Here is a 288,358-nt window from a genome sequence, read left to right as displayed (position 1 = left end):
TGCCTTTCTGCGGGTCGGGGGTCCAATCGGGGGCCCCCCCCCGCTACATGCGGCGGTCGGGTTCCCTCGGGGAGCGATCCGGGACGACGGCGCGGCTATTCGTTTATAGCCGCTCCGTCGCGATCGCTCCCCGGAGCTGAAGAACGGGGAGAGCCGTATGTAAACACAGCTTCCCCGTGCTTCACTGTGGCGGCGTATCGATCGAGTGATCCCTTTTATAGGGAGACTCGATCGATGACGTCAGACCTACAGCCACACCCCCCTACAGTTGTAAACACACACTAGGTGAACATTAAATCCTACAGCGCCCCCTGTGGTTAAACTGCAACTGTCATTTTCACAATAAAGAATGCAATTTAAATGCATTTTTTGCTGTGAAAATGACAATGGTCCCAAAAATTTGTCAAAATTGTCCGAAGTGTCCGCCATAATGTCGCAGTCATGAAAAAAATCGCTGATCCCCGCCATTGGTAGTAAAAAAAAAAAATAATAATAAAAATGCAATAAAACTATCCCCTATTTTGTAAACGCTATAAATTTTGCGCAAACCAACCGATAAAAGTTTATTGCGATTTTTTTAACCAAAAATAGGTAGAAGAATACGTATCGGCCTAAACTGAGGGAAAATAATTTGTTATATATGTTTTTGGGGGATATTTATTATAGCAAAAAGTAAAAAATATTGCATTTTTTTCAAAATTGTCGCTCTATTTTTGTTTATAGCTCAAAAAATAAAAACCGCAGAGGTGATCAAATACCACCAAATGAAAGCTCTATTTGTGGGGGAAAAAGGACGCCAATTTTGTTTGGGAGCCACGTCGCACGACCGCTCAATTGTCGGTTAAAGCGACGCAGTGCCGAATTGTAAAAAACCCTTGGGTCATTTAGCAGCATATTGGTCCGGTCCTTAAGTGGTTAAATAACATTTCTAATCATATGAAGTTAATAACAAGAGTTCCCCCCTTTACATCAGGGTCCACAGAGTTCCCCCCTTTACATCAGGGTCCACAGAGTTCCCCCCTTTACATCGGGGTCCACAGCGTTCCCCCCTTTACATCAGGGTCCACAGAGTTCCCCCTTTACATCGGGGTCCACAGAGTTCCCCCCTTTACATCAGGGTCCACAGAGTTCCCCCCTTTACATCAGGGTCCACAGAGTTCCCCCCTTTACATCGGGGTCCACAGAGTTCCCCCCCCTTTACATTGGGGTCCACAGAGTTCCCCCCTTTACATCAGGGTCCACAGAGTTCCCCCTTTACATTGGGGTCCACAGAGTTACCCCCTTTACATCAGGGTCCACAGAGTTCCCCCCTTTACATCAGGGTCCACAGAGTTCCCCCTTTACATTGGGGTCCACAGAGTTACCCCCTTTACATCAGGGTCCACAGAGTTCCCCCCTTTACATTGGGGTCCACAGAGTTACCCCCTTTACATCAGGGTCCACGGAGTTCCCCCCTTTACATTGGGGTCCACAGAGTGCCCCCCCCCTTTACATCGATTTAAGGGGTGCTCTGCAAACTCTGATTTGTCTTAGTGTAATCACTCAGGCAGGAGAGAGAAGAGGGGGGCTTCAGTCACAGACAGAGATGGATGGTGAGCTCACTCACCCCTTGGCATTCAGCACTTCTAATCCAGATGTATCTTCAAATTTCCCTTTTCTGAGGCACAGCGCTGGGGACTGGAGTGTGGGCAGACACAGAGGGGTAGGGGTGGGAGGAAGAGGTGCAGATCGAAGGCCCTCTCTCCACTCCCCTCTGTGTGTGTGTGTGTTTGGGGGGGTTGTAATGCCCGATACACACGATCGGTTTTCCCGTAGGAAAAAGTCCGGAATCCCAGCCGTGTGTATGCGCCATCTGACATTTTCCAATGGAAAAACTGGCGGAAAAAGATAGAGAGGAGGTTCTCTATTTTCCAGTCGAAAAAAATTCCTAGCGGAAAAATCGTTCGTCTGTATGGAATTCCGAAAGGGAAAAAAACAATTCAACGCATGCTCGGAAGCATTGGACTTCTTTTTTTCGCCTTGTCGTGGTGTTGTACATCACTGCGTTCTTAATGCTCGAAAGTTCAGAGAACTTTTGTGTGACCGTGTATGCAAGACATGCTTGAGCGGAATTCCGTCGGGAAAAACCATCCAACTTTTTTCCGACAGGAAAACCGGTCGTGTGTACGGGGCATTAGTGTTAGCTTTGAGCAGTGTGAAACAGTGTAACAGACACTCTCAGCTTAGACAACTACAGACAGCAAGCCTGCTGGGAAGCCATAATCCAGTCTAAATAGTGGGGTAGATTCAGGTAGATTTGCGCAGTTTTTACGGAGGCGCAGTGCACCGTTTTGCCGCTGCGCCTCTGTAAATTACCTCCGCTACCCTTGATTCACGGAGCAGTAGCTCCATAAATTGCGTGGGCGCTCCGGCAAAATGCCCGGCGTAAGCGCGCGCAATTTAAATGATCCCGTAGGGGGCGTGGATCATTTAAATTAGGCGCGTTCCCGCGCCGAGCGTAGCGCGCATGCTCCGTCGGGAAACTTTCCCGACGTGCATTGCGGTAAATGACGTCGCAAGGACGTCATTTGCTTCAAAGTGAACGTGAATGGCGTCCAGCGCCATTCACGATTCACTTGCGCAAACTACGTAAATTTCAAATTTTGCGACGCGGGAACGACGGGTATACGTAGCATTGGCTGCCCCTGCTAATAGCAGGGGCAGCCTTACGCAAAAACCGACGTACGCAAACGACGTAAACTGCGTCGGTACGGTTGTGAATCGGCGTTAGTATGCAATTTGCGCATACTCTACGCTGACCACTACCGGAACGCCACCTAGCGGCCTGCGTAAGAATGCAGCCTAAGATATGACGGCATAAGAGCCTTATGCCAGGCATATCTTAGGCTGCAGTCGGCGTATCGAGGTTCCTGAATCAGGAGCATTCGATACGCCGGCACAAGTAAGCAATTTCGCTGCGTAACTATGGTTACGCAGACGCAATTGCTTTTTGAATCTACCCCAATGTGTCTGGCAATAAATAATGGGGTAGATTCAGGTACCGCTGCGCACTTCTTACGGAGGCGCAGCGTACCGTTTTTACCCTGCCCCTACGCAAATTATCTGCGCTACGCTTCATTCATGAAGCAGTAGCTACGTAATTTGCGTGGGCGCTCCTGAAAAATGCCCGGCGTAAGAGCGCCCAATTTAAATGATCCCATAGGGGGCGTGGATCATTTAAATTAAGCACGTTCCCGCGCTGAATGTAGTGCGCATGCTCCGTCGGGAAACTTTCCCGACGTGCATTGCGGTAAAGGACGTCGCAAGGACGTCATTTGCTTCAAAGTGAACGTGAATGGCGTCCAGCGCCATTCACGATTCACTTACGCAAACTACGTAATTTTTCAAAAACGCGACGTGGGAACGACGGGTATACGTAGCATTGGCTGCCCCTGCTATTAGCAGGGGCAGCCTTACGCAAAAACCGACGTACGCAAACGACGTAAACTGCGTACGCAGGGCGCGCGTACAGTTGTGAATCGGCGTTAGTATGCAATTTGCATACTCTACGCTGACCACAACAGGAACGCCACCTAGCGGCCTGCGTAAGAATGCAGCCTAAGATATGACGGCATAAGGAGCCTTATGCCAGTCATATCTTAGGCTGCAGTCGGCGTATCGAGGTTCCTGAATCAGGAGCATTCGATACGCCGGCGCAAGAAAGCAATTGCGCTGTGTAACTATGGTTACGCAGACGCAATTGCTTTTTGAATCTACCCCAATGTGTTCAGGCAGTCTGAAACCCGGATGCATGATTCCAAACCCAAACTGTCCGGGTGAATCCTGGACAGATGGCAACCCTACTTTAGCAAGATGTTTTAAGGCCCATTCACACTACAGTGTTGCAGTAACGCGTTGTAAGACATGCACTACAAGGCATTATAAAGTACAAAACAGATGGTAGTGGATTACGGTGCTATTCATTTCGAATGTTGTTCCCATGCATCTAGGCAGTGCAGCACAACACACTTGTGATGTGATATATCTGAGCATGATAGTGTCTTGTGCAGAAATTGGTGTGTTGGCAACCCTGAACACTGCTGATCGCTCAGTTCTTGGTCTTCAGGGAGCTGGTGTCAGTCACCGGCTCTCTGTTCTGCCCCTCCAGCTCACACTGGGGCGCCTGTGTAATGTACCTAGTGATGGAGCCTGAAACACAGAGGAAGGCCTCTCTCTTACAGCTCTGGCTCAGGTGCCCTGGTATAGTAACAGGGAACTCTAGAGCAGCCCTCAAAATTTCCACTCGCCTACTAGCATTTGGCGAGTGGATTTAAGCTGGGGGCGAGTGATGACAGGGATGCATGACCAATCTCCCTCCAATCTGTGCCTACACTTAGAGTCCCGATGAGATTGACGGCCGTAGAGGAAAGGTGCATGCTCGGGAAAAGTAGTCTGGTGAGCCGCGCACAGGCAGAGCAGTACACAGATTCTCTCCTTACAATTATCATTAAGCCATGGGACCTAACAGTATGACCTCTCTGAGCCTGCCCCCTCCCTCGGGCCCCGACCAATGTAGCTGGAGAGCAGAAATTAATGAGTGAGGTGGAGGATTGCAAAAATTACCACTCCGGTGCAGCGCTCACTGAAAGTTGCCCTGACATGAGAGCGGCTGCCTTCTAGTTTGTGCAGTTTTCTTCTCCTTATGCTCTATGTAAGTGTCCAACAGTTCAGCCTGAGCACTGTGAGCAGACTGGTCTCAATGTGACCTCTGCCGGGTTAGCCCCCCCTTATTAGAAATTTTGACTTTTTTTTATGCAATTTGTTAGATCTTTGTTAGATCAGGTTAGATCAATCATTGTTTGCGTTAGATCTCACACAGAAGAAGCAATATTAACAGTTATTTGCTGGGGGGGCTAACCCGTCATCAGCCCCCCCTATCAAATTTTCTGGCCAAAAATCATTCAGGCTAATAGATATTCATTAGATCCGGTAAGATCAAGTGGTTTTAACGTTAGATCTCACATAATTAGAGACTTATTAAGTGATTAATGAGGGGGGGCTGGCCCCCCCTCATCAATTTTTTGGGGCAAAAATCATTCCGGCTAATAGATATTCGTTAGATCCGGTAAGATCAAGTGGTTTTACTGTTAGATCTCACATCATTTCCGAGATATTCCACATATAAAAATAGATTTTAGGTGGTACATATGCATGGACATATGGACGGGTTGGCCCCCCCTTATCAAATTTTCTGGCCGAAAATTATTCAGGCTAATAGATATTCGTTAGATCCGGTAAGATCAAGTGGTTTTAACGTTAGATCTCACATCATTTCAGAGATATTCCACATAGAAATACAGATATTGGGTGTATATAAGGACTAATGAGGGGGGGCTGGCCCCCCCTTATCAATATTTTTGACCAAAAATCATTCAGGCTAATAGATATTCGTTAGATCCGGTAAGATCAAGTGGTTTTAACATTAGATCTCACATAATTAGAGACTTATTAAGGCCCTTTTCACACTACAAAATAAATCCGTTTTAATAATCCGTTTTAAAAAAACGTCAGATAATGTTAAAAAACTGAAGTTATACGTCCTTTATAAAATATCATTAAAGTCTATGGGATTTTTTTATGTTCCGTAAAGATCCGTAATAGTCCGTTATAACATACGGACGTTAGTTATAACGGAATATGTGACGGGTCTTGCACTATTTTTTGTCAATTTTTTGTCCGTTGCAAGTAACGGATATATTAACGTCCGTTATATTTTAACATTGAAGTCTATGGCACATGGACGTTAGTAAATGTCTCCGTAAATGTCCGTTATGTTAACGGACGTTAATTTTACTGAGCATGGATATTCAGGTCTTTCCTCTTCATGGTCTTCCCCAGTGACGTAGCAGAGGTACGTCAGAGGGGGCAGGGTCACGTGACGGGTGGCTCTGCCTCCTCTATATAAGAAAGGTCACAGCTTCAGCCGCTCATTCGCTGGGCTGTGCCCAGCGGTGAGAGGAGGTCCGGGATGCTGCTGCGCCGGATGGATGGATCTTCACATCGCCGGAGCGGAGATCACCCGACGCTGGATCTTCTCATCGCGGGAGATCACCCGCACCCGTCGCAGGATCAGGACAACGCAGGAAGCCGGGAACGAGTGGATTTTTCAGCGCTGGAGTTTTTTTTTTTTTTTTTTAATAAAGGACTTTATTCTTTTGTGTCAGTGTGTTTTTTTTACAATACTTTTTACTTCCTTCGTGAAATGGTAGAGGTACAGTGTACCCCATTACCATTTCACACAGGGGGGGGTCAGGATCTGGGGGTCCCCTTTGTTAAAGGGGTCTTCCAGATTCTGATAAACCTCCCGCCCGCATACCCCCACAACCACCGGGCAAGGGTTGTGGGGATGAGACCCTTGTCCCCATCAACATGGGGACATCCTCCCCATGTTGAGGGCATGTGGCCTGGTGCGGTTCAGGAGAGAGGGGGGGCCGCACTCTGTCCCCCCCTCTTTTCTGCGGCCGGCCAGGTCAACGTGCTCGGATAATGGGTCTGGTTATGGATATTTAGGGGGAACCGCACGTCATTTTTGTTTTAAATTGACGGCGGGGTTCCCCTGAATATCCATACCAGACCTGAAGGGTCTGGTTATGGATATTTACCGGGAACCGCACGTCATTTTTGTTTTAAATTGACGGCGGGGTTCCCCTGAATATCCATACGACTTCTGGAGCTGGACTTCAAGAAAGGGTGAAATGTTTTTTATTAACGGACGTTAGAAAGGAATGATATAACGGATGTATACGGATATATACGGATAAACATTATCCGTTTTCAATAAAGGAAGAATGGTAAAATATTTATCCGTATGTATCCGTTATTAAATCCGTTAATAAACGTCCGTTAATAGGTGTAATACGGATATTATAAAACGGACATACAATCCATAGTGTGAAAGAAGCCTAAGTGATTAATGAGGGGGGCTGGCCCCCCTTATCAATTTTTTGGGCCAAAAATCATTCCGGCTAATAGATATTCGTTAGATCCGGTAAGATCAAGTGGTTTAATGTTAGATCTCACATTGTTTCCGAGATATTCCACATATAAAAATAGATTTTAGGTGGTACATATGCATGGACATATGGACGGGTTGGCCCCCCTTATCAAATTTTCTGGCCGAAAATTATTCAGGCTAATAGATATTCGTTAGATCCTGTAAGATCAAGTGGTTTTAACGTTAGATCTCACATAATTAGAGACTTATTAAGTGATTAATGAGGGGGGGCTGCCCCCCCCTCATCAATTTTTTGGGGCAAAAATCATTCTGGCTAATAGATATTCGTTAGATCCGGTAAGATCAAGTGGTTTTAACGTTAGATCTCACATCATTTCCGAGATATTCCACATATAAAAATAGATTTCAGGTGGTACATATGCATGGACATATGGATGGGTTGGCCCCCCCCTTATCAAATTTTCTGGCCGAAAATCATTCAGGCTAATAGATATTCGTTAGATCCGGTAAGATCAAGTGGTTTTAATGTTAGATCTCACATCATTTCAGAGATATTCCACATACAAATACAGATATTGGGTGTATACAAAGACTAATGAGGGGGGGCTGGCCCCCCCTTATCAATGTTTTTGACCAAAAATCATTCAGGCTAATAGATATTCGTTAGATCCGGTAAGATCAAGTGATTTTAACGTTAGATCTCACATAATTAGAGACTTATTAAGTGATTAATGAGGGGGGGGCTGGCCCCCCCTTATCAATTTTTTGGGCCAAAAATCATTCCGGCTAATAGATATTCGTTAGATCCGGTAAGATCAAGTGGTTTAACGTTAGATCTCACATAATTAGAGACTTATTAAGTGATTAATGAGGGGGGGCTGGCCCCCCCTCATCAATATTTTTGACCAAAAATCATTCAGGCTAATAGATATTCGTTAGATCCGGTAAGATCAAGTGGTTTTAACGTTAGATCTCACATAATTAGAGACTTATTAAGTGATTAATGAGGGGGGGCTGGCCCCCCTTATCAATTTTTTGGGGCAAAAATCATTCCGGCTAATAGATATTCGTTAGATCCGGTAAGATCAAGTGGTTTTAACGTTAGATCTCACATCGTTTCCGAGATATTCCACATACAAATAGATATACGCCTACCAGCGTGAATGAGCTTAGGTCATTTCTAGGATTCTGCTCTTATTGCAGAAGATTTGTCAAGGGATTTGCTGAAATGTTGACCTTGATCTGGCGAAGTCTGTCAGACCAACTGGAGGATCCAGAAAACCCAGAGAGTCCGTCCAGTAACAATGGACTCCGAAGTGTGAAGAAGTTTTAGGCAGCTGAAGTGGAGCCTAAGGCTCCATTCACACCTAGGCAGACAAATTCGCTGCGTTTTGTCGCCGCAAATCGCGGTACAAATAGCAGCGTTTTGTACCGCGATTTGCGGCGACAAAACGCCGGTATTGTCCGCCTAGATGTGCCCCAGATTGACCCCCTCTATGTAGATGGTTCCCATCTCCTAGCCGAACGCCGAAAGCCGGCTGAAAAAAAGGTCCGGGACCTTTTTTCAGGCGGCAGGCGTCCGGCGTTCAGCGTGGAGATGTGAACCATCTCCATAGAGGGACATGTGTTTTCATCCCTCTGGCAGCAGCGGCGTAGCACTACAGGCGTAAAAACGCCTAGATGTGAATGGGGGCTAACAACCGCTCCAGTCCTGGTCTATGCAAAGCCAACCAAGCCATACGAGCTACACTTTGACGCCCAGGGCCATCGTTACCACAGGGCAAACGGGGAAGCTGCCCAGGGCCCTTTCACTGTTTGAGGCCCAAAGCAGAGCTGTTCGTTAAGCCCGCGTGCTGCCTGCAAATCGGCCTTGATCCCCACACACATCCAGTCTGTCACTTTCATTGGCGGCAGCGGCGCGCGCACAGTTTAACAGTCAGTGTTAGTGCTGTATTTTATTGATCGAGGAGTGGGCCATGGGTGGGCGGGGCCTTGAGCTCCACTGATGCTCTGGCCCCGCCCCTTGCTATGCGTACACTGTGTGCGTTTGATGGGCACAATGTCAGCTTCCCTGCCCTCTTGCTGCTACTGGTGCAAGCAATACATTGCTACTCCTCCATAAAAAAAGGCCTAAATAGGAAAGTAAGCAAAACAAAAGCAATCCTCTTACTAAAGAATACTTTCACCCTATGTTGAGGTGAAGAGCAAAATTACATTGGGGGGAGTCCAAAAAAAATGTTTGCCCAGGGTCCAAACCATATTAAAGACGGCCCTGTTGACGCCAGTCAAGATGGTTTAGGGGTGGTTCTATGTCAAGAGCATGATGGCCATCTACGGCCTGTTGCCTACATGAGTCAGAACGAGAAGAACTACCCCATGCACAAACTTGAGTTCCTGGACTTGAAGTGGGCGGTGGTGGATAAGCTGAGGGAGTTTGTGATTAAGAACGACAACAATCCTTTGACCTACATCATCACTACCACCAAGATGGACACCACGGGTCACAAATGATTGGCTACTCTATCAGGGTTTATTTTCAGCCTTAAATAAGACGCGGATGCTTTGTCAAGAAGGCCCCATTGTTCCAGAGACCCTCCAGAAGAATAGGCCCATCTGACACCTGAAGTGGTAGGAGCCTTATGTCAAGGAGCAGAACATCAAGCTGGAGGAGGATCCAGATCCGAAGACGTTGGAGTGTGAGCCGCTGGTGTCCCCAGATGTTATTGCAATGTCAGAGATGAGGGTCTGCTCGAAGCTGTCAAAGACCAGTTGGAGGACCGTCCCTGAAGCTTGGCATTGAAGGCCTTGGAGAGCCAACGCTCTGACTTGCTCCTCACTGACTCCCCAAAGGAAACCCGTCTGCTACACAGAGGGTGGGAACGGTTTCTGGTGCACCAAGGGTTGATCTACCGAAGGGGCCCCTCTGATGATTCTGAAGAAAAATTGCAGCTATTCTGACCTGAAAAACATAGGGAGACAGTATTAACTGCCCTACCCGACAACTATGGCCACCTAAGGCCCAAGAGGACTTTTAACCTGGTGAGGGACCGGTTCTACTGGCTCTGCATGCGGGCTGAAGTTGAGGATTATTGCCACTCCTGCTTCAGATTTATCCAAAGGAAGACTTTGCCTCAGTGCATTGTTAGTTCACTTACCTTTTCCATCCATTTCCCTTGTAAATGTTTTTTTTCTTTGTTTTCTTTGTCTGAATTTCTCACTTCCTGTTCCTCCTCAGTAAGGTGTTCAGTAAGCTGTTCTAAATTACTTTTCACCGCTCGGATGATGGTGGAAAGCTTACTGAGGAGAAACAGGAAGTAAGAAATTCAAACAAAGAGAAAAAACATTTAGAAGGGAAATGGAAGGAAAAGGTAAGTGAACCAACAATGCACTAGCTTAAAGGAGCCTATTTAGAAAATAAAAGACAAACCTTTACAACCCCTTTAAGCCACAGGTTACTCTCCCTATAGTTTGATGTTCGGACGGTGGGCCCGGCTGCCAGTAGACTTTGACCTCAAGGTACGAGGGCAGGACCTACAGCCGGATGACAAGGTACTGCTGAGAAACCTGGGTGTCCATGGAAAGCACAAGTTGGCTGACCACTGGAAGTCACAGCCCTATGTCATTTGCAAGCATCTGCCAGGATTCCCAGTATATCAAAGCTGGCCAGAGGGAAGCACAGGCCCGCTGAAGACTTGGCATCGCAATCATCTTTTGCCTCTGTCAGAAGCAGTTCATGTGCCACCACAGACAGATTTACAGTCCACACCAACGGCCTCTCAAATATCCCAGCCAGTGACTAGATCTCAGTCTGTACCCCTTGCTGAAGATGAAAACAGCGAGGCAGGACAACCTCCCCTCCTATAGTAATTGGTGGGATGTTCCTCTGCCAGGGTTATATGCAGATGCAAATTGTCTGGTTTCCTGTGCACACTAAACTTTTTTTTTTTTTCCGTGTGTATATTAAAAGCATGTAACACGTCATAGATTTTTTACCTCCTTTGGTGGAACAAAGGTTCTTTGGTGGGGAGAGTGTGCAGCGGGGGCTGCTCTGTCACCCATGGTCCCGCACCTACCACCAGCAACCGTCGGACTGAATAGACACAGGCACTCACTCACTGTCAGTCCCTGTGAGGGATTTCTCCCCCTCCCTCTCCTCTTCCTTGAGTGACGAGCGGCGCTCATTCACCGGCATCCCGCCCACTATGCTCTCTTCTCTGTGTCCCTATTGGCAGGGTGAGGGAGCCAATCAAGCGGCAGCAGAGGACCACAGGACTTGAAGTCTCATCACAAAATGGCACCATTGATTTCTACAGGGGGCAGAGCTACTACTTTTGCTCTGCAAGAAGGGGGGCTAGCTAAAGACTTAAGCTTGTTGGTCTGAGGAGAGATCACCATGAGGCAGGAAGATGAACAGAGGTGTGAGGAGAGACTACAGGCATTCGCTAGAGAACCATCCAAAGACAGTTCCAGAGACCCTCCAGAGACAGTTGTAGATGGATGTACCTTCTGTACCACCTAATATCCCTATTTCTATGTGGAATATCTCGGAAATGATGTGAGATCTAACGTTAAAACCACTTGATCTTACCGGATCTAACGAATATCTATTAGCCGGAATGATTTTTGGCCCAAAAAATTGATAAGGGGGGGCCAGCCCCCCCTCATTAATCACTTAATAAGTCCCTAATTATGTGAGATCTAACGTTAAAACCACTTGATCTTACCGGATCTAACGAATATCTATTAGCCTGAATGATTTTTGGTCAAAAATATTGAGAAGGGGGGGCCAGCCCCCCCTCATTAGTCCTTGTATACACCCAATATCTGTATTTGCATGTGGAATATCTCTGAAATGATGTGAGATCTAACGTTAAAACCACTTGATCTTACCGGATCTAACGAATATCTATTAGCCTGAATAATTTTCGGCCAGAAAATTTGATAAGGGGGGGCCAACCCGTCCATATGTCCATGCATATGTACCACCTAAAATCTATTTTTATATGTGGAATATCTCGGAAACGATGTGAGATCTAACGTTAAAACCACTTGATCTTACCGGATCTAACGAATATCTATTAGCCGGAATGATTTTTGGCCCAAAAAATTGATAAGGGGGGCCAGCCCCCCCTCATTAATCACTTAATAAGTCCCTAATTATGTGAGATCTAACGTTAAAACCACTTGATCTTACCGGATCTAACGAATATCTATTAGCCTGAATGATTTTTGGTCAAAAATATTGAGAAGGGGGGGCCAGCCCCCCCTCATTAGTCCTTGTATACACCCAATATCTGTATTTGCATGTGGAATATCTCTGAAATGATGTGAGATCTAACGTTAAAACCACTTGATCTTACCGGATCTAACGAATATCTATTAGCCTGAATAATTTTCGGCCAGAAAATTTGATAAGGGGGGGCCAACCCGTCCATATGTCCATGCATATGTACCACCTAAAATCTATTTTTATATGTGGAATATCTCGGAAACGATGTGAGATCTAACGTTAAAACCACTTGATCTTACCGGATCTAACGAATATCTATTAGCCGGAATGATTTTTGGCCCAAAAAATTGATAAGGGGGGCCAGCCCCCCCTCATTAATCACTTAATAAGTCCCTAATTATGTGAGATCTAACGTTAAAACCACTTGATCTTACCGGATCTAACGAATATCTATTAGCCTGAATGATTTTTGGTCAAAAATATTGAGAAGGGGGGGCCAGCCCCCCCTCATTAGTCCTTGTATACACCCAATATCTGTATTTGTATGTGGAATATCTCTGAAATGATGTGAGATCTAACGTTAAAACCACTTGATCTTACCGGATCTAACGAATATCTATTAGCCTGAATAATTTTCGGCCAGAAAATTTGATAAGGGGGGGCCAACCCGTCCATATGTCCATGCATATGTACCACCTAAAATCTATTTTTATATGTGGAATATCTCGGAAACGATGTGAGATCTAACGTTAAAACCACTTGATCTTACCGGATCTAACGAATATCTATTAGCCGGAATGATTTTTGGCCCAAAAAATTGATAAGGGGGGCCAGCCCCCCTCATTAATCACTTAATAAGTCTCTAATTATGTGAGATCTAACGTTAAAATCACTTGATCTTACCGGATCTAACGAATATCTATTAGCCTGAATGATTTTTCGTCAAAAACATTGATAAGGGGGGGCCAGCCCCCCCTCATTAGTCCTTGTATACACCCAATATCTGTATTTGTATGTGGAATATCTCTGAAATGATGTGAGATCTAACGTTAAAACCACTTGATCTTACCGGATCTAACGAATATCTATTAGCCTGAATGATTTTCGGCCAGAAAATTTGATAAGGGGGGGCCAACCCGTCCATATGTCCATGCATATGTACCACCTAAAATCAATTTTTATATGTGGAATATCTCGGAAACGATGTGAGATCTAACATTAAAACCACTTGATCTTACCGGATCTAACGAATATCTATTAGCCGGAATGATTTTTGCCCCAAAAAATTGATGGGGGGGCCAGCCCCCCCTCATTAATCACTTAATAAGTCTCTAATTATGTCTTACCGGATCTAACGAATATCTATTAGCCTGAATGATTTTTGGCCAGAAAATTTGATAGGGGGGGCTGATGACGGGTTAGCCCCCCCAGCAAATAACTGTTAATATTGCTTCTTCTGTGTGAGATCTAACGCAAACAATGATTGATCTAACCTGATCTAACAAAGATCTAACAAATTGCATAAAAAAAAGTCAAAATTTCTAATAAGGGGGGGCTAACCCGGCAGAGGTCTCAATGTGTGCTGTGCGCTGTCAGTGTGCGCTGTGCTATGGTGTCAATGGCTGTGCAGTTGTGTGGATCTTAGCGCTGGATTGTACTCCCTCCCGCTGTGCTGCAGCTCCTCTCCTCTCTGCCAGGCTGACTAAGGCTGCATTCACACCTGAGCGTAGGGCGTTCGGTCGTTTTTTTGGGCGTTTTTTTCCGCGCGTATTCATGCTTATTTGCGCGTTTGCATACAGCGTCATGCGACGTTTTTGTACTTCGGCGTTTCTTATTTTAGCCAATAGGAAAAATTATCATCTTTTCATCACTTGTTGCTATGTTGGTAGATTTTTTTTAATCTTCTGCATGGGCGACAAGTTCTATTGATTAAAGCGACGAAACGCCCATAGCAAACGCCCGTTGTCGCGCGATACGCTCAATACGCGCGTTTCCCATTACTTTCTATGGGGGAAAAAAACGCTCAAACGCTGCTGTCGCGCGATTCGCGTGACAAAAAAAGGTCCGGGACTTGTTTGAGCTTCGCGCGACAGGCGTTTGGGCGTTCAGGCGTTCAGGTGTGAACAGTCACCATAGGGAATAATGTTAATTCTCCCCTCTGGCGTTTGTGAGCAGTGCGCTTCAGGCGTAAAAACGCCTAGGTGTGAATGGGGCCTTAAAGGGGGAAGTGGGGACATGCAAGCGTGGAGCCGCACACACAGGCTCCTGATGATGAGATGAATGGGAGAGAGAGAGAGGATGGATGGGAGTTGCAGAGGAGACAGCAAGAGAATGGGGAAGAGACCCAGTTCTAGTGCCCTGTCCCTCTGGTCTGCCCCAATGCCCTGTCCCTCTGGTCTGCCCCCAGTGCCCTGTCCCTCTGGTCTGCCCCAATTCCCTGTCCCTCTGGTCTGCCCCCAGTGCCCTGTCCCATTTTGTTAAAGTTGTTGTTGGTAATATTTAATTTTGTAACTTGATTCTGCATAAAACATTGTCATTCCATGAGATAATCTATGAGGGCGTGTTTACGGGTGCAATTAGGCGCAGGGCAGTGTATGAATTAGGTGGGGCAACTGGTGGCGAGTAACTCTTGAGGCCTGGCTAGTAGCTCAGGACTTGAAATTTTGAGCCCTGCTCTAGAGCATAGAGTGGCATGAATGCCTAATAAGACTTCTGCTGGAGGTTGCTGATGTGAGTCAGGATATGCAGGAGCAGCTGGTTGGTGCATGCTGGCAGAAGAGCAGGTAATGATGACAGGCACAGCTACGGCTGGTTTAGGTGCAGGTAGAGGAGCCAAAACAAGGTCAGGCAGTCTAGGTCAGCAACTAGCAGGCAGATCAGACATAGGCGGCAGGCAGAAGAGTAGTTGGGAGCCAGGTCGGGGGTCGATAACAGCAAGGCAGATGAACAATACAGGAAGGAACAGATACATAGGCCCGGATTCACGTAGAGCGGCACATCGTAAATTGTCTGGCGTAAGCCCGCCTAATTCAAAGTAGGAAGGTAGTGGGCGTGATCTATTAAAATGAAGCGTGACCCCATGTAAATGAAGGGCCGAACGAACGGCGCGCGCATGCTCAGAATCATGTCAAATTTACTCCCTAAGATACGCCGGCTCAATGGCAACGACGTGAACGTAACCTACGCCCAGCCCCATTCACGTACCACTTACGTAAACGACGTAAAATACGACGACTGTTCCGTCGTCCATACCCTAACAGGACTTACACCTGCTTTAGGTGGAATAACTTTACGCCGGACGTACGCCTTACATAAACGGCGTATACTCATGCGACGGGCGCAAGTACGTTCGTGAATCGGCGTATCTTGGTCATTTGCATATTCAACGCGTAAATCAATGGAAGCGCCCCTTGTGGCCAGCATAAATATGCGCCCAAGATACGACGGCGTAGGAGACTTACGTCGGTCGGATGGAGCCGAAATTCAGGCGTATCTTATTTTAAGCATCAGGCGCATAGATACGACGGGGCATCAGTGCACTTACGCGGCGTATCAGAAGATACGTCGGCGTAAGTGCTATCTGAATCCGGCCCATAGATGCTTCAGAAACCAAATAGACCTTACGGCACTGACAAAATGAACTAGTGCAGTTTAAATTTCCCGCCTGGTGCCAATGCGTGCACGCGCATGAACCTGTGTGCGGGCTCGCGCACATGCACCTGCTGTACGACCACAAATAGGGCTTCTAGAAATCACCTCCTGCGCACATGTATGCACCTTTCCTGACAGCCGGGCTGTGGATGGGAGCGGCTGGCTCAGTCTCCCAGCGGCTTACTGAGAGGCTGAGCCAGCTGCTGCGCTAGGCATCTGGGTGATTCCCAACATTAAAGTAGGGATCAATCCAGAGCCTGAACCAGCTTTGTGACGTCAGCCGACAGCGGGCTAAAGTCTGCTGTTGGCTGAATATGGGTCACAGGAGTGCAGATTGAAGTGCACTCTTGTGATACACAGGAAAATTAGGGCCAAAAGAGCTTTGACTAGAGACTAGTTCCCCATCAGGTCCACATGCTTTTAATTGGCAGCACAAATCACCAAATGGATTTGTAAGTCGCTATTGGACTGAGTTAAGTTCTGACCCCAGTGCTTGCCTCGGACAGATCCACAGGGCTGCCATCAGGGGGGTACAGGCAGTACACCTGTAAGGGGCCCGGATGGCAACCCCCTTTAAAAAAAAAATATATATATATTTTTTTTTTTTTTTTTTTTTTAGGGGGGGTCGGAGGTCCACAGGGGCCCGGAGGCCCACAAGGCCCCAGATGGCAACTCCCCTTTTTTTTATTTATTCTTTATAAAAAAATATATATATATTTTTATTTTATATTTTATTAAAGAGCCAATTTTTTTTTAATTTTTTTTAGAGGTCCGGAGGTCCCCAGGGGTCTGAAGGCCCCCAGGGCCCCGGATGCCAACCCCCCTTTTTTTTATTTATTTTTTATTAAAAATATATATATATATATTTTTATATTTTTATTTTATATTTTATTAAAGGGCCAATTGTTTTTATTTTAGGGGTATATATTTTTTTTATATTATTTTATTTCTTTATATATATATATATATATATATATATATATATATATATATATAATTTTTTTTTTATTAAAGGGCACAGGAGGTCCCCAGGTCCCCATGTGGCAAAACCCCTTTTTTATTTTTTTTATAAATGTTTATTTTTGTTTATATATATATATATTTTTTTTTATTAAAGGGCCCTGGATGGCAACCCCCCCCCCTTTTTTTTTATTTTTTATAAATGTTTATTTTTTTTTATATATATTTTTTTTATTTATTTTTTATTAAAGGGCCCAGAGGTACCGGATGGCAACCCCCCTTTTTTGTAATTTCTTTTTATAAAAAAAAATATTTTTTTATATATATTTTATATATATATATATATACACAATTTTTTTTATTATGAAAGGGCCCAGAGGTCTCCAGGGCCCCGGATGGCTACCCCCCTTTTTTTTATATATATATATATTTCTTTATTTCTTATTTTTTTGCAAAGGGGCCCCCCCGCTTCTCAATTCGCGGCAGCCCCCCCCCGCTTATCAATTTCAGACGGCACCGCCCCCCCCCCCCGGTTCTCTGCTCCAGGGGACCCATGCCTGAAGCTGTGTAAGGGGCCCCACAATTCCTGATGGTGGCTCTGCAGATCCATGTACCTATTTCTGACAAGTACCTGAATCTGATGCAAGGCCTATCAATTTCAGTGCAGAGGCCACACAGAATTCAAAAAGGTGTATGCGACACTCTTCATAAATTTCCCCTACTGATCTCACACTACCTATGTACAGCTATAAAGATACAAGAGTGCCTAGGCACAGGAAGTGCACTGTGAATTTTGAAGGAATGGCTGCTATACCATTGTGCACTTCCATAATCAGCCCGGTAAATGTATGAACACGCTTTTGCTAATATTTCGTAGTTCGTAATATTAATAATAATAATCATCATTTAAAATATAAAGCAAAAAAAAAGCATTAAAAGTTATTTAACTAGTTGAAAACTTTGGGCGTGTTCTACACACCTAAAAAAAGGTCATCATTGTGCACGGGACGTGTTTAGAACATACAGACTCTCTGCCTGTTTGCCAGGACCCCCCTTCAGTAAACAACAGTTGTCAGCTTTGATTAATCAAAGCCAGCTTTGCTGCGTACACAGAGGAGGTTGATAGTTTGAAGAGGTGTTCTGCCTGCCTTTTTAACAATTTAAAATTAGCAGCTACACATATCTGCTGACTTTTAACATTAGGGGGCAGATCCACAGAGATCTGCACTGGCGCAGCGTATGGGAGATACGCTACACCGCTGTAACTTACTTTTTGTTGCTTCGAATCCTAGAAGAATTTGCGCTGTAAGTTACGGTGGCGTAGTGTATCTCTTGCGGCGTAAGGGCGCCTAATTCAAATCGGCGAGTAGGGGGGCGTGTTTTATTTAAATGAAGCGCGTCCCCGCGCCGAACGAACTGCGCATAAATTCCCTAAAGTCCCTAAATTTCCCGCCGTGCATTGTGCTAAATGACGTCGCAAGGACGTCATTTTTTTTAACATAGACGTGAATTACGTCCATCCCGATTCACGGACGACTTACGCAAAAAAATAAAAAAATAAAAAAAATAAACGCGGGAACGACGGCCATACTTACCATGGCAAGTCTAACTATACGCGGCAAAAAAGCAGCTTTAACTATACGCCGCAAAAAGCCGACTAGAGACGACGTAAGAGAATGCAACGGCCGCGCATACGTTCGTGGATCGCCGGAAATAGCTAATTTGCATACTCAACGCGGAAAACGACGAGAACTCCACCCAGCGGACGCCGAAGTATTGCATCTACGATCCGAAGGTGTACGAAGCCGTACGCCTGTCAGATCTAACCCAGATGCCGTCGTATCTTGGTTTGAGGATTCAAACCAAAGATACGACGCAGGAAATTTGAAAGTACGCCGGCGTATCAGTAGATACGCCGGCGTACTCTCTCTGTGGATCTGCCCCTCTGACTTTTACCTGTCCTGGAGTCCAGCGATATCCGCACGCAGCAGATGTTGCCATCGGCTGGTCGGGTGCTGCTGCCACCATTGCTGGTAAGGGAGCCCGGCAGTTTAGCTTTTCGGCTTTACGGCCGGGTCCCTACTGTGCATGAGCGAAACGCTCTGCGCTCTCTTACTGGCCCAGCAGAAGGGGAGGGAGGAGGGGAGGCCAAGCTGCTAACGGTCTCCCGGCAGTGGAGAAGGGGACCTGTCAAAAACAGGTCCCCATTCCCCCCTCCCCTCTGAAAGGTGCCAAATGTGGCACTGGAGGGGGGGGGGGTGAATAAGCAGAAGTTCCACTTTTGGGTGGAACTCCGCTTTAAGCTCTCAAAAAAAAATGCATTCTGACAGTGTTTGTAAATAACATTTGCTCAGACAAAGATACATTGTAGCATATTGTTACTTTTGTATCATATTGTTCATTCATCTACAGATCAGAGATGAACTTCAATCTGCAGATGATTAAGCACCTTTTCACACTGGTGAAACTTCAGATTCGACATGCGATTTCTACCCAAAGTTGCACCTAATGTCATCCTATGGCTCTGTCCTAATAGCTCCGAGGTAAAGTGGTGCAATTTGAAAAGTACAGTAGTTAATGTTTTACTTTTTCCCGACTGCAGTACACCATTTTCTCTCAAAGACTGTAATATAAATCGCACTGTAATGTAAGTCATGCCTGTGTCCACATCAGTGCGACTTTGAGCCATTTTTCACTTTGTTGTTAACTCTTTCATGCTAACAGTTTTGCTCACAAAACAAAATCAGCGGGTTCCCAGCTGACAGCTGAATGTAAACAGAATTGCCAGCAAATTAAAAAATGAGAAAAAAAAAGTGTGGCCCTTCGAATATGGTATGGATTTTAAGAGTAATTCCATGCCAAAACCATGCGTGGGGTATCCCCAAAATCCATACCAGACCCTTATCCGAGCATGTAGGCAGTGCAGGAAAGGGGAGTAAGTGAGTGCCCCCCTGAACCATACTGACCACATGCCCTCAACATGGGGGGCATGTCCCGATTGTACATTGGGGAACATTTTTTTTTGTTTTTTAATAAAGGACAAAAAACTGTTGTATTTTTACTCATTTTTTACACTTTTTTGATAAATAAGTAGGCCATACTCATTCACATGGAGGGGTCGGGATCTGGGGGCCCCAAATTCCGATTAGTCACCCCTTGTCTTCATCAACATAGAGAAAAGGTGCTTTGGAGGGAATCCCCTCCTACCCCAAAGCACCCTCCCATGTTGAAGGCATGTGGCTTGGTATGGTTCGGGGGGGGGGGGGCACTCACTCGTCTTCCCCTTTATTGGCCTGCTGCCTGCATGCTCGGATAAGGGTCTGGTATGGATTTTGTGAGAGACCCCACACCATTTAAAACAATTTTTGGCATGGGGTTTCCCTTAAAATCCATACCAGATCCAAAGGGCCCGGTATGGATTTGGGGGGACCTCCATATTTTTTTTTCTCTTTTTTTTTTTTTTAATTTCTGGCAATTGTGCTAGAAGGAAAAGGAATTATGTCACACAATGTACTTTTTGATTGGACAAGTCGAAGTACATTGAAATCATCAGAAATTGCATTAAAAATGCTGAAGTTCAACCAAATCACACAACTTTGAAGTTGCACCTAGTGTGAACCAGGGCTAAAGCAACCTGACAAGTAAAATAAGTATTTTTTTTAATAACATTTTCCTGTTTGACCCCTTATTGACCCTTAAGCCACATACACACGACCATTTTTAATGTCATGGAAAAAACTATTAGCCAGATTCAGTAAGACTTACTATCTTTAAGCGTATTCTCAAACTGAGATACGCTTAAATGTTGCTAAGATACAACCGGCGTAAGTCTCCTACGCCGTCGTATCTTAGCTGCATATTTACTCTGGCCGCTAGGGGCGTGTACGTGGATTTACGCCTAGAATATGTAAATTAGCAAGATACGTCGATTCACGAACGCTGTTTACGTAAGGCGTTTTTCCGGCGTAAAGATAAACCACCAAAAAGATGGGGCAGCCCATGCAAGGTATGAATGACGGAACAGCTGTCGTATTTTACGTTGTTTGTGTAAGCGTACGTGAATGGGGCTGGGCGTAGGTGATGTTAACGTCGAAAGCATTGAGTATTTCCGACGTGATTCTGAGCATGCGCGCCCATGCACTGTACAAACGGCCCTCATTTACATGGGGTCACGGCTAATTTACATGGAGCAACATGGGGTTACGCCGGGCCATTTGCGCTACGCCGACGTAACTTAGGAGGCAAGTGCTTTGCGAATACAGTACTTGCCTCACTTTGTTACGTCGGCGTAGTGCAAATGGGATGCGCTATGCCGACCTAAAGAAGCGCCGCTTTACCTGAATCCGCTATATATTTTTTCGACGTGATTCGACGAGCCTGCCTTGCATACACACGATCGTGAAAAAAAAATGCACAAGCAAAGAGTGGTGATGTACAACACGTACAACGGCACTTTAAAGGGTAAGTTCCATTCAGATGGCGCCACCCTTTGGGCTGCTTTTGCTGATTTTGTGTTAGGCCCCATACACACGAGAGGATTTATCCGCAGATACGGTCCAGCGGACCGTATCCGCGGATAAATCCTCTCGAGGATTTCAGAAGATTTCTATGCGATGGCGTGTACACACCATCGCATTGAAATCCGCGCTGAAATCCTCTGGCGATGACGTGTCGCGCCGTCGCCGCTATTATGACGCGGCGACGGCGCGACGCTGTCATATAAGGAATTCCACGCATGCGTCAAATCATTACGACGCGTGCGGGGAATCCCTTTGGACGGATGGATCCGGTAAGTCTGTACAGACGAGCGGATCCATCCGTTGGAATGGATTCCAGCAGATGGATTTGTTGTGCATGTCAGCAAATATCCGATCTGCTGGAATCCATCCCAGAGGAGATTTCTCCGCGGAAACGGATCCGCTGGCGTGTACACACCATAGGATCTATCCGCAGAAACCCATTTGCTGGGATTTATCTGCGGATGGATTCTATCGTGTGTATGGGGCCTAAGTCTTTGTGCTTTTCAGTCTGTTACAGCGTGATGAATGTGCTATCTCCATTACAAACGCTAGTTTTACCAGAATGAGTGCTCCCATCTCATAACATGCTTCTGAGCATGCGTGTTTTTTTCACGTCGTTAAAGCCTACACACGACCGTTTTTAACGACATGAAAAATGACACCGTGAAAAACAACGAGAAAATTTAGAGCATGTTCTAAATTTTTAATGGCCATTTTTCACATCGAGAAAAATGCTCTGGAGCCCACACACGATCATTTTTAATGACCATTTTAAAAAATTTAATTTTTCATGTCATGAGAAACGGTCGTGTGTACGCGGCATTAGTTTTCTCTAATCAGTCCTGATTAACTCCTTTACTGGCTTAGGAAGAAATGTTTGGAATCCAGATTGTGGAGAAATGTATTTGATGCACTATGTTCTATTTACATTTCATTCATGCCTAGAGTTGGCTTAAAACATATTAATGGAGAAAGGAGAAGAAATATATATACATAGATATATATAATTAAATGAACTGAACAAAACTTGCTACATAGATTACTAAAGTAGGTCCAGGATGATATATTACATCTGAGGTAAGCATATATATGATTTCAATGTATTTCAAACTTAGCAATAGATTATATATTGCACCCTTTAAAGTATTTGGATGCTCCGGGATGGGAGACCCATGCAATTCATTTCTTTCTAAATGTAATGGTGGAATAATTTTTATAAGCCAGCACTTATTCGTATTGGGCCTGTGTATTGATTTCTATCTATAACCGTCGATAAGTTGGGTGTGTCCCTGGATTTCCATAGGCTGGTTATAATGGGGTGGATTCAGGTAGGGGCGCGCAAAACTGCGGCTGCGTAACATATGACATTTACGTTACGCCGCCGCAAGTTTTACGGGCAAGTGCTTGATTCACAAAGCACTTGCCTGTAAAGTTGCGGCGCCGTAGCGTAAAAGGGGCCGGCGTAAGCGCGCGTAATTCAAATGATCCCGCAGGGGGCGTGAATCATTTAAATTAGGCTCGTTCCCGCGCCGAAAGTACTGCGCATACGCCGTCCCTAAAATTTCCTGACGTGCATTGCGGTAAATGACGTCGCAAGGATGTCATTGGTTTCGACGTGAACGTAAATGGCGTCCAGCGCCATTCACGGACGACTTACGCAAACGACGTAAAATTTTAAAATTGCGATGTGGGAACGACGTCCATACTTAACATTGGCTGCGCCTCCTAATAGCAGGAGCAACGTTACGACGAAAACGACTTACGCAAACGACGTAAAAAACTACCGCCGGGAAGAACGTACGTTTGTGAATCGGCGTAAGTATGTAATTTGCATACTCTACACTGACAACTACGGGAGCGCCACCTAGCGGCCAGCGTCAGAATGCACCCTAAGATACGACGGCGTAAGAGACTTATGCCAGTCGTATCTTAGGCTAAAGTCGGCGTATCTAGCTTTCTGAATACAGAAAGTAGATACGCCGGCACAACTTAGCAATTACGCGGCGTATCTATAGATACGCCGGCGTAATTGCTCTCTGAATCTACCCCAGTGAGTTTTGCTGCTATTAGTGTGTGGAATACAATTGTTCTAAATTCTTTAGGATAGATATCCAAATAATACCTAGTAAAGCTGTGGCAGGGTTTAGTTTATTTAGGATACCTGTGAGATCTGCTATAAAGGAAGTTATTCCACAAGCTACAGTATGTACATTTTTACAGCTCCATAGAATGTGTAAAAGGTTACCTGTTTGATCGTTGCATCTCCAACACAAATTAAACGTTGAGGGATATATTTTCGATAATTTATATGGGGTCAAGTACCACCTATTCAGTATTTTTTGTGCATTGTCCCAGTGCTCAATACCAGTGTTGCCAACCTACCAGATTGAAATTTACTGGCACGACACCCGAAATTTACTGGCGCAGCCACGTTTTTACTGGCATTTCACAAAAGTTACTAAAATACATTTTTAGGTGCACATTTTTGTATTTAGGCTAAAAACAAGTACACTAGGCAAATAGCAATGTGATTTAAGGTAGATATTAAGGTAAAAAAACATTCTCAAAGACTTACGACGGCGTATCTCCAGATACGCCGTCGTAAGTCCGAATGGCTGCCATCGTATCTATGCGCCTGATTCATAGAATCAGTTACGCATAGATTTGGTCAAGATACGAGCGGCATAAGTCTCCTACGTCGTCGTATCTTGGGGTGCATATTTACGCTGGCCGCTAGGTGGCGCTTCCGTTGATTTCCACGTTGAATATGTAAATGAGCAAGATACGCCAATTCACGAACGTACGTACACCCGTCGCAATTAGTTACGCCGTTTACGTAAGACATACGCCGGCGTAAAGATAAAGCAGGTGGAGCTGCGGTGGCTCAACGCGATTGGCACTGCGCTTGCCGCCGTAACTTAGGACGCAAGTGCTTTGTGAATACAGCGCTTGCCTCTCTAAGTAGCGGCGGCGTAGCATAAATAAGATACGCTACGCCCGCACAACGTAAAGCCGCCCTACGTGAATCTAGGCCATAGTCACATCACCGCCTGCCTCCATCCCCCTCTGCCACCAACACCCCCTACCTTTACCCCCCCTCTGCGGTGCCACAATCACCCCTTGTCTCCAATCTCCCTCTACCTCCAATCTCCCTCTGCCTCCAATCTCCCCCAGGCCCCCTGCCTCCAATCTCCCCTTGCCTCCATCGTCCCCTGCCTCCATCCCCCTCTACGGTGCCACCAACAACCCCTGTCTCCATCTCCCACCTTCTGCGGTGCCACCATCCCCCTTTGCGGTGCCACCAACACCCCCTGCCTCCAACCACCCCCTGCCACTAACACCCCCCGCCTCCAATCTCCCCCTGCCTCCAATCTCCCCCTGCCAGATGTGGCCCCTTGCTTGCCTCTATCCGGTCCTTGGGGCACTACTCCTCCAACTGAAACCAATGATGGAACATCATTCCTCTCACTGACAGGACCAATGGGGCACTAATCCTCCCACTGATTCCAACAATGATGGAGCATTACTTGCTTCCACTGACCTTATTTCGGCCCTCCCAAAACCTGAAGAACAGTAAACTGGCCCTTTGCTTAACAAGTTTGGAGACCCCTGGTTTAGAGTGATCTCTTTATATTGCAAGGGTAGATTTACGTAAAGATGATAACCTTCCTTAACCCATTCATCAACATTTAGACTGATTCTATAGTAGTTGATTGCTCCTGTCGGTATCATTGAGTTAATTTTATTTTGGATATTTTTAGTTTTCGAGAGTATATGTTTCCAAGCTATTAATGTGGATCTGATACTAAGTAACTTGGGTATGTTAATCTGTGGAAGTATAGCGTAAGCTATTGCAAGGGCATACAGGTCGTGTCTTATTGTGACTTGTTTTTGTGATTGAGCATTCTTTGCAAAATGAATTTTCACTACATTTACTAAGCTAAAGAAAAATTCCTTTGAAAAATAAACAGCCTGTTTTCCTTTAGTAAATAACCCTCACAGTGTTTCCCTTTAGGTCTTTACTCACAGTGTTCCTCCCAAGGCTTGGAATGTCTGCTCCTGACTCCAGCAGACAGACTGCTCGGTGAAACTTCCAACGCAAATGCTTAGTGGCACCCCTCTTTAGCTCTTAAAAGGCTTGGTGCTGGACAGGCCCCCCAGCTGAGCACAGCTGAGACCTCGATGAACAGGCTGGGCACTCAGCAGGATGACCAGGAAGAACAAGCAGCCCTCCTGGCTGGGATCCTCTCCTCCAGGGAAAAGAACACTGTGGTTCCAAACTATTTATACGCCCTCCAACCATCATCTGGGCACACCTGCCCAGGGATTGGCTGGAACTGTATAAATATTCAGGTTGCCTTTTTGACTCTCCCATCCACTAGAGATTTCCAAAAAACAGGAGGACGTAAATAAATCTGCAGCCTGTAGAACCCAGAGAAGCACAAAGTACGGCTAAACCGACTACTACAAAACTGAGTTTGCGTTACCAGATTTAGCAGCTTAACTAGGAGGGTGCTACATGAACATACATCAATATTTGTGGGTGGTGCAGACAGGCAGCCTCTGCAGTAGTAGATTGTACTTGAATCATGTCTATTACCCCCTTTAACCACTTCACCCCCGGAGGATTTGGCTGCCCAATGACTGGGCCATTATTTGCGATTTGGCACTGTGTCGCTTTAACTGACAATTGCGCAGTCGTGCGATGTTGCACCCAAACAAAATCGACGTCCTCTTTTTCCCAGAAATAGAGCTTTCTTTTGGTGGTATTTGATCACCTCTGCGGTTTTTATTTTTTGCGCTATAAAACAAAAAGAGAGCAACAGTTTTGAAAAAAAGGCAAGATTTTTTACTTTTTGCTATAAAAAACATCCCCCAAAAATATCCCAAAAAAATAAAATACATTTTCCTCAGTTTAGGCCGATACGTATTCTTCTACATATTTTTGCTAAAAAAAAAAAAATGCAATAGGTGTATATTGATTGGTTTGCGCAAAAGCTATAGCTTCTGCAAAATAGGGGATAGATTTATGGCATGTTTATTAATATTTTTTTTTTCTAGTAATAGCGGTAATCTGCGATTTTTATCATGATGCGACCATGGGCGTACGCAGCCTATTGCATTAGGGTGTGCACCTCAAGGCTCCAACACATATGCATGTGCGACATATTTACTGGCCTCTTCCCCACTATCCATCCTGGGAGGGAGCAAGGGATGGATAAGGAGATGAAGTAGGGACAGGGGGGGTGGCGGCAGTGGCATATATTGGTACCGATCCCCTGTATTTTGCTCCTGTAGCAGCTGAATGTCGGGGAGAGGAGGAGAAGCCTACTTTCAGCTGCTGCAGAAAAATACAGATCGGTTCCACTTTATCCCACCCCACGCTGCCCTTTCTGTCCAGATTCTGAGGCTCGGCAAGGAAGGATCGCGGTTTACCTGTCACCTGCCCACAATCAGCAGGTAGATCATGATTGACGGTTTGCCAACCTCAGAATTAGGGTGTGCCCAGGCACACCTGGCACACCCCCTGCGCACGCCTATGGATGCGACATTATTGTGGACACATCGGACACTTTTAATGCTATTTTGGGACCATTCTCATTTATACAGCGATCAGTGCTATAAAAATGCACTGATTACTGTGTAAATGACACTGGCAGGGAAGGGGGTTAAACACGAAGGGGGCGAGGAAGGGGTTAAGTGTATCCTAGGGAGTGGTTCTAACTGTGGAGGGGCTGGGCTACAAGTGACACAACAGTGATCACTGCTCCCGATGACAGGGAGCAGTAGATTACACTCCTGTCACTAGGCAGAACAGGGAAATGCCTTGTTTACATAGGCATCTCCCCGTTCTGCCGCTCCGTGACACGATCGCGGGCACACTTATCGAGCACGCATCGGGGGTGCGCGCACGCCCTCACGGCGGCAAATTCAAAGGAACGGTGCGCAGCCGTGCCATTCTGCCAACTTATATGTACATGCGCCGGTCGGCAAGTGGTTATAAAATCTGCCTGCTTAGGAAAAGGCCTATATGCAAGGGGAAATTACAATTTAAAAGCAGCACCAGCTTATTGTAAATGGCTGCCACTCTCTCCTCTATTTGCAAATCATAAATTGTTAAGAAGATAATGTGCCTGTGAGTAATTTTTAACTTCACGGAAATCTGTCTGTGATTTCTGATAATGACGAAGCTCTAGGTATTGATGGCGCAGACGGAATGAAATGGAAAGCTCTCTGATGTAAAATCGCTTTGGTTTAAATTATATTAACACTCCAATGTAATTTCTATTTTCTGAAAGTCGATCGTTTATAAAGCTCAGTATGAGCACAACAAACAAACATAATTATTATGCAAATGAAGGCATGGAACATAGGACTGCTTGGCTGTATGAATACGGGGAGTAATTAGATGAGAAAAACAATGAACAATGTCAATGTTTAGATGCCTAATAGTTTCTGTGACTCACTCTTGTACATTGGAAATTGGAACGAGATGGGATGAATCATTGCCTGCAGTTGGAAACGCAAAAAGATCTGTGAATAAATTATTGTGTTTACAACATTAGAAACCAAATCCTTTATCTGCCAACCTGCTTCAAATCAAAAAATATTATACGTCAGGAAATAATTGGCCTGTCATATGAAGGCCTCGGAAGATGCCGGTTGACCAGCATGGGCGGCTGCTCAACCCAAATGGCACAATTGCAGATCCAGCGGGTAGATTATTAAAGAGGAGTTCCACCCAAATTTGGAACTTCCTCTAAACCCACTCCTCTCCCCCTTACATGCCACATTTGGCATGTAATTTTTTTGGGGGGGGAGTGGGGGCTTCAGGAAGAGTGGGACTCCCTGTCCCACTTCCTCCTTCCTGTAGGCGACTAAGCTTAATCGCCTACAGGAAGGGGCTGCTGTTGGCGATCGCCTAGGACACGTCACAGGTCCTAGGCGATCTCCTGGCCAATTACACGGCGCAGCGCCGCGCCGCTCGCGCATGCGCAGTGCCGCTCGCGCATGCGCAGTGGGTGCCCGGCCGTGAAGCCGAAAGCTGTCACTGCCGGGTGCCCACACTGAGAATGAAGATGACGGCCGGGGAGGGGGGGAGAGGAGCGGAGGCCCGGCCGGCGCGTCGCTGGAGCGCTGGAGCAGGTAAGTGTCTGTTTATTAAAAGCCAGCAGCTACACTTTTTGTAGCTGCTGACTTTTAATAAACATACAAATTGGCTGGAACTCCCCTTTAACCACTTCATTACTGGGCACTTAAACCCCCTTCGTGCTCAGACCAATTTTCAGCTTTCAGCGCTGACGCATTTTGAATGACAATTGCGCGGTTATACAACACTGTACCCAAATTATATTTTTATCATTTTTTCCCCACAAATAGAGCTTTCTTTTGGTGGTATTTGATCACCTCTGCGATTTTTATTTTTTGCGCTATAAACATAAAAAAAACTGAAAATTTTGAAAAAAAACACAATATTTTTTACTTTTTGTTATAATAATATCCCAATTTTTTTTTTAAAAATAAAAATTTCCCTCAGTTTAGGCCGATACGTATTCTTCTACATATTTTTGTTAAAAAAAAATCGCAATAAGCGTATATTGATTGGTTTGCGCAAAAGTTATAGCGCCTACAAAATAGGGGATAGATTTATGATTTTTTTTTTTACTTGTAATGGCGGCGATTTGCGATTTTTTTGTCAGGCCTGCGATATTGCGGCGGACGTATCGAACACTTTTGACACAATTTTGGGACCATTCACATTTATACAGCGATCAGTGCTATAAAATGCACTAATTACTGTATAAATGTGACTGGCAGTGAAGGGGTTAACACTAGGGGGTGAGGAAGGGGTTAAATGTATTCCCTGGGTGTGTTCTAACTTACTGGGACTGACTGGGGGAGGTGACCGATGCTGTGTCCCTATGTAAAGTGACACAGATCGGTCTCCTCTCTCCCTGACAGCACGTGGAGCTCTGTGTTTACACACAGAGCTCCACGTCCTGCTGTGTCACCAACGATCGCGGGTGTCTGGTGGACATCGCGCCCGCCAGGCACACGCATCGGCTCCCGAGCGATGCGCCGGGCACGTTGTTTCCCCGCTGCGCAACACCAGCGGCACGCACAGGGAACAACAACAACAGGACGTCCACCCGGCACTTGAGAGCCGCGCTGTGGACGTCTTTCGTCCATAGCGTGGATCCCAAGTGGTTAAAGGTTCATTCAGACCCAACTGTAAGCGACAAAGGATTATGGTGAGCAACATTTCTAGTTTATATGGAAACTGGGGAAAGGAAGTGCAAATCAATTCAACTCTCCATTCGAGACCAGAGAGGCAAATCTAATGCCGCGTACACACGATCATTTTTCAGGTTGTAAAAAACAAAATTTTTCAGGCTCTAGAAAAAACGAAGTTTTTTTCAACTTCATCATTAAAACGGCCTTGCCTACACACGATCGTTAAAAAAAAAATGCTCGAGCAAAGAGTGGTGATGTACAACACGTACGACGGCACTATAAAGGGGAAGTTCCATTCAGATGGCGCCACCCTTTGGGCTGCTTTTGCTGATAAAAGTTTGGTGAGAGACGATTCGGGCTTTTCAGTCTTCGTGCTTTTCAGTCTGTTACAGCGTGATGAATGTGCTATCTCCACTATGAACGGTAGTTTTACCAGAACGAGTGCTCCCGTCTCATAACTTGCTTCTGAGCATGCGCGTTTTTTTCCCGACGTTAAAGCCTACAAACGACCATGTTCTACATTTTTAATGCCCATTTTTAACATCGAGAAAAATGCTCTGGAGCCCACACACGATCGTTTTTGATGGCCAATTCTCGTCATGAAAAACGGTTGTGTGTATGCGGCATTACAAGCATGACTAATAAAAAGTGGGGGCATGATGGAACTTGTAGTTCCACTGGGGTTGCCACCTTTTCTTTAAGTCATACCCGAACACTTTAGTGGCGCATGGCAATTTTTTTTTGTAGAAGAAACTATACATATATTTTGCTATTAACCACTTCCTGACGGCCCTACAACTTTATACGGCCGCAGGGTGGATGCGAATTTCCGGGAGGCCATCTATATACGGCCTCCAGCCACTGGGGGGCGCGCATGTGCCTGCTGCATTACTGAGATGCCGATGCGCGTGCCTGGCGGCCGCGATGTCCGCTGGGCACCCGCGATCAGCGGTTACACACAGATCCAGGTCCTGTCAGGGAGAGAGGAGACCGATCTGTGTCTCTTGTACATAGGGACACAGATCGGTCACCTCCCCCAGTCAGTCTCCTTCCCCCACAGTTAGAAACACTATGCAGGGTACACATTTAACCCCTTCCTCACCCCTAATGTTATCCCCTTCACTGCCAGTCACATTTATACAGTAATTAGTGCATATTTATAGCACTGATCGCAGTATAAATGTGAATGGTGCCAAAAATGTGTCAAAAGTGTCCGATATGTCCGCCATAATGTCGCAGTCCCAATAAAAATCGCAGATTGCCGACATTACTAGTAAAAAAAAATTATAAAAAATAATAATAATTCTGTCCTCTATTTTGTAGGCACTATAACTTTTGCGCAAACCAGTCGCTTATTGCGATTTTTTTTTACACCAAAAATATGTAGAATACGTATCGGCCTAGACTGAGAAAAAAAAATATGTTTTTTTTTTCAAAAAAATGGGCTATTTATTATAGCAACAAGTAAAAAATATTGTTTTTTTTTCAAAATTTTCGCTCTTTTTTTTGTTTATAGCGCAAAAAATAAAAATGCAGAGGTGATCAAATAGCACTAAAAGAAAGGTCTACTTGTGGGGAAAAAAGGACGCCAATTTTGTTTGGGAGCCACGTCGCACGACCGCGCAATTGTCAGTTAAAGCGGTGCAGTGCCGGAAGCTGAAATTTCACCTGGGCAGGAGGGGGGTATATGTGCCCAGTAAGCAAGTGGTTAAATAAATGTTTTAATCATATGAAGTTAATAACAATAGTCCCCTTTTACATCTGACCTTGCAGAGTTCTATTTCACTGTTAGGGGGGACTCTGCAGACTCTGATGTAAGGAAGAACTCTGGGGACTCTGACATAAGTGATGCTCTGGGAACCCTGATTTAAGGGGAAACACAGAACTCTGATGTACGAAGAAGATGCTGATATAAGGGGAAACACTGTGGCCTCTGGTGTAAAGGGGATCTCTGATGTAAGGGGTGCTCTGAGAACCCTGATTTAGCGGTGATGTGGCAGCCTTTTTTGGGGGCATCAGATTGGCTCTGGGGGGTGGCTGTGTCAGTTTTATTCCGGGACACTGTATTGTCCTGGAATGAATGTGCCCCGGACAGACCTGCAAAATGTGGGACTGTCCTGGGCAATCCGGGACACGTGGTCACCCTAATGCAGCCAGCAACCCTGCTGGGAAGCCATAGTCCAGTCTAAATAATGTGTCCGGGTTTCAGACAGTCTGAAACCCGGATGCATGATTCCAAACCCCAATGCAACGTACACACAATCATTTTTTGGTATGAAAAAAAAATAGTTTTTAAAAAATATCATTTAAAATGATCGTGTGTGGGCTTCACATCATTTTTCGGCTTCTGAAAAACGACAAAAAAAAAATTCGAACATTTTTTAACGACGTTTTAAACAATGTCGTTTTTCGGGTTGTAAAAAATGATCGTGTGTGGGCTAAAACGAGGTTAAAAACCCTGCATGCTCAGAAACAAGTTATGAGACGGGAGCGCTCGTTCTGGTAAAACTACCATTCATAATGGAGTAAGCACATTTATCACGCTGTAACAGACAGAAAAGCGCAAATCGTCTTTTACTAACACGGAATCGGCTAAAGCAGCCCCAAAGGTGGCGCCATCCGCATGGAACTTCCCCTTTAGAGTGCCGCCGTACGTGTTGTACGTCACCACGCTTTGCTAGAGCATTTTTTAAAAAATGATGGTTTGTGGTTAACGTCGTTTTTTTTTTTTAAAGTGTATTTTGTGCGTGTACTCGAGAGAGGAGCCGGACTGCAGGAGTTGGGAGTAGGCAGGCCTCTCCCAGAGGCAATCTGCCCCCTTTCTCCATGCCCCAGGTGGCAATGGCGGGTGTGAGGGGGTCCTCCCACACAGCCCGCCCTACCTGCTCCGCTTTGAAGCCCAACGGGGCAGAGGGACTCCCTATAAGGGGGTGAGAGGATTTGCCCGCTCAACCAGCCCCGTTAGTCCTTCTCCTCTCTTTTTAGAGACCACGTGGTCAGAGTGCGTACATGTTAACCCAATTTCGAGTGCGTGTAAGTGTGGTGTTTTTTTTGTGGGAGGGTGGTGGGCGTACTAAGCGCAGGCTTACCTCGCATAGCACACCCACCGGGAGCCGGGCTGAGACCACCAAACTCAATTCACATGTTGCCGAGACCTGGATCCAAACCCCTAGCTGCAGAGGTGAATGGCTTGTCATCGCAGTGCCGATCGCGTTGCGCCACCGCAGCTCCCTGGCAACGTCGTTTTAATGATGAAGTTGGAAAAACGTTGTTTTTTCTACATGCCGAAAAACATCGTTTTTTTTCATGCCGAAAAATGATCGTGTGTACGCGGCATAACTGTCCGGGTCCATCCTGGACCCTAAGTTCTGCGTGAGTAGGATGGGCCACAGGGTGAGCACCCATGGCATAGGGACAAGGACTGAACCGAAGACTGGTGGTATGAAGAAAGAAAAACACTTGCAGATAAAAACTGGCCATCTTTTTTTTTTACTGCAATTTCTTGAGATGAAAATGCATGAAGCACGCTGGTGTCATTAGCAGTAAGGCATTTTAATAGAAGATGGAGCAATAGGAATGGCGACCTCTCTGTCGCGCCAGCAGGAGTACAGGAATTTCTGGTATGAGTTTACGGTAATGTAGAAATTGATGTACACCAGGAACTTCCAGCATGTGAACTCATTCGCAGTGTTTCAGCTCTAAACAGATGGTGTTTGTCACTTTGATGTTAATTTCCATCTGTTTGTAAACAACTTCAAGTTCAGCATATTGCCATGCATACGTTGTGCCTTCGAGTTCTGCTATGAGCGGCAGCTGGCACTAGACAGACCTGAAATGTGAGTCACTCTGGAAGCACAACTTGTGCCGCAGGACATTTTATCGCATCATCATTTATCTGGTGCAAAAATACTGCTCTGGTGACTACGAGGGATGTGCGTCTGTCTGTCTGGGTTTGGAATCACACTGGATACACAATTCATCTGGCCTTCCAAAATACAAGATTACCTTCCTAGTTAAAATTCTTTGCTGCCTGCCAGGATGTGGAATGAAGCGCTGTCTTCTTATGTTTTTGGGGCTCTAACTGGCAAGATCTTCCCAAATCTACTTCTAATGGGGGTCCCTTAATCACTTCAGCCCCGGAGGATTTGGCTGCCCAATGACCGGGCAATTTTTTGCGATTCGGGACTGCGTCGCTTTAACTGACAATTGCGCGGTTGTGCGATGTGGCTCCCAAACAAAATTGACGTCCTTTTTCCCCACAAATAGAGTTTTCTTTTGGTGGTTTTGATCACCTTTGCGTTTTTTTTTTTTTTTTTGCGCTATAAACAAAAATAGAGCGACAATTTAAAAAAACTATTTTTTTAAATTTTGCTTTAACCACTTGCCGTCGCCGCACCGTCGAAATACGTCCACAAGGTGGCTCTCCTAGGCGAGAGCACGTAATATGACGTCCTGCCTATTAGCCGCCACTAGGGGCGCACCCCGCTCGCCCCCGACTCCCGTGCGTGTGCCCGGCGGGCGCGATCGCCGCCGGGCACACGCGATCGCTCGGTACAGAGCGGGGAACGGGAGCTGTGTGTGTAAACACACAGCTCTCGGTCCTGTCAGGGGGGGAAATGCTGATTTTCTGTTCATACAATGTATGAACAGAAGATCAGTGTTTCCCCTAGTGAGGCCACCCCCCCACAGTAAGAACACACCCAGGGAACATACTTAACCCCTTCCCCGCCCCCTAGTGTTAACCCCTTCACTGCCAGTGGCATTTTTATAGTAATCTAATGCATTTTTATAGCACTGATCGCTATAAAAATGCCAATGGTCCCAAAAATGTGTCAAAAATGTCCGAAGTGTCCGCCATAATGTCGCAATACCGAAAAAAAAATCGCTGATCGCCTCCATTACTAGTAAAAAAAAATATTAATAAAAATGCCATAAAAATACCCCCTATTTTGTAAACGCTATAACTTTTGCGCAAACCAATCAATAAACGCTTATTGCGATTTTTTTTTACGAAAAATATGTAGAAGAATACGTATCGGCCTAAACTGAGGAAATTATATATTCATTTTTTTCAAAATTGTCGTTCTATTTTTGTTTATAGCGCAAAAAATAAAAAACGCAGAGGTGATCAAATACCACCAAAAGAAAGCTCTATTTGTGGGAAAAAAAGGACGCCAATTTTGTTTGGGAGCCACGTCGCACGACCGCGCAATTGTCTGTTAAAGCGACGCAGTCCCGAATCGCAAAAAGTACTCTGGTCTTTGGGCAGCAATATGGTCCGGGGGGTAAGTGGTTAACCACTTCCATACCAGGCACTTCCGCACCTTCCCGCCCAAGCCAATTTTCAGCTTTCAGCACTGTCACACTTTGAATGGCAATTGTGCGGTCATGCTACACTGTATCCAAACAAAATTGGCGTTCTTTTTTCCCCACAAATAGAGCTTTCTTTTGGTGGTATTTGATCACCTCTGCGATTTTTTTTTTTTTTTGCGCAACAACTAAAAACAGCAAAAGCTCAGCGGGGATCCTCCGTAAAATCCCTGCTGAGCTGGCAGCTGACAGGGCGGTCCCCGCACACTGTGCAGGGACCGCCCCGTCTTTCCTCCACTCTCCCCTATAGGGGATCGGATGAACACGGACCGTATGTCATCCGCTGACACCCGTAATCACATAGGGACCAATGTATGTCCCGTTTTCATCCGCAACGGACGGATAAAAATGCGGACATACGGTCCGCACGTGTGAAAGGGCCCTTATAGCTCCCAACTGTCCCTCTTTGGCATACAAATCCCAAATGGTTGCATTTGCCATATAATGGAAAAGTATTGAAAAAAAGCTTTTGACTAAACAATTTTTATGTATCAATTCTTTATGATTAACCACTTGCTTACTGGGCACATATACCCCCCTCCTGCCCAGGTGAAATTTCAGCTTTCGGCACTGCGTCGCTTTAACTAACATTTGCGCGGTCGTGCGACGTGGCTCCCAAACAAAATTGACGTCCTTTTTTCCCCACAAGTAGAGCTTTCTTTTGTTGGTATTTGATTGCCTGTGCGGTTTTTATTTTTTGCGCTATAAACAAAAAAGAGCGACAATTTTGAAAAAAATACAATATTTTTTACTTGTTGCTATAATAAATATCCCAATTAAAAAAAACAATTTTTTTTTCTCAGTTTAGGCCGATACGTATTCTTCTACATATTTTTGGTAAAAAAAAAAAAAATCGCAATAAGCGACTGGTTTGCGCAAAAGTTATAGCGCCTACAAAATAGGGGACAGAATTATAATTTTTTATTATTATTTTTTTTACTAGAAATGGCGGCGATCTGCGATTTTTATTGGGACTGCGACGTTATGGCGGACACATCGGACACTTTTGACACATTTTTGGCGCCATTCACATTTATACTGCGATCAGTGCTATAAATATGCACTAATTACAGTATAAATGTGACTGGCATTGAAGGGGTTAACACTAGGGGGTGAGGAAGGGGTTAAATGTATTCCCTGCATTGTGTTCTAACTGTAGGTGGAGGGGGGGTGACTGGGGGAGGTGACCGATCTGTGTCCCTATGTACAAGAGACACAGATCGGTCTCCTCTCCAGAGACAGCACCGCTGTCTCTGTGTAAAACGGCAATAAGAGATGATCTCATATGTTTACATATGAGATCATCTCTCATTGGCCGCACAGATTGCATCGCAAACGGCCACTCTGATTGGCCGTTCGCGGCGATCTGTAATTGGCTGTGTCCAAGGGACACGGCCAACACAGAGTTTCCCCGCTGCGCGCTCTGGAGCGCGCGCGGCGAAAGCGCAAAGGGGCGGACGTCAATTGACGTCCAGTTGGATTTTCAGGTCTGCGCTGTAGCCGTCATTCGGCTATAGCGCGGGTCTGAAGCGGTTAACGTAACTGAGGGCATGGCAAGGGTGTGTGGTTTGCTTGCATACTTTTAAATATGCGGTGTCTCTCTTTGTTGTCCCGGACAACAAAGTTAGACGGTATGCTGTCTGTTGTGTCATGAAATGAAAAATCTCCCGAAAGGGACAGCAGAAAAAATAAAATAAAAAATAAAATCATGGCATTTAGCCATTCCCTTTTCTACAGAACAAAAAAGGTTTTGGGTTTAGGCGTACTTTGAAATGCCAACTCTATTAATACGTTTTAATATATATTTGCAGCACTCCTCCCATTTGGGTGGTTGAAGATGATCACCCTGCATGGTGTAACAGGCTCGCATTTCACTTCTCAGCGCAGAACATTTGATTTACTGTGGGAAGTAATTCAACTTTTTTTTTCAGCTCAATAAGCTCTGCAGAGAGGGTGAGGCAACAGGATATCCAAAAAAAAAGGAAAATAACAAATCTTAGTGAATAATGACTCTATGACAGCATTCAATGTCTGTAGTTAAATGTTGGTTTGGGTATTCTTCTCTTTCTATGTACAATCACTGGCAAATACATGGGTCGAATTTCAAAAGAATTTTCTTTTGAAAACCAGAAAATTCATGCTTTGTGTGATCCGATGGCGCCACCATTGATTTCGAAATTTCGACCAACCAAACCTTCAATTTCACCTCATGTTCCTACAGAAAATAATTTTCGTGTCCGGGAATCTTCTTTTCTTTCCGGGAATTTTCTTTTCTTGGACATGCGCATATCTTTTTCGATGACATTTCTCGCACGATTCTCCCATCATTGATTAGAAAATCTTTTGTTTTTCAAAAAATTTCCAACATGTCCGATGACTAAAATTCAATGGCCGCACGAAAATCGGCTGTTGCTGCAGCCCACTAATGTTGCGAAATACGAACGGAAATTCTTAGGTAAGATTTTCGAAAGAAAATTATTTTGAAATTCGACCCATGTATGGCATTATGCCGCGTACACATAATTTTTCGGGTTGCTCTAGCAAAGCGCGGTGACGTACAACACGTACGACGGCACTATAAAGGGGAAGTTCCATTCGGATGGCGCCACCCTTTGGGCTGCTTTAGCTGATTTTGTGTTAGTAAAAGACGATTCGCGATTTTATGTCTGTTACAGCGTGATGAATGTGCTTACTCCATTACGAATGGTAGTTTTACCAGAACGAGCGCTCCCGTCATATAATTTGCTTCTGAGCATGCACGGGTTTTTCACGTCGTTAAAGCCTACACACGACCATTTTTTACAACCCGAAAAACAACATAGTTTAAAACGTTGTGAAAAAATAGAGCATGTTCGATTTTTTTTTTTTTTGTCGTTTTTCAGAACCAGAAAAATGCTCTGATTGCCCACACACGATCGTTATAAATTACATTTTTTAAAAACGTCTTTTTTTACAATCCGAAAAATGATCGTGTGTACGCGGCATGACACACATGCCCAGGGGAGGACTGGCAGCCTTAGGCCTGGGGGGCAAGCCCAGTCAAGTGGCCCATAGAGTGTGGAAAAGTGATGGATCGAGGAAAACAGTCTAAGATTTTTCATGATCACAGGAGTCCGCACAGAGGCCCCCCCTTGCATCAGAGTCCGCACAGAGGCCCCCTTACATCAGAGTAAAGAGGGTCTCTGCTCACCAAAGCCTGCCCCCCTCCCCTTTAACAAAGTCCACAGAGCACCCCTTTCTATACACTGGGAGGCAGGAGAGACTAGAAAGGGTGAGTCTACCAGGATGGAGGCTGAGGCGCAGGCAGGCTGTCTGATGCTTTTTTGGGTTCAAACTTCCTGTCCAGTAGTGTGGAGGAGGAGGAGGAGCAGATGAGCTTTATCTCTCCTTGTGTCTGTGCAGAGAGAGAAGGGGATGTCAGCGCTGGTGTGCGCTGAGGCTGAGCGCTGAGGCTGAGTGCTGAGGCTGAGCTATGTGTGAGACGAGACATAGCTCAGCTCTGCAGCCATCTACCTCAGAGCTGACACAGGCATGGCTGCACAGTGGGAGGTGAGCAGCGGCCGTGACCTGTGTTAACAGAGCTCCAGCAGGCATATTCCTGCTCTGCAAAAACAGCATTTGGTAGTGGCGGCCGGTGGCTGTGCATAGTGTCACCAGCCCTGGGGGAGATTTCCACCCTGCCCCCCCTGCCAGCCCTCCCCTGCACATGCCTCAAAACTATTTTCATTCAACATTCCAACCTTGTGGCTTTAAGAAACAGTTAAAAAAAAGAAAAAGAAAGAAATCTGTAGTCAGTTGCAACTGTTTTTGCAGATCAAGCAGAGGATAACAAATATGGGATCACCATGTACTTTGCAGTTCTAAAACAAACAACTGCATCAGATTACATCCTGAAAAATTATGTCATCATCACCAAACATCCTTTCAACTGATGAAATAAGATAAGTGTCCAAAATCTCACTATAAACTTGTCATCTCCTCCGTAGCTTTACTTGACATGCAACCCCATATCATCATTGATTGTGGAAATTTGCAAATTTTCTTCAGGAAGTGATCGTCATACATTTCATTGGAACGGTGTTTCGTCACATATGGTTACCCATCACATTTGGCTACCCAATGGAGTGCGCAATGCCCAACGCCGCCATATGCGTTCCAACACTTTTACAAATGTGATGGGTAGCCGAAGAATATAGCTAGAGAATTGAGCTGAAAGGAATTTGTGAACGTTTTAGTAATTGCTTTTCGATGAGAATTTAGCATTTGTAAAAGTGTTGAAACGCATATGGCAGTGTCGCGCATGCGCACTACAGCGGGTAGCCAAATATGATGGGTCGCTATATGTGACGAAACAACGGCACCAACAAAAGTTTCAACGTCATCGCCCTGCCCAATACAGATTCTTCACTTAACATGACTTTTACCACAGTCCATGATTGCTTTTCTTTAGCCCATTGTAACCTTGTTTTTTTTTTGTTTAGGTTTTTAACAGTGGTGATTCCATACTTTTTGTATATTCTAGGCCAGGGGTCTCCAAACTTTCCAAACGATGGGCCGGTTTACTGTCCTTCAGGCTTTTAGGGGGGCCGGACTTTGGCCAGTGGGAGTAGAAAATGACATGTGGGAGGGATAGTGCCTCGATGTTGGTGTCAGTGGGAGGAAATGCACCCCATTATTGGTGTCAGTGGAAGGAATGGTGCCCCAATGTTGGTGTCGGTTGGAGAAATAATGTCCCATCATTGCTGTCAGTGGGAGGAATAATGGCTCATTGTTGGTGTCAGTGGTAGAAATTATGCCCCACTGCTGGTGTCAGTGGAGAGTATAATGCCTTTTTTTAGAGGGAAGACTAGTGCCCAAGGGCCAGATAAAAGCAAGCAAAGGGCCACATCCGGCCCCCGGGCCGCAGTTTGGAGACCACTGTTCTAGGCCATTGACTCTGTGGAGTCACAGATAACTTAGCTGATGAGCAGTGAGAACTTCCTACAATGTCCCCCGGCAGAAGCTTCTACCCAGCCCTCCAGGATACTTTTTAGCACAGCACACAGGTTGTAAAGGCCAAATTTTTTTTTTTTTTACCTTACTGCATTCTAGAACACAACAACCAAGGTATGCAGAATACCATCTCTAAACGCACAATACATGGAACCTTGAAGCAGATGGGCTACAGCAGCAGGTGCCACTCCAAGATCACACCAGGTGCCACTCCTGTCCTCTAAGAACAGGAAACTGAGGCTACAATTTGCACAGGCTCACCAAAATTGGATAACAGAAGATTGGAAAAATGTTGTCTGATCTGATGAGTCTCGATTTCATCACTTAAATGCCACAGCTTACCCGAGTATTGTTGCTGACCATGTCCATCCCTTTATGACTACAGTGTCCCCATCTTCTGATGGCTCCTTCCAGCAGGAAAATGCTCCATATCACAAAGATCAAATCATCTCACCACTGGTTTCTTGAACATAACAATGTACTCCAATGGCCTCCACAGTCACCAGATCTCATCCAACAGAGTACCTTTGGGATTGTGAGGGACAGGAGATTCGCACCATGGATGTGCAGCTGATAAATCTGCGGAAACAGCGTGATGTTATCATGATAATAAGGACCAAAATCTCGAAAAATAATGTTTCCAACACCTTGTGGAATCTATGCCACAAAGAAATAAGGCAGTTCTGAAGGCAAAATGGGTCCAACCCCGGTACTAGAAAGGTGTACCTAATAAAGAGGCCGGTGAGTGTATATTTTAGTTACAAAGTATCTTGGGGCATGTCATTTCACAACATGATGTGTCTTGCACAGAGGCGGCTCTTTAATTAGGCAAATTAGGCGGTCGCCTAAGGCCTCACACTCACAGGGGCCTCGCGGCCACCTAACTTACCCAATGCATTACCCCAGTTTTGAGGGACAGGGGACCTTAACGCTGCTGTGCTTAGGCAGCGTTAAGAGCGCTGACTCAGGAGCAGGGCCGCCAGCATCCTTAACAACCAGTAAATATCGGTGACACCACCCCTTGTGACGTCAATGACCCAGCATGCCCTCAGTCAATGACATCACAAGGGGGTGGGTTCACCAGGTGACATCACCGCCCCTTAGTTATTAAAGAGCAGGATCTGGGGGCTGCCTTGTTAAAGGGGGCTTCTAGATTCCGATATGCCCCCTGCTCGCAGACCCCCACAACCACCAGCCAGGGTTGTGGGGAAGAGGCTCTTGTCCTTGAATTATTTTTCCCATCATGGGTGTGAGTGGGGCCCCATGTCAAGTTTTGTCTAAGGCCTCACAAAGCCTAGAGCCAACTCTGGTCTTGTACACTGAATCACACTGCTGACATCCAGCGATAGCAAGAAACTCTAGAAAAAAATGACATATATTTAACAACTTGCTGACCAGTCACCATCATTTTACTGCGGCAGGTCGGCTCGTTCCCGTGGACCGTCGTAGCTGTACGTTGGTCCCTGTAAGTCGAATAGCGGGCGCGTGCCGATGCTCGTGACCGGTGGTCGCGATGACCAACGGCCACGAGCGATCGCGGGCACCAGAGGCAGAACTGGCATGTGTGTGTGTAAACACACAAATCCCTGTTCTGTGAGGAGAGGAGAGGCAGCTTGTGAGTTCCTATAAGCTGAGAACAATGATCTGTCATCTCCTATAGTGAGTCCCTTCCCCCCACAGTTAGAACACACACTAGGGAACACAGTTAAACCCTTGATCGCCCCCTAGTGTCAACCCCTTTCCTGCCAGTGACATTTACACAGTAATCAGTGAATTTTTATAGCACTAATCGATCTGTAAATGTGAATGGTCCCAAAAATGTGTCAAAAGTGTCCAATATGTCCCTCATAGTGTCGCAGTCCCAATAAAAATCGCAGATCGCTGTCATTACTAGTAAAGAAAAAAAAGATAATAAAAATGCCATAAATCTATCCCCTATTTTGTAGATGCAATAACTTTTGCGCAAACCAATCAATATACGCAATTTTTTTATTACCAAAAATATGTAGAAGAATACATATCGGCCTAAACTGAGGAACAAATGTGCTTTTTAAAAAAAAAATTGGGGCTATTAATTATAGCAAAAAGTACAAAATATTGGCCTGGATTCACATACATCGGTGCATCTTTATGCCAGCGTAGCGTATCGAAAATACGCTACGCCGACGCAGCGCAGAGGGGCAAGCACAGTATTCACAAAGCACTTGCTCCCACTCGCTCTTAAATCTACGCTGGGTTTCCTCGGCGTAAGCCGGCGTTGGTGGAAGTGGGCGTGAGCCATGCTAATGAGGCGTGACCCCATGCAAATGTTGGTCCGAGTGCCATACAAATACTTCAAACAAACGGCGCATGCGCCATCCCGTTGACGTATCCCAGTGCGCATGTTCAGAATCACGCCGAAACTACTCCCTAAGATACGACGGATGACTGCCTACGACGTGAACGTAACCTACGCCCAGCCCTATTCACGTACTACGTAAACGGCGTAAAATACGACGGCTGTGTTCCCTGGTCCATACCTTAGCATGAGTTGCGCCTCATATATGGGAAATAACTTTACCTCGGACGTACGACTTACGCAAACCGCGTATATTATGCGCCGGGCGCAAGTACGTTCGTGAGTCGACGTATCTCCCTCATTTCCATATATGAATAGGAAATCAATGGGAGCGCCACTTGTGGCCATCATCGGTCGGATGAAGCCTTTTTTCAGGCGTATCTTGGTTTCAGAGTCCGGCGCATAGATATGACGGCGCACGTATCTCGAGATACTTCGGCGTAAGTGCTTTGTGAATCCGGGCCATTGTGTTTTTTTTTTTCAAAATTGTCGCTCTTTTTTTGTTTATAGCACAAAAAATAAAAACTGCAGAGGTGATCAAATACCACCGAAAGAAAGTTCTATTTGTGGGAAAAAAGGACATCAATTTTGTTTGGGTACAGCGTCACACGACTGCAAAATTGTCAGATAAAGCGACGCAGTGCCGAAATCGCAAAAAATGGCCTGGTCATTGGGCAGCCAATTCTTCCAGGGCTAAAGTGGTTGAAATTGTTTTTTTAATGACAATAGAGGCAGGTTCATTAAAAGTTAAAACTGGGCGTGTGTGGTTGTTGTGAGACATATCATATTTGGGGGAGGTGTATTGATCCTGGAGGTGAGTTTTAAAGCACCCGTAAGATATACTCTGGGGAAAGTTGGGCAATAGAACATCCATCAGTTGCTTTTAAAGAAGTTGAAGCACCCTTCAGAAGTATTTCAGCAAGGACAGCAAAAACCATTTTGAAGATCTTTTATCAACACTATCAGACTGGAGCTAATGGTGCTTTAAAGGCTGCAAGAGAGATCCCTTCTGTACATATTACCTTTTGAAACTGTGAACTAGACTTATTTTTAGAATTGAAAGCGGAGAGAAAACTATTACATATTAAATCTATATCTATTACATATTAAATCTAATATACTGTAATATGTTTTTTATTAGAGCGTGAAAGGATGCCATGGGACAGGAATGCATCTCTGTACACCCTAAAGTGGAGCTCCACGCAAAAGGGGAAGCAGGTACTTGGTTTTGACAGGTACTCACTCCCACTTCCGGCTCACATTGTCATATGGTCAGGATCCACCCAGATGCTTGGATTGGCACCTGGTTCAGCACCCCCTGGTTCCCGCCCCCTTTGCAGCCCAGTTCCCTGTGGGGGACCTGACATCACTTGGCTGGTTCAGACTCAGGAAATATCCCAACCATATGGTCAGGATCCATCCAGATGCTTGGACTGGCATCTGGTTCAGCCTCTCAGCGATCCAATGAGAACCTGAGCCCGCCCCATCCGCAGCCCAGTGCCCTGTGGGAGACCTGACATCACTCGGGTGGTTCAGACTCAGGAAATATCCCAACCATATGGTCAGGATCAATCCAGATGCTTGAACTGGCACCTGGTTCAGCCTCTCAGCAATCCACTGAGAACCTGAGCCTGCCCCATCCGCAGCCCAGTGCCCTGTGGGAGACCTGACATCACTCAGCTGGTTCAGACTCAGGAAAGATCCCACCATATGGTCAGGATCCATCCAGATCCTTGGACTGGCATCTGGTTGAGCCTCTCAGCGATCCAATGAGAACCTGAGCCCGCCCCATCCGCAGCCCAGTGCCATGTGGGAGACCTGACATCACTCGGGTGGTTCAGACTCAGGAAATATCCCACCATATGGTCAGGATCCATCCCGATGCTTGGACTGGCATCTGGTTCAGCCTCTCAGTGATCCAATGAGAACCTGAGCCCCCCCCCCCCCCATCCGCAGCCCAGTGCCCTGTGGGAGACCTGACATCACTCGGGTGGTTCAGACTCAGGAAATATCCCAACCATATGGTCAGGATCAATCCAGATGCTTGAACTAGCACCTGGTTCAGCCTCTCAGCAATCCACTGAGAACCTGAGCCTGCCCCATCCGCAGCCCAGTGCCCTGTGGGAGACCTGACATCACTCAGCTGGTTCAGACTCAGGAAAGATCCCACCATATGGTCAGGATCAATCCAGATGCTTGAACTGGCACCTGGTTCAGCCTCTTATGTTCCACTGAGAACCTAAGCCAGCCCTTCCCGCCCCCTCCGCAGCCCAGTGCTCCATTGAGTGCTGGAGGGGAGTGCAGAGAGCCACTGGCTGACAGTCACGGCTCTCTGCTCATCACAAAACAAATGCTGATCATCGTTATTCCCTTTCCTCAGCACTGTCACTGTCTGAAGAAAGGAAATCCGCTAACCAGCCATCCTGTGACACGGCACATCATCATCATGGCTGATCATCAGTGCCCTAGTTATCCGGTCAGCCCCATCAGTGCAACATATCAGTGGCCATCAGTGCAGCATATCAGTGACCATCAGTGCCCCATATAAGTGCCTATCAGTGCAGCCTCATCAGTGTCTATCAGTGCAGCCTCATCAGTTTCCATCAGTGCAGCCTCATCGGTGCCTACCAGTGAAAATGGAAAAATACTTACCGTATTTATTGGGGTATAGCGCGCTCCTGCGTATAGTACGCACCCCTAAAGTTGCCCCGACATTCCTGTGAAAAAAAGATTTTTGTACTTACAGTTTGGTGTCTTGCACGGCGTCCATCGGCGGCCTCGTCGGGTCCGGCGTCCGTCTGCGGCTTCGGGTGTCCTCTTCGTCGGGTCCGGCGTCCTTCTGCGGCGTCCTCCTCGCTCGTTTCCCGCTTTCCCGCGCCGAGTTTGAATACTGCGCCGGCATATACCGATCGCAGTACACTTGCATATAGTCGGCAATGCTCGCGCTGACGTCCTGAACGTCCAGGACGTGAGCACGAGTGTAGCTGAGACTGCCCGACTATACACGAGTGTACTGCGCTCGGTATATGTCGGCGCAGTATTCAAACTCTGCGCGGGTATCGGCGTATATCGCGCACCCACGATTTTGCCCTGATTTTCAGGGCAAAATAGTGCGCGGTATATGCCGATAAATACGGTATTTGCTAAATTTTATAACAGAAACAAAGAAAACATTTTTCTTTTCAAAATTTTCGCCCTTTTTTTTATTTGTTTAGCAAAAAATAAAAACCCCAATGGTAAATAAATACGAAAGAAAGCTCTATCTTCTGAAAAAAAAAAATCATACATATTTCAGATAGGTACACTGTTGCATGACCGCACAATTGTCATTCAGTGCCACAGTGCTGAAAGCTGAAAATTGACCTGGACAGGAAGGGGTGAAGGTGCCCACTGCCCAGTAAGCAAGTGGTTAAAGTGCCTAGTGTAGCCCAGAAAAACCCACCCCAGGGTAGGATGTGACCTACACTTGGCGCCCAACAAGGAGGGGAACATAGAGGAGGTATCACCCACCTACCCCCATTACAAGCGGAATAAAAATAGGTAAGTATACCAATTTTTTTTTTTACACGTTAGGAAGTATAGGTAGAAGGAGGAAATAGGGAACAGGGAATACTGAATCTGACTTGGTATCAGCCCTTTGCAGTCCTCTACAGCAAAGCCCAAATCCGGAGAGGGAGTAGAGAGCAGAGCGACAGAGAGATGAGCTAATCATTGTGTGGCTTCTCCTTCTCTTTCCAATCACTGGCTAAGGGAGGGACAATACCTGTAAAAGTTATTTAATTACAGCAGAGAAAAAGCAGGTCTCTGCTCTGATAGATAGGGCGGTGTGTGAGTGGGGTGCAGCACGGTGCAGAGGCAATAAATCACACAGTCAGGTGCAATATAAAACTTGTATTGAAGTAATGCAGCAACAGTTCTTGATAGACCTGGTGGGACAGCTACACAGCTGGGCATACTCACAGTTTCCAAAGACATGGAGGAGCAGGTTCCAGCCGACCCCACAGTGTCTGTTGGGTGGAGACAGAATGCTGCCTGGTCATCTTGTGCAAAGTCTGGAAGGTATCCAGGGAGATGCGATCCTATTTATTTATTTATTTATTTATTAAAATTCTTAAAAGTACAAAAAAGTACAAAACGCAGTCAGTTACCCGTAGGCCTCGATGCGCAGAGAACAACAATACAGCAACAACCAAAAAACACACACAGGCAGCGGAACAGATCAAATTTAAAATAGTTAGCAGATCAAAGAACTATAAAAACCTATGTAATTCCATAGGCTAGACTGAAAAGCTCAGTTTTTAAAAGCTTCCTGAACTTAAAAAGATCATTCTCAAGCCTTAATTTTAGAGGCAGGGAGTTCCAAAACTGTGCTCCCAGGACCGCACTCGTCCTCCCTCCGCATTTTTTCTTACGAAATTTAGGAATCACCAAAATTTCCAAATTAGCCGACCTTAAGGTATGGTTGGGCACATACTTGGTGAATTTTTCCTGCAGGTACACTGGCCCCTTGCCATGGGTAGCCCTGTGCACCATGCATCCAGTCTTAAACAGAACCCGTTCCTTCACGGGTAGCCAATGCAGGGCTCTCATCGATGGCGTGATGTGGTCACGACGACCAACACCCGTGAGTCGCCTCGCAGCGGCATTCTGAATAAGCTGTAATTTGTGCATGATGTTATTAGGTAAACCCAAGTACAAAGCATTACAATAATCTAATCGACTTCCGATAATGGCATTAACCATGGAGATCTTATGCGACTCTTCAATGAAGCGAAAAGTCGACCTCAGGAGTTTCAAGTGGAAGTGACAAGAACTCACCACCTGGTTTACCTGTGGTCGTAGCGTCAATCTCTCGTCCAAGATTATTCCCAAATCCCTGACCTGGGTGACTGGCACTGGGACCGATGAAAACGAGTCCGGCCAGGTAGGGAAACCGCCTGACCATGGCTGATTGCATAAAACCATGCACTCAGTCTTGGAGCCATTGAGCATAAGATAATTGGCCCCCATCCAGGCTTGAATTTCCTCCAGGCAGGTGGCCAGAGTTATCTGAGCCCCCCCATCCCTGGGCAGAGGAATGTAGAACTGGGTGTCGTCAGCGTAGACATGAAAAGATAGGTTGTGGCGGCGGATGATATATAGCAGAGGCCTCATATAGATGTTGAACAGGAGCGGCGATAACGCCGACCCTTGAGGGACTCCACAGGACAGGGGACTATCAGAAGAGCAGTGCAGTCCCAGCCTTACTCTCTGAACCCTGTCCAGCAGAAATGAGGTCATCCATGCCAATGCTATACCATCAATGCCTGCCACAGTCCCTAATCGATCAAGCAGTCTAGAATGATCGATGGTATCGAATGCTGCCGACAGATCCAGCAATACCAAGGCCGAAGCCTCATTTCTGTCCAGGGCTCAGGTCCAGGGCCCTGTCCTATGCTTTCCCTCCTTGCCAGAAACCTTTCCCTATCGCTAACACTGTCCTTAACAGACAGGGTGCCTTGTCCTACACTACCCACTTTCATAAAGCATGCAAAACCCAAGGGCCAGGGTCTTAAAGAGACTCTGCCACACCTAAGATGGCCACTGGAGTCACATGGGCAGCCAGCATCTAATTGGATTGCTGCCCCAGTGACTCAGGAAACCATAGAGCAACCCTATTCCCCATGACTCCCTCTGCATTGCCACTGCGGTTGAGCGCCACCTACATGTGCAGCATGACAGAGCTCTTTAACCACTTCCCATCCGCGCTATAGCCGAATGATGGCTACAGCACAGATCTACTTTGCCGGGAGGCCGTCAATAGATGTCCTCCCTTTTGCACGCTCCCCGCACGCGTTGTGATCACCGAGTCACTGAAACTCGGGTGATCACAGATCCGAGTAAGGGGCAGATCCCGGCCCCTTACCATGTGATCAGCTGCCAGCCAATGACAGTTGATCACGTGATGTAAACAGCTCGGTAATCGTTTTTGTGCAAGGGACATCGGTCCCGAAGAGGAAGAGGCATATGCGCCTCATCTGTGACCACCAGTACCGCCTGCCAGTTCCACCTGCCCACAGTGCCCACCAGTGCAAAACAGTGCCACCTATCAATGCTCACGAGTTACACCTATCAATGCCCACCAGTGTTGCCAATCAGTGCTGCCTATCAGTGTCACCTACCAGTGCCCATCACTGCCACCCACCAGTGCCCATCACTGCCACCCATCAGTGCCACCTATCAGTGCCAATTCTCAGTGCCCACCAGTGCCACCTATCAATACCCTTCAGTGCCACCTCTCAGTGCTGCCTTATCGGTGCCCATCAGTGCAGCTTATCGGTGCCCATCAGTGCAGCCTCATCAGCATACATCAATGAAGGAGAAATATTACCTGTTTACCATCTTTTATAACAAAATATAAAACGGTTTTGTATTCTTATTTTTTTAATGGATCTTTTTAATTTTTGTAACAAAAAATAAAAAACAAAATCAAATGCCACCAAAAGAAAGCTCTATTTGTGGAAAAAAAATGATAAAAATGTCATTTGGGTACAGTGTTATGTGACCGCGCAATTGTCATTCAAAGAGTTACAGCGCTGAAAGCTGAAAATGGGTCTTGGCAGGAGGGAGGTTTAAGTGCCCAGTAATGTAGTGGTTAAATTACAAAACCGAATGTCTTAAAGCGGGGGTTCACCCCAAAAAAATTTTTTAACATTACATTCAGCCGAGTTGTCCTAATGACAATCAGCTGTTTTTTGTCCCCGTACATACCTTATTTCACCGCCGCTTCCGGGTATGTCTTTTCCGGGACTGGGCGATCCTATCTGATTGACAGGCTTCCGACCGTCGCATACAGCGCATCACGAGTTGCCGAAAGAATCAGAACGTCGGTGCGGCTCTATACGGCGCCTGCGCACCGACGTTCGGCTTCTTTCGGCAACTCGTGACGCGTAGTATGCGCCGGTCAGAAGCCTGTCATGTAATGTAATGTTAAAAATTTATTTTTTGGGTGAACCTCCACTTTAAGGCTTCATTTCCACTGGCGTTTTTACAGCCACTTGTGTTAGCCTTTTTTACAGCTTAAAAACGCCTGTCCATGTTTATTTTGTAAAAAAAAAAAAAATGTTGTGAGCTGGGGCTCAAAAACGCAGCGGTAGCGTTTTTGAGCGTTTTTTAATGTCTGGCGTTTTTACAGCACTATTGCTGGAGCCACAGAACGCCCTGGTCCCGCGTTTTTTTACAGCTCAAAAACGCCTATGCCATTTGCAGCTCAAAAACGCCTATGTGGGCATGATGCCATAGAATAACATGGACAGGCGTTTTTAAGCTGTAAAAAAACGCTCAGAAAAGTGGCTGTAAAAACGCCAGTGGAAATGAAGCCTGAGGCCTAGTACACACGAGAGGATTTATCCGCGGATACGGTCCAACGGACCGTTTCGGCGGATAAATCCTTTGGAGGATTTCCGCGGATTTGGATCCGATGGAGTGTACTCACCATAGGATCGAAATCCGCGCCGAAATCCCATCGCGATGACGTGTCGCGCCGTCGCCGCGATGATGACGCGGCGACGTGCGCGACGCGGTCATATAAGGAATTCCACGCATGCGTCGAATCATTACGACGCATGCGGGGGATCCATTCGGACGGATTGATCCGGTGAGTCTGTACAGACCAGCGGATCAATCCGTTGGGATGGATTCAAGCGGATAGATTTGAAAGCATGTCTTCAAATTTTTATCCGCTTTAAATCCATCCCAGGGGATAAAAATCCGCGGAAACAGATCCGCTGGATCGTACACACCAGGGGATCTATCCGCTGGAGCCGGTCCGCGGATCAATTCCAGCGGATAGATCCTCTCGTGTGTACGGGGCCTGAAGGCTGCATTCACACCTTGGCGTACCTAATCGCGGCGTTTTGTCCCGCGAATTGCGGCGACAAATTGTGGCGTTTTGTACCGCGATTTGCGGCGACAAAACGCAGCGATTGTGAATGCAGCTTACCCCCAGGTCCACATCTCCTATGCCGAACGCCGCCTGAAAAAAAGTGTTTTCAGGCGGCAGGCGTACGGCGTTCGGCGTGGAGATGTGAACCATCTCCATAGAGGGCAATGTAAAATCATCCCTCCAGCGTCTTAGGGGCTGCTGCGGCGTCGCGCTTCAGGCGTATATACGCCTAGGTGTGAACAGAGCCTAAGAATTGCATATATAAGACAAAATGCTTCAGTACACAAAATATTTACAGTTATTACATAAATGTATAACTATCAATTCTGTACTGTTGTAATAAAATAAAATAGAAATAAAAAGGAACAAGGAAACGTGTCCTGTTAATGAGCCATTCACATGTATTTTAGTTGTCCTCGTTAAGCCCTGTGCCGGATTTGCACAGTTTTAAATCTAGTTTAGCAGGTTTTAAAGGCCGCATTATAGGCTTCTTGTTACTTAATATAAGACAAACAGGTTTTATTAGCTGCATGTATACTGTTCATAGCAAAGTCAAACTGGTCCGGTTACGTTTCATTGATGTCACCAAAAGTCAGCTGCCTTGAATGTCCTTCTATCGGCTGTGATGAATGCTTCTATTAAAATGCAGAGACCATCCTGTACTTATGACAGATACCGAATCCAATTATGAATTCAACAGCCCATCAAATAATTATCTGCTGATTGTATATCTCGCTAGCTCTTTTGTTTTGCTCATTCAGAGGCTGACATACAAATTGTCTCATCAACAAACTTCTAAATTTGTAATTAGAAAGAAATGTATGCAGAATGAAAAAAATATTGAAGAAACTGAATGATCTCCTTCAATGACCTCTATGTTGTTATATGACAAGCTGAAAAAAAAATGTGACCATGTACAAGATAATCCAGGTGAAGGTGACAAGTGTGTCACCATTGATTTTGTTTGTCTGAGAACTCACAAAAAAAAAAAACACAAAATGCACCAAAAAATACTGTATATAAATTGAATCACTGGGGCAGATTCAGGTAGATCAGCGGATCTTTAGATCCGCTGGATCTAAGTTTTTTACGTTCCGCCGGTGCAATTTAGCGAGGCTAGTGCATGATTCAGCAAGCACTTACCTCGCAAACTGCACCGTTGGATCGTAACTCCCCCCGGCGGAATGCAAATTCCGCGGCTAGGGGGAGTGTACAATTTAAATCAGGCGCGTTCCCGCGCCGATTTAACTGCGCATGCGCCGCCGCGAAAAAGTCCAGTGCGCATGCTCCAAATGACGTCGCTAGGACGTCATTGTTTGCGGCGGGTACGTCGATTGCGGCCATCGGGATTCCTGATCGCGTTACGCAAACGACGTAAAAAATTTAAAACTCGGCGCGTCAACGTCGGCCATACTTAACATTAGCTACCCCTCATATAGCAGGAGTAACTATCCGCCGGAAAAACCCGAACGCAAACGACGTAGAAAACGAGCGACGGGCGGGCGTACGAACGTGAGTCGGCGGTTTTCCTCATTTGCATATGCGACGGGTAAAAAATAGCGACGACACCTAGCGGCCGGCGGGAGTTTACAGCCTAAGATTCGACTGGTGTAAGTCACTTACACCAGTCGGAACTAAGGGAGATCTATGCGGAACTGATTCTTATGAATCAGTCGCATAGCTCCGACCGTCGGATCTCACAGATCCAACCGTCGGGTCTCACAGATACGACGGCGGATCAGGAGATCCGCCGTCGTATCTATTGCTGAATCTGGCCCACTTTACTTACCGGAGCCATCTTTCTCTTTTTTGGTTGAGTTGTTTGTAACAAAAACGATTGTTTTGATTAGGGTTGTCCAGATACCACTTTTTTGAGACCGAGTACAAGTACTGATACTTTTTTTTCAAGAACTCGCCGATACCGAATACCAATACTTTTTTTAATGTCATGTGATAGTGGCGGTATTTTTTTTAGATTTTTTTTACAATTTTTTTTTTACTATTTTTTTTTTTACAGTGATTTTTTTGTTTGTTTGTTTTTGGGGGGGGGGGGGAGTGAATTGTCAGTGTGTTTGTTTTTTTTTGTTTTTTTATTTACATTTTATTTTTATTTTTTTTAAAAATATTTATTGTCATTTTTATTTTTTTATCAGCCCTGTTGGGGGGCTTTGGTGAGATATCAGGGGTCTTAAAAGACCTCTGAAATCTCCCCTTTAAGACAGAGAAAGGGACTAAGGACACAGATTCCCCAGTCCCTTTCTCTGCAGCCTCAGCTGAAATGAATGGAGGGAATAGTGCTGTCTATGTACAGTAAAGTAAAAGCATGCTGAGAGAAGGAGAGAGCAAACCTGAGTATTAAGAGGCTAAGGTGTCTCTTAGGCCCCATACACACGGGAGAATTTATCCGCAAATACGGTCCAGCGGACCATTTCCGCGGATAAAACGTCTCGAGGATTTCCGCGGATTTCTATGCGATGGCGTGTACACACCATCGCATTGAAATCCGCGCCGAAATCCTCTGGCGATGACGTGTCGCGCCGTCGCCGCGTCATATCATTACGACGCATGCGGGGGATCCCTTCGGACGGATGGATTCGGTGAGTCTATACAGACCAGCGGATCCATCCGTTGGGATGGATTCCAGCAGATGGATATGTTCTGCATGTCAGCGAATATCCGATCTGCTGGAATCCATCCCAGGGGAGATATATCCGCGGATAAAGATCCGCTGGCGTGTACACACCATAGGATCTATCCGCTGAAACCCATTTGCTGGGATTTATCTGCGGATGGATTCTATGGTGTGTATGGGGCCTTAGACAGAGCTGTGTGTATATAACATTAGGCCAAAGGTTGTAGAAGTTAATTGAAGGGAAAGATTATTAGCTGATGTAAACTATTTTTATGATCCTTTTGTAGCACCCACTCTCCTAGTTAGGTGCTATGGTAAATGTATTTCTTATTGTTCTCTTCTGTAATCAGTGGAGCAGTTGCTGATTGCTCTGGACTGATCAGGGTCTCATAGGCTGCAAGCGTGATTGCTTCTTCCTGCTTTCTGGAAAGCTCCAGAACATAGGAGTGGAGCAGGTAAACAGAGCAGCTTGAATATTTATTTGGTCGCAGCCAATCCATGGGGCTGCGTGCCCAGTAGGTGGTTGTAGATCACATAAATAGTCCAAGGCTCGAGCAGTCTGTGTCTTTTTGCAGGAGGAGAAGCGCCCAGCCTGGTGGGCTGCCTCCCTCCCAAGCTATCCAGCACCTCTATCACGAGCTCAGCAAGGTGATGAAGTAGCTGCATTCGTTTTCTTTTTTTAGGCTTTCTTTTTTTATTTTCACCTGGTTATCTGAATAGTAAGTCTGTTATTTTTCAACAATAAAAGCTGTCCTGCAGATTTATCAGTTAGAGAAATGGTACATCCATCTCCCAGATAGCAAGGATAACTTGCCACAAATTTGTGGCAGTGTTGAATTGTTGTTGAAATCTTGTTAACTTGCTGTTAATTTTCACTAGCAAATTCTGGTTGACACTTTTCCAATGCGTAGCAAATTCGCCTGCAGGGTTGCCAACTGCCACTAAATTTACTGACAGTTTGTAAAATTCAGTGATTTTTTTTTTTACAACTGCCAGTAAATATCAGGGGCTGATTATTTCATGATGTGTTGACTTTTTAAGTGAAAAACAAGCAATTTAATTTGTTATAGGTATTGTCAGTGTTTCCATATCATGTTTATATGGTTCAAATATTCACTGCGTTAGTTTTCAATAGGAGTTCTGTAATTTCTCAGGTTGCCAGTAAAAAATGTACTTCGCCAGTAAATTTTCAATGTTTTGTTAGTAAAAAATGCTGTGGCAAGTCTCTAGAAAAAGAAAAGTTGCAATGGTTAGTCTACAGCTCTGCAAGTCACAGTGACCCCTGTGGTGGGATGACTATTGCACAACATAACTGAACCAGAACTTTCATCAGACTTGCAGAATGTTTGCAAAGAAAGATGACCTGGAGTCATGCAATGCAGACTTTCTACAATTGTGCAATAAACTTGTGAAGCCTGGCAAGTCTAGTAATAGCTTAGCAAGTAATTTTCAAACTTGCAGCTCAGTTGCTTGCTATCTGGGTGTTTTTTTATCCAGCAATTTTCCAGCGTTTTGTAGCTTAAAAAAAAACACTGGTGTGCATGGAGCCTAAACACACAGTTTTATTTTTGTTTTTTAAATAACATACATGTGGGCCCAGATTCTCGTAGGGAGCGCGTATTTGTGTGCAGGCGTAGCGTATCGTATTTACGCTACGCCTCCGCAACTTTGACAGGCAAGTGCAGTATTCACAAAGCACTTGCTCCGTAAGTTGCGGCGGCGTAGCGTAAATTGGCCGGCGTAAGCCCGCCTAATTCAAATGTGAAAGATGTGGGCGTGTTTTATGTAAATTTATTGTGATCCCACGTAAATGACGCTTTTATCGAACGGCGCATGCGCGCGTATGCTCAGTATCACGTAGATTTTTCAAATTAAATTGCGCCCGCTCAATGCCTAGTCGACGTGAACGTAACTTACGTCCAGCCCCATTCACGGACAACTTACGCAAACGACGTAAAACATGAAAAATTAGACGCTGTTCCGACGTCTATACCTAACATTGGTACGCCTCATCTACGCCTCATAGAGCAGGGGTAACTATACGCCGAAAAAAGCCTTACGCAAACGGCGTAAAAATATGCGCCGGCCGCACGTACGTTTGAGAATCGGTGTATCTAGCTCATTACCATATTCGACGCGTAAATCGACGGAAGCGCCACCTAGCGGCCAGCCTAAATATGCAACTTAGAAACGATGGCGTAAGAGACTTACGCCGGTCGGATCTAAGACAAATCTATGCGTAACTGATTCTAAGAATCAGGCGCATAGATACGACGCCTCAAACTCAGAGTTACGACGGCGTATCTCTAACTCGTACGAGAATCTGGGCCGTAATTTTTCCCTGTTCTACTCAGGTCCCCCCCAGAGCAAGCAGCTCATGCATGCTCACTCCTGAGCCATAAGACCCACTCCCCACTTCCTTCTCACTGGATGTGATCAGTGTTAATTTCGTCAACTAAAATGTTTTAGTCAAAGATTTTGTCAGTGACATTTTTCAGTGACGAAAACTAAACTAAAAGTACAGCACATTTTCGTCCACTGACGAAAACTATGACAAAAACCAAATCCGTTTTCCCTAAAGAACAAATACGGGTTGAAAATGGTTGTTTACCCTCATGAACTACCCTATTTATCTGCATATAGCACAGTGTGTGCGTGTTATACACCGATATATAATTTTACCAACAGGGGGGGCGGGGATTGGCCAGTCGCCCCGCCTCTCCTGACCCTTGGACAGCACTGCCAGCAAAGTCTAAAGTTAGGAAAAAATCACTACCAGCCCTTTCTCCTACACCACTCCTCATGTGTCACTCTCATTGTAAAAAGAAAACTTCTAAATACCTCAAAAGCTCCGTCGGATGACCATCCATGAAAGGTCAGAGAAGAGCAGTCATGTGACCGGGTCAAGGAAAGATCAAAACTATTGAGGTATTTAGAGACTTTGATTTACAATGAGAGTGACATAGGAGGAGCAGTGTATGAGAAAGGCATGGCAGTGATTTATTCTTGCTGGCAGTGCTGTCCCAGGAGACTGGGGGTCTCCTGGGAATACAGTGGGGCTGTGTATTGTGGGGGGCTGTGTATTGTGCAGAGGGTGGGGGACTGTGTATTGTGGGGGGCTGTTTATTTTGCAGAGAGTGGGGGGGGGCTGTGTATTGTGCAGGGCTGTGTATTGTGCAGAGGGTGGGGGGCTGTGTATTGTGGGGGGCTGTGTATTGTGCAGCGTGGGGGCTGTGTATTGTGCAGAGGGTGGGGGCTGTGTATTGTGGGGGGTTGTGTATTGTACACACGACTGTTTTTCGCGTTTTGAATTTTTTTTTTTTTTTTAATGTCATTAAAAACGATCGTGTGTGAGCTCCAGAGCATTTTTCACGACGTTAAAAATGGGCATTAAAAATTTAGAACATGCTCTAAATTTTTGCGTTGTTTTTAACGTTGTCGTTTTTAACATTGTAAAAAATGGTCGTGTGTGGGCTTTAACGACGTGAAAATAACGCACATGAGACGGGAGCACTCGTTCTGGTAAAACTAGCTTTCAGAATGGAGATAGCACATTCATCAAACTGTAACAGACAGAAAAGCGCGAATCGCCTCTCACCAAAGTTTTACCAACACAAAATCAGCAAAAGCAGCCCCAAGAGTGGCGCCATCTGAATGGAACTTCCCCTTTATAGTGCCGTTGTACGTGTTGTACGTCACTGCGCTTTGCTAGAGCATTTTTTTTTTCACAATCGTGTGTAGGCAAGGCCGGCTTAACAATGATCGGGTTGAAAAAAACTTTGTTTATTCTAGACCATTAAAAATGGTCGTGTGTACGTGGCATAAAACTCAATTGAAATTTGCTGCCAAAATTAACACTGGCTGTGATTGACAGTAGTGGGAGCCAATGGCTCCCGCTGCTGTATCTCAGCCAATGAGGAGGGAGAGACCCAGGAGAGCTGCCGCTCTCGTGCACATCACTGGATCGGACTCTGAGGTTTTTCACATCTTTGTCAGGAATGCACCTTTAAAGTGGTTGTTAAGCCTCAAGGTTTTTCACCTTAACCACTTAAAGCGGTTCTCCACCCTAAAGTGGAGTCCCGCTGATCGGAACCCTCCCCCCCTCCGGTGTCACATTTGACACCTTTCAGGGGGAGGGGGGTGCAGATACCTGTCTAAAGACAGGTATTTGCACCCACTTCCGGCCACACGCTACGGGCAAAAGACGGGCATTCCGTCACATCCCGTCTGTCGCCCGTTGTGTGCTGGGAACACTCGGCTCCCAGCACACAGCGGGAGCAAATCGGCTGGCGCGGCGCGACTCGCGCATGCGCCGTAGGGAACCGGGCAGTGAAGCCGCAGCGCTTCACTTCCTGGTTCCCTGAGCGTGGATGGCGGGGGGAGCAGCAGAGAGACGAGCGATCGCTCGTGCTCTGCTGTGATCGGCGCTGGACTCCAGGACAGGTAAGTGTCCTAATATTAAAAGTCAGCAGCTGCAGTATTTGTAGCTGCTGGCTTTTAATATTATTTTCCCGTGGCACATCCGCTTTAAGACCTGGACCAAAATGCAGGTAAAGGACCAGGCCCCTTTTTGCGATTTGGCACTGCGTCGCTTTAACTGACAATTGCGCGGTCGTGTGACGTGGCTCCCAAACAATAGTGGCGTCCTTTTTTTCCCACAAATAGAGCTTTCTTTTGGTGGTATTTGATCACCTCTGTGGTTTTTATTTTTTGCGCTATAAACAAAAATAGAGCGACAATTTTGAAAAAAATTCAATATTTTTCACTTGTTGCTATAATAAATATCCCCCAAAAATATTTTTTTTCCTCTGTTTAGGCCGATACGTATTCTACCTATTTTTGGTAAAAAAAATTGCAATAAGCGTTTATCGATTGGTTTGCACAAAATGTATAGCGTTTACAAAATAGGGGATAGTTTTATTGCATTTTTGTTAATTTTTTTTTTTTTACTACTAATGGCGGTGATCAGTGATTTTTTTTCGTGACTGCGACATTATGGCGGACACATCGGACAATTTTGACACATTTTTGGGACCATTGTCATTTTCACAGCAAAAAATGCATTAAAAATGCACTGATTACTGTGAAAATGACAATTGCAGTTTGGGGGTTAAGTGTGACCTCATCTGTGTTTCTAACTGTAGGGGGGTGTGGCTGTAGGTATGACGTCATTGATTGTGATTCCCTATATAAGGGAACACACGATCGATGACGGCGCCACAGTGAAGAACGAGGAAGCTGTGTTTACACACAGCTCTCCCCGTTCTTCAGCTCCGGGGACCGATCGCGGGACTCCAGCGGCGATCGGGTCCGCGAGTCCCGCGCCCGTGGTCACGGAGGTACGTGATTGTGCCCAGCCGTGCCATTCTGCCGACGTATATCGGCGTTAGGCGGTCCTTAAGTGGTTAATGAATCAACACACCCAAATCCAGCCAACAACAATAGTTTTCCACCTATAACGTCGCTCAAGTCTCGCGCATGCGCACAAAGAGCAAGGCAGAATCTGACAATTTGATTCTCCCTCTGCTCTTTGCAGATTGTCGGAAAAATCCTCTGATGATCCGCGCATGAGTAGTGTTGACGTCACGCCAGCTAATCAACATATCAGCTGGAATGACGTTACGTTATGCGCATGTGCAGATCGTCGGAGGCATTATCCGAAGGTCTGCACTATTCGATAGAACAGGTGCACTATTCCTCCCTTTAAAACCAATGATGGAGCAGTAATGCCAAGGACGTTTTCTACCCCCACCAGCCACAGTCCAGCCCCCCCAAAGCCTGAATGACAGTAAACTGGCCCTTTGCTTAGAAAGTCTGGAGACCCCTGGCTTATATCATTCATCCAGAAACTTTATAAAGAACGCAGCACTCCACATTCCGATTAGTGCCTGTGAACATTTAATTGTGCGGTGTGTAATCATTTAGTGACTTCATTGTTGATGAATCACAGATAACCTTTATTTTTATGTTTATTGAATCATACATTATAATTAGCTGGACACTGCAATTAAGTGCTGATAGTGCCGTCTACGGTTGTTTTGGATAATGAGGAAGGCCTTTGTAATTGAGATGTCACTTCTGGGCTGCTATTCTTCCTTGTTATTTTGATCGTGAAGGCTCTGCAGACTATTGGCAGCCACTCATTTATAAATGACTCACTAACAAATACTAACTGCATTTTTTTACTGACGAATTTGGAGCATCCCACGTTCTAAACATATTTATTTACTACACTGAGTCAGCCGCAGTTGTGTGTCAAACGCTAATAGCACTATTTATTACTTTTTTAACCACTTCAATACCGGGCTTTAAAACCCACCTCCATACCGGGCCTATTCTGGCACTTCTCTCCTACATGTACAAATCATCATTCTTTTGCTAGAAAATTACTCAGAACCCCCAAACATTATATATGTTTTTTTTAGCAGACACCCTAGGGAATGAAATGGCGGTCATTGCAACTTTTTATCGTGCACGGTATTTGTGCAATAATTTTTCAAACGCTTTTTTTTTTGTAAAAAAAATGGTTTCATGAATTAAAAAAGAACAAAACAGTAAAGTTAGCCCAATTGTTTTATAAAATATGAAAGATTATGTTACGCCGAGTAAATAGATACCTAACATGTCATGCTTTAAAATTGCGCACACTCATGGAATGGCGCCAAACTTCGTTACTTAAAAATCTCCATAGGCGATGCTTTAAAATTTTTACTGGTTACCAGTTTAGAGTTACAGAGGAGGTCTAGTGCTAGGATAGTTGTACACGCTCTAACGGACGCGGCGACACCTCACATGTGTGGTTTGAACAACGTTTACATACGTGGGTGGGACTTACGTGTGTGTTCGCTTCTGAGCACGAGCTACCGGGGACAGGTGCGTTTTAATATTTTTTTTTTTACTTATTTATTTTTTACACTTTTTTTTACATTTTTTTTTTTTTATCGCTTTTATTCCTCTTACAAGGAATGTAAACATCCCTTGTAATAGGAATCGTGTGTGACAGGTCCTCTTTAAGGAGAGATGCAGGGTCAATAAGACCCCACATCTCTCCTCCAGGCTGGAAAGAATGAGATTGTGAAAAAAAAATTCACAGATCTCATTCTTACTACCCGCAATTGCGGTTTGTTTACTTACAGGTACCTGGGCATGTTGTCATCACATCGCGCCCGGGTCTCCGACGGTCATCGAGATGACTGGTGACCATCTGGTCACCAGTCATCTCTATGCCTCCCATCCGGTGCACGGCGATCATCTCTCCGGGCCCCCGATGGCACGGGAGAGCCCAGAGAAGCACCGGATGGCGGCAGGAGGGGGGGTTGTCCCCTCCCGCCGCCTATAAGAACGATCAAGCGGTGGAACCGCTGATATGATCATTCTTATGGTGTGCAGGATCGCCGCCGGAACAAAATGATATCTGAATGATGCCTCTAGGTACAGGCATCATTCAGATATCACCGCACAAAGTACAGGACGTCATATGACGTCCACCCGGGATAAGAGATCCCCTTTTTGGACGTCATATGACGGCGTGCGGTTTTGAAGTGGTTAAAAGAGTCAGTAATCAATAGAGATGAGATCAGACGTCCTCCAAACTTATCTCTATATGAACATCACAATTGTGCTTTTTTTTCTTTTTCTTTTTACTTCAATCAGCTGTGAGCCGGGCCATTCCCTGCCCTGGAGCACACATACACAAATATGGGCAGGGTGCTGGTGACATTTATGCGTTATACGGACACATGCTCATATTTACCCAATGACATTAAAGTGGTTGTAAACCCTTTGATAGAGCCAGTGAAGTGACTGCCCCTGGGGATAAACAGATGTAGCACCCTCTACCATAGGTAGATGCTAGAGGTGTAGTGTTTTTGTAGGTTCTTACAGTACAGGTAAATTTAAGCAGGTCTATACTGTGAGCTAGGCATGTTTGTTTTTGATCTTGGGGCAGGGAATGGTTAGTGTAGCAGTAGGTGACTGATAAGTACTTTAGCTTTTGGGCGCCTCACCTGCTTTCAGTGAGAATGTTCTGGAAGAGGGGCAGGGCCAAGAGTTGGAGTGGCATGGAGTACTGTGAGGAGCTCTGACCAATCTCTTAAGGGCACATGGGCGCTGCTCCCCCTGTCCATCGCTGCCTTCCCTATCCATGAGTCCGGCCCCTTTCAGGACATCCGCGCATGAATTCCAACGGGGAGGGGCTGCTTTTTTGAAGCACCAATTAGAGCCAGAGGGCCATATTCTCAGAAGAGTTACGACGGAGTATCTCAGGAAACTCCGTCGTATCTCTGTTTTTTGACCCGCGTATCTATGCGAATGATTCCTAGAATCATTTTCGCATAGATACGCTGAAGATCAGACATGTGTAAGTCACTTACACTGTCGGATCTTAAATGTAATTCGCCGCTGGCCGCTAGGTGGTGTTTACGTTCAGGTCTCATTTGTTTATGCAAATGAGCCTGATACGCCGATTCCCGAACTAAATCGCGTCGCGTAACCGTTGCTTACGTCGTTTGCGTAAGCGTAAGGTTACCCCTGCTATATGAGGGGTAACCTTACGCCAGTCCCACGTATGCTATGTTGAGTATGGCGTCGGGTCCGCGTTGTCTTTTCCCGTCAGGTACGTCGTTTTCGTAAGTCGTTCCTGAATACGACTTTACGTCAATGACGCACACGTCGGCATCATTGACAGTTTCCGTCGAGAACTGGAGCATGCGCACTGGGCTATTTTAAGCCCGGCGCATGCGCAGTTCGATCGGCACGGGGGCGCGCTTAATTTAAATACAAGCCGCCCCCTTTGAACTACGCGGGGATAAGCCAGGCCTTTTACACTACGCTGCCGCAAACTACGGAGCAAGTGCTTGAGGAATACGGCACTTGCTCCAGTAAGTTGCGGCGGCGTAGTGTAAATAGCTTACGCGATGCCGCCGCAAATTCTTGGAGAATCTGTCCCAGTATCTCTAATAGGCTTCAATTAAAGTGTGGGCTCGGGTCGCAGAGACCGTGCTCTCAGCCCACCTAGGTGTGTTACAACAGCGAATGAATATTCGCTGTTGTAACATTGATCCTCCTCCTGGCCAATCAGGAAGTGGGTTTTGACACAAGTCACCCAATTGGCTGAAAGGACAGGTGATCCTATTGGACATCTAGGAGGAGGAGGGGAGAAGCTGGAAGCCGCCATGGAGGGGAGAGGTAGATCATGAGTTCCTACTAGGAACCACTATCTGTCATTTCCTCCAGTCACGCCCACCCCTCCCCCACAGTTAGAACACACAAGGGAACACAGTTAAAGCGGTTGTATACCCTGTTATTTTTTATTTTTATTTTTTTACACCTGTAAAGGAAAAGCCATAATGAGCTAGTATGCACCGCATATTAGCTCATTATGAAATACTTACCTTAAAACGAGGTGAAGAGAAATTACCTGGTCCACGCCGAGCGAGATGTCATCTTGCTCCGGCGTGTCTTCCGGGTATCGCTGCTCCAGCGCTGTGATTGGCTGGAGCGGCGATGACGTCACTCCTGCGCATGCGCGCGGGACACTTCAAACCGGCAAGGTCCGGCGACTGCCGGTCCTTTAGCCGAGGATCCCCGCTGCGCATGCGCCGCTGCAATCAGCGGCGCATTGCGGGGGGAATATCTCCTAAACCGTAGAGGTTTAGGAGATATTCTTTATACCTACAGCTAAGCCTTATTATAGGCTTACCTGTAGGTAAAAGTAAAAAAGTGGGATATACAACCACTTTAACCCCTTGATCGCCCCCCAGTGTTAACCCCTTCCCTGTGCATTTTATAGCATTGATCGCTGTATAATTGTCAATGGTCCTAAAAATTGGTCAAAAGTGTCCGATGTGTCCGCCATAATGTCGCAGTCCCGATAAAAATCGCAGATCGCCACCATTACTAGTAAAAAAAATATAATAAAAAATAAATGTCATAAATCTATCCCCTATTATGTAGGCGCTATAACTTTGCGCAAACCAATCAATATACGCTTATTGCAATTTTTTACCAAAAGTATGTAGAAGAATACGTATTGGCCTAAACTGAGAAAAAAAATACGGATATTTATTATAGCAAAAAGAAAAAAATTGTTTTTTTTTTTTTCAAAATTGTTGCTATTTTTTGTTTATAGCGCAAAAAATAAAAATCGCAGAGATGATCAAATACCACCAAAAGAAAGCTCTATTTGTGGGGAAAAAAAGGATGTAAATTTTGTTTGGAAACCACGTTGTACGACCGCGCAATTGTCATTCAAAGCGCGACAGAGCTGAAAGCTGAAAATTGGCCTGGACAGGAAGGGGGTGAAAATGCCCAGTATTGAAGTGGTTAAGCAGGTCTATGCTGCGAGCTAGGCCTGTTTGTTTTCGATCTGGGGGCAGGGAGTGGTTAGTGTAATGACATGTACTTCAGCTTTTGGGTGCCTCCCCTGCTTTCAGTGAGAATGTTCTGGAAGAGGGGCAGGGCCGAGAGTTGGAGTGGCAGGAGTAGCTCCTATTATACTCGTGGTCAGTTTGCTGGGGGAGGAGTTGTTGGCTAGGTGAACTAAAGGATGGAGTTCTAGACTGCGGGCAGGTGGAACACCCCCATCAGGGTTTAACATGTAAGATGTTACAGATGCACCAGCCCCTGCTCCCCCCCCATTCCCCGTTCTGACAATTATTAGGGGTTCTTCTAGCTGTCACATTCTGCAAAAAACGTGGCTCGCAGGGCTCTGCCCGGCTGCATCATCCATTCACTGTATTCTGTGAATGGAAAAATGACAAGGTCCAATTGACTTTGTGGCTATCGGCTTGTAGTTTTCAATGAACTAACACAGTGCTGAAGCAAAACCAACGCATACATAGGTAGATTCAGAGAGATGGGATTAAATTTAGGACGGCGCAGCCTAGCCTGTTTAGGCTACACCGCCGTAAATTAGTTAGGCTAGTAGTGATTTTCAAACCACTTACCTGCTAATCTACGGCGGCGTAGCCTAAGGGCGCCTGATTCAAATGACTTGGAGGGGGGCGTGTTGTATGGAAATGAGGCTTGACCTCACGTTTTTTGACACTGCGCATGCGCCGGGCGACTACATTTCCCAGTGCGCATTGCGGCTAAGTAGGCCGTACGGGCCTATTGATTTCGACGCGGACGTAAACGACGTAACTCCCGATTCGTGGACGACTTACGCAAACGACGTTAACATTTCGAATTTTGCGGCAGGAACGGCAGCCATACTTAACATTGGCTATGCCACTAGAGCATAGCTTTAACTTTAGGCGGCCTATCCCTTACGGAAACGACGTAATTCGACGGCGTAGGCCTGGCGTACGTTCGTGAATCGGCGTATCCCCTCATTTACATAATCTACGTCGGCCGCAATGGAAGCGCCATCTAGCGGCCATCAGAAACATTGCAAGCTAAGATAGAACAGTGCAAGCCAGCCTATCTTAGCTTGGTTTAATCGTATCTCTGTTTGAGCATACGCTTAAACAAACGCCGGCGTAGATTCAGAGTTAGGTCGGCTTATCTGTAGATAAGCCGGCCTAACTCTTTGTGAATCTACCTAACAGTATCCAAAGCAAGCCTAATAAAGCTTTATATATGTGTATGTAGCGCTCACCCCCGAAGGAGCCGCTGATTGATTTGGGATCGGCAAATTAAGTTACCCCAACATGGTTTGAGGGGTGCAGTGGTGGAACAAATAGTGAGCGAAGGTCCAGACAGTGACTGAAAGGTTTTCAATGCTTTATTTCTAGGCCAACACGGCCAACATCAACATCATTTTGGAAGGACAAGGTTGATGAAAGGATAGAGAGAACTTTGCAGTATCAGGCCTAGATAGCAATGGAGTAGTCAGCACTACTCTGTATAGCACCAACTTCTGTAACTCGTCGCCACTCTACTTGGAGTGGGTAACGTGCCCCCGGACAGACCCCTATGATGGGCCTGGCAGCCGAAGTGTCACTATGAACTGTCTGGGAGAAGCCGGTCTGTCTCACAGACCCGGCTCCAGGGCTTCGGCCACAGGCCAATTTCAATAAAGGACTTAGGTGAACAAAGAGCACCTACCTCCTCCCAGTAGACTTTTCCTTAAACAGGCCCCCCGGATGACAGCAAGCATACCTGTCAGCGGTCCGGACACCCGATCCCAGACTGGGATTTCCTTAATAGGTCCTGGAACCCAGCGATACACTGGAGTCCCCTCTCACCTCCGGATGCGGTTCAATGCAGCCTTGAGCTTTGGCCAGGTGGGCCGCGCCGGCGAGGTCCATGGATGCGCGTACCCTGAAGGTGGGTACCGCACCTGGAACGGGGACCCCGCGAAGACTCTGGAACACATGACACCTGTCCCAGATACACTCTCCCCCAGCATGCCTTGCGAGGGAAAAACTCCTCTAATTGGCTGCTGGGAAAGCTTGCTCTGCCAGAACCCCTCTAGCGCCAACTGCTGGCCAGGGATGGCACTGCATCCCTGAACCACAGACTGACCCAGTGGACAATTCTGGAATGACAGAGGTCCCGAAATTTGAACAAATCATGAGTGGGAGCAAAGTAACTCCCCATTAACTTTAGCGTAGTGCCCATGCTGAAAGCAAGGGGGCGATACATGTACATCTAAATACAGTGGCCCGGATTCAGAAAGAATTGCGCTCTATTTGCGGAGGCGCAGGGCAACGATTTTGCCCTGCGCCCCCGCAAATATTTTGCGCTGCCCTCGATTCACGGAGCAGTAGCTCCGTAAATTGCGAGGGAGCTCCGGCAAAATTGCCCGGCGTAAGCGCGCGCAATGTAAATGATCCCGCCGGGGGCGGGAATCATTTAAATTAGGCGCGCTCCCGCGCCGAGCGTAGAGCGCATGCTCCGTCGGGAAACTTTCCCGACGTGCATTGCGGCAAATGACGTCGCAAGGACGTCATTTGCTTCAAAGTGAACGTGAATGGCGTCCAGCGCCATTCACGATTCACTTACGCAAACAACGTAAAATTTGAACGTCGCGACGCGGGAACGCAGGGTATAGTTTAGCATTGGCTGCCCCTGCTATTAGAAGGGGCAGCCTTACGCTAAACACGCCGTACGGAAACGACGCAACTTGCGTACGCAGGGGGCGCGCAACATTGTGAATCGGCGTAAGTATGCAATTTGCATACTATACGCTGACCACAATGGGAACGCCCCCTAGCGGTCATCGCAAGAATGCAGCCTAAAATCTGCGTGGCATAAGAGCCTTATGCCACGCAGATTTTAGGCTGCAGTCGGCGTAACGAGTTCTCTGAATCAGGAGAACTCGTTACGCCGGCGCAAGTCAGCAATTGCGCTGCGTAACTATGGTTACGCAGGCGCAATTGCTTACTGAATCTGGGCCAGTCTCTTTAATGTCGACTTTTTATGGTTTTCTTAAAAGCGTCCTGAAAAAAATCCACAAACTGAAACTTCGGCATATTTATTGGGCACCGCAAACATTTTGTGGCCCCACCTGCCTTCATAAAATGTCTCTCCTAGAAGTTTTACAAGAGATACAAGAAATATATATTTCCTTCACCAAGAGAGTGTCCCTTAATAATTGGGTTTGGGAGAGAAGAGTATCTGAAAACAGAGCCGGCCCAAAAAGTCATTTTTGAACAAAAGCCTTTGGTCTTTATGAGTCACGGATCAAAAGCTCAGGGATCAAACCACATCCTTTCCTTTTGTTTGGGTTATTATGGGAAAGTACTCCAAACTGGACAATGCCCGAAGAATAACAACACATTCTCTAAACTTAATGGAACAATACACGTTTATACTCATCCTGTCATAGGAGTAACATTATTAGCCTAAAAATATAGAAAAACGTCACTCCTGCACTACCAACCGAAGTGTAGTGATTATTTATGTGACTGCTACTAACATCCAATTATGTTCCCACAAATCAAAGTAAAGTATGAAGTTTTAAAAAAAAATGTGTACATTAGAATACAATATTGATGTCACTATTATGTAAAGTTATAACTATAATTGCATATGTTTAGAGCTGTATATTATTTGTGATCATTAGGTTCAATATTCTAACAATATTGTATTTCACATATTTTTTTAATGCTTTGTACTTACACACATTAATTGTTAATGTGAGAGGAGCTGGGGCAGCGCAGCATCACCTTTTTTTACAGTGATAATTAGTTACACTAGGTCAAGTTACAATATAGTTACATGTACTGTAAAGGAACTACTGTAGGATATTTTATTCATTGCCCCATCCACACCTTGCCCTTCTCCCTACACACATTGTCCCATCTACAACTGCCCTCCTCCCTGCACGCATTGCCCCATCTCTGTACACTGCACCTCTTCCTCTACACCTTGCCCTCCTCCCTGCACGCCTTGCCGCATCTCTGTACACTTCACCTCTCCTTCTACACCTTGCCCCCCTCCCTGCATGCATTCCCCTATCTCTGTACACTGCACCTCTCCCGCTACACCTTGCCCTTCTCCCTGCACACATTGCCCCATCTCTGTACACTGCACCTCTCCCTCTACATCTTGCCCTCCTCCCTGCACGCATTGCCCCATCTCTGTACACTGCACCTCTCCCTCTACATCTTGCCCCCCTCCCTGCACGCATTGCCCCATCTCTGTACACTGCACCTCTCCCTCTACATCTTGCCCTCCTCCCTGCATGCATTGCCCCATCTCTGTACACTGCACCTCTCCCTCTACATCTTGCCCCCCTCCCTGCACGCATTGCCCCATCTCTGTACACTGCACCTCTCCCGCTACACCTTGCCCTTCTCCCTGCACACATTGCCCCATCTCTGTACACTGCACCTCTCCCTCTACATCTTGCCCTCCTCCCTGCACGCATTGCCCCATCTCTGTACACTGCACCTCTCCCTCTACATCTTGCCCTCCTCCCTGCACGCATTGCCCCATCTCTGTACACTGCACCTCTCCCTCTACATCTTGCCCCCCTCCCTGCACGCATTGCCCCATCTCTGTACACTGCACCTCTCCCGCTACACCTTGCCCTTCTCCCTGCACGCATTGCCCCATCTCTGTACACTGCACCTCTCCCTCTACATCTTGCCCCCCTCCCTGCACGCATTGCCCCATCTCTGTACACTGCACCTCTCCCTCTACATCTTGCCCTCCTCCCTGCATGCATTGCCCCATCTCTGTACACTGCACCTCTCCCTCTACATCTTGCCCCCCTCCCTGCACGCATTGCCCCATCTCTGTACACTGCACCTCTCCCGCTACACCTTGCCCTTCTCCCTGCACGCATTGCTCCATCTCTGTACACTGCACCTCTCCCTCTACATCTTGCCCCCCTCCCTGCACGCATTGCCCCATCTCTGTACACTGCACCTCTCCCGCTACACCTTGCCCTTCTCCCGGCACAAATTGCCCCATCTCTGTACACTGCACCTCTTCCTCTACACCTTGCCCTCCTCTCTGCACGCATTGCCCCATCTCTGTACACTGCACCTCTCCCGCTACACCTTGCCCTTCTCCCTGCACGCAATGCCCCATCTACACCTTGCCCTCCTCCCTGCACGCATTGCCCCATCTACACCTTGCCCTCCTCCCTGCACTCATTGCCCCATCTCTGTACACTGCACCTCTCCCGCTACACCTTGCCCTCCTCCCTGCACGCATTGCCCATCTACATCTTGACCTCCTCCCTGCATGCATTTCCCCATCTCTGTACACTACACCTCTCCCTCTAAACCTTGCCCTTCTCCCTGCGTACATTGCCCCATCTACAACTTGCCCTCCTCCCTACACACATTGCTCCATTTACACCTTGCCCTCCTCCCTGCATGCATTGCCCCATCTACACCTTGCCCCCCTCCCTGCACACATTGCCTCATCTTCACCTTGCCCTCCTCCCTGCACACATTGCCCCATCTTCACCTTTCCCCCCTCCCTGCACGCATTGCCCCATCTACACCTTGCCCTCCTCCCTGCACACATTGCCCCATCTTCACCTTGCCCTTCTCCTTGTACGCATTGCCCCATCTACACCTTGCCGTTCTCCCTCCACGCATTGCCCCATCTACACCTTGCCGTTCTCCCTGCACGCATTGCCCCATCTACACCTTGCCGTTTTCCCTGCACGCATTGCCCCAACTACACCTTGCCCTTCTCCCTGCACGCATTACCCCATCTACACCTTGCCCTTCTCCCTGCACGCCTTGCCCCATCTTCGTACACTGTATCTCTCCCGCTACGCCTTGCCCTTCTCCCTGCACGCATTGCCCCATCTCTGTACACTGCACCTCTTCCGCTACACCTTGCCCTTCTCCCTGCATGCATTTCCCCATCTACATCTTGCCCTCCCCCTGCATGCATTGCCCCATCTCTGTACACTGCACCTCTCCCTAAACACCTTGCACTTCTCCCTGCACGCATTGCCCCATCTACACCTTGCCCTCCTTCCTGCATGCATTGCCTCATCTACACCTTGCCCTCCTCCCTGCACGCATTGCCCCATCTACACCTTGCCCTCCTCCCTGCACGCATTGCCCCCCTCCCTGCACACATTGTCCCCTCTTCCTGCACACCCTGCCCCAACCTTGCACACACTGTTCTCCTCCCCTCACATACTGCCCCCCTCCCTGTTCACACTGTCCTCCTCTCTACACACATTACCCCCATCCATGTATGTACCCCCCCCCCCATTTTCCACTGCACATACTACCTTCCTCCTTGCAAACATTACCCCCCCTCCCCCCAGCCATACACACTGCCCACTCCCAACACAAATCCTACCCCTCCTAAATCCTCTTCCCTTTCAAATACCCCCCCCCACCCCAAACACAAATTCCATTCACTCCTGAAACCTCACTGTGTTTATTTTATGTGGAATAATAAACTAATGCTAAATGTCATCCAAAGTGTAGCCTATCCACCACATTTTATTCTTTTACATCCAGTGTGTGAGTTTCCTTCCAAGTGACTCCTCAACTGAAGAATGCTCAATAAAGAAGAATGAGATTAAAGCGGAGTTCCACCCAGAAGTGGAAGCTCCACCTATCTGTCTCCCCACCCCTCCGGTGGCACTTTTGGCACCTTTTGGGGGGGCTGGATACGTTTTTGACAGGTACCTGTCCCCACTTCCATCGGACCTCGCTGCAGTAAGGTACGTCATAAGTATCGGCCCCCTCCTCCTCCTTCCCCTGCTGCCGGGCCAGTTAGAGAGCAAACTGCAGTAGGGAACCAGCTGTAAAGCCACAAGGATTCACTGCCAGTTTCTCTTATAGGCCATTGCCGGCGGCAGCAGCCAAGAGCCAATGGAAACACCAGCTGGGATGCCGACATCGCTGGATTCCAGGACAGGTATATGTCCTAATATTAAAAGTCAGCAGCTACAGTATTTGTAGCTGCTGACTTAAAGCGGGGGTTCACCCTAAAAAAACTTTTTTTTTTCTAGCATGCCATCAAGCATACTAGCACGATCTACAGTACGCCTTTATTTTATTTTTTGGCGCTGTACTCACAGTTTAATCCCGTAGTGAAGTTTCAGACTCCCCGCGGGGAATGGGCGTTCCTATGCAGAGGGAAGATGATTGACGGCCGGCTATGGCGCGTCACGCTTCCCGAAGATAGCCGAAATAGGACTTGGCTCTTCACGGCGCCTGCGCAGTCAGCTCCGATGTCTGTGCGCAGGCGCCGTATAGAGGCAAGTCCTATTTCGGCTATCTTCGGGAAGCGTGACGCGCCATAGCCGGCCGTCAATCATCTTCCCTCTGGATAGGAACGCCCATTCCCCGCGGGGAGTCTGAAACTTCACTACAGGATTAAACTGTGAGTACGGCGCAAAAAAAAAAAAGAAAGGCATACTGTAGCTCACGCTAGTATGCTTGATGGCATGCTAGAAACTTGTTTTTTAGGGTGAAACACCGATTTAACCACTTGACAACTGGGCACTTAAACCCACTTAATAACCAGACCAATTTTCAGCTTTCGGTGCTCTCACATTTTGAATGACAATAACTCAGTCATACAACACTGTAACCAAATGAAATTTTTGTCCTTTTTTTCCCACAAATAGAGCTTTCTTTTGGTGGTATTTGATCACCTCTGCGGTTTTTATTTTTTTCGCTATAAATGAAAAAAGAACGAAAATTTTGTAAAAAAATGAATTTTTCTTCATTTCTATTATAAGATTTTGCAAAAAATGAATTTTTCTTCATAAATTTGGCCTAAAATGTATACTGCTACATATCTTTGGTAAAAAAAAAAAAAAAATTTGGATATTATTTAGTCTGGGTGAAAGTTATAGGGTCTACAAGCTATGGTACCAATTACTGAAAATTGATCAATTTGATCACATCTGATGTACTGACAGCCTCTCTCATTTCTTGAGACCCTAACATGCCAGAAAAGTACAAATACCCCCTAAATGACCCCTTTTTGGAAAGAAGACATTCCAAGGTATTTAGAAAGAGGCATGGTGAGTTTTTTGAAGTTGTCATTTTTTCCCACAATTCTTTGCAAAATCAAGGTTTTTTTTTTTTTCCCCACAAAAGTTTCATATTAGCAGGTTATTTCTCACACACAGCATATGCATACCACAAATTACACCCCAAAACACATTCTGCTATTCCTCCCGAGTATGGCGATACCACATGTGTGAGACTTTTACACAGCGTGGCCACATACAGAGGCCCGACATGCAGGGAGCACCATCAGGCGTTCTGGAACACCCAGACCAATTCTGACATTCCTCTCCTACATGTAAAAATCATCATTTATTTGCTAGAAAATTACATAGAACCCCAAAACATTATATATGCTTTTTTAGCAAAGACCCTAGAGAATACAATGGCGGTCGTTGCAACTTTTTATCGCGCATGGTATTTGCACAGCCATTTTTCGAACGCATTTTTTTGGGAAATAAAACAGTTTTGTGCTTTTTAAAAAAAAAAACATTAAAGTTAGCCCAATGTTTTTGCATAATATGAAAGACGAAGTTACGCCGAGTAAATAGATACCCAACATGTCACCCTTCAATATTGCACACGCTTGTGGAATGGCGCCAAACTTCGCTACTTAAAAATCCCCATAGGTGACGTTTTAAATGTTTTTACTGGTTACATGTTTTTAGTTACAGAGGAGGTCTGGGGCCAAAATGATTGCTCTCGCTCTAACGTTCGCAGCGATACCCCACATGTGTGGTTTGAACACCGTTTTCATATGTGGGCGGGACTTACGTACACATTCGCTTCTGTATACGAGCACGCGGGAACAGGGGCGCTTTAAATATTTTTTTTTATTTTTATTGTTCATTTTACTTAATTTATTTTAGTTTGACACGTTTTTCCCCAAAAATAAATGTTTTGATCACTTTTATTCCAATTACAAGGAATGGAAACATCCCTTGTAATAGGAATATAGCATGACAGGTCCTCTTTACAGTGAGATATGGGGTCAATAAGACCCCACATCTCACCTCTAGGCTGGGAAGCCTGAAAAAAAACAAGAAAAAAAACGATCCTGGCTTCGATCGCAGCGGTGAGTCAGAAGAAGCACCGGAGGGCGAAGGGAGTGGGGACGTCCCTTTTTGCCTCCCGTAAGAACGATCAAGAGGCGGAACAGCCGCCATGATTGTTCTTATGGTGTAGAGAATCGCCGGCTGAAAAAAATGATATCTGAATGATGCCTGTAGCTGCAGGCATCATTTAGATATCCCTGCACAAAGTAAAGGAGCTCATATGACGTGGGCGGGAAGTGGTTAAAACACATTTTTTTCCCCAGAGTATTTTCTGGGTATTGCAAAGTATTGGCCGGGGTATTGCAAAGTATTGGCCGGGGTATTGCAGAGTATGGTGCGGGGGTATTGCAGAGTATGGTGCGGGGGTATTGCAGAGAATGGTGCGGGGGTATTGCAGAGTATTGGTGCGGGGGTATTGCAGAGTATTGGTGCGGGGGTATTGCAGAGTATTGTGTGGGGGGTATTGCAGAGTATGGTGCGGGGGTATTGCAGAGTATTGTGTGGGGGGTATTGCAGAGTATTGGTGCGGGGGTATTGCAGAGTATTGTGTGGGGGGTATTGCAGAGTATTGTGTGGGGGGTATTGCAGAGTATTGTGTGGGGGGTATTGCAGAGTATGGTGCGGGGGTATTGCAGAGTATTGTGTGGGGGGTATTGCAGAGTATTGTGCGGGGGGTATTGCAGAGTATTGTGCGTGGGGTATTGCAGAGTATTGTGCGTGGGTATTGCAGAGTATTGCGCGGGGGTATTGCAGAGTATTGTGCGGGGGTACTGCAGAGTATTGCTCAAGGGGTACTGCAGAGTACTGGCAGGGGGTACTGCAGAGTACTGGCAGGGGGTACTGCAGAGTATTGCGCGGGGGTATTGCAGAGTATTGCGCGGAGGTATTGCAGAGTATTGCGCGGGGGTATTGCAGAGTATTGCGCTGGGGTATTGCAGAGTATTGCGCGGGGGTATTGCAGAGTATTGCGCGGGGGTATTGCAGAGTATTGCGCGGGTGTTTTGCAGAGTATTGCGCGGGTGTTTTGCAGAGTATTGTGCGGGTGTTTTGCAGAGTATTGCGCGGGTGTTTTGCAGAGTATTGCGCGGGTGTTTTGCAGAGTATTGCGCGGGTGTTTTGCAGAGTATTGCGCGGGTGTTTTGCAGAGTATTGCGCGGGTGTTTTGCAGAGTAATTGCGCAGGGAAGGCAGAGCATTGCAGAGTATTGTGCAGGGAAGGCAGAGTATTGCAGGGGTTAATGCAGAGTATTGCACAGGGAAGGCAGAGTATTGCAGGGGTTAATGCAGAGTATTGCACAGGGAAGGCAGAGTATTGCAGGGGTTAATGCAGAGTATTGCACAGGGAAGGCAGAGTATTGCAGGGGGTTAATGCAGAGTATTGCACAGGGAAGGCAGAGTATTGCAGGGGTTAATGCAGGGATGGCTGAGCAGGGATGGATGGATCTGTGACTGCAATAGTCACAGATCCATCCCACACTGCTGCTGCCATCCGCGCTCTCCTCTCACACTGTACCGATCGGTACAGCGAGAGGAGGGAGGAACCGGCGTCATCAAATGACGCCGGTTTGTTTACCTGTGATCGCGCCGTCATTGGACGGCGCGATCACATGGTAAAAGACCGCCGTTGCCGGTCAATTACCGTGATCTGTGTAGCGCCGGGTCTAATAGACCCGGCGCGCACAGAATTTTCTGTGTGCGCGCCCGAGGCGGCGCGCATTACTGCTTCTGGTGGGCGCCGTTTCAGAACGGCGACCCCCAGTTAAGCAACCACCTTGCCGCCGTTTGTAGACGGCGGCTGGTGGTTAAGTGGTTAAAATGTTTTTGTGCGGGGGAGGAACTCCGCTTTATGCGATTCTAAAAAAAGAAGGGTTGGGACTTTAATCGAGGTGCCCGACAAGCAGTTGATACATAGTAAATTGGCACATAGTTAATTCGTATAATTAGGCACAAGTGAAATCATAACGCAGCACAATATAAATCATAATAGTGGTAATGTTGAGAGAAAATGTTTATTGAAAACACCTCATCAACAGATGATAACATTTAAATGTAACAATTCATACATGAAATAGAACATAATTGTCAATAATGCAGAACAAGCATAATACATTGTAGCATAGAGACATTGGGGTAGATTCAGATAGATTAGCGGATTTTTAGATGCGCGTAATCTATCTGATTTACGATCCACCGGCGCAAGTTTTTGAGGCTAGTGCTGTATTCAGAAAGCACTTACCTCAAAACTTGCGGCGGCGTATCGTAAATCCCCCAGCAGAATTCAAATTCTGCGGCTAGGGGGCGTCTACAATTTAAATCAGGCACGTCCCCGCGCCGATCCAACAGCGCATGCGCCGTCCTCAATTTTTCACAGCGTGCATTGTTCCAAATGACGTCGCTAGGACGTCATTGGTTTCGGCGTGAGCGTAACTTGCGTCCGGCCGTATTCTGAATCGACTTACGCAAACAACGTAAAAATTCAAAACTCGGCGCGGGAACGACGGCCATACTTAACATAGGATACCCCTCACATAGCAGGAGTAACTATACGCCAGAAAAAGCCGAACGCAAGCGACGTAAAAAAGCGACGGGCGGGCGTTCGTTTCTGAATCGGCGGAACTCCTCATTTGCATATTCGTTGCGTAAAAAAAAAAAAAAAACGCCACCTAGCGGCCAGCGGGAGATTGCAGCCTAAGATCCGACGGTGTAAGTCATTTACACCTGTCGGATCTTAGGGAGATCTATGCGGAACTGATTCTATGAATCAGCCGCATAGATCTGACCGTCGGAACTCAGAGATACGACGGCGGATCAGGAGATACGCCGTCGTATCTCTATCTGAATCCGGGCCACTGAGTTGGGAGCTGATTGTTAAAAAAAACAGTATATTGATAATTCATAGTGGTAACAAATTCATAAGTTAAAAATTCAAACATATAAACGCATGATAATGTTAAAAACCTTCCCCAGCCACCGGGCCAGTTAGAGAGCGCAGCGTGCTTCGTGCATGCTCAGTAGGGAACTGGGTGAGATGCCGCAAGGCATGCAGGCTATGGCGGCGGCAGCACCCGGGTGCCGACATCGCTAGATTGCAGGACAGGCAAGTGTCCTAATATTAACCACTTGCTGACCAGCCGCCGCAGTTTTACTGCTGCAGCATGGCTCGGCTGGGCGAAACGGCGTTATGTTATGCCGCTTCGCCCTGCGGCCAGTAGAGGCGCACGCGGGCCGCAGGCCCGGCCAGACGCGGTGACCGCCAACCACCCACGTTCACTCGTGGCATGGCGATGTGTAAACACACAGATCACGGTTCTTTCAGGGGAGAAATTACTAATCGTTGTTCATACAGCGATCTGTCATTTCCCCTAGTAAATCCCACCCCCCTTCAGTTAGAACACAGAGAGGGAACACACTTAACCCCTTGATCGCCCCCTAGTGTTAACCCCTTCCCTGCAATGACATTTGTACAGTAATCAGTGCATTTTTATAGCATTGATCGCTGTAAAATTGTCAATGGTCCCAAAAAAGTGTCAAAAGTGTCCGATCTGTCCGCCATAATGTCACAGTCCTGATAGATCACCGCCATTACTAGTAAAAAAAAAAATAATAATAAAAATGCCATAACTCTACCCCCTATTTTGTAGACGCTATAACTTGTGCACAAACCAATCAATTTACGCTTATTGTGATTTTTTTTTAACCAAAAATATGTATAAGAATACGTATCGGCCTAAACTGAGGAAAAAATGTGTATTTAAAAAAAAAAAATTCAATATTTATTATAGCAAAAAGTACATTATTTTAATTTTTTTCAAAATTGTCGCTGTTCTTTTGTTTATAGCGAAAAAAATAAAAACCGCAGAGGTGATAAAATACCACCAAAAGAAAGCTTTATTTGTGGGAAAAAAAGGACACCAATTTTGTTTTGGGTACAGCGTCACACAGCCGCGCAATTGTCAGTTAAAGTGATGCAGTGCCAAATTGTAAAAAGTGTTCTGGTCAGGAAGGGGGTAAAATCTTCCAGGGCTGAAGCAGTTAAACGTCAGCAGCTACAGTATGTGTAGCTGCTGACTTTTATGTTTTTGTGTGCGGGGGGGGGGGGGGGGGGGCGGAACTACGCGTTAAGCATTGGATTAATTTTCTCTTTGATTTAGGATTTGTTTGTCTGGATTTCTGGGCCAGATTCACAAAGGGGATACGCCGTCGTATCTCTGTTTCTATCTATGCGGCTGATTCATAGAATCAGTTACGCATAGATAGCCATAAGATCCGACAGGTGTAATTGTTTTACACTGTCAGGTCTTAGGATGCAGTACCGCGGCCGCCGCTGGGGGGAGTTCGCGTCGTAAACCAGCTTCGGGTATGCAAATTAGGAGTTACGGCGGATCCACGACGGATTTTAGTCAGCAAACATATTGCTGTCTAAAGTATGGCCGTCGTTCCCGCGTCGAAATTTAAAAATGAACGTTGTTTGCGTAACACGTCCGGGAATACGGAAGTACGATACGCACGTCGCCGTTCGAAAAAATGACGTCACAGCGCGCTAAGCGCGACAGGATTTGCGAAACGGAGCATGCGCAGTAGGTCCTGCGCGGGAGCGCGCCTAATTTAAATGGCACACGCCCATTTGAATTGGCCCGCCTTGCGCCGGAGGCCGCGGGCGTAGTTTTCATCGCAAGTGCTTTGTGAATCAGGCACTTGCGATGAAAACTTGCGGCGGTGTAACGTTACGCCGCCGCGATTCTACGTGAATCTGGCCCTCTGTATTTATGTGATCTCATTCTGTGTTGTATTGTCCATTTATGAGCTCAAACACAACAGAATGCCAACAGAATGCCAACAGAATGCCATTTTGTCCATTATATACCGTATTTATCGGCATATATCGCGCACTTTTTTGCAAAATCGTGGGTGCGCGATATACGCCGATACCCGCTTTCCCGCGCCGAGTTTTGAATACTGCGCCGACATATACCGAGCGCAGTACGCTCGGGTATAGTCGGCCAGTCTCGGCTTCTTCCGCGGTCACGTCCTGGACGTACAGGACGTGAGCGCGACAGTTGCCGAGCCTGCCCGAGTGTACTGCGCTCGGTATATGCTGGCGCAGTATTCAAAACTCGGCGGGGGAAACGAGCGGGGAGGACGCGAGGATGCCGCCGGACCCGCCGAAGAGGACACCGGACCCGCCGAAGAGGACACCGGACCCACCGCTGAAGGACGCCGGACCCGCCGAAGAGGACACCCGAAGCCGCAGAAGGACGCCGGACCCGACGAGGCCGCCGATGGACGCCGCGCAAGACACCAAAACTGTAAGTACAAAAATAACTTTTTTTCCACAGGATTGGGGGTCACTTTGGGGGTGCGTGGTATACGCGGGAGTGCGTTATACCGCGATAAATACGGTACTCTTTTATCTTATTTTCTATATTTCTATATTTTCATAGTTAGATTCTTATTGAATTTCTCCAAATGCTCTGTGAGGTTTTTCACTTTTATACCAAATGTAGGGAAAGTCCCAATCTGTGAATAAAACTGTTATATTTATTGACTAAATTCAAGTCATTCCTTTCTTGTATACTCAATAAGTAGTTCTCTCATATTCTAAGGGCATTTCCACAGAACTTCAATCAATATTTCTTAGTAGTAATTGAATATGCAACCTAAAAGGATCATATTGATCTTTTGTGTATTTTTTTTAAAAAAGGCACTCAGTTTCTTTTCAAATAACTTTCTGAGTTTGAACTTAAAGGGGTTGTAAAGGAATCCCCCCCCCCCCCCCCACTAAATAGCTTCCTTTACCTGAGGCCCCGTACAGACGACCGAACATGTCTGCTGAAACTGGTCCGCGGACCAGTTTCAGCAGACATGTTAGGTCGTCTGTACAGCCGAGCGGACAGGATTCCAGCGTACATTTGCCCGCCGGGCCTTTTTCGAGCGGGCAAATATTTCTAAACATGTTTAGAAACATGCCCGCTGGAATCCTGTCCGTCGGACATGTTCGGTCGTCTGTACAGACCTACCGTACATGTCCGAGCGGCCGCCATCCCTCACATGCGTCGAATGACTTCAACGCATGCGTGGAAGCATTGAACTGCCAGGGCCGCGCACGTCGCCGCGTCATCGTTTCGGCGACACCGCGGCCTTGTCGCCGCGTATAGAGTACACGCGGATTTCTGTATGATGGTGTGTTTGCCCGTCTGTACGAGGCCTTAGTGCAGTCCTCCTTCACTTACCTCATCCTTCCATTTTGCTTTGAAATGTCCTTATTTCTTCTGAGAAATCCTCACTTCCTGTTCTTCTGTCTGTAACTCTACACATTAATGCGAGGCTTTCTTCCTGGTGTGGAGAAAGCCTTTTGAGGGGGCGAGCAGGAGTGTCAGGACGTCTACTAACACACAGCACCTTTCTCTATCTGCAAAGTAGAGAGTGTCCTCCTGACCCTCCTGCTCGCCCCCTCCCCCCTCAAGAGGCTTTCTCCACACCAGGGAGAAAGCCTCGCATTACGGTGTGGAGTTACAGACAGAAGAACAGGAAGTGAGGATTTCTCAGAAGAAATAAGGACATTTAAAAGCAAAATGGAAGGATGAGGTAAGTGATAGAGGACTGCACTAAGGTAAAGGATGCTATTTAGGGGAAAAAAATTCCTTTACAACCCCTTTAACCACTTAAGACCCGGACCTTTATGCAGGAAAAGGACATGGCCAGTTTTTGCGATTCGGCACTGCTTCGCTTTAACTGACAATTGCGCGGTCGTGCGACGTGGCTCCCAAACAATATTGGCGTCCTTTTTTCCAACAAATAGAGCTTTCTTTTGGTGGTATTTGATCACCTCTGCGGTTTTTATTTTTTGCTCTATTTTGAAAAAAAATCAATATTTTTTACTTTTTGCTATAATAAATATCCCCCAAAAAGATTAGAAAAAAGTTTTTTTTTTCCTCAGTTTAGGCCGATACGTATTCTTCCACCTATTTTTGGCAAAAAAATCGCAATAAGCGTTTATCGATTGGTTTGCGCAAAATTTATAGCGTTTACAAAATAGGAGATAGTTTTATTGCATTTTTATAAACTAATGGCGGCGATCAGCGATTTTTTTTTCGTGACTGCGACATTATGGCGGACACATCGAACAATTTTGACACATTTTTGGGACCATTGTCATTTTCACAGCAAAAAATGCTATAAAAATGCATTGTTTACTGTGAAAATGACAGTGCAGTTTAGGAGTTAAACACTAGGGGGCGCTGTAGGGGTTATGTGTGACCTCATATGTTTTTCTAACTGTAGGGGGGCGGGGCTGGACGTGTGACGTCATTGATCGTTTTTCCCTATATTAGGGAACACACGATCAATGAAGCTGCCACTGTGAAGAACGGGGAAGCTGTGTTTACACGCAGCTCTCCCCGTTCTTCAGCTCCGTGGACCGATCGCGGGACTCCAGCGGCGATTGGGTCCGCGTGCCCCGCGGTCACGGAACTTCGGACCGGGTCGCGGGTGCGCGCCCGCAACACACGGCTGGGCACTTAAAGAGGACGTACAGGTACGTGCTTGTGCCCAGCCGTGCCATTCTGCCAACGTATATGTGCAGGAGGCGGTCCTTAAGTGGTTAAATGTATTCATCTAAAAAAAAATGATTTTGGTGATTAGAACATGTTTGCTGAATTTGATTCATAAAGCCATCCCAGGTGGGACCATAGTAATCCACCATTTTTAACACCTTCGTTATGGATGGAGGATTGTCGAAAGTATTGGGACACCTGCCTTTCACGCACATGAACAGTAATGGCATCCCCATCTTAGTCTGTAGGGTTCAATATTGAGTTGGCCCACCATTTGCAGCATTAACAGCTTCAACTCTTCTGGGAAGGCCGTTCACATGGTTTAGGAGTGTGTCTATGGGAATGTGCAAAACGCTCTCAAACCAAGGTTTTACTGTATCTAGTTGACAAAATCAATCAGATTATCCAAAGCTTAAAGGGCACTAGCAAGATAATGGTTTGGACAAGGTGCTACCAGACAATGGGCATCCAACCAAAGCTTAGGGGACACTATCAAAAGAGTTGCAGACAAGGTACACCCACCCAATGATTATGTGTATTAAAAATAACATTGACAATATATACGAAATACTCTCCGTAAATAACTCACCTGGACATCCACATATCAGGACCTCTTACCTAATTATCAGGCCTGGTAGAAGCAGCGCTCCTGCCCCCAATAGAGAAAGGGGACAAAGAGTCCTCCCCAGGGCTGTCTTAATGCATGGGCACCTCTGGGTACTGCCCAGGGGCCCCAGTTGCATAGGGGCCCCATGATCTTGCATTACATCATACTAGCTGGGACAGTCATGCTTTCTACTAAGCTGTACCGGGATGGCCATGTCCCAGCCAGTGTCCCATAAACTGTACTGTGCCCCTCCTGATCCCAGTATTTCACCCTCCTGACTCCCCCTGTTCTGTGCCCTTTTTCTTGTCTTTGATTTATGGCATGTTTTCTTATTCAATTTCATTATGTTTAATTCTATCAACTATTTACACTGTAATTATTGGGAGTAGGTGTGTAAATTGGGACAGGCTGTTAGGGGCCCCAGTGCATTTCTTTGCCCAGGGGCCCATGATGCTATTACGACGGCCCTGGTCCTCCCACTCACACCAACAATGAAGAATATTTCCTGCCACTGACACCAACAATGGAGAATATTTCCTGCCACTGACACCAACAATGGAGCATATTTCCTGCCACTGACACCAACAATGGAGCATATTTCCTGCCACTGACACCAACAATGGAGCATATTTCCTGCCACTGACACCAACACCAACAATGGGGTATTATTATTTCCACTGGCACCTATGAGGGAGCATTATTTCTTACAATTCCACCAACAATGGGGCACTATTTTACCACATAATACCAGAGATGGGGAACTGTTTACACTCACTGACACCAGGAAACTGCTCCTACTTGCCCAAGTCCAGTCCCTCTAATGTCTGAAGCAAATGTGGTGACCGGGGAGGGTGAGCCCCACGGCCACACACAAATGCGCTTGATGGTTAGCTACTTGGTTCTTGGGGCTAGGAGCCCAGGGTCAGGTGTTATTAACCCTTAGTGAGGGCCAGATGGTATTAACCCTCTCTGTCATGTGACGCCACTGTAGTCTTGGAATACCCCGGGAAACTACAGCTCCGGGGGCCTCCGTATCCCCGCTAGTTAGGATGGTAATAACACAGTCCACAACAGGGGTTAAAACAACGAAGGCTTTACTGGCATGAAGGCAGGTGTCAAAATCTTCACAGCATTTAAACAGAGTGTCAAAATGTTCTGCAGGCAGTCTCTAGAGGATAACACAGCTGATAATGCTTGAGCTTAGCTGATCATATATATACTCGGCTGCAAAAGCCGGATTAGTAATTCAGGGCCTATGCTTAACTAGGCTGAAAAATAGATACACTTACTGAAGTGTCTGTAGACTTGAGGCTTTTCGCCGGAATAACGGATTGATGCGATAAATGAGCTGAAGTACTGGTTCTGTAATGTTTAGGGATACTCCACTCTTTGCTGTATTTTCTCCTGAACTGGAGGCTTCTGGCCTGCACTGCTTCTCTGACTGTGTTTTGCTCTGCTCTGCCAGGAACTGTGTGTAGTCTAGACTGGCTTAAACAGGAAGTACAATCCCTTATAAGGGCCTGATGAGACTGAAGCCCATTGGTTGAGAGCTGTGGATCATAGAGACTGAGCTGTAGTATAACACAACACAATAAGGTCTTGTCTAGCACTTAGTCCTCCCGACTCTAATACACTCTGACTGAACATGAGATGGTAATACACTCTGACTGAACATGAGATGGCTGACTAAACCTCTTAAAGCTATAGACATCTAATAAACGTATTATCAACCATAACAGTATAAATCACATCATAACTAGCTGAGTCCCTGCAGGGGAGACCCCACAAGCCGAGGGCCTCAATCTGACAGGGCCTACAGCAAATACCTGTACTGGGACACCACACAAAGAAAACTAGTCCTTTGTTTTAGACTAAAATATACTGACAATTGTCTCTTGACACTGTACTTCCATAGAAGAGATAGGAGAGAAAGGATAATATTCAGGAAGACTGTGCTTTCAGAAATGTCTTCCCCACAATGCCACCTTTATTTCTAATATTTTCAATTATAATAAGCTCCAGAAAACTCTACATATTAATGCATAAATATGATTAAAGGGGTTGTAAAGGAATTTTTTTTTTTCGTTTTTGCTCAGAAATTGCTCTTTCTTCTCTGTTCTGTTCACTTCCTGCTTGTCTGATTGTTACTCACCACCGTGAAGGGAGGCTTTACTGCGGTGGTCAGTAACGTGCTCACCCCCTCCTGTGTGGCAGGACGCTCTCTACGTGTTAGAGACTTCAAGGAGGTGTAAATTACTGGGCGTGCCGCAATGCATACTGGGAAATGTAGTTCTTACATGAACGAGCGCCGCAAACCAGGAAGTGAATGAGAGAACAGAAACTAGAACGCCGGAGGTGATATAGATGAAGGAATTTAATAGGTATTTACTTGTTTTTTAACAGAATCATTACACTATTCTGTCTGTCTACCTTGCAGACATTAATTTTAGGCAAAAAAATGTTTTCCTTTACAACTCCTTTAAAGGCTCTTTTACATAAACCAGTTATGCAATTTTTGATTGCAGGCCATTTTAGCCTGATTGATGGCATTTACAAGGTTCTTCACTTTGATAAAGCATGCATTTTTGTGACTTTTTTGATAATTTTTACTCTTTTCATACAACTGTAATTATTTAATAATACAGAGTGGAGCCAATTTATATTCTCTGAATGTATGCAGCAAATATAAATTCTTCTCAGCTGTGAAGCAGACAGAACTATACTACTTCTAGAAGAATAAAGTGTTTCCATGGAAACTAATAGAATATTTTTCCTTCTTATTGTTTGAAAAATCTGGCAAGAAACGTCTTTGGCTTCATCTCCTGAGTCCAATAAATAGGCATTGGTATACTTGGCACGCATTTCACAGATCTGGCTGTTGTTCAGTAGTGCTACAATTCAGAAACATTGTTGAAAACTCTTCGTAGTGGTGCAAATTAAGGGGCATATCAGTCGTGGTTGCCCTTGGAAATTTGACATAGTTTGGCAGCCTTGGACCCCTCAATAGAGTAATGCCGCGTACACACGATCAGTCCATCCGATGAGAACGGTCTAATGGACCGTTTTCATCGGTTAACCGATGAAGCTGACTGATGATCCATCGCGCCTACACACCATTGGTTAAAAAAACGATCGTGTCAGAACGCGGTGACCTAAAACACAACGACGTGCTGAAAAAAACAAAGTTCAATGCTTCAAAGCATGCGTCGACTTGATTCTGAGCATGCGTGGATTACTAACCGATGGTTGTGCCTACTAACGATCGGTTTTGTCCTATCGGTTAGGTATCCATCGGTTACATATAAAAAAAAGATTGCTTTTTTTTAACCTATGGATAAATAACCGATGGGGCCCACACACAATCGGTTTGGTCCAATGAAAGCGGTCCATCAGACCGTTCTCATCGGATGAACTGATCGTGTGTACGCGGCATAAGTCTGTTGAGTACCTCTATTTTTCATTGGTAAGTGGGTTGAGGTGTTCCATGACCCACTGTCTCTACTTGGTGACAACCCCAGGACCACTAGTATTGCAGTGTAACAGGCTTTATGGTCAGCCAAATTAACAGACAGAAGGTGGCTTTAATATGACTTTTAATAATTAGATAACTGCCAACTGCGTCAAAGTGCCAAAGAGATATGCATATAATACAATGCAATATACAACAGACAATGAAGAGCTTGCAATAACAGGGCACCTAGGAGCAGTTTACCTAAGTGGTCACGAGGTGGTAGCGCAGTCTCTGAGACACTCAGTGCCGGTTCACACTACAGCAACTTGGGATTCGACTTGTACGTCCTCAAGTTGCCCCAAGTTGCTGGACATAAGAAATCCTATAGAAGTGAACGAGAGCCGTCTTAATGTACAGTACTGAACTTGCTCCGACTTCAGAAAAGGTTCCTGTACTACTTCAAGGTGACTTCTAGGCAACTTATACCCATAGATTTCAATGGAAGTTGCCTCCAAGTCGGATGTCCATCTATACTGAAGTTACTTTACAGAAAAAAGAAAATAGTTTACCCAGGCAAACCCCTCCCTCCCACAGAACTGATTATTCTGTGATTGGCCAAAGCCAAAGTCGTCTGTCCCGGAGGCAACTTTAGGGCTCTTTCACACTAGCGGACCGTTCGTCCGCTCATTACGGACTTGTAATGAATGCCTATGGGATCGCGTCCGTTAGCGGATGGAGCATCCGCTAACGTCCGCGTCCGTCGGGATCCGCTTTTCCGAACGGAAGAAACCCTATTTTTCTTCCTCAGGCGGAACGGATCAGATGCAGACGGACAGACGGTCCGTCTGCATCCGACCCCCCATGGGGGACAGCGGAGCAGAGACAGGGCGGTCTCTGCACTGTGTGCGGGGACCGCCCTATCCGCCGACAGCTCAGCGGGGATCCCCGCTGAGCTTTGGCGGACACACGGAGCGGACCCAGAAACGGTCCGCTCCGTGTGAAAGAGCCCTTAAGTCACGTTGTAAGTTGCTCAAAGTCGCGCTGAAAGTCGGGTTTACCCTATGTGAATCGGCAATCAGTGAGACACATGAGCAGTCAAGTACCAATGGCTAGTTGTGCTTCCCTTGGGGCAACACCTCTGTCACAGGGAGGTAGGAAGTGTCTGGTAGTCCTGGTGAACAGCTGAAAGGATCTCCAGTCCTGCTCTATAGGAAAGTGGTGGGAGGAGTCTATGCTCTGGAGGCACAGGATAACTGCTGTATGCACAGAACCACCCCAGTTTAGGCTTGGCATTCTGGACACAGTTGGAACAGTGCTCTATGTAGTGACTGGGACTGGAAGGAAGCTGCATGCTGTTGTGCCCCTTACCAGGCACACATGCCTGGATTAATGTAGGTTGACCAGTCACTTGGAGACAGCTCACATGCCCATACACTGCTCTCCTATCAAGCCTCGCTAAGCACAAGAGGGCAGGAGAAAGAGATCAATTTATACTCCCTGGGAAGAAGCCCAGAGGATTGTGGGTAACAGAGTTAAAGGGGCCCTGCACCTGCTTTTGCACTTGGTAAGTGAAGGGGCACTCTGTTACAGCACCACCATGGTTTCCTATAAATCATACAATGTTGTCCTTCATCTGATGGATCATGATGGAGGATATATATTTGGGAAAATGCATGAGTGACCTCATAAATCTTTCATTCTTATTGAGGATCAGGAAAGAAATGTTGAACCCTGAGTGTGCTGTTTCTCTAGATGTGTTTTGTCATACTCAAGGTGTATCAGAATTTCACACCGATGGCCTTTCTTCACCTATGAAAGATCTTTTGTAAAAACAATGGGCCAGATTCATGAAAAATTGCGGCGGCGTAATGTATCCCCTTTACGTTACTCCGCCGCAAGTGCTTGATTCACAAAGCACTTACGTGTTAACGTGCGGCGGCGTAACGTAAATCGATCCGGCGCAAGCCCGCCTAATTCAAATGGGGCGTGTGACATTTAAATTAGGCACGCTCCTGCGCCGAACGTTCTGCGCATGCTCCGTGCGAAAATTTCCCGCCATGACGTCCCCCCAACGTAATGTTTTGAACGGCGACGTGCGTTACGTCGTTTCGTATTCCCGGACGTCTTACGCAAAAAAAAAAAAAAATTAAATTCGACGCGGGAACGACGGCCATACTTTAACATGGCTGGTCTAAATGTAAGCCATGAAAAAGCAGGCTTATGTTTGCGACGGGAAAAACCGACTAGCGACGACGTAACGAACTCGCGTACCTTCGTGGATTGCCGTAAACAGCTAATTTGCATACCCAACGCTGGAAAACGACGCAAACTCCACCCAGCGGCGGCCAAAGTATTGCATCCTAAGATCCGAAGGTGTACGCCTGTCGGATCTTAGCCAAATGCCGTCATATCTTGTTTGTGAATTACAAATTAAGATACGACGCGGCAAATTTGAAAGTACACCAGAGTATCAACAGATACTCCGGCGTACTTATTCTGTGAATCTGGCTCAATCTTTATATAATCTCTGATCATTTAAGTAAGACAGGTGATTCTCCTTTTCAGCAAAAAGGCTGCTACGTCCCCAGTTGGCAAAAGAACAAGAAGTTCCCCCCTTGGGCTTTAATGCAGCAACATAAACCATATGATGTAAAAAAACAATTATATTTTATAATACAAATCTCACAAACTATGTTTACATCAATGCGCCGGTATACTTGTTAAAACATAGCAGTACACACCCAGTGGCAGCCCATCCATTAGGGGTTCACGGGTGCCACCCCCCATACATGTGTCCGGCTTCCTAATCTACATGCAGGGCGAAGGACGCATGGATTCCACTGGTGTTTTTTTTTTTATAAGCATGTGATTAGAGCCAGAGGCTCTAATAGGCTTCAAAAAAGGGTGCAGTGATCCCACCCAGATGTGTAACAATAGCAAATGAGTGGCCAATCAGGAAGCGGGTCTTGAGACCGTCACCGATTGGCTTAAAGAACAGATGATCCTATCGGACACCTTGGAAGAGGAGGGAGAAGCCGCACAGCAGAGGCCGCCATGGTGTAGTAGAGGAGGAGAGGACACAGGAGCTGCTGCCCACCGACCGTAGGAGCCCGCAACCCGCCCGCTGCCCCTAGGAGCCTGCAACCCATCAGTAGGAACCCGCAACCCGGCCGCTGCCCACCGCATGTAGGAGCCTGCAACCCACCCACAACCTAGATGTAGTAAGTGCTGGGGGGGGGTGCAGCTCAACTCCTCCCCAGCTGGGCTGACACTAGGTATTTAAGGAGGCCTGCCCCCTGCCAATCCAAATTGGGGATTGGTCAGGGCTCCTCAGAACACCCCAGGCAGCTCCACCTCCCCTCTTCACCTCTCTTTCCTAGAAAAGACCAGAACATTCTGGAAAGAAGTGGGAGGTAATAGTGATGCTACCTGTGAGTCACCCAGCACTACCCGGAACCACTTCCAACCAGGGCTCAAGTCCTGCGGGAACGGGTAGGAACAGAGTTCCTGCACTTTTTTCACAGCAAGAACGCAGTTCCCTTTGCAGGACTAGAGCAGCCGAGAGCAGCCGATCCGCCCGAGCCAATCCTTTACTAAGCGACGATGCCCAGCTCGAGTCACTGTCAGGGGCAGACGAACCTTAGTAATCCTTTATGTTACTGGCCGCTTCCTCTATATGGATTCATCAGGTAGTGTGCGGGTATTCCGTCACTTCCTCGATGCCGCAATGTCTCCTGGGAGCTTTTGTCATTGTTCCCAGGAGACATTGCGGAGGTCTGCCGCGAGTTATCGCGGGATTTAGAAAGAACTTGCTTTAGAAAAAAACATGTGGTTTAGTAATTATGCATATGAGCGTATCATTTATTTATTTTTTGGGTGGGGGAGTGGATCTTGGGTGGGAGTTCCCACACTTTTTTCCCCAGGACTTGACCCCTGCTTCCAACCCAGGTCAAAACATACCCATGCTCTCACAAAATATGTACTATCCTTCTAGCACAGGGTACTACAAAAGAATATACTAGTGCATTGATGGATTTGTATAATAAATTATAGTTATTTTTTAAAGCATATAGTTTGTGCTGCTGCAGTAAAGTTATATGGGAGAATTTCTTGTTCTTTAATCTCTGATATTTGGCCACATGCCCTTTTTTTTAATTCAGTATTTTTTTTTTATTGTTTTCAACAACATCATATACAAATTAGAGCATTCTACATTCAAAATATATTCAAAAAATCCAGATAGGGCCACATGCCCTTTTCATTGTATAATTAATTAGGTTTGTCAACCACTATGTAGTGCAAAAGCTTACCCAAACAATCTATTCAATTTCTTTTTAACCAAGTAGGTCTTTATATTTTTCGGTACAACTAATGGCAATTGTACACTCAAACTGGAATGTGTACAGTCATTTTAAGATACATTTTCAATATGAAAAATGATATCTCTTATGTCTGTAGAGTTTGGCTTATGTAGCTGTAAAGGAGTTTATGTCTCAGATCTCAAAGCTCTAGGAAAGAAAAAAATCTATTGTTTTAAAATCAGTCCACAAGAGATAAAAAAAAAACAAAAAAAAACCTAACAGCTTTAACAGAAAACTGGCTATATCTTTTTATTTTAACAAGCAAACGCACACTCCAGGGTAAATGGAAAAATAGTCTTGGTCTGTATAAAAGCTTGTATGGTAGGGTCTTGAAAATGAGTGGAAGCAGCTATATCTGGTAGTGTTCACTGTACACAAAAAGGAAAATGTAGAAAAATGTGATAAGCGCTACACACTATGGCAAGGCTAATAAAGTGAAAACCACAACAACCTTCCAAACTAGCAACAACTAGTAAATAGGTAATATCTAGTGATAAAATGTAACATAACATAAAATACTGAATAACTAGTGAAACAATATATATATGCATATATATATGCAAAACTGTGAAGAACACAGGAGAACCAATGAATATGTAGCACCCCCTTGCTTTCAGCATGGGCACTACGCTTTAATTTAGTGGGGAACGGGAGAGTTACCTTGCTCCCATTCAATGTTTGTCTAAATTTGATGATCTCTGTCGTTCTGGAAGTTCCACTGGGTCAGACTGTGGTCAGGGAGTGCAGTGTCATCCCTGGCCGGCAGCTGGCGCTAGAGGGGTTCTGGCAGAACAGATCTTCTTCCAGCAGTCAATTAGAGGATGTTTTCCCTCGCGGAGCATGCTGGGGGAGGGTATATCTGTGAGAGAGTTCATGTGTCGAAAACTTTCCGCGGGGTCCCCGTTCCAGGTGCGGTACCCACCTTCAGGGCACGCGCATCCATGGACCCCACCGGCATGGCCCATCTGGCCAGAGCTGAGCTTTGCAGCAAACCTCTTCCTGATGAGAGAAGGGACCCCTGTGCTCCACTGGTTTCCAAGGCCTACTGAAAGGATCCTAGTTTGGGATCGGGTGTCCGGACCACTGACAGGTATGCTTGCTGTCATCCGGGGACCATTTGCAAATGAAGTCTACTGGGAGGATTCTCTGTCCTTATTTACTTAAGTCCTCTATAGAAATTGGCCCTTGGCAGGAGGGGCCCTAGAAACAGGTCTGTGTGAGAGACCTGTTCCTCCCAGTATCATTCAGAGTGACGCTCCGGCTGCCAGGCCTATAATAGGGGTCTGTCCGGGGGCACTTTACCCACTCCGAGCATAGTGGCGACGTGTATGCATTTAGTTTAATGTAGAGCAGTGTATTGCTCAGTTCTATATCCAGGCCTGATACCGCATGGTTCTATTTCTTCCTTCATCAACCTTGACCTTCCTAATGTATGTTGATGTTGGCCGTGTTTGGCCTGGACAATAAAGCACTGAAAACCCTTTATTGAATGTCTGGACCTCCACTCACTATTGCTATTCTCACAGTTACACCCTTAGACACTGCCAGGGCAACTTAGTAGGCCAGTCCCAAATCATTTAGCGGCTCCTCCGGGGGTAGCGCTACACGTGGGGGCTCGTCCGGGATACGGACGTTGCCATTGGCAACAAGAGAGTGAGATTATTTAGTGGAGAGTGTCCAGTGTTGTGCATTTTGAACTGTCCGGCAGCGAGGGGTTAACTTTGCATTGCTGAGCCTGTGCGTGCGTGTGGCCTAGCACGCACCTGCAACGTGTCCGGACAGGTTCATCTCAAGTGGGCGGACTCACCCTCCCCTGCGTGTGGCGTGCAGAGAATTTTGCACCAAATGGGGAGGAGGAACGCCCAATTTCGCGCCAAAGGGGGCAGAGCTACTGTTTCCCTGTGGAGTGCGGACCGCGAAGCAATGTCTGCCTTCCGACAACCGGGTACTGCTACCAAGAGATTGAGGCCCCCAACCACTTTGCCGGGGGTCTCCAGTGCCTTTGTACCCGCCGGAGTGCCTGTGACTGATTCAGCATTGGACTATCTACCCAGGGAGAGTTTGTCCTTCTGTCTAGTAGCGGAACGGAGATGATGGGCCTAACCTGTCCCCGCTGCGGAGACCTGTCTGTGAAGATCCAGCCTTTTGCCCGATGTCAGAAATGCCGGGCCTTCCTGTTTGTGGCCCACTCATCTACACAGGCCCCAAAAGAGTATCGGGTGAACTTCATCACCGCCACCCTTACCGCGGAGGAGGAAGCCCCATGGCCAATGCCCTCCCCGTCGGTTGTGATGTGATCTCAATATCCTCTACCCTGACTTTACCGTCGGCTACCTCACCACCTTCCTCATTGAAGGTAAGCCTTGGGGAAAACCCGGACTTAGAAAGTGTCTTATCCAGTGCGACAGGTTCATCGGATGTGACAAGCACTCAGGATGAGACCATTTCGGAGGCGACTGAAACTTCCACAGCAGTCTCTGTGTGGCGTACCCCTATTGGAGAAGAGCCCACTACAGCCTCCCGTGGCAGTGGCCGATGCCTACGTACTCACCGCTCTCCAAGTCGGAGGGAGGGCTCCATGACGGCCAAACCCTGCGGTCTTTTATCGGCTGAAGAGTGGTGCTTGATGGACTTTAACCTGTTACCAGATGATTCTACAGTTGATGATCACGACCCTTCTCTGGAGTCGCAAGGCCCCAAGGATCTCAGTGCCTCCTGGGGATTCGGTGAGTCAAGCTTTATGTCTGTCACTACCCTCACCACCCCTGTGCCCTGTGCTGTTCCTGTTTTGAAGAGGGCGCCGGACGCTTTGGTGTTGCCGGGTCGGGGAGACCCACGCACCCTGCCTGGGCTGGCCCGGTTGCAACGTGTCGTACCGCAGAAGGTTGCCGCTGATTACGGGTATGAGTATCCATATGTACCCCCCCTCTCCTTTACCAAATTGATCAGGAAAGGGAAGCCTGGTGTCAAGAAGCCATTTTGGTACATCTTAAGGCACCCTACATCCTGGTGGGTGCTGACCCACAAGTACCTCAGCTCAATATGAGATCGGAGCGCTGCCGCCGAGACTGGAGCTGGGGCCGCCACATCTACCGGGATCGGGTCATGGTGAAGTGTCCCGGGAAAGAAGATCAGATTTTCACCGTTCAATCTACCACTCCAAGAGGACATACTGTCTGGCTGCCTGATCCCTGTTACTATAACTGAGGTTATGACCGGTTTGCTTGTACTGATTTCGCAAAAAGGGAAGTTACGGACAAGTATGCCCCACTCCAGTTAACATTTTTTTTTCTTTTCCCGGCTTCCCCTTTTCCCCCCTTACTTCTCCAGAACCACAAGAACTATTGTGCAAGAACTCTTGGGAGGGTTTGGGTTCAGCTAGTTAGAGTGGGGACTTGGTCAACTTTCCCATAGCAGTTTCAGAACATTTCACCAGGAGAAAGAGCTGTGTTTTTTTTTCATTCCATTTTGTGTCATTTCCCTTTTGCTGCTATAATTTTTTTTTTTTGGCATCTTGGGATTTGTGACTGTTGCAGTACCAGCGCGCTGACCACTAGGGGCAGCGTTCTGCATCGTTCATCATACAATAGTACTGTTATGCTTTATTTGTATGATTCTTGCATAGAGTAATCTTCCACAGCACTTGTTATCTTAGGGCTCTTTGGGGGAGGAGACTTCGCATTCAGGCTTGAGCGTGCAGTCTCAATCCAAATCTCAGAGATTGTAAATAATAGGAGAGATATTGTATTTCCTGTATGTGTTTTTGCTTGTGTTTTTTTTTCCTATACAGAACCGTTCGGGACCCACCTGTTGTCGATCACTGCGGAGAATGAGCAGATAGTCAGCAGGGTTGTGTATGTCGTATGTCTTAGGCCGTTTTAAGAATATTATTACCATGTGTGCAATCTGTCCTCTCTTCTTTTCCTCCTTTTTTCCTTTTTTTTTTTTGCAGGTATCAGGTCAGCATTCGGGCTCAAATGCTTTTGGACACTGGGGACAGTGTCAATTCAAGTGGGGGGAGTATGTAGCGCCCCCTTGCTTTCAGCATGGGCACTACGCTTTAATTTAGTGGGGAACGGGAGAGTTACCTTGCTCCCATTCAATGTTTGTCAAAATTTGATGATCTCTGTCGTTCTGGAAGTTCCACTGGGTCAGAATGTGGTCAGGGAGTGCAGTGTCACCCCTGGCGCTAGAGGGGTTCTGGCAGAACAGATCTTCTCCCAGCAGCCAATTAGAGGATGTTTTCCCTCTGTGACAGATCGCGGGACACCGGCGCCGATCGGGTCCACGCGTCCCACAGGTGCGGTCACGGAGCTTCGGACCGGGTCGTGAGCGTGCCGCCGCTGGTGGGCTCGCGACCCCACTGCTGGGCCTTAAAGAGACACGTACAGGTACGTGCTTGTGCCCAGCCGTGCCATTCTGCCAACGTATATCGGTCCTTAAGTGGTTAAAAAAAGAAAAACATTTATGCCTCGTACACATGGCCGGACTTTCCGAGAAAAAAAGTCAGAAGGGATTTTTTTTTTTGGAAAGTTTGACAGTGTGTAGCCCAAGGGCGGATCCAGAGTCTAGTCTCGGGAGGGGCACTGCCAGAAAATAAGGTGTTGCTTACAGAAATCAATTAGGTGTCCGGTGTGTCCGCTGCAATGTTGCAGTACCGCTAAAAAAATCAATGATCGCCACCATTACTAGTAAAAAATATTTAAATATAAATGCCATAAATCTATCCCATAGTTTGTAGACGATTGTCAGGGACTGCAGACATGGTACAAGAGATGGTCAGAGACTGCAGACGTGGTACAAGAGATGGTCAGAGACTGCAGACGTGGTACAAGAGATGGTCAGAGACTGCAGACATGGTACAAGAGATGGTCAGAGACTGCAGACATGGTACAAGAGATGGTCAGAGACTGCAGACATGGTACAAGGGATGGTCAGAGACTGCAGACATGGTACAAGAGATTGTCAGAGACTGCAGACATGGTACAAGAGATGGTCAGAGACTGCAGACATGGTACAAGAGATGGTCAGAGACTGCAGACATGGTACAAGGGATCGTCATAGACTGCAGACATGGTACAAGGGATGGTCAGAGACTGCAGACGTGGTACAAGGGATGGTCATGGTACAAGGGATGGTCAGAGACTGGAGACATGGTACAAGAGATGGTCAGAGACTGAAGACATGGTACAAGAGATCAATGCAGCCTCATCAGTGCCCATCATTGCAGCCTCACTGTACATATGAACGCAGCCCCACTTTTGTATATTAATGCAGTCCCACTTTTGTATATGAATGCAGTCCCACTTTTGTATATAAATGCAGCCCCATTTTTGTATATAAATGCAGCCCCACTTTTGTATATAAATGCAGTCCCACTTTTGTATATAAATTCAGTCCCACTTTTGTATATAAATGCAGCCCCACTTTTGTATATAAATTCAGTCACACTGTATATATAAATTCAGTCACACTTTTGTATATGAATGCAGCCCCACTTTTGTATATGAATGCAGTCCCACTTTTGTATATAAATGCAGTCCCACTTTTGTATATAAATTCAGTCCCACTTTTGTAAATAAATGCAGTCCCACTTTTGTATATAAATGCAGCCCCACTTTTGTATATGAATGCAGCCCCATTTTTGTATATGAATGCAGCCCCATTTTTGTATATGAATGCAGCCCCACTTTTGTATATGAATGCAGCCCCACTTTTGTATATGAATGCAGTCCCACTTTTGTATATAAATTCAGTCCCACTTTTGTATATAAATTCAGCCCCACTGTATATATAAATGCAGTCCCACTTTTGTATATAAATGCAGCCCCACTTTTGTATATACATGCAGTCCATCTTTTGTATATAAATGCAGCCCCACTTTTATATATTAATGCAGCCCCACTTTTGTATATTAATGCAGTCCCACTTTTGTATATAAATGCAGCCCCACTTTTGTCTATGAATGCAGTCCCACTTTTGTCTATGAATGCAGTCCCACTTTTGGCTATTAATGCAGCCCCACTTTGTATATATATATGCAGCCCCACTTTGTATATATATGCAGCCCCATTTTGTATATTAATGCAGCCCCATTTTGTATATTAATGCAGCCCCACTTTGAATATTAATGCAGCCCCACTTTTGTATATGAATGAAGCCTCACTGTGCATGGCACTCACCATGGCATTGCCTCGATCACACACAGCAGGTATCTCCTCTCCCGACGTGTGTCATGGAACAAACAGGAGCTGTAGGTCTGTGTTTGGCAGGGCAGTGTGCTCTAGCAAGGTCCCCCCCTAGACAAGCTTGTGTGATAGACAAAACACTGATTCAATCAGTGTTCCATCTACTATCACACAAGCAGGTCTAGCACAGGCAGCACAGCCGAACACAGACCCAGATCTCACACACAGCGAGAGATGCCCGGTGTCATACACACAGGAGAGAGGGGGAGCGCTGCAGTCAGCTACAGCTCAAAGCAGCCTCAGGACAGGCTGCCTACCGGGCTGCGCCAGATCGGCCCTGGTGATGACAGAGAGAGAGTGAGAGACTCGGCAGCGGCAGCCGCAGGCACTGCAAAGCAGTTTAAAAAAAAAAATTTTTTTTTTTTTTAAAGCCAATGTGACATGATTGTCTCGGGGGGGGGGGGGGGGGCAATTGCCCTGTTGCCCCCCCCCCTGGATCTGCCGTTGGTGTAGCCTCGATCTGACTTTTTTGGTTGAAAGTCCAACGAACCTTAGATAGAGATTCTGTTATTTTTGTCTGTCGGACTTCCGACCGGCTCACGGCGGACTTTCGCACGGTCAAAAGTCAGACCGTGTTTACGAGGCATTAGAGTTAACCAAAGATGATGGTCCTAGAATTTTTTCACTCACTCTGATGTGCATGGAAATATCCAAGATCTGGTGCGCAATAGGCTTTCACTCGCATATGCATCCTAGGTGTGCTTATGTTTATATATTTGTTGGTGTGTGTGTTGGGAATTTGGTTCTCTTTATTATATTATATTATATTTGGGGTTTTATTTTATTACATTGTATTATTTTTTAAACTCTTTTTAACTTTCAATAGATTTTTATTGACAATGAAAGGCACAAAACATAGCATAAGAAAACTTTTTGTATTTGCCAAGAAGATGTTAGACAGCTGGAACATAGCTGTCGAGAATATAAAAACATTCAACAGTATGATTAGCATGTAGCCTGCAAGAGTAATTATCAGTGAGTCAGATAAATTTGTCGCAGACCATGAAACAATAAGCAGATCAAAACACCAAGATTGAAAAAACAGCATGATCTGTTAAAGGAAATAAGAAAGAAAGAATTCTGCCTCCAAGTCCTACCAGAACGATGTCATTTTCCAATTATTTTTATATTTCACATCACACAGATATCATCATCATTTGTTTTTGTGATTGCTGCAATATTACATAAGTGTCTGAGGCCCATTAGAGGCTCTTTGCACTGAACCCATATGTCTTAAGCCCCTTTCACATCTAGCGATTTTGGATTGCAGACAGAATCGCCACAATTCTATGTGCAATTCAAAATCATACTCATAGGTGTGCGCACAGGGTGTGCCAGTTGTGCCCAAGCACACCCTAATCACCCTGTGCAGAACAGATTCCCCCTACTGACCTGGCTCCCTCTTCTTCCCTCCACAGCACTGCTGGCTTCCCCCCACTCCCACCGGTTGTTGCTGTGGATGTTTTAGGATGAGTGGGGGAAGGGGCCAGTAAATATGCCATTTACTGGCCCCTTCCCTTTCTGAATGAACATCGTCGTGAGTGATCGGTAGAGTATGTTTGAGCTTTGGGGTGCACACCCTATTGCCAAAGGCTGTGCACACCTATGATCATACTACAATGCTGGCAAAATGCAGCATGCATGTTAGTGTGCCATTAATTTTCAATGCTGCAATTGTTAGGCGATTTATCTTGCGGCAAATCAAATCGCTCGACGCTTGTTGCCCAAAAAAAACCTTCTCTTTTTTGGGCGAAAGCTTCACATGATTTGGTTTGCCACAATTGCCGTGCGTCAAATTGTGCGACAATCACGGCAAAATCACACTGCGTTTTAGTTGCCATTAAAAATAAATAGCACACATTTTGCCAGCCTTGCAGTGCGATTTGGAATCCCTGGCAAATCCGTGACAAAATCGTGATGATTTGGAATCCCTGATTATTTAGTCCATGATACCAAATCGCTGGATGTGAATGGAGCCTTAATTTTAATTCTGTTCAGTAGGTTTTGGTGAGAAGGGGCTAAAGGGACCAAGGATCCCTTCACTGAACCAATAGAACTTTCTTACAATAGAATAGACGGTATTCTCAGCTTTGATTTCATCACATACCCCAAAAATAAAAGAACTTCTATTGATTTCAGGATAGTGGGCAGAGCCATGTAAATCATTCTTTTATACCTCATTGGCTAACTGCACATCCAGAACCACTGGTGTATAGTGCAAATATAGCCTAACCACTTCATTACTGGGCACTTAAACCCCCTTCGTGCCCAGACCAATTTTCAGCTTTCAGCGCTGACACATTTTGAATGACAATTGCGCGGCCATACAACACTGTACCCAAATTATATTGTTATAATTTTTTTCCCACAAATAGAGCTTTCTTTTGGTGGTATTTGATCACCTCTGCGATTTTTATTTTGTGCGCTATAAACATAAAAAAACAGAACATTTTGAAAAAAAAACACAATATTTTTTACTTTTTGTTATAATAATATCCCAATTTTTTTAAAAAAAAAAATAAAAATTTTCCTCGGTTTAGGCCAATACGTATACTTCTACATATTTTTGTTAAAAAAAATAGCAATAAGCGTATATTGATTGGTTAGCGCCTACAAAATAGGGGATAGATATATGATTTTTTTTTTTTTTTTTTTTTTTTACTAGTAATGGCTGCGATTTGTGATTTTTTTGTCAGGCCTGCGATATTGCGGCGGACGTATCGGACACTTTAGACACAATTTTGGGACCATTCACATTTATACAGCGATCAGTGCTATAAAAATGCACTAATTACTGTATAAATGTGACTGGCAGTGAAGGGGTTAACACTAGGGGGTGAGGAAGGGGTTAAATGTATTCCCTCATTGTGTTCTTACTGTGTGGGGGGAGGGGACTGACTGGGGGAGGTGACCGATGCTGTGTCCCTATGTAAAGGGACAAAGATCGGTCTCCTCTCTCCCTGACAGCACGTGGAGCTCTGTGTTTACACACAGAGCTTCACGTCCCTGCTGTCACCGACGATCGTGGGTGTCTGGCGGACATCACGGCCGCCAGGCATTTACATCGGCTCCCGAGCGATACGCCGGGCACGTTGTTTCCCCGCTGAGCGCCCCCAGCGGCGCGCACAGGGAATGGCAACAATAGGACGTCTAAAGACGTCCACTCGGCACTTGTGGACGTCTTTCATCCATAGCGCAAATCCCAAACGGTTAATATATAATAGAGCCAATTATTCCACAACACATATAGCCAGGGCTTTTTTTCCCAAACAATAGGTGCTGGAACTTAACCACGGCCCCACAAAACCCCTCCCCCTACACACACCCTCCAAATCACATTAAATAGTGGGTGTGGTCAGTCAAATTTCACAAAAACAGTAGGAGGGTCTTAAAGGGGCAGTAAATACCAGGATTGCATTACATACAGAATGCAGAGCTGTCACTTGTAAACACAGAAACTAGACTTCTGTGTTTACAAGTGATTGTGGTGAACAGGCACCAAAGGGTCTGAGCCAGAGGTGGTGGAACTGAGTTCCACCAATTTCCCCCTTAAAAAAAGCCCTGCATATAGCTGTTTCAGGCTTCTTGGCTTTCCATCTGTGTTATACTTCTATTCTCCTTGGTAAAAATAAATGGTTCATTCCAACCCCCTATTCAAATGGCTTTGGGAAAGAGGACTGACATTGCAAAAACACATGACCAGACCAGGATCTTTGCTAAAACTGGGCTTTACTAACACTTCAGCATCTCTGAATTTCGTGCTGAATCAGCAGCATGGAGTGGGTGGAGCCAAGTTCATCACATGAAAATATAACACAGGTAATGCTCCCTTTATAAAGCTGAGCAAACTCTGGTCTGGCCGCACCTGGAATATGCTGTCCATTTCTGGGCACCAGTCCTCAGGAAGGATGTACTGGAAATGGAGCGAGTACAAACTAGGGCAACAAAGCTGATAAAGGGTCTGGAGGATATTAGTTATGAGGAAAGGTTGTGAGCACTGAACTTATTCTCTCTGGAGAAGAGACGCTTGAGAGGGGATTTGATTTCAATTTACAAATACCGTACTGGTGATCCCACAATAGCGATAGAACTTTTTTTTGCAGAAGGAAGTTTAACAAGACACGTGACCACTCATTTAAATTAGAAGAAAAGAGGTTTAACCTAAACTACATAGAGGGATTTTTACTGTAAGAGCGGCAAGGATGTGGAATTCCCTTCCACAGGCAGTGGTCTCAGCGGTGGTCTCATACAGGGATATACAATGTAATACTGACATATAATCACACACATAGGTTGGACTTGATGGACTTTTGTCTTTTTTCAACCTCACCTACTGTGTAACTGTGTTATGTAGATAATACTGACATAGCTCTCAACTGTCTCTGATATGGAACAAAGTCCCTCTTTCCTCCTTCCTCCTTCTTTTAGTCTGGTCATTATAATTGTATATAAAATGTTTAGTTTTCAAAAAATATTTCTCAGTGCTAAACCTTTCATCCATTTTCTAAATTGCTGCTTGTAAATTTCAAAAGCCAATATAAAGGAATAGTAGTGGTAAAAATAAAGAGAAAAAGTATTTTGTGGGTTTTAGGAGATATTCACCTTGCATGCAACCATTCAGGTCAGAGACGAATGTGCTTCTTTCTAAGGTAAGTATTTTTCATATTGAGCTAGTATTCAGTGCATACTAGCTCATTTTGGCCCAGATTCACAGAAGAGATACGACGGCGTATCTCCTGATACGCCGTCGTATCTCTGTGATCCGCCCGTCCTAACTATGCGGCTGATTCATAGAATCATTTTACGCATAGATAGCCAAAAGATCCGACAGGTGTAATTGACTTACACCGTCGGATCTTAGGATGCAATTCTATGCTGGCCGCTAGGTGGCGATTCCATAGCGGTCGGCGTAGAATATGCAAATGACTAGTTACGGTGATCCACGAAGATCCGCGCGTTCGTCGCAATCCCGTACGTCGTCGCTAGTCGTTTTTACCCGTCGCAAAGTTACACCTGCTTTAACATGGCTTATCTTTAGATCAGCCATGTTAAAGTATGGCCGTCGTTCCCGCGTCAAATTTCGGTTTTTTTTTTGCGTAAGACGTCCGGGAATACGAAACGCCGTAACGCACGTCGCATTTAAAAAAAACGCTGGGCGGTGTAATTTCGCGCAATGCACGTCGGGAAATTTCCTAACGGAGCATGCGCAGACCGTTCAGCGCGGGAACGCGCCTAATTTAAATGGTGCCCGCCCCATTTAAATTAGGGCTCGCATTTACGTTACAGCGCCGCAAGTTTACAGGTAAGAGCTTTGTGAATCAGGCACTTACGCTGTAAACCTGCGGCGGTGTAACATAAATGGGATACATTACGCCGCCGCGGTGTAACGTAATTGTCTGTGAATCTGGCCCTATGTCTTTGCCTCACAGGGTTTTTTTTTTTTTCTTTTCAGGCATACAACTTCTTTAATTGGTACAGAGAGAAGGGCAGTAAATTGCTACAGCATGTGAAGTTTAAAACTCCCTTTTTAACCGCTTAAGCCCCGGACCATTTTTGTGGTTAAAGACCGGGCCACTTTTTGCGATTCGGCAATGCGTTGCTTTAACTAACAATTGCGCGGTCGTGCGACGTGGCTCCCAAACAAAATAGATATCCTTTTTTTCCCACAAATAGAGCTTTCGTTTGGTGTTATATGATCCCCTCTGCGATATTTTTGTTTTTGCTCTATAAACAAAAAAAAGAGCGAAAGTTTTGAAAAAAAAATAATATTTTTTACTTGTTGCTATAATAAATATCCCAAAAAATATATAAAACATATTTTTTCCACAGTTTAGGCCGATACGTATTCTACAAATTTTTGGTAAAAAAAAAATCACAAGAAGCGTTTTTGATTGGTTTGCGCAAAAGTTATAACTTTTACAAAATAGGGGGCTGTTTTATGGCATTTTTATTAATATCAGCGATCAGCGATTTTTAAGGTGACATGCGACATTATAGCAGACACATCTGACACTTTTGACACCATTTTGGGACCATTGTCATTTTTACAGCGATCAGTGCTGTAAAAATGCACTGATTACTGTAAAAATGACACTGGCAGTGAAGGGGTTAACCACTAGGTGGCGGTGCAGGGGTTAAGTGTTCCCTAGGAAGTGATTGTTACTGTTAGGGGGCATGGCTACACTTGACACATCACTGATGACCGTTGCCGATCACGGGGAACCGTCATCAGTGACAGTGTCACTAGGCAGAATAGGGGAATGCCTTGGTTACAAAGGCATTCCCCTGTTTTGCTCTTGCCAACCACAATCGAGGGGACTCCCAGGAACATCAAGTTCCCTGGACATACGGCAGAGCTCGAGAGGCAAGCACGCGCCTGCTGGGCGGCAGATTCAAATGGACGTACCTGTACGCCAATCTGCATGCCCGTGCCATTCTGTCAACTTAAATAGGCGTGCAGCTGTCGGCAAGTGGTTAAAATATAAGAAAAAAACAAGGGGCCAGATTCACAGTACACTGATACTCCGGCGTACTTTCGAATTTGCCGCGTCGTATCTTTAGTTTGAATCCTCAAACTAAGATACGACGGCTTTTGGCTTTGATCCGACAGGCTTACGGCTTCGTACACCTTCGGATCGTAGGTGTAATACTCCGGCGCCCGCTGGGTGGAGTTTGCGTCGTTCTCCGCGTCGGATATGCTAATTAGCTTTTTCCGGCGATTCACGAAGGTACGCGCGGCCGTCGCATTCTCTTACGTCGTCGCTAGTCGGCTTTTCCCGGCGTATAGTTAAAGCTGCTGTTTCGTGGCGTATAGATAGACTTGCCATGTTAAAGTATGGCCGTCGTTCCCGCGTCGAATTTAGAATTTTTTTTTTGCGTAAGTCGTCCGTGAATAGGAAAGGACGTAACTCACGTCTACGTTAAAAAAATTACGTCGGTGCGACGTCATTTCGCGCAAAGCACGGCGGGAAATTTAAAAACGGAGCATGCGCAGTATGTTCGGCGCGGGAACACGCCTAATTTAAATGATCCACGCCCCCTACCTGGATCATTTGAATTAGGCGGACTTGCGCCGGAGGGATTTACGCTACGCCACCGCAACTTTACAGGCAAGTGCTTTGTGAATCAAGCACTTGCCTGTAAAACTTGCGGCGGTGTAACGTAAATGCGATACGCTACGCCGCCGCAAATGTACCTGAATCTGGCCCAAGGTCATTACCTGTCTTTTCAGCTTCCTTTTTGGCATACATTCTAAAAAAAAGGTACATTTTAAAGCAGAATACTATAGATCTAATACATGTTTTTTATTTCCATTAATATATTTTAATACATTGGATGATACTGCTGTAAAAATGGCATGCTGAGGAAAACCAGAGATTAGGTTCCTGCAGAATAGAAATGCATGCAGCTACCTGGGCCTGGGGCTGACGCAGGTCGTGTGAAAAATCGTATATTTCGTAATGAGATGAGCAGTGTCAGGACCCCGCTTCTGTGCCAGATTATAATGCTGATGGAAAGTCATCACAAAATATGCCTAGAAGTGTAAAACTTGATGACTTCCCCATCTCTTCTGATCCCTTGGCCATTGTAGACTTCTGCTTACTACAGTCAGATGTGTCAGAGTATATTAGTTCTCATCAGCCCTCTGTGACCCCAAGTACATCAGTTAAAACAAAAGCCTGTCATCCGCAGCATGGTGTGCACCGATCTGCTGAATGGAGAGCGCCACGGCTGCCCTTATCTACAGATGAACTCTCAGGAGGTACAATAGAGCATCAAGCTCTCTATAACATAAGGGACGGTCCAGAAGAGGAATGTTTTTTTCCATGCTATAATATTCTGTAATTTACAGTAAATAAAGTAAATACAGTAAATTTGGGTTGATTTATCAAAATAGTTTTTTTTTTTTTAGATAATTAACTGATGTATTATAGCATGTTTTCAGTACAGTAAAGTCTCCAGAAGAAGCCATTATGATGGTGAAACATGTTGAGCAGAAACCACTGTAAGACCACATGAATTTGTCCTCAGTGGTTTTTATGAAAACAACGTGTTTTTTAAATTTTTGTAAAATATATATATATATTTTTTTTACATTGAATTGTATAGTTATAAATACTGATTTGCACCCTTAAAATCCTTATTTTTGTACCTCTAAAATTTCCATTAACATTTACCAACAAATAAAGGTCTAAATTGTCATAAAAAAAATGTATAATTATCATGGGGTATTTCAACTGATTTTGCATACTTATGTTGCGCTGGTCTTCCAATGAGTCGAGCACTATTGTAAATTTAGGGGTGTCTGAGCCTATAGTTGGGCTCAGACTTCGCTAATTCTATGTAAATTAGTCTCTGCTCTAGCTGTGGTTAAGCTCGGTAGAAATTTTCCAGTTGCCTGTAGGTGGCATTCAGGGGCGATCTGCCCTATAGGCTCAATATGCAAGCCGCTTAGGGCCCCGCAAAGCTGCGGAGGGCCCTCCAAATTACTAGAGGCCCCGCCTGGTGAGAAGTCATTTTAGGCCCCTCACCCCGCTTCTCAACTCGCTGGCAGAACACCCCCCCCCGCTTCTCAACTAATGTGACATGTCATTTTGCTTAGGGCCCCAGGGGGCTCAGGATCGGCACTGGTGGCATTACAACCTCATGCCCATGTTGGAACTCGGGCGAACCACTGTGTGTTGAGTGACCCTTCTCGGCAGCAGCCCAGTGGGAGTGGTGCCCCGCTGTGCATGCTGGGAAGGGATACTTACGCTGTTTTTCAGGGTCCTTCGCCTCGTGGCCCTCCTGGCGCGAGGTGTGTGTGTGTGATTTTAGCCCCGGGACCATGTTGGTCCGAGGCTGTGTTCCTATCAGGTAGGCCCAGCTATGCTGGCTGGGGCCTATGGTTCTACAAGGGATCCCAGGCTTTCTATCCAAGCGGGGGAAGCTTCTTGGTGAGGGAAACCAGGGGAGGACCTGCCCTGGAGGAGACTAGCAAAGCAGGCTCATGTCTCAGGATAGGCCTGGTGACCTCATTAAGGAAGGGGATCCACTATGCAAATTTCTTACAGTCCGTCAGGACGGGTTAAAGGCTCTTTTGCTGTAAGGCAGGAAGTTTGGGACTTTAAATCCTGTGGCAGAGGATTCCTGACTATCCATTCTGTTTTCTCACACGGTCTGTGGCAGAGACTGTTTCTATACTGTCCGTGCATCATTCTGGCTGCTAGGCCATGTGAGAGGGGTCTATCCGGGTGAGCAATACCCACTCAGAAGTGAGTGGCGAACATTGGTACTTTGAATACTTTTTGTGCATTCTGTACCGCGTACCTGAACCTTCCCCTTCTCTCTATACTCTCTGCTTCCTTCACAAGTTTATGCAGCAAAAATAAAACCAACAGTTGAAGGTTTTACATCTTGTGTGGACATTGCAATTACTAAAGACTTTCTTCCCTAGACATTGAACTTAGGTAACGTGCAAAACCCAAATCAAACCAGCAGCTCCTTCGGGGGTAGTGCTACACTTATAAATGGTGTCATGACTAAATTTGGTTGAGAAATGTTGCGCTATACAATTTACTTTTGTTTCACTGTACATTAAAGTGTGGCTTATGCCGTGTACACACGATCAGTCCATCCGATGAGAACCGATGGACCGGTTTTTCATCAGTTAACCGGTGAAGCAGACTGATGGTCCGTCGCGCCTACACACCATCAGTTAAAAGAACGCGGTGACGTAAAACACAACGACGTGCTGAAAAAAACAAGTTCAATGCTTCCAAGCATGCGTAGACTTGATTCTGAGCATGCATGGATTTTTAACCGGTTTTGACCTATCGGTTAGGAATCCATCGGTTAAATTTAAAACAAGTTACCTTTTTTTAAACCGATGGTTAAATAACCGATGGCGCCCACACACGATCGGTTTTGAGCGATGAAAACGGTCCATCAGACCATTCTCATCGGTTTAACCGATCGTAAGTGTTTGGAAAACATCAAAAAAATGCAAGGCAAATGCCTGTTCATTACACTTATGTGAATGAGACCTCAGTAGAGTTGACAGATTAATTGATATATGTTAGGGTTATAATGTATTTAAAATTGTATATGCCTTTGATATTAATTGAATTATTTTTCAATAAAAAATGTAATAAAGCTGGGGCGTGGTCTGGCTGTGCTAGAGAATGGCAGTTTAATTACGTTGCTCCTGCCGCTGCAAGCTTTACCGGCTTAGCGGAGCGATACATTGCCTCTTTTTCTGCTCTTTTCGGTATCTGTATATTTACGGGACTCTTCTGCCTATTGTTACCGATTTTCACAATCCGGGTATTGCTATTTCACCTCCTTCTTACCGCTGGAAATTCAGACCCGCAGAACCATCATGGCTGAACCGGGGTGTACAGCTGGGACTGCTCCTGTACCGGTAATTGTCTCCACTATGACACCTAACTTTGCTGAACCGGAATACCGTTCACAGGTTTTGACACAACAACAGCCTAGCCTGAATGACCTCCGTACTATTGCTGCGGACATTAAAGACACTCTCTCTGCTGCCATAGCAGAACTGCGCGTAGATGTACGCGCCATTAATTTAAGAGTGAAGGAGGTGGAAATTGTAACTGCGCAGCAGAGCTCTGCTATTGTACATGTCAACCATAAAGTTGATTCACATACTCTACACCTGTGGAATTTGCACCGACAGGTAGAAGATTTAGAAAATAGAAACAGATGCCGTAACATCAGGGTCCGTGGCTTGCCAGAAACGATTGACGCCGATCATCTTATTGCCACTGTTTCTGACGTCTTTAATGATCTTTTGGGCAGACCCCCCTTGACATCTATTAAAATGGAGCGTATCCATCGCGCGCTCCGACCAAAAGGTAAACCATCTGACCCACCTAGGGATGTCATATGCTGCTTATATGACTTCCAGCTGAAGGAAGACATCTTAAGAAATGCGAGACTCAGACGTAATCTCAAACATGGAGATGCTGAAATCTTTATTTTTCAAGATCTATCTAACATCACTCTTCAGCATAGGAGAGATCTGAAACCGCTTCTAGATGGTATAATCTACAAATGGAAGTTTCCCTTTGGATTACTAGCTACCAATCAAGGTCGCACTGCCCTTCTTAGAGTCCCTGAGGATCTACAAGCTTTCTGCGACATAATGGGGATCCCATTGGTGGCAGTACCAGAATGGTATGCCGAATTTCGCACTAAATCGGACAAAAAAGACCAACATTCACTTTCTGATATGGAGACCCAAAATACACGTCATCGCAGACGACGCTCTCAATCTGGTGACAGGCGTTGTAAAGCTTTCAAAGATCACCATGGTAACCACACCTCCTCTGGTTCTCCCCGTTCAAGGAAACTCAAGCGTGACTACTGATGGCTCCTTCAGTGATGTATTCATCTAATGTCATATGATTGTAATACTCATATTACTGTTACAATGTTTTGTGTTTAGTTTTCAATATTGATACACTCCATGTTCATTTGATACTGTGGTACGCAGTTGAATTTTGCTACTCTGTTATTCCTCTGGTCACTTTTCACACAACTTGGAGCTGTCCATTTGACATTAATTTTCTTCCCCATACTTTTATTGCATCATATTTGTTTATCACATATGGTACCTTGGATACTTCATCCAATTGTTTTATTATTTTCTATTCTTTTTTTTTTTTTAAAGTTATGAGCTCTAGCGCCCTCTCTCTGGATCTCTTAGGCCGGGTACTCACGACCAAACATGTATGGTGAAAGCGGTCCGTCGGTCCGTTTTCACCATACATGTCTGCCAGAGGGCTTCTGTACGATGGTTGTACACACCATCGTACAGAAGTCCGCGCGTAAACAATACGCGGGGCGTGTCCGCGGTGTCGCCGCGTCGATGACGCGGTGTCGCCGCGACAATGACGCGGCGACGTGGGCGGCCCGCCTTTAAAATGCTTCCACGCATGCGTCAAAGTCATTCGACGCATGCGAGGGACGGCGGGCGCCTGGACATGTACGGTAGGTCTGTACTGACGACCGTACATGTCCGAGCGGGCAGAATTCCAGCGGGCTGTTTTAAAACAAGTCCAGGAATATTTGTCTGCTGGGAAAAGGCCCGGCGGGCAAATGTTTGCTGGAATTCGGCCCGCTCGCGCCCACACACGACCAAACATGTCTGCTGAAACTGGCCTGCGGGCCAGTTTCAGCAGACATGTTTGCTCGTGAGTATGGGGCCTAACTGTGCTAGTTATTTGTACATATATGATAAGGCGATATTTCATCCCATCTATACAATACACTGATTGTTGCCTCCATTTTAAGTTTCTTATTTACTTATTTATGCTCACTATATTGCTGGGTATCCCTTTATCGATTTTTATCGCCCCGCAATGACACTGCACAACACAGGTACATATTGGAACATAGATGGACCAGTTTTCATGTGGGTCCGATGTATATGCATCATTTTGCTGCACTTCACCTTCATGTAGACCCATCATCAATCGGGTTCCTTACTAAACTTCTTTTGAGATGCAGAGGGGTTCTGCTAGGAGGGGAGAAGGGACGGATCGGTACATATCTGTATTTATAGTATTCACAGATATGGCTGTTTCATTTTGGATGTCAATTTCATCTTAACCGATGCACTTACTATGGACTTCCATTTAGTCTAGTTGGCCGGTCACATAGTCACCATTACAGTGTCTGTGTTATTTCATCTACCTTGTTTTTGCTAATTGACATTCAATCTCTATTTTCACATATTTTATTTTATAACATTCTGCACCACATGGGAATATTTCTCATGTTGTGTCCCGACTCGATACTAAAGACCCAAATCCCCCCCCCCTCCCCCTTTCGGTTCCAACGGAACTTCTTTGAAGCCCAATTTACGGAACATTATATCCATCACCATTTTTCTCTTTTTTTCTTTTTCTTTTTATGGGGACCACATGTTCTCCCCCATAACATACATCATAACCACATCTTCCTTAAATTCATGATCTATTTTTTAGCTTAGCTCTACATATACTTGATAATATACACTAAGCATTATTGCCCCCATTGGCTTCACATTTCGGCCTTCTGGAGAGTCACGATCGGGGTCCCTATGATAAATCGATCATCTATAGTGTCCCACAGTGCTATACCACTGTCGACTTAATGTCCATATACACAAATTCTGTGTGTTTTATGGACACAATATACCAGATCGTGATTTCGATCAAGTTACGGTCATGTTAACCATCAGTCATAAATTATTGTCAACTCTTATGTACAGGGGATGTTCTCTTCCTTCCCGTTTTTTTGATAAACTTCTCGAGCTTGTTCTATACTCATTTAATTTCTGTCCATGAGAAGGATATTAACCCTATTTACACCTGTACAGCCTTTTGGAGAGTCATGCTTTTGTGTTCTAGATATTGATTCCTGTATTGGAGAGCCATGCTTTTGTTTCCCGACAATTAATTTCCACACTATATGAGTACTATGTCTTCAACTTTCGGCCCATAACTAGATATATAGAGGCCAGAAGCTATACCTCGACAGTTGCAATCTCCACATGTATATATTTTCGGTTTGAAACACATGACTTAGAACAATTTTCTCGAGTTTACTATATAAATTAGATGAATTAGATCATGACTTCCACTATATGCCTGCTAGCACTAAGTCACAGTTGATATACTACATATAAGAATAAAAATAAAATAAAATATAAGATATTGGTATTAACACAAATACACAGAAGCCAATCTTTTTAATTTTGATTACGATAATCCTCTATATTCAACATTTTATTTTTCATTTTCTGTCTTAGAAAAACACATATAGTAAAACACTAGATAATTAATTCTAAAAAACTTAATAACAAAAGATAAATATAAAAAAAAAAAAAAAAAAAAAAATGTAAAATGATACACATAAAAAATAAAAAATAAAATGTAAAAGATTTAGAAGCACTTCAATCTTTACCCCCAGGACACAGTTCGATGGGTATATTCACAATTTTACACAGGAGTGTCTACATATATCTTTATAATAGTTGTGTCTCTCACAATGCACAATAAATGAAATTTTATTTTCATTTACTTATTTTTTATTTATATTTTCTTTTTTGTTTTTTGTCTCTAATTTTATATACACATAAATATAACTTTAAGTGGAGTCACGCATGGGTCACAATGGTTACTCTGCCTATTTGGAGACCCTAAAGGACATATAGGTGTGGTTTGTCTATTCACATGTCCCATGCATATGTATGTTTTTATTTTGGTTTTTGTCTTTTTTCTTCACTTTAACACGTTAATTGCAAGATAGGCTACATCACCTGCTCCATATAAATTGGTTTTAATATGTATGCAATTAACTGTCTAAATTGTTTAATTGATCTAGCCTCGCCATTGGCGAATGTTTTCTCACATGATGGTGGTATGGGTATATATGTTTTTTTAGTGTGAACCTATGTTAGCCATGACTAAGCGCTGAATTGCAGCGTGAAACGCGTCGGCCATTCTGTATCCGTTGTTTGCAGTGCCTGTATGTACTTTTTACATTAAAAGACCAACTTTATTTTAAGTCATTTTGGAGTGCGGCTGTCCAGAGTTCTTTTCGTTTTTGTGCTATAATCAGCATTGCCGGCACCCTGGTGGTTCAAACTACCCTTGATGATCCACGAGACTCACCTGGAGCGGTGAAAGAATTGTCTGTTTGTCTTATCTGGATTTTGCATCCTCTGATCACCAGCTCGGGAGTCTCTGTCTACGGGAATTCAGTGTTGACACATTGGAATCACCAGTCTTTCTTATGGAACCAAGTACATCTTCATCTGCGGCTTCAGATGCAGTTTTTAGCAGAACCCTCAAACCCTCAACAGAAAACCCGTTCCGACTGGGGACCTACACCACCTCGGCACCCAGCCAAGATAACGGTACGTCTCTCCTGGCTATGTTTAGACGTTTGGAACAGTCCATGGCCAAGGAGATCAAACTGTATTGGGACACTCACTTTCTTTCGGATTATATCACTCTACAGCAAATACCCCGGGGTTTGCGCATCAAAAAGTTCCCCACTACAGAGTTATCCAATGAGACACTGAGACAGGAGTGGACTGACACATTGAATAAATGCTCATTCACCCTCATGAATATCCTTATTAAATCCAATTTGGAGCAAGTCAGCGCACTACAAGAGGAGATAACATCTGTTCAAAAGGAGCTTACAACCATGCAAACACACCCCGACTTTGCTGATTTGGATGGAAAGTTGAACAAACGACTGGATAAACTTGAAAAACTCGTCATCGATACGAAAAAGGGAAAGCAATTAAGAGATCGTGCTGACTATGAAAATAATAAAGTTTACACATGCACACAGTTTCCCTTCCAGTCTAGACGTCCCCGGAAAAACAGAATCAAGAAGGTCAGTTTCTCTGACATTGAGAACGATGTGGCATACGACACCCTAGCTACATCAGGGTCAGAGTCATCTCCAGATCGTCCCAACACCACCCTTAACTCACAGCCGGATCAGGAACCACAATCGGATGGACACCCTCACGGGAACAAAGACACCAAGAAAAGAAAATCCACCATAAAAAGACCAGAAGGGGAGGCAAGGGGAGCAAAAACCATGCACACCCCATATGCCTTGCGAGGAACCAGAAGGAAGTGACCGATAATGTCATCAATATTTCCAAGAAAGATTTAAACATGGATGAACTACATCTTTTATCCAAGGGTCTAAACTTCTGCCCTTCTAATCATTTTAATTTGTTTGGGACTATCCTGGATGTCAATAAGTTTGCCAGAAAGCTCACACTTAAGAAACATTTTTTTTCATCTACTGAAGAGGACACCGCATCGGTTAACAGTCTGGAGTCGGGTGAGTTAGTCTCTTCTCCCACTTTGTTCAAAGATGTGTGTTGTCTCCAAGATCTCACTGATCTACTCATAGAATCAGATCCCTGCCTCTTAGATCCTGCGGATGCCCCTACCCCAATATCTTTTAATTTACTATCTCGGTTCTATCCGCTGGGTTCCAGGGGCAGTGAGCTTGATTTATATCAGAAATTAGTGGAGAGAGATCTTACTCACCTGGCACACAGATGTCATGGTATTCCGCACCCCTCCAATTTAACACACTCCGAGAGAGAAGCTTTGACAGCACTAAGCTCTAACCGGGACATTGTCATCAGAAATGCGGACAAAGGGGGTGCGGTTGTAGTTCTGGACTCTTGTATGTATAAGGCTGAGGCCATGATACAATTGTTAGATGTTTCCACATATGAATGCCTTAACAATAACCCTACCGTTAAGTTCACACAAGATCTAATATGTCTTTTGGATAGGGGCGTATCTGCCGGCATTTTTTCAGAGTCTGACAGCAAACTTTTTGTTCCTGCACATCCTATTTTACCTGTTTTTCATTATCTGCCCAAAGTACACAAGGGGTTTACACCCTTGACCGGCAGACCGATTGTGGCCGGCATCGGATCGCTCAATGAGCGACTCGGTAAATGGGTGGATGGTCAGCTGCAGCCACTAGTGTCCGTTCTTCCGGGGTACCTTAGGGATACCAAGCATCTTCTATGCAAATTAACAGGGGTTCCCTGGGGGCACGGATACAGGTGGATGAGCTTTGATGTGTGTAGCCTTTATTCCAGCATCCCACACCATCTGGGATTGCAGGCGGTGTCCTATTTTTTACAGCAGTCGGGATGCCATTCGCTTGCCCTACAGGAATTTATTATTTCAGCCTTACGTTATCTACTTACACATAATTTTTTTATGTTTGACGGGGTCTGCTACCTCCAGAGATGCGGGGCTTCGATGGGGGCCAAGTTCTCACCATCCCTGGCTAACTTGTACATGGGATGGTGGGAAAAGTCCCGCATATTTGGGGATACCAGCCCCCGCCGCCTAGATACCATCCTATACTGTCGCTACATAGACGACCTGCTACTTATCGTATCTGATGAATTTGCAGATCTGAACGAATGGCTGAAATATCTCAATGATAATGAGCTGAACCTGCAATTCACGGGTAATCTACAAATTACCACCATAGAGTTCCTGGATGTAACGCTCACAGGAGCTAATGGCAGTATTTCCACAGGACTCTACAGGAAAAGTACAGCAGGCAATGCTTTGCTGCGAGCTGACTCATCCCACCCGATACATACCATCAATAGTATCCCATATGGACAGTTTCTACGTTTGAAAAGGCTATGCACTTCTCCTAATGATTTTTTAAAAGAGGCAGACCAAATGGCGCTTAGATTTAGGGACAGAGGCTATTCAGCAACTGTCATTAACAACGCCCTACGTAGGGTTAACACTATATCTAGAGATTCATTATTGGCCAAAAAACGAGTGAAAGACATCCAGACTGGGTCTTCGGCTCATAGATTTGCCCCTCTTTTTTCTACAGCCTACAGTACAGAGTACCATAAGATCAAACACATTGTTAATAAGTACCTACCTGTCCTTTATAGTGACAGCACTTATGCGTCTATTCTGTCTGAGGGTATCAAATCAGTGAGCCGTAGAGCCCCCACTTTAGGGGGTGTCCTTTCACCCAGCCTATTCGTCTCACAATCTGCCTCCCCTACATGGCTTGACTTTGTTGGCACTTTCAAATGTGGCACTCATGGGTGCAGATATTGTCCTTTAATAGGCACTGGCAACACGGTTCAGTCATGTTCCAACGGCAGAGATTTTAAAATTAAACAGTACGTTAACTGCAATACAAAATTTGTAGTTTATGTTATCTCGTGTAGTATTTGTCATGTCCAGTATGTTGGAAGAACCATAAGGAGATTAAGGGATAGACTTAGTGATCATTTATACGACATTGAGAAGAACCACAACACTAACGTGGCTAAACACTGGAACAATTCACACAACAAAAACATTTCCAGTTTATCCATACAGGGCATGGAGAGGGTAGTGTGTCCACCCAGAGGAGGAGATAAGTTTAAGCTTCTCTGTAAACGAGAAGTTTTTTGGATCTTCCATCTTGACTGCAGACAGCCGCGGGGACTTAACTTTGATTGGGATGTCTCTCATTATCATGACTGAACATCGCCTTCCTTCCCCGCCTTTGTCTCCCTCCCTCCTCTCGTGGACATACATGCCCTCTCCTTATCCATTCTCTTTGTTTTTCTTTAGTTATATTATTTATTCCCCTCCTCTTTTCCTCATTCCACATGCTTATATTACTTCACACATAGTGACTGTTTTTTATCTATTCATAATACTGCCTTAATATATTAGGTCTTTAATATATATGCTGTACAGTGTCAATGACACTGCACAACACAGGTACATATTGGAACATAGATGGACCAGTTTTCATGTGGGTCCGATGTATATGCATCATTTTGCTGCACTTCACCTTCATGTAGACCCATCATCAATCGGGTTCCTTACTAAACTTCTTTTGAGATGCAGAGGGGTTCTGCTAGGAGGGGAGAAGGGACGGATCGGTACATATCTGTATTTATAGTATTCACAGATATGGCTGTTTCATTTTGGATGTCAATTTCATCTTAACCGATGCACTTACTATGGACTTCCATTTAGTCTAGTTGGCCGGTCACATAGTCACCATTACAGTGTCTGTGTTATTTCATCTACCTTGTTTTTGCTAATTGACATTCAATCTCTATTTTCACATATTTTATTTTATAACATTCTGCACCACATGGGAATATTTCTCATGTTGTGTCCCGACTCGATACTAAAGACCCAAATCCCCCCCCCCCTCCCCCTTTCGGTTCCAACGGAACTTCTTTGAAGCCCAATTTACGGAACATTATATCCATCACCATTTTTCTCTTTTTTTCTTTTTCTTTTTATGGGGACCACATGTTCTCCCCCATAACATACATCATAACCACATCTTCCTTAAATTCATGATCTATTTTTTAGCTTAGCTCTACATATACTTGATAATATACACTAAGCATTATTGCCCCCATTGGCTTCACATTTCGGCCTTCTGGAGAGTCACGATCGGGGTCCCTATGATAAATCGATCATCTATAGTGTCCCACAGTGCTATACCACTGTCGACTTAATGTCCATATACACAAATTCTGTGTGTTTTATGGACACAATATACCAGATCGTGATTTCGATCAAGTTACGGTCATGTTAACCATCAGTCATAAATTATTGTCAACTCTTATGTACAGGGGATGTTCTCTTCCTTCCCGTTTTTTTGATAAACTTCTCGAGCTTGTTCTATACTCATTTAATTTCTGTCCATGAGAAGGATATTAACCCTATTTACACCTGTACAGCCTTTTGGAGAGTCATGCTTTTGTGTTCTAGATATTGATTCCTGTATTGGAGAGCCATGCTTTTGTTTCCCGACAATTAATTTCCACACTATATGAGTACTATGTCTTCAACTTTCGGCCCATAACTAGATATATAGAGGCCAGAAGCTATACCTCGACAGTTGCAATCTCCACATGTATATATTTTCGGTTTGAAACACATGACTTAGAACAATTTTCTCGAGTTTACTATATAAATTAGATCAATTAGATCATGACTTCCACTATATGCCTGCTAGCACTAAGTCACAGTTGATATACTACATATAAGAATAAAAATAAAATAAAATATAAGATATTGGTATTAACACAAATACACAGAAGCCAATCTTTTTAATTTTGATTACGATAATCCTCTATATTCAACATTTTATTTTTCATTTTCTGTCTTAGAAAAACACATATAGTAAAACACTAGATAATTAATTCTAAAAAACTTAATAACAAAAGATAAATATAAAAAAAAAAAAAAAAAAAAAAATGTAAAATGATACACATAAAAAATAAAAAATAAAATGTAAAAGATTTAGAAGCACTTCAATCTTTACCCCCAGGACACAGTTCGATGGGTATATTCACAATTTTACACAGGAGTGTCTACATATATCTTTATAATAGTTGTGTCTCTCACAATGCACAATAAATTAAATTTTATTTTCATTTACTTATTTTTTATTTATATTTTCTTTTTTGTTTTTTGTCTCTAATTTTATATACACATAAATATAACTTTAAGTGGAGTCACGCATGGGTCACAATGGTTACTCTGCCTATTTGGAGACCCTAAAGGACATATAGGTGTGGTTTGTCTATTCACATGTCCCATGCATATGTATGTTTTTATTTTGGTTTTTGTCTTTTTTCTTCACTTTAACACGTTAATTGCAAGATAGGCTACATCACCTGCTCCATATAAATTGGTTTTAATATGTATGCAATTAACTGTCTAAATTGTTTAATTGATCTAGCCTCGCCATTGGCGAATGTTTTCTCACATGATGGTGGTATGGGTATATATGTTTTTTTAGTGTGAACCTATGTTAGCCATGACTAAGCGCTGAATTGCAGCGTGAAACGCGTCGGCCATTCTGTATCCGTTGTTTGCAGTGCCTGTATGTACTTTTTACATTAAAAGACCAACTTTATTTTAAGTCATTTCGGAGTGCGGCTGTCCAGAGTTCTTTTCGTTTTTGTCCTGATTTTTGTACATCCCTTTCTCTGGCTTGGTTACGTCCAACCCCCGAAATATAGCAGTGTTTGAGTGCATTCTCTCCCTGAGTGTATCTCGCTGACACTGCTGTATATTACTCTACCACCTAAGTTGTTTTTTTTGTGTGGGAGAGAGACAGTTGTGCTCTCTCTCTCTCACGCAGTGGTTGTTTCTTTTGGGAGTTTTTGTTTTTTATTCCCCCTTTTTACCCACCTCTTTTTTCTTCCCGACCCCCCCCCTTTTTTTTCTGAATTCACACCAACGACAAGTTGATCACTATCTAGACTATTGGCTCTTAAGTTATTCAATATGCCACGCCCACTTGATGATTCTCATCTTCCTAGAATTCAATTTTACTCATTAAATACTAAAGGACTTAATATCCCGGAGAAGAGGTCTAAATTGTTTTATGTTATTGAAAAAATCTAAAGCTGACGTTGTCTTCTTGCAGGAAACTCATTTTAAATCTAATAATATCCCTTCTTTGTATAGCAAATTGTTTCCTTCTTGTTTTCACGCAACCAACCCTGTATCTAAGACATAAGGTGTCTCTGTTCTGATCTCTAAACACTGTCCACTCCAGGTTCAGGATACTTCCTTAGATGTTGATGGTAGATACATTTTTATTAAAGGTTCATTATTCAACAAACCCATCACCCTGGCCAACATTTATGTCCCTAATAAATTACAGATACCTTTTCTTAAAAATACTTTACAGCTCATTTCCTCTTTTTGCTCAGGAATGCTTATATTAGGTGGCGATTTCAATATGGCCATCAATCCCTTGATTGACACCTCCTCTGGCACGACTAATTTTTCATATAGGGCCTTACGTGTTGTTAAAAATGTGCTTAAAGATTTATCCCTCCATGACACCTGGCGCATTCTTAATCCAAACACCAAATATTATACCTTTTATTCTTCTCCTCATAATAGTTATTCTAGGATCGACTATTTTTTCTTATCCCAAGACGACCTTGCAAACCTTATTGATGTCTCTATAGATCCTATGATCATATCTGACCATCACCCTATCTAATTTTCCTTGAAACTTTCTTCCGCCCCACCAAAATCTTTCATTTAGAGACTTGATAACTCCTTATTGAGCGATCCGATTAAAATTGCATCCCTAAACTCCACAATTAAAAACTATTTTAGAGAAAATTATTCTGATGAAATTCACCCGCTTACTCTTTGGTCTGCTCATAAGTGTGTAGTTAGGGGTGAACTTATATCTATGGCTTCTAAAAGAAATAAGGACAGACAATCGGCAATCAAAGTGCTTTCTGATAAAATCCGTTCTCTTGAAAATACACACAAACAAACCTTAGCCCTTGATACGTTCCAAGAACTCGTAAAAGCTAGAGAAGATTTGCTCAATATACTGGGAGAAAAATCTAGACGTAATTTTGCATGCGCACAAAAGCTTTTTTATGAATCCGGAAATAAATCTGGAAGATTTTTGGCCAGGTCTATCCATTCAAAAAATGTCACTAATACTATTCACTCTATCAATGATCCCACTGGTAAAAAAAATTGTGTCTCTTCAGATATTGCTTGCCACTTTCGCTCCTTCTACTCTAAATGACATAATTTGCAGAATGACACCTTCTCTGACCGACATAGCGATAGGAAAAAATGAATTGCTGATTTTCTGAAAGAATTCAGTCCTGACCCAATAAGTTCAGAAGAGGCAGTAGCTTTGAATAAACCCCTTGATATGACTGAAACTATGACTGCTCTGAAGAAATTGAAATCTGGTAAGTGCCCTTGACCAGATGGCCTTTCTGTAAGCTATTATAAATCCTTTTCTGATTCTCTCATTCCATATTTTCTAAAATCCTTTAATGCATTCCCGAATTCCCCTCCGCATAATAGGGACCTTCTTGAAGCCCACATTTCAATGATCCCGAAGCCCAATAAAGACACCTCATTAGTATCAAATTACAGACCTATATCTCTTTTAAATGTCGACATAAAACTCTATGCAAAAATGATAGCTAATAGACTGTTACCACTACGCCCACATTTGATATCCCTAGACCAGGTTGGCTTCATACCTGGAAGAGAGGCTAGAGACAACACTCTGAAAGCCATAAATATTCATCATTGGTTAACTACATCCAAGACCCCTGTTTTTTTCCTCTCTCTTGAGGAGAGAAGGCGTTCGACAGGATAGCATGGGATTACATGACTGAAGCATTAAAGGCATTGGGATTTCAGGATAGAATGCTCCAATATATACTTGCACTGTATTCCTCCCCTACTGCTAAAATTAAAGTCAATGGCTGCCTGTCGGACGCCTTCTCTGTGTCTAATGGGACCAGACAGTGGTGCCCCTTGTCACCTATTATTTTTGTTCTTATTTTGGAACCCTTTCTCTGTAAGATTAGGAGTAACCCTGATGTTAGAGGCATTTAAATACATACAACACACTATAAATTGGCCGCCTATGCCGACGATATTTTATTGTTCCGTACAAACCCGATTATAACGATACCTAATTTGTTGAAAGATTTCTCCCTTTTTTATTCATTATCTAACTTAAAAATTAATTTTGACAAGTCCAAAGCACTAAACATATCCTTGAATGCTGATACAGTTTCCCTTTGTAAAATACATTTCCCATTTAGCTGGGAGGATAAGTCTATTACTTACATTGGAATCCAATTGCCCTTGAATTTATGTGATCTGTATGCTCTAAATTTTCCTCCAGCCCTTTCACTTGTACAGACTGACATAGGTAATTGGGATAAGGGTTTATTCTCCTGGTTCGGTAGAGCCGCTATAATGAAAATGAACGTGCTCCCCAGACTCCTATACCTTCTACAGACTATCCCTAGCAAAATACCCTCATCCTTCTTTACCGCATTTAAAAGGATTTGCCTGAAATTTATTTGGAACTCTAAACGGCCCAGAATTAGATGGGAAAAGTTGATTATCCCCAAACATTTAGGTGGCATCGGTCTTCCTGACATTCAAAAATATCATTGGGCCTGCCTCCTGACTCGTGTGATTGATTGGCACCTACATGTTGAGACTAAGGCATGGATTAAACTTGAAGGATCATTCTCTCCACTTCCTTTATGTCACCTACCTTGGATCTGATCCTGTAGGATACCTCGCGTAGTTAATCGTCATCCTCTGACTGGCCCGACCTTGCTAATATTTAGATCCTTATGTAAGAATTTTGGTATTGCCTCTATTCCTGGCCCTTTAACCCCACTTAATTTCAATCCCGATATCCCTATAAAATGTTTTAGTCCTCGAAGCTCTTATCCGTCTCCGAATGAATCTATTAGAGCGGAATCATTTTTTGAAAAAGGTCACGTTCTCTCATTTGATACTTACACAGCCAAACACCCTGAATATCACATTTCCTTTTCAGATCACAGACGACTTTCACAATTCCTCTCTATGTCCCCATCATACTCAGACTGGCTCAAACTCAAAACACATTTTGAAAATGTATGTGTTGGGTCATCACCTTAGAGACACCTTATTTCTTCCGCTTATGCCCTTTTTTTTTCTGCTATCAATCTCAAAGATGACTGTACTACTCGTAAATGGGAAAGTGATTTAGATATATGCCTTTCTGAGTAGGAATGGTCGCGTATATTCCATCACATACACAAGAGCTCAGTGAATGTCCTTGCTCAGGAAAACAGTTATAAAATATATTCTAGGTGGTACAGGACTCCGGTTATTACTCATAAATATATCCCTAATTCTACACCCTTATGCTGGCAATGTGAATCTGAACGTGGTACACTTTTGCATATATGGTGGGAATGTAATCTCATTCAACCTTTCTGGAAAGAAGTCCATAATCTAATTTCCCATATTACGACTTTTACCCCTGAATTTACGGCGGCTCAATATTTATTACACAATAGTTCCTGGTCAAAATCTACTTACAAACGTTCTCTCTTGCCACATCTTATTAATGCCGCTAAACTCTGCGTCCCCATTCTTTGGAAAAAATGTACTCCTCCTTCGATATCTGATTGGTTGAAAAAAATTGGGCATATTGCTGACATGGAAAATCTAATCTATCAATCAAAAGATTCTCCAACTACTTTTTATGATACTTGAGCCTGTTGGTTGAATTTTAAAGATTCTGATAAATTTCTTCAATTATCTGGTGCTTCTACTTAACATTTTTCTGACTTTTATTGTCTTATGAATTCTGGGCCAAATCCTCAAAGATCCTGCCTAACTTATCTTTTCCCATTTAAGTTACACTGCCTTAAAATTTCTACCTAAGTGCCCGATCCACAAAGCACTTACCTAGAAATTTCAGGCCGTGTAACTTAAATGTCTCCGGCGCAAGGCGGTCCTCTTCTGCAGGGGGCGATGACAATTTAAATGAGGCGCGCTCCCGCGCCGGCCGTACTGCGCATGCTCGTGACGTCATTTTCCCAACGGGCAGCGCGCGAAATTACGTTATGCCGGGCTTTGTGGATTGCGACAGGACAATAAAGTTGCGTCGGGTAAAAAAAAAGTTACGCGCCGAAAAATAAAATTCAAAATTAAAAAAAAATTGCGGCGATCGAAAAAAAGGTCTGTTTTTACAAGGTGTAACTAGTTTACACTTTGTAAAAGCAGAACTAATTTTACGTATGCAAACGTAAACTTACGCAGAAAACACAAAGCTGAAAAGCTTTGTGGATCTCCGTAAGTCCTCATTTGCATACGCGAAGCCGCATTTCGACTCGAAATGCAAGCCGCATTTCGACTCGAAATGCCCCCAGCGGCGGATGCGGTACTGCATCCTAAGATCCGACAGTGTAAGTCTCTTACAGATGTTGGATCTTCTGCCTATCTTTGGAAAACTGCTTCTGAGGATCAGTTCCAAAGATAGGCACAGGGATACGCAGGCTGAACAGCAGTTCCGCCTGCGTATCCCTTTTGAGGTTTTGGCCCCCTATTTTTATTATATCATACTGATGCTTGATTTCAATTAGTCTTTTCGTCCATATCCCTATACTTCCCTCTCACCTCCTCCCCATCCATTTTTCTTCTTTTTTTTCTCTCCCCTTGGCCTTCTCAGGCTACATATCTATATGTTGAGTGATATTTTTGGTTTATTGATTATATAATATCTATTATTGCTATCATTATCTTCTGTTATGCAATACGAATCTATTGTATCAAAATTACATTTCTGTCTTTGATAAAACAATAAAATATTTGAAACAAAAAATGTAATAAAATGTAAGTATTTTGAGAAAGTATTACAAATTTTGAGAAAGAATATTGGCAATAAAAGTTATTTGCTAGTCATTGTAAATATCAAAAGAATTCATTTATATTGACCTTGATTTGTAAAGCAGCTGAATTAAAATATAGTCCAGGTACCAATATCATTTCAGAGAAGGACATTTCAATACAGTAAAAAGTACAGAATGATGGTTTTTATTGCGTACGGAACAAAACAGCTTTCCTTTGTCCCTGAATTATTCCCCACTAATGTAAAATTCCTGGGTTATGGTGACTGTGAGAACAAGGGAGGAAATGTTGGGTCATTATAACTTCTACAAAGATCTCAATTTATGGTACATTACACTTTCACACCAATCAGAAAAACATTCAAACAGACTGTGTGCCATTATATGTGCTGCTGTTATTTTTCAAAATGGCATTATATCTTTGCTAATCTGAAACCCTTTTAAATTTACTGCAAATGATTCACCTAATTGAATTAATATATCTAAAAGAATAAAAACATGTTGATAACTGAATTAATTATGGAAGGACTTTTTACCTTTGCAGTAAACCTGTAATGATAGAATCACGGAGGTTTCCATTGTTGACTTTTCTTTCTGAAAATGATAATCAATGGGCTGTTATGCTGACCCTTTAGCTTCCATACTTTGGGGCAGATCCACAAAAGAATTACGCCGGCGTATCTATTGATACGCCGCGTAATTTTAAAGTTCCCGCGTCGTATCTTTGTTTTGTATCTACAAAACAAGATACAACGTCATCTGGGCTCGATCCGACAGGCGTACGTCTTAGTACGCCGTCGGATCTTAGGTGCATTTTTTTCGCAGACCGCTAGGTGGCGTTTCCGTCGAATTCCGCAGTGAGTATGCAAATTAGCTAGTTACGGCGATCCACAAACGTACGTCCGGCCGGCGAATTTTTTACGTCGTTTAAGTTTGGCTTTTTCCGGCATATAGTTACCCCTGCTATTATGAGGCGTACTCAATGTTAAGTATGGCCGTCGTTCCCACGTCAAATTTTTAATTTTTTACGTTGTTTGCGTAAGTCGTTCGCGAATAGGGATTTGCGTAGAATGACGTCACCGTCAGAAGCGTTGGCTTGTTCCGGTTTAATTTCGAGCATGCGCACTGGGATACCCCCACAGACAAAACACGCCCCCATCACAGCCATTTGAATTCCGCGCCCTTACGCCGCCAAAGATACACTACGCCGCCGTAACTTACGGTGCAAATTCTTTGAGGATTAAAAAAAAAAGTTACGGCGGCGTAGTGTATTTTAGAAACGCTACGCCCGGCGGAGAGAAGCGCCGATCTACGTGGATCTGCCCCCAAGAGTCTCTGCAAGAAATTGTGACATTTCTCTGACTTTCTTGATCTGCCTAATTGTTCAGTGACTCAGGATGTATTGATGCCAGAGGATACAACTGGCTGTACAGAAGAGATCAACCATACCCATATTTAATCATTACAAGTTTACTTTACTTACCCACTTCAATAGCGGGCACTTACACCCACTTTCTGCCCAGGCCAGTTTTCAGATTTTCAACACATTTTGAATGACAATTGTACGGTCACGTACTCAAGTTACACTTTTATTTTTGTGACAGATAGAGCCTTCGTTTGGTGGTATTCAAACACCACTGGTATTTTTTTTTTTTTTGCTAAACAAATGAAAAAACACTGAACAGTCCTCGCTTCGGCAGGACATATACTAAAATTGGAATGATACAGAGAAGATTAGCGCATGTCCCCTGCGCAAGGATGACACGCAAATTCGTGAAGCGTTCCATTTTTTTCTTTCTTTCCCTCGCTGCTGATTTTTGATTTATATGCTGAAAAACACTTCAATATTTTATTTTATTTTGTTAATGTGCTTATTTTCTTATGCTGGTCCAGCTTTCTCGGACATTTTCTTTGTACTGCACTGTTTATACATAGCACTATAGTTATGTGATAGTTATTATTGCAGAGCTCAGGCTCAGAACACCTTGCTGTCTCTCTTTCATACTGTCTCTTATAATTCAGTGTGTCCTTTGGTATCAGATTGGAAATATTGGAACTGGGGCGGGCATTGTTGCCCTCCATCCCACAGCACAGTTTGGGGTGCTTGGGGGGGGGGGGGCGACATCTCGCCCACTCGTTTCGACACCGGGCCCTAAGCAGCGATCAAACTGATCTTTGACTGTTTGTGTATTAATGTAACAGCCCAATTCGAATGTATAACAGGAAATGTTATAATTTATTATTTGTCTATTTTCTTTCTCTGCATGTTTAAATTTCTATACAAATTATTGGAATTGAAAAAAGACTGAACATTTTGAAAAAAATAATAATTTTACTTGTTTTTTGTAAAAAAAAAGTTAGCAATTAAGTATTTTTTATTTTTCACTGAAGGAGGCTGATGAGGCTCTAATCATGCACTAATCATCAGTGTAAACAATATACTCACTGTGCCCCGTAAGACTTGCCAGCTATCAGCTCTCTTTTCTTCATACAGAGACAGCATGTGAGGAAAATAATGCCAAAAACGGGCAAGTCTGTTTACATATGACCAGCTGTGATTGGACTATGGTTATCACATAGTAAAGGGCCGCCTTATTGTGTTCTATGCACCTGTTTGTTGTTCAGTTCCTGTTCCATGATAAAGTTATCCTCAATGAAAGTAAAGCTATCCACTGCATACAAGCTTCCTGCGTATGATAACAATACTCAGTCAATAAGAGCAAAGAAAAGGTGAGTATTTGATGCCTGTCAGGGTAGGGGGTTATTAAAATACCCTTTTACTTTTCTTTGCATAGGTAAACTAAAGGTTCACTTTAACTGTTTACCTGGGTTAAAATGTTTTCTAGGTACAACATTTTGTTTAGTTTTGGATATTATGACCCTGTCTTGTTTTTTGCTGTTGTCTGTGTTCCCATTTGGGAAATTCACCCCTCTTTATGTACAACTGTCAATTGTCACTGAACAAGAAAGTGAGGCAAAATCCAAATATTTAGAGCTATCCTCAGGCCTCGTACACACGACCGAGAAACTCGACGGGTGAAACACATCGAGTTCCTTGTTAGGCTTGTCGAGGAACTTGACAAGCTTGCTTTTTCGTACACACAGTCAAGCCAAAATCTCCTCGTTCTCAAACGCGGTGACATACAACGGCAGGGGAAGTTCGATTCCACTGGCTAAACTCTTGGGGCTGCTTTTGCTAATTTCGTGTGTTTGCGTGTTAAATAAAAGTTTGGTAAGAGACATTTGCACTTTTCAGTCTGTTACAGCGTGAAAAATGTGTTATCTCCATTACAAATGCTACTTTTACTCCCGTCTCATACTTTAATCTGAGCAAGCGCGGGTTTCTTAGCATACAGACGTCCGAGTTTCTCGATGAAAACCAGCCCGACCAGAAACTCGACGAGCCAAATCAGACTCCCATCGAGAAAATAGAGAACTTGCTCTCTTTTTGGCTCGTCGAGGTTCTCGACAGTTTCCTCGACGAAAATGTACACACGACCGGTTTCCTTGGCAAAAAAAAATCTCCCAGCTGTTTTTTGTCAAGAAACTCGGTCGTGTGTACGAGGCCTCAGAGAGGGGGACAATATTCCATGGGGGATAACTCTCTAAAGACTAGGTTCACACTGGTGGCAGTCCCTACTTCTCCTCTGAAAAGTGGTGGATCACATTCAGGGGGCATTAGAGCAGCAGCCTCCCAGAATTCAGGAGGCGATAATGCCATTCCTGAATGCCCTTTTTTGCTATTTTTGTTTTGCTGAACAGAGTTTTTGCATTAAACTACCATGTCGCAACTACATGGTCCTATTGACTTCCATGGACACATTTGACAAATTGACAGACAGTGCAAACTTGACAAGCCAAGTTACATTTGCTGTGGTCACGAGAAGCAAAGCATTGTGGCTGCGGAAAGCATTTGCTGTTCTCTTTCACATTGCACTGATGTGTAATGATGCACAACCAGTGTGTGTCCATGACAGCCTGTGATCACCTAAATGAGTTAAATTATGTCACCCTAAAAGAGGACTGGCAGAACAAAATCAAGGAGGATGCAAAGGGTAGTGCTGCAGTGTGGAGAGATTGAGAAATGCAATCAAACAAAGGGGAGGAGCTAAGAGATTTAAAAAATATATATTAAACAGCAGCTAGGATATAGAACAATTTCCATACATGATATTCAACTATGCATTTAGGTACTTGCTTTGAGTTAGGCTTTAAACTGTAAAAAAAATGGTTCATAGGGAATTTAAAGATAGTGGCCCGGATTCAGGTACTACTTGCGCATTATTTGCGGAGGCACAGGGCAACGATTTTGCCCTACGTCCCCGCAAATAATTTGCGCTACCCTCGATTCACGGAGCAGTAGCTCCGTAAATTGCGAGGGCGCGCCGGCAAAATTGCCCGGCGTAAGCGCGCGCAATGTAAATGATTCCCGGCGGGAATCATTTAAATAAGGCGTGCTCCCGCGCCGAGCGTACAGCGCATGCTCCGTCGGGAAACTTTCCCGACGTGCATTGCGGCAAACAACGTAAAATTTGAACGTCGCAACGCGGGAACGCCGGGTATGCTATAGCATTGGCTGCGCCTGCTATTAGGATGTGTAACCTTACGCGAAACCCGACGTACGCAAACTACGTAATTTGCGTACGCAGGGCTCGCGCAACGTTGTGAATCGGTGTTAGTATGCAATTTGCATACTATACACAGATCACAATGGGAGCGCCCCCTAGCAGTCATCGCTAGAATGCAGCCTAAAATCTGCGTGGCATAAGAGCCTTATGCCATGCAGATTTTAGGCCGCAGTCGGCGTAACGAGTTCTCTGAATCAGGAGAACTCGTTACGCCGGCGCAAGTCAGCAATTGCGCTGCGTAACTATGGTTACGCAGGCGCAATTGCTACCTGAATCTGAGCCATTCGATGACTATAAATAGAAAGATCTAAAAGATGCTTTTAGTGTCAAGGCTTTATTGATTTGATTTTTTTCCTAATCCAAGGATGTAACAACCATTTTGACAAAATAATTAAAGATGCAACCTCCCATTTCCCCCAATCTGTACACTAATGTCTATCTGTGATACAGATCCAAGGGTGACTCTAGACTCAACCGATAGCTTATCTTGCTTATTCTTTTGCAAATACAGAGAAATCCAAATGGTTTGGGGGTTATTTTATTTCAAAAACTTAAAGGCTATACAGTCCCGAACTGCTTTTTACATAGTTTTAAATGCATGTTTAAAAATGTTGTGTTGCATATAAATAACATAAGGTGCATCCGTGACACTCATCTTGCAAAGCATGCTGTTTATTCCAATAAGAAAATTCAGCATTTACGAAATACTTGTTGGCAACCTGTATTTAACTGAATGAGACAGAAAGCCCTGTCTGTTCTGTTTCAAAAGTTTTTATTAAATATTTTATTGAGAAGAAAATGAGGAACGATACAAAACATAGCATCAAACAATACGCACATAGGGCCAAATTCTCAAAAAAGCTGCCTAACTTAACTTTCAGCAGTTAAGTTACACTGACTTAAAATTTCTACCTAAGTGCCTGATCCACAAAGCACTTACCTAGAAATTACACGCCGTGTAACTTAAGTGCCTCCGTCGCAAGGCGGTCCTCCTCTCCGGGGGGCGTTAAAATTTAAATGAGGCGCGCTCCCCGGCCGGCCGTACTGCGCATGCGTGTGACGTAATTTTCCCGACGTGCAGCGCGCAAACGTAATTTACGCCGGGCTTTGTGGATTGCGACGGGACACTAAAGTTGCGACGGGTGAAAAAAAATATACGCGCCGGGAAAACAAATAATTAAAAAAAAAATGACAGCGTCGCTCGCCATGCATTCCTGAGAGGGAGAACTCCATGCCAATTTTCAAAGAAAAAAACGGCATGGGTTCCCCCCCCAGGAGCATACCAGGCCCTTAGGTCTGGTATGGGTTGTAAGGAGACCCCCCCTACGCCGAAAAATCGACGTAGGGGGTCCCCTACAATCCATACCAGACCCGTATCCAAAGCACGCTACCCGGCCGGTCAGGAAAGGGAGTGGGGACGAGCGAGCGCCCCCCCCCTCCTGAGCCGTGCCAGGCCGCATGCCCTCAACATGGGGGGGTTGGGTGCTCTGGGGCAGGGGGGCGCACTGCGGGCCCCCCACCCCAGAGCACCCTGTCCCCATGTTGATGAGGACAGGAACCTCTTCCCGACAACCCTTGCCGTTGGTTGTCGGGGTCTGCGGGCGGGGGCTTAATCGGAATCTGGGAGTCCCCTCAAATAAGGGGGCCCCCAGATACCGGCCCCCCACCCTAAGTGAATGGATATGGGGTACATCGTACCCCTAACCCATTCACCTGGAGGCAAAAAGTTAAAGTTATTGAAACACACCAACACATAGGGTTTTTAAAATAATTTATTAGTCTGCTCCGGAGGCCCCCCCTGTCTTCTTTATTAGCTCTAATACCAGGGGGGGCTTCTTATTCCACTCTCCGGGGGTCTTCTCCGCTCTCCGGGGGGGGGTTTCTTCTTCCGCTCTCCGGGGGGGTCTTCTCCGCTCTCCGTGGGGTCTTCTCCGCTCTCCGGGGTCTTCTTCTATCTCCGCCGCTGTCCGCTGTTGACTCGGCGCACCCCGGTTCTTCTGCAGCTGTCCGGTGCCTTCTTCTTCAGCGATGGCTGCCTGCTATCTTCGTGTGTTAGCTCAATTACTAGCAGGCAGCCATCGCGGTCTTCTGTGACGTCATGTTCTTCTTCTCCCTTCTTCCGATGTTGACACGTCGCCTCTTCCACTGCAATGATGTAAGCGCGCCTTGCATCCCAGTTATATAGGCATCACTGGTCCCATCATGCTCCGGTAGGTACCCACGTGGTGGGTGCACGTGGGTAGGCACCCACCACGTGGGTACCTACCGGAGCATGATGGACGGTGATGCCTATATAAATGGGATGCAAGGCGCGCTTCCATCATTGCAGTGAGAAGAGGCGACGTGTCAACATCGGAAGAAGGGAGAAGAAGAACATGACGTCACAGAAGACCGCGATGGCTGCCTGCTAGTAATTGAGCTAACACACGAAGATAGCAGGCAGCCAGCGCTGAAGAAGAAGGCAACGGACAGCTGCAGAAGAACCGGGGTGCGCCGAGTCAACAGCGGAGTGCAGCGAAGATAGAAGAAGACCCCCGGAGAGCGGAGAAGACCCCCGGAGAGCGGAGAAGACCCCCCCGGAGAGCGGAAGAAGAAACCCCCCCGGAGAGCGGAGAAGACCCCCGGAGAGTGGAAGAAGAAGGTATTAGAGCTAATAAAGAAGACAGGGGGGGCCTCCGGAGCAGACTAATAAATTATTTTAAAAACCCCCTTGTGTTGTGTGTTTAATAACTTTAACTTTTTGCCTCCAGGTGAATGGGTAGGGGTACGATGTACCCCATATCCATTCCCTTAGGGTGGTGGGGCCGGTATCTGGGGGCCCCCTTATTTGAGGGGACTCCCAGATTCTGATAAAGCCCCCGCCCGCAGACCCCGACAACCAACGGCAAGGGTTGTTGGAAGAGGTCCTGTCCTCATCAACATGGGGACAGGGTGCTCTGGGGTGGGGGGGCCCGCAGTGCGCCCCCCTTGGCCCCAGAGCACCCAACCCCCCCCATGTTGAGGCATGCATCCTGGCACGGCTCAGGAGGGGGGGAGGGGGCGCTCGCTCGTCCCCACTCCCATTCCTGGCCGGGCCGGGTAGCGTGCTTTGGATACGGGGTCTGGTATGGATTGTAGGGGGACCCCCTACGTCGATTTTTCGTCGTAGGGGGGGTCTCCTTACAACCCATACCAGACCTAAGGGCCTTGGTATGCTCCTGTGGGGGGGAACCCATGCCGGTTTTGATTTTACAAATTGCCGTGGAGTTCTCCCTCTGGAATGCATACCAAATGCCGTCGCTTGAATGGGCTTTTACAAGGTGTGACTATTTTACACATTGTAAAACCAGCCCTAGTTTTGCGCAAGCAAATCGGAACTTACGCGAGAAATCACAATGCTGAAAAGCGTTGTGGATCTGCTTATAGTCCTCATTTGCATACTCAATAGCTGCATTTCAATGAGAAATGCCCCCCAGCGGCGATGCGGTACTGCATCCTAAGATCTGACCGGTGTAAGTGTCTTACACATGTCAGATTTTCTGCCTAACTTTGGAAAAAGCCTTTTGAGGATCGTTTCCAAAGTTAGGCACAGGACTGAACAGCAGTTCCGCCTGCGTATCTCTTTTGAGAATTTGGCCCATAGTTCTGTATGGTCAAAAGAAGATACAGAATAGGGGTGAACACAGAGGGAAAATCGCAATGGGATGATCCCCTTTGTGAGGGTCCCCTATAGGTGCATACAAATAAGGGGACCATGCATGGGAGCAGGTAAATGCATATAGAAAACTAATAGCCCAATAGTAATTATAAGAAAACAATCCAGAGAGAGAGTTACCAAGGACCGCCTAGTAAAAGCATGGGGTCCACAAGGTCCAGAAGGAATAATACTGCACTCCATCGCAGTGATCTGTAAAATGGTAAAACATTTAATTTCTGTTATAATATATATACAAAACTCTACCCGGTTGTCAGACATCAGTTTAGTTACTCATTGGTGTTTTGAGTAGCCCACATCTAATGCATAATCCTCATGTACTGAGAAAGGGAAAAAATGAAAGGGAAGGGAGCTAAAAAAAGACTGGATGGAAGAGTGAGAGAGGAGAGAGAGATCAGAGATGTGAGAAATGTGGAAGTATGAAAAAGGAAAGAAAATCGGATAAGAGGAGTCCATCTGGGGGTCCTTCTCCTTCAAACCTTGGGTCAACACCATGTATCTGGAATCTGCAAAATAAGCTTTTCTTTTGAAAGGGGATTGTTTGTCTGTAACCACACTAGCAAGTTTTTCATTTAACAGGATCCACGTGAGTTTACATTTTCTGTAGCACCCTCTACCTTAGGTAGGTAGGTGCTAGTGTAGCTTTTTGTTGGTGGGTAAGCTGCCAGCGCCGGTAAATTTAAGCAGGCCTATGCTGTGAGCTAGGAGCCTGTTTTTGATCTGGGGCAAGTGAGTGGTTTAGTATAGCAGTTGATGACTGACATGTACTTCAGCTCCTGGGGCGCCTCCTCTGCTTCCAGGGAGAAGGTTTTCTGGAAAAGGGGCAGGGCAAGGAGCTGAGTGACATGGGTGCATGTGGGAGCCCTGAATAATCCCTGACTAGGTTAGGCAGGGGACAGACCTCCTACATATACTCATGATCAGTAGTGTTGAGCAGAATATGCCATATTCGATTTCGCGATATTCTCGAATATATATTCGAATATTCGAGATATATTCGCTAAATTCGAATATTCGTGATATTTTATCGAAATTAAATTGAATGCGATTTTTCGCTATTGCGAATGCGAAAATAATTGCGATTTTTTTAATAACTGCGGTAGGAGCGCTCTGATTGGCTTAGAATATTCGTGATATTTTATCGAAATATCGCAACATGCGAATGCGATATTTATTGCGCAATTTCCGAGATATGCTGGAGGAGCGCTCTGATTGGCTCAGAATATTCGTGATATTTTATCGAAATATCGCAACATGCGAATGCGATATTTATTGCGCAATTTCGAGATATGCTGGAGGAGCGCTCTGATTGGCTCAGAATATTCGTGATAAATTTATCGAAATATCGCAACATGCGAAGTTGCGATATTTATTGCGCAATTTCTGTGATATGCTGGAGGAGCGCTCTGATTGGCTCAGAATATTCGTGATATTTTATCGAAATATCGCAACCATGCGAATGCGATATTTATTGCGCAATTTCGAGATATGCTGGAGGAGCGCTCTGATTGGCTCAGAATATTCGTGATATTTTATCGAAATATCGCAACATGCGAATGCGATATTTATTGCGCAATTTCGAGATATGCTGGAGGAGCGCTCTGATTGGCTCAGAATATTCTGATATTTTATCGAATATCGCAACATGCGAATGCGAAAATTTATTGCAGCTATTTCGAAAACTGCTGTAGCAGCACTCTGAAATCGAATATGTATGATATTTTAACCAAAATACATATTGCGATTGCGATTTTTCGATCGCGCATGCGCAAGTGCGCGAACAACACGCGACCATCTTCCTGGAGCCTTGCCAGTTCCAACTATGATCGCAGCAGCAATCACACAGTAAACATGGTTGGAAGCAATTTCACTAAGTCTGAGGAAAAGTTGCTGATTTGTGTAAGTATTTTGACCACTGTTATTTCATCTATCTTCAAACTGCATTTTAGTCTAGTTTAAAAGTTAGTATATATGATCAGATATTAGTATTTCACAAAAATGTGTCTCTCCTGCTTTTACAAAACTACAAGTCCCTGCATGCCTGGACAGCTGCAGACACCCTGGTTGGCAAATGTGTATTTAGGCACTTTTCCTTGTTATTTAGCATAATGAATTTAACATTTTATTGGACATAGGACGTATGCGAACGGTCCTGACTTCAGTGTCCTCAAGGCCCAAGGACGTTCGAATACATATTGCCCTTTAGATGTTGCAGATCTACAACTGTCCAGCATGCCTGGAATGCTGGCACTTCTAGTATTGTAAGTTCTGCAGGCCCACATTTTTCAGGCCTTTATGCACGGGTCTCTAAACTGTGGCACCCTAGATGCAGCAAAAGTAAAATTCTTAGCATGCACTGACAGACCGTGGCTGATGGGAGTAGTAGTTTTGCAACAGCTGGAGGTGGACTGGTCTTGAAACCCAGAGTTAGGTAACAAACCCGTAGTGTTTTGCAACCATTCTGCCTCCAGCTGGTTATTTTCTGTTGAAAAGCCTGTGGCGTGCAAAACACAACCCAAAAACTCCACCCGGTGCAAGGAAAAATTTGCACACACCTAAAGAGTGACATCACAAAAAACTGCGACGGTTGCATACGTCAGTGGTCCTCCGAAAAGGTCCCGTCTCTGACCCCCCGGGGCGTTAGGCTCCTAGGCTCCTGACAGGGAAAAGAGTTACTGTGGTCCATACAGCCGAAGCCATATGGACCCATCTCGGTCCAAGCAGCGCAATCAACACGCGAACAACACGCGACCATTTCCTGGAGCCTTGCCAGTTTCCAACTTATGATCGCAGCGCAATCACACAGCAACATGGTTGGAAGCAATTTCACTAAGTCTGAGGAAAAGTTGCTGATTTGTGTAAGTATTTTGACCACTGTTATTTCATCATCTTCAGACTGCATTTAAGTCTAGTTTAAAAGTTAGTATATATGATCAGATATTAGTATTTAACCAAAATTGTGTCTCCTGCTTTTACAAAACTACAAGTCCCAGCCCGAGCCAGCATTTTAGTCTAGTTTAAAAGTAGTATATATGATCATATATTAGTATTTCACAAAAAATGTGTCTCCTCGCTTTTACAAATACTACAAGTCCCCAGCATGCCTGGACAGCTGCCAGACAACCTGGTTGGCAAATGTATATTTTAGGCACTTTTCCTTGTTATTTAGCATAATGAATTTAAAAAATTTTTGGACATAGGACGTATGCGAACGTCCTGACTTCAGTGTCCTCAAGGCCAAGGACGTTCGAATACATATTGCCCTTTAGATGTTGCAGAACTACAACTTCCAGCATGCCTGGGAATGCTGGCACTTCTAGTATTGTAAGTTCTTGCAGGCCCCCATTTTTCAGGCCTTTATGCACGGGTCTCTATAACTGTGGCACCCTAGATGCAGCAAAAGTAAAATTCTTAGCATGCACTGACAGACCGTGGCTGATGGAGCTAGTAGTTTTTGCAACAGCTGGAGGTGGACTGGTCTTGAAAACCCAGAGTTAAGTAACAAACACGTAGTGTTTTGCAAACCATTCTGCCTCCAGCTGTTTTTTTCCTGTTGAAAAGCCTGTGGCGTGCAAAACACAACCCAAAAACTCCAACCGGATGCAGTGAAAAAATGTCACACACCTAAAGAGTGACATCACAAAAAACTGCGTACGGGTACATACGTCAGTGGTCCTCGAAAAAGGTCCCGTCTCTGACCCCCCGGGGCGTTAGGCTCCTGACAGGGAAAGAGTTAGCAACGCATATCTCCCCTATACGTGTATCCTGTGTTGTTAATAATATATTCATAATTATGCAAATGATAATGGCTGCTATATTTATGCAAAAAAGGTGGCGACCGAAATGGCAGGATATAAAATCTTTCATGTTACCCCTGTCATTGATTAATAAGCGAGGAATGAGAATGCTTCCAATTGTTGAATAGCTATACATTTACGTCATATATCCATAAGGCTTGTCAACAGAAGTATTACAATTATACTTTGTTCGTCATCTTGCAGAAGTTCCTGGAAACAGGATACGATGAAGCTGCGGAGGCAGCCAGAAGAAAAGGGCTTGTGGTCAGCGCCCTAATCGCTGACTTTGGCGGCCAACATGACCACAAGGCCATTGTTAAGAAGGGTCTGACCTGAAGAGGCGCCAAATGGTTCATGTCAGACGTCTTCGGGCTAAATATCATCCAGGTAAGTTATTGTTGACAGTTATGTTTTTTTTTAAAAAAGTGTATTTTGTGCGTGAACTCGAAAGAGAGAGGAGCCGGCCTGCAGGAGTTGGGAGGCCTCCCCCAGAGGCAATCTGCCACCTTTCTCCATGCCCCGGTTGGCAATGGCGGGTGTGAGGGGGTCCTCCCAACCCAACCTCGCATAGCACACCCACCAGGGGCGGGGCTGAGACCACCAAACTCAATTCACAGGTAGCCGAGAGCGGGATCCGAACCCCTAGCTGCAGAGGTGAATCAGTTGTCAGTGCAGTGGCAATCGCGTGGAGCCACCGCAGCTCCTTTGGTGACAGTTATGTAAGGTCATATGTAATTCATGTAAGGTCAGATGTTGTTAACCAAGATGCCATGTTGTGCTAACATATATCACCACCGGCCAAGGTATTCATAGTACTGTTGAAAAAAGACATGGGGCAGCAGACAGGAACACAGAAGTTATGTGGGAACATAATTTTCCCATTGCTTTGCATGGGACTTTAAAGAAAAACCCCGACCATGGCAAGTGGGGGTGGGTAAGGTTTAAACCACCTATCCTATGTTTGTGGCTGACATATAAGTAACCTGTGTGCCAAGTTTCATATAAATATCTTTAGCCGTTTGTACGTGATGCTGGAACATACATACATACATACATACATACATACATACATACATTTATGCACACACACACGTTGAGTTTTATATATATAGATTACCACTAAATTCCTGTGTTAGGAGTGGGGTTGTTATAGTAATCCCGTGTGCTCCATCAGGCCCTTTTTTTAACATGAGATGGTCTGAACAAAACAAAGGAGACAAAAACAGCTCATTTTAACATGGTTGCATCCCAGCTCACGCTCAGTCCCCTGTAGTGCCCACAAGACCCTTTAATATAACATTGTCCCATTGGTTAACTGTCTATATAAATCAATTTGTATTCATATACAATACAGCAGAGTACACAGAATTTGCATACGTCATTAGAAAACATTTTTATAATATATGAACATTGTGTTATTATAGGAGCTCCAATGCCAGTTATCCGCGCCAAGCGCAGAAGGCGCCAGGCCGATGAGGAGGAGGAGGAGGAGGATGCGGCAGAGGAGGATGCGGCAGAGGAGGAGATGGATGAAGAGGAGCAGCCAGGGCCCTCCCACTCCCCAACCCCAGCTCCTGCTGAGGAGCAAGCTGAGGAGATTCCCCCCCCCACCACCCCAACTTCTCAAGCAGAAGAGCAGGAGGAAGAGAGCGGTCCTGTGAGCCTCGCTCAGGAAGGTAAATATGTGCACAATGATTAATAACATTTCAACAACAAAATGTAGATATAAAAATGGACAACATATAAAGCGCACCTGTCAGATTGTAGAACCATAATATGGTATTGATGCTAGAAGTATACAGGTAGTGCATAATTATTAGGCAAGTTGTATTTTTTGAGGATTCATTTTATTATTGAACAACAACCATGTTCTCAATGAACCCCAAAAACTCATTAATATCAAAGCTGAATTTTTTTGGAAGTAGTTTTTAGTTTGTTTTTAGTGTTAGTTATTTTCGGGGGATATCTGTGTGTGCAGGTGACTACTATTACTGTGCAGAATTATTAGGCAACTTAACCAAAAAATAAATAGATACCCATTTCAATGATTTATTTTTAACAGTGAAACCAATATAACATCTCAACATTCACAAATACACATTTCTGACATTTAAAAACAAAACAAAAACAAATCAGTGACCAATATAGCCACCTTTATTTGCAAGGACACTCAAAAGCCTGACATCCATGGATTCTGTCAGTGTTTTGATCTGTTCACCATCAACATTGCGTGCAGCAGCAACCACAGCCTCCCAGACACTGTTCAGAGAGGTGTACTGTTTTCCCTCCTTGTAAATCCCACATTTGATGATGGACCACAGGTTCTCAATGGGGTTCAGATCAGGTGAACAAGGAGGCCATGTCATTACTTTTTTTTATTTAATACCCTTTCTTGCCAGCCACGCTGTGGAGTACTTTGACACGTGTGATGGAGCATTGTCCTGCATGAAAATCATGTTTTTCTTGAAGGATGGTGACTTCTTCCTGTACCACTGCTTAAAGAAGGTCTCTTCCATAATCTGGCAGTAGGACTGGGAGTTGAGCTTGACTCAATCCTCAATCCGAAAAGGCCCCACAAGCTCATCTTTGATGATACCAGCCCAAACCAGTACTCCACCACCACCTTGCTGGCGTCTGAGTCGGACTGGAGCTCACTGCCCTTTACCAATCCAGCCACGGGCTCTTCCATCTGGCCCATCAAGACTCACTCTCATTTCAGTAGTCCATAAAACCTTAGAAAAATCTTTCTTGAGATATTTATTGGCACAGTCTTGACGTTGCAGCTTGTGTGTCTTGTTCAGTGGTCGTCGTCTTTCAGCCTTTCTTACCTTGGCCATGTCTCTGGGTATTGCCACACCTTGTGCTTTTGGGCACCCCTCGTGATGTTGCAGCTCTGAAATATGGCCAATCTGGTGGCAAGTGGCATCTTGGCAGCTGCACGCTTAACCTTTCTCAGTTCATGGGCAGTTATTTTGCACCTTTGTTTTTCCAACACGTTTCTTTTGTTTGATGATCACGCTTCAGAAGCTTTGCAAATTTTAAGAGTGCTGCATCCTCTGCTAAATATCTCTCTATTTTGGACTTTTCAGAGTCTGTCAAGTCCTCTTTTGGCCCATTTGCCAAAGGAAAGGAAATTGACTAATAATTATGCACACCTGATATAGAGTGTTGATGTCATTAGACCACACACCTTCTCATTACAGAGATGTACATTACCTAATATGCCTAATCGGTAGTAGGCTTTCGAGCCTATACAGCTTGGAGTAAGACAACATGCATAAAGAGGATGATGTGGTCCAAATACTCATTTGCCTAATAATTCTGCACTCCCGGGATGTGTTAGACACATAACAAGTGTATACACATGGATAATGATTGATTAATAAGCAAAAAAATATTTTATTTATTTGGTAACGTTCTTTGAAATCCAAATGTTTTTTTATTATATCCTAACAGTAGCAAGAAAGATGATGCAGCAGCACGCGCTGCTAAAGAAAGACACATCTGAGGATTAAGGGAAATCATCAACAAATTCGCTACCTGGTCCAGCAAAATACGCAGCTAGAGCAGCAGCAATTAGAATATCTTGCTGAGCTGGAAAGGCTTCAGAAGCTCATGCTCAGCTATGTCTGAAGTAATTTTTTGATTAAAAAATGTTATTTTTTGGAAATGTTTCATTTCTTTTTGAGATCGATTTTTAGGTTTTTCAACACATCTAACTTCACATCGAACAAATCAACATCAACACATCTAACTTCATAATAAGCAAAAACATTTTATACTATTCATTTTATTTAACACAAACCTAGGACAACTAAGCACACGGACACAGGACACGACGAACACAAAATAAACTGTTGAAAAATGAACATAACAAAAGCAACAATATATATATATAATATATATACAGAGAGAGAGAGAGAGCAAGAAAGAGAGAGAGAGTGCAGATTGCTCTTGCAGACAGCCTAATGGTTGCAGTATAAAGGCCGCCAAACCAGGGTTTAACATAAGGTTAATTGTTTTAGTTACACTTGCTGTTACGATCCGGTCTGGTAGCTTGAAGCGGAGGCTGTTGGTGAATCCGCTGTGCCAGAGAGGTCATGAAGCTTTACTCAGCATGGAGGCAGCAGCAGTAGTATTAAAATATAATGTAACTAGACAATGCATTTCCTGAGGAAAATGCGACTGTGGAATGCTGAATAGCTTAATTGCTGATGCTGATACATGATTTAAAGCCTCCAAACAAAGCTTAATTAAATCCTCAACCGTACATGCGATCGATACAAACGACTACACGTTTGAATACACGGCCCTTGTGAACGCATTGATATGAAATTTATGTTGATAAACTTAATAAATGTGGCCATGTCTGCGATTTAGAAAAGAGCGGTCTTTGTGAGTTTTGCAGCAACATTTTTTAGATAATTTAACATGAGAGTCTATGAGACATAATTTCTGGCTGTTGCTCCAATAACTAAAAACTAAAATACGTATCGCAGAATTGATCACATTGCCAGAAACCAGACAAGCATAGCTACGTTTTGATATAAAAATTGTGTATGAAAAGTAGATCTTGTGGGGCGTGAGACCATTTTGTTTCCCCTTTTTGTAAAGATATTTTTAATTACAAAGATCTCCAATGTTAAGGTCACATGACAGACTCTAAATCCCCTCCATAGGATTACATTATAACCTATCGATTTTTGTGAAAAATTCGCAAAACGTAAATTGCGTTTTCAACAAAAAATTGTAAACGATGACGATCTGAAAAGTCATAGCCGGATAGCTAAATATTTTGTGACCGCTTTACAGTTTTTTCAGTGTCTGTAAGTGAAAGTATGAAGTAGCTGAAACTTTTGGCAGGGCATGTGAATTCAAAGGGGGAAAAGGATGTTCTCATTGACTTCAATGTTAAAAAAAGGGTCTAAAAGCTTAAAAATTTATAAAAGTGTAAAAAGTAGAAAAAAACTTGAAGAAGTCCCATCATTAGCTGAAAGAGACGAACATTTTTACAGTTGAATGGTCTCAATAGCTGAAAGTATGCCGAAGTTACGCAGAACCAAAAAACGTAAGGAATAATAAGATTACTAAATTTACGTATATCAATACTGGAAATGTTTATTAAAGCATTCACACTAATTAAGATTAATACATTTACGGGTATCCATACTGGGAATGCTTATTAAAGCATTCCCACTAAGTATCACACAGGCATGATTTACAAGCAGTAGTGGTAATAGTAATACATAGCATAAAAACACTTGGGGAATACTTTACAGCATCAGTAGTGGTCATAGTAGTCAATAGTGTACCAAAAATTGGGACACAGGTGTCTTGACTGAGCTGTAATAGTAGTAGTAGACATTGACAATACAGTGTCAAATCACTCGGGCAAGAGGTGCCATGATGAACAGCAGTCTTAATAAGAGTATATAGGGTGTGAAATAACTGCTGACATAGGTGTATTGACTGGGCAGCAGCAGCAGAAGCAGCAGTAGTATTAACAGTAGTAGTTGATACAGAGTCATATCACATGGGCAGGAGGTGCCATGATGAACAGCAGTAGGAATAGGAGTATATAGAGTGTCAAATAACTGCTGACATAGGTGTCTTGACTGGGCAGCAGCAGCAGAAGCAGCAGTAGTATTAACCAGTAGTAGTTGATACAGAGTCATATCACATGGGCAGGAGGTGCCATGATGAACAGCAGTAGGAATAGGAGTATATAGAGTGTCAAATAACTGCTGACATAGGTGTATTGACTGGGCAGCAGCAGCAGAAGCAGCAGTAGTATTAACAGTAGTAGTTGATACAGAGTCATATCACATGGGCAGGAGGTGCCATGATGAACAGCAGTAGGAATAGGAGTATATAGAGTGTCAAATAACTGCTGACATAGGTGTATTGACTGGGCAGCAGCAGCAGAAGCAGCAGTATGTATTAACAGTAGTAGTTGATACGAGTCATATCACATGGGCAGGAGGTGCCATGATGAACAGCAGTAGGAATAGGAGTATATAGAGTGTCAAATAACTGCTGACATAGGTGTCTTGACTGGGCAGCAGCAGCAGCAGAAGCAGCAGTAGTATTAACAGTAGTAGTTGATACAGAGTCATATCACAATGGGCAGGAGGTGCCATCATGAACAGCAGTAGGAATAGGAGTATATAGAGTGTCAAATAACTGCTGACATAGGTGTCTTGACTGGCAGCAGCAGCAGCAGCAGAAGCAGCAGTAGTATTAAACAGTAGTAGTTGATACAGAGTCATATCACATGGGCAGGAGGTGCCATCATGAACAGCAGTAGGAATAGGAGTATATAGAGTGTCAAATAACTGCTGACATAGGTGTATTGACTGGGCAGCAGCAGCAGAAGCAGCAGGTAGTCTTAACAGTAGTAGTTGATACAGAGTCATATCACATGGGCAGGAGGTGCCATGATGAACAGCAGTAGGAATAGGAGTATATAGAGTGTCAAATAACTGCTGACATAGGTGTCTTGACTGGGCAAGCAGCAGCAGAAGCAGAAGCAGCAGTAGTAGTATTAACAGTAGTAGTTGATTACAGAGTCATATCACATGGGCAGGAGGTGCCATGATGAACAGCTGTAGGAATAGGAGTATATAGAGTGTCAAATAACTGCTGACATAGGTGTATTGACTGGGCAGCAGCAGCAGAAGCAGCACTAGTATTACCAGTAGTAGTTGATACAGAGAGTCATAACACTGGGCAGGAGGTGCCATGATGAACAGCAGTAGGAATAAGAGTATATAGAGTGTTAAACAACTGCTGACATAGGTGTATTGACTGGGCAGGCAAGCAGCAGCTGAAGCAGCGTAGTAGTATTAACAGTAGTAGTTGATACAGAGTCATATCACATGGGCAGGAGGTGCCCATCATGAACAGCAGTAGGAATAGGAGTATATAGAGTGTGAAATAAATGCTGACATAGGTGTATTGACTGGGCCGGCAGCAGCAGCAGAAGCAGCAGTAGTAGTATTAACAGTAGTAGTTGATACAGAGTCATATTCACATGGGCAGGAGTTGCCATGATGTTCAGCAGTCTTAATAAGAGTTATAAGGGTGTGAAATAACTGCTGACATAATTGTTCTTGACTGATCCAAAGGAGTCATGGGAGAAAATCATGTGGTCAGATGAGACTATAATATAATTTTTTGATCATAATTTCACTAACCGTGTTGTTCGGAGGAAGAATAATGATGAGTACCATGCCAAGAACGCCATCCCTAATGTGAAGCATGGGGGTGGTAGCATCATGCTTTGGTGGTGTTTTTCTGCACATGGGACAGGGTGACTGCACTGTATTAAGGAGAGGATGACCGGGGCCATGTATTGCAAGATTTTGGGCAACAACCTCCTTCCCTGAGTTAGAGCTTTGAAGATGGGTCGAGGCTGGGTCTTCCAACATGAGAATGACCCAAAGCACACAGCCAGGATACCAAGGATTGGCTCTGTAAGGAGCATATCAAGGTTCTGGCGTGGCCTAGCCAGTCTCCAGACCTAAACCCAATAGAGAATCTTTGGAGGGAGCTCAAACTCCGTGTTTCTCAGCGATAGCCCAGAAACATGACTGATGTAGAGAAGATCTGTGTGGAGGAGTGGGCCAAAATCCCTCCTCCAGTGTGTGCAAAGCTGGTGTTAAAACTACAAGAAATGTTTGACCGCTGTAATTGCAAAGAAAGCCTACTGTACCAATATTAACATTGATTTTCTCTGATGTTGAAATAGTTATATTCAGCACTGTAAATACATCAGGTCCGGGGGCTTCATCAGGGAATGCATGGCAAGGGACCCTTCAGCGCCTGAAACCGACGACGGGTGCCAGAAAGTCACCGCCGATCCAGGACTCATTCATCTTTATGAATGTGAGTCTGTCCACCGGAGTCTGTGGACAGACGGGTCCTCTTGTCCGTGACCACCCCACCTGCCGCGCTGAATGTCCCGCTCAGAGAGTACGCTGGAGGGGGGGGCAAGACAATAACTCCAGCGCATACTGAGCGAGCTCGCGGCAGGTGTCCAATCTGGCAACCCAGTACTCCATGGGTCGTCGGTGCTCATACTGTCAGAAGCACCGACGGACGCCATGTAGTCTGCCACCATGTGGGCCAGCCGCTGGTGGTGACTGCTGCTGCTGCTGCTGGTGGTGGTACTGGGTCGCTCGGTTTGGAAGAACATCCTCATCTCTTCCATTAGGTCCCCTGCTCGGCTGCAGCTGGGTGCAGCCACCTGCTGGGTGAGATGAGGGGGACAACTGGAGGCCGGGGAGTTGCCTGCTCCAACCGTCTGACAATGGCTGCCTGCAGTTCCTCCATCCGGTGCTGCCTCCGGCTGGCTGGGATGAACTGCTCCAGTTTCCCCTTGCACCTGGGATCCAAAAGGGTGGCCATCCAGAAATCATCCCCGTCTTGATGGTCTTAACCCGGGGGTCCCTCCTGAGGCATCTCAGCATGTGGGCAGCCATGGGGAAGAGCACAGCCCGCTGTGACTCCTCAATGCTGGCCAGGTGAATGAGGTGCGACTCTTCTTCCCTGAGGCGCTGCTGGTCAAACTCAGACATGCCCAACCCCGGACTATCGGTGCCCCCAACACCGGCTCTCCCTCCTGACCAGGCCCTGACTCCGGGACGACACCAGCAACCACCTCCTCCTCCTCTTCATCATCATCCTCCTCCTCCTCCTCCTCCTCCTGGTCCTGGCCCTGGTCTCGGTGGAGCATTGCTGACTCCTCCTGCTCCACCAAGGCACTCTCCCCAGCCTCGAGCAGGCGATCTAGTGTCCTCTCCAGCATGAACAGTATTGGCAGCACGCTATTGAGGCCAATTTGCTCACTGCTGACCATCTTGGTCGCCTGCTCGAAGGAGGGACAACACTTGGCAGACCTGGTTTATCTGCCCCCACTGCGCACAGGCGATGAAAGGGAGTTGTGGTGAAGCCCTCTCAGTGCCTAGTTCCATCAGGTACTCCCTCACCGCCCTTTGCTGCTCCCACAACCTCTTCAGCATGTGGAGGGTGGAGTTCCACCGCGTCACACTGTCCACAATCAGCCTGTGAAGGGGCAGATTGTACTTCCGCTGCAATTTGGACAGGGACGCGGTAGCGGTTGGGGAGCGCCTGAAGTGGCTGGCAATCCTACGCGCCTTTGCCACAATGTCACTCAACCCTGGATAAGTGCGCAGGAACTTCTGCACCACCAGGTTGAGGACATGTGCCAGACAGGGCACGTGCGTCAGACTGCCAGCATGGAGGGCGGCGAGTAGGTTGCTGCCGTTATCGCAGACAACCATACCTGGCTGGAGCCTTCGGGGTGTCAGCCACTTCTGGACCTGAGCTTGAAGTGCTTTCAGCACTTCTTCTGCAGTGTGTCTCCGGTCCCCTAAACTACAAGCTGGAGCACGGCCTGACAGCGCACGTGCCCCACACATGAGTAGCTACGGGGGCGCTTGCTGGGAGGCTCAGCAGCTGCGGAGGACAGTGGCTTGAGGGAGACCAGCAGTTCTCCCCTGGACACCCCCGGGGCGGCACCACAAGATCGGTTTGCCGACGATCCCTCACCGACGCCTCGGAGGGAAACCCCAATGGGCCGTGAAGCTGATGTAGCGTCCCTGCCCATGCCTGCTGGTCCAGCCATCCCATTGTCAGATGAACCCTGTCGCTGACAGCGTGATCCAGCGACAGGGTTACATTCTGCACAATGTGCTGGTGTAGGGCAGGGACACCAGTCCTGGCAAAGAAATGGCGGCTGGGGACACGCCATTGGGGTTGGGCCTGCTCCAACATCTGCCTGAAGGGGTTGCTGTCAACTATGTTGAAGGGCAGCAGATGTTGGGCAATAACCCTTGCCAGGAGCCCATTGAGGGAACGCACACGTCGGTCTCCAGGGGGGAAGGGAGTGGTGCGGTCAAAGGCGTCTGAAATCGACGCCTGGCGCCGGACGGCAGTGCGGGACACAGACGTGGAGGGTGCTGTGGAAGTAGAGGTCTGGCTGCCGGTACCAGTACCTCTACTAGAGGATCGGGGGGGCATGACCTGCTGGAAACAGATGAAGATGTGGCAGGGGCTGCTGTACCCTGCTCACTTGTGGTGGTGGCGCTGCTACCACCAACACGCTTCATCTCGTCATACAACGCCCAGTGGTTTATCCTCAGGTGCTGGTTCAGGGCTGTGGTACCCACCCGAGCCAAAACACTTCCCTCTCTTCACCCTCACTTTACAAATCCGGCAGATGGCCACGGTAGGGTTGTCTGCCACCAGGGTAAAGAAATTCCAGACAGGTGACTTCAGCACCGCCCTCCTGTCAGATGGGGGTGACGCTTACTTGCACCTGCTGGGATTCGGTGCGCACAGGTGGAGCTGCCTGCTGCTGCTGCTGCTGCTCCTCCTCCTGACACCTCCTGCTGCCATCACCAGTGGAGACCCTGACGATGGTCTCCCTGGTGGTGACCTGGCGCACCGTTTCACCAGGGTGCCTACCTTCCCCGTCGTCACTGACGTAGTGAGCCGACGCGTCAGATGGCAACCATGATGGGTCACCCTCTTCGCCCCAGAGATGTCAGACCAAGGGCTGAGATGTGTTGGTCTGAGGGAACCACGTGACATGGAGCCTCTAGCCTGGCTCCGCTGTCCCCTCACCCACGCCTGGGTCTGACTAGGTGCTGCTGTTTCCTGCACCAAAACAGCAGCACCAGTTTGAAGGGATGTCTCTGGGATACTGCCAGCAGGTATCCCATCTCCTCATCCATCCCTTCAAAAAGGTCCTGACCATCAGGGACAGAGCTGGAGGTCTGCCTGATGCATGGCCTCCCCCAAGAGATCCCTCTCACTGTCGCTGTCGAACAGTAAGATGCTGGACTCTTGGGGGCTGGGGGGGGGGTAGTACAGGCAACGGTGTAATGGTGGTACTACTGTGAGTCGGGACCGACGACTCAGTGGCACTGCTGTGCCCCATGTAGTCCACCACTACTTGAGCCTGAGATGGCAATATCGGGCGGCTGCCCGATGGAAGAACTCCCGGATCAGGCGTACTCCCCTTGCACCCGATCCTCTACCACTAGTAGGGGCACGAGAGGTACCCGTGCTGGCAGCGATCCAGCACTGGGAGTAACTCCCCTACCCCTACTGCCACGGCCACGGATGCCGCTCATAATTGCTGATATGTGTGTGGGGGGGTTAAACTTTATTGGGGGGGGAAAATGTGAACAAAATGTGTTTTTGTGTATTTTTTACAAGACAGGCACGCAGACAAAGACGTACACAGACAGCTACTAAACTATAAGAAAAGTAGTACACCAGACAAGGACTACAAAATTAAAGAAAAAAAAAAAAGCACTAAACAAACACTAACTTTTTTTTTTTTTTTTTTTTTTAAACACAAAACACAGACACTAAACACACACTAAGCTAAGCTAGATGAAATAAATGTACACTAACAGTGTGTACACTTACTACACAAAATTTAACTAAACTGAACACAAAACTTAGCTTTTATAAAAGCTCTTTAGGGAAAACTAAACAAAATTTGAACTGAGATGCCTATCAAATATCACTGAACAGCGAACCTGCAAGATCTAACAGTAACACAAGATGAACAAAACTTAGCTTTTAGAAAAGCTCTTTTATAAAGCTCAGCAAAATGTGTTCTGAAATCTCTTGCAAATATAACTGAACAGGGAGGATTGCAGGATCAAACAGTAACACAAATGAAAAAACAGCACAAAACAGCACAAAACGTAGCTTTGAAAAAAGCTCTTGGGTCTATTGCTTTGAAAAAAGCAGTTGATATACTGGAAAAGATCCACTGGAATCACTAAATAGCAATGCTGGTGATGATCTAAATCAATCAAGAACAAAGACACAGGAAACCAGAACACAGAAACAGCCCTCCACACTCTACAGCCAGCTTCTGAATCTGCAATGAAATGGTGCTGGGAGTGAGCTTATATAATGTCCATGCAGGCAGGTTCCTATTGGTTGCTAACTGTGACGAGTGTGGAAGGAGAACTCTGATTGGCTCTGATGCAAAAGGGCGGAGCAAATAATCGCGCAATATTCCTATTGCCGAATATTCGCATTGCGAATATTCGGCAATATAAAATGATCGCTTCAGCTACTCGCCCAATGGCTCTAATCATACCAGCAATGCTTCAGACGTCTATGGAGATCACTAGGATGTGATCTGTTTTAAAAATGAAACTGTAAAAATCGCTCTGATGCGGAAGATCGGGGCGAGGAAAATAATCGCGCGATATTGCGTTTGCCGAATAATCGCATTGCGATCTTTCTGGAAAATTCAATGAACGCTTCAGCTACTCGGCCCAGGGTCTCTAATGATACCAGCAATGCTTTTAGACGTCGATGGAGATATCTAGGATGTGATCTGATTAAAAAAAAAATTGTAAAAAATCGAATATTCGGAATTGCGAATATTCACCGCGAATTTCGAAATATAGCGCGATTTCTCGAATATGCTATATTCGAGTCGAATATTCGCAATGCGAATATTCGTGAGCAACACTAATGATCAGCCTGCTGGGGGAGGAGTTGTTGGCTGGGTGAACTAGATGATGGAGTGCTAGACTGTCATGTCTGAGGGAACCCCCTTTCTGGGGGGGGTGTACCTCAGACGGGGAGTTTGAGGGCTGGGAGGGAGCCTCTCCATACACAGTCATGGAAAGGTGTCCTGGAACAGGAGCTGAAAGGACAGTTAGTCAGCACGTCCAGAGAAGAGTCATTCAGGAAGGATCCAGGACAGGTGTCGGTGAGTGGAAAGCACAGTGGAAATCTCTGGAAGAGACATTCCAGGAAAGCTGGATGTAGAGCCAGAGGGAGAGACCGGGAGTTCTGAGTCAAGTCGCTGCAGCCAGGAGGGGATCTACTGTACATTTAGTCTTCTCTATCAAATCAGTTGTTACCACAAAGGGGTACTGCAGACCCCGACCTACAAAGGGCTATCAAGTAAAGACACTGGGACTTATTCAGAGTGAGACCTAGTCATGTGCTGATGGTGTGACAGGAGTACTAACGTTGGACAGTGAAGTAGTGTGCTGGAAGAAGTGTTCTGAGGTAAAGGACAGTCAAATTTAGAGTCAACCATCTTTTTCTGCTGAGAAGTGTGATGCAGTTACTTTTATTCTGCCAAACAATATTCATCCTATGGGCATCCCATGTCCCTTTTCCCCAACCAAGTTCAATCCAAGTTAATAAAAACAACAACAAAAAAAAGAGACTGAGAAGTGTATCTAATGGAGATCTGGTAGCAGGGTGAAATGTGTGGATGCTGTAACACGTAGCAACCCTGCAGGGCCATCGCTACATTTCATTAAAGCTATATCCACTACCAGGCTGTCACAATAGTGATTTTACCTGCTAAAAACATGAAATATGTTAAGGTCTGTGTATGTCCCGGGACATTGTGAACCGGTTTGTTCAGAAGGGGGATACTTGCATATTTAGGAACCACGGTGACAGAGAATATAAAGGAATGTACCCTCATCCTAAAGCAATGAACTTTGAAGCAAGACCACCATCCATCTGGCCACAGCCCCTGAAGCAGGAGGCAGATGAGCCTGAATACATCCTCGAAAGGTGCTCTGGGACCAAGTGCCACCTAGCGTGCACTTTGTATCTTGCTTCAATTAGAGCAACATTTAGAATGCCCTTGTGAATATGGGTACTCCAGGAGTGCCAACCCTCCACCTCAGGGGATATACCCATATTCTTTTTACTCGCCACCTGGTGAGATAGCCTGGCAGATGGAGAGGTGAAAAGTTTATACATCATGGAGACGTCCCCCCTCAGAGAAGCATGCTGCATTCAACCATTTTCAAACATAGTGTGACTGCGTACTGCTAGATCAGAGCCATTTTTCTGTAATGTTTTAAAAAAAGTGGAAGATTTGCTGTAAGTGGAAATTCTCTGTAGAGGGCATCCCCAAGCGGTTCATAAAGTATGAAGAAGGGTGTATGGTCTAGATCAGTGTTTCTCAACTCCAGTCCTCAAGGCGCCCCAACAGGTCATGTTTTCAGGCGTCCCATTATTTTGCACAGGTGATTTAATCAGTTTCACTGCCTTAGTAATTACCACAGCCGTTTCATCTGAGGGAAATCCTGAAAACATGACATGTTGGTGCGCCCTGAGGACTGGAGTTGAGAAACACTGGTCTAGATAGTCACCTATACGGAAGAGACCCTTATTCAACCACCAGCCAAATCCCTCAGGTTGCACACAAGGAGGAAACAGAGGGTTGCCAAAAAAAGGATGTAGGGGCCATCTTTTGCAACTCATATCCCACAAATGTATAGAGTGGGGGAGCATAGGGCGTAGTATAGCAATGTGAAGTCTCAGGCCCCGTACACACGTCCGAGGAACTCGACGGGCAAAACTCATTGTTTTGCTCGTCGAGTTCTGTGTGAAGCCGCAGAGGATCTCGGCGAGCCAACTTTCCTCATTGAACAACGAGGAAATAGAGAACATGTTCTCTATTTGGCTCGACGAGGAACTCGTCGGCTTCCTCGGCCGAAAGTGTACACACGGCCGGGTTTCTCGGCAGAATTCAGCTCCGATCGAGTTTCTGGCTGAATTCTGCCGAGAAACTCAGTCGTGTGTACGGGGCCTGAGAGAGGTCCAAAGTATTAAATCCATTGTAAGTGGAGAACAAGCCTGGGCCTTCATGGAAATCTATATTATTTACTATGGAGTCGGCATAATTAAGAGCTGTGTTGCCACATAAAACTTCCTAAAGTACAGCACTCCCGATCCCCTCATATCCTTGGGAGCATGCAACATGGCTCGTGACACTCTATGGCCTTTGGTTTCCCCCCAAAAAAATTGTGGATTAAAACATTCCTGTCTCTTCTAAGACACCCAGCCCTGTCTCTGCTAAGACACATGTAAGGAATGTATCCCTCCTATGCAGGGCCGCCATCAGGGGGTACAGGCAGTACACCTGTAAGGGGCCCGGAGGTCCCCAGGGCCCCAGATGGCAACCCCCCCTTTTATTTTTATATAAAAAAAAAATTACATTTATTTTTTGTAAAGTTTTTTTTCCTCAACTTGCGGCATCCCCCCACTTCTCGATCCGTGCCCCCCCCGCTTCTCAATTTGCAGCAGCCACCACCGCCTGAAGCCTTGTAAGGGGCCGATGCCCGAAGCTGTGTAAGGGGCCCCAAAATTCCTGATGGCAGCCCTGCTCCTATGAGCCATTCAACTGTGAGGCCCCGTACACACGAGGAGACATGTCCGATGAAAACGGTCCGCGGACCGTTTTCATCGGACATGTCTGCTGGGAGCTTTACTGGGAGTACACACATCAGACCAAAATCCCCGCGGACAGAGAACGTGGTGACGTAGAAGACACCAACGTTCTCTAACACGGAAGTTCAATGCTTCCATGCATGCGTCGAATCAATTCGACGCATGCGCAGGATTTCGGGCCGCTGGTTATACTTTATAACTAGCGGACATGTCCGATGAGTCGTACTAACCATCGGACATGTCCGACGGACATGTTTCCAGCGGACAAGTTTCTTAGCTTGCTAAGAAACTTTTGTCCGCTGGAAACCTGTCCGCTAGGCCGTACACACGGTCGGACATGTCCGCGGAAAACTGGTCCGCGGACCAGTTTCAGCGGACATGTTCGGTCGTGTGTACGGGGCCTAAGTGTAATCTAATCTCTCCAGTTTTCAGGGTAATTTCACAAACAAGTGTTGCCTAAGAATCCAACCATTTGTTGTAAGTGCTAAATGTAAAATATATGCAAGTAATATTTAATCAAACGTTTGAACATAAATAAGGAAGGAAATTGCATGTAAAAGTGTTCTTTGGTAAACAAAACTATAATGAATGGAGGTGATTTATTCCAAGTAATGAAAATAGTGGCATGGAGCGCATTTCATTATCTTTCTCACTCGAAATTAAGAAATCTAGTTGCTATGCTCTTTGCTCCATATTTCTTGTTTCCATTTTCATAAATCAACTCTGCTGGTATTATCTAACAGCTTGGGTTTGCATCTATCATTTTTATTTCATTTAAAAGAGATCAATATATTTTATGTTTGCAATTTGTAACCTAAAATTTAAGGTGTTGTTTTAGATTAAAATAGTTGTAAAGACTGAAAGTTTTTTAGGTAAAAATAAAAAAACTTCTATTGACAGCTCCACCCTTTAGCCTCCCCTAAGGCCCCGTACACACGACCGAGTTTCTCGGCAGAATTCAGCCAGAAACTCGGTCGGAGCTGGATTCTGCCGAGAAACTCGGTCGTGTGTACACTTTTCAGCGAGGAACCCGTCGAGGAACTTGTCGGCCCGAAAAGAGAACATGTTCTCTACTCGTTAGTCAATGGGAAAAGTCGGCCCGCCGAGTTCCTCGGCGGCTTCCACACTGAACTCGACGAGGAACTCGATGTGTTTGGCACGTCGAGTTCCTCGGTCGTGTGTACGGGGCCTTATACTTACCTGACCCCATCCTCAATCCAGCAGCGGGACTGCTCTGTCTCTTCCTCCTCCCATTGTCTCCTGTTGCTGTCAATCAAATCCAGTGACGAGAGAGCGGTAGGTGGGGCCAAGCTGCACTCTGTATATCAATGGGCACACAAAGCATGGCTTGGGATTGAGCCTGCACGTGTGCCACCATAGCAAGCTGTTTGCTACAGTAGTACACAGAGAAGAGGAGGAGCCCAGAGTGCCGTGGGGGACCCAGAAGAGGAGGTTCGGGGGCTGCTCTGTGCAAAGTCATTGCACAGAGAAGGTAAGTATAACATGTTTTGTTATTTTAAAAAGAAACATTTTAACTTTACAATCACTTTAAGCTATTTTAATTTCTAAATATGTATACTTTACTATTTACTTTTCATGCACTAGTAGATTTTTGAATAAACATTCCAAAGAACATTCGCATGAAAATTCCCATCTGTACATTCGAGGACATGACCAATGTTAAGATTTGATTTTTGAGTAAATGTACTTTCCTGAACAAAAACAACATTCACTTTAGAAATAGTGCGAAAAAATCTGACTTTTTTGTTCAGTACTTTTGAAAATGACCATTGATTTGACCATATTAATGATTAGAAAACCAAACAAATGTTCTTCATACAAACATTTTCAAACAGAATTTTACTACTGTATGGCCAGCTTAACCACTTCAGCCCTGGAGGATTTGGCTGCCAAATGACCAGAGCACTTTTTGCGATTCGGCACTGCGTCGATTTAACAGACAATTGTGCGGTCGTGCGATGTGGCTCCCAAACAAAATTGACGTCCTTTTTTCCCTCAAATAGGGCTTTCTTTTGGTGATATTTGATCACCTCTGCGGTTTTTATTTTCTGCACTATGAACAAAAAAAGAGAGACAATTTTGAAAAAAAGTAATATTTTTTACTTTTTACTATAATAAATATCCCCAAAAAATATATATATAAAAAAACGAAATGTCTTTCTCAGTTTAGGCCGATATGTATTCTTCTATATATTTTTTGTTAAAAAAAAACCGCATTAAGCGTATATTGATTGGTTTGCCCAAAAATTATAGCGTCTACAAAATAGGGAATAGATTTATGGCTTTTTTTTATTAGTAGTGGTGGCGATCTGCAATTTTTATCGTGACTGCAACATTATGGGGGACACATCAGACATCATAAAAAAAGATTTTCCTCAGTTTAGGTCCATATGTATTCTTTTACATATTTTTGGTAAAAAAAATCGCAATAAGTGGTTATTGATTGGTTTTGGCAAAAGTTATAGCGTCTACAAAATAGGGGATAGTTTTATGGCATTTTTATTAATATTTTTTTTGACTAGTAATGGCGGCGATCAGCGATTTTTCGGACACTTTTGATGCTATTTTGGGACCATGTCATTTATACAGCAATCAGTGCTATCAAAATGCACTGATTACTGTGTAAATGACAGTGGCAGTGAAGAGGTTAATCACTAGGGGGTGAGGAAGGGGTTAACTGTGTCCTAGGGAGTGATTCTAACTGTGGGGGGGCTGGGCTTACTGTGACATGACACTGATTGCTTCTCCCGATTACTGGGAGCAGACGATCAGTGTCCTGTCACTAGGCAGAACAGGGAGATTCCTTGCTTACACAGGCACCCCCCTGTTCTGCAGCTCGGTGACACGATCGCGGGACACCGGCGGACATCGAGTCCCCGGGTCCCGCGTGCATGGTAATGGAGCTCGCGGCAGGGTGTCCGCACAAATTCAAAGTAACATAAATATACGTTACTTTGCGCAGCCGTGCCATTTTGCCGACGTATATGTACAGGCAACGGTCGGCAAGTGGTTAAATATCTAGCACTCCAATATCTGATATTCACAAAGACAACATGGTCATTCCACTATGATGACACCATTACTCAGCATAAAGCCAACCCAGAAGTGTCAAGTCCATGGGAGGCAGAAAGAAAGGGTACTAAATTTCCAAAACCATGGAAAAAAACGCAGGGCCCTACGATGTAGTCAAGTAGTCCCAGCCATTTATGGGTCACTAAGGTGTTGGACTGGGGATGGTGCTTTGTAGGGTTTTTATGCCACACAAAGTGGCAAACGTAATACATATAATGCAGTGCCCCTACTCCCATCCACAATGGCCCGGATTCACAAAGCACTTACGCCGACGTATCTCGAGATACGCCGCGTAAGTGTAACTTTTTTTTTTTTAAGAAAGAATTCCCTTTCCCATTTTTTAATGAATGGAGGTATTTTCTGCTCATCCATCTTCAATAGAATTCTATATAGCTTTGAAGTAGTTCCTTTTGCTCTTTCCATGAAGCATATTTTTTCTAGGTCTGTTAACTGGTCTCCCGCTCTCAGTGGGCCTGGTAGATCCTGGATAAAATGTTTAAGCTGCTGGTACCTCCATTCATTAATTTCCATTAAATTCTTTTTAGTTTTTAACTCGAGTAGTGTTATTATGTGACCCTCCCTTATTATGTCCCTTAGTTGTGCCGTGTCCTGTTTGATCCAATTCCCCCCGACTTGTGTTTTACCTGGTGCAAAATAATCATTATTTTTCAGTGCTATAAAAGGTGAATTATATTCCTTCTCAATTTTTTTGTAAACATTATCCCATATTTTAAGTGCATTTTTTGTTATTTCATGTGCGTTTTTATCTAGTGTTCTAAATTGAGGAGGATTCCATATAATCTTGTCCAGCCTCGTCTGTGCTAACTCATTTTCTAGACTAACCCACCTTTTTTCTTTGTTGGCTCTGGCCCACTCCACCACCCTTGTCATTACCACTGCATCATAATATCCTTTGACGTCCGGTACCGCTAAGCCCCCCTTTTTTTTTGGTTGTTTTAGGGTCTGGAGTGATATCCTATGTTTCTTATTTCTCCAAATGTAATTCATAATTATTTTTTTTGAGCGGAAAATAGTGTTCTCGGGAGGGCTATGGGGATCATCTGAAATTTATATAATATTTTAGGTAAGATAACCATTTTGCAATAATTGATTCGTCCTATCCATGATATTGCTCTATTTTCCACTCTTTTTGTTTCTGTCTTAATTTCATTTAATAGGGGAATGAAATTTATCTTATACATTTTTTATAGAGTTTGCTAACAGTATCCCTAGATATTTGAGTTCTTTAACCCAGGCGAACTGGTACTTCACTTTTAAGAATTGCTCTTCCAATTTACTTATATTTATACTCATAATCTCCGTTTTGGTGAGGTTTATTTTGAAGTTCGAAATTTCCCCATATTCTCTACATAGATTTAATAGGTTTGAGATTGATGTTTTGGGTTTGTCCAAATAGAAGAGGATGTCGTCCGCAAAGGCAGAAAGTTTGTATTCCTCCTCTCCCATTTTGACCCCTTTTATTTCTTTGCAGTTGCGTATCCTGGCCAGCAACGGCTCCAAAGAGAGCACAAACAGGAGTGGCGACAGAGGACACCCCTGCCTTGTACCATTTTTCATTGAGAAAGTTTGAGATAGACTGCCATTTATCTTTATTTTGGCAGTGGGAGACAAATAAAGGGCTGCAATCCAGTCTATCATTCTCTGTCCAAACCCCATGCCTCTCAGAGTCAGCAACATAAGTCCCCAGTCTACTCTGTCAAACGCTTTTTCTGCGTCAATCGACAGAAGTAAACCTGGGGACCCTACTGCCTTCATTCTCTGGAGCAACAAGAGTGTTTTTACTCCATTGTCTCTACCCTCTCTACCCTGAACAAAGCCTGTTTGGTCCGGGTGTACCAGTTTTGTCATTTCCTGTCTAACTCTTCCGGCCAATACCTTTGCGTACAATTTTATATCAGTGTTCAGCAGAGATATCGGCCGGTACCCTGAACAGCTTCCTGTGTCTTTACCTTCCTTTGGAATAACGGTGATGGTTGCCTCTGATGCTTCTTTACTTAATTTATACTCTCTTCCAAGTCCATTAAAGTACTGGCATAGTTTTGGTAGAAGGATCTCCTTGTATTTTTTATAATACATCACTGTGAAGCCGTCCGGGCCCGGGCTTTTTCCAGTTTCTGAACTTGTTAATGCTAGTTTAATTTCATTTTCTGTGATAGGCCTATCCATCCCTTCTGCCTCCGTTTGATCTATTTTTGATATTCCTGCTTCTTTTAAAAATGTTGTAATCTTGTTTTCTTTCTCCCCTTTTTGCCAGTTCTTTTGTTCTACTGAATATAGTTTTTCATAGTATATTCTGAATGTTTCTGCAATATCTTTTGTTGTATGTAAGACCTTACCTTTTTCGTTTTTAATTTTGTCTATATAATTCCTAGATTTCTTTTTTTGTACCATCCGAGCAAGATGTTTGCTTGTTTTATTTCCCCACCTGTATCTTTCCCTTGCTATTGAGTTAAATTCCCTTTTTGTATCTTGATCTAAGAGTTCTTTAAGCTCATTTCGCTTGTTTACTAAGTTTAAATATAAGTCTTGTTGCTTTCCCATTTTCTTATGTTTTTGTTCAAGATTAAAGATCTCCTCTATAAGTTTTTCCCTTGTACTACTCTCTTCTTTCTTCTTCCTTGCTCCTTCAGAGATCAGGACCCCTCTTATCACCGCCTTATGGGCGTCCCAAAGTGTTGCTTTAGAGATTCCATCTATCTCATTTGTTTTAAAGTACTCTTCTAATTCTTTTTTAACCCTCAGGAAACTTTTCTCTTTGATTATTAGCTCCTCATTAAGTCTCCAGTTTTGATAGGGCTTTTGGTTCCCTGAGATATTTATGGATATGCTAATGGGGGCATGATCCGAAATCGTCATGGTTTCTATTCTTGTCTCGACCACCATTTCCAACATTCTATGGTCCACCAGTATGTGGTCGATCCGAGAATAACTACCATGGACCGGGGAAAAAAACGTGTAATCTCGTTGGCCTGGGTTAAAGATCCTCCATGTATCCACTAATTGATTTCTATACAAACTTTCCTTAACCTTTTTTAGTAGTATGTCTTGGGTATCTGATGTCTGGTAGGTTTTATCTACTTTCGGGTCCATACAAAAGTTTAAGTCCCCTCCCAGTAATAACTTTCCCCTCCTAAAATCTTTTAATTTCTCTAATATTCCCAACAGGTATTTCATCGGGGAGGTATTCGGAGCATATATATTTACAAGAGTGTATTCCTCCTCCTCCAGTTTTCCCCTTAAAAAGAGGAATCTCCCTTCCGGGTCTGTCATTCTATCTGTTAGAACAAACCGTGTCCCCTTCGCTATTCCAATTGCTATCCCTCTAGCTCTTTTTGAGATGGTATCTCCATAGTACCATCTGGGAAAGTCGGGGGAGTATATCTTTATGTTTGACCCCAATGTAAGATGGGTTTCTTGTAAGAAGGCAATGTCTGTCCTATACCTTTTCAACTCCTTTAATATCTTATGTCTCTTAGTAGGACTATTAAGGCCTTTGACGTTATAGGACAAACATTTAATCACTGGCATCCTTGTTTTCCTTTCTTCGAATTATGCTCTCTTCTGATTGTTTTGGTGAGATAGGGTTTCTTCCCTCCCTCAATCCCATCCCTCCCCTCCCTCCCGCCCCCCGTCCCCTCCCCCACCCTCCCGTCCCCTCACCCTCCAACCCATCCCTCCCTCCTTCCCATCTCCTCCCCCCTCCCTCCCTCCCTCCCATCCCCTCCCCCTCCAACCCATCCCTCCCTCCTTCTCATCTCCTCCCCCCTCCCTCCCTCCCCCCCCTATTTGGCCTATTAAAGGCCTCTGGACCATCTTCTATGCCCTGGTCCAGATCGCTCTGGGTGGGGGTCTGAGATTGCCTCCCCCCTCTCCCGGTTTTCCAGCCGGAGAGGGGGGGGGGGGCGGGGACAAAGCCCCAGCCCGAGGTCAGCGGAAAGCCCGAGTCAGGGATAGAAAAGAGCATGTGAGGTAATGGCAAAAAAGAGGGCACACAAAAAAAAAGAAAAGAAAAGAGAAAAGGGGCAACTAGGGAGAACAAGGTAGAGTGGACAGGGCGGGAGTTTCCATTCTCCCCCCTCTCCCTCTCGTCCCCGCCCCCCCCCTACCCCCAACCTGGTAGGTCAGGAACCTGGATATCTAATTTCCTACAAAATTCCCTTAAGTCCTCGGGAAATCTTAGTGTCGCAGATCTCCCTTCCTTTGTTCCAATTAGGCAAGCAGGGAACCCCCAGTTATATTTAATGTTCGAGTCTATCATCTGCTTTAGGAGTGGTTTTAACAACCATCTCCTTGCCAGGGTTTCTGGGGCCACATCCGTGAATATCTGCAGCTCCGTCCCTTCAAACACTATCGGGGGTTGTCCCCTCAGTTTCTTCCAAATTGCTTCTTTATCTTCATAAAATCTGAACCTTTCGATTCCAATTGGGTTGTCTATTGTTCTTTCCAGTGTTGGATTGAATATCTTCTGCGCTATTGGCCTGAGGTCCTCGTCCCTCTTCTCTGGTATGAATCTTATCCTTAAGTTTTGTCTCCGACTTCTATTTTCCTGGTCCTCCAATTTGTAGAGAATATGCCTCTGTTGTAATTGAATCTGATCCATCTGGGCTTTTAGTGCGTTTGATTCCTGTTCCTGTTTCTCTATTTGTTCTTCTGCTGTTTCGATTCTAGAGAGCATGTGGACAAAATCTGTCCGTAGATTCTGTATTTCTCCTTTTATCACGTTTTCCAGCCTTAACAACATCTCTGCCATTTCTCCCTTTGAGGGGGACTGAGTGTCTGCGCTTCGTTCATCCATCCTGCTACTTTCCAGTCTGCTTCCTGTAGGCCCCTCCTCTCTTGATTCTATAGATGTTTCTCTGGAGTTATCACTCTGGGGTTTCTTATTTTCAGCTTTTTTGATTTTGTTCGCTTGTTGTTGCTTTGTTACCCCCTGGGCCTCAGGGACTCGCGGACTTTCCCCTCTTGTCACAAATGGTCTTATTGAGCTTGTTGCTGTTGTATTACTTGGAGTAGTTGGGGGTCCCCCCCTTGTTGATCTACTCGTCATTCTGCTCATCTTAGTCTCCTTCCTTCTAATTCTCTTCCCCAGCTTGGCTTCCTATTCCCAACGGGTTAATAAAGAATCCAATGTCTGGTACTCTACCCAGTATGACCGGGTCTTATCCCCCTTCAAATTTGAATTTTCTTTGGTTTTCTTTCTCATTCACTCCCCCTGAGAAAAAATTGCTTAATATATCTTAATCTCTGCTCAGAAGGTTTATTTGACCAATATCTGAGGTCCCCAGCACAAAATAAAACAAACACCAAAGAAAAAGGAAAAAGGGAGAGAAGACCGAAAGGAATGGACATAAAAGGAGAGAAAGAAATAAAAAGATGAAAAAGGAAGAGTGAGGGCCAGAGCAAAGATGCTCGTTTAACCCAATCAAAATTCACGGTTCTCAGTAAGCTTATGAGTAAACTGTATTGGTGTTCTTATATCAGGAGATGAGTTTTATATTTAATAGATTGATTCTAAAAGTCATTTCCCTTTCGCACCTTTTACTGCAGTGCAAGTTTTATCCTTTAGGTCTTCTCACCATGTGTTTCAGATGCTATCACTTGAGCTTATGCAGTCTTGAGCTTATGCAGTCTTGGTGGTACATTATATATATGCATACACATGTCAGTGGATATTTAAGACCATATTATCACCATACTTTTAGTGCCTTTGTTTCACATTTGTTTCAATTTTCACTTTTCTGTTGGTTTCCCGTACTGAGATAGTTGGTAACTATTAAATAAAATCACTTTTTTTTTCCACATTCTCTGTCCTCCTTAGCCTCTCACTCAGTGTCTTCCCCTCTCCACATCTGGGGTTTCTTATTTTCAGCTTTTTTGATTTTGTTCGCTTGTTGTTGCTTTGTTACCCCCTGGGCCTCAGGGACTCGCGGACTTTCCCCTCTTGTCACAAATGGTCTTATTGAGCTTGTTGCTGTTGTATTACTTGGAGTAGTTGGGGGTCCCCCCCTTGTTGATCTACTCGTCATTCTGCTCATCTTAGTCTCCTTCCTTCTAATTCTCTTCCCCAGCTTGGCTTCCTATTCCCAACGGGTTAATAAAGAATCCAATGTCTGGTACTCTACCCAGTATGACCGGGTCTTATCCCCCTTCAAATTTGAATTTTCTTTGGTTTTCTTTCTCATTCACTCCCCCTGAGAAAAAATTGCTTAATATATCTTAATCTCTGCTCAGAAGGTTTATTTGACCAATATCTGAGGTCCCCAGCACAAAATAAAACAAACACCAAAGAAAAAGGAAAAAGGGAGAGAAGACCGAAAGGAATGGACATAAAAGGAGAGAAAGAAATAAAAAGATGAAAAAGATGCTCGTTTAACCCAATCAAAATTCACGGTTCTCAGTAAGCTTATGAGTAAACTGTATTGGTGTTCTTATATCAGGAGATGAGTTTTATATTTAATAGATTGATTCTAAAAGTCATTTCCCTTTCGCACCTTTTACTGCAGTGCAAGTTTTATCCTTTAGGTCTTCTCACCATGTGTTTCAGATGCTATCACTTGAGCTTATGCAGTCTTGAGCTTATGCAGTCTTGGTGGTACATTATATATATGCATACACATGTCAGTGGATATTTAAGACCATATTATCACCATACTTTTAGTGCCTTTGTTTCACATTTGTTTCAATTTTCACTTTTCTGTTGGTTTCCCGTACTGAGATAGTTGGTAACTATTAAATAAAATCACTTTTTTTTTCCACATTCTCTGTCCTCCTTAGCCTCTCACTCAGTGTCTTCCCCTCTCCACATCTCCGGCGTTTCCTATATGCTTGCAATTCTAGCAGTACATTTCTCTGGGCTGGCTTTCCATCTAGCTGTTTACCTTTGCAGTTTATACATGCGGGGGTGGCTATGCTTGCCTGGACTCCTAGCTCCATCCGCCCGCTGTATAGCCCATCTCCTACCTTACTCCGTCCGTCTCCGCTCCTCACCGACCAATCTCTCATGTCCTCCGGTGCAGGTGCGGGGGGGCCAACGGAGCCTGACAGTCGCTCCAGCCACGGTGGTGTCGGTGGTGTCGGCTCAGATCCCCTGGTGTGCGGCGGTAAGCCGCGCGCTTGTCAGCATGTGAAGGAGGGCGGTCCGTCTCCCGGCAATCCCATCGTTCTCCCGCGTAAGTGTAACTATGCGCCATCATATCTGTGCGCCGTGCCCACAATCTGAGATACGCCTGAAAATAGGCTGCATACGACCAACGTAACTTTCCTACGCCGGCGTATCATGGCCGCATATTTACACTGGCCGCAAGGGGCGCTCCCATTGATTTTCGATGCACATATGCAAATGAGGGAGATACGCCGATTCACAAACGTAGTTGCGCCCGGCGCATAATATACGCGGTTTGCGTAAGACCTACGTCCGGCGTAAAGTCATTACCCATATAGGAGGCGCAACTCATGCAAAGGAATGGACCAGGGAACAGAGCCGTCGTATTTTACGTTGTTTACGTAGTACGTGAATAGGACTGGGCGTTCCGCCGTATCTTAGGGAGTAGTTCCGACGTCATTCTGCGCATGCGCACTGGGATGTGTCCACAGGACGGCGCATGCGCCGTACGTTTTTCGTAACTTTATGACGCTCAGTCCTTCATTTACATGGAGTCACGTCTCATTACCATGGCTCACGCCCACTTCCACCTACGCTGGCTTACGCTGAGGAAACCCAGCGTAGATTTGAGAGCGACTGGGGGCGAGTGCTTTGTGCGCTGCGTCGGCGTAGCGTATATTTGATACGCTACTCCGGCATAAATATGCGCCAGTGTCTGTGATTCCGGGCCAATATGTTTTGGTTAGAATCTAACTTCCACTTTGGGAGACTAATAAATATCCTTCAGAGCAGGTACTTCTAGAACTATTTAAAAATTAAACACCATCCCCTCAGATTCAAGAAAGGCTTTTAGTTTATATGATTTCCTTAATTGTTATGCTCGGTATGAAAATACACATTTTAAAAGCATTTATGTTTCTTTTTATTCAGGTAAACATGAAATATTAAATAAGAATATTCTGTGTTTAGCATTTGCTAGAGACCTGGTGCTCTACCCACAACCCTTTGGGACTTATTTGGCTCTTGCAGATAGTATTCTGTGTTTTTATGCTTACTCAAGCCAGTGAAGGACAACTATTCTTAAGACTGGGTTCTGGTAGTTAAATGGTATTGCTAAAGTTAAGACAATTGTTTTACCTTATTACATTCTCTGAATTAAAGTGGTTGTAAACCTACATAGTTACATAGTAGGTGAGGTTGAAAAAAGACACAAGTCCATTAAGTCCAACCTATGTGTGTGATTATATGTCAGTATTACATTATATATCCCTGTATGTTGTGGTCGTTTTTAAACTATCGATGCCCACCGATGATACCACCGCCTGTGGAAGGGAATTCCACATCCTTGGAGCTCTTACAGTAAAGAACCCTCTACGTAGTTTAAGGTTAAACCTCTTTTCCTCTAATTTTAATGAGTGGCCACGTGTCTTGCATGCCATTGCCTATCATCTACCCAAATGCATTCGTTTTCATTTTTCTACATTAAACCTCATTTTCCATGTAGTTGCCCATGCAATTGATTTGTTCAGATCTTTATGCAAGGCTTCCACATCCTGCCGAGAAGTTATTGTCCTGCTTAGCTTAGTATGGTCCACAAATACAGAGATTGAACTGTTTACTCCATCCTCCAGGTCATTTATGAACACATTAAATAGGATTGGTCCCAGCACAGAACCCTGAGGGACCTCACTATCCACCCCTAACCATTCTGAGTACTCCCCATTTATCACCACCCTCTGAACTCACCCTTGTAGCCAGTTTTCAAACAATGTACTCACCCTATGGTCCAAGCCAACGGACCTTATTTTGTACAGTAAACGTTTATGGGGAACTGTGTCAAATGCTTTTGCAAAATCCAGATACACGTCTGGATTTTCAAGAACAATTCTTCATGAATCCATGCTGATTATTGCTAATGATACAGTTCTCATTACTAAAATCATGTATATAGTCCCTTATCATCCCCTCCAAGAGCTTGCATACTATTAATGTTAGGCTTACTGGTCTGTAATTCCCAGTGATGAATTTTGGGCCCTTTTTTAAATATTGGCGCTACATTGGCTTTTCTCCAATCAGCTGGTACCATTCCAGTCAGTAGACTAACAGTAAAAATTAGCAACAATGGTCTGGCAATTACTTGACTGAGTTCTCCAAGTACCCTTGGGTACAAACCACCCGGTGATTTATTAATGTTAAGTTTCCCAAGTCTAATAAAAATTTTGAGTCAGAATGGGTAGATGCTTTTGTAAACAAGGCATTTCCCTGTTTTGCCTAGTGATATGACAGGGATCAACTTTTTCCTGTCATCGGGAGCAGTGATCGCTGTCATATCAGTGGTAGTCAGGGTTCAAGTCCTGCGGGAACGCATGGGAATGGAGTTCCTGCACTTTTTTCACAGCAGGAACTCGGTTCCCTTTGCAGGACTAGAGCAGCCGAGCCACCAGAGCCAATCCTTCACTAAGCGGCAATGCCCAGCTCGAGTCACTGTCAGGGGCAGGCGAACCTTAGTAATCCTTTACGTTACTGGCCGCTTCCTATATATGGATTCATCGGGTAGTGTGCGGGTTTTCCGTCACTTCCTCGATGCCGCAATGTCTCCTGGGAGCTTTTGTCATTGTTTCCAGGAGACATTGCAGGGGTCTGCCGCAAGTTATCACGGGATTTAGAAAAAACTTGCTTCATAGCGCTTGTCGGGGAAAATGTAATATACGCCCACTCCCGCGGGGAAACGCTGATTGACAGAAGATTAAGAGCTGGATTACAAAGGTAAAGATGCAGATTAAAAAACAAACAAAAAAAAAACATTGTGTATAGTGGATGGGTAATGGTTTAATTAAAGTGGATGTAAACCCAAAAAAAAATTTGTTTGATGTCACAATGTAGAGAATAAGATTTCCTATCATCTGTGCCCAGTCTTGATATATAACCTCTGAAGGTGTGGATATTTAATGCCGCGTACAGACGGTCATTTTTTGTGATGTAATAAAATGAAATAAAATGAAATTTTTAAAAATGTCAATTAAAATGATCGTGTGTGGGCAAAATGTCATTTTATGTCTTCTGAAAAATGACAAAAAAAAATTTTGTGTCGTTTTTCAAAATGTCATTTATTGTGTCAATGAAAATGATAGTGTGTGGGCAAAACGACGTTTTTAAACCCGCACATGCCCAGAAGCAAGTTTTGAGACGGGAGGTAAAACTACCGTTCATAATGGAGTAAGCACATTCATCACGCTGAAACAGACAAAAAAGCACGAATCATCTTTTACTAACACGGAATCAGCTAAAAGCAGCCTCAAGGCGAATAGAACTTCCCCTTTAGAGTGCCGTCACTTTGTTCATCATTTTTCAAAATGATGGTGTGTATGCTACATCGTTTTTGAAAATGAAGTTTCAAAAATGTCGTTTTTTTTCATCACTTCAAACGTCATTTTTTTTTCATCACAAAAAATGACCGTCTGTATGGGGCATTACAGTTTAAGGGGGCGTACCATCATCCAGAATCTAGATATATAGAATATTAGCTCTAGGGTCCCAAAACCAGAGAGCCAATTGAGGGGAATTATTGGGCCATTGTTGGACTATCGCGGTACTGGTAATCAGTGTGGGTAGTGTGCAAAAAGAAGAAAAAAAAAATAATAGAGAACAATTTTATTATAAAAGATGTCGATAACGACACCAAGGAAATACATGATTCAAACATCAACACAACATATATGACCAACAAATCGCCAGTATAGTAGTCCCCAGGAGGAGGAGAAGCATAGTGGGTAGAAGGTCATATCACGACATCTTAACTAGTTTCGTGGCTGTACACCACTTCATCAGAAGAGTCTAAAAACCCCCCCACATTGACCAGCGGGGAGGACGGTCGCCACCTCAGAGGGTCCCGTGTAGTGACCATGGGGCACGTGCATGGGCGAATGGACCTACTTGAATACAGGGATTTGTAGTGCAAGTAGGGGGCCCCGAAAACAGGAGCCCAGGTAAGGGTTTCTCGGGCCACTAGTAACCTCCCCAGGGGGGGATCCAAGGTATTGGACCCCGGAGGGAGGGGGACCATATACGGTCCCATGGTGGCGTCGGGGTAAAGATGCCCGCCAGTGGTACTGTGCACCAGGTGAGGCCACAGGAGTCTCAGGGTCCAACATCCATTGTGCCCAGTCTTGCCACACAGAGTTAATCCAGTGCTGAGCAATCCTCTTTTAATGTTCAGTGAAAATTAACAGACTTCCAGATAAAAACCTGCCAAATTATAAAGTCCGTTTCTCTGTTCTTGCTTTGTGTTACAGGTTATTAGGGTGGATTTCTCACTTTTTATACTGTGAATCACCTCATATTATGATTAACATAACATATGATAAACATGTCCAAGCTAGATATGTAAATAACCTGTCACTCAAAGCAAGGAGACAGAAACTGACTTTTTATTTAGGCAGGTTTTTATCTGTAATTCTGTTAATTTTCACTGAACATTAAAAGAGGATTGCTCAGCGCTGGATTAACTCTGTGTGGCAAGACTGGGCACAGATGATAGGAAATCTAATACTAATCTAATTAGTGCATCCAGATCAGACGGGTTTCATTCAAGGGCGTGAGGGGAGAGACAACGGAGTAAGAACACTTTTGATAATCCGGAGAATGAGAGCAATGGGATCCCCAGGTCTACTCCTGTCGATAGACGCAGAGAAAGCGTTCGACAGGGTAGACTGGGGACTCATGCTTTCCACTTTAAAGGATATGGGGTTTGGCCAGAGGATGATGAACTGGGTTGCCGCCCTCTATCATTCCCCCATGGCTAAAATAAAAATAAACGGCAGTTTTTCGCAAACATTTCAAATGAAAAATGGAACGAGGCAGGGGTGCCCATTGTCACCACTACTGTTTGTGTTATCAATGGAACCCCTGCTAGCTAAGATCCGTAACTGCCAAAAAATAAAAGGGATCAAAATAGGAGAGGAGGAACACAAACTCGCAGCTTTTGCAGACGACGTCCTCTTCTATTTAACTGAACCCAAAACATCAATCCCAAACCTACTAAACCTATGTAACGAATATGGAGAGATTTCAAACTTTAAATTAAATATCACCAAAACGGAGATCATGAGCATAAATGTAAGTAAGACAGAAGAAAAACTCCTGAAAGCGAACTATCGTTTCGCTTGGGTCAGCGAACTTAAATATCTCGGGATCTTGTTAGCAAAATCAATCAAAAAAACCTATGCGATAAATTTCATCCCATTGCTAAACGAAATCAAGAAAGAGACAAAAAGGGTGGAAAACAGAGCAATATCATGGATAGGACGAATCAATTTTTGCAAAATGGTCATCATGCCAAAGGTTCTTTATAAATTTCAGATGTTCCCTATAGCCCTCCCAAGAACGCTGCTTTCAGCCCTTAACAAATTAATCATGAATTATATATGGAAGAACAAGAAACATAGGATATCACTCCAGACATTAAAGCAATAAAAAAAAAAGGGAGGACTGGCCGTTCCAGGTGTTAGGGGATACTACGACGCGGTTATATTAACAAGAGTGGTGGAGTGGGCCAGAGTCAACAAAGAAAAAAGGTGGGTAAGCTTAGAAAATGAATTATCACAGGCAAGGTTGGATAAGATAATTTGGACCCCCCCCCCCCCAATTTAGGACATTGGATATAAACCTACACGAGATAACAAAAAATGCACTAAAAATATGGGACACAGTCTATAAAAAAATTGTGAAGGAATATAATTCACCCCTCATAGCACTGAAAAATAATGATTTTTTCACACCTGGTAAGACACAAGTGGGGGGGCATTGGATTAAAAAAGACACTGCACAACTAAGGGATATAATGAATGAGGGCCACATTAGAACACTGCAGGAGTTAAAACTTAATGAAAACTTAATGGAAATCAATGAGTGGAGGTACCAGCAGCTAAACCATTTTATTCAAGATCTCCCACACCCATTGAGGTGTCAGAATTGGAAAAAAATTGTACTACAGAAAGATCTAAAAGTACCATCTCAAAACTATATAGGATTCTACTGAAGAATGGGGAGCAGAGCACACCTCCATTCATTGAAAAATGGGAAAGGGAACTTGGCACACAGCGGGATAGGGCCACAATAGAGAAAATGTTGACTCTGACACACTCCTCCGCGGTAGACAGCCGCACGGCAGAAATGTGCTTTAAATGTATTGCCGGGTGGTATATGACACCGGATAAATTAAGAAAATTTAAAGAGGGGCAGACAGGGGATTGCTGGAGGGGCTGTAGATCACCAGGAAACATGGCACACCTCTGGTGGGGATGCCCTAAGATAAAAAAGTAATGGGAAAATATATTGGGTTGCGTGGAAGAGATTACAAAGAAAAAGATAAAGATGGACCCATGGGTCGTTCTATTCCATGGGGGGGAAGAAGGCATTAAAAGGTACAGGGAGTCACTTGTACCGCACCTCCTGAACGCCGCCAAGAGATTAATCCCTAGAAGGTGGCAAGATCCAGACCCCCCCCTAATCTGGGAATGGATCGATGCGGTTGAAGAAACATACAAAATGGAAGAACTGAAAGAGGGCTTAGAGGGCAATAACATCTTATTAAGCACAAAATGGGAAAATTGGAGGACTTTCAAGAAATCATGGAGTTACGCAGAAAAGTTAAGGGAAGAAATCTAAATGCTTTCTTAGAAGAAAATTAGAAAGAACTAGAGGCTTTAAGAGAATGTCTAGGGTGAGACGGGTGGGGAGGGGAGGGATAAGGGGGGGTAAAACTTGGAATGGTTAATTTTCGGTGCTTTTCTTGTTCTAAGCAAATGGAGTAACATATGGGTATATATATGTTTAATTGTATATGTGCACGTTACAATAGCATATTAAAAAAAAAAAAAAAGGAACTAGAACAAAAAAAGAAAAGGGAAAAAAAACCCACATAAAGAAAAGTGACACTAATGATTCGAAACCAAAATAGAGATGCAATGGGCTGGCACGCAGAACATGAGCATAAAATACGCACTCTATGAGGTAGAGTCTGAAGTGAAAAAAAAAAAAAAAAAGGAAATCTAATACTCTACATTGTGACATTAAAAAAAAAACATTCACTTTAAGCTAAAGTTGTCATTTAGGGTGAACCATGGTTTGGAGACCCCTGATGTAGGTAAGTACTTGTCTAAGGATATTTGTGCAGGAGTGGCAAATGGAGCACAAATGGCAGCTTGATTACCAATTGAGTTATTCTCTCAATTGCTTGCGTCAGCAACATGACATTATATTCCAACAGGTCAACAACTGCCTTACAGTAAATGTGCTTTTTACTAAACTCCCACACAGACATCACTCATTGGGCCCCCTTCATGTTAAATAGCAAGGTATAATACAATCACAAGGTAGAGACACAGGAGACTGTAGAAAAATCTCAGTCAATGGAGAAAAGTGAGTCACACAGGTAATACTAGTTAACTGGAAGGAGAGCGAGTTATTCTGTGATTATAGCAAGAGGAAAAGTGGTTTGACCTTTCAAAAGTTAAAAAATAAAATAATTTTTCAAGAGCAATTTTGTGTTTGTTTTTCTCTCCTTGCATTATGTCCACACCAATTCTCGCATACAATTGTAAGGTAAAATCATGTATTCAGCCTGCCATGAAACTTTAAAAGAGAGAGACTACAATTGCTTTATCAAAATAGTTTTTTCAAGTTTACAGGTTTTTAAACTGACAGCTGCAACAGACAGATTTTATATATAAAGTTAAAGAATATGTAAACCCAACATTGTTCTGATATTATTATTATTATTATACACAATTTATATAGCGTCAACAGTTTGCGCAGCGCTTTACAATGTAGAGGAGGGGCAGCACAATTACAGTACAGTTCAATACAGAAGGGACAGGAGGGTCCGGCTCATAGAGCTTACATTCTAAAGGTTAGCATTTTTGTACTCACTGTTACATCCTTTTTACTGCACTCTGCCCAAAGGCAGGCAGTGCTGGTGGCCAAACATTCCAACTGCCAATTTTTTACAGGAGGGACAACGTTTCTTTACTTATCCTGTATTTATGTAAATAGTTGAATTCTATAGCTTGGCCCAGTTTACTTTAAGTACAGCTGCTGGCCCCTGTTTTCTGTTTTCAACATAGTTTGTCAACTTTTGTATTTGGATTTAAAGTGGTTGTAAAGGTACAATTTTTTCCCCAAAATAGCTTCCTTTTCCTTAATGCAGTCCTCCTTCACTCCTGGTGTGGAGTGTCGTGCTCACCACCCCCCCTTGCACTACTCTCCTGTAGTCCAAGGAAGGGGGCGAGCATGACACTCCACACCAGGGAGAAAGCCTCACATTACTGTGTGGAGTTACAGACAGAAGAACAGGAAGTGAGGATTTCTCAGAAGAAATAAGGACATTTAAAAGCAAAATGGAAGAATGAGGTAAGTGAAGAAGGACTGCTCTAAGGTAAAGGAAGCTATTTAGGGAAACAAAATTGAACCTTTACAACCCCTTTAAGGAAGAAATACAATATGGTAGAGCCTGTGGTCTGTTAAAGTCAGAGAAAGAGCTGTAAATGCTTAAAATATATTAAGAGCTGCACACTGGGGTAGATATAATGCTGAACAGTATATTAATATTGCTCTGGGATATAATACAATGTCTGCTGCTGGCCAATCCAATATTTAACCCTACCACTTGAACACTCATAGGGCAAGATTCACAGCGGAGATACGACGGAGTATCTCAGATACTTTCTGTCGTATCTCTCAGAGTATCTATGCGACTGATTCATAGAATCAGTTACGCATAGATAGCCCTAAGATCCGACAGGTGTAATTGTTTTACACTGTCGGATCTTAGGATGCAATACCGCGGCCGCCGCTGGGGGGAGTTTGCGTCGTATTCCAGCGTCGGGTATGCAAATTAGCAGTTACGGCGATCCACGACGGATTTTCGCGTTCGGTACATCATCGCTAGTATAGTTTCCCGTCGCAATTTTAGTCGTCGTTTGACCTGCCCTAACTTTAGTCAGCACACGTATGTGCTGTTTAAAGTATGGCCGTCGTTCCCGCGCCGAAATTAAAATTTTTTTTGTCTTGCGTAAAACGTCCGGGCATACGAAAGTACGCTGCGCACGTCGCCGCCGTTCGAAAAAATGACGTCACTTTGCGCAAAGCACGGCGGGAAATTCAAAAGGGAGCATGCGCAGTAGGTCCGGCGCGGGAGCTCGCCTAATTTAAATGGCACACGCCCCTTTGAATTACGCGGGCTTACGCCGGAGGCTGCCAGCGTAAGTTTTCACGCAAGTGCTTGGTGAATCAGGCACTTGCGATGAAAACTTGCGGCGGTGTAACGTATCTACGATACGTTACGCCGCCGTCTAGTCTACGTGAATCTGGCCCATAGACTTTGGACTGGCTCATAATTTATTGTGGCACACTGTAGCCAGGGCTGCTGATAGGGGGGGGGGGGAAACCGGTCCTCTTGTAGGGGGCCCCGAGCACAAAGGGGGGCCCACACAGGTAAGAGGATTAGTGACAGATGACAACTGTGTCTCTCTTCCTCCAGCAGCTGAAAGCTTGTCTCTCCCCCTCTCCCTGCTGACAGATTTTATCTGCCGAGAAGGAGACAGTTCTGTTATTGTTATCACTCACTAATCCCCTTCGCTGCACGGACCCCCTCCCTCTCAGGCTGGCTCTAATGTTAGCTGTGCTCATGAGTTTGTTATCTCTGTAACTTTGTTACTCTCCCTCTGTCTCTCTGAACTTTCCCAGCCTGTATATTGTTTCATCTCATCTTCATCATTTTTATTTATTAACTCCGTTTTATCTTTTAGATTTGGCAGGAATTCTGTGAATTATGTTGCATTTGTGTCTGCTAATAATTTTATAGTAATTTTAACAAAATGTAGAGTTAATATTTTCTTGGGGGGCCCTGTCAGGTAGTCTGTACGGGGCCCCGTGATTTCTATCAGCAGCAATAACTGTAGCCCTATGAGCCTTGAGGTGCTCCAGGTCTATTGGGATTCCAGTAGCCACCATAATCTATAAGAAATCTAAGGGACAGATTAGTCAGTTGCCTGCTCAAATTAAAGAATTGAGGGCCAGATTCACGTAGAATCGCAGCGGCGTAACGTATCCTAGATACATTACACCGCCGCAATTTTTCATCGCAAGTGCCTGATTCACCAAGCACTTGCGATGAAAACTACGCCGGCGGCCTCCGGCGCAAGGCGGGCCAATTCAAATGGGCGTGTGCCATTTAAATTAGGCGCGCTCCCGCGCCGGACCTACTGCGCATGCTCCGTTTCTTAACTCCCGCCGTGCTTTGGGCGCCGTGACGTCATTTTTTTTAAACGGCGACGCGCGGAGCGTACTTCCGTATTCCCGGACGGCTTACGCAAACGACGTTAAATTTTGAATTTCGACGCGGGAACGACGGCCATACTTTAGACAGCAATACACTTGCTGACTAAAGTTAGGGCACCAAAAAAAACGACTAACGGGAAACTAGACTAGCGGCGACGTAGCGAACACGAAAAACCGTCGTGGATCCGCCGTAACTCCTAATTTGCATACCCAACGCTGGTTTACGACGCAAACTCCCCCCAGCGGCGGCCGCGGTACTGCATCCTAAGATCCGACAGTGTAAAACTATTACACCTGTCGGATCTTAGGGATATCTATGCGTAACTGATTCTATGAATCAGTCGCATAGATAGAAACAGAGATACGACGGCGTATCAGGAGAAACGCTGTCGTATCCCTTTTGTGAATCTGGCCCCAATTTAGTGGAAGGTTGACCTTTAAAAGTTGTTTATTAGGCAATAAATGTATGTTTTTCACCAAAAGTATTTACCTTATAAATAGCTCAAAATTAGGTACAAAAAATACAACATATTATTACACGTCTTACAGTGACAGCATTTTTATCTGTATTTATGTTCCTGCAAAAAGCTTGTGAAATTATTGGATTTTGCTGAAAGGTCTGATATGCCAAGCAGCTGCATTATTTATTCCAGATTTTAGTATTATGTATGTATTTATACAGTTCTGTTTTTTCCTAGACAGATTCAAAGTGGCAATTTCTGTTCTGATATGAAAGAATCATACTTTTCAAATCATGAATAGAAATGACTTTCCTTAGATTTTTCCCTTAGAAAATTATCATGTCAATGAAATGTATTAGGTTTGCCAATGTGAATTTGTCCACTAGGTGGCAGCAAGTATCTCAAGTTGCGTTAATTCTCTGCATGGATTGAATGTATTGGGTGATAATAATATTTATTGGGGATGCACCGATACCATATAACGAGTATGAGTACCAATACTTTTATTTTAGTAATCGCCGATACCAATTACCAATACCTACCGCAACTGTTTTGTTTTCACTTCAGCTGTCAGCAATGGTACAACGCATTGAAAAGTTATTTATAAATTTAAAAAAAAAAATTTGTGCTTTTTTAATGTGAAATCTAAATATATTTGTAAAAATATTAACTAACAAAGCAAACAAACAAAAAAAGTTTTAATTGTTTATTGTTTATAAAATAGATGTGAAAAAAAGCAGGAAAATAATAATTAAATGGAGGAGAATAGGGAATATTTAAGGCTGATTAGAGTAAATTAAGGGTTAATAAGGGGTTAAACAAAGGAACCTTCGTTCATCCCTTTGATCTGCAGATGAAGAAACAGAAAGATACAAAAAGAAACCATGTTTCTTTTTATTTTAGTGTTTCAGGCTAAGCAACGTTGTTAATAAACATTGCCGGCTGCTTTTTTTTTTTTGACAGCTCCAATTACGGGACTTCTTTAACACTTTAGCTGCCAACAGGGGAGACCCACTGACAGCACAAAGAACCAAGCCAAGTATCGGTGCATTTGCATGAATACTGATACTTGTGGAAATACTCAGTATCGGCACAGATACCGATACTAGTATCAGTGCAACCCTAAAATTATTATCATTATTATTATTAATACTACTACTACCAATAATAACAATAATTAATATTTTTATTATCATTATATTTTTTGGAAAATATTTGGAACCAGAAAACTAACATTTTAAGAGGATTAACCAGTACCATAATAATTATTAGAAGGCTTTGCTTTGAAACACATGTAGGGAGAAACATGTTTATAAATGGCCTTAACCACTTAAGACCTGGACCTTTAGGCAGCTAAAGGACCCGGCCAGGTTTTGCGATTCGGCACTGCGTCGCTTTAACAGACAATTGCGCGGTCGTGCGACGTGGCTCCCAAACAAAATTGGCGTCCTTTTTTTCCCACAAATAGAGCTTTCTTTTGGTGGTATTTGACCACCTCTGCGGTTTTTATTTTTTGCGCGATAAACAAAAATAGAGCGACAATTTTGAAAAAAATGCAATGGCCCGTATTCAGTAAGATTTGCACATAAATTACGGAGGCACAGGGCAACGATTTTGCCCTGCGCCCCCGCAAATTTGCGCCGCTGCCCTCGATTCACGGAGCAGTAGCTCCGTAAATTGCGAGGGCGCGCCGGCAAAATTGCCCGGCGTAAGCGCGCGCAATTTAAATGATCCCGCAGGGGGCTGGAATCATTTAAATTAGGCGCGTTCCCGCTCCGATTGTAAAGCGCAATCGCCGTTGGGAAACTTTCCCGACGTGCATTGCGGCAAATGACGTCGCAAGGACGTCATTTGCTTCAAAGCGAACGTGAATGGCGTCCAGCGCCATTCACAAATCACTTACGCAAACGACGTGAAATTCAAATTTCACGACGCGGGAACGGCGGGTATACTTTAGCATTGGCTGCCCCTACTATTAGAAGGGGCAGCCTTACGCTAAAGACGCCGTACGGAAACTCCGTAACTTGCGTACGCAGGGCTCGCGCAACATTGTGAATCGGTGTTAGTATGCAATTTGCATACTATACACTGAGCACAATGGGAGCGCCCCCTAGCGGTCATCGCAAGAATGCAGCCTAAAATCTGCGTGGCATAAGAGCCTTATGCCACGCAGATTTTAGGCTGCAGTCGGCGTTACGATGTTCCTGAATCAGGAGCATTCGTAACGCCGGAGCAAGTCAGCAATTGCGCTGCGTAACTATGGTTACGCAGGCGCAATTGCTCTCTGAATCCGGGCCAATGTTTTTTACTTTTTGCTATAATAAATATCCCCCAAAAATATATTAAAAAAAAATGTTTCCTTAGTTTAGGCCGATACGTATTCTTCTACCTATTTTTGGTTAAAAAAAATCGCAATAAGCGTTTATCGGTTGGTTTGCGCAAAATTTATAGCATTTTACAAAATAGGGGATAGTTGCATTTTTATTAATTATTATTTTTTTACTACTAATGGCGGCGATCAGCGATTTTTTTCGTCACTGCGACATTATGGCGGACACTTCGGACAATTTTGACAAATTTTTGGGACCATTGTCATTTTCACAGCAAAAAATGCATTTAAAATGCATTGTTTATTGTGAAAATGACAGTTGCAGTTTGGGAGTTAACCACAGGGGGCGCTGAAGGGGTTATGTGTGACCTAATATGTGTTTACAACTGTAGGGGGGTGTGGCTGTAGGTGTGACGTCATCGATTGTGTCCCCCTATAAAAGGGAACACAGGATCGATGACACCGCCACAGTGAAGAATGGGGAAGCTGTGTTTACATACAGCTCTCCCTGATCTTCAGCTCCGGGGACCGATCGCGGGACTCCAGCGGCGATCAGGTCCGCAGGTCCCGCGGTCACGGAGCTTCGGACCGGGTCGCGTGCGCGCCGCAGGCGCATGCCCACGACCCCACGGCTGGGCTTAAAGGGCAACGTACATATACGTTGATGTGCCCAGCCGTGCCATTCTGCCGACGTATATCGGCGTGAAGGGGTCCTTAAGTGGTTAAAGAGGAACTAAACTGTGATCACATCAAACCAAAAACCCTATTTCATTTATTTTTAATATTTAATACCATCCATGTCTCAATGCTTCATTTAGTTCAGAAATGCCTTTAAAAATCACCTCCCAGCATTTATATTTTCAGCCATTTTTAGTAAGGGCAGATGATTTATCTAGCATGTACTTTCTGGAGACCATCTGCCTTTAGCTCATGCATGTAGGCAATAGGACATGCTTAGCTGAGAAAGCCCCTCCTCCCCTACTCCATATATATATTAAAAAAAGTGACAGGATGTATGACAACATTTTGACCTAGGCCAAAACCCAGGAAGCAACTGAAGAAATGTTAAAAATGGTTAAAACAAGTAAATATAATATACCTTCCTATCTACAGTATTTACTAATGCTAGCAGCATAAGGATTACAAATAGTTTGTGTTGATTGAGAGAGTTTAACATATTTTGTTCCAGGAATACTGTAGCCACCCACCACTATGCTGGAGGTGTAATTTTGTGAAAAAATTGGTGCTAAACTTTAACTTAAAAAGTTCTAATGTGGACTGGGTAAATCTAAAATAGAACACCCCTTCTTTGCTTTTTATACTCATGCATTGCACCTGCGGAGGGCAAATGGGAGATTGATGCAGCATATGCCAATAGTGAATATACCTAGTAGTGTTGCACCGGTACAGTATCGGTGCTTATACTAAGCATTTGAACCCTCTTGTACTGGTGCAAATGCTCTGATACCAAGACTGCAGTGCGATTTGAGCCCATACATAATGAATGGACTCAAATTGCACTGCAAAGAATCGCATGTGATTTGAACAGGAATGCAGTGAGATTGCTGTCTGAATGACATGCGGTTTCCTGCACCGCTCCTGTGTGAACCCAGGGTCATGCACACAGTCAGCTGTCACCACCTTACATCTCATTGAACATATAACTCTCCACTGCACTGTCCCGAGCTTCATGAATGATGAGTCAGGACAGTCCAGTGGAGGGCTATATGTTCAATGAGAAGTTCAATGGTGACAGCTGACTGTGTGCATGACCCTGGGTTCACACAGGAGTGGTCCAGGAAAGCGCATGTGATTCCGGACACAGATCACACACACGTGGGTACAGACCAACTACCGACCCAAAGTAGGAAGAGAAGGAGAAGGGAGATTTCACAGCTACCACACCGCCACCTCCTGTACACAGAGAGAACTGCAGGTACCACTCTGAGACCCACCATCTGCAATATCTACAGAGATAAATACAGAGACTAATATATACTGTATTGTATACCATATCATCCCCAATTCCTGGAGAGAGAATACAGAGACTAATATATACTACAATACCAGGAGAGAACAGATATTGCAACAGAGACTGATATATAATATAGAGAATACTACAACATATATATTACACCAATCTCCAATATTAAAAAGATGTTTTTTTTTTCCTCAATAGACTTATGTTTTATTGATGTGCATCTATGTGCATTTATGTGTGTTGTGTTAAAATGCATACATGTAGCATTTTAACGCAATGCACTGCACATGACACCAGTGTTGTGGTGTGAACATTATTGTGCAGAGTATTGCAATTAAGTGCTGGAAACTTCTTGGATACAGCAAACGGCTTTACTTTTATGGAGGATGTTAGATTATGTCTTACAGCATTAGAAACATGAAACAGGAAGAAGGAGAATACAAGTGCATACACTGAACATAGACAGTCCATCCTGTGATCACATTATCATAGAGTAACATTGCAGTGCCACCTGCTGGATAGATAGGTATAATGCATACAGTAGTGCGAGTTTACTAGCAACTTTACATTACATGTTGTTCTTCCAACAAACAGGACACATTGAAAACAATTGTTTTCTATGTGTCCTTTGCGGTGGCCTGAATTCTTCCAGTGCAGTAAAAATACAGGTCACCACAGTCTGTGTTAACAATAAGGGATGATCTGACCCAAAGAGGATGGCTGAAGGCTAGCTATAAGCATTGCGTACTAACCAGTTTTAGCCTAGAGAAGCACAAGCTTAGGAATCTATAGTTTTAACAGGGTTAATAAATGAGAGAAAAGTTGTTTAGTGTGTGGGAGATTTTTTTTCTTTCCTGTTACAAGGTCTACCCCTGAGTTGACATGTGGATCCCTTATCCATCTTTCTGTGGCCATATACTCTTTTGGCCATGAGGCCAACTAAAAAGGAGGTGTCATTTAAAGGCACTCTAGATTGTCTGTATGGACTTTAACAAGAGTTTCAAGATGTAAAGTGGAAGGGATAGGGATGGCAGTATATACAGTCATGGCCGAAATTGTTGGCACCCCAGAACTTTTTCCAGAAGATCAAGTATTTCTCACAGGAAAGTATTGTAGTAACACATGGTTTGCTATACACATGTTTATTCCCTTTGTGTGTATTGGAACAAAACCAAAAAGGGAGGGAAAAAAGCAAATTGGACATGTCACACAAAACTCCAAAAATGGGCTGGCAAACTGCTCCAGGTCTCTCTTATTGGAAGGGCGTCTTTTTCCCAACAGCAATTTTAAGATCTCTCCACAGGTGTTCAATGGGATTTAGATCTGGACTCAATGCTGGCCACTTTAGAACTCTCCAGCGCTTTGTTGCTATCCATTTCTGGGTGCTTTTTTACGTATGTTTGGGGTCATTGTCCTGCTGGAAGACCCAAGATCTCGGATGCAAACCCAGCTTTCTGACACTGGGCTCTACAGTGTGACCCAAACAGGGCCAGTGCTAGGCAATTTGGTGCCCCAGGCAAGACCAGCTATGTGCGCCCCCCCCCCCCCAAAAAAAAGAATTGTCCCTTCTTGGTGTCACTGAGATAAAAAAGTCCCTTCATTTGTGGTTTCACTGGAAGGATGAACGTCCTTCTGTCTGTGTTGTCAAGAGAAAAATTGTCCCTGCGTCCATCATATGTTTTGTGCACCAGTAAATTTAATGGGGTGGGGTGGTAGGAAGCTGGCAGGGAGGATGAAGATGACAGGGGGTATGTTGGTAGCAAGCTGACAGGGAGGATGAAGATTACAGGGGTGGGTGGTAGGAAGATGGCAGGAAGGATGGAGATGACAGGGGTGGGTGGTAGGAAGCTGACAGGGGTGGTGGTAGGAAGCTGACAGGGGTGGGTGGTAGGAAGCTGACGGGTGGGTGGTAGAAAGATGACAGGGGTGGGTGGTAGGGAGGTGACAGGGAGAATGGAGATGACAGGGGTGGGTGGTAGGAAGCTGACAGTGGTGGGTGGAAGGGAGATGACAGTGGTGGGTGGTAGGGAGATGACAGTGGTGGGTGGTAGGGAGATGACATGGGTGGTAGGAAGCTGACAGGGGTGGGTGGTAGGAAGCTGACATGGGTGGGTGGTAGGAAGATGACAGGGAGGATGGAGATGACAGGGGTGGGTTGTAGGAAGCTGACAGGGGTGGGTGGTAGGGAGATGACAGGGAGGATGGAGATGACAGTGATAACGATTGATTTCCTGATACAATCTCAGGGCTAACCCATTTCTGCCGGTTGACCAAAATCAATGGGAGCATGCAGCGAGCTGAGAAACACACTGCAACCTCACCTTTCAGCGTCTCAGCCAGCAAAGAGACCGAACCAACCTTATTGGTCCTTTTTAAAAACAACATTACATCACAAAACATGTGCATTCAGATTGGTTGGCTTCATACAATTCACTCCCATTTACACGCCCCCCTGTGACATCTGTACTTAGCACATGGCACACATTCCACAGCACATGTTTTCAAAGTCTTTGGGGGGCCATCTTCTTCTCTCGATGGGATGGGCCGGAAGGAGGGAGTTTAGGCGTGCAGTAGAAGGTAAGGGGGAGTCCTTGTGCAAGTCCATATTTGGAAACAGTTCTTCTTGTCACGAGACACAAATTTCCTTCAGTGAAATGAGGACAGAAGAGGGGGGGGCGAGGTTGAACACATTTGGAGCATGAGGGGAAAATGGCATCTGCTCTCGACTTCAGTCATTTGTCCTTCATTTCAAATGGTAACTTTTAAAACTTAATATCTGTTTCTTCATGTAAGGATAATAACAATATCGTAGCATATACCCATATATAATAACTCCATCAACATTTGAGTAGCTCTATTCATAACACAAAAATATTAATTTTAGTACGTCCATCACAACAGGAGTGGGTGGTAGGGAGATGACAGGGGTGGGTGGTAGGAAGCTGACAGGGGTGGATGGTAGGGAGGTGACAGGGAGGATGGAGATGACAGGGAGGATGGAGATGACAGGGGTGGGTGGTTGGAAGCTGACAGGGGTGGGTGGTAGAGAGATGACAGGGAGGATGGAGATGACAGGGGTGGGTGGTAGGAAGCTGACAGGGGTGGGTGGTAGGGAGATGACAGGGAGGATGGAGATGACAGGGGTGGGTGGTAGGGAGATGACAGGGAGGATGGAGATGACAGGGGGGTGATGAAATGTTTGACAGGCCTTGGAGGTAGGGTGGTGGGATGCCAGGAACAGGGGTATGACGAGGAGCATGATGATGACAGGGGACAGTAGGTGGCATCATAGCATTAGGTCTGTGTGTGAGGTCAGCAGGGATGTTCGGGGCACCCTCGATCAGGCAGTGACGTCACAGGATGCTGTCAGTGTCAGGCAGCGGACTGTCATTCACACTACCTCTCCGATGATTGCTGCTTTGGCAGGTCTTCCACACTACGGCCGTCCATCGAGGAGAGGAGGTCAAGGAGCTGCTCAGCGGCGGCGGCAGTTATTATCCGTGCTCTGCACATGGTAGGAGATCCACAGAGCGCGGAAGAAGGGGAGGGCAAGCACATGAATCTACCCACTGACTGGATGATCAAGGTTGTGACAAGCTCCCAGAGCCTCCTCTCCCTCCACAGGACTGCGCAGCGGTAAGGAACACTACTGTCACACATTGAGGGAACCAGCGGCCGTGGCTGCGCTCTAGGCGGCTGCCTAATTCGCCTAGTGGTAGCGCCGGCCCTGGACCCAAAATGCTTTGGTAATCCTCAGATTTCATGATGCCTTGCACACATTCAAGACACCAAGTGCCAGAGGCAGCAAAACAACCCCAAAACATCATTGAACCTCCACCATGTTTCACTGTAGGTACTGCGTTCTTTTCTTTGTAGGCCTCATTCCATTTTCGGTAAACAGTAGAATGATGTGCTTTACCAAAAAGCTCTATCTTGGTCTCATCTGTCCACAAGATATTTTCCCAGAAGGATTTTGGCTTACTCAAGTACATTTTGGCAAACTGTAGTCTTGCTTTTTTATGTCTCTGTGTCAGCAGTGGGGTCCTCCTGGGTCTCCTGCCATAGCGTTTGATTTCATTTAAATGTCGGCGGGCTCCCTGAGCCTGCAGGACAGCTTGAATTTCTTTGGAACTTGTTCGGGGCTGCTTATCCACCAATCCGGACTATCCTGCGTTGCAACCTTTCATAAATTTTTCTCTTCCGTCCACGCCCAGCGAGATTAGCTACAGTGCCCTGGGTCGCAACCTACTTGATAATGTTGCGCTCTGTGGACAAAGGCAAATCTAGATCTCTGGAGATGGACTTGTAACCTTGAGATTGTTGATATTTTTCGAAAATTCTGGTTCTCAAGTTCTCAGACAGATCTCTTCTCCTCTTTCTGTTGTCCATGCTTAGTGAGGTACACACAGACACACAATGCAAAGACTAAGTGAACTTCTGTCATTTTTATCTGCTTTCCGGTGTGATTTTTATATTGCCCACACCTGTTACTTGCCCCAGATGAGTTTAACCACTTCCCGCCCAAGGACGTCATATGACATCCTGGACTTTCAGTGGGGATATCTGAATGGTGCCTGCAGCTACAGGCATCATTCAGATATCCATCATTTCAGCCGGCGAATCCCTGCACCATAAGAACGATCATAGCGGCGGGAGGGGACGCTCCCGCCGCCATCCGGTGCTTCTCCGGGCTCTCCTTTGCCATCGGAGACCCGGAGAAACGATCCGCCGGCGTCCGATGGAAACCATAGAGTAGACTGGTGACCAGATGGTCACCAGTCATCTCTATGATCGTCGGAGGCCCGGGTGCGATGTTATGAAGTCACGCACCTGGTCCTGGAATGTAAACACAGCCGCAAACGCGGCTGAAAGCATTAGATTGGTGAATTTTTTTTCACGATCTAATGCTTTCCAGCCTGGAGGAGAGATGTGGGGTCTTATTGACCCTGCATCTCTCCATAAAGAGTACCTGTCACAAACATTCCTATTACAAGGGATGTTTACATTCCTTGTAATAGGAATAAAAGTGACCAAAAAAAAAAAATGACAAAAAAAAGTGTGAAAATAAAAGAAATCGAGTAAAATAATAATTTTTTTTTTTAAACGCCCCTATCACCGGTAGCTTGCGTTTAGAAGCGAACACACAAGTAAGTCCCGCCCACATATGTAAACGCCGTTCAAACCACACATGTGAGGTATCGCCGCGTGCGTTAGAGCGCCAGCAACAATTCTAGCACTAGACCTACTCTGTAACTCTAAATTTGTAACTTGTAAAAAAAAAATAAGCGACGCCTATGGAGATTTTTAAGTACTGACGTTTGGCGCCATTCCATGAGTGTGCACAATTTTAAAGCGTGACATGTTGGGTATCTGTTTACTCGGCGTAACTTCATCTTTCACATTATACAAAAAAATAGGGCTAACTTTACTGTTGTTTAATTTTTTAATTCACAAAACTGTTTTTTTCCCAAAAAAAAGGCGTTTGAAAATGTATTGCGCAAATACTGTGCGAGATTTTATTCCCTAGGGTGTCTGCTAAAAAAACATATATAGTGTTTGGGGGTTTATGCATGTAGGAGAGAAGTGCCAAAATAGGCCCGGTATGGAAGTGGTTAAAGGAGCATCACATGCTTGAAACAATCTTATTTATCCACTATTTTGAAAGGGTGCCAAGAATTTTAACCAGCCCATTTTTGGAGTTTTGTGAGACATTATGTCCAATTATCTTTTTTCCCTCCTTTTTTTGTTTTGTTCCAATACATACAAAGGGAATACACATATGTATAGCAAAACATGTGTTACTGCAACATTTTCTGTGAGAAATACTTGATTTTCTAGAAAAATTTCTGGGGTGCCAACAATTTTGGCCATGACTGTAAGTTAGTTGTCACACCTGTTCATGCTACCCTGTTGACCAAGTTCAGGATCTGTAGGTTGGAAGTCTGAGAACCAAAAATCTAGTGTGCAAGAAGATTAGTGTACAGTTTTTTTTTTTTTTTAGAGTAGGTACATATCCAGGCTTGTCTGGCAGCCAAGCCTGGGTGTATTTTGATCTGGGCTGGGAGTGGCTCAGGGTAGTGCTGGGTGACTCACAGGTGGCATCACCAGAACCTCCTGCTTCTTTCCAGAATCTATTGGTGTTTTTTGGAAAGAGAGGTTGGAGGGGAGGTAAAGCCACCTGGGTTGTTCTGAGGAGCCCTGACCAATCCCCAATCTGGATTGGCAGATTGGCTCACCTTAAATACCTAGGGTCACCCCAGCTGGGGAGGAGTGGTATCGGGTGGGAGATGGAGATGGAGTGTTAGGCTGTCAGGGCCTTTGAGGGAGCTCCCCAGTCTGGGGGGTGTGGACGGGACTCTCTTACAACCCACAGAGGTGTCCTGGTCAGGAGGCACAGGATGAGCAAGAGAGGACTGCGGGAGAACACTGCCAGGCAAGACTCCAGGAGTTCCACAGAGGCAGCCAGGAGGGCTGGTGAGTGAGCACACCATCGGGAGGACTGGGAGGCATGCCTGAGAGGACTTAGATGCAGCAATCTGGGATGGGTGCAGAGCCAGTCTGGAGGATGGTGGTGCTATGGGCAGTGGAGCAAAGCAGCTGCATCCAGGAGGGTTGGCAGTGCCTGAAGAGGTTGTAGTAGGAGCAGTAGCCACAGGGACAGCTAGCACTGGGACTTTAAATATTTTACTACACCATAGGGGCCCGCGGTCCCTGCCTGTGACATCTGCTTTAGGCCTGGCTGAACCAGTGTCAGGCATACCAAATCAGTGCTAGTTAGTCTGGAGAGTGAAAGAAACAAAGCGATGTGCAGGAGGAGAGAGGAGTGATGATCTGAGAGGAAGTGATGGGCAAAAGGAGAAGAGGAGTGTATATACTGTGATATACAGTGGCGGCTGGTGCTCAAAATTTTTGGGGGGTGCAAACGAAAAAAAAAAAAACAATTGCAGCCTCACTGTGCCCATCAAATGCAGCCACTGTGCCCATCAAATGCAGCCACTGTGCCATCAATTGTCACCACTGTGCCATGCCATCAAACACAGCCACTGTGCCATGCCATCAAACGCAGCCACTGTGCCATCAATTGTCACCACTGTGCCATGCCATTAAACGCAGCCACTGTGCCATCAATTGTCACCACTGTGCCATGCCATCAAACGCAGCCACTGTGCCATGCCATCAAACACAGCCACTGTACCATCAATTGTCACCACTGTGCCATGCCATCAAACGCAGCCACTGTGCCATCAATTGTCACCACTGTGCCATGCAATCAAATGCAGTCACTGTGCCATGCCATCAATCGCAGTCACTGTGCCATAAATTGTCACCACTGTGCCATGCCATTAAATGGAGCCACTGTTCCATGCCATCAAACGCAGCCACTGTGCCATCAATTGGCACCACTGTGCCATGACATAAAATGCAGTCACTGTGCCATGCCATCAAACGCAGCCACTGTGCCATCAATTGTCACTACTGTGCCATGCCATCAAATGCAGTCACTGAGCCATGCCATCAAACACAGCCACTGTGCCATCAATTGTCACCACTGTGCCATGCAATCAAATGCAGTCACTGTGCCATGCCATCAATCGCAGTCACTGTGCCATAAATTGTCACCACTGTGCCATGCCATTAAATGGAGCCACTGTTCCATGCCATCAAACGCAGCCACTGTGCCATCAATTGGCACCACTGTGCCATGACATAAAATGCAGTCACTGTGCCATGCCATCAAACGCAGCCACTGTGCCATCAATTGTCACCACTGTGCCATGCCATCAAACGCAGCCACTGTGCCATGCCATCCAACGCAGCCACTGTGCCCATCAATTGTCACCACTGTGCCCTTTAATTGTTGCCACTGTGCCCTTTAATTGTCGCCACTGTGCCAATTGATGTCACTGTGCCCTTTGATTGTCGCCACTGTGCCCATTGTCACCACTGTGCCCATTGATGCCACTGTGCCCATTGTCGTCACTGTGCCCATTGATGCCACTGTGCCCATTGTCGCCGCTGTGCCCTGTAAAATGCCCCACCCCACCCGGCACTTACCTTTGTGGGGGTCAGCCATCCTCCTTCCACCTCCTTCTTGCCGCTGGCTCTGATAGGCACTTCCACACAGCCAACCAGCTGCCGTTATTCAGGTGGCCGGCACTCACCATCCGGCCATCTGAATAGTCGGCGGCAGCAACAATGCATGAATCTATGTTATTGTAATCAGTGGCGGTGCGAGAGCCAGAGGGGGCGGCCCCCCGGCGCCTTCTATAGACGCACCGCCACTGGTGATGTATATAGGTTCCCAACGTTGACTTTAATCACCTGGGCATCTCATAAGTTCCCCATCCCTATCCAAGTTTAATTCCCCTCAAAAAAATAGAAAAACTTGTGCAATGACTCTTTCATGTCTATGGATGCTTGAAATTGTGTGCTTGGCTGGGCAGGGTGACATACGCATACCTCCCAATGTTTTAAGATGGGAATGAGGGACACCTATCAGCAAAAGTATGCAGGCATAGGACACACCCCTGTCACGCCCCCTTAAAGGAGAATTGTACAAAAAACTAAGATTAGTTAAACCAATTCTATTCCTTTATATTGGCTCTTGGAATTTACAAATGCAGCAATTTAGAATTTGGATGAAAGATTTAGCACTGGGAAACACTTTTTGATAGATAAAAAGTGCATTTTATATACAACTATTTAGATCAGACCAAAATGAGGGACAAATGAGGAGAATGAGGGACAGAGGGACATTGCTCCAAATCAGGGACAGTCCCTTTGAAATCAGGGACAGTTGGGCGCTATGCAGACGGACAGGGCCAATCCGCCCTATAGTCTATGCAAGCCGCTTAGGGCAAAGCTGCGGAGGACCCCCCAAGATACTAGAGGCCCTGTCTGGTGAGAAGTCATTTTTGGCCCCTCACCCCGCTTCTCAACTCGCTGGCTGCATGGGAGAAGAGGTAAGAAGTCAGCCACCCCCCTGCTTCTCACTTTAATGTAAGATGTAATTTCCGACAGCAGAACATCCCTCCCCCCACTTCTCAACTTTAATCCTTAATGTGACATGTCACTGTCGGCAGCGTCCCCCCCCCCCCACTTCTAAACTTAATGTGACATGTCATTTTGCTTAGGGCCCCAAACAAAAACCGCTGGGATTTTCACGCACAACCGTCTCTAGGGTTTAAAAAAATTGTGTGAAAAAGAGAAAATATCCAGTGAGCGGTAGTTGTGTGCTTTGTTGATTGTCAGAGGAGAATGGGCAGACTGTTTTGAGATGATAGAAAGGCAACAGTAACTCAAATAACCACTCATTACAACCAAGGTATGCAGAATACCATCTCTGAACGCACAACATATTAAACCTTGAAGCAGCAGAAGACCACACTGGATGCCACTCCTGTCAGCTAAGAACAGGAAACTGAGGCTGCAATTTGCACAGGCTCACCAAAATTGGACAATAGAAGATATGAAAAATGTTACCTGGTCCGATGAGTCTCAATTTCAGCTGCGACATTCAGATGGTCGGGTCAGAATTTGGCGTAAACAACATGGAAGCATGGATCCATCCTGCCTTGTATCAATGGTTCAGGCTGGTGGTGTAATTGTGTGGGGGATATTTTCTTGGCACACTTTGGGCCCCTTAGTATCAATTAAGCATTGTTTAAACACCACGACCTACCTGAGTATTATTGCTGACCATAGCCATCCCTTTATGACTACAGTGTCCCCATCTTCTGATGGCTCCTTCCAGCAGGATAATGCACCATGTCACAAAACAAAATCCAATGGAGCACCTTTGGGATGTAGTGAAATGCGAGATTCACATCATGGATGTGCAGCCCACAAATCTGCAGCAACTGTGTGATGCTATCATGTCACTATGGACCAAAATCTCCCAGGAATGTTTCCAGCACCTTGTTGAATCTATGCCATGAAGAACTAAGGCAAAAGGGGGTCCAACCCAGTACTAGCAAGGTGTACCTAATAAAGTGGCCGGTGTGTGTAGTGAATATAAAAGACGTGCGTTTCCCTCATAGTTTATACCATGCTCTTCAGGTCTGGTATAAATTTTAAGGGGGACCCCATGCTAAGAAAAAAAAAAAGCGTGCCCCCACATCCTCAAATTTGAATTTAGCACAAAAATCAAGAAAAAAAAAGTGAGATTCCCTCCCAAATTTTTTTTACTTATTTAGTAATTATTTTATAATATTTTGTAGATTGTGTGTTAGTTTCTCTACATATTAAACATTAAATGGGGGATGCGAACGGTAACAGAGATTATAAATGTCACAGTAAATTCCATGGAGAAATCCCTGCAGTATTTATAGCTGTGAGAATCACAGCTGGGATCAATTAAGATCCTGGCTTAAGCGCTAATTGCTATAATTATCAGCCCCCTGATCTATTGTGTATTAGGTCTGTAACATTGAAAATTGTATTACTGTAGCTCTTTACACAAATAAAATAGATGGAATGCATGAAAAAAAGAGATACAAAACATAGCTCTGTTTGGATTTTGGAACACATGTACCTGGGCACACCCTAATCACCCCACGTGGTGCAGATTCCCGGTGTTTAGACCCCTGATATTTCACTAAAGCCCCCTAATGGGGCTCCTAAATAAAAAAAAAGAATAATAATAATAATAAAAAGTACTGACATCGTCCACTGCCTTAGGCCCCTTTCACATTGAGGAGTTTTTCAGGCGGTAAAGCGCTAAAAATAGCGCTGCTATCCCGCCTGAAAAACTCCTGCACTGCAGACTCAATGTGAAAGCCCGAGGGCTTTCACACTGAGGCGATGCGCTGGCGGGAGACAAAAAAATCTCCTGTCAGCAGCATCTTTGGAGCGGTGAGAGGAGCAGCATGTATACCGCTCCTTCACCGCTCCTTCCCATTGAAAACAATGGGAACCGCGGCAATACCGCCCGCAATGCGCCTCTATAGAGGCGCATTGCGGGCGATATTAACTCTTTATCGGCCGCTAGCGGGGGTTAATACCGCACCGCTAGCGGCTGATACCCGCGGCAATTCCGGCGGTATAGCGCCGCTATTTTTAGCGGCGTTATACCGCCACCGCAGCTCCTGCCTCAGTCTGAAAGGGGCCTTACTGACAACAGTCTCTGCCCTACTGACACCGTCCACTGCTCTACTGACAGCGTCCACTGCTCTACTGACACCGTCCACTGCTCTACTGACAGCGTCCACTGCTCTACTGACACCGTCAGTATGTATACACATGCACATCAATGCATATGTGTTTGAGCTTTGGGGTACACACCCCAATGCAATAGGGTGTGTACACCTATGAACACAGGTAAACAGCTAAATACACTGTTACAAAGTATACATTTTATCTGTTAATTTGTACTTAGTGCTCAGTCAGTCTTGTGATTTACACTCCTCTGTCACACAGCACAGGTGGCTTCTATGTCAGCCATGTATAGGTGTAGTGCCCTCCTGACCTCCGGCATCAGGGAGGGCTGACATTTGCATTCATGGGCGCTGGTGGGCTAAATTTGATGGGCGCTGGTGGGCTGAATTTGATGGTCGCTTCATTAAAAAGGTGGGGTATACATGGGCAGGACAAAGTCAGGGGTGGAGCCAATGGAGGTGCGGCAAAATGAGGTTTCGCCTAGGGTGTTTAAAATCCTTGCAACAGCCCTGCCTACATAGCAACAGCTGTCTTCTATAGCAGCCAAAAACTTCCCTTGGATGAGTGCCTCTTGACGCCTTCTCAGTCTCTTCACTGACCCCAGCTCATGAAAAATAATCTTTGGTAGGTGGGTGACCTACATGTGTAGAGGCCACTGCATTATGTAAAACTATTATTATTATTTTTTTATATATATCTTAGAATGGGGTGCCTTGAAATTTGTCCATAGTTTCGCTATCAAAGCGCTGTTATCTGACATGTGTGTTGCCATAGCGCATGCTATTAAGCCCTACAATTACATGATTATAATATGTATATATAGCGAGAAGTGTGAGTGGTAGTGGTGGTGGGGTAGCCGCTGGTCACCAATCATATTCAAAACTGTCCGGAACATTTGAGTCTAATTGGTGGCTGTGGGGAAATGACTCCAGTTCTTGGACTAGGGCTATACGGATTAATAAATCACTATCAAATTTCATTGCTAAAAAGCTTGAAATATTAGTTGTCGGTATCATTTTGCAATTCCCTGAAATCCACATGCTACTAATGAGATGACAGAACACGAGTAGGTAAATCTCTCAGTAGCAAAACGTTTTAACAGTAGGGTCCTTATCTAAGTAAGATGCATCAGACTGCTTCCAAAGATTAGTTCCACGCCATGAAAAAGCTCCCACAATGCAATGCGCATTTTCATCTCTTTGCAGCTATCCTTCGTACTAGTAATATAAACCAGGGAGGGTATCATACGCACATCATTTTCTCATTTTCAGATACTGGACTGCAAAAAATGAGCATGCTCTTATGTCAACAAATGAATGTAAAATTGACAACCAATTCTATTTAGTGATTTCAGCCATTTTGTGTTTTGAAGCAATAGTCTACTTTTTAGTTATAGTCTGTGTTTAATCACTTGCCGTCTGCCTCACGTACAAATACGTCAGCAGAATGGCACGGGCAGGCAAAGCAACTTACAGGTACGTTGCTTCAAATCTGCTGCCTAGTGGGCGCGTGCACCCGCCGCGAGCTCCGTGACCGTACCCACGGACTTGATGTCCTCCGGTGTCCCACGATCGTGTCACGGAGAGGCAGAACAGGGAGATGCCTTTGTAAACAAGGCATTTGCCTGTTCTACCTTGTGACAGGACACTGATCTACTGCTCCCTGTCATCGGGAGCAGTGATCACTGTCATGTCAGTGGTAGCCCCCACATGCCATATTTATCGGCGTATAACGCTCACTTTTTTCCCCTTAAAATCAGGGGGAAATCGTGGGTGCGCGTAAGGCCTCGTACAGACGAGCAAACATGTACGATGAAAACGGTCCGCCGGACCGTTTTCAGCGTACATGTCTGCCCGGAGATTTCTGTATGATGGCTGTACACACCATCATACAGAAATCTGCGCGTACTCGATACGCGGCGACGAGGCCGCGCCGTCGCCGCGACGATGACTTGGCGACGTGCGCGGCCCTGGCAGTTCAATGCTTCCACGCATGCGTCAAAGTCATTCGACACATGTGAGGGATGGCGGCCGCTCGGACATGTACGGTAGGTCTGTACAGACGACCGAACATGTCCGACGGACAGGATTCCAGCGGGCATGTTTCTAAACATGTTTAGAAATATTTGCCCGCTCGAAAAAGGCCCGACGGGCAAATGTACGCTGGAATCCTGTCCGCTCGGCTGTACAGACGACCGAACATGTCAGCTGAAACTGGTCCGCGGACCAGTTTCAGCAGACATGTTTGGTCATCTGTATGGGGCCTTATACGCTGATCCCCGCTGTCTGAGCGTCGCCGACAAAGACCGAGCCGAGCCGAGTGTACTGCGCACTCGGCTAGGCTCGGCCACGCTAGGCTCCGCCCTCAGCCACGCGAGAGGAGCCAAGAGAAGCCAAACCCCTCTCCGGAAATCCGGGTCTGCACAGCTCGACCGAGGCGCCAAACTCAAACACACAACGCTGCAACCCCCGGCAGACGGACGCCGGACAAGGCCGCCGATGGACGCCGGGCAAGACAGCAGACTGACACCGACAAGGCTGGACGGACCCCGCGCAAGGCCGCATACGTACGCTGGATAAGGCCGCCGATGGATGCCGGGCAAGACAGCAGACGGACAACGACAAGGCTGAGCATCCAAAATTTACTTTTTTTACCTTAAACTTCCCTTCTAATCTTGGGGTGCCCGTTATACGCCGGCGCGCGGTATACGCCGATAAATCCGGTAGTTAGAATTACTCCCTAGAACACACTTAACCCGTTCCTTGCCCCCTACTTTTTTTATTCGGCATCCATTACAGTTCAGATGACATACATTATACAACATTTTTATATTCCTATAAGATTCCAATGTACGTCACTATATTTCTATATCCCACCCCCTTCCCCCATGCCAGTGTCATTTACACAGTAATCAGTGCATTTTTATGTCACTAACTGCTGTATAAATGACAATGGTCCCAAAATAGTGTCAAAAGTGTCCGATGTGTCTGCCGCAATATCGCAGTCATGATAAAAATCGTTGATCACCGCCATTAATAGTAAAAAAAAATACTAATAATAAAAATGACATAAAACTATCATCCCCTATTTTGTAGACGCTATAACTTTTGTGCAAACCAATCAATATATGCTTATTGCGATTTTTATTACCAAAAATATGTAGAAGAATACATATCGGTTTAACTGAGAAAAACTTTTTTTTTAATATATATTTTTTGGGGATATTTATTATAGCAAAAAGTTAAAAATATAGCTTTTTTTCCTTGTCAAAGTATCTTTATTGAGTTGATAAAGAATTGTACAGGCATAGTGAAGAGAACAAGTTACAAGGAGAAGAAACTCTTTAACAAACAAACATAGTCATTGTACATTGCAAAAGTCACTTATTTCAGTCATCCTAACAATGTATACAGTAGCAATAGTGACTGAATAACTGGCTACCTAGGTTCACTTTGCATTACTTCTTTTAGCCATTGTACGCTAAACTGGGCCTAGGGCCATGTCCCAATGTACAGTCTTTTGGTGCAATCGTTGGGAGTTTCAACGATATTCAACAAATATAGCTTTTTTTCAAAATGGTTGCTGTCTTTTTGTTTATAGCGGTAAAAATAAAAACCGCAGAGGTGATCAAATACTACCAAAAGAAAGCTCTATTTGTGGAGAAAAAAAGACGCCAATTTTGTTTGGGTGCAACGTCGCACGAGAGCGCAATTGTCAGTTAAAGCAACGCAGTGCCGCATCACAAAAAATGGCCTGGTCATTGGGCAGCCAAATCCTCCGGGGCTGAAGTGGTTAATAACAGCTTTAAATGATGATGGTATCCCTCATCTAGGAAACTACTGTCTGCTTGATAACCTTTGTGTTGGTACCCAGGCCCAGACAGCCCCTGAGCCATACAGGAACTTCCCATTCTCTTCTTAAACCCTCTCAGATGTAGTCTGCTGTATTCGGATTCATTATTTATGCGACACATTTGTCACCCACTGACACATTTATGAGCCAGCCACATGGTGCCAGAGCTTACTTTGATTTTGATTTTTTCTGAGGCTCATAAATTGTTGAAGGTACCTTTAGTCTGAGTGGCTCCTCCGAGATGGCCGATAAACCATCACCACATAGATGTGCTGCAATGCATTACTAGGCCCGCTGAGATGACAAGGTATGTTGATGGAAGCAATCTATTTTATAACCAGAATAAAAAGTGCACACTGTTTGTTGAGTCTTTCTGCCTCCAGAGATTTGTATAATGAGAATGAAGTGATTTATTTATGCACGCTCCAGCAAGCTAGTGGCAGCCAGTGGGACAAACTAGTCAAGAGAACCTGTCGGCTACCAGCAGGGCTGATGTTTCTTAGATCCTGGTTGATTCACCTAAAGTGTATGTATACCTAAACCTTACCTTTATAATGCATATGTATGGCAGAGAAGAGGGTGGACTTTAACACCTATACACTGCACATTTGCGTCCATGGATGGCCAAGGTTTCTGTGCTGAGACTAGAGAGTCTAGTGTATCACCCTGGAGTTTAGTCAGGGAGTTCCTCACACATTTACTTGCCAAGAGTCGATCTTGGTCGATTGATAGGGATCTATTGATTTCTCCCTAAGCTTGGCTTTGTTGCACTTTTCTCTTCTACCACTAGGTGGCCAGGTACTTTGTGGTACTAGATACGAAAAGGGTAACCCAAGGTCAGGTTATGGGTATGTGGGTGTCCCAGCCTATGGGCAGGGGTTTTCTTTAATTCCTTGGCCTGCTGGGAGAGCATATATATTCGGGTGAGGTTAGGTGATCTGTGTTCTGTGCCACCCAGACTGCGGTCTGTGCGGATGTGTGTTATTTGGCCTGGGCTGCTAGGCGGGGGGTGTTTTTGAAGCACCTGATTAGAGCCATAGGCTCTATGCTTGGAGCTCGTAGTTCACTCGCTTTCCTAACACTGAACCGCCTCTCCGCCAATCAGGTGCTTGGGTCTGTTACCTGTCACCTGATTGACTGAAAAGTCAGGTGCCACTGTTGGATGCCTATCAGGAGGAGGGGACGGAAGTCAGGAGATGTGAATGACAGGAGATGCTGGCTTGAAGGACCCCACTCGTTGCCGTCACCCACTGCCCCACCAAGACAGGGTAAGTGCTGGACAGACGACAAGCGGGTGGGGGTCACACTGGCAGAATTCGATGGCACAGTGGCAGCATTTAATGGGCACACTGGCAGCATTTGATGGGCACACTGGCAGCATTTGATGGGCACACTGGCAGCAATTGATGGTCATAGTGGCAGCATTTGATGGGCACAGTGGCTGCAATTGATGGGCACAGTGTCTGCAACTGATGGGCACAGTGGCTGCAATTGATGGGCACACTGGCTGCGTTTGATGGCAACGTGGCAGCATTTGATGGGCACACTGGCAGCATTTGATGGACACACTTGGCAGCATTTGATGGACACACTGGCAGCATTTGATGGGCACACTGGCAACATTTGATGGGTACAATGGCAGCATTTGATTGGCACAGTGGCAGTGTTTGATGGACACAGTGGCAGTGTTTGATGGGCACAGTGGCATCGTTTGATGGGCACAGTGGCTGTGTTTGATGGCACAGTGGCTGTGTTTGATGGGCACAGTGGCTGCATTTGGGACAATGGCAGCGTTTGATGTTTTTTTTTCAGAATCTTTCAGCTTGTTTGTGCCCCCCAAAAAATTTGGAGCACCAGCTGCCACTGTCCTGAAGTCTAGTACTGAATAGTAAAGCATATGTCAAGGCAACAGAGATACAAATATATGCAGCACATCTCTGGAATACAGGCACATTTCTCCATGTGTTATCACTTTGAACCCTCTGAACATGTTGCAAGTACAAAAAATAATTGTTGGTGTACCAGAAATATAGTGTGCTTCTACTTTATTCTTTCACATAATATCACAGCTCTGATTTCCTAAGCACGTGGTGTCAGCCCTGCCCAGTGTTGCCAACCTACCAGATTGAAATTTACTGGCACGACACCTGAATTTTACTGGCGCAGCCACGTTTTTACTGGCATTTCACTTACTAAATTACATTTTTATGTGAAAATTTCAGTATTTAGGCTACAAACAAGTACGCTAGGCAAATAGCAATGTGATTTCAGGTAAAAAAACATATTTTTGTTATTTTCGATATAATAAGGGCAAATTATTTAGCCACATCACACCCTGCCTCCATCCCCCTCTGCCACCAACACCCCCTGCCTTCACCCCCCTCTGCGGTGCCACAATCTCCACCTGCCTCCAATCTCCCCCAGGCCCCCTGCCTCCAATCACCCCCTGCCTCTATTGTCCCCTGCCTCCATCCCCCTCTGCTGTGCCACCAACAACCCCTGTCTCCATCCCCCACCCTCTGCGGTGCCACCATCCCCCTCTGCGGTGCCAACAACACCACCTTCCTCCAATCACCCCCTGCCACTAACACCCCCTGCCTCCAATCTCCCCCTGCCTCCATTGCCCCCTGCCTCCATCCCCCTCTGCGGTGCCACCGCAGCCACCATCACCCCCTGCCTCCAATCACCCCCTGCATCCAATCTTCATGCTCAGTTCCAAGCTGAACCGATCTTGGCTATTTTTACTGGCACATTCCCGCAACCACGGACATTTACGAACGGGGGAAAAAAGTGCCCGTTTTTCTGAACTGTCCGTAAAATTACGGACGGTTGGCAACACTGGCCCTGCCTACTTCATTTCTGAGTACAAAGAACACAGTCCTCTCCTCATCTTCTCCCCTTCCACATTTTCCCCAACCCCTCATTGTGCACAGAGAGCACCAACAACAGCCCACAAGATTTCTGGCAAAATCATTAGGTATTTTCTGAACTTATCTTTTTGGAAAGAGTAAGGTAGGGCTTATAACCCTTGTCAGATAATTTTTTTGACAACTATTTCCCATTGTGGAGATTTCCCTTCACTTCCTTTCCCATAGCCAAAACAGGAAGTGAGAGGAAATCCCTGCAAATCAAGGGAAGTCCCCAGGTCGCCAGTACTAGTGTCCCCATTGGAAGATTTCCCCTCTGTTACTTTTCTGGGGACAAGCCAATATAGGATTTTTTATTTATTTTTTACTTTTCCTTTCAATGATAATGGTAAACAGGACAAATAGAGAGGGTGACTCTCCTTAACAGGAGAACAGACAACAATAAAAAATGACCAGCATTATAATCCCTCTCCACTCTATCCATCTATTTGCCTTTAGTTATACCTTAACTTCTCTGTGCAGTAGTATTGCAGAATGGCTATTAACTTCTTCTGGAGTCCCCCACCAGCACTGTCCACTCCTTCTTTTCTCCAAGTGCTTCCTCAGCAACCTGTGTGCTGAGGGCGAACTCCTGTGGGCGATCTCCTGAGCTGGGCTGTGCGCATCCATGAACAAACACAGCGATTTGACTGACAGCAACAGGAGCCAATAACTCCTGCTGCCTGTGTGTTCTGTAAACAGAGTAAGAGAGAGCAGCGCCGCTGCATAAGGGCACAACACTGGAATGACAAAGGTCTCAAGTATGTGTTAACGGATGGGTTGGATATCACCGCCCTCCCAGACCCGTCTGTTTTTTCAACCTGTGTAAGATGGGCTCAGCCTTAAACCACTCCACAAGCCACTCCCACTGACATATTTTGCCCCACCCACCTTGGATTAATCCTAGCATTAAAGGGCCCAAGCAGGACCAAAGAACTTATGCATCACTGGCCGTGAAGATGAGTAAGCTAGGTAGGGGCAAAGGGTTCTCTCCTCTTTTTTTTTTTTTATCTTCAAAGGATTTACCACAGCACAAAAATAAAATAAAACTACAAACTAAAATGGAAGTATACACTATAGCAACCGACAGGACCCCCAGGAAAACAGCTTAATACACCGATAATATACAGTACACAAATGAGAGCTATTTTACCTAACAAGTGATTGGCATTTCTTTCCAACCACTGCTGAGATTTATGCTGCTCTGACACACAGCACAACCCTGTCTGTCCCATACCCCATTACACTTTGATAAAAGAGGAGCAGCACTGCCTGCAGGTATTAGAGTCAGTGCCTTTAGTCAGTGCTTAAATAGGATAGCTTGAATAACGATTGGGTGACAGTACTTAAATAGACTTTATTCTAAGCGCTTCAACATAAAAGTTGAGCCCCAATGAGCTGGCCAGCAGAAAAAAGAGTATAATATAGACTGCTGAACTGTTATGGTGGCATAACTCTCCTTATCAAGATTTCTCTAGTATAAGGTTTAAGAGGGGACACTCTCCGCACCAATTGTTTAATTTTGCAGTATATTTCCTGCTACTGTTCAGCTATTTGCAGTATATTTCTTGCTATTGTTTTTAAGAGTTTGTTGTGTCATTACTGTTGCTTATATCTCTTTTGCCACCAGGGTATGGCATATACATCTGCAATAAATATTTCTCACCCAGCTGTGTGTCAGATTGTGTGGTACTATTTGCAGAGAACAGAGCCACAGGAACAGGGTACCCAAGAAACAATGACTTATTGGAGGGTAAGCACTACATTTTGTCATGTTTTGTCCCTAAACCATGCAAATACAGAAAAATATCTGTTGATCTACCAGAAATCTTGCATGCTCCTAATTTTATGTTTGAGTTGACAACACAAAAATGTATACACTAAAATTACAACCAGTATTCTCAGCCCTGCCTGACTACAGAACTGCATCTATCCCTGACCAAAAGAAAGCTCTATTTATGTGAAAAAATGGACAAAAATGCCATATAGGTACAGTGTTGCATGACTGAGTAATTGTCATTCAAAATGTGAGAGCACTGAAAGCTGAAAATTGGCCTGGTTAGGAAGAGGGTATAAATGCCCAGTGGACACCAACCCTGGATGCTCACTGGCTTTGTCAAGGATTGGCCAGAGACCCTATGTGCATGTAACTGCTCAGTAGCTCCTGACATGTGTCGGGCAGTGCAGCAGTGAGATCCCACTACCGGCACTCCCTGATCGATCACCCCAGGGGGCAGGGCCGTCTTTACCATAGGGCAAAGCAGAGCCACCCGTTAAGCCCCTGTGCTGACCACAAATCAGGCTGAAAATCATCAGCGGCACGCAGCCAGTGCCAGTACTACTTGCTTCCCTTCCCAGTGTTTTAAAATGTACAGCACCCCTGGCTTCCCTTTAGACGTGCACTTCTTCCTTCCTGCCACTGGGTGCTGCTTGTATATAAAAGTGAATTAGAATGTGATTTTATAACATCCCCACTTTGCTCTTCCGAGGCTGACTTCTTCATGTCCTGCTCCTCAAGGTATGTTACTGTTTGCTAATCTATATTGTAAATAAAAGTTTTCTGTAGAGTGTGCCCAAAGTCTTTATAATATTTGATGATTCACTGCAGGTATGGTCAGTGTTTTAAAAAGTTCCTCTATTTTACACATGGCATGGCATGGCATGGGGTCACAGCACCGTCTGTCCATTCTGCTTCAGCACCATGGGACCCCATGCCATGCCATGTGTAAAATAGAGGAACTCTTTAAATCACAGACCAGACCTGCAGTCCAGGCTGAGTAAGGCCTCAGAGCACTGTCTGTATTTAACTGCTTTATGGGCTTATTTTGGGCCTGGCTGGTTTACATGTGTTTTGGCGGCCCACATTTGCGCAGGCACAGCAGCTCATTCATTTGAATGGGCCGCCATGCCTGTGTTTCCTGCAAAGAAAAGCGCATGCCTCATGTAATAGGCTGCACACGGCACACATATGCCCATCAAGCACTGAAATACAGCACTGTCTGTCCATTCTGCTTTCTGCTGTGACTTATCTGCAATTCACGTACTGTCAAACTTGCTGCATTTTTAGACGTTTAGGTCACACTTTTAAAAACACAGTGCGTTTGTGTGTGCAAAAACTGCAGGTAAGTAGCATGGTGCAAAAGCAGAATGGATTTCAAGGCAACTGTATTTTTAAAATGCTGAATGCACCTTTTTTCTGCAGGAAACAAAGACATGGCAGCCCATTCAAATCAATGGGCTGCTGTGCATGCACAAATGAGGGCTGCCAAAACACATTCATGTGAACCAGCCAGGCCCAAAATAAGCTGGAGGGGGGCCCAAAAAAAATGTTTGCCCAGGGCCCAAACCATATTAAAGACGGCCCTGCCAGGGGGGGTGGTGGGGGCTCACTGCTGCACTGCACGATGCATGGATGTCCTGTCCCTGCCTTCTCCTTTGGCAGGGCTGGACTACCTTCTGGCTTTGGGGCTCTATGATCCTCCTGTAGGAGGCCCTGAGTCCTTTTGTGCTCCAGCATGAGGCGCAAATGGGAAGGCCACATGCAACGGTGGCATGATGATGTGGGACGCGACCCCACCTGCAGGGTGTGCTGGCACTGCGGGACCCCAGAAGGATGCCGTTCGCTACTGACCAGGCTCCGACATCCTGTAACTGCCAACCAGCTGTATCCGATCGTCAACCAAGCGATCGGATAATTGATCACCTGCTAAGGTACTTATACCCCCGTGCGGGCATTTGGTTTTACAAGTATTTTAACTCAGTTCACACTGGAGATTCCTGTCAGGCAGGGAGAGAGAGGGGGAGAGAAGACAGCACATGGTAAGACCCACTCCGAAAATAAACCCTATTGTGTCTTTTGTTGCCAAAATTGTTATGAGACCCGGGATTATTTTTGGGGAAACACGGTAGTCGATCAGACAGACCAATCCCTTACAAACATACCACTTTCCTCTGAATCATTTTTCTGACATAGTGAATACAGGGACCTGGGTTTAGTAACTCTTTAATATAAACTAGTTTTAATAATGCTGCTAGCATTATTAACCACTTAAGCCCCGAACCATTTTGCTGGCCAAAGACCGGGCCTCTTTTGCGATTCGGCACTGCGTCGCTTTAACCACTTAAGGACCCCTTCACGCCGATATACGTCGGCATAATGGCATGGCTGGACACATCCACGTACATGCACTTGAAATTGGGTTAACATGCACGCACTTTGACCACGCGGTCTCTAAAAAGAGAGGCGAAGGACTAACGGGGCTGGTTGAGCAGGCTAGATCCTCTCACTCCCTTATAGGGAGTCCCTCTGCCCCGTTGGGCTTCAAAGCGGAGCAGGTAGGGTGGGCTATGTGGGAGGACCCCCTCACACACCTGCCATTGCCACCCGGGGCATGGAGAAAGGTGGCAGATTGCCTCTGGGGGAGGCCTGCCTACTCCCAACTCCTGCAGTCCGGCTCCTCTCTCGAGTACACACACAAAATACACTTAAAAAAAAAAATCATTAAAAAAAAAGAATGAAGTCCCAGGTGTTTTCGTGTGCATTTTTTTTCTATTTGGACGAGGGGCCTTTTCAGTCAATCACACCTCACAGCCTGCATGCCTAAGCTAAGGGCAGATGGATTCCAGAATATAAATTCTACATAAATCGTATGCCCTTACGCAAGATAGCTATGGCTAGAAATTTTTCTTTTTCTTTTTTTTTTTAAGTGATTTGTCAACAAAATAAAGCATTGAGACATGGAAGGAATAATCAAAATGAAATGTACTCATCTGAGAAGAATCATATGTAACAACCCATAAATAATATTTTCTGTGAAAATGTATCTGTCTGCAGAACATAAAATACACATTAATTAGAAGAACTGTGTTATTTCTGAGCAATTAACTGCCCTGCAAATGAAATCCATTATGGGGCCAGGCAAGTAACAATTCCTGTTGCTCAGGAAAAATTATACCCAGGCTATTTATTTGTGCCTGCATTCCATTCATATTTGTGACTGAAGACTGGATTTCAGAGTATGATTAAATAAATAAGATATATTGAAGTGACAAAATGGGTAAGCAGAACACTGGGTGAAATGAAATGTAAATTGGATTTGGGCAAAGACTTTTATATAGACCTCCTGTCAACCCTTATCAGATGCTTTCAAATTCCAACTGCGATTTTCACTTGCAGTTCTATTACGAGTTGCCACTCAAGGGCACTGATGTTTTCTCTCTATGGAAATTCATTTGCATTTAAATGATTTGAAATAATCATAAAAGCCAAGTGCTATGAAGTCTGAAATTAGTTACTGTCTATAAATTGCAATGCCATTAAAAAATGATTTTGAAAAGCTTTGCTGTCTTGAATGCATGCAGATTAAAATCTTACAAAAGTACACCTTGTTACGAAACGGTAAAGAGGCAAGTGACACCGAGTAAAATTGATTTATTTCCTGCTCTGGTCTTAAAAATAATAATAAAAAACCCACAGTAACAACCCGCAGGAGTTAATACGCCCTTAAAAACACAACAGCAGATTGTAAGCTCTTCCTGTTCCATTTTTAGTGATGGATATCGCACCCTCTTACCATGCATTACAATGTGTGCTCTGGAACAGCTTGATGTTAAGTAGATATATTTTTGCTCATGGCTCATATTGTATATGTAGCATAACAGGCATAATACTTGACTGACAATGATAATATGTTTGTACAAGCTGCTTTATTGCATAATTTCAGAGCCCCGATACACTTTGCTTTTATAATACCCTGTGATTTATTTTTTAGGGAAAACAACAAGTCAAGGGCTATCATGGTCTAGAGTTGGTTGACGCTTGCCTAAGGGAACTGAGTACATTACCGTTAACAAGAAAGTAGACATTTTGGGGTTGATTTACTAAAGGCAAATAGGCTGTTTACTTTACAAGGGGAATTTGTCCCAGAGCTTAGTAAATGTGGTGACATTTTATTTTGCAAAGAATACCCAATCGTGCACAAGGAACATAAAAAACATCAGTTTTGCTTGGTCATGATTAGATGATGGAAGTCAGCTAAATTTCATCTAATTTACTAAGCTCTGAGCAGAGGCATAACTAGAATTTTCAGGGCCCCAGTGCAGGAAATCATGAAGGGCCCCCTCCAGGGGGGTTGCTTGGTCTACAAAAGATCTGGGGCTAGAGCCCATAGCAGCGAAGTAAAGAAAGTCATACGCTTGGGTGGGCATACACATGTATATAATATACATGTGTGTATGTATGTATTTATAATATATATATAAAAAATATCGTTACATATCTGAGTGCGGATCCCCCCTTACATCAGGGTCCCCAGAGCCCCTCATTATATCAGGGTCCTCAGAGAGCCCCCCTACTTACATTAGGATCCTCAAAGCCCCCCTCATCACATTAGGGTCCCTAGAGATCCATCTTACATCAGGGTCCCCAGAGAGGCCCCCTTACATCGGGGCCCCCAGAGAGCCCCTCCTTACATCGGGGCCCCCAGAGAGACCCTCCTTACATTGGGACCCCCAGAGAGACCCTCCCCCTTACACCAAGGTCCCCAGAGAGCCCCCCTTACACCAGGGTCCCTAGAGAGCCCCTCCTTACATCAGGTCCCTAGAGAGCCCCTTCCTTACATCAGGGTCCCCAGAAAGCCCCCCGTACATCAGGGTTCCCAGAGGTCCCCCTTACATCAGGGTCCCCAGAGAGCCTCCTCTTTACATCAGGGTTCCCAGAGAGCCCCTCCATACATCAGGGTCCCCAGAGAGCCCCTCCTTACATCAGGGTCTCCAGAGAGCCCCATCCTTACATCTGGGTCCCAAGAGAGCCCCTTCCTTACATCTGGGTCCCAAGAGAGCCCCCCCTTACATCAGGGTCCCCAGAGCGCCCTTCCCTACATCAGGGTCTCCAGAGAGCCCCTTTTTACATCAGGGTCCCAAGAGAGCCCCTCCTTACATCAAAGTCCCCAAAGAGACCCTCCTTACATCAGTGTCCCCCGAGAGCCTCCCCTTACATCAGGGTCCCCAGAGAGCGCCTTCTTACCCTGTTGCTGTTGAGACTGTTGTGGAAATTTCTATTAATGTATGTTGTCAGATGTCCCCCAGTGTCGGTTTTGCTGTAATGCGCTCATGTGAGAGTATTTGCACATACAGTGGAAGACCATTGGCGCAAACACCTTCTCATGGACACAGAAGATTTGCACGCTCCTTTTAGGGATGTTCATTTATGCCTCAGCAAGGGACTGGCCACTTCTTGTCGACTGCATGGGAACTATAGCATAACTATACGAAAATTATGGTTATCTGATCCATGATTAAGTATGGTTTGCGGCAATGGTAGCAGTGAGTTGGTTTGCACACGGCTTTGTACAGAGCCATGCTTTCAAGTTCCTTTGTCTCACAGAGAGCATTGACCCCTTCACTCAGCCGTTTGCACACATCACTGCTAGAATTCTATTTGAATGTATACATGTCTGTGATTGGTTCTTTTGAAAGAATACAAAATGTCTGATTGGTTGTTTTGTGAAGCCACCACCTTCTTTTGTTACTGATGTTGACACTATGAAATAAATGGAAGCAGGCTTTTCAAGTCAGTGATGGCTGGGAGCTAGGATGAGAACAATTGGTGAGGTCCCTTTGACTTGAATGAATGGCAAACCGAATGAATGGTGAGTGAAACTTTTAGCTTAAAGATGGATTATTTCACTAAGATGAAGTGTGTGCTTATTGCACAAGGAAAAATGGCTGTGCGCTCTGCATACAGCCAATTTTTCTACGACAAGACCCTCCTTACATTAGGATCCCAAGAGAGCCTTTAGGTGGTACCTGGTTTCCACACGCCTTGCAAAGATGCATTTTACAGCATTGAGAGGGGGAGGGAGGAAGACAGCATGACCACTCTGGCTGTAATAAGTTCCCCAAAACATTATTTACAAAGAAAAGTAAAAAATGTATACTCACAAAAGTATAAAAAACAACACATTTATATTGGGAAGTCCATAGGAGAGTGTGAGCCTGTGGTGGAGGCACAGTCCTAAAAGGGTGCATCTGGAAGGATGGATGATGAGCTGCTACAGGCACAACGTCTGGATCTTTGTGCTACTGACTATTAATGGGGAAATGGCTCTGACAGCCCAGTAAATATGTGTAGTGTTGCAGCTTCCTTGTTCCCGGAGTCAATGGCAGATGGATAGTAATGTCCACTTGGAGTCCAGGATCAAAGGCCGTGCTTTGAGAGACCTTCTTCTTCCTCAGCTGACATATTCTACATTCTACAGCATTGTAAAAAGGGGGGAAAACTGCTCTAATCTGGAAATATATAAGGTGAGCAGCTACACAAGCAATGTGACAAAAATTGGATAGAAACGGTGAAAAAATATGTAGCGCTAATAGGAAACACTTATAAAAAGTACACAAGTGAAAACCATACGTCAATGTGATTAAATCACAGTGGCCTGTGGATGAGTGTCCATTAAAATGAAAACAACACAAACAAAAGTCCATCAATAGGAGGTATATGGCCACATCCTCATCATAAGAAGGACATTCTGCACGGTAAAACAGGAGTAGATGGAATACTCTTACCGGATAGCGTGGATCTGCTTGTCAGCGACAACAGATCGTAAACGCATGGAAGGACTCCACTCGAATCTGCTCGGCTGGACGATGGCCCAATAGTAGACTCCACACAGGATATCCCGATGGATGGCTATAAGCCTGGACTGGAACCTCACCGTGGGTGTACTTGCGTGGAGTATGAAAAACGTTATATCCAAGCAGGTCATGCAGGAGAAAGAAAAAAACAATGCTCCGGATGGTGCAGGTAAAAGAGGGTAGGTTTTATTGTAATAAAACCAAATTACATAAAAGTGATCACTTCAGCATAAAAATGGATAAAAGCAATATGGGGTGCAGGTATAGCACCTGCTTGGATATAAAGTTTTTCATACTCCACGATTGTGCTCACCTTCCTTCAGTGGATACCACTGTTTACACCACCGTTTGTCGCTTTGAAACAAGTTGACCTTCTGTTTCTGTCTGCGAATCTGAGTCGGAGCAAGTACACCCACGGTGAGGTTCCAGTCCAGGCTTATAGCCATCCATCGGGATATCCTGTGTGGAGTCTACTATTGGGCCATCGTCCAGCTGAGCAGAATTGAGTGAAGTCCTTCCATGCGTTTACGATCTGTTGTCGCTGACAAGCAGATCCACGCTATCCGGTAAGAGTATTCCATCTAATCCTGTTTTACCGTGCAGAATGTCCTTCTTATGATGAGGATGTGGCCATATACCTCCTATTGATGGACTTTTGTTTGTGTTGTTTTCATTTAAATGGACACTCATCCACAGGCCACTGTGATTTAATCACATTCTACAGCATTGCCTACTTATTTTTGGCAAGAACCATATGCCACATATGGTGGAAATGCCCCACAGTGTCTAGATTCTGGATTCGGATGTTCAATTTTTATTCATTCAGTGACAGGAGTTAACATTTGTAGATCCCCTAAAGCAGCTCTTTTTCAGAAACTGCCTAATGAGGGGCAAAAAATAATTAACAAAACTGATCCTCTATATGTTTCTGCCAGCGAAAATCTCAATTGCTAAACATTGGAAACGATTGGTGATACCACGTGATTACATTAAAAGTAAATTGAATTGGATCATGGTTAATGACAAACTTACTTACACACTTCATAATACTACAATGAAATCTGACAAAACGTGGGATCCGTGGACCCAATGCTTATTTGTCCCTTAGCAGGGCCTTCGACTCACCCTATTCCATTTTGATTTCTCTTTTACTCTCTTTATTTTCTCCTGCTTTCTCCTTTTATTCACAAACCTTATTTTTCTTTTTTGATGTACTCAAGCCTAGTAGCTGACTGCTAATGTGGTCATATTCTCAGGAATTTAAATACTAATGCCCTGTACACATGATCGGAATTTCCGATGGGGTGAAATCCGATGGAATTTTCCGTTGGAATTCCGTTCAAGCTGTCTTGCATACACACCGTCCAAAACGCAGTGACGTAAAACACTACGACGAGCCGAGAAAAATAAAGTTTGATGCTTCCGAGCATGCGTTGACTTGATTCTGAGCATGCGTGTTTTTTTCTCCGTCGAAGTTCCACACAGATGATCGAAAAAAGTCAGATGGGGCCCACATATTCGATGAAAAAATTCCGTCTGACTTTTTTCATCAGAAATTCCGATCGTGTATACAGGCCATACGTTTTCTCAATGGTTTGATGGTTCTGACTTAACGATGATGGTTGCAGTTTATCCCTTGTACCAATGGGATCATTGGTTCCCATATATATGTGTGTGATCTAATGTTTATTTGCTCATTTTTTCTAAGCATTGTCAATGCAAGTAATGTTATACCTACAGAATATGATAACCTAAGAGAATTGTGTCTCTCCTTGCTTTGTACTTTTCTTTTTGTCAGCCCTAATAAAAAGATTGGAAAATACATTTACCAGTAAATAATTTGTTTTTTTTCTGAACATCTGAATTCTTTCATGTTATTTCTGATAACCTTACTATCAACCACCTTTTTAATGTATATTTATTTACCCAGTATCTTTTGCTATGTCCCGAAACAAGGACTGTTCTTTCTTTCTTCAATGCGTGTTCTAAATAAGCTGTTAATGATGTCAATTGTTTGGAGATATACTACCTACAGGTATAGGTATATTTCTGTTTACATTACTTGGTCCTGTCTCTTTTTCTATAGTCTCTCATGTATCTTGTTCTTGTTGTACTTAAATATTTTGAATCCTTATTTAAAAAGAGATTAAACACAAATAGTTTTAAAGTAACTTTCATATTTTGGCATATACTGTACTGTATATATTTAGTATAAGGCCGGGAATCCCGGCCATGTGTATGCTCCTCGCAGTTTTCCGACGGGAAAACTGTCCACAAACCGCCGGACAAAAAAAGAGAACGAGCTCTCTTGTTTCCCGCCGTGAAAAACAAATGACTTTTGCCCAGCGTTTTTTGGCAGTTTTCCTATGGGGAAAAACTGCAATGGAGCATACACACGGCCGGAATTCCTGACCAAAGCTCCATCGCAGTTTTCCTGTCGGGAAACCCAGCCGTGTGTACGGGAATGACTGACTGAGCAGGTTCTCGGCTTTCCCCTCGGGAATTCCAATGGGAACTTTTCCCATCGGAAATCCTGCACGTGTGTACGGGGCATAAGTGTGCACATTTTTTTTTACGTTTTCTTTAATGGCTGCTTGTACAGCACCTTGGCCATGTACTTGGCCTCCCTGCTAAATAACTGCTTAAAATATCAAAGGCTAACTCCACCCTTTAGATCATGTTATATTACACCTACATTTAGGGTGTAACATGTAACAAGGCTGCAAGCGTACCCACCCCCCGAAACTGATCCCCCCTGACCTCCCCCATGGCAGCTGTCACTTTTATATTTTACTCAGCGGTGCAGGACTGGAAATCTGCAATATAAAAGTTGTAATAAATTTTGGCTTTTGGGTTTAGATTCACTCTGGATAATATTGTGTGCAATATTGACTCATAAGAAGCTTAAAGTTATTGTAAAGTCTTGTTTTGTTTTTAGTTAAAAATAACAAACGTGTAATATACCTGCTGTGTGCAGTGAATTTCCACAGAGCAGCCAGTATCTTCCTCTTCTTGGGTCCCTCTTCGGGGCTTCTGGCCCATTCCCCCTGTTCAGTGCCCCCACAGCAAGCAGCTTGCTATGGGGGCACCCGAGCCGAGCCACAGCTCCCTGTGTCCATTTAGACAGGGAGTCGTGGCCCGGCCCCGTCCCCCTTTCTCTCCTCATTGGCTGACTGACTTTGATTGACAGCAGTAGGAGCCAATGGGACCACAGTGTTGCAGTGGGAGCAAATGAGGAGGGGAGTCCCAAGCAGCCGAGACACTACTATAACATCACTGCAACTAGATGGGGCTCAGGTAAGTATTAGGGGGGCTAAGGGTGGCTGCTGCAAACAGAAGGCTTTTTATCTCAATGCATTAAGATATAAAACGTTCTGCCTTTACAATCACTTTAACAGAACAGGTCATTCTACTTTTGTTACCATTGAAACAAACTATCATAAATCAAAAGTGACCTACACTGGGTGGTCAGGTGAAAACAAACCTACATACATACAGTGTAAAGTACATGTAAATAGTCATATTTGAAGTAAATTAGAAAGCAGTGGAGGAACTGGACCAAAAGATTCTCCAAGAACCCCATGGTCCAGCTACTATGATATATCTCTGTTGAGATTTAGTTTTTATTTAGAAGCCACATTGTACAAATGTGGGGTGCTTTTGCTACTTACCTTATGCTTTTAAGGGATTATTTTGTGGATGGGATTAATCAAATTTCCACTTGGATTATGTCACGGTCTGGAGTCAGGCTCGAAGGCCAGTAGCTTTAGCATTGAAGCAGAACCCACCCACAAATGAGACATGTATACAAGCAGGTCACCCTCGCCAATGATACAAGCTCACCTGAGGTGCAGGGTCTAAGGACTAACCGGTATTCACCAGAGATCCTAATGGTGGAGATGGATTTTGCTGCGTGTTAGTACCAGGTCGTGGTCTTCAGGATCGCCCTACCTGGAGGTGAGCAAGCCAGGGTCCAGTAGCAGATATAGCATGTAGGAATCAAGCAGAAGCATAGTCAGGAGACAAGCCAAAAGGTCAGTAACGTATGGCCCAAAGAAGACTGGCCATGCGGGGCTATGCCCACCCGGCTGCATCACTCATTCTGTGAATGGAAAACCTGCCAAAAAATGTCATTTATTATTTTTTCTGAAAAGGTAAAGTTATCCTTTAAACAGATAGGAAATGTATATTATTAATTTTAACAGATTCATTTATTTCAGCTCTGAGGGATACTTAGTTCATTTTAAACACACTACTTTTCTGAGAACAACTTATGTTGAATTAATTTTTTTAGACATTCTCTTGAAGATTCTGCATGGCGCTGAGGGATGTACATGTTGGTAGTAATTCTAGCTTATTGCCCCTGTTGAACTCTCTTTAATCTATGCTCAAACTGACTGTGATAGAAATCAGCAGTATGATGGGGAAAAGCACATTAAATTCTCTTGCAAATCGAAGAGAATAGTCCAACAATTTGGTTTTACCTCTTTATGAGGAGCACTGTAATCATATAGTGGGGTAACCAAAGGTAGTATGATAATTGCTAGTGCTGAGCTTCAATCATTTTGCAAGTTTTTAGTTTAGTATAGTGGGGTTTTTTCCTATTCATTTTTGCATAATGCCTATTTTTGTATTCATAATACACCTAACAAATATTTGATACTGGTAATGTAAGGGCTCATATTTCAATTCATTTTATGGCTCAAACAACACTTTAGTTGCTAATACTCAGTGCCTTCTTGACATGTAACCTGCAGGAAGGATTCTGTACATCTGGCCTATCTGGCAGACAAGCAGAAATATCTAGACACGTGCAGTTTGTTTTGGTCTGAACTGAAATTCAGACACATTTTTCATTATTAAAATAGTAATAAATGAAAACAAATTCAAAATAACAAAATTTCGGATGTAATCTAAATATTTTTCGAAAAAAAATCCAATAGTTTGCAAATCGAATACAAATCTTTTTCGAAACGTATGCAAATTTGTTTTTAATCAAATGCCAATAGTTTTCAAATGAAATTTAAACAGTTTTCAAATGAAATTCAAATTTTCAAAGAGAATACAATCAAATAAAAAATAAAGGAATAGAATATAAACAAATATAATATAATATAAATGAATATAAAATAATAGAATATAATAAGAAAATAGAATTGACTGGAACAGAAAAATAAAACACAATAGAATAGAAAGAATATAGCCATCTTCTAAAATTCTAATTTCCAATAGAATAACCTTGAATTCAAATAGAATAGAAAATAAAATACTAGGAACGACTAGAATTGACTAGAACAATGGAAAATAATAGAATGAATTTAACAGTATATGTTTTCCGACATTTGAATTTCCAATTGAATAAATTTGAATTTGAATAGAATAAAAAAGAATATAATAGAAAAAAAACAATAGAATAGAATGAATTGGAAAGAAGAAAGAATATAACCATCTTCCAAAATCCGAGTTTTGAATAGAAAAAATTCTCTTTCGAATGGAATTAGATTCAAATTCAAATGGAATTCAAATTGATTTGAATTTTCAGAATTTGTAACATCTGAATTTATTGAAATTCGAATAAACAAAACAAATTCCGAAAACAAATTAAAATAATTATAATAATTTAACTAAACAATTTCAATGTAAATAACGCATTGAAACTAAGTTAATTTTTTTGCTCTGTACATGTCTAGAAATATCTACTTGTCCAGTCCATGAGATCATGCGTAGGAATGCAGACTATTACGTTTTGGATCCACAACTTTTTATTCACCCGTTTGCTGCCAGATCTGTTTTTTATATTTTTTTGCATAAATAAATGGTGGCAGTTGCAATTTTTTATATGTTACATGATAGCGCAACAGGTTATCAGGTGAACATTTTTACAAAAAAATACAGTATACTAAAGTTATTTTAATGCACACAAACACAACAATAAAAGGTAAAATATAAATACAGCGTTGTGCCAAGTAAAGAGCTACCCGACTTGTCAAACACCAAAATTGTGCATGCCCATGAAATAATGACAAACTTCAGTACCTACAATTTTCCACAGGCAGAACTTTAAAAGCCGTTACAGGTCATCAACTTAAGCCCTGTACACACGATTGGTTCGTCTGATGAAAACGGTTTTCATTGGACGAACCGATCGTGTGTGAGCCCCATCAGTTTTTTATCCATCGGTGAAAAAAAATAGAACCTGTTTTAAATTTTTCTTATGCTTAAAAAACCGATAGAAAAAAACGATCGTCTGTGGGGAAATCCATCGGTCAAAAATCCACGCATGCTCAGAATCAAGTCGTCGAATGCTCAGAAGCATTGAACTTAAATTTTCTCAGCACGTCGTAGTGTTTTACGTCACCGCGTTGGACACGATCGGATTTTTAACTGATGGTGTGTAGGCAAGACTGATAAAAGTCAGCTTCATCGGATATCCAATGAAAAAATCCATCGGATTAGATTTCATCAGATATCCGATCGTGTGTACAGGGCTTAAGAGTTAAATGTAAAACAATTAGAACTACAGCTTTTGATTTGTAACATTCCTAGGGCAATCAACTTTTACGTACATACAGTAGGTGTCCCTGATGCATGCATTAAATACATAAATGTGTGTGTGTGTATGTTAAGTGGGGGATAACTCACAGTTTTTTGGGGTGTTTTAGGTGCTTGGATGTACCTTTAAAAATGTTCACACTTTTTTTTTCACTAAACTGTATTGTTATCATATTGGGGACCCCTGTGTAATAGCATCCTTATAGTGACAGGTTCTCCTCTACACTCCATTGGAGATAATGGCTATGCAGATTGCATTCCATTATCTTCTGTAAAAACTGAAAAACAGGAAGTAAAAAACTCCTTGGTGCTTCCGGGTTCTTACTAGCTAGGGAAGATCAGAGAACTGATGTCTGCTGGCCTCCCTCTCCTCTACCTGACAACACTCACCATGCAGATTCCTGGCCTGCAGGTGGCATAATGGAACCCGATAACAATCCAAGAAATTAAAAACAAAAATGATAAATTCTAGACTTTGTTACCCTCATATACATGCAATGAACACAAGTAAGCCAGCCAAGCATGGTTTAAATTTTGTCAGATTCTTGACAATTCTAGTCCTGTTGGCTCTACCAGGCTTGACAAAAATCAACTAAGGCAGATGAAAAATGATCCAATGCAGTTGTTATTTGCCCATTCAGACAGTTGGGGTGCTGCAGCTGTGTGATTAATTACAATAGACAGCAGTGGAGATTCCTCCATCTATGTTGTTTAGATTGGAAGAGGGAATAAAATGGTTTCTGTTGTTCAGCCTGAACCTACATGTTTGCACTCTAAAAAAAACTTTTCACATATTAAATTACATGACTATAAATTTAACTAATAAAGAAGATAATTGTGCTTCTACTAGATAAACACCTCATACAGAAAAAGTTAAATAATCCAAAAATATTAAACTCACTATTATTCCTCATTAGTGCATTAAAAAAATATTAGTAGAATTTAAAAATAAAACATAATCATAATAAGCATAATATTTCCTTCACATGAAATTCAATATCAGTATGTCACACCAATGTAAAATCTTGCTGTGAGTGAAACACCGTGGATCCTCCACCACTGTGATAAATGTGCCCTGCTCCCTTAAGAATATAACTCATTACCCTGCCTCCCATTCTTATGAATATATTATTATTATTATATACATTAGATACTAACATTATCTATTATTATATATATTAATACTATTATTATTATTATTACCAATATAATAATTGTGATTCCACTTGCAAGACTCCTTGTCAGGACCTGGGCTTGAACCTGGGACCTCTTCTGTGTCTGGCATTGTCTCCTCCCACTGAGCTATCTGGGATGCTGGACAGTTCCCTGCCTGATCTGCTGGATAAACCTATATGATCCATTAGACTACTCTGCTTGGTGTCTTGATTGCCTTGAACCCGTTGCTCCTCCCATGAACTTCTTATATAAGCCTTATCTCAGCACTTCCTCTTCGCATGTTATTGTGACTTCCCAGCCAGTGCCTTGCTGTTTGTCTGCTCTACTGCCATTTGTACCTGCAACCACCCATGTTTGACCCTCGGCCTGTTCTTTGACTACTCTTCTGCCTGATCCCAATCTGCAACCACCCGTGTTTGACCCTCGGCCTGTTCTTTTGACTACTCTACTGCCTGATCCCAACCTGCAGCCACTCGTGATTGATCCCTTGGCTTGTTTACTGACCACGCTGCTGTTTCATCCTTGTCTGCTTATCCGCTACTATACCCCCTGGTGGGGCAAACCTGAGGACCGCGACCTGGCACTAGCTCACAGCTAAATCCATCTTCACCATCAGGAGCTAAGTACTTAGACTCCGCACCTCAGTGTCATCTGCCAGAAGTAACTGCCTGTATACCTGTCCTGCAACTGCTATAGCTACTGGTCTTCAAGCCTGACGCCTGATCGTGACACTCCTCATTACTTCCCCACCTTTCTTATATCATTAGCTCTTGTCCACATGTACGCAGAGAAAGTAAGGGGGTCCCCTGTGAGGTAGTTGGAAGTAATGAAACGCATTGTAGCATGGCTATGAGGCAACCGGAAGTGATGCATTGGCATCGGGGGAATGAGCAGGTAGTCCCTAACAGAGGTCAGAACCAGCATGGAGGTGGTGAGACAGTTGTGGGATTGCTACCGGGCTGCCATCTTTGTTGTACATTGCTTGTTACAGTCTTTTAAAATGTGAGTTAATCTCTTTTAATAAATTATCTGGTGTTAGAAGTATTACACTAGTGGAGGCCTTCCTTTCTCTTTTTCTCTGCATACATATAGAAAGGAGCGTATGATATAAGAAAGACAGAGAAGTGATGTGGAGTCTTGCAAGTGGAATCACAGCAAATATACAGTATTAGGTGGTCTTGCCTACTCATGAGAATGGGGGGCAATGTGGTCTGGTGAGTTCTATTCATAAGGGAGAAGGGAACATTTAGCAGTGGTGGAGGATCCAAGGTGTTTCACTGGGTATTTCGCCCAGGCCACGGCACAGAAACGGCTCTTCTCAAGATATGGGATGACGCCCTCGAAGCAGCAGATGACGGAGAATCCTGTCTCCTAGTGCTGCTGGACTTTAGTGGACTTTAGTGGACTTTAGACCACAACATATTGCTCACACGACTCAAAGAAGTAGCAGGAGTCTCTGCCGCGGCCCTACCATGGTTCACATCTTTCCTAGAAAATCGCACTCAGACCGTGAAACTTGGAGGTTTTACATCAGAAACACGAACCATTACACGCGGAGTCCCACAAGGATCACCCCTCTCACCTGTACTCTTCAACATCAACATCCGCCTGCTCCTCAAAATCATCAGCAAACAGGACCTGGGCTACCACTCCTATGCGGACGACACGCAGCTTTACCTTCGAATCACCAACAAAATTTCATGAACTTGAAAAGTGCCTTACACTGATCGACAATTGGATGACTGAAAGCTCCCTCAAACTCAACGGATCCAAAACAGAACTACTCACCCTTCACGCAAATAGGAAATCCATTTCTAGGACCACAGGGACACCACCCACCATCCTCGGACAAACCATCACGCCAAGCAATAAAGCCAAAAGTCTTGGAGTCATCTTTGACGCAGACATGACGATGGATGCACAAATAGGATCAGTCGTCAGCGGTTCTCATCATCTGCTCCGCATGCTACGTAGGCTCATCCCCTTCATCCCGGAAGAGGACACGGCAGTAGTGGTGGGAACGATCATCAACTCACGACTCGACTACGCAAATTCCCTCTACTTAGGACTACCAAAATACCAGATTTCACGTCCAGAACACGGCAGCCAGACTGGTAACAGGTAAAAAGCCGTGGGAATCAGTCTCGGGTGACATTCAAGACAGGATCGGGTGACATTCAAGACACTCTGCCTCACCCACAAATGTATACAGGGGAACGCTCCCCAATACTTAAGCGAGAAAATAAAAACCCTACGTCACCAAGCGCGTTCTCCGGTCAACCAACCAAAACCTTCTCCAAATTCCGCTACAAATCGAAGGGAGAACGTAGATTTTTGGTCCAAGGACCACGGCTCTGGAATGCTCTACCCACTACCATCTGCTTGGAGGAAAACCATCAGGCCTTTAGGAAAAAACTAAAGACCCACCTCTTCTGAAGGACCGGTACGACTCTGGATGGAAGCGCCTTGAGGCGATTAAGTTGCGCTATACAAGTTACTCACTCACTCACAGATTTTACACTGGTGTGATATTGACTTTCACTTGGATGACTTATGATTATATTTTATTTTTCATTGTACTACTATTGAGTTTAATATTTTTGGATTATTTCACTTTTCCCATATTGTTTAACATGTTAAAGCACATCTTAATGATTTATGATCTTTGCTATTGCCCTTTCGATCCAGGTAAAGTGTGAATTTAAATGAAAGGTCCACAGTAAATATCACTTCCCTAGCTGGCCATGATCTTCTTCCATTGGTAATACAAGGGCCCAATCCAATGGCAATAATAATGTGCAATTTTTCTGGTTGCCAGCTGTACCTGGTATCAGTGGTGATACTTGTTCGCTATATATATATATATATATATATATATATATATATATATATTCCACCGCCTCTCTGTGCCAAATCCGAAAGTAGCTGAATGTGACCAGGAACGCCTCGACGTACGTTTTCTTCTATTGATGTCGTCAGGAAGCTTCATACTTCATACGTCGAGGCGTTCCTGTTCACGTTCAGCTACTTCCGGATTTGGCACAGAGAGGCGGTGGAACGCACGCTACACCTACCCACGAGAGTTAATCATAGTGCGGCCGGTGCTCCACGTCACATCTAGCTGTAACACGATTGATTCCTTAGTGCCAAGGTCTCGGCACTTGCACAAGTAAGCGGCCATTTGGCTTTTGTTTTTAACCTGTTTTATAATAAATCGCAGAACTTCACTATGGCCTGTTTTTTCTTCATTTTATCCATGGTAATTTCTTCTGTTGGAGTCCATCCCTGGCCAGTCCCACCCAGGTACCAGTACAGACCTTAGGCCACCAACTGTACTAAAGCTCCACCTGATCCTTTTTTTAAAACAAAGGGTCATGGTGGTCTGGTAAGTAGGCACTTACCTCTACCTCTCTCCGGGTGTAGCCAGTTTGATATCTGTTCCGTGGTGATGGTGTCTACTCCCAAGTTAACCATTTGATGCATGGACTTACCAATTGCTTATCATTTAGTGACCATTGCTGCATTTTTTGGACCTGTTTGCACTTATTTTTTTATGTTGTTATCATATAAGCACTTGCACTTGAAATCACTATTGTATTGTTGACCTTATAGTTAACATATTATTTCACGCTAGAATTGGAATTTATTTATCACCTACTATTAGCGCCCCCTTATTATACACCCCCCACAATGCTAAAGTTGTTTTCACACCACTTTAGGGGGAGCAGCTTCCTTAATATATTTTGCATTACCATAGCGTGGAGTTCTCTATTTACTCATTTGATGACAAGTAATTAAGAAATTAAGTTGATTGAAATAATATAATATAATAATGTCATCTATGTCATCTATGAAGATAATAGAATTGAGTGAACCTGTAAAGAAATATAAAGTTAATGTGTTGTAGAATAACTGGGGGAATAAATTAGGCTAAACCAGGGCCATGTTCCTTCTCTTGGCTTGCCTTAATCTGATGCAAAGGTCAAAAATCCCAACCATTTAAAGCATCTTCTAATTACAGTTGGTATACCTAGTAGAGGGGATAGGGCACAGAGGGGGGAGATAAAGAAATGTCCAGGGGACCAATGGTTAGAGAATCGGCTTAAGGTAATCACAGTAGCAGGGTGGATATTATAATCTCTCAGGGAAAAATTAGTGAACAGTACAAACCAGGGGGTAAATAGTGTTGGATACAAGGTCTCCATAAGGATTCATAATTAGAAACTTTATCTAGTAGTAAAACTTCAGTTTTAGAATGTATCATAGATTGTGTGACTCTTTGTTTGACTGTCTCTATGCAGAGAGAGTTCGATTTCCACACTTTTGCTACAGTTTGTTTAGCTGCCGTGGTTAAAAAAATAAGTAATTTGAATTGGCGGTGTGGTTTTCTGTTAGGAAGTGCTACCGAGGGATCGGGTTTAAGGATTATATTGAACATAGTAGAAAGAATTTTAAAGACTTCTGACCAAAAGGAGCTTACTATGGGGCAGTGTTTCTCAATTCCAGTCCTCGGGCCCCCCCAACAGGTCAGGTTTTCAGTATTTCCCTCAGATGAAAAGGCTGTGGTGATTACTAAGGCAGTGAAACCGATCAAATCACCTGTGCAAAATAATGGAAATCCTGAAAACCTGACCTGTTGGGGGGGCCTGAGGACTGGAATTGAGAAACACTGCTATGGGGCAACAGTGAGAGGGATATTGGGGGGGGGGGGGGGGATTTGGATATTCTGGATGGGACCAGATACCATCAGTTAGCACCTTATAATTTGTTTAGCATTTATATTTTTTTCAGTAAATGCATAACTACAGTACATGTATTGCTTTGGATGTCTACAATTACGTCAAGTTTGGATGTCTACCAAAGTTCAGATGAAAGGACTCGGTCTTATTTAAGTTTGTATTTTCGCATGTGGATATAAAGTAAACTTTCATCTCTGCATTGTAGGCTGGAATTGAGTGACAATGTAATTATCATGCCCAGCATAATGAAATGGTACCCTTTTGCCCACTAACTCTTTCTTCCGTAATGTGTCGCTTTTGTCTTCAAAGTCGTGCATTGGCTATCAGCGATTTTGTCACTTTCTGATTACTCTAAGCGGTAACTGATGTTTCAATTAAAGCACATGCTTGCAATAGCATGATAGAATAGCATTTTCCTATTTCATTCCACAGGTTCCTTTGCCTTTGTGCCTGGCATTTATCTACCATGTCTGTCCTGGTAATTGGCAGGCTGGTCTGACTGCGACTTTACATAAACTATACCTACTGACAGTCAGTTAAACATATAAAAAAATAATAATGTTTGTCTAGTGCTAATTACTTGCATTAGATGTGACAGCATAATATCCCTATTTCAATTCCGATCCCATTACATGCTGTTTCTGAGACAAAGAGTAAGTGAATTTTAGCATATCTCCATCTTTTCACTTGTCAACATAATCTACATTTCTGTTTTATCTGCGTGACTTGCTCTAATGTATTACTGTACTGGAATAGATGTGCTCTATCTGTTTGAGAGACAGCCCATCTTAGAGAAGCTGTTACCCCAATTATTGGTGGGAAATGAATGTGAACGTTATTGAAACGCGATGGCACATACAAGGAGAAAAGTCACTGAAGTTTACAAAAGAAAAACTTTATATACAATCTAAACTAATAGGATTGCCGGGAGGAAAGTATATTTTCTCACCCAGAAAAATTGGCATGCATTAAGAATTTTTCTGAATGTACAACTGACTGATTGTAGTTGCAATTCATTGTAAGAATATGTGTTCGCTGAACAAGGATGTTGATAATTTTCTACGTAGGTTAGGTGGAGACATTGGGGTAGATTCAGAAAGCAATTACGCCTGCGTATCCATAGATACGCAGCGTAATTGCTAAGTAGCGCCGGCGTATCTACTTTCTGTATTCAGAAAGCTAGATACGCCGACTGTAGCCTAAGATACAACTGGCATAAGTCTCCTATGCCGGCGTATCTTAGGGTGCATTCTGACGCTGGCCGCTAGGTGGCGCACCCGTAGTTGTCAGCGTAGAGTATGCAAATTGCATACTTACGCCCATTCACAAACGTACGCGTGGCCGGCGCTCGTTTTTTACGTCGTTTGCGTACGTCGTTTTCGCCGTAAGGCTGCTCCTGCTATTAGGAGGCGCAGCCAATGGTAAGTATGGACGTCGTTCCCGCATCGCGATTTTCAAATTTTGCGTCGTTTGCGTAACTCGTTCGTGAATGGCGCTGGACGCCATTTACGTTCACGTCGAAGCCAATGACGTCCTTGCGACGTCATTTACTGCAATGCACGTTGGGAAATCTTCCCGACGGAGCATGCGCAGTACGTTCGGCGCGGGAACGCGCCTAATTTAAATGATCCACGCCCCCTACGGGATCCATTAAATTACGCGCGCTTACGCCGGCCCCTTTTACGAAACGCCGCCGCAAATTACGGAGCAAATGCTTCGTGAATGCAGCGTAGCTCCAGTAATTTACGGAGGCGTAGCGTAAAAACGATACGCTGCGCTGCCGTATCAGTGCGCGCCTCTACCTGAATCTGGGCCACTAAAAGCAAATTGGTGCCTAGACTTTATCAGTTTTCAAGTGCTGCCTACAGGATTTATTATACTAAAGAACATTGTATTTTCTCATGTAGAGTCTAACCCACTTCTAGCAAAATGATACTTAGTCACACATATACAGTATATACCGTGTTTCCCCGAAAAATAAACATGGGTCTTACATTCATTTTGGCAAAAAAAGACACAGTAGGGCTTATTTTTGGGGTAGGTCTTACCATGTAATGTGCTGTCTTCTCTCCCGCTTTCTCTCCCTGCCTGTCAGAAATCCCCAGTGTGAATTGAGTTTAAATGCTTGTAAAATCCCATAATTCACTCAATTACAGTAGTATATAATGTACAATGTGTGTGTTTCTATAACATAATTGTGCCAAATACCTTCGTTATAGTGCCGCTCTGCTCTTCTGTGACGCGCTGGAGCTCTCTTCCCCACATCTATATTACAGAAACACACATATTGTACATTATATACTACTGTAATAGAGTGGATTTTAGGATTTTGCAAGATTTTTAACTAGGGCTTATTTTCGGGGTAAGGCTTATATTGCAGCCCTCCTGAGAAAAAAATGCTAGGTCTTATTTTCGGGGTAGGTCTTATTTTCGGTCAAACATGGTATACATTCTGCATATTGTGACTCTGGTTGTAAAGGTAAAAAAAAATTCCCCTAATTAGCTTCCTTTACCTTAGTGCAGTCCTCCTTTACTTACCTCATCCTCCAATTTTGCTTTTAAATGTCCTTATTTCTTCTGAGAAATCCTCAATTTCTGTTCTTCTGTCTGTAACTACATGCGGTAATGAGAAGCTTTCTCCCTGGTGTGGAGAAAGCCTCTTGAGGGGAGAGGGAGTGAGCAGGAGGGTCAGGACGTTCTCTACTTTGCAGATAGAGAAAGGAGCTGTCTGTTATTGGGCGTCCTGACACTCCTGCTAGCCCCCTCCCCCGTCAAAAGCTTTCTCCACACCAGGGAGAAAGCCTTGCATTACTGTGTGTAGTTACAGACAGAAGAACAGGAAGTGAGGATTTCTCATAAGAAATAAGGACATTTAAAAGCAAAATCGAAAGATGAGGTAAGTGAAGGAGGACTGCACTAAGCTATTTAGGGATTTTTTTTTTTTTACCTTTACAACCCCTTTAATGAAGTGTTGCATGATATCTTATTTCCAAGGTATTAACCAGTGCAGGCATGTCAAAAGTCCAGCCCACGTCTCCTGGGCTGCCATTCTGTCTATCATAGGAGTAAACAGGAGATTCTCCTGTATGTAATCTGTCAGTGCTTGTCCCGCCTCTCCCTGTCCCCTCTGAGGCTGCAAATGGGCAACGATCAGGCTGCATTCATGGAAATGGTAAGGCTGCATTCATGGCAATGGTGAGGCTGCATTCATGGCAATGGTGAGGCTGCATTCATGGCAATGGTGAGGCTGCATTCATGGCAATGGTGAGGTTGCATTCATGGCAATAGTGAGGTTGCATTAATGGCAATAGTGAGGTTGCATTCATGGCAATTGGGAGGTTGTATTCATGGCAATGGTGAAGCTGCATTTATGGCAATGGTGAAGCTGCAGATAGGCACTGATTAGGCTGCATTGGTGGGCACTATCCCTTATTTTGCTTCACAGTTCTTTATTTAAAAATGTAAAAAAAAATCCTCCTTATTAAATTGAAGGCATCTTGTTGGGCAGTGTATTCGTGCTCCGATGAACACACTTATGCAAGTGGAAAATTTCCCCAGTGGAGCTTTGGACAGCAATGTAACAATGTAACAAGATCAGAAATTCAAATAATAAAAGGAGTTAATTATTGGAAGAGTAATCCAGTAGCATGAATAAAATATAATAGAATTTAATCTGGTCCAATGGGCACACATTTAACAAGAAATTCAAATAATAAAACTGAGTTATTTATTCGAAGAGTAATCCAGTAGCATGAATAAAATACAATAGAATTTAATCTGGTCCAATGATACAGTATATGTACAGTACAAATACAATGTAATGCAATAAAAAAACATAATTGTGCACATCGTTACATAGCATGCGCTAAGGGGAGACGCGTTTCGACCTATGTTCGGTCTCCTCAGGGGGACAATTGGCTCTAAAAAATCCTTTCACTAACACATGGCTATTATTTGGGTGGCCTTTTCAGTGGACTTTTTTTGTGTGGCTGCTTGCAAGCCCCTTGGGGCGGTCCCCTTTTCCCTTCGGTGGTGCTTCGGGGGGGATGTGGGTGGTAATCCAGCCCCCTGGATTCTTCAACAGCATTATTATCTCTGGTCACATGAATAGTTATTTCACCGTTGAGTGGTAAATATACCATTATGACTTACTTAAAGTGGAGGTTACCCTAAAAATAAACTTTTAACATTGCATTTATGAGATTAATGACAATTAGAATCAGCTGTTTTTTTTTAAAAAAATACGTCCGTACATACCGTTTCCTATATGTGTTCTCACCGCCGATTCCGAGTATGATGGTCGGGGCTGGGCGTTCCTAATTGATTGACGGGAATCCGACCGACGCATACATCGCGTCACGAGATGCCGAAAGAAGCCGAACGTCGGTGCGGCTCTATACGGCGCCTGCGCACCGACGTTCGGCTTCTTTCGGCATCTCGTGACGCAATGTATGCGTCGGTCGGATGCCCGTCAATCAATTAGGAACGCCCAGCCCCGACCATCATACCCGGAAGCGGCGGTGAGAACACATATAGGAAACGGTATGTACGGACATATTTTTTTTAAAAAAACAGCCGATTCTAATTGTCATTAATCTCATAAATGCAATGTTAAAAGTTTATTTTTAGGGGAACCTCCACTTTAACAATATGTATGGCGTTTTTCTAAACTTTAAATTATGTAATGTAATGTATGTATTTTTTAGAGCCAATTGTCTGCCTGAGAAGACACCGAACAGAGGTCGAAACGCATCGGGGCTCGCACACCCCATAGCACATGCTATGCAACGATGTGCACAATTATGTTCTTTTATTGCATTAAATTGTATTTGTACTATACATATACTGTATCATTGGACCAGATTAAATTATATTGTATTTTATTCATGCTACTGGATGATTACTCTTCCAATAAATAACTTTTTATTATTTGAATTTCTGATCTTCTTACATTGCTGTCCAAAGCCCCACTGGGGACATTTTCCACTTACATTCGTTTTCGGGGTGCGCAGCTCTTTCATCTCTGCCATGTGTGTCTTTTCCATATTTGATGAACACACTTAGATTGAATTTAAATGCTTCAAAGAATGTCGGGCAAAATGGTCGGCCCTCGTGCATGTTAACTTCATCAAATCTGGCCCTCTTTAAAAAAAGTTTGGACACCCCTGACCTAGTGGATATTTGTGAAAAACTTCCAAAGTAGAAAGTTACCAATCCTTCCTGAAACATTTCCGAATACATTTCATACATCCGTCACAATGTACAAGCTCCATCTATTTTTTCCTAAGAATTCACATTTTTTTTTTACAGGTACAGTGAATATCTCTTAAACTTGCACTGTTTAGGAGATATTCACACTGCTTGCAACCGGTAACGTCACTGGCGCGTGTGCGCTGAAGGGGCGGCATACCTGTGCTGTCCTTTTAGAGCTCTATGCTGCGGCTGTGACTCCTGCGCACACGCCAATCAGATGGCTGGAGCACCCAAACCCGGGAAGGAAGACCGGGTGAAGATGGAAGCCCTGTCAGCAGGGACAGTATTTCATAATATGCTAGTGTGTAAAGCATACTAGCACATTATGCCATTGTCTTTCAGAGTTTATTTTTTTTAAGATGCAGTTTACTACCGCTTTATAAGAAATGCAAAAGTCAATTTGATTTTTGTTAAAAACTATTTTTTTTTGGAGAAAAAAAAAACATTCCCCTCTGGGTGATCTATGTACACTGCAAGGATTATAAGAACCTTTGTCGCAGATTTCTACCTTTTTGTTATTCTGAAGGAATCCATGTGTGTTTTTCTGTGCCTCTGGGCCAAGTGGGTCTAATGGAAGTGGTTTTGTAATTATCAGTCAGCAGTGGCAGCTGCAAGGCACTAATGGGGAAAGCTACTGGGCCTGCATCCCTTTAGACGTGTTCCAATTGGAACTATCTCACCAAAAAGGATTTTTTTGTTGCAGGGGATGCCTGAAATCTGACTTGTATCTCAGTGCAGACTTTTGGGAAAATTGGGGAACCAATCGGCCCTCGACTGTGGAACGCGTTACCAACTAACATCTGAACGGAAGAAAGTCATCAGGCCTTCAGAAAAAAACTCAAGACCCACCTCTTCTGAAGGCTAAAGAAGAAAATGGAAACCAATCGCCTTGAGGCGATTCGGTTCACATTTGTAGCGCTATACAAGTTATTCACTCACTCACTCAATCAATCACACAAACAGGAAATGATGTTTCTAGGAAGGGGTCAGTACACATTCTGTGTACAGGACAACGCCATGTAGCCATATTGCATTGCATTTATAGAAAATGACAGCAGCTGCAGATTGAAAAAGAAAGGTAATTTTCAATAACATTCAATTACAATATGACTTGTATTGCAAGAGTAGACGTTTTGTAAACACTTTAATTAGCATATAATGTATGCATTCACATTTGGGTGTGTAAACACGAGCATATCAGTTTCCAAATAGAGTCAGGGCGACCACTTCTACGACCTGCTTCCTAAATCAAAGTAACTATGGCGCTCGCTGGGCTGGTGTCACTCCAGCAGATGGGAGCCGGCGTCTGGAGGAACTCGGCAACAGAACGAGGCTTGAGAAGCAAAACAGGGATGGCAGCAGGGAAATGGCGTCACCTGGTAATGGATGCGTTTCCCGAACTGGCGCGCTGTGATAGTAAGGCATGCCATGCTCCTTTTTCAACAACAGACTGATTGGAATGAGTGGTGTGGGCTCAGTAATAAAGAAGAGGAAGAGGATGGGCTTGGAACAGCTGCCAGCCCAGCGAGCGCCGTAGCTACTTAGATATAGGAAGCAGGTTGTAGAAGTGGTCACCCTGACTCTATTTGGGAACTGATATGCGTGTTTTTACACACCCAAATGTGAGTGCATACATTATATGCTAACTAGAAAATGCATTTCCTGCAGAAAATGCATGGGAATGCTGAATAGCTGAATTGCTAAAGCTAACTGGATGAATAGCTTAAATCCGTAAGAAAAGGTTGAACTGAGAATCAGCATTCCCCCTAATTGGCATCTTTTTAAAAGTAATTACTGTATTTATCGGCGTATAACATGCACTTTTTCCCCCCTTAAAATCAGGGGGAAATCGCGTGTGCGTGTTATACGCCGATCCCTGCTGTCTGAGGGAAGAGGAGCGAGCTCCGCTGAATTACATAGAGCCGTGATCTCTTTCCTGTGTATCCGGCGCTCCGTCATGCACAGGCACGCCTCCTGGCCCTGCATTGGACCACTGTACTGTCTATCATATGAGCAGGGGCATGAGGCGTGGCTGTCAGTGACGGAGCGCCGGGTACACAGGAGATCGCGGCTGTATGTAATTCAGTGGCGCTCGCTCTCCCTCTGCCCTCGGAGACAGCATCAATGATCTTACACTGAAAGGTGAGACTGCAGATGGGCACTGAACAGGCAGGGCATTTTGGTAAATGTATAGGCTGCAGATGGGCACTAATTAGGCTGCAGTGAGGAGCAATGCTGCAGATGGGCACAGATCAGGCTGCATTGAGACTGCAGATGGGCACAGACCAGGCTGCATTGATGCTCAGATGCCATTATTTTGCTTCAAAGTGGTTTATTTAAAAAAAATAAAAAAATTTCCTGAAACTTCCCTCTTGAATTGGGGTGCGAGTTATATGCCAGCGCGTGTTATACGCTGATAAATACGGTACCTTTTGCAGGAGCTGCCCCATAAAATTGCCCCATAAAAATTTCTACCATCAAATCTGCCCCATCAAATTTCCCCCATCATATTACCACCATCAAACTGCCCCCATCAAATTTCTCCCATCATATTACCACCAACAAACTGCCATCAAAAAGTGCCCCCATCAAAAACTACCCCTATCCTATTGCCCCGTCAAAAAGTGCCCCCATCAAAAAGTGCCCCCATCAAAAAGTGCCCCATCAAAAACTGCCCCTATCCTATTACCCCATCAAAAAGTACTATAGATAGTGATGGATACAAAATGTACTCTGGATAAGTCACCTACACTCATCGATCAAAGGCTCCTTCACCCCAAAATTATTCCTTTTCATATAATTTTAGAACAGAAGGAAATATTAAAGTGATTGTTAAGCCTCTATGTGATCTTTATATCATCCCCTCTGTCAAATACAAAGCTGCATCCTAGTGCCTGTGTGTGTTATTTAAAAAAGAAACGGTTTCTACCGGTATAAAGCGGAAGGAAACCCATAGATTTAACAGTTTCAAAAAAACATTTATATTCCCGAATGCTAACTGATCACATGTGCTGCATTATGGCAGTTGAAGATTAAACAGAGGCCAAGATGGATACATTGTAACACAAGTAGAAATGTTTTTTTTTGTTTTGTTTATAGAGCACAGGCACTAGGATGCAGCTTTTTATGTGACGGAGGGGATGAACAGATCAGGGATAGTGAGAGATGAAAGGCAGGGAGAGGGAGGAGACACATGGAGAGCTGTAGATAGTAGCGTATGATGGAGACACGTACTGACTTTGGTGTCAGGACTCTGCAGCCCTGATACATGGGAGTTAGTGCAGAGAGGGGGAGGGTAGAAACTGGTAGGATCAGCCAGATATTTCATACACAGCACTATAACAGGCTTTAAAGGAACAGGGGGCTAGATTCAGGTAGAAGTGCGGCGGTGTAACGTGTTTACTCCCCCGCACATGAAAATTAATAATCTTAAGAATCAGTTCCCTTTCTGACTCCATTCATTTTAGTGGGTCGGCATAACTGCCAGGAAACCAGATTTTTTTATAGGAAGGCCACTATTAGTGATCCCTGTGTCCCTGTCATGTTGAGTTTATTTATTGTCCCTGGCATTGGAATTTTGAACTTTTCTCTATATAATTTTATGTTGCATAAAAAAAAAAAAAAATATATATATATATATATATATATATATATATATATATATATATATATATATATATATATATATATAGTAGGTGAAAGTGCTAAACCTGATTCTTCTTTTTTATTGTAGATAAACACAGTATTTACTGCTGAGACAGCTCACAAGGTAGGACTGCGCTAGTGAGCGAGACAGAATATGAACGCTACATTGAGGCTCCACCAGCATGTGACGTTCACACGTAGACTCCACCAGCATGTGAGGATCACACGGAGACTCCACCAGCATGTGAGGTTCACAGGGAGAATCCACCAGCATGTGTAGTTCACACAGAGACTTCACCAGCATGTGTAGTTCACACAGAGACTTCACCAGCATGTGTAGTTCACACGGAGACTTCACCAGCATGTGACATTCACACGGAGACTTCACCAGCATGTGAGGTTCACACAGAGACTCCACCAACATGTGACGTTCACATGGAGACACCACCTGAATGTCACATTCATGTTGAGATTCCAGCACAATGTGATGTACATGTTGGGAACCCACCAAAAAAACAGGGCAGAGGGACAAAGAGGGCAATCTGTCAGAATGACGGTGATCGATGAACAGTATGTTGTTTCCTGGTCGCACAAGCTCGGGGTATTGCAGATCGGATGGACGGATTGTTGGATGCGGCTGGGGAGGACCCAGCTGTCTGTCACAAACTACGATGAACGAGAGTGAACCACAACTGCGGGTCAGGAAAGATTTCAATGCAGCTCTGTATGCGATATGAATATCAGTACTGGACCCCAGGCATCACTCCAATCAGAGAACAGGAGTTTGGGGGTTCACTACATCATCTCTTTCACATATAAGAATGCGTTGAACTACTAAGGGTTTAGGTATAACATGCCTTCAATCCTTAGCCAAAAAAAGGTACAACGAACATGCTCAGTATTTTAGGGCAGAAGCCTGTATACAAGTAACAACGAATGTCAAGCACGTAGCATATGAAAATACTGTATGCAATTAGCAATTACTTGAGAGAAGCAACTTTAGCTTAGATGATCTGAGAGTGTATGTCCCTTTAAGATATTCCACAGCTGCCACCTAGAGGCTATGACTAAGCACTAGTTTCAGTGCAAAACGCATCAGCAGTCAGGTTTTATTTTGCTGTGACTTGTAGTGCTGTCCTTCTTTTAATAAAAGGCTACAATCTGTTCAGAGTGCGGCTGTCCAGAGACAATATTTGTTCCTGCTTTTCTAAGTGCATTGCCTGCACCTGAGTTGTCTGCAACAGAGGACATTCATCTGGGTTCCCACCTGGAGCGGCTATTCCCTTTTCCCCTGAAGGCACAGTAAGTAATCCCAAGCAGCAGGAAAGTATTAATTGAGCCAGATTTAAATACAGTACTTAGTAAAGGCTAAATGTGAAGCGGGCAATTCTAGAACAGTAAATGTAACGTAGTAATGGTACTTATCCGTTTGCAGAGGATGAGTGTTCTCCACTCTCCAGTAAGCAGAGTATTGCAGCAGCAATGGGATTCTTTCATGGAGGGTCTCCTGGTGGAGGATATCTTGGGGTGTCCACAGCAACTGTAGTAAGGTTGGCAGCGGAGATCCAGGCGTGGGATGGTTTCCAGTTTAGGGATACATAGTACCAGTAGTTTATTTGTAGCAAGGCCAGCTACGGCTGACATTTGTTGTTAATTGTATACGGGCTTATACCCTAAAATACTGAACATGTTCGCTGTACCTTTTCAACGCTAGGGGTTGAAGGCATATTGTAATACCTCCACCCTTAGTACCTCAACACATTTTTATATGTGAAAGAGATGATGTAGTGAACCCCCAAACTCCTGTTCTCTGATTGGAGTGACGCCTGGGGTCCCGTACTGAAATTTTACATAGCATGGAGAGGTGCATTGAAATCTTTTCCTAACCGCAGTTGTCGTTCACTCTCATTCACCGTAGTTTGTGACACTGTCATGGTACATATTGGAACCAACAACATTAGAAGAAAATGGAGCGCCCTACAAAATGATTTTAGGGACTTAGGAGCTATACTGAAGAAAAGAACCTCCAAGGCAGCATTTTCAGAAATACTGCCTGTACCTCGAGCCACACCAAGGAGACAGCAGGAGCTTAGGGAGCTTAGCAGGTGGCTGAAGAACTGGTGCATGAAGGAGGGGTTTGGCTTCATGGAGACCTGGATTGACTTTTCAATTGGTTACTTGCTCTACAGCAGGGATGGACTGCACTTAAATGAACAGGGTGCAGCTCTGTTGGGAAAGAAAATAGCCAAAAGTTGGGAATTTCTTTAAATCAACCACGTGTTATTCACATCAAGACTCCTTCAGCGTGCAACGATTCTGTTGAGACTCGGGCAGAATGTAACTTTCCCACTAAGACTCCAGCAGATTGTGGCATTACCACTGAGACTCTGGCAGAATGTGACATTCCAAATGAGACTCCTCCTGAATGTGGCATTCTGGAGTCTTCTCCAGAATGTGACTTTCCCAATGAGTCACCTCCAGAATGTGACGTTCACAACCAGTCTCCTCCAGAATGTGATGTTCATAATGAGACCCCTCAAGAATGTGACATTCACAATAAGTCTCCTCCAGAATGTGATGTTCACAATGAGACCCCTCCAGAATGTGACATTCGCGTAAAGAATTCACTAGCATGTGACTTTCACACAGAGACTCCACCAGCATGTGACGAAGATGGGGGTAAGGTTACCAGAAAGGATAGGCACATACTAGTGGTAGGGGATTTAGTTATTGGAAGAATACAGAGGGCAATCTGTCACAAAGACCATTATCGCCAAACAGTATGTTGTTTACCAGAAGCTCGGGTTCGGAACATTGCAGATTGCATGGACAGATTATTGGATGGCACTGGTGAGGACCCAGCTGTCATGGTTTATATCGGTACCAATGACAAAGTTAAAGAAAGATGGAGCGCCCTACAAAATGATTTCAGGGACTTGGGGGCTATATTGAAGGGGTTTGGCTTCATGGCGAACTGGGCTGACTTTTCAGGCTGTTACCATCTTCAGTAGTGGTAGTAGTAGTAGTAGTAGTGACGGATTGCACTTAAATGGGAGGGGTGCAGTTTTCTTGGGATTGAAGATGGCAAAATGTTGGAAGAAAATTTTAACTAGGTGATGAGAAGAGGACGATTTGCTAGTGAATATGAGGGAGGGGATCTTCATTTCAAGCCATCATGACAGGAATCCACTATGTCATCAATCTCTTAAAAGATTCTCATAAGCAGCTTCTGAATCACCAACTATCAATTTAGTTGGACATACAAGACAATTGGCTGTTCCTAGAAGAAGACTCAACAAAAAGTTTGAGGGACCCTCCCAAGGGCCAGGTACGGCTGTATCACAGGTCCCTACACTGGTGGCGGCTGCCACTCCAGTAACCGCAGGATCTTCCCATCAGCCCTCTATTTCCCTTTCTGCAGCTTCTGAATCACCAACTATCAATGTAGCTGGACAGGCAAGACAATTGGCTGTTCCTAGAAGAAGACTCAACAAAAAGTCTGAGGAACCCTCCCAGGGACCAGATACGACTGTACCAACACAGGTCCCTACACTGGTGGCGGCTGCCACTCCAGTAACCCGAGGGTCTTCCCATCAGCCCTCTATTAACCTTTCTGCAGAAACTTTAAGGTTCGACAATATATTGCCCAAACATAATCACCTGTAAAAAAAAGTGTCTGAGATGTTGGTGGTAAACAGCCTGCTAGGCCCAAGGGGAACCGAACCAAGCCCTCCAAAAGCAGCCTCATATCCAAAAGTTGGCAAGAGCATAAATGTAGACATTAAGCTTTAAGGTTAATCAAAAATATAACACTCAAAGGGCAAAGGTAGAACAAAGGGGGAGTATGGAAGAGGGAGGAAAGGGGGGAGAAGGGAAGGTTGGAGGAAGAAGGGGGTGAGGGTTTGGGGGAATATCCACGCCCCTTCCTTGCCTGCAACTTTCCATCCCCCCTACTTTCCTCCCTCTCTGCCTCTTCCATACTTCCCCTCCCCTTATTCTACCTTTCCCTTTAGAATGTGATATTTTTGATTAACCTTAAAGCATAATGTCTACATTTACACTCTTGCCAGCTTTTGGAGGACTTGGTTTGTTTGCCCCCAGGCCTAGCAGGCTGTTTACCACCAACATCTCAAGCACGTTTTTACAGGTGATATGTTTGATCTATGTATTGTCGATCGACAAAGTAATTGATTATGTTGTGAAGTTTGGAGGCCGGTAGGCTTTTGAGGCGTGTGTTAAACCGACTATAAGGGGAGGTTAAAGGCGGTATGTTTTTGAGGCTTGTGTTGGAGGCCGGTATGTTTTCGAGGCGGGTGTTGGACCGGCTATGAGGGGAGGTTGGCGTCCGGTATGTTTTTGAGGCATGTGTTGGACTGGTTATGAGTGGAGGTTGGAATTCTTTTTGTCTTCAGAGGTCGGAGAAGTCTTTCCAGCTTTCTTTAGGCTTTCTCTGCTGGAGAAATGAGAACTCTTCCCGTCAGTGAGGTCCTTCATGGAGAAGTCCAAGGCCTCACTCACACGGGGTGCATGAATCTGTACCCTGTGTGGGGGTTGCGTTAACCCCAAAAAGGACATCCATGTGGGTGCAGTTGCGGATGCACCCTGGGTGCGTTCGGGGCCGTGCACCGGAACCCACACAGATGTCACATTGGGTACAGTCACTGCACCCCAGTTGACAGCAATGGGACTGCCTACACGAGATTCTGGGAACACCTGTGCATCCCCATTCCGGTAAATATAGACCTCCCATGGGGTACGGATTAATACCCCCCATGTGAACGAGGCCTAAGGGTGAATGGAATATTTGGCTCCATTGTGTTGCTAATTTGGGGACCACTGTACCCCTCTTTGTTATTTGGGTGTGTTTTATTATAGGAGTGTTATAGATTGTTGTAACGGAACCCCAAATGGGACAGGGGCTAAAGTCATTTAGGATATTCCATTCCCGAACCCAAGACAGCTATCGACACTCCACAATCCGGCAAACATGACCCATACGAATTCCCCCATTAACGAGACACAGCTCTGACCTAATTTACATGAGCTAATTAACTACAGCTGATGTCTCAGACACGTGACCTTTAGGCAGTCTGCTAACTCACAATACACATTTATGATCAACAGACCTTCTCACAATACAGGGTCAATTAGCACAAGCCATCCTAGATTCATTTACAGACAGGTGGCTGAGTTGATGACATTAACACCTAACAGTATGTGTCCCCACATTATGAATGAGTCACTCTTTCAATTAACCTGTTGAGTTCAGAATCAACAAACAGCAACCAGTTCTCCACAGATAACCTGGAATATATTGTGAATAATAATTACATAATAGTCCCATCTCAGGTAGTCCAAGATATATTCTGACTGTCCATTATTTTCTGGCTCATGCTTTCTAAGAGCTTCTGGGTCCCACGGGCCCTCCCATTACAATTGTAGTTTAGGATAAGTTTGGATATCTCCTGAAGGCACTTTGAGTGAACATAAGTGATTTACCCCGCTCAGCGGGGGCGGGCCTTAGAGAACAGAGGTCGTAAATAGGCAGAACAGAGGCTTAGGGGTTAGCCTTGCAGCACTGGGTTCCTTGTTTCAGATTCTGACCAGGACACTATCTGCATGGAGTTTGCATGTTCTCCTGTGTGCTTGCGTGGGTTTCCTCAGGGTACTTCGGTTTCCTCCCACACTACAAAGACGCTAGTTTTGCGTTGGTGGTGCAGTGGTGAGCATAGCTGCCTTCCAAGCAGCTGACCCGGGTTCGATTCCCGACCAACACCATCTCCAATACTTGGAGTCATCAGAGAGAAAAGCGCTATACAAGGTCAATGCAGAGAATATATTAGCGGTGGAATAAAGAATGAAGAGAATGTGTGGAATGTTTGAGGAAGAAAATGTTCCCCCAGAATCTATAGAAGGAGAACCCAGCAACTGATAGAAGACGCCTAGCTTTGGCTGCGATCCCACCTAGGCGTTCCGGATCGCGGACGGAATTACTGCAATTTCCCAAATTGATGCAAAACGTGTAACATGCTTGTGATCCTATTACTTTCAATGGCTACCCAATCAAGGGACAATATTGTCACCTGGCAAATCACACAAACAAAATGTCGTGAAGTCTGTTTACCAAAAGCAGTCCTGCGATTTGTCAGGTGGCAATCGCGACAAAATCACGCCTCGATTGGGGTGATATTGAAAGTAAGGGGATCGCATACTCCACCCAGCGGGAATATTACACCCCCTCAACTGTCTAGATTTACATTAAAGTTTCAAATACAAAAATCCTTCATTGCTGCAGACCTCAGCACATGCCATGTGTGATGTAACCACTTATAGACCACAATAAATATATACAGCATCTCACAAAAGTAAGTACACCCCTCTGTGTGCGGGAGATCGCATACAGTATGTCACAAAAGTAAGTACAACCCTCGCATTTGTGTAAATCTTTTCTTCTATCTTTTCATGTGACAACACAAGAAATGGCACTTTGCTACAATGTAAAGTAGTGAGTGTACAGCTTGTATAAGTGTAAATTTGCTGTCCCCTCAAAATAACACACACAGCCATTAATGTCTAAATCTGAAGAATTGTATACAGGACAGTCAATGGAAGAAAGTGTAGAACTCTTGTCATTTGGACTCTCAACCAGCCAAAAGTAAAAGGCGTATCACAAAACAGCAAATTGCCTGAAACTAGACAAAAATACCTACGTTTTGATGTATAAATTGTGTATGACAAGTAGATCTTGTGGGCGTGAGAGCAATTAAAGCTCTGTGCTGTAGTGATGACATCATCTGCTCTAAGCAACCCCATAGACACTCTGTTAAATCGATAACATTTCCTGAAATGATCACTAAACTTAAACATCTTTTTCACAAAAACTGTAAAAGATATCAAACTGAAGATATAACTGGATAGCTGAATATTTTGTGAACATTTTCAAGTTTGTTTGGCGTCTGTAGGTGAAAGTATTAAGGAGCTGAAACTTTTGGGAGCGGAAGCAGATTTTAAGGATTTGAAGCATGCTCTCATTGACTTCAATGTTAAAAAAAGTGTTAAAAAGCTTAATATTTTAAAAAATATAAATAGTACAAAAAAAGTTGAAGACGTCCCATCATTAGCCGAAAGAGCTGAACATTTTAAAAGTTGAATGGAAGTATGCAGAAGTTGATGAGCATGAACAGCCAACTTTTGTTGTCGTTAATTCCACCAACAATTGTCTGATGGAGCATACACACGGTCGGATTATCCGACACAACACGTCCATCAGACAATTATTGTCGTAAAATCTGATCGTGTGTACGAGCCTTTCCTCTCCAATAACCATTTATAATTTTTGACACCAACATTTTTTCCTTTGATTAACCTTTTTTTCCCCAGAATGCCTTTCGAAACTAAACCTCAGGTTTTCAGACTTATCATTTACATACTCTAGAATGACAACAACAATGTGTGTATACTTACATGAACTTATTTTTGTATCTACAGTACCACCATTTCCATTTTGTAATATGTTTTTACTTTTTGGACATTGTTATCATTTCAGTCATTAATTATACTCTCTCCTGGTCTGAGAATATGAACTGGAGCTTCCGATGGGAAGAAATATCTGTCACTATAAAATGGTAATTAACACTGCTGTGAAGAAATGCCTCTCCTGATATCTCATTACAGGCTCCTGAACTAAATGTAATGGAGCCAAATGTTGAACTGAGTGCTCAACTCATTAAAAATTGTTTACTCACAATAGTAGTTTATGACCAGTTCAGATTTGAAACAGGGTTATAGTAATTGAATTCCACTCCATAAACCAAATATGCCATCAAGTGCGCTTAGCAGAGGACTGTAATTATTGCTCGCCAGCCCACTTGAGATAACCATGGTTACAGCAACCACCATCTCTGGTACCGACTTCCAGAAGTTCACTCTGTCCTGAAGGTCTATAGGCTACAATGCCAGTAGTGTTTTTAGGATGTGCCCCATGCACAAACCTAACTGATTGCATCCACTGGAACCAGTTCCCTACCCACATCTAAACTCGTTGAACATTCCTGCTAGTGTGATCTATGCTCGCATGGCTTCTCTCAGTACACAAATCATTTTAAAGGATATGTGTATGTGTGTATATATATATATATATATATATATATATATATATATATATATATATATATATATAATTAGGGCTGCGGAAATTAACAATGAATTTCTCGATTAACGTTAATTTCTTTGATTGATCAAAATAATTTTGATCGGGACGATGCACGGATTGAGCTCCGTGGTCTCGCCCATAGGAAAGGCCGTGGCTTCGGCCTAGCTCTGGAGCCGCGGCCATCTTGATACACCCAGCGGCAGTCTAGTAGCGGCGCGAGCAGGGAGATGTGGACATTACAGTATGGGGCGAGATGTGGACATTACGGGGGAGATGTGGATATTACGGTATGTGGGGAGATGTGGACATTACGGGGGAGATGTGGATTTTACAGTATAGGGGGAGATGTGGATATTACAATATGGGGGGGGGGGGAGATGTGGATATTACAGTATGGGGGGAGATGTGGACATTATGGGGAGATGTGGATATTACAGTATGTGGGGAGATGTGGATATTACAGTATGGGAGAGATGTGGATATTACAGTATGGGGGGAGATGTGGATATTACAGTATGGGGGAGATGTGGATATTACAGTATGGGGGGAGATGTGGACATTACAGGGGAGATGTGGATATTACAGTATGGGGGAGATGTGAACATTACGGGGGAGATGTGGATATTACAGTATGGGGGAGATGTGGACATTACGGGGGAGATGTGGATATTACAGTATGGGGGAGATGTGGACATTACGGGGGAGATGTGGATATTACAGTATGTGGGGAGATGTGGATATTACAGTATGGGGGGAGATGTGGATATTACAGTATGGGGGGAGATGTGGATATTACAGTATGGGGGAGATGTGGACATTACGGGGGAGATGTGGATATTACAGTATGGGGGGAGATGTGGATATTACAGTATGGGGGGAGATGTGGACATTATGGGGGAGATGTGGATATTACAGTATGGGGGGGGGATGTGGATATTACAGTGAGGGGAGATGTGGATATTACAGTATGGGGGGAGACGTGGATATTACGGGGAGATGTGGATATTACAGTATGGGGGAGATGTGGATATTACAGTATGGGGGGAGATGTGGACATTACGGGGGGAGATGTGGATATTACAGTATGGGGGGAGATGTGGACATTACAGTATGGGGCGAGATGTGGACATTACGGTATGTGGGGAGATGTGGACATTACGGTATGTGGGGAGATGTGGATATTACAGTATGGGGGGAGATGTGGACATTACAGGGGAGATGTGGATATTACAGTATGGGGGGAGATGTGGATATTACAGTATGGGGGGAGATGTGGATATTACAGTATGGGGGAGATGTGGATATTACAGTATGGGGGGAGATGTGGACATTACGGGGGAGATGTGGATATTACAGTATGGGGGAGATGTGGACATTACGGGGGAGATGTGGATATTACAGTATGTGGGGAGATGTGGATATTACAGTATGGGGGGAGATGTGGATATTACAGTATGGGGGGAGATGTGGACATTACAGGGAAGATGTGGATATTACAGTATGGGGGAGATGTGGATATTACAGTATGGGGGAGATGTGGACATTACGGGGGAGATGTGGATATTACAGTATGGGGGGGAGATGTGGATATTACAGTATGGGGGGAGATGTGGACATTATGGGGGAGATGTGGATATTACAGTATGGGGGGGGGATGTGGATATTACAGTGAGGGGAGATGTGGATATTACAGTATGGGGGGAGACGTGGATATTACGGGGAGATGTGGATATTACAGTATGGGGGAGATGTGGATATTACAGTATGGGGGGAGATGTGGACATTACGGGGGGAGATGTGGATATTACAGTATGGGGGGAGATGTGGACATTACTGTATGGGGCGAGATGTGGACATTACGGTATGTGGGGACATTTGGACATTACGGTATGTGGGGAGATGTGGATATTACAGTATGGGGGGAGATGTGGACATTACAGGGGAGATGTGGATATTACAGTATGGGGGAGATGTGGACATTACAGGGAAGATGTGGATATTACAGTATGGGGGGAGATGTGGATATTACAGTATGGGGGAGATGTGGATATTACAGTATGGGGGAGATGTGGATATTACAGTATGGGGGGAGATGTGGACATTACGGGGGAGATGTGGATATTACAGTATGGGGGAGATGTGGACATTACGGGGGAGATGTGGATATTACAGTATGTGGGGAGATGTGGATATTACAGTATGGGGGGAGATGTGGATATTACAGTATGGGGGGAGATGTGGACATTACAGGGAAGATGTGGATATTACAGTATGGGGGAGATGTGGACATTACGGGGGAGATGTGGATATTACAGTATGGGGGAGATGTGGACATTACAGGGGAGATGTGGATATTACAGTATGGGGGGAGATGTGGATATTACAGTATGGGGGGAGATGTGGATATTACAGTATGGGGGAGATGTGGACATTACGGGGGAGATGTGGATATTACAGTATGGGGGGAGATGTGGATATTACAGTATGGGGGGAGATGTGGACATTACGGGGGAGATGTGGATATTACAGTATGGGGGAGATGTGGACATTACTGGGGAGATGTGGATATTACAGTATGTGGGGAGATGTGGATATTACAGTATGGGGGGAGATGTGGACATTACAGGGAAGATGTGGATATTACAGGGAAGATGTGGATATTACAGTATGGGGGAGATGTGGATATTACAGTATGGGGGAGATGTGGACATTACGGGGGAGATGTGGATATTACAGTATGGGGGGGAGATGTGGATATTACAGTATGGGGGGAGATGTGGACATTACGGGGAAGATGTGGATATTACAGTATGGGGGAGATGTGGATATTACAGTATGGGGGAGATGTGGATATTACAGTATGGGGGGAGATGTGGACATTACGGGGGAGATGTGGATATTACAGTATGGGGGAGATTTGGACATTACGGGGGAGATGTGGATATTACAGTATGGGGGGAGATGTGGATATTACAGTATGGGGGGAGATGTGGACATTACGGGGAAGATGTGGATATTACAGTATGGGGGAGATGTGGACATTACGGGGGAGATGTGGATATTACAGTATGGGGCGAGATGTGGACATTACGGGGGAGATGTGGACATTACGGTATGTGGGGAGATGTGGATATTACAGTATGGGGGAGATGTGGACATTACGGGGGAGATGTGGATATTACAGCATGGGGGGAGATGTGGATATTACAGTACGGGGGGAGATGTGGACATTACGGGGAAGATGTGGATATTACAGTATGGGGGAGATGTGGACATTACGGGGGAGATGTGGATATTACAGTATGGGGGGAGATGTGGATATTACAGTATGGGGGAGATGTGGATATTACAGTATGGGGGAGATGTGGACATTACGGGGGAGATGTGGATATTACAGTATGGGGGAGATGTGGATATTACAGTATGGGGGAGATGTGGACATTACGGGGGAGATGTGGATATTACAGTATGAGGGGAGATGTGGATATTACAGTATGTGGGGAGATGTGGATATTACAGTATGGGAGATGTTGACATTATGGGGGAGATGTGGATATTACAGTATGGGGGGAGATGTGGATATTACAGTATGGGGGGAGATGTGGACATTACGGGGGAGATGTGGATATTACAGTATGGGGGGAATGTGGATATTACAGTGAGGGGAGATGTGGATATTACTGTATGGGGGGAGATGTGGATATTACAGTATGGGGGATGTGGATATTACAGTATGGGGGGAGAGTTTAATAAAAAAAAAATTAAAAACTGTGCGTTATAATTAATCGAAATTGGTCGATTAAAAAAAATCGATTAATCGAACACAACATTTGTAATCAGTAACAGCCCTAATATATATATATATATATATATATATATATATATATATATATATATATAGTGACAGTGGGAGATGCTGTCACTGTAAAACTGGTAGTTTGAGGGACACAGGGTGTGCACATTTGCTTGGCGGCAAGACTGTAGTGTAGAGCATAGATGTGGACTGGAGAAAACTGCTTTTTCAGCTTTCTGGGGGTGATATCTGGGATGTAGAGGGGACCATAGTGCTGGGGAGGCATCAATCTAGCAGATATATTATATGCACAGGACAGCTTTGTTACATTATGTATGTAGTATTTTCCAACTGTTTCTTTGCTATACAGAATGATTGTTCATGTAGTTAATGCGGAGCTCCACCCAAAAGGGGAAGCCCCGCTTGTCTGCCTCCTACCTACTTGATTTCTGTTTACCTGCACTGTCTCCATTGTAAGAGCCCCAGAGCATTACTTTGCCCATGGGCCCATGATGCTATTAAGACGGCCCTGATGGTGGGGAATTTGATGACATTTTCACAACAGATATCACTGGACACACTGATTTTGTTCTGTAATGGACACTATTATATGAAATTCAAGTCACTAAATTAGATTCGTTTTTTTCACTTTATCACTGTATTGTTTAATGCTTAATCTATTTTTGCATTATTTGCAGCACTGTTAATTTTGATTACAATACCCAGTAGGGATATTATTTTAATGCTGGATTGTAATAAACAGTGTTGCCAACCGCCCGTAGATTTACGGGCAGCCCGTAAATTTACTCCCATTTTCGGGGCGCTTGTAAATGTCAGTAAGGGGCAGCGGTGAATGCCGGCCGGGCTCAGAAAACCTCGTACTCACTCGGAGGGGCGGCACATGCGCAGTAATGTAATGGCGCCGCCATTTTTCAATAGATGCTAGAGTAAACTTCCTGGGTAAGACGCGGCAGCCACGTCTCGTGCACTCACCGTAGGCGGAGGAGCCGAGGAGGGGTAAGTGAGGAGGAGAGTGTGACACTGGGGCAGAGGATGACATTACTGGGGGCAGCGGCTGACACTACTGGGTCTGGGGACAGACGAAAGAGGATGACATGGCATTACTGGGTGGGGTGAAGCCATGGCATGCAGGGGGACAGTGGAGGACACTGATGTGCTGCCCTGTGAAGAGGTGAAAGGGGCACAGAAGCAGGACACACTGGTGTGGAGGCTTTAATATGATGGTGGACAGAGGAGGAGGCTACTGTGAGGGGGTGAGGAGGACATGATAATCATGTCTGAGTGCAGCCTCTGTCCCCCTTCTGTAATATATCCGCAGCCTCTGTCCCCCTCCTGTAGTATATCTGAAGCCTCTGTCCCCCTCCTGTAGTATGTGTGCAGCCTCTGTCCCCCTCCTGTAGTATGTGTGCAGCCTCTGTCCCCCTCCTGTAGTATGTGCGCAGCCTCTGTCCCCCTCCTGTTGTATGTGCACAGCCTCTGTCCCCCTCCTGTAGTATGTGTGCAGCCTCTGTCCCCCTCCTGTAGTATGTGCACAGCCTCTGTCCCCCTCCTGTAGTATGTGTGCGGCCTCTGTCCCCCTCCTGTAGTATGTGCACAGCCTCTGTCCCCCTCCTGTAGTATGTGCGCAGCCTCTGTCCCCCTCCTGTAGTATGTGTGCAGCCTCTGTCCCCCTCCTGTAGTATGTGCGCAGCCTCTGTCCCCCTCCTGTAGTATGTGTGCGGCCTCTGTCCCCCTCCTGTAGTATGTGCGCAGCCTCTGCCCCCTTCCTGTAGTATGTGCTAGTATTAAGTAGTAACACATAGGATTCTATACCTACATATCCTGAAGTTACTACACAGGACACAGTCCCAGATCATGGGCCGATTCCAGAATTGAGAAGGCTTTGTAATTGACAGAATAGTAGGCTTTCAATTACAGTTGAATGCAAAATAAAAAAATACATTGTTTGTCCTCCAGCCAGGGCACACATGCCCTGACCAAATTCCCTGACAGAAAGTAAACTACAAATCTGCTTATAATTATAAACAAATTGTAACATAATGTTTGTAAGAAAAGAGATTACAAAGCACTGCCATGAAGAATCTCAAATACCTCAAGGGAGCAGATAAATCCTGCTAAAACAGATGTAATGGGCACCTTTTATTCTATCCTAAATGTGTATGCACCAAATGCAGCCAAATAATTTCTGAGCAACACCTGCCGAATTTGATTTGTTGCTGGTGGATTACAGTAGTTGGTGGTGGATTAATGCTACAATACAGCCTCAAATCCTCAGATTAATCTAACGCATCCCAATGTACTATTATGATCAGTCATGCAATAAAACAAAGAAAAGCAAAACTCATATCAGAGATCCATCCACAATAGTGTATCCAAACGTCAAACAGGTGTAGGCAGTCTCTAATCAAATTTTTATATTTCATATATTTATATTATACCCCATACTCATTCACATGGGGGTGGGATCTGGTGGCCCCTTGTTAAAAAGGGCTTCCAGCTTCCGATAAGCCCCCTGCCCACAGACCCCCACAACTACCGGCTAGGGTTGTGGGGAAGAGGCCCTTGTCCCCATCAACATGGGGAAAAGTTTGATGGGCATGTGTCCTGGTATAGTTTAGGAGGGGGGTCCTCCACCTTTCCTGGCCTGCCAGGCTGCATGCTCACATAAGGATATGGTATGGATTTGTTGGGGGGGGGGGGAATCCCGCGCTGTTTTTGTTTTTTAATTTTGCTGTGGTTCCCCTTAAAATTGATACCAGACCTGAAGGGTCTGGTATGGATTGGGGGGTCCCCACTCAGTTTTTTTTTTAAAGAATATTTAATTGCGAGAAACCTGCTGACAGCTGATGAGTCAATCGATGTTAAGGATGCAGTGGCCGGCTTCCCAGCCCACAGCTTACTGCATGGTTTATTTTCCAATGTTTACCGAAACATTTTTTATTTTTCGTTAAATACCGATTGATCATTCATTTTTTTGTGTGAATTGGACATTTTACCGCATGCAATGATTTATGCACATGAGTCACATGTTATCGCATTCGATAACCCAAGGCCTCATTCACACAGGCACCATCAGTTTAGACACGTTAAAAACGTATCAGTTCTTATCCATTGCTTTATCCTACTTCATCCGTCTTCTGTTTCGTTAATCTCCATTTTCATCCATCTTCCGTTCCGTTAACATCTGTAAATTTACCCGTTTACACCCGTCTATGCATCCGTTTTGATCCGTTTACAGCAGTTTCTGTGGCTTTGATGACATTACCCAGAAAGCATTGCTCCTCCCTCCCCTTAACGGAGATATCAGAATACCCACGAGTGAGGAAGGAGGTAATGGTCAGAGCTATATGTATATATACCATTGGAGAAGAAAGAGGAGAAAAATGGGAGAGAGCTACATTCGAGGCTGATATTTACGATATCACTATACGCAAGATCACCTGCATTTTTATTTCATTGCTCCTCCCATGCTGCATTGCAGTTTTCAGTGAGTGACTTTTCCTTGCTGTGTCCTTCCTTTGTCCTTGTGTGTGCTATCTGTGTTGTGCGATGGATTCCCTAAAATTTTGGGACAGCGTGAAGTTGTTTGTCATATTTGCCTATATGCGGAGAAAGGAGAGCAAGAAAAAGCAGATTGTGACCAGGGCAGCCATCACAAATTTTGGGGCCCCGTACACAGCTTGAGGCAGGGTCCCCCTGGAGCAAAAAAACAGGGGGTGGCCCCTCTCTTCTCCTGCCACGAGATGATAGGCGGGGGTGGGGTTGTGGTAAGGAAAGTGTCACATCTCTTTTCTTCTCTCTCCTGCCACGAGATGAAAAGTGGGATGGGGGGGGGGGGGGTGGTGCTGACGAACAAAACAAAGTCAAGTCAAGTCTTCTCTTCTCTCTCCTGCTGTGAGTTGCTAAAGTCAGATGGAATAAATAAAAAAATAAAAAAACACAACGGGAGGGGGGGGGGGGGGGGGGGCAGGGGTTGGCATCCCTCTGCTGCGAGTTGCTAAAGGTGGGGGAGATCAAACAAAAATAAAAGCTCCTGGGAGACATCTCTGACTGTAGTTCTCCTTGTGGATGTACTTTCAATGTACTTCCTAGTGTTCAACTACTGCCTGGGTCATAGGTTAAGTTCACAGATAAACCAAAAAAATAAAAAATTCTTTAAAACGGATCTTAACTGATCGGAACGTTGACGGACATTGTCCGTCAACATCAGTTAATATCCGTTTTCACGGATCTCGACGTAGCCTTGTACGTTATAAAAAACAGAAGCGGAGGTTAACGGATGATAACAGATGGTAACGGATGGTCATCCGTATGCCCATAGGAATGCATTGTCATGCGTTGATGGATAGAAGAAAAAAACGGATAGACGGTCCGTTCGTGTGAAAGGGGACTTAGTGAATTGAACCCCTGTGTCTGTAACTAACTTTACTGTAAAGAGACAACCATTAATTCTAACTTGCATTTCAGACAACTCTCACCATTCATATGTTTAAAAAGGCAATCCCAGTATGGGTGATTTCTAGAAGAGAAAGCTCTTTCCTGGAAGACTTTATTAAGCAGAATAGACAGTTACTGGGAGACTGTTATAAGACAAGAAGACATATACTAACGAGGTGATTGTGACATGATACAGTATAAATGGACTTTTACTCATTTGAAAGATGAGCTATTGAAGACCAAAAACAAAAATGATAAATTGAAGGACAGATTAACCTTCACATTTGAATTTCCTCTATGTCAGATAAGGTTGGAAAATCTATTTATATTAAAAGGTAGATGATTAGTACTGAATCGAAGCTCAGTGATAAAGCAAAAAAAAGCAAACCACTGTATATTTCAGGAAAGAGAAGATTCTTCAGGATAAACTAGGTGGAAGTGAATAAGAAATGAAATATAAGAAATGTGTATAAATAGCCTGGTAATTTCAGAGGGGATCATTGCAGTATATGTAACTGTTTAGTTGCCATGACAGCCTAAGAGCAAAGCAAGGGGATTGTAGTACAATATTTTTATTGAACACAATAGAATAGGATACATAAACAGGGTTGTACATAGGCATGATATGCAACTATATAATACCTCAATAGTGTATAACACTGAGGCCGAGTACTCACGAGCAGACATGTCCGATGAAACCGGTCCGCGGACCGTTTTCATCGGACATGTCTGCCCGGGGACTGCCCGGGGACTTCTGTTCGATGGCTGTACACACCATCGAACAGAGGTCCGCGCGTAAACAATACGCGGGGCGTGTCCACGGTGTCGCCGCGTCGATGACGCGGTGTCGCCGCGACAATGACGCGGCGACGTGGGCGGCCTGCCTTTAAAATGCTTCCACGCATGCGTCGAAGTCATTCGACGCATGCGAGGGATGGTGGGCGGCAGGACATGTACGGTAGGTCTGTACAGACGACCGTACATGTCGGGGGGACAGGTTTCCAGCGGACTGTTTTAAAGCAAGTCCAGGAAACAGTTGTCCGCTGGAAACCTGCCCGATCCGCCCGAAAATGGTCCGCTCGGGCCTACACACGGCCAAACATGTCTGCTGAAACTGGTCCGCGGACCAGTTTCAGCAGACATGTTTGGTCGTGAGTACGGGGCCTAAGGCCGCGTACACACGGTCAGACAAAACCGATGAGAATGGACCGAGGTTCAGTTTCATCGGTCCAAACCGACCGTGTGTATAGCCCATCGGTCTGTTGTTCTTCGGTCCAAAATTTTAAAACATGCTTTAAAATCGAACCAATGGCCCGCTGCCCGATCGGTCCAAACCGATGGTTAGTACAGAAAGCATCGGTTCAAAACCCGCGCATGCTTAGAATCAATTTGACGCATGCTTGGAAGCATTGAACTTCACTTTATTCAGCACGTCGTGTGTTTGACGTCACCGCGTTCTGACCCGATCGGTTTTTGGAATGATGGTGTGTACGCACATCAGACCATCAGGCCACTTCATCGGTGAACCGATGGAAATGGCCCGTCGGACCATTCTCATCGGTTTGGAACGACCATGTGTATGCGGCCTTAGGCTGCTTTCACATTGAGGCGTGCAGCCGCGGTGACGGTATAGCCGCGCTATTTGTAGCGCGGCTATACCGTCGTATTTATCGCGATATTCGGGCGCTAGCGGTGAGGTTTTAACCCCCGCTAGCGGCCGAATAAGAGTTAATACCGCCCGTGTTGCGGGCGGTATTACCGCGCTTTCCCATTGATTTCAATGGGAAGGCGCGGTATAGGAGCAGTGAACACACCGCTCCTATACCGCAGTAAAGATGCGGCTAGCAGGACTTTTGGAGCGCTCCTGCTAACGCACCGCTTCAATGTGAAAGCCTTCGGGCTTTCACATTGAACACTACAGGGCATGATTTTTCATGCGGTATAGCAGCGCTATTTTTAGCGCTGTACCGCATGAAAAACGCCTCAATGTGAAAGGGGCCTTAAAGCATAACTTCACTTTTGTTGAGAAAAAACATTCCCCTCTGGGTGATCTATGTACATTACAAGGTTTTTTACAAACTTTGTTGCAGATTCTTATCTTTTGTTATTCTAAAGAAATCCCTGTGCGTTTGTCTGTATCCATGTGTGAAAGGGAATCTAACGGGAGTGATTTCATAATTATCAATCAGCTGTGCACCTGCAGGGCTCTAAAGAGGAAAGCTGCTTGGCCTGCATCCCTTTAGACTTGATTTCCTATTGGGAGTATCTCACCAAAGATTACTTTTTTGTTGCAGGGGATGTCTTTAACCACTTCAGCCCCAGAAGGATTTACCCCCTTAATGACCAGGCCATTTTTTGCGATACGGCACTGCATCACTTTAACTGACAATTGCGCAGTCATGCGATGTTGTACACAATCAAAATGCATGTCCTTTTTTCTTCACCAATAGAGCTTTCTTTTGGTGGTATTTGATCACCTCTGCGGTTTTAATTTTTTGCGCTATAATCAAAAAAAGGCAACAATTTAAAAAATATATATTTTTTTTTACTTTTGCTATAATAAATATCCAAGAAACAAAAAATAGGAAAAAAAAATTTCTTCCTCAGTTTAGGCCAATATGTATTCTACATATTTTACAAAAAATCACAATAAGCGTATATTGATTGGTTTGCGCAACATTTATAGCGTCTACAAAGTAGGGAATATATTTATTTATTATTATTTATTTTTTTACTAGTAATGGTGATGATCAGCGGTTTTTCGCGGGACTGCGACATTGTGGCGGCCAGATTGGAAACTTTTGACACTTTTTTGAGATCATTGACATTTATACAGGAATCGGTGCTATAAATAGCCACTGAATACTGTATAAATGTCACTGCTAGGGAAGGGGTTAACACTTGGGAATTATCAAAGGGTTAAGTGTTCCCTAGGGAGGTGTTTCTAACTGTGGGGACAGTGGACTGACAGGGAGTAGGGAGAGATTGTTGTAGCTAAGCACTAAGAACAGCAGATCTCTCTCTACTTCCCTGACAGAACGGGGATCTGTCTGTCTCTCTCAAGAGCGATCGCTGGTGGACATCGTGGCCACCGGCCATGAACATCGGCTCCGGCGACGCGTTGCGTGCCCCTATAGGGCTTGAAGCGGCCGACGTACATCTATGGTGGTTTGCGCAGCCGTGCCAACCTGCCGCAGTATGATTGCAGCTGATCGACAAGGAGTTAATCTGACTTGTATCTTGGTGTAGACTTCTGGGAAATTGGTAAACCAATCAAACAAGCAGGAAATTATTATATGCAACTATATAATACACATTCTGTGTACAGAACACCTCCAGGTAGCCATATTGCAGAGCTGCAAATTGAAAAGGAAAGGTACTTTTTAATAACATTCAATTACAATATGACTTGTGTCGCAGCAGGGCCGCCATCAGGGGGGTACGCAGGCAGTACACCTGTAAGGGGCCCGGAGGTCCCCAGGGGCCCAGATGGCAACCCCCTTTTTTTTTTTTTTTTTTGGGGTCCGGAGGTTCCCCCCCTTTTTTTTTTTATAAGTGTTAATTTTTTTTATTTTTGTTTTATATATATTTTTTTTCTATTTTTGTTTTTTTATTAAAGGGCCCAGAGGTCCCCAGGGCCCTGGATTGCAACCCCCTTTTTTATAATTTTTTTTTTTTTATATATATATATTTTTTTTTGTATTTTCCCCCTTTTTTTGTAATTTCTTTTTATAAAAAAAAAAAAACATTTGTGTGCGTGTCTGTATATATATATATATATATATATATATATATATATATATATATATATATATATATTTTTTTTTTTATTAAAGGGCCCAGAGGTCCCCAGATGGCAACCCCCTTTAAAAAAAAAAAAAATATATATATTTTTTTTCTTTCTTTTTTTTTCTTTTTATTAAAGGGCCCAGAGGTCCCCAGGGCCGTCCCGGATGGCTACCCCCCTTTTTTTAAATATATTTTTCTTTATTTCTTCTTTTTCTTGTAAAGGGCCCTTCTTAATTCACAGCAGCCGCCCCCCCCCCGCTTCTCAATTTCAGGCGGCAGCACCCCCCCCCCGCTTCTCTAGGAGGGCCCATGCCTGAAGCTGTGTAAGGGGCCCCATAATTAATGATGGCGGCCCTGGGTGTAAGTGACTTACACCGTCGGATCTTAGACTGCAATTCTAAGCCGGTCGCTAGGTGGCGATTCCATTGCGGTCGGCGTAGAATATGCAAATGAGTCGTTACGCCGATTTACGAACGTACGCTTGCCCGTCGCAGTAAATTTACGCCGTTTTCGTAAGAGATACGTGGCGTAAAAAGCCAATGTTAAGTATGGCCATCGTTCCTGCGTCGAAATTTGAAAATTTAACGTCGTTTGCGTAACTCGTCCGTGAATGGCGCTGGACGCCATTTACGTTAACGTCGAAACCAATGACGTCCTTGCGACGTCATTTAGCACAATGCACGTGGGCAAATTTTAGGGACGGCGCATGCACAGTACGATCGGCGCGGGAACGCGCCTAATTTAAATGATCCACGCCCCCTACCCGGATCATTCGAATCTGGCCCAAGGCATTTATTTCCTCTGAGAGACTACAACTTACCTACAAACCATCTCTCCTCAAGAGATTATTCTTGTTAGTGACTTAACGGACCCACATTTACACTCAGGACTCCAGTTTTGGGAGTTTGCATGTTCAGGTGCTATATTGTTTGAGTCAGTTGAATACACAGTTCACATCTTCCGGGACTGTGGTGTTGAGGTATAGAACAGATTGGCCAGATATACACATTGTCACCCCTCTACCTCTCTGTAGCCTGTTCTCATAGGGCCAGATTCACGTAGGGCAGCGGCGGCGTAACGTATCGTAGATACGTAGATACGTTACACCGCCGCAATTTAAATGGGCGTGTGCCATTTAAATTAGGCACGCTCCCGCGCCGGACCTACCGCACATGCTCCGTTTCCGAACTCCCGCCGTGCTTTGCGCGAAGTGATGTCATTTTTTCGAACGACGACGCGCGTAGCGTAATTCCATATTCCCGGGCGGCTTGCGCAAACGACGTTATTTTTTAAATTTCGACGCGGGAACGACGGCCATACTTTATACAGCAATACGATTGCTGTGTAAAGTTAAGGCACCAAAAAAAACGACTAACGGGAAACTAGACTAGCGGCGACGTAGCGAACGCGAAAAAACGCTGGGAATCGCCGTAACTCCTAATTTGCATACCCGACGCTGGTTTACGACGCGAACTCCCCCCAGCGGCGGCCGCGGTATTGCATCTTAAGATCCGACAGTGTAAAACAATTACACCTGTCGGATCTTATGACTATCTATGCGTAACTGATTCTATGAATCAGTCGCATAGATAGAACAACAGATACGACGGCGTATCAGGAGATACGCCGTCGTATCTGCTCTGTGAATCTGGCCCATAGATCCCAATCAATCCAAGTCTATTGATTTTGTATACGTGTTTGATAAATATTGCAACCAATTGTGTTCTTTTGCTGTTTCTATTATCGGAGGCTATTCATCAAAGGTAAAACCTCTATATGTTATGAGCTTATGTTACTGTACTTGACTGTTTTAATATTTCAGTAAAGCCAGATCTAACTGCTTTTACTATAACTTGTGTCTCTAATGGGCCGTACACACGACCGAACATGTCTGCTGAAACTGGTCCGCGGACCAGTTTCAGCAGACATGTTCGGTCGTGTGTAGGCCCGAGCGGACAGGATTCCAGCATACATTTGCCCACCGGGCCTTTTTCCAGCGGGCAAATATTTCTGGACTTTTTTTAAAACAGCCCGCTGGAATCCTGCCCGCTCGGACATGTTCGGTCGTCTGTACAGACCTACCGTACATGTCCGAGCGCCCGCCATCCCTCGCATGCGTCGAATGACTTTGACGCATGCGTGGAAGCATTGAACTGGCAGGGCCGCCCACATCGCCGCGTCATCGTCGCGGCGACGGCGCGGCCACGCCCCGCGTATTGTTTACGCGCGGATTTCAGTATGATGGTGAGTACAGCCACCATACAGAAATCCCCGGGCATACATGTACGGTGAAAACGGTCCGGCGGACCGGTTTCATCGTACATGTTTGGTCGTCTGTACACGGCCTTACTGGTGTGTTCACAATAACGTTAATAAAAGGTATGCCAGAGGGGCTGAGACTGGGGTTGAGGGGCAAAGTACAGAACCAAAAATATGTAAGCGGTTTCTTCGGGGGTGGCGTTAAAGTAGTTATTTTGATAATAGTGTAGCAATGGGGGACAAGAGAGATATGTAGTGCTCTCTACTTATTTTCGTTAACAGGGAGACACAAGATAACAGAAAACTTGTTAAGTAGATGAAAAAGATTTGGCAAAGTAATGTGTAAAGAGGTGATAAGAAGAAGAATGTTGCCAGCAAAAAGAAAAATGTTGTGATGGATATTAGCGATCTTAAGGCCTTTAATGCTTAAACTAGCGCGGAACGCAATTGTTAAAGGTTCTAAAGCCAAAACAAAGAGGATTGGGGATAATGGGCAACCATGTCTCATTCCTCAATAAATTGGAAAAGACGTAGATGAATAGCCTGCATATTTAATGGAAGCAATGGGATTAGCATATAGAGCATTTATCCAAGGAATGAAAGTAATCCCCAAACCCCTATTTACAAAGCATAAAGAATAAGTATGGCCAGGACAGGGAATCCAAAGTGTTGTGGATGTCGAGTGATGGAAACATAGAGTCGAGAGATCTAGTTTTTGTAAGATGTATTCATTGTAGGACTACAAATATTGGCACTGGCTTGTCTCTTCTGTACAAAGCCTACTTGGGGCCAGATTCAGAGAGAACTTACGCCGACGTATCTGTTGATACGCCGCATAAGTTCTAGAATGCGCCGTCGTATCTATGCACCGTATTCTTGAAACCAGATACGCCTGAATTCTGGCTCCATCCGACCAACTTAAGTCTCCTACGCCGTCGTATCTTGGGTGCAAATTTACGCTGGCCGCTAGGGGCGCTTCCATTGATTTACGCTTCGAATATGTAAATGCCTAGATACGCCAATTCACGAACGTACTTGCGCTAGTCGCAGTAAGCTACGCCAGTTACGTAAGGCGTACGTCCGGCGTATCGTTATCCCTCATAAAGCAGGGGTAAGTCATGTTAGGGTATGGACGTCGGAACAGCCGTCGGATTTCACGTAGTTTGCATAAGTCGTACGTGAATGGGGCTGGGTGTAGGTTACGTTCACGTCGTACGCATTGAGCCGTCGTTTCTTAGGGAGTATATGCAACGTATATGCGCCATTCGTTCGGCCATTCATTTACATGGGGTCACGGTTAATTTTAATACAACACGCCTACTACCTTCCAAATTTGAATTAGGCGGGCTTACGCCGGCCCATTTACGCTACGGCGCCGTAACTTAGGGAGCAAGTGCTTTGTGAATACTGCTCTTGCCTCTCAGAGTTACGTTGGCGTAGGGCATATGAGATGCGCTACGCCCCGCTCAACGATACGCCAAGCTACCTGAATCTGGTCTTTGTAAATAATTTCACCTAAGAAGACATTAATCCTATTAGCTATTATTTTAGCAAAATTTTTGATGTCATTAATCAAAAGTGAAATGGGCCAATGATTAGACCAAACGTGTAGGTCTTGATGAGGTTTTTGGGGAGAAAGTATGGCTTTGACGCAAGAATTTGAAAGAGGAAAGGAGATGAAGCACAGTGATATCTGAGAACTTACCTCTTATTAGATTTATGTGAATTTATAGCATTTTAAATTTCTTGTAATGTAATTTCAGAGTCAAGTGTTGTTTTATATTTTGAAGAAGAATAGTCAATACAATGAAATAACTGTTCAGCGTATTCAATAGAAAAGAAAGATGTATTTTATATAGAAATGTGAGAGGTGCATGCAAAATTGTTTAACCTCTTCCATACCGGGCAGTTATACACACTTCCATACCAGGCCTATTCTGGCACTTCTCTCCTACATGTACAAATCATAATTTTTTTGCTAGAAAATTACGCAGAACCCCCAAACATTATATATGTTTTTTTAGCAGACACCCTAGGGAATAAAACGACGTTCATTGAAACCTTTTATCTTGCACGGTATTTGCGCAATAATTTTTCAAACGCCTTTTTTTGGGAAAAAAATTGTTTCATGAATTAAAATTTTTTTAAAACAGTAAAGTTAGCCCAATTTTTTTGTAAAATATGAAATATGATGTTACACCGAGTAAATAGATACCTAACATGTCACGCTTTAAAATTGCGCACACTCATGGAATGGCGCCAAACTTCGGTACTTAAAAATCTCCATAGGCAACGATTTGAAATTTTTTACAGGTTACCAGTTTAGATTTACAGAGGAGATCTAGTGCTAGAATTGTTGCTGGCACTCTAACGCACGCGGCGATACCTCACATATGTGGTTTAAACGGCGTTTACATATGTCGGCGGGACTTGCGTGTGCGTTCGCTTCTGCGCGCAAGCTACCGGGGACAGGGGCGTTAAAAAAATTAATTTTTATTTCTTTTTTTTTTATATATATTTATTTCTTTTTTTACACTTTTTTTTTTAATTTTTTTTTTTTTTTTATCACTTTTATTCCTATTACAAGGAATGTAAACATCCCTTGTAATAGGAATGTGTGTGACAGGTACTCTTTATGGAGAGATGCGGGGTCAATAAGACCCTGCATCTCTCCCCCAGGCTGGAAACCATGAGATCGGTGAAAAAAAATTCACCGATCTCATGCTTGTGGTTGCTTAGCAGCCGCAATCGCGGCTTTGTTTACTTACGGGGACCCGGGCGTGACGTCATCACATCGCGCCCGGGTCCTCCGACGGTCATAGAGATGACTGGTGACCATCTGGTCACCAGTCATCTCTATGCTTCCTGCGAGCGCCGGACGATTCGTTCTCCGGGCCCCCGATGGCACGGGAGAGCCCGGAGAAGCACCGGATGGCGGCGGGAGGGGGGGGATGTCCCCTCCCGCCGCCTGTAAGAACGATCTAGCGGCGGAACCGCCGCTATGATCGTTCTTACGTTGTGCAGAATCGCCGGCAGTTTAGAAGGATATCTGAATGATGCCTCTAGCTGCAGGCATCATTCAGATAACCACCCGGAAAGCCCAGGACGTCACATGACGTCCACTCTGAACGGCAGAAGTTCTTTGTGGACGTCATTTTACTATGGGCCGGTAGGGAAGTGGTTAAGGACCTCAATAGGGTTATTAGTGAGTTTATTTTTAGAAGTGAGGCATCATGGTGAGTTTGATACTTTGAGCATAAAAATGTTTATTTGTACATCTAAGTTGTTTTTGAGCTTCATCAGTAAGGCAGAGGTTTAATTCTGATTTAATCTTATCAAGCTGAGCGCGATTTTGTTTGGAGGGATTACGTTTATTCAAGTGACATGCGTGTTCCAGTTGGCGTTCTAGGTCAATTCTGTGTTCTCTCAATTTTTTCCAAAAGGAGATTTGAATAATGTGTCCTTTAAATACATATTTGTAAGTTTCCCAAAGTATTAGCACAGAAGAATTAGAGATCTTACTAAGGGAAAAGCATTCTGCGGAGATCGATTTAAGTTGGCCAAGAATTAGGCAGGCATGGGTAGAAGAGAGTTATTCAATGGCCAACAAAGGGCGTGAGCACACAGTGGAGAGAACGACAGTAAATGATGATGGGGTTGTAATCTGACCAGGGTAGGGACAAAATCTTAACTTTAAACATGGAAGGAAGGAAAGAGCGAGGGGTCCAGATGCAGTCTATTTATGTATATAAGAAGAAAAATGTTACTGCGCTGATCTAATTATCCAGAGGTATTTAATCTCTGGGAATATGGACATAAGTGAAATATCAGGGCCACAATGTACCCAATCTTAAGTGTGAATAACCTGAATACAAACAATAAAAAATATAAGAAATATATGAGACATACAAATGTGACACAGTGATTCCAAACTTAAATCATATATCTAGATCAGTGTGTCAGCATACAATCCATATGCCACAGTGCTTCTATGGGAAAAATGGCTGTTGCTGCTACTGACCAACCAAATAGTGAAAACAATACGAAAGATATTACAAAAAAATATATTATATATATATATATATATATATATATATATATATATATATATATGTGTGTGTAAAAACCCAATATGCGGTACGCCAACTGCACCGTGAGTTGTCCAATAACCAATATTGGAACAAAATAAAATAAATATCAATAAAAGTGAAATAATTATCAAACAACCATACAAATGTGCAATGTGCTGGCTGCACTTAAAAATAGTCCAAATGACAGGCAATCTTGCTCTTATACAATAGGTTCCAGCAAACACAAGGTTCAATGTTGGTAATGCTGTATACAGGAAAGTGCCGCTATCTCTTCCACCCGACAAAGATGTGCCACCATCACCAATGGTTAAAATCAACACTCACCAGACCCCAGATATTATTAGGCTCCAAAGTGGTGTCTTTTCTTTGTCGGTCAGTGGGTGTTGCCTCCTTTTCCCTTTTACAAGGTGTCATCAATTCCTCAAAAACAAGGGGCTCATCATGGTGTAGTATATTAAAATATGTATTTATTTAAAAAAGGTAAAAAAATATAACACTTACAATATAAAGTGCCTCTGACCGGCACTGAGTGTCTTTGGCAGTGTCAACCGTTAAAAGCCGCTGACCAGCATTTAAGTGGCGTCCTAAGAGGTGTGCTTGCCCCGCTGTGCTCCGCATGTATTGCTACAAGGGGTCCGTGCGCGCTGGTGTGCTGCACCCTCAATGTGTGTGTCCAAACAGCCTCTACGCGTTTCGCTAGTTGCGTCGTCAGGAGAGCTGTGGACACTACTGTTTAGGCTGTATTTATACCCCTGTGGATTCCCTGAAATGCTGCAAGGTAGTCACAGGAAACAGGAAGTCTTCCGGCCACCATCTTAGCTGGTGGTGCAGGAAGTTCCTGTTCCACCATTTTGGTTCCTGGATACCTGGCTTTTTGCCAGTCCTGGCCATTCACAGGAAACAGGAAGTCTTCCGGCCGCCATCTTAGCTGATGGTGCCGGAAGTTCCTGTTCCACCATTTTGGTTACTGGATACCTGGCTATTTGCCAGTCCTGGCTGTTGTTACTGGGTGTCAGCAATAAAAATATAAATATAAATATGCCCAGCAGCCAGGAAGGCTGTATGTGTGGGGCGCTATGTGCGCTGCTACCTCCGTTCGTTTGTGCACCTCCCCCCACCCCCGTGTGCGGGCGCTTGTCGCCCTGTGTGTTATTCCCTGTATTATCGCCGCAACCGGAAGTGCTTGTGCGGCCACCTTGCCTCCGTTACCGGAAGTGTCCGTTCCGCCATTTTGGTTACTGGCATCCTGTGTTAGTCTATGCCTATTTTAGGTAATGGCTAATTCCCCACACAGGATGTAATATTGGTTATTTTAGCTACTGGCAATAGTCCCTGTGTAGCAGTCACCGTCTCTGGTTGACGCTGCCAGGGACACTTTACAAAAAACAACATTTTATCACCTATATTACTGTAAGTGGTCAAAAACTATGTTTACTAAAAGTTTTATTTACTAAAAATTAATCAAACACCATGAGGCCATAAAAAGCAGGAAACAAATACAGTTTTCATTTTTCTGCTGCTATATTTTAACTTTTCTATATAAACCCTTCTCAGTGTATATCATTACTGATATTTTAACCCTATATAATTAATACGCATACTCGTTGGTTTCTGATACTTGATGGTAGGTGATCCATCATCAAGTGATCTAGTGCTGTTTCTTAGATGCTGTTTCTTAAAGGGGAACTGCTCTAATTGCATACATACTAGAAATATTGATGTTATCAACTTATTAATGGAATGCTTAGGGGGAATGAAATGCGGAATACTTAAAACATCAAAAATCTTCCAAAAAACAATTTATATCTAATTCCACATTCATTCCCTTAGGCTTTAATGTGTCCAATCTAAAAATCCACTCAGTTTCGTTCCTCGATACTTCCCTTCTTAAATTTATGTTCCTCCAATTCTGTTCAATTTTATCTATGGCATAAAACTTCATTTTACTGGGGTCTCTGTTATGTTTATTTCTGAAGTGTAATGACACACTATGATGTATATACCCTTTTTTTGATATTTCTAATGTGTTCTCCCATTCGCACCGAGAGTTTCCTTGTGGTTCTGCCCACGTATTGCAGCCCACACTCGCACTCTATTACGTACGTTACGTGTGTGCTGCTGCACGTGATCAGTTTACCCACTTTAAATTGTTCATTATTGGCGTGAGATTGAAACTGGTCAACCTTTCTTGATCCTTTTGTGGTGCGACAAGGTTTGCATCTTCCGCACCTATAAAAACCCTTCTGGTCAAGGAAGGATATCATCTTTTTGGGTGGGTCCGGTACATTTTTAACCAAGGAATCTCGTATTCTCTTTGCTCTTCTGTACACAAATTTTGGTCTAGCTGGTAAAATTGTACTGAGTTGTGGGTCTCCCAAAATAATGGGCCAGTGTTTTCTAATGATGTCTTCAAACACTCTGTAGTCTGCATTGAAACCCGTTATGAAGGTGACATCATTCTCTTTAGGGGGTGCAATTACTTTCTTTTTTAGCATATCATCCCGGTTCAGAGATCCAACCTCCAATCTAGTTTGCTCCAACCTTCCTCTATCATAACCTTTATTAGCAAACCTATCAATTAAGATGTTTGTCTGTGTCTGATAGTCGGCCATAGAGTTACAATTTCGTTTTATTCTGATGAACTGGCCTTTGGGTATAGCCCGCTTCCACTGCGGATGGTGGCAGCTTCCGAATGGTATATAACCGTTACGGTCGGTTTCTTTAAAGTGTGTTTTTGTGTGCAGTTCACCTTTGACCTTGAATATTTCCAGGTCTAAGAACTGGGTCACATCAGGTTGTACGTTTACCGTGAATTTAATTTCATAGTGGTTGGCGTTGATATGCTCTATGAAATTACTTAATTGCTCGCGATTCCCTTTCCAAACGATTAGGATATCGTCGATGAATCTTTTGTATATTTGTATGTGTGGCCAGCATTTTCCGAATATTTCCTCGTTTTCCCACTTATTCAGGAAAATGTTGGCGACACTTGGGGCGTACTTATTCCCCATGCCAACCCCCTTTATTTGGCTATAGTACTTATGGTTGTGCCAGAAGAAATTGTTCTTCATGGCCATCCGCAGACCTTCAAGTATAAACCTTCTTTGTTTTAATTTGAGTTCCGAGTGTTTTTTTAGAGCCCATGCCACTGCTGCCAGTGCATCTGCTTGTTTTATATTCGTATATAGAGACTCCACATCTATGGTTATTAATAGTGTGGAGTTATCTACAGGTACCTGTTTCAGTGCGTTTATGACGTCTTTGCTATCTTTAATAAATGATTCACCTTTCGCTGCCAATGGCTGTAGGAATACATCTAAGTACTCTCCCAGTCTTGAATGAACGGAGTTTATGCCGCTTATTATTGGGCGTAGGTTAAGGTGGGATTTAGGACCCAATGATGGGCTAACAGAGGAGGGCCTAACACAAGCTTGGTATAACTTTTTTAATGGATGTGAAAACAAATTATTGGACATTATTATTGATAGAAGAAAGATAAAGCTAAAGAAAATTGAAACAACCATTAACGGCCTTAAAGAGAACATGACCCCACATAGTAGCACTGATGATTACAGCACCAGAGCTAAAAAATTGCAAGATTTCCTGACTAAATTAGATAATGAAATCAAAAACAAAAAGGTTAAAAAATACCAACGAGATAAGAAAGATTATGCAGCAGGGAAAATTTATAGCTGGCAAGAGAATGATACAATACCCAATTCGAATAATACATCCCTTAATGACGAAATGGAAACGAACGATACGCAGGGTGCAAGCACCTCCCAGGGGAAAATTGAAACTACTAGTGTGAAAAAGAAAGCAGCCACCCCGGCTGTTAAAAATAATGCACACAAATCCACCCCAAATAAAAACCAACAAGGGGGACCACCTCCACCACCACCACCCCAACAACACTCCCACCCCCCTTATTATGGCCAATACTCCAGGCCCTGGAGGGGAGGCCAAAGGGGTAGAGGGAGAGGATACTATGGCCAAAACTATGGGCCACCCCAATGGCAGGGGGAATGGAGGGACTGGGGGGAGTCTTTCAGACCACCTATGCCGGTTTTTCAGACTGGCAGAGGGGGGTGGAATCACAACCCCCAAGAAGGAGAGGGTGCAGAGGGGGAAGCAAAAAGAAAAAGGGTGGGTTAGGTGAAGGGATCTTCAACCTAACTAACATTGAATTCTCCCAGGAGGAACTACTGGTATTAGACAAGGGCATTAAGTTTGCGCCAAGCAGGGCCTTTAACAGTTTTGAAACTTTTATAGATTTGCAAAAATTTATAAGAAAATTAAACCTAAAAAAATTCTTCGAGGGGAAAGGGGAGAATGCCCATAAGGCAAGTACCCCTGAATACGCACATAGTCAACTAAAAAACAAATCCACTTTTAATCCCAAAATCAGTTCCAACCACCATATAGAAGTATTTAAAAAGATGGTGGAAAAGGAAATAAAAAATATCAAACCAAAGAAAAACATCAAACAAGATAGAATATGGCAAGGGATAAGAAAACTAGAAAAACGTAAAAACATAGTGGTGAGGCCGGCAGATAAGGGGGGGGGGCTGGTCATCCTGACCAAACAAGATTATGCGAGTGAACTAAACAGGTTAGTTGATGACATCACCACTTATCAACTATTAAAAAAGAACCCCAATAAAGAACTAAAAAATAAACTGAGAGATTTTCTAAACAAAGGGATCGCGGATCACATTTTGAACAAAAAAGAGGGAAGATACATACTACCTAAGGCCCCCAGAATACCAGTGATCTATCAGGTACCAAAAGTACATAAAAATAAATCGAAACCTCCCGGCCGCCCAATAATAAGCGGCATAAACTCCGTTCATTCAAGACTGGGAGAGTACTTAGATGTATTCCTACAGCCATTGGCAGCGAAAGGTGAATCATTTATTAAAGATAGCAAAGACGTCATAAACGCACTGAAACAGGTACCTGTAGATAACTCCACACTATTAATAACCATAGATGTGGAGTCTCTATATACGAATATAAAACAAGCAGATGCACTGGCAGCAGTGGCATGGGCTCTAAAAAAACACTCGGAACTCAAATTAAAACAAAGAAGGTTTATACTTGAAGGTCTGCGGATGGCCATGAAGAACAATTTCTTCTGGCACAACCATAAGTACTATAGCCAAATAAAGGGGGTTGGCATGGGGAATAAGTACGCCCCAAGTGTCGCCAACATTTTCCTGAATAAGTGGGAAAACGAGGAAATATTCGGAAAATGCTGGCCACACATACAAATATACAAAAGATTCATCGACGATATCCTAATCGTTTGGAAAGGGAATCGCGAGCAATTAAGTAATTTCATAGAGCATATCAACGCCAACCACTATGAAATTAAATTCACGGTAAATGTACAACCTGATGTGACCCAGTTCTTAGACCTGGAAATATTCAAGGTCAAAGGTGAACTGCACACAAAAACACACTTTAAAGAAACCGACCGTAACGGTTATATACCATTCGGAAGCTGCCACCATCCGCAGTGGAAGCGGGCTATACCCAAAGGCCAGTTCATCAGAATAAAACGAAATTGTAACTCTATGGCCGACTATCAGACACAGACAAACATCTTAATTGATAGGTTTGCTAATAAAGGTTATGATAGAGGAAGGTTGGAGCAAACTAGATTGGAGGTTGGATCTCTGAACCGGGATGATATGCTAAAAAAGAAAGTAATTGCACCCCCTAAAGAGAATGATGTCACCTTCATAACGGGTTTCAATGCAGACTACAGAGTGTTTGAAGACATCATTAGAAAACACTGGCCCATTATTTTGGGAGACCCACAACTCAGTACAATTTTACCAGCTAGACCAAAATTTGTGTACAGAAGAGCAAAGAGAATACGAGATTCCTTGGTTAAAAATGTACCGGACCCACCCAAAAAGATGATATCCTTCCTTGACCAGAAGGGTTTTTATAGGTGCGGAAGATGCAAACCTTGTCGCACCACAAAAGGATCAAGAAAGGTTGACCAGTTTCAATCTCACGCCAATAATGAACAATTTAAAGTGGGTAAACTGATCACGTGCAGCAGCACACACGTAACGTACGTAATAGAGTGCGAGTGTGGGCTGCAATACGTGGGCAGAACCACAAGGAAACTCTCGGTGCGAATGGGAGAACACATTAGAAATATCAAAAAAGGGTATATACATCATAGTGTGTCATTACACTTCAGAAATAAACATAACAGAGACCCCAGTAAAATGAAGTTTTATGCCATAGATAAAATTGAACAGAATTGGAGGAACATAAATTTAAGAAGGGAAGTATCGAGGAACGAAACTGAGTGGATTTTTAGATTGGACACATTAAAGCCTAAGGGAATGAATGTGGAATTAGATATAAATTGTTTTTTGGAAGATTTTTGATGTTTTAAGTATTCCGCATTTCATTCCCCCTAAGCATTCCATTAATAAGTTGATAACATCAATATTTCTAGTATGTATGCAATTAGAGCAGTTCCCCTTTAAGAAACAGCATCTAAGAAACAGCACTAGATCACTTGATGATGGATCACCTACCATCAAGTATCAGAAACCAACGAGTATGCGTATTAATTATATAGGGTTAAAATATCAGTAATGATATACACTGAGAAGGGTTTATATAGAAAAGTTAAAATATAGCAGCAGAAAAATGAAAACTGTATTTGTTTCCTGCTTTTTATGGCCTCATGGTGTTTGATTAATTTTTAGTAAATAAAACTTTTAGTAAACATAGTTTTTGACCACTTACAGTAATATAGGTGATAAAATGTCGTTTTTTGTAAAGTGTCCCTGGCAGCGTCAACCAGAGACGGTGACTGCTACACAGGGACTATTGCCAGTAGCTAAAATAACCAATATTACATCCTGTGTGGGGAATTAGCCATTACCTAAAATAGGCATAGACTAACACAGGATGCCAGTAACCAAAATGGCGGAACGGACACTTCCGGTAACGGAGGCAAGGTGGCCGCACAAGCACTTCCGGTTGCGGCGATAATACAGGGAATAACACACAGGGCGACAAGCGCCCGCACACGGGGGTGGGGGGAGGTGCACAAACGAACGGAGGTAGCAGCGCACATAGCGCCCCACACATACAGCCTTCCTGGCTGCTGGGCATATTTATATTTATATTTTTATTGCTGACACCCAGTAACAACAGCCAGGACTGGCAAATAGCCAGGTATCCAGTAACCAAAATGGTGGAACAGGAACTTCCGGCACCATCAGCTAAGATGGCGGCCGGAAGACTTCCTGTTTCCTGTGAATGGCCAGGACTGGCAAAAAGCCAGGTATCCAGGAACCAAAATGGTGGAACAGGAACTTCCTGCACCACCAGCTAAGATGGTGGCCGGAAGACTTCCTGTTTCCTGTGACTACCTTGCAGCATTTCAGGGAATCCACAGGGGTATAAATACAGCCTAAACAGTAGTGTCCACAGCTCTCCTGACGACGCAACTAGCGAAACGCGTAGAGGCTGTTTGGACACACACATTGAGGGTGCAGCACACCAGCGCGCACGGACCCCTTGTAGCAATACATGCGGAGCACAGCGGGGCAAGCACACCTCTTAGGACGCCACTTAAATGCTGGTCAGCGGCTTTTAACGGTTGACACTGCCAAAGACACTCAGTGCCGGTCAGAGGCACTTTATATTGTAAGTGTTATATTTTTTTACCTTTTTTAAATAAATACATATTTTAATATACTACACCATGATGAGCCCCTTGTTTTTGAGGAATTGATGACACCTTGTAAAAGGGAAAAGGAGGCAACACCCACTGACCGACAAAGAAAAGACACCACTTTGGAGCCTAATAATATCTGGGGTCTGGTGAGTGTTGATTTTAACCATTGGTGATGGTGGCACATCTTTGTCGGGTGGAAGAGATAGCGGCACTTTCCTGTATACAGCATTACCAACATTGAACCTTGTGTTTGCTGGAACCTATTGTATAAGAGCAAGATTGCCTGTCATTTGGACTATTTTTAAGTGCAGCCAGCACATTGCACATTTGTATGGTTGTTTGATAATTATTTCACTTTTATTGATATTTATTTTATTTTGTTCCAATATTGGTTATTGGACAACTCACGGTGCAGTTGGCGTACCGCATATTGGGTTTTTACACACACATATATATATATATATATATATATATATATATATATAATATATTTTTTTGTAATATCTTTCGTATTGTTTTCACTATTTGGTTGGTCAGTAGCAGCAACAGCCATTTTTCCCATAGAAGCACTGTGGCATATGGATTGTATGCTGACACACTGATCTAGATATATGATTTAAGTTTGGAATCACTGTGTCACATTTGTATGTCTCATATATTTCTTATATTTTTTATTGTTTGTATTCAGGTTATTCACACTTAAGATTGGGTACATTGTGGCCCTGATATTTCACTTATGTCCATATTCCCAGAGATTAAATACCTCTGGATAATTAGATCAGCGCAGTAACATTTTTCTTCTTAGAGCACTATTGACCCCCACTAAGGGCACACAGTACTGCAGCAGATCACAGTTCACATTTATTTATTTATTTATTTTCTTTTGCGCCGGTGACACTCACAACCAATTATTTATGTATATAGGTTATGTAAACTAGAAAAATATTTGTAATCTCTAATGCCGGTTACACACGATCGGTTCGTCTGATGAAAACGTTCTGATGGACCGTTTTCATCAGACGAACCGATCGTGTGTGGGCCCCATCGTTTTTTTTCCCATCGGTGAAAAAACTTAGAACCTGTTTTAAAATTATCTGATGGTTAAAAAACCGATAGAAAAACGATCGTCTGCGGGGAAATCCATCGGTTAAAAATCAACGCATGCTTAGAATCAAGTCGACGCATGATCGGAAGCATTGAACTTCATTTTTCTCAGCACGTCGTTGTGTTTTACGTCACCGCGTTCTGACTCGATCGGTTTTTTAACTGATGGTGTGTAGGCAAGACTGATGAAAGTCAGCTTCATCGGATATCTGATGAAAAAATCTATCAGACCATTTTCATCGGATTAACCGATCGTGTGTACAGAGCATCAGGCCCCTTTCACACTGATCTGGGATGTGCGGTGGTGGTATAGCGCGCGTATTTTGAGCGGCGCTATACCGTCTGAATTGCCACGGAATTGCAGCGGTATTCGGCCGCTAGCGGTGCAGTATTAACCCCCGCTAACGGCCGAAAAAGGGTTAATATCGCCCGCAATGCACCTCTGCAGAGGCGGTATTACCTCGGTTTCCCATTACTTTCAATGGGAAGGAGTGGTGAAGGAGCGGTAAACATACCGCTCCTCTCACCACTCCAAAGATGCTGCTGGCAGGATGTTTGGAGCGGTCCCGCCAGCGCATCGCCTCCGTGTGAAAGCCCTCGGGCTTTCACATTGAGAATGCAGTGCAGGAGTTTTTCAGGCGGTATTTAGGCGCTATTTTAGCGCTAAACCGCCTGAAAAACTCCTCAGTGTGAAAGGGGCCTAAGAGTGGGGTTTACTGCACACCAAGCATTAAAATAGAATGCATTTGAAAAGAGTTATTGAAAGCTAATTAAATTAGTGGCAGAAGAATGATTATTAGGTTTAAAGCAGTCCAGTAAGGAGTTTGGCCCAGATTCACAGCGGAGATACGACGGAGTATCTCAGATACTCCGTCGTATCTCTCAGAGTATCTATGTGACTGATTCATAGAATCAGTTACGCATAGATATCCCTAAGATCCAACAGGTGTAATTATTTTACACTGTCGGATCTTAGGATGCAGTACTGCGGCCGCCGCTGGGGGGAGTTTGCGTCGTAAACCAGCGTCGGGTATGCAAATTAGGACTTACGGCGATCCACGACGGTTTTTCGCGTTCGCTACGTCGCCGCTAGTCTAGTTTCCCATCGCAAAGTTAGTCGTCGTTTTGGGTGCCTTAACTTTAGTCAGCAAATGTATTGCTGTCTAAAGTATGGCCGTCGTTCCCGCGTCGAAATGTAAAATTTCACGTCGTTTGCGTAACACGTCCGGGAATACGGAAGTACGCTACGCGTGTCGCCGTTCGAAAAAAGATGTCACTTCACGCAAAGCACGGCGGGAGTTACGAAACGGAGCATGCGCAGTAGGTCCGGCGCGGGAGCGCGCCTAATTTAAAGGGCACACGCCCATTCGATTTGGACCGCTTTTACGATACACCGCTGCAAGTTTCCAGGTAAGTGCTTTGTGGATCAGGCACTAAAACTGAAAACTTGCGGCGGTGTAACGTAAACGGCTTACGTTACACCGGCGCTATTGTACCTGAATCTGGCCCCATGTTACTAAATTTGAATCCCCACATAGAAATAAAGTGCCTTTGGAATGGATAGAAAAAAATCCAGGGTATGTGTAAAAAATGGAATTAGATTTAGTGATATAGTGATTTCTGAACCTTGTGCCAATCCTTGTAGTTGTAAATAATGACCTTGTGAGTCTGTTAATTTGTTTATTACAAACAAAACTATTACGTTTATAGATATAAATCAATACCCCTCTATGTTTTGTAGGAGCAGATGGCAAAAGGGTAGCAGAGTAGGAGGGGTGAAAGTATTGTGAAGCAAACTGTGAAGAAAATGTAGTTTCTTATTAAACAGTAAGTGGGTTGAATGATGCAAAGTAGGGATGAGCTCGCTGTTCGAGTCGAGAGTAAGTTCGACTCGAACATCGGGTGCTCGTTTGCTCGCAAAAACGAACCGAACATATGGGGCGCCGCAGAAACGACCCTTAATGCATTTTGACATCGCAGTGCATTGACATCTGATGATTGGCCAAAGCATGCACCTGACCTGCATGCTTTGGACAATCACAGCGCACTCTTCTGCGAGAGCTGTAATTGGCCAAAGGCAGGGTGCCTTTGGCCAATCATGGATCAGGGGGACCAAGTCCACGCCCCACACTATACAAGACTGCTTACATAGCGGCCCTGTATAATGTGTGACTGTGGACGGTGATAGATTGAGCTATATTAGGCAGGCAGGTTAGTTAGTGGCGTGCAGGCAGTGTATAATATATATATATATATATATATATATATATATATATATATATATATATATATATATATATATATATATATATATATTTTATATATATATATATATATTTTATATATATATATATATATATATATATATATATATATATATATATATACACAGCCTAGTGTGTGTGAATATGTGTATAAATATATCTATACAAACTTCCATTTAGTTTAGACTAAATATTCGGTGTACACTATATTCAGTCAGTACAGGCAAGGAAGTATATATAACACAGTATATTGAAGTGGTTAAGGGAAACCCCGCGCCAAAGCTGCCTGCGAGCTGGATGGAGAAAGCGAAGTGGCAAGCGACGGGGGGGGGGGGGGTTTGTTCGCCGATCTACCGAGAAACGGAGAGGGGGTGGTTTGGTTTGACTGACTGAACGAGGGGGGGTGGTTTGTTTGCCACCCCTCCCCAAAATATAGAGCACCAGCCACCAATGGCCTGTATACTGTTCTCATTTTGGAACATAGTTCTATGATTTCTTGCTGAGAAATGACAACAAAGATTACAGTCCACAGAGTGTCAGAATCTGTGCAATTATTTATAGGCACATAATATTTATCTTGCACTTTTTGAGAAGTATGACCCTTCATTCTACTGTAAAACAACTTGACGAAATGTCAGCCATCTGGCCGTTTTCTGGAATATGGAATATTTTTAGTGACAGATATTTCATGTATTTTATAGATCCTGTCAAGTACACTTTTTGTTAAAAAATAAATAGACTCTCAAGCATTTATGGCATGGGCTTCTCTACAAATGGATACATTCGGGTACAGATGGCATCTGCCATTTTTCCCAACTCATAGGCACAGTTGTCCCACATTAACCTGACAAGTTAAAGTAGTTCTGAAACAATCAGGGAGCTGAAGAAATTATATGTTTTTTTTTTCTTTTTAAGATAGTGAACATTTTGGTTGTTCTTTTGTTGACATGCTGAGATTTAACCCACACAAATTCAATTATGTCTCTCTATTCTGACATGTCACAGATTGATTATAATTATTCTAAAAGCACCTTTTGTTTTAGCACAATGATTAGGGAGACAGCAGCCTACCACTTTACAGAGCAAGTAATGTTTGTATATGTTCAGTGCGTTGATTTTTTGTTGCTCGTCTTGGTGTTCATATTTTTTTAATGATAAGAGAAAATACTCTTGACCAGTTGTATAACAGTTGGAAGAGCTTCTGTGGTCATGCATTATGTTTCCATTCAGAGAAAATGCAGTGGATAGTTTTTGGTGCAGAGATATAGGCACAGAGAGCAATGCTCTAACCTTCAATACACAATCCTTCCACCAGCCCTAACATTCATCCCTTATCCACATCAATACCGGGCACTTTCACCCCCTTCCTTCTCAGGCCAATTTTCAGCTTTCAGCGCTCTCACACTTTCAATGACAATTGCGTGGTCATGCAACACTGTACCCAAATAAAATAAAAGCATGTGTCCATTGAAGTGGACACATGCTTATTTTATCAACGTAATATCTTAGTCGTGACAGAACTGGTAGCAACCTTTTATATGTACAGTGCCTTGAAAAAGTATTCATACCCTTTTACATTTTCCACATTTTGTCATGTTACAACCAAAAACGTAAATGTATTTTATTGGAATTGTATGTGATAGACCAACACAAAGTGGCACATAATTGTGAAGTGGAAGGAAAATGATAAATGGTTTTCAAAAGTTTTTACAAATAAATATGTGAAAAGTGTGGCGTACATTTTCTTTGCACATCTAGAAATTTTTGGCCATTCTTCTTTGCAAAATAGCTCAAGCTCAGTCAGATTGGCTAGAGTGAGTCTGTGAACAGCAATTTTCAAGTCTTGCTACAGATTCTCAATTGGATTTAGGTCTGGACTTTGACGGGACTATTCTAACACAAGAATATGCTTTGATCCAAACCATTCCATTGTAACCCTGGCTGTATGTTTAGAGTTGTTGTCCTGTTGTCCAGTCTCAAGTCTTTTGCAGACTCTAAGGCCCCGTACACACGACCAAACATGTCTGCTGAAACTGGTCCGCGGGCCAGTTTCAGCAAACATGTTTGGTCGTGTGTAGTTACGAGCGTACCGAATTTCACCGTACATTTGCCCGCCGGGCCGTTTTTCAGCAGACATTTATTTCCAAACTTGTTTTAAAACCGTCCGCTGAAATCCTGTCCGAACGGACATGTTTGGTGGTGAGTACACAAAACCAACGTACAAAAACCCCGCGCATGCTCAGACTAAATGAGGCCACGGGAGCGCTCGTTCAGGTAAAACTCACGTTTGTTTGGGATATGGCACATTCGTCAATAGAAAGATTAATTCTAGCAATAGAACACTGAAGAAAACGAGACAATAAACAACAGTTGATGCCGTCGTTTTATTCATTCTTCTCTTGCTAGAAATAATCTGTTATTTAGCTCATGTTATTTCAACTGAGTTGTTCCATACTGAAAAGTGACATTTGTTGCCTGGGATGTAGTAAGATTTTAGCAATCTTTTATTGGCCCGACGTATCATATTTTTTGTGGTCCTCCACATGTATATTTTTTTTTGGTTTAATGTTTATCTTTGCCACTTTTTTTATGTGTTTATAGTTATGTCACCATTTAGAATTTTTTACTAGCAAATTGTTAGGATTTTGCTTTTGTTTGTATATTTTACTGGATTATTTTGAAGGTTGTTTAAATTGTCTACCATGTTGGCACACCAAATGCCCCCCCCCCCACATGAGTTAGTGAATTTTTTAGATGAAACATTTGATTTGTTTGTAATGTTTGATGCCTAAAATAATCCCCACAGTATTACAAACAATAGGCACGTTTTTAAATTAAACAAAAAGGCTTTTATTTTAGCAAATGTTAAAAAGGAACAAAAACAGAATGGCAGCACTTGAACATCTAGCAAAATACATGCAAACTTGCATTTCAAACATGGTGAAGCATAAACTAGCAAACCTCAGGAGGCACACAAAATAAAATCTGAAGCAGCAGCACATAACACCAAAGGAACCCAAGCTGTGGTAGTCCAAACAAGATGCCATTTGTGGGGGATCAAATGGAAGGCAGGGAATCAACGTCTCCTCTTCCTTGCAACCTTCCTTCCAGGCTGCCTTCCAGCGGGTCTTCCCTGGGCCCTTGCAGGTGGGGATGATGTGGCAGCAGGAGTATGGTGTTGAGCAAGCCGGGCCGGGTCACATAGCCCAGTGTCTGGGGTCAGCAGCTCCCTCTCCATCCACCAAAGGGCCTGGTTGATCACGCCCTTTGCCAGTTGCCTCTGCTCCTCCGTGCCTTTGTTTAGATCGTGTGCCAGGAAGGCACTGTAGGCCTCAGTGGGGTTGAGGGGGGCCCTCATGATGGCACTCGCCTCCCTAATCATTTGGAGGCTGGCTTCCTCCACTGCCCCCAATTTCTTCTTTCGGCCTGGTGGCCTAATATGGAGGGGAGGAGCCTGGCTGGTGGTGGTTGTCCTGGGGAGCTGCTGAACGCCACTGGGCCCGGCCTCCTCCTGGCTGCCACTGACCCCTTCGGCCTGGCTGTCAGTGAGGAGAGGATCTGCCACCTCCTGGCTGGTCTCTTCTTCCTGTGTAAAAAAAAGGGACATGTTGTAATATATTTATAAATATAATCACTCACATTTTCATGCTTGAATCTTCTTTTTTGCCGCTAATTTAAACTTGAAAACAGACTCACCCTCTGACCCCTGCAGTTGTCATCCCTGACACCTATTTGTTTGCCCATGACTTTTGATTTTTTCTTCCCAGCTTGTATTTTATTAACTAATATCAAGTCAATAATCAAACAATACCGTATTTATCGCGGTATAACGCGCTCTGGCGTATACCGCGCACCCCCAAAGTGGCCCCCAATCCTGTGGGAAAAAAAGATTTTTTGTTGTTTTGTACTTACAGTTTTGATGTCTTGCGCGGCGTCCATCTGCGGCCTCGTCGGGTCCGGCGTCCTTCTGCGGCCTCGTCGGGTGTCCTCTTCGGCGGGTCCGGTGTCCGTCTTCGGCGGGTCGGGCGTCCATCTTCGGCGGGTCGGGCGTCCATCTTCGGCGGGTCCGGTGTCCATCTTCGGCGGGTCCGGTGTCCATCTTCGGCGGGTCCGGCGTCCTTCGGCGGCGTCCTCCCGCTCGTTTCCCGCCACGACTTTGAATACTGCGCCCGCATATAGCGAGCGCAGTACACTCGTGAATCTTCGGGCAGGCTCGGGCGCCTCTCGCACTGACGTCCTGTACGCTCAGGACGTCAGGACGTCAGTACGAGAGGCGCCGAGACTGGCCGAAGATTCACGAGTGTACTGCGCTCGCTATATGCGGGCGCAGTATTCAAACTCATGGCGGGAAAGCGGGTATCGGCGTATATCGCGCACCCACGATTTTGCCCTGATTTTCAGGGCAAAATAGTGCGCGGTATACGCCGATAATTAATTAATTAATTAATTAATATTATTCCATAAATAGTTATGAAACTACTATACCTCATCATCGTAGAGGCGCAGATCTGCCTCTCTGTCAGCCAGGCCCTCTTCATCCGACTCTGCAGGGCTGTGGTGATCTGGGGAAGTCCCGCTGGAAGGTAGCGTGGAGGGAAGGCTGGGAGTCAGACTTGACATAGATGGCCTGCCTTCCAGTTGATCCCGCAAAAAAGACATCTGGTTGAAATACCATAGCTTGGGTTCCTTTGGTGGTCTTGCTGCTGCTCCAGATCTTAGCTGCTTTTGGTGAGCTTTGTACACTCTCCTATATGTGCCCCTGAGGTTGGCAAGTTTATCCTTCACCATGTTGGCACTGCATTCTGGCACCCATGTTCTCATGTATGCTGCTAGCTGTTCAAGTGCTGCCGCTCGTATGTCCTTGTTGTGGTAATGGTCCTGCTTTGAATCCCACAGGATGGGCATTTCTCTAAATGTATCCAGCAAGTGCTGGATAATCTCTTGGGTCTGCAGTAGATCCATTCTCAATTTTTTAGTGTTGTAATTTTATTCTAGATTCCAAAAAGAAAAAGAAAAAAAAATACGATTAAAAAAAGGCTTAGCATTTACATTGATCGAATATTTCGCGAAAAAAGTAGGACCTATATAGAAATAAAAACACAGTGTCTCTTGTTTACAAAATGCTGGCCAGCTCTGCCCCATTGGTTGTAGCTAACATTGTTTTAATAGATGCCGCCCCTTTGGTTCCATTGCAGTAAATAAGTGAAATCTAGAACCATACACAATCATTAAAAATGACAGCATTCATCAAGGCACTATTGCATGTGTAGATATCCTGCCCCTCAGCATTGATTACATGAAAGAAACTTCCTAATGACCTCTGTCCAACCAACACAGAACAATACTTGGCCTGATCTGAATACACCCTACATAATTGTTAATGAGTTACAGCATTTTTGACATCTATATTTTGTGATGTCTACAAAAGCATTTGGGTACGAAAATCACATTCAGGTATCCAAGAGACATAATAGCTTAATAAAACTGTGCAACCAACAGACCAAACCCCCATCCCATGGCTCTCCATTTTATAGCCCGCTGCTGATCCCATGTTTAAATTTCTTACCTTCCTCTCTCAAAATCCTCGTTTGTCACGCTCGATGAATAACCACGTAACCTACGTAATCACATCATGCGCCTTTTATCCACTCCGCGTATGTATGAAACGCCGCCCTCGTCACCTTTGCCATGCCCCTAATCAATTGAAAATGTAAATATGGCGTTAACTGTGTAGGTTCTGGAATCGCGCGAATATTCTCTGCGTAACCTACGTCAATACGTTGTTGGCATTCGCGACACTCCGCATATGCAAGAATCCCCGCCCTCATCTACGCCCATGACGGGACATTTCCTCGTTTCCACGCCCCTAATCTCTGTGGGAAGGAAAGATGGCGATGTCACACGAGCGGGCACGGAGCTCTCATGGCGCAAGTGAAGGGACAGAGGCAGGACCGTCCCGATCCAGGCCTAAAAGATATAAAGCCACTAATATGGCGTTTGAAGAAATGGTGGAGTTGGTTTACATCATGAGGAGGAAGGATTATGATGGTGAATGTGGGCCCTACAAAACACCGAACCGTAGAAAGTCACACATAATGGACAAGGTGGCAAGGAGAATGAGGAGAATGTTTGGTGTCACCAGGTCCAAGGAGCAACTCCGGAAGCGTTGGTCCGATTTAAAATTGAGGGAGCCACATCACATGAAGAAGATCCTCAAAATTCTGCGTAAAAGTAAGTCCATATTATTTAAGGGGGGGGGATGTCTGCAATAATGTTTTGACATGTAGTTTTTGACATCTGCCTCCTTGGCCTGCTTGTACTTTTGAACACGTGTAGATACTGTATTGTGTTTATGTCAAATAACAACCTTTACCAAATATTGTGAAATAGTAACACGCGTAATATGACATTGTTTCGCAGAAATGCGAGGTTAGTCCAGGAACAACACACCTGGACATGGCTGACTGGCCCCAAACTTTGTTTGCAAACATTGTTGAATAGCAAAATCACAGAAATTAAATTGAGTGAATGTGACAGGCAAACAAGATTCATTCTCCAAAATGCAAAGAAAGCTGATGTTTTAACATCTGGAAATGCAAAGCACCTGTGTCTCAACAATCAAAAAATATTTATTTGGAGGGTCGACGAGAATTAATGTTTTGGGGGGACATCCATGTGTGTCACTTCTTTGCAAAAAAGGGGCAGGATCAGAGCTTGGCCTAGAACTACGCCAAAAATGTAGGATTGCTGAAAGAAGAAACAAACAAAAATCATCATAAATGTATCGTCTATGCAATGTGTGCGATTTATGATATACAATATCTGTGTGCTGATGAGTATACCTTTTTTTTTTCCTTATTTCTTATAGGGGAAAGAAGACGCCAGCAATTGGAGGAGGCAGAGAGGGCCAGACACCCACAAAATCAAACACCTCCACATGTGGAGGAGGAGGAGGCTGTGGAAGGAAGAGAGGAGGATGTGGAAGGAAGAGAGGAGGATGTGGAAGGAAGAGAGGAGGATGTGGAAGGAAGAGAGGAGGAAGACTTAACTTTGGATTTAGAATTCGGTGAAGATGAGGCGGAACTGGACGAAGCAGAATTGCGTGATTTTGAAGGGGTATTGATGGATAAAGAAGGAGTTCTGGAAGAAGATGGAGGAGTCGTGTATGATGAGGGTGAGGTGGTGGAAAAAGGAGGAGTGATAGAAGATTGTGAAATTGTGGATGTGGAAATTATCAGGCCATCAGGTCAGTGTCACCCCAACATTAATAGGGCCAAAGATATGCAGATAGGCCGGAAACTCTTTACATTTTTTGAATGCCAATTTGTTTGTTTTTAGGGGATGAAGATGGTGTAGCACATTTTTCACGTGCAAGTGCTTCAATAATTGTACAGCAAGTAATGGAGTGCAGCACGGAAATGGACAATATGCGGGAAAGGATGGTCGTCATGGAGCAGAATGTTCGAAATGTCATTTCAGAGTGCAGCACGGAAATGGACAACATGCGCCAAAGGATGATAGTCATCGAACAGAATTTCAAAAATATCATTGACATGATGGGCCGTGTCAAAGACTGAAACATCCCCCGCCCACAAAACCATTTTTAATTTTTGTACTTTACAATACACCAAAATTTCTAAATGCACACACAGTGTGCCAATATGTGCTATCTGCCATCACAGACTATCTATTGTCTGTGCTTTGTGGGTACAAACCCCTCCTCGATCCTCAAGTAGTTGAGAGGAAGAAGGGTTTGCTCCCACAAAACACAGACATTGATCACCCATGATGTCAGATAGCACATGTGGCCATTTGTCTGTTTAACCAATGACATTTGGCGATTTTTCACTGAATGTGTGCATTTTGAAATTTTGGCGTGTTCCAGTGTGAAAGCACACCATCCATGACTGACTGCTGTTTTTATAACAAATTTTGTTGTGGTGTTGATCTTGTTTTGGTTGTAAATGTTTACAGTTTCAGATCACAAAACGAACAATAAATATCACCTAAAGAAATAAGTACAATAATTCGCTTTAAAAATTTAGAACTAAAAAATATACAAGAAAAAATCCTAAGCACAAAAATGTTTTGTAGAAAAACACTACCCAAAAATGTTTAAATGTAAATAAATTTCTTTAAAAAAACAAGCAAATCTGAAAAAAAAAATGTCAAAAATATGTTAAAAAACACCCCAAAAATTAGAAACATAGAAATTATTCTGGGTTACTGAAAACCAAACTAAATAAAACCTTGAATTTTGGTCAAAAGTAGTAAAAATATACGTTTAGAAGTGTGTATATATATATATATATATATATATATATATATATATATATAGATATATATATATATATATAGATATATATAGATAGATATATAGGAGACAAGCCAGAAAATTCTGGGGTATATTTTCACTGAAATAATTATTACATTGTGTTTCAATCAGTATTCTTGATAATCACTGTCAATAAAGAAAAACAAAGAAAAAATTAAAACCAAATATTTACACAACAAAATTACTAAAAAATGTTTGAATCCAAAAATGAAGCATTTTTTGGGGAATAAGGAATAAAAAAAAAAAAAAATTGTGACATCAAAAGCTGAAAAATGAGTGGCTTCTTATTTCTAGACTGAATACCCAGTTTGTAGATGAGTGAATAATGTGCAAATGTGGTTAGTTAATACATCTGAGTAAGTAAATTTTGCACTAGAAGTGCACTATTTTTGGAGAGAACCTGGAAGACAGAAAAATAGAGAAAAAGCAGTAATGACAAACAACTGTATAAAGTCCAATGGTCTAATTATTTATTAGTTCTGAGAATATTCCTTTCTTTTGGGGGCCGAATTAGAAAGAAATATGATCTGGCATAGCAATGGCCCCCCCACCCATGAAGTACTCAACATATTTGTCGCGTACCTCACGAGCAGATTGGGGGGCCAAGCCAGCGCGACCAGTGTCCAGGCCAGGAATGTTCTCTGAGGGTAGTCCTGCCTCAGAGCCCATGGGGGCTAGGTACGTCTGGGAGTGCCTGCGTAGAAAATTGTGCAAAATGCAGCAGGCAAATATAATGGTGTTCAATTTATATTCCGCCAAATGTATCGATGTCAGGAACAGGCGGAACCGGTTGGTGAGGATCCCAAAGGCATTCTCGACTACCCTCCGAGCCCTGGACAACCGAAAATTGAACACCTTCCTCTCTAAGGTGAGGGTCCTCTGGGGAAAAGGCCGCATTAGGTGAGGTCCAAGCCCGAAAGCCTCGTCCGCTAGGAACACAAACGGAAGTCCTTCCACATTATCTTCATCTGGTGGCAATGCCAGACCACCAGTTTGGAGACGATCAAAGAAATCAGTCCGTGAGAACACTCCCCCATCTGACATCCGGCCGTTCTTCCCCACGTCCACATATAGAAACTCATACTGTGCCGACACCACCGCCATCAACACAATACTATGATAACCCTTGTAATTATAATAGTAGGACCCCGAGTGGGGTGGGGGCACAATGCGGACGTGTTTCCCATCTATTGCTCCACCGCAGTTAGGAAAATCCCACCGCTGGGCAAATTGGGAAGCCACAGACTGCCATTCCTGTGGTGTGGAGGGTAGCTGTGGGGACAAACAAAAAAAGAGATTTAGTACTTTGGCACATAAACATTGCAAACATAATCCTACAAGCATCCTTGTGCAACTTTACATTTTTAATATAGCATTTTCAAATTATGAAGGGAGAATTTCGGGGCACAAATAGATAGGCCCACTTAATTAATAAGAGACTCCACAGCCCTCTGATGGGGACAAAAACACTTTGAAGGGGGGGGTGGGGGGTGTTTAAACTGTTTTTAAAAAAATTAAAAAATATTAAAATAAAGTGGCAAGGTGGGGGTTGGCCCGAAGATAGCATGCTGGACAGGTTAATATTGGGTAAGATCCAAATATGCAGGTAGGCCAAAATAAAAAGAACATGTAAAGCTGATATCAACATGCATAGGGAGAAAAGGTAACGTTAGTTAAACACACAGCATATCTGGGAAATAAAAAAAAAAGTTAGTTGCCAACATTATTAAAGACACATTGTGAGGTTAAAATGAGGTAACTTACCTTAATATACTCCTCCTGCAGAACTTTGATGATGGCAGCACACGTGTCCGGTATGATGACCCCAAGCGCCTGCGGAGAGATGCCTGTCGAGAACTTGAGGTCCTGCAGGCTCCTCCCAGTCGCCAGGTACCGCAACGTGGCAATAAGCCTCTGCTCGGCCGTGATGGCTTGGCGCATCACAGTGTCCTGCCTCGTGATATAGGGGGACAGAAGTTCCAGCAGACGGTTGAATACGGGGTCCGTCATGCGGAGAAAATTCCTATAGTCATTAGGATTATTCTCCTGGATTTCCCTAAGCAGAGGCATATGTGAGAACTGGTCACGCTGGCGCAACCAATTCTTGGTCCAGAAACGCCTCCGCCCCCTGTTTCTGGCCAAAGTACTGGAATAATGAACATATCCAGCAGCCATCCCATAAACAGCACCAACTCGCGAAAATTGACGCTGCTGCTCCATCATGGCTTCAAACCGGCCGGCTGGTCAGTCAAGAACACACTCCAACAGAAAGCACAATCAAATCCAGCGGTACCTGCAAAGAACGCACGACACACAGATACGATCGCACAGTACGAAACTGCAAAGCAGAACGAACTGCACGCCTGTACCCGAATGCCAACTACGTACCCACAAGCACACACACTGAACCAGAAAATACTACCTGCTAAAGCCTGGAGACCGAGAAGCGCGAATCAGCTCTAACCAAACCTTCACTAACACGAGCAAAGCCGTAACTAGCAAAAGCGGAACAGAGGGCGTCGCCATTGACTTTGGCCTTTCCCTTTATAGTGACGTCAAACGTGGATTACGTGCACGCGTTCTGGTCCGCCGGGAAATATGGTCCGCTGGTGTGTACAAGCCAGCGGGCCAAATGACAAAACAGCCTTGTACGCCGGAAACAGCCCGTCGGACATTTCCAGCGAACATGTTTGGTCGTGAGTACCCGGCCTAAGGCCTCGTACAGACGACCCAACATGTCTGATGAAAACGGTCCGCGGACCGTTTTCATTGGACATGTCCGCTGGGATCATTTGGTCTGATGGCTGTACACACCATCAGACCAAATTTCCCGCAGACAGACGACGCAGTTACGACGCGGTGATGTGGCGGCGACGATGACGCGGTGACGTGCGCGAACCCAGAAGTTCAATGCTTCCACGCATGCGTCAAATCACTTCGACGTCATGCGCGGGTTCTCGGGCCAGCAGACATGTCCGATGAGTCATACTGACCATCGGACATGTCCGGCGGACATGTTTCTTAGCATGCTAAGAAACAGTTGTCCGCTGGAAACCTGTCCGGTCGACCAGGATTTTTTTGTCCGGTCGGCCCTACACACGACCGAACATGTCTGCTGAAACTGGTCCGACGGACCAGTTTCAGCGGACATGTTCGGTCGTGTGTATGAGGCCTAACAGGTTTTCTTCCAAGATTAAACTGTATTTGGTTCCATCCATCTTTCCATCAACTCCAGCTTCCCTATCCCTGCTGAAGAAAAGCATCCCCACAACATGATACTGCCACCACCATGTTTCACCCTGGAGATGGTGTGCTCAAGGTGATGTGCAGTGTTAGTTTTCCGCCACACATAGCATTTTGGTCTCATATGACCAGAGCACCTTCTTCCACATGTTTGTGTGTCTTTTGCTTTCTTTATATTATACTAACTACACATAACTAATATGTCTTCATTTGACATACACAAAGATATATGCCTTTGAGACAGTGTTTTGTTCCTCTGAAGAACTGCATACATTGTCCCAAAAATGTGTGAAAATTGTCTGATCTGTCCCTCGCAGATCACCGCCATTACTGGTAAAAAAAAAATAATAATAATAAAAATGCCATAAATCTTTCCCATAGTTTGTAGACGCTATGGGGTAGATCCACAAAGAAATTATGCGGGCGTATCTATTGATACGCCGGCATAATTTCAAAATTCCTGCGTCGTACCTTTGTTACGAATCCTCAAAACAAGATACGACGGCATCTCGGCTAGATCCAACAGGCGTACGTCTTCGTACGCCGTCGGATCTAAGATGCAATTTTTCAGCGGCCGCTAGGTGGCGTTCTCGTCGTAATCTGCGTTGAGTATGCAAATGAGCTATTTACGGCGATCCACGAACGTATGTCGGCCTGTCGTTTTTTTTTCTGTCATTTGCGTTCGGCTTTTTCCGGCGTATAGTTAAAGCTGCTATACTGAGGCGTACTCAATGTTAAGTATGGCTGTCCTTCCCGCGTACAATTTTGAATTTTTTACGTCGTTTGCGTAAGTCGTTCGCGAATAGGAATTTGCGTAGAATGACGTCACCGTCGTAAGCATTGGCGGGTTCCGGTTTAATTTCGAGCATGCGCACTGGGATACACCCAGGGACGGAGCATGCGCAGTTAAAAAAAAACGTCGTTTACGTTGGGTCACGACGTATTAACATAAAACACGGCCCCAATAGATCTATTTGAATTCCGCGCCCTTACGCTGCGAGAGGTACACTACGCCGCCGTAACTTACGGCGCAAATTTGTTGAGGATTCAAAAACAAAAGCAAAGTAAGTTACAGCGGCGTAGCGTATCTTACATACGCTAAGCCCGGCGCAGATGTATGTGGATCTGCCCCTGTAACTTTTGTGCAAACCAAACAATACACGCTTATTGCGATTTTTTTTTTTACCGAAAATATGTAGAAGAATACATATCGGCCTAAACTGATGAAGAAATTTTTTATTTTTTTTTAAATTGGGGATATTTATTAGAGCAAAAAGTAAAACATATAATTTTTTCTTTAATACTGTCGCTTTTTTTGTTTATAGTGCAAAAAATAAAAACCACAGGGGTGATCAAATGCCATAAAAAAAATATATTTGTGGGAAAAAAGGATGCAAATTTCATTTGGGTACAGCGTGTCAGTTAAAGCAACGCAGTGCCAAATTGTAAAAAGTGCTCTTGTCAGAAAGGGGGTAAAATCTTCTGGGGCTGAAGTTTTTAAGCAGCTGGAGCCTTGTTCAGGGCCATACACCTGCATCTACACACCCACCCAGGCCGGGGGGGTGGGGGGTGCAGTTAGATAGGCTCTAGGGGGGCCCATGATTTCTAAAAGCAGCCCTGATTGATAATATAGGGATACTGTAAGGCCCCAATCACACTTGGGCAATTAGAAATAGTGGGCAAAATCTGTGTAATTCTGCCGGCGATCCCAAAACGTGGCAATACGCATGATGTCAATTTGAAAGCCATTCATGCTGAATGACACCCCAATTGCAGTATGATTTTTTACGCAATTGTCGAGTAAAAGGATGAATGCGATCGCTGCAAAACGCGCATGTAAAATCACGTATGGCTCAGGTCCAAAATTCTGCAGAAAAAACTCATAGGGCAGCCCCGTTGATATGAACAGTCTGCCCAACGCACAACACATGGAATAGTCTGAAAATCCCACATGTGAGCGGGACTGCTCATTCCCACTATGCAATATGTGAATGGGGTCTAAGGAATCAGCCAGCAGGGCAGCCAATTTTAGAAGCTTAATGCAAATTAAAAAATTTTAAATAGTCAGAAAATTGCATGTGTCTTCTGGCTGAACTTAAAGTGGAGTTCCACCCATAAATATAACATTACATCAGTAGTTTTAAAAAAATGTCATTAGTCCTTTAAGAAAACATTTTTTTTTTAGATGCCTTCAAAGTGTTGTTGCTAGGCAGAATAGTTAATCTTCCCTCTTCCTGCACCTAGGTGCTTAAGCTTCCTAACCTACACCGCACAGACTCCTGGGAATGTAGTGGGTGTAACTTTCCAGGAGTCTGTGCACTCCCCAGTCTCAAAGAATCATGTGACTTGGACAGTACAGGTACTGAAACCTGATCTGAAACCTATTACACTGCTTGTGCAGCACTGAGCATGTGCGAGATCTGCACGGCTGAAATCCAGGAAGTCATACAGTCTGGCTTCATGATGCCCACACTTAAGATGGCCCCAGTCAATTTATATTTTATAAAGTGTCTAAATGCTGTAACAACCTAACAAAACGGACCTTAGTTTACAGACTAACTTTACTAGAATACATTAAGCTTGTGTATTACAGGGGTATTTATATTTAAAAAGTGAAATTGTGGCCGGAACTCCGCTTTAAACAAAAAAAAATCATATTTCCCTGGAGTGTAGCTTTAAAATTGGAACACAATACTTTGCTTAAACAATGGATGTGATAAACAACACATAAAGATCCTTCTGTGCACAATATTTTATCATGTGCCATATACAAAGACTGCTCTGACATTGACTAGGATATTCTGACCTTCCAAAGGATAAACATTATGTAAACTGCCACAGCACTGAAACAACTAATCAGATTACAGCGGCATTCAAACAATTAATGGCATTTTTGTTGGAAGATGGCATTTGATAAACTTTTCTCTGTTCCTCGGTGCCTTTGATTTTTATTAAAATAAATTCTCCTTAACAGTGGATGAGGTGCATTGTAATTTTTCATTGCCTGGGGCTAACACAGCAATATATTCATAGGATGCGCTAAATCATTTTAGATACCAGTGTTCTATTCACTTGAGCTGTCAGATTATTGAGAATACTAAGCCCTGTTATATCTATCATATTTTATTTTTAAGACTCAGATATCATTTTGGCTCAGTAGACCAGGCAGACCCTGGAATTACAACAACAGAAACTTTACAAAATACACGGAGGTAAGAGAACAGTGACAACCCATGCAAGGAAGTGGTAGAAACAGGGGAGGACCAGTTAATGGAACATCAGGATTCACAAACAGTGAGGAAAAATCAGGAAGAGAGGGTAAGGAGGAAGGAAGAGGCAAAAGAAAAAGGGAATTCTGGGCCAAAAAGTATTTAATCTCAGTGTGGGAGAGTTTACAGGGCATGAATTAGAGTACTTGACCTAAGATCAGAATATGACCCAGATTAAAATATTGAAAACATTTATGCTTTTAGGGTACCTGTGGTAGGTAGTGTCTGAAGTGGAGCTTGTGTGTTGAAGATTAAGGCGAAAACTTAGGCAGGTCAGGTCAGCAACAGATCACGCAAAGCGGTACACAATCGAAATCCAGAGAGTGGTCAGGCAGGCAGAGATCATACACGAGCTGGCGGTGAATCAGCAGGCTAGAAAATAGTCAGGAATTCAGTCAAGCAGAAGTTCATACACAGTAATCAAAGTCACAAAGCAATCACAACACCCAGGGAGCTAGTCCACACAGAAGGGCACTGAGAGACAGGAAGTGCTGCCATTTGTGGGCTGTTTTGATTGTAGGTTGTCCACAGCTGGCAGCAGGTGGGGCTAGTGAGTCCAAGGTAATGCATCAAACTGAGAGAACATTGCCATAACTCCAGAGCTCCTCTGTGGCACAACAAGTAAGACTACAGCTGTAGGACCAGGAACATCCCGGTTTGAATACAACCAGGTACATGACAATGCTTACATAGATGTGCAAAGATTTGTGAGCTTGACATAAAAAAAATAATTATACAGGAAAAGAGACAAATTGTAATGAAATTGAAGAAACTGAGATTAAAACATAGCAGGTTAAAGAACAATTCTACATTTAATTTCCAAACTATCAGGGAATCAATTTCTGAAAGTTATTAAACATATGGTGAAGAGTGACATTAAGGCTCGGTCTAAACTGACAAGTGTGACAAGTCATGCTCCATTCAGTGCAATTGAACCAATTTAATTGGAGGGTCTCAAGTCACTCCGACTTGGAAAAAAGGTTCCTGCACTACTTGGGGTGATTTCAGAACATAACGATGTGCGGGGCGGCTTCAAAGTCAAGTCACCTGACTTTGAAGCCACCCCAGTGTGAACCGAGCCTAAAAGTATAGAAACAGAACACTCAGGAAAATGAAAAAGCCATTAAACAAATTGAATGAATGAATGAAAAACTTATAAAGCGCGGCGCATGCGAACTGAATCGCTTCTGGAATTGAGAGAAGTAAGAATTGAGAGAAGTAAGAATGTTGTAATGCGCACTGCGAACAAAGGAGGTGGAATTGTCGGCCTGATTGAATAAGGGTGACTGTGAAAATGAGTTGAAGAGACTCCTGGAATTGGAAGCTACATATATAATTGTACCAAGTAATCCCACTAAAATATACAAAAAGAAATGGAAACCTCTCATTAAAAATGAAAAGGAGAAAGTAATTTTGAATAAGGAGGCCAGGAATCTGGTACCAGTATTATATTATGTTCCTAAAATACAGTCACTGGAGTAAACTTGCTGTTTACCAGGTTGGAGAATTATATGGATAGGTACCTGCAACCATTGGTCACTAGAAGTAGGTCCTATTTAAGGGATAATAGAGAATTATTTATTTCATTAAAAACATTCCAGACAGTGCAAACTGCATTTTGGCTGTGATAGACCAAAACTCCCTGTACACCCACATTGCACAAAAGGATGGACTAGAAAGGGTAAAGTGAGCACTCAATAGTAACTCAAACTTAAAAAAAGAACAAAGAGACAGAATTGTTTCTGGTATCAGAATAACTACTATGCACAAACTAAGGGGACAGCGATGGGAGCAAAATATGCTTGCATATTTATAGGCACTTTATTGATGACATTATAGTCGTATAGGAAGGAACACAAGAATCATTGCATGCATTTATGGAACAAATAAATGATAATAGATAAAATATATCATTTACAGACAAATGGAGTGAAACCCAAATACATTTTTATAGCTGGTGGTGTTCAAACATAATAAACCTTTTTTTTAGACGGATAGAAATATTTTTATTCCAAAACTGATTTGTCATTATCTTAGATGGATTGGGAACATACCCAAAGGACAATTCATTTGAATCCAGGGGAATTGTGATCTGGATGGTGATTATAGAGAACAGGTCACTTTCCTGATCAGTAGATTTGCAGTGAAAGGTTATGAGAAGAAAAACTTGAAATTAAAAGTGAAAGTTACATCTATGATGAATAGACCATTTACTGGGAAAACAGAAAGACAAAACATATACTTATGATATACCGTATTTGCCGGCGTATAAAACGACTGGGCGTATAAGACGACCCCCTAATTTTCCAGCTAAAATTTTGGTTTTGGGATGTACTCGCCATGTAAGACTACCCCCTTCCTACTAGTCTGACAGGAACAACCGCTGAGAGAAACAGGCTTTTTTCAGCTTTTCTCAAATCTCACTGTGCCATTACACATGCCTCACTGTGCCATTACACATGCCCCACTGTGCCATTGCACATGCCCCACTGTGCCATTGCACATGCCTCACTGTGCCATTACACATGCCCCACTGTGCCATTGCACATGCCCCACTGTGCCATTGCACATGCCTCACTGTGCCATTACACATGCCTCGCTGTGCCATTACACATGCCTCGCTGTGCCATTACACATGCCTCGCTGTGCCATTACACATGCTGCCCCGCTGTGCCATTACACATGCTGCCCCACTGTATCATTACACATGCTGCCCCACTGTACCATTGCCGACCTCACTGTCACAATCTCCCTACCTTCTCCTGTTGGTACCATTTGTCAGGCTGCGGGCGTCCATTATTCAAAAGCCGCGCCTCCTCCTCCATGCTGTTCCGTGATAGGCGGAACACTAATTTTCCCAGCAGAGCCTCTGTTCAGTGTTCCGCCTATCACGGATGTCCTCTCGTCCGAGGATGAGAAGGCATTCGTGATAGGCGGAACACTGAAACAGAGGCTCTGCTGGGAAAATGAGTGTTCCGCCTATCACGGAACAGCATGGAGGAGCGCGGCTTTTGAATAATGGATGCCCGCAGCCTGAACACACAGGTACCCTGCATATAAGACGACCCCCGAGTTTTAAGGCATTTTTTTACATGCCAAAAGTCGTCTTATACCCTGGAAAACACGGTAGTCTTTATTACAGATTTTAACATAGTAAAACGACACTGGACCATACTGTTGAAGGATAAGTCACTGGTCAAGTTATTGCCTAGTAAACCTAAATGTATCTACAAAAAGGCTCCAGTTTTAGGGAATAAACAAGTACATTACTTTAAGTAAATATGTGACCAATTAATGACGCCTTTTAGTGTGTATACATATAGCTGACCCTTTATTAATGGAGAATATCCATTTTTGACTAAATAAATATAAAATAGAGGTGTGGCACTGATATACAAAAATAACCATAAAGTGGATATTTTCAAATTTATTAGTCCATAACAACATTAGCACAAGCGTTAAAGGATTTAAAAAATTGTGTTAGAAGATTTGTTTTGCGGTATTGGGATTTTATTACACTGGACTGATTTATTCCTTTATTACTGTATATGTTTAGATTCACAAATGTTGTTATGGACTAATAAGTTTGAAAATATTCACTTTATGGTTATTTTTAATATAAATTAGCGCCACACCTCTATTGTGATCCAAAAGGGTAACCATCACAGCACAGTCTCTCAATACAGTTTCAGGACTACCACAACTGTGATCTGAGGGGCTTAATATTTTATTAAGTCAGTAGCCACTGGAGAGAATCGGATCTGAAAAAAGCAGTGTCACAAAATGAAACAAAGTGGATTTATGAACTTGAGACCCTGCATTCTGGGAGGTTTGAATATTCGTATTGATTGTTTATTTTTTAATTATTGAGCTCCCAGTATGACATTTTGAACTGTTTTAGCTTTTTTATATAATTTTTTATAAGTTTGTTAATGTGTTTCTATACTATACAATTGTATACATATAAGGATTACGCTTTTTTACACACTTTATTTACATCTTGAATTTTAAGAATTTGCTCAAAGTTTGCAAACTTTGTGGTGAAACCCTTTGAAACTATGGAGGTGGTCCTTGTTATTCAGTTCTAGCCCTTAGTGGGTCTACAAAACAAGCTCCTGTCAAACAAAAGGTATTGGAATTTGGGTACTGTCATGGGGGAATTATACAATGCCAAAAGGGAAAAAAATCTCTCCCTACATAGAATTGTCAGCTCACCCATACTGTTCTGAGCATGTCCTTTTAGAGTGAGGATGCTGGGTTATCCATTCCTCTAAATTATTGGCTCTTGTGATTCATTTGACCAAGGGCAACAGTTATGAACCACATTAAATTCATAGCAGCAAGCATGTAAAATTCAAAATAATTTGTCAATGTTGCAAATCCCAGAGATTTGCTGCAAACCCAAACCTCATCTCTAGTTACAAATCGCAAAGTGCGACTTACTCTTATGACTGATCTCTGGCCTAATCCCACTCCCCTACTACCACTTTTTAAATACCACCAACCTCTAGCTAATCCCTCAATAGGATCCAATAAATAAATAAATAAATGCCTAATTTTTCCCCAGAATTTGCAGTAATGTGACTTGCTATGTATCAAGTATTCTTTTTTCTGCAGGAAAGAGTGTGAGGGATCTTATTCATTCAACCACATTCCTCCTTATTGGTGTGTATGCTTCCTATTAGTTGTCTACTGGCGGTGACCTTACAGACTAAAATAAAGGTATGCTTTCCTGAAGCTATTACATTTTGTAAATGAAAAACTTGTAAAAAAAATGTGAAAATGTTAAAACAATATAATTTGTTTGCACTTTCTGAAAATGCAATCGGCAAGGTTAGGATGTGTGAACCAGTTGATACAAATGATCTGTAGTTAGGACATTTTTTTGATTTATTTTTTAGTTTTGGATAAAGTATGATTTGGTTAAAACTTCACCATTTAGTTATCAAACAAATCAGTCAGCAGTCAAGTAAATAATAAAAAAGGCAGCATTAACTGCAATGCTCACCGCCTTTCTGGTGCTCTCTCTGTAAATGAGCCCAGACCAGTAGTCCTGGACGCTCACTAGTCATTACCTATGCACAGCATCATATAAGAGAAAGGACCACCCACAACCATCACCATTGCCAGAGAAGAGGAGGCACCCATGACAGTTGTCATCAAGGACAAGCTGAAGGTACAGGCAGCTGGTGTAAACGGCTCCTCTCTCGCCGTATTGCATTCCACGCTGGAGCGCATACCGCGACCACGCAATGACATCATCGCCCGGCCCTGCGTGCGTTCCAGCGTGGAACACGGAAGTGCGGCTCGAATCAGTGCTTATGCACTACACATGCCTCCCTCCTATAAACAGGACAGCGTGCATAGTACACGCTGTCCTATTATTGTCGGCAGTAGCCGGCCTAGCTACAAACAAACTACAGGTACTATCTATCCCTAAACTGGAAACCTATCCCACTCCTGGATCTACGCTGCCAAGCTTACTACAGTTGCTGCGGACACCCCAAGATATCCAGCACCAGAAGACCCTCCAGGAAAGGATCCCATAGCTGCCACACTACCTTGGTTGCTGAACTACTTTCATCCTCTGCAAACGGATAAGTACCAGTACTATGTTGTATTTACTGCTTTAGAAATACCCGGTTCACAAATACCTCATTCTAAGTGCTGTATTTGAATCTGCCTTTACCTTATACTACAGTACTGCTTGGGATTACTTAGTGTGCCTTAGCTGACTGCTGTGCGGTATCTTAAAGAAACATATACTCCGGAAACATCTGAGCTATAGTTGCCTCAAGTCTCAAGTATATGCCAATTGCATACATTATTTTCATCTGCTACGTGCTTGACATGTGTTGTTAAATGTATACGGGCTTCTGCCCTAAAATATTGAGCATGTTCACTCACTTTTTCATGCTAAGGATTAAAGGTATTTTATACCTACTCCCTTAGTAACCCAATGCATTTCTTTATGTAAAGTGATATGATGTAGAGAACCCCCCAAACTCCTGTTCATTGATTGGAGTGATGCCTGGGGTCCAGTACTGAAATTTTACATAACATAGAGCGGTGCATTGAAATCCTTCGCTAACCGAAGTTGTGGTTCACTCCGTTCACCGTAGTTTGTGACAGCTGGCAAAAAAGAATCCAACAGAAGTCGAAGTTGATAATGAAGCAAGAATCCAAAAGCATAAAGTAACCAGACAAAAAGAAAGACATACCTTTGATCAGGAACAGACTGGATATTATGAAATCTATGTAAGCACTCTTTATTGTGGAAAGGTGTGCAGATGCAGTGTGACTAGGCTGTAGTACTGATTATAGACTCAGTGGCGTCACTAGGGTCAGTGTCACCTGGTGCGGTAAAACATGGTGTCACCCCCCCCCCCCCAATAATTTTGATTTGATTTTGGAACTAACCTGCTGACACGGTGTGTTGCTTACTGGACGGGATCTGATGGTCGCAGGGACGATGGCAAGATGCTGTGGCCTGTCAACAACAAGTCGTGTTGCTACAAGGCCCTGTAGTCAGCAAGCAGAAGACAGTAGCTGAAAAGGAGAAGCACTCTGCAGGGGGCGGGAACTCATGACACAATTGGTTGCTAGCATGCTGGATGTCCTAGCAACCAATGACAGCTCTCAGAAGAGATGTGCCCCATCAAATGCAGCCACTGTGCCTAGTCTAATGCCACCACTTGTGCCAATCTAATGCCATCACTGTGCCCCATCTAATGCCATCACTGTGCCCCATCAAATGCAGCCACTTGTGCCCCATCAAATGCAGCCACCACTGTGCCCCATCAAATGCAGCCACCACTGTGCCCCATCAAATGCAGCCACCACTGTGCCCCATCAAATGCAGCCACCACTGTGCTCCATCAAATGCCGTCACTTGTGCCCCATCAAATGCAGCCACTACTGTGCCCCATCAAATGCAGCCACCACTGTGCCCCATCAAATGCAGCCACCACTGTGCCCCATCAAATGCAGCCACCACTGTGCCCCATCAAATGCCGTCACTTGTGCCCCATAAAATGCAGCCAACACTGTGCCCCATCAAATGCAGCCACTTGTGCCCCATCAAATGCAGCCTCTTGTGCCCCATCAAATGCAGCCACCACTGTGCCCCATCAAATGCAGCCACCACTGTGCCCCATCAAATGCCGTCACTTGTTCCCCATCAAATGCAGCCACTTGTGCCCCATCAAATGCAGTCACTTGTGCCCCATCAAATGCAGCCACCACTGTGCCTCATCAAATGCAGCCACTTGTGCCCCATCAAATGCAGCCACTTGTGCCCCATCAAATGCAGTCACTTGCCTGACCCCCCCTTATCTGACCAGTTAAGGACACAGGGCTCCGGACACAATCACTTCTCCTTATCCTTCTCCGCTGGACGGCTCAGGTGTGACTGGGTGGTGGACACCATGCCACCCCCCCCCCCCCCCTATAGCAACAGCTCACCTCGAAGTACACCCCAATCGCAATCCACCCACCTCACCCCCCCAGCCTGTTACCGCACTAGCTCGGGGGGGGGCCATGCCTCTGGTACATACGATGTTACACCCGGGCGGCAGCTGAAGGGAACACACACAGTGTGCAGCAGCCGCGCCGCCCGGGTGGAGGAGGAAGTGAAAACGTCAGCAGGGAAGTAATGAGAGGGGAGGACCCGGAGTACACAGAGCCAGGCAGGCACAGCTGCAGCGCCCCGGAGGTGTTCACTGGCTAAAAAAATAAAATAAATAAATCATAAGAGAGCCAGCGATTTCATCACACTCGGGGTGGTGTCACCCCTCTGGCGGACCGCACCCCCCGCACCCACCTAGCAACGCCTCTGTATAGACTAGCAGATGGCTAAGACTAAGTGGGGAGACAGACAACAATAAAGACTTGACAAATGTCTTCCCCAGTCTACCTAATATTAAAAAAAGAGGTTTAGCTATAAATGCACTTTAGGCCCTGTCTAGTATGTTAGCCATGTATACTTGGCCATAACTTTACCTGCAATAGTTTTTTTTGGGGGGGGTATTTCAGTGAAACCAAGGTATGTCTACCAGCTGTCCATCAAATGCTGTGCTCATCAGCAGTCTAGAATCTGTAAGTTTTACAGTGTCATAAATTATATCACTTGAATAAATTGAGGACATTCGTTTTTTTCTTTGGTATTCCATTAACACATACATAATACAACGGTAGACTTCTAAAAATAACCCTGTCATGGGAAGGACAGAAGAAGGAGCTTTTTAATACTCACTTGTTCTACGCTGCCTAACACATGCATATTCTTCCACAATACATACCTTTTTTAATTACATTAGAAACAACATAATCACATATGTTTTCTACTGAAATAGTAAACCAATTCATTATCATAGCATGAGGACTGGGCCCTGGTCTAGTTACGGCTGCACTTATTTTCTTTTACAATCAGCCATACTAGGGCTCCAGTGTAAAGCTGGGTAAGTGTTGCTGTACCAGCTTTTAATTCTTGGTAAAGCCTTTTTTGTTTCCCAAAACGAGACCCGATGAAATAGTGAACAATGATAGATTAATAGACCCTAGATTGATATTTGACCCCTTTACCCAATTACAGGAGAAAAGAGGCACCTTGCTTTCACGCATAAAATAGATAAGTTATGCATAACCTTTCCCAATGCTCTCACTGCCTCCTGGGCACCATAAGCATGTAATAACCAATTTTTTTGGAACTCATCTTGAAACTGGTCCAATGCTAAAAGACATATGGGCCCACAATATAAGTTTAGAGTTTGGAGTGGACCCAATGCTTCCTACTTGTGGACACCAGCTTGTGTGCCTGGTTTGCTGAGCTGGTATAGGGGGGGGGGGGGGGTATCATTTTATTTTTAAAACAACAATCGTTAAAAAAAAATAAAAAAGTTTATTAGCAGCTCAACAGAAATCAGCCAATTAGAGGGAAAGGCCAGAAATGTCATTAGAGTAGATAATTCATAATTTGTTCTAATTGTGATTATACTTCCGTTGGTGCTGTAAACGAGAAAGAAAAGAGCATTCTTGAATTAAAGCCATGAGCCCAGCAGGAGTTGATTCACTTGTTTCCCATGTTGCTTTGCTATCGTCAAATTAAAGGAAATGTGTCACAGCAAATTACAATAAAAATGAATTATAATTACCATATTTATCGGCGTATACCGCGCACTTTTTTCCCCTTAAAATCAGGGGGAAATCGTGGGTGCGCGATAAACGCTGATCCCCGATGTCTCTCCGAGAGCCGAGCCAAGTGTACTGCGCACTCGGTGTCAGGGAACTCCTGTAAGATGTTTTGCACATAGACGTGCGCAAGCGCATAGCCTTTGCCATAGAATGGCTCACAGGTACACGCATGCGCACAGATGCGAGCACACGCGCACACGTACGAGCCTAATTCAGTTTGGCGCCAGACAGCCTTTTTAAAGGGAGTCTGGGCTCTTGTGCCTTGCTGACTGATCTTCAGCTTGTTCCTGAATTCTGCTCTGATCCTGTATGTCTTCCCAGTATTCTGACCCGGCTTGCTCTTGACCTTGGCTCTGTGTTCTGTTCCTGTACTGATGTCCATCCCTGACCCGGCTCCGTTCCTGACTCTGGCTCTGTGAATGATTTGGTACCTCACTGCTCGCTTGCTGACGAACCTGGCTATCCCTGAGACCTTTCTCCTGTCTATGTTCCTGGTTTCTGTTAACCCTCGGTTACCTGCATGGCTATCACCTGTTCCTGCACGGCTCATCACAGTCTGCTCCAGGCCGCTGAACCCTGCCAAGCTGTTCTCCCAGGACCCCCGGCTCCAGGCACTCGTGTCCCTCTTGTCCTTCGGCTTCCTCTGTCTCACCTTCAGCGGAGCCAGGACAGGAGATATAAGAGAGGCCGACCTCATCAAATCAGTCTCCCATCCGATCCCTGACACTCGGCTAGGCTCGGTCACGCTCGGCTCCGCCCGCAGCCACGCGAGAGGAGCCGAGAGAAGCCGAGACAAGCCTAGAGGAGCCGAACACACAGGAAATCCATCTCCTCTCGCGCCAAAATCCAAAAACGAACACCGGACACGCTCACCTGGATGGAGGCCGCAGACGGACACGCTGGACGGACACCTGGATGGAGGCCGCAGATGGACAACTCCAAAGCCGCAGACGGACCCCGCGCAAGGAAGCCGCAGATGGACACTCACAAGGCCGCAGACGGACGCCGAAAAAGGCCGTCGATGGACGCAGGGCAAAAATGTAAGTTTTCTTCTTTTTCCTTTTTTACCTTGCTAAGCTAGGGGTGCGCATTATACGCCAGGGCGCGGTATACCCTGATAAATACGGTATATATATATATATATATATATATATATATGTGTGTGTATATATATATATATATATAGTGCATATATACAGTGTGTGTGTGTATGTGTATATATATATATATATATATATATATATATATACTTCAGTCAAGATACAGCTGAAATTAATCTTTTTCAGACAATGGACTGGACACATATCATATAGGGACATTTTTGCCACAAGAAATGTTTTGATTGCTCTAATCATAGCATAACTCTGTCATGTAGCCATTAGTGACAAGGAGAGGATGAAAGTTGAGGACACAATTGCCAAGCTATTAGCATGATCAGACAAAAGAGGGCAGCAAGATCAAATCCAATCCTGCCAAAGTCAAACTATTGTTACTGCTGTCAGGAATAACTTTCAAAGGAGGAATTAATCATTAATGACCCTGCATGCCTCATTGGAGAAAATGATGCCTCTGCTAATTAACTCTTAAAAGAAAATGTAACCAAGATAATAGTGAGTAGCTGTAAGCTAAAGAAATTTCAAAAATTCTAATTTTCGTCATAAATGAGGGGACTGGAGGATACAATTATTAAAGCTCATCTTTGGTGTTTACTGCGAATCTGTTACCAGTGGCTTTTTTTGGTGTGACGTCATTGTTATTGGGTATTGGAACACAAATTCTGCAGCACTACTCACTAGTGCAGTGAGTTGGAACAAAGTACATTCAATTTACTTTCTTTTTTGTCTGTATTTATGGGTTAAACTGTACAGAATTATACTTCCAGGAAGGATATGATAAAGCAGTCCTTAAAGCGGACCTTCAGTAATTTTTTCAACTTTCCATCTATTAAATCTTCTGCCCTTGTTGTTTTTACTTTGGACAGTAAAATATTTTTTTTCTGCCAGTAAATACCTTATACAGCCCACTTCCTGTTTCTTGTCTGATGAATAGCCTAGGCTTATGACATCATGCACAGCTCTCTCTCTCTCTCTCACTCTCATGAGGGTTTGCCAGGAAGGGAGGGGGGGGGGTCAGTCAAAAGGAGGCCAATAAGAGCTGCAGGGCTGCAGATCTGGAGGCGTGCCTCTGTGTGTCTGTGTAAATCCAGGAAGTGAACAGGCAGCAGCTTCAGCTGCCCACAGTTCAAATGGCTTCAGCCAGATTTAGTGGAGGCAGCATATTTGGCAAGTACAGAATCACAGTATATATAAAATAATCTTTGGAGGGAAGCTTCAGGATGGCAAAGATGTTTTTTATACAAATGATGTGAGCAGATTGCAGTTCTTCTTTAACTGCATATAACAGTGCACCATAAGTGAGGTAATAACGAAACTAAGGTGTCCAAGGAGTTAATAATATCTACTAATTCTAGTAGAATTCTACTAATATAATTCTTTAATGTAGTATTAATCCCTTCGCATTTTTAGTTCATTACACTGAGCACAACTAAATAAAACTCTTACACCAGCACTTGCAGGTTACAAACTTTAATGCCTTCTCTCTCAGTGTTGCTTCTCCGATAGTGCAGTCTTGAGCCGGTCTGTTAAGCCTCGTACACACGATCGGATATCTGATGGAATCTAATCTGATGGATTTTTCGTTGGATATCCGATGAAGCTGACTTTCATCAGTCTTGCCTACACACCATCAGTCAAAAATCCGATCGTGACAAAACGCGGAGACGTACAACACTACGACGAGCTGAAAAAATGAAGTTCAATGCCTCCGAGCATGCGTCGACTTGATTCTGAGCATGCATGGATTTTTGTCCGATGGAGTTCCACACAGACGATCGGATTTTTCTATCGTTTTTTTATCCATAGGAAAAATTTAAAACATTTTCTATTATTTGCCAGGACCTGACAATTCATTATAGCCCGTATAGTAGTTTTAAATTACTTTTTTTCCTTTAGAAATTTCATTTTGTGCAGGGACTTTTTTAAGCACAGGAAACATGCGCTACTTTAAAGGCATACGGTAGACACCCCTCAGGTACGAAATTTAAAGGAATATTTCACTTTTATTGTTTCACTTTAAGCATTATTAAAATCACTGCTCCTGAAAAAAAACGGCCGTTTTGAAAACGTTTTTTTGCATTGATATTGATACATGTCCCCTGGGGCAGGACCCAGGTCCCCAAACACTTTTTATGACAATAACTTGCATATTAACCTTTAAAATTAGCACTTTTGATTTTTCATGTTCGTGTCCCATAGACTTTAACGGTGTTCGCGGGGGGTGTTCGGCTCGTCCCTAATAACCACCAATTGGCAATAATAATAAAGGAATACAATAAAAAATGAAGTAAAGTATCCCCAGGCTTGAATGGCCTTTTGAAGATGTAGATGGTACATCTTAATCCACTTCCCATTCTCTAATCAACAGTTCAACCTAATCTTTATAAGATCATCTACATCAGTGGTTCTCAACCTGGGGGTCGGGACCCCCTCGGGGGTCAAATGATGATTTGCCAGGGGGCCCCAAGTCCTGGGCTGTTCCTGAAGCCCACACAACTCTCCCAGCCTTCCGCCAGTACTGCCACTCATCCCACCCCCCCACCAAGGAGTAAGGAATAAAAATAGAGCATACATGGAAGGGAGAGGAAAAGAGGGGGGAGGAACAAAGTAAAAGAGAGAGAAAGAATAAGAGAAAGAACAAGAAAGACGGCTAGAGAGAGGGATGGGGGGGGGACAGGAAATTAGAATAGAGAGGGATAAAAGGAGAACAAAGAGAGAGTGTGGTACATCCCAAAATGTACCATTAGGGGTTTTAATACTGTAGGAGTGGAAGGGACTCGGGGAGCACTAAATGTCCGTGGGTTAGGGGCCCAAATTACTTGTTTTGCCCCGGGTGCCGACAACCCACGCTACGAAAATCATTTTATTGTTAGGGGTCCCCACAACTTGGGAAATTTTATCAAGGGGTAACGGCACTAGAAATGTTGAGAGCCCCTGATCTACATCTTCAAAATACCTTCAAGCCTGGAGATACTTTACTGCATTTTTGTATAGTATTCCTTTATTATTATTATTGCCAATTGGTGGTTATATACCACCCTTCCAGAGATGGACCATATGTTTTTATAGCTTTAATGCTATGTATATGTAATATTTCATCTTGTAGTTTTTCCTACTTTTTGGCATCGATAAACCCTTTTTTTTTGTAATCATGGTTGTATGGTGAGTGAAGTCATAGTCATGTGCTACCCTTGGGTTGGTTGCGCTACAACAGGTTTTTATTTTTGAGTTTCAGTCTTATGTATACCGTGAACTCCCATCCGTTTCTCCTCTCCCTCTATACACATTTTGAATATTTTGAGGGTACATACTCCTAATTATTTACACCTTATTCTGATCAAGCCTTATCAGGGTAGCCAGAGCCTTGAGGGTCCTATACTTTTTTAGTGCATCTATTAAAGTCTAACTCCACTTTTGTTAAGAAAAAACATTTCCGTCTGGAGGATCTATGTACTTTACAAGGATTTTAACAAACTTTGTTGCAGATTCCTACCTTTTGTTTTTCTAAAGAAATCCCTGTGTGTTTGTCTGTATCCATGTGGGCAGGAAAATCGGCAGCTGCAGCCAGGAGCACTGGCAGTGCCTAAAGAAGTAGTACTGGGAGCACAAAGAGTCACGGAAAGACTTCTATCTTTTTTTCTACCATAGGAGCCTGCGATCCCTGCCTGCAAAGGAAATTCTGCTAAGATCCAGGTGAGTCCATGTTGAATCTAAAACCTGTGCTAGCTGGTGCTGGGAGTTGTTCTGCAATCAAGATTGTGCTAGAGGTAGAAGGGGAAAGTGTGTGTATATACTGGAGTGTACAGTTGTGCTCATAAGTTTACATACCCTGGCAGAATTTATGATTTCTTGGCCATTTTTCAGAGAATATGAATGATAACACAAAACCTTTTCTTTCACTCATGGTTAGTGTTTGGATGAAGCCATTTATTATCAATCAACTGTGTTTACACTTTTTAAATCCTAATCACAACAGAAACTACTCAAATGACCCGGATCAAAAGTTTACATACCCTTAATACTGTGTATTGCCCCCTTTTACATCAATGACAGCTTGAAGTCTTTTGTGGTATTTGTGGATGAGTCTCTTTATCTTCTCAGATGGTAAAGCTGCCCATTCCTCTTGGAAAAAAAGCCTCCAGTTCCTCCAAATCAATTTTATCTGCCATTATGTATGGCATTTTTATCAAAAAAACTATAATTGGTTTTTGACCTGTACCATTGGGAGCATCTGTTTTTTTGTTCCTTTTTCATTTATTTGGAGTATGCACGGATCCACTTCAGCATCCATCTGCTAGTGGAGGAAGTATGAATTTCACATTCCAGTTTATCGGACCACTCTTCACAGGATTGATCCAGATCCCTTGGAACCACAAAATCCTCCTACATTGATCCAGATCTCCTAGGATCACAAGCCTGTCTGACCCACTGTTATACAACAGATGAGTCCACCAGTTCCGGTAATTCCTCGTACACACGATCAGTCCATCCGATGAGAATGGTCTGATGGACCGTTTTCATAGGTTAACCGATGAAGCTGACTGATGGTCCGTCGTGTATACACACTATCAGTTAAAAAAACGATTGTGTCAGAACGCGTGACGTAAAACACAACGACGTGCTGAAAAAAACGAAGTTCAATGCTTCCAAGCATGCGTCG

General features: G+C 44.2%; 2 non-coding genes across 2 annotated transcripts; both read left to right on the top strand.

Annotated features, from left to right (window-relative positions):
* Window positions 1–121,970: 121,970 nt before the first annotated feature.
* LOC120925365 lies at window positions 121,971–122,079 on the top strand. The gene has a single exon (XR_005746647.1). It is a non-coding gene; the product is annotated as a U6 spliceosomal RNA (small nuclear RNA).
* A 104,540-nt stretch (window positions 122,080–226,619) lies between these two features.
* On the top strand, window positions 226,620–226,691 carry TRNAG-UCC. The gene has a single exon. It is a non-coding gene; the product is annotated as a tRNA-Gly (tRNA).
* Window positions 226,692–288,358: the final 61,667 nt, after the last annotated feature.

This window comes from Rana temporaria, chromosome 1 (assembly GCF_905171775.1).
Source record: "Rana temporaria chromosome 1, aRanTem1.1, whole genome shotgun sequence".
Taxonomy (NCBI): Eukaryota; Metazoa; Chordata; class Amphibia; order Anura; family Ranidae; genus Rana; species Rana temporaria.
The sequence above is the reverse complement of the archived record's forward strand: the minus strand, read 5'-3'. Positions and strand labels throughout refer to the sequence as shown.